The sequence below is a fragment of the Balaenoptera ricei genome, chromosome 5, assembly GCF_028023285.1.
Source record: "Balaenoptera ricei isolate mBalRic1 chromosome 5, mBalRic1.hap2, whole genome shotgun sequence".
Lineage (NCBI taxonomy): Eukaryota > Metazoa > Chordata > Mammalia > Artiodactyla > Balaenopteridae > Balaenoptera > Balaenoptera ricei.
Genome location: NC_082643.1, coordinates 18,734,027 through 18,968,398, shown reverse-complemented (window position 1 = coordinate 18,968,398; position 234,372 = coordinate 18,734,027). Strand labels below are relative to the sequence as shown.

General features: G+C 38.6%; 4 protein-coding genes, 1 long non-coding RNA gene and 1 pseudogene across 9 annotated transcripts; 2 read left to right on the top strand and 4 right to left on the bottom strand.

Moving 5' to 3' along the window:
• Positions 1 to 7,213: 7,213 nt before the first annotated feature.
• LOC132365769 (uncharacterized) lies at positions 7,214 to 19,528 on the bottom strand. The gene is made up of 3 exons (XR_009503223.1): positions 19,129 to 19,528; positions 18,688 to 18,800; positions 7,214 to 7,257 (listed from the first exon to the last, which is right to left on the bottom strand). It is a non-coding gene; the product is annotated as an uncharacterized LOC132365769 (long non-coding RNA).
• Positions 19,529 to 19,647: 119 nt separating this feature from the next.
• Positions 19,648 to 32,263, top strand: ADH5 (alcohol dehydrogenase 5 (class III), chi polypeptide). Its single transcript, XM_059922467.1, has 9 exons — positions 19,648 to 19,752; positions 22,476 to 22,577; positions 24,236 to 24,377; positions 25,262 to 25,349; positions 28,022 to 28,241; positions 28,392 to 28,652; positions 29,397 to 29,532; positions 31,697 to 31,835; positions 31,973 to 32,263. The coding sequence occupies exons 1-9, from the start codon at positions 19,741 to 19,743 to the stop codon at positions 31,995 to 31,997; spliced, it is 1,125 nt and encodes a 374-aa protein (XP_059778450.1). The 5' UTR covers positions 19,648 to 19,740; the 3' UTR covers positions 31,998 to 32,263.
• On the bottom strand, positions 31,882 to 40,810 carry LOC132366756 (macrophage migration inhibitory factor-like; annotated as a pseudogene).
• METAP1 (methionyl aminopeptidase 1) lies at positions 40,359 to 110,042 on the bottom strand. 2 transcript variants are annotated; one of them, XM_059922460.1, is made up of 12 exons: positions 109,793 to 109,859; positions 89,880 to 89,934; positions 71,063 to 71,114; positions 65,294 to 65,409; positions 63,851 to 63,911; positions 59,546 to 59,637; positions 58,725 to 58,808; positions 55,900 to 56,038; positions 54,227 to 54,358; positions 50,198 to 50,341; positions 45,650 to 45,715; positions 40,359 to 42,123 (listed from the first exon to the last, which is right to left on the bottom strand). In XM_059922460.1, exons 2-12 carry the CDS (start codon positions 89,904 to 89,906, stop codon positions 41,960 to 41,962), a joined length of 1,077 nt encoding a protein of 358 aa, XP_059778443.1. In that variant the 5' UTR covers positions 89,907 to 89,934; positions 109,793 to 109,859; the 3' UTR covers positions 40,359 to 41,959. The 2 variants fall into 2 exon arrangements, with proteins under 2 accessions (XP_059778443.1, XP_059778442.1); XM_059922459.1 differs by lacking the exon at positions 89,880 to 89,934 and having other exon boundaries at positions 109,793 to 110,042.
• EIF4E (eukaryotic translation initiation factor 4E) lies at positions 109,473 to 231,592 on the top strand. Of its 4 annotated transcripts, none has more exons than XM_059922462.1 (8): positions 109,473 to 109,713; positions 183,613 to 183,659; positions 213,802 to 213,908; positions 220,432 to 220,527; positions 222,777 to 222,840; positions 224,552 to 224,665; positions 227,704 to 227,843; positions 230,298 to 231,592. In XM_059922462.1, exons 1-8 carry the CDS (start codon positions 109,473 to 109,475, stop codon positions 230,410 to 230,412), a joined length of 924 nt encoding a protein of 307 aa, XP_059778445.1. In that variant the 3' UTR covers positions 230,413 to 231,592. The 4 variants fall into 4 exon arrangements, with proteins under 4 accessions (XP_059778445.1, XP_059778447.1, XP_059778446.1 ...); XM_059922464.1 differs by lacking the exon at positions 109,473 to 109,713 and adding an exon at positions 182,691 to 182,805; XM_059922463.1 differs by lacking the exon at positions 109,473 to 109,713 and adding an exon at positions 183,089 to 183,113.
• On the bottom strand, positions 226,370 to 227,530 carry LOC132365767 (replication protein A 32 kDa subunit-like). The gene has a single exon (XM_059922466.1). It carries the CDS (start codon positions 227,456 to 227,458, stop codon positions 226,646 to 226,648), a length of 813 nt encoding a protein of 270 aa, XP_059778449.1. The 5' UTR covers positions 227,459 to 227,530; the 3' UTR covers positions 226,370 to 226,645.
• Positions 231,593 to 234,372: the final 2,780 nt, after the last annotated feature.

Below are 234,372 nucleotides of genomic sequence, written 5' to 3'. Positions count from 1 at the left end.
TTCATTACCTGATATGATGAACAGTGATAACAGTGAGTTTAAACAGATATTTACAGTTAACATGTCAATATCAAATAGCTATAGAGATTACAGCATTTTTATCCATAAAATATATTAGTATTTCCTATGTTAAATAACTATGCTAATTTATGTGTTTATGAATAGAATCATATGATGTTTGGGCATTGTTTAAAACTAGTTCTGGAGAGGTGGGAGTGGGGAATGAAGGGATCATAAATAAAACTAGATTGCCTGTATGTTTATACTTTTTTAGGTGGGGTGATAAATATATGGGGTTTCATTATACTGCTCTGTCTACTATTATATACGTTTAAACTTTTCCATAATAAAAAGCTTTTTAACAGAAAAAGTCACTATCAATATGTAGAATGTAATAAGATACATATATCTTTAAATCTTGTGTTATATATATCATATATGTTACACAAGTTACAATAAGTTACAAGCTACTCTTCTTTAACAAGCTGCTAAATAATTTCCTTTTTAACATCTGTTCATTTCTCTTAGCCCCACTCTACTACTGTGAACTATAATCACTAGTACTGGGATATCAGAAACTGTATAAATGAATATATATATATATATACACACACATATAGAGAGAGATTTTTTTAAAAGAAAATACATTTATACTCTCAAATTTCCATTTTTATTAAATAATTGCCCTTTTCATCTTTGATAATTATCACAATGCATAATGTTTAGAGATTAACAGAGTTAAACATCTGTAATTTGCACTAAGTAATCTATTTTCTATATTCAACTAGAAATGACAAAGAACAATGTACTTATAATAAATGTAGTAAGTAAAACTATTTACAGTTGCAAGATATAACAGACAATAAGATTTATATGAAAAGCAAAATGAGCGTTTTCAAACTATTATACTAATAGATGCTACAATGGGCAGTTTAAGAATAAGACATAATAATTTAGATTAGAGTAAGAAAGACTAGATCTCAGTTTAGCATAATTTCTGAAATCCACCAGTTTGGGGTTTTTTTAATGTTTACCACACGTCTAACTCTGAGAGAAGATAAACTCTGAAACTTTGGCTGAGGAGGGTAGTAATATCTCAAAGCAGAAATTTATATTCCTGCTTATTTAAGATTCTCTTTCATTAGAAATGGAAGCCAGTTAATCCATCTGTAAAGGCTTCCTTTGTTGGCACTGTGGGGAATAGGACGCACCCCTCAGGTGGTTGGCCTTTCTCATGTTATTCTCTGTATCAGTTGTGTTTTCTCCTCCTGCCCTCCCCACCTCTCCTTGGGTTCCTCAATCCTTCCCAGGTCCAGCTTGAGACCCACCTCCTTCTCAGATCTTGGCAACCATAAAGCTGTTTTCCTTCCCTGATATCCTTTGGCTCTTAGTATCTTTATCGCAATCTTAGGACATGCTGTTTCGACTGCTAGTTTTTCAAGTATATGTTTGTAAACTCCTTGAAGGCAGAACAATCCTTGAATCCACCCTTCTGTCTGTTAGAGATGCTCAATAGATATGTGTTGTCTGATACCAAAGTTTACCCTCACAAGTGTCCAAATAGTTTATATTAGCCTTTATAAAAAATTAATTAATTTATTTTATTTTTGGCTGCGTTGTGTCTTCGTTGCGGCACATGGGCTTTCTCTAGTTGCAGTAAGCGGGGGCTACTCTTCATTGCAGTGTGCGGGCTTCTCACTGCAGTGGCTTCTCTTGTTGCAGAGCACAGGCTCTAGGTATGCGGGCTCAGTAGCGTGGCTCGCAGACTCTAGAGCGCAGGCTTAGTAGTTGTGGCGCGTGGGCTTAGTTGCCCCGTGGCGTGTGGGATCTTCCCAGACCAGGGCTCGAACCCATGTCCCCTGCATTGGCAGGCAGATTCTCAACCACTGCGCCACCAGGGAAGCCCTATATCAGCCCTTTTGAGTGAAATTTTTCCAAAACATTTCTATACTCCTCTTTTTTACTATATAATCACAAATCTAATCCTAATAACTCAGAATAGTCATTATGAGCATTATTTTTATTAATAACATTAATTAATAAAACCTATTAATTAGTAAAATTAATAACTAAGTTAATAATAAATTATTAACTAAGTTGTGAGGCAGTAGTTTCCCTCTCTCCCTCTCTCCAGTTATTCCTGCAGTCACCAACCCTGCCTCTATCAGTCTTCTATTTTTCCATGTCTGGTTCTATGATTTGAAAAACAAAAAAATCTCATTATTCTTAACAAGACTGCTGGGATTATTTATAAAATCAGTGAAAACCCAGGGAGATATGTGTGGGGTTTAAAGCTTAACCTTTATCATTCCTTTAGCAGCAGAGGCCTTTTTTCTCATCCAGGCCCCCAACTGAAATTCCTAGTAAACGTAATTATAGTATAATTCTTCAAAATGTACACCTAATGTCTAAGTTACCCAAACATCTCTCTCTTAAAATAAGAAATGAATGCTGAGTCTTTATATGATACTCCAGAAACAATAAAAGTCTTGTAACAATAATTCATTTGCTAATATGCAGAAAACTTCCATTTAAAAACTGTACTGTAGAGACACAAAAATAATCTGCAAACTACTGACAATTGTCTGCTTTTCCTCAGGGCTCTAATATTTATTCATTATTTTTAAATGTTAATTTTTAATTTTCTTTTCTTTTTTAATTATGGTTTATTACAGGGTATTGAATATAGTTCCCTGTGCTATACAATAGGACCTTGTCATTTATCCATTCTCTATATAATAGTTTGCATCTGCTAGTCCCAAACTCCCAATCCATCCCTCTCCAAAATGTTACTCTTTAAAATACTAGGGGCAACACAAGTTATAGTATTTCTAGGGCATCAAGCCACTGAAACAGAACTGGAATGGAACTGGACCCCTCCAAAGGAAAAAACAAAACAAACAAACAAAAAACATATTATTTAAAGGTTTTCATTCTCTAATGTATTTAGATACACAGGTCTATTTTTGTAATGATATTTTGATCTAAAATTATTACAAATCTTTAAGAATGCCAGTTAATAGGGTGAATAATACCTGAATTTAGAAGCCAATAAAATCACAGTATATTCTTCTAAGAAGAAAAAAAAATGCATTTTAAGATACATTAACTGTCTTCAAACATCTTGGACTGTCATTGTTTATTAAATGCTACCACAGTGCCCTCAGGTTGTTTTTTTTAACATTTTTCCATCTATTTTCTTTGAGAAGAATTCAGAGAGAGACTAACAACTTTCACCTATATCATAGCTGACATTTTTTAAAGTACTTTCATGTGCATTATTTCATCTGATTCTTCAACAGTTTCACTAGACTACAGCTTCTTGAGGGCAAGGCCATTTTTCATATTCTGCAAGTGCTTTGCAGAGAGCAGGCCAATTTTTCCCTTATGGTTAAAGCTAGGGTTTGCCTCCCTAGTTCTGCTCTCTGGAGCATCACAAAGTTCAGTCCCTCTGCTAGTTGAAACCAGCTGGCACACCCGCTTCTCCCCTACCATCATGTCCTCTTTATTCCTAATTACATATTGCTAAGTATTCTTAAACTCAATACACCATATACAGTCTCAGTAACATACCTATTCTGAATAATATACCAGTAAATGCTGGCTATATCTGTATATTCTTTAGTCAATCATATCCGTTGTTGACAAATATTGAGCTATATAAAAACCCTAAATATTTCCTCTCTGGAATGCGATTAAACCAGAATGCTCTTATTCTATCACTTAAACCCAGGGATAGACCATTTGTCTTCTCTGAAGTTTCAAGGTCTTTTTAGAAAGAAATTATAAGTATATAAGGCATTTAATAATAAAGAAGAAAAGCTATATCCTCCTTATTTTATTATTAAATAACATTTTTATCCCTTTCTCCATTTCTATCAATAAAATTCTGTTCTATAGGCCTGCTGTTAATATAACTAATAAAATTTCACAACCTGACCTTAAAAATAAAAGTCTTCATAATTAACCAAAGGAGTCTGAGAAAGAAATGAAAGAGATGTCTCTTCTTGCAGCTTTGAAAAGAGAAATAAATTCTGCATCGTAAGCTGCTTTTAAAAACCTGATTTGATAAAGTATTAAATTAAGAATCTTTCCAAGAATATCATTTTGCTCTCCTCAGCAATATGGAGACATGTAAATACTCACAAGTGTTACTAAAATGTCTTCTGATCTTTGTTAAAAAGAAATCCATTCTCCGTTAATACAAATGTTATTTAAACCAAAAGGTCTTGTGAAACTCCAAAGACTCCAGAGAAAGTGTTGCCTGCTGAACAATATCCCCAGGATGGGTCACCTTTTTCACCTGATCATTGACAATCTCTTCCAAAATCAGATTTTTTGTCAAGATTCACATGGAATATAAATTTCCTCACACTCAGTGCCTGTTATGGAAGGTCCATCCATATATCTCTTTTCCAGACTTCCTTATTACCAATCCTACAACCTCATTCTTTCAAAGTCCCTCATCATCTGACCAAATCATTAATTAATTACTACCTATTAATCAATGTAGATTTGTATCTCAGATCATTTCATTCCTATCAGAGGACTCGCAGTGATATAATGCTTGAAGTTCTGTACTCTGACAAGATTTCCCGAGTCTACCTCTACCAACTGCCAGAATATCATGCAGAGCATTATAACCAAGCTGAAATTCTCTTCCTCCTCTATGAACTGATCACAAGGAATCTCCCCAAGGGGTGGAAGTGCAGTAGGAGTCTGAGTCAACTGCTCAGGCAATTTACTGTGCCTTCAGGATTTGCTTGGGTCTAGTCCTATATACATCACTTCCTTTAGGAAAGCTATCCTCCTGGGTACATCCAGCCTTATAATTTTGTGGATCCAGTAACACCCAGTTCATGGTGAGAAACTCAGATAGCATGATCACCTAGTGATCACCATGGTCACCACGGTCAGGCATTTTTAATCATAACCAGGACTGAAGAGAGTATAACTTGGCTCTAGAACTCTAGGTTCTCCACCATGATTCTACCATTGGAGTTGCCACAGGCTCCATACAGTGTCCTGCTATGGTCCCTTACAAGCCATTCAGTCCACAAAAGGAAAGCATCAGAGTTGTTTTCATAGCAGACGAGACCAGCTGAACTTCTTTTGCTCTAGGTTCTACTCAAAGAGGGCAGTTTTTTAGGTCATACTATAAACAGGTGAGAGCTACCCAAAGATGGTGTTGCCCACACTGGATGCCTACTCATTAGCCATTCCTCTCTTCTCCCTTACAAACAGAACCCCAATTTTATTCAGGAAACAGGCAATAATGAGCTCAGGCAAGGTGGGACTCTCCTTCACCTCCAGAAGTTAAACTATGACTGGTCTAATCCCATTCCTCTTTGCTAGTGACTGACTTGGGGTAGACATACAACTTCATTCTGGTGAATGAGACATAAGGGGAAGTCTTCTGGGGGAGTGATTTCCCTTTTGATTTTAAAAAAGAGGAGGGGTAGGGTAAAGAAAAGACCCTTTCCATGTGGAGAAAAGGGAACCCTCCTACACTGTTGGTGGGAATGTAAATTGGTGCAGCCACTATGGAAAACAGTACGGAGGTTCCTCAGAAAACTAAAAAAAGAACTACCATGTGACCCAGCAATCCCCCTCCTGGGCATATGTCCGGAGAAATCTCTAATTTGAAAGGATACATGTATCCCTATGTTCACAGCAGCACTATTTACAATAGTCAAGACATGAAACAACCTAAATGTCCATCAAGATGAATGGATAAAAAAGATATGGTACATATATACAACAGAGTACTACTTAGCCATAAAAAAGAATGAAATAATGCCATTTGCAGCAACACGGGTGGACCTAGAGATTATCATATTAAGTGAAGTAAGTCAGAAAGAGAAAGACAAATACCATATGATATCACTTATGTGTGGAATCTAAAATATGACACAAATGAACTTATTTTTGAAACAGAAACATACAGACATAGAAAACAAACTTATGGTTACCAAAGGGGAAAGGGTGTGGGGAAGAGATAAGGTAGGAGTTTGAAATAGCAGATACAAACTACTATATGTAAAATAATCAACAAGGACCTACTGTATAGCACAGGGAACTATATTCAATATCCTGTAATAAACCATAATGGAAAAGAATACGAAAAATAATATGTATATACATGTATAACTGAATCACTTTGCTGTATACCAGAAACTAACACAACATTGTAAATCAACTATACTACAATTTTTATTTTTATTTATTTATTTATTTAGGCCATGCCACGCAGCTTGCAGGATCTTAGTTCCCCAACCAGGGATGGAACCCTTGCCCCCTGAAGTGGAAGCACGGAGTCCTAACCACTGGACTGCCAGGGAATTCCCTATACTTCAATTTTTTAAAAAGAAAACAAAGGGGGGGGTGGTGTGGGGAGAAAAGACCCTTTCCTTCCTGCCTTTGGATACTGTAATGTAAGGACATGACAGTCTGGAGCTGCAGCAGCCATCTTGCAACCATGATGGGAAAGACGAGGATGGCAGAGAAGTTGCACTGGAGCCTTGTCATCATTGAGCAGCAGAATTTACCGTTCTCTTTCATTAAAATGTCCGGCACTTTCAGAAGCAACCATCTACCCCCGCACAGGCTTTGAATGACTTGTGTACTTTAACACCCTTCTACAGCAAAAATCTTGTGGTCCCTAAGGTTTTGCCTTTAATACTTTCTTACTTATTTCCAGGGAATCAGAGTTGATTTTCTATTAACTGTTCCACCCCTGCATACCTAGAGATAATTTACTCCTTAAGATCAACTGGATTTTCACTGCTTTCAGCCTCAACAGGTCAGATAATTAATCCCAGACTGACCCATTTCCCTGATGGTCTGTTTTCTTGCAAAATTCCTGATACTGCTTTTGATTGACTTCATTGCAAGTCACAGAAATCAATTCTGGCTAATTTATAATGATAAGGAATTTATTATTGGGCAAGTCCTAGAACTATCAAGAGGACTAGAAAACACTTTCAGAGATTTATAGCTTGAAATTATGTCCAAACCCAAGCAGCAGAACTGATCTGGTCACCATTTTCCTTGCCCTCGGGTTCAAGATGCTGCAGACTGAACCATCAATTCCACCCCTGGACAGAGGACACCGCCACTGGCTTGACTGCCATTACTGCCACAGGAAATTAAGTCTGCAGTAGAGAAGGAGTGAGGGGCTTGCTTCTTCTTCCTTCTGTGTTCCACCTCCTCCCACCACTTGCTAGCTACTGCTTCAAGTCCCCTCAATTGTCCAGCCTGGAAAAGAGGAGAAATTTAGAGGAAAAGACTACATTTTATACAACAAATACTGTTGCAATCTGATATTGGTGTCCTTTGGGTGCAGCATCTTTTAGATACTGAATTCATTCTTGAGTGTGGAATTTCTGTGGGTTTCACAAAGAATCCTCTGACCCAGTAGGGATCTCCTACCTGCAACTCCTTCATAGGGATGATTCTTTCTACAACTGGCCAACTAAGACTCTGCCTTCAACGCCTTGCTTCCACAAGGGTCACCTTACCTCTCCAGGTGGATCTCTGTGATAAAGTTCCTTTTAAAATAATCTACAATTGTATTCCTTTGCAGTTTCCACCTTTGGTCTGTGGGAAACACACTTGCATCCTTGTCCCCACTAAACTCTGCTCTACTTCATTCTGCCACCAGACAGGCTGTTATCTAGCCAGCCTCTAGCCTTAAATTTTTTCAATTTATTTCAGATAACAGACCTTGCATCTTCCACATTTCAGAGAAAATACTTCAAGCTTTTTGAGTGTTTTTCTTCTCTTGGTTTCAGATGAGGGGGAAGTGCTCCCAACATACTTAAGAGGAAGTAGGAGGGGCATATACAGCACACTGACAAGTCTCTCCAAAGAAATTCTCTCCAAACCATTTCTGCCCTTCCCCATGGATTCTTTGCCCTCCCTTATATAGCCGAGAGATAGGAGATGAGCTAATGCTGACAGAAGAAATTTTGTGTCTCTTAGCATGTCCTACATAAGGTACTCTAGTACCTTGCTTTAGAATGTGAGGGTGATTTTGGCACCTATATTGCTTGGCCTTGGAGTTTTTAGCCAAAACTGAGACAAAATGAAAAGTTCCATTTTAATTTCCTGTTACATTTAATCATGAAACTGTCCCTTGTACATGCATACCTCAGAGATATTGCAGGTTTGGTTCCAGACCACTGCAATAAACTGAATGTAGCAATAAAGTGAGGCACATGAATTTTTTTTTTGGTTTCCCAGTGCATATAAAAGTTATGTTTATACTACACTGTAGTCTATTAAGTGTACAATAGCATTATATGTCTAAAAAAAAGTACATACCTAACTATCACTAAAAACTGCTAACCATCAACTGACAACACAAGGTTGCCACAAACCTTCAATTTTTAAAAATTCAGTATCTGTGAAATGCAATAAAGTGAAGCACAATAAAATGAGGTATGCCTGTACTTCTCCAGCCTGTCAGGTTTTCCAGGGTCTCCATAGTTCCAATCAGGAAAAGATATGTTCAGGTTACTTACAATAATGGATAACTTATATTACCTACAAAAAACATAAAGAAAGTTTACTTCTTTGGGATCGTAGCACCACCCAAAGAGTCTCTGACCCCCTAATTCTGTGATATGTGTTCGTCTTGAAAAGTAACAGGAAAAACTGCACAACACAATTCAGATTTGCAGCTGCAAATTAGGTGTCCATCTACTTTGTATGCTATGTGTATGTGTGTTTTCCCAAGAGAAAGGGTTTGATGGGTAGATTTCGAGCCTCAGTATTTAACAGAATTAGTACCAACCACTTCTGGCTCCCTCGTGTTCAACCCATCTGTGGCAGTTCAGTTTCCTGTTCCAATTCAGAGGGGCCATAGCAAGGGCTATCTCTACCTCTCTAATGGAATATGTACCCAAGCAATGTCAACTGAAGCTGGTAAAACAAAAAACAAAAAAGTTCCCCTCAAAATGTAGCAGACATTTATGGCTTCATGAACTCTTCCTTCAATTCATTCAATACTTATTTTATTTCTTGTGAGCTCTATGAAATATGCTTCAACTTTTTGAAGTCTGTTTGACTATGTCTAGTGTACACTTACTTGCATGTTACAAAGTCTAAAATGACAGGTCATTTTCACCTAATAAGCCCTGCAGTTCAAAATGAGCTGAATTAAAAATAAATCTAAATATAAATGTTTCAGACATTACATGAAATTCCTAAAAATCTTATATGTTCTGGTATAATGTTATAAGTCATAATTCTAGTTATTACTTTAAAATGTATATCTCAGAAATAAAAATGAATAAATAAAATAAATTTTAAAAATAAGCTGAATTATCTTAAGAGTCAGAATTAAGTACAAGTTAACAGTGTCACTCATTGTTTCCTCTCTTCTATTCGATGAAATGGAGAGCACAGTAGGTCAAGAATTTAACAAAGGGCCTACTTCCAAATGCTGCCAGGAGGTTGAGGTTCCCCAATACTTCTATATTTTGCTGCTATACCCATTTTGTGATCTGTATCTGGAAAGATCACCTGTATCTCCTACCTGCTCAGGCTATTTCTACTTTAGTCCACACTAGCAAATTCTCTAATGAGAATGAGGGCCTCTGATTTCACCTTGTATCAATTTTTTCTTCTCATAGTAAGTAGATGAGACTTACACATTTACTTGTAACTCCTGTCTATTATTTTTTAATACACTTTATTTTTTAGAACAGTTTTAGGTTCACAGCAAAACTGAGTAGAAATACAGAGTTCCCACGTACCTCCTCCTCCCTACCGCACACACACAACCTCTCCCAATATCAACGTTCCCCACAATACTTGTACATTTGCTACATTGATGAACTACTTTGACACATCATTATCACCCAAACTCCTATGTTAAGGTTCACTCTTGGTGTTGTACATTCCACAGGTTTTGGCAAATGTATAATATATATCTACCGTGTAGTATCATAACAGCATAGTTTCATTGCCTTAAAAATGCTCTCTGTTCCACCTATTCATCCCTCCCTCCCCACTAACCCCTGGCAATCACTGATTTTTCTACTGTCTCCATAGGTTTCTTTTCCAGAATGTTAAATGTATAGTTGGAATCACACAGTATGTAGCCTCTTCAGATTGGCATCTTTCACTTAGTAATATGCATCTAAGATTCCTCCATGTCTTTTCAGGGTTTAATAGCTCATTCCTTATTAGTGCTCAATAATATTACATTGTCTAGCTGAACCACAGTTTATCCATTCACCTACTGAAGGATATCTTAGTTGCTTCCAAGTTTTGGGAATTATGAGTAAAGCTGCTACAAAACTTGTGTGGACATGAGTTTTTAACTTTTGGGTAAATACCAAGGAACAGGATTGCTAGGTCACATGGTAAGAATATGTTTAGTTTTGTAGGAAGTCACCAAACTGTCTTCCAAAGTGGCTGTATCATTACACATTCCCACCAACAATGAATGAGAATACCTGTTACATTTGGTGATGTCAGTGTTTTGGATTTTGGCCATTCTAATAGGTGTGTAGTAGTATCTTATTGTTTTAATTTGCAATTCCCAAATGACATATGATGTTGAATACTTTTTCATATGCTTAGTTGCCATATGCTTCTTTAATGAGCAATATGTTCAGATCTTTCACCCCATTTTTAATTGGGTTTTTTGTTTTCTTATTGTTGAGTTATTTGTATATTTTGGAAAATGGCCCTTTATCAGATATGCCTTGCTAATATTTTCTCCCAATTTGTGGCTTCCCCTATTCTCTTGACACTGTCTTTCACAGAACAGAAATGTTGTTTTATATTAATGAAGTCCAGCTTATCAATTATTCCTTTTATGGATCATGCCTTTGGTATTGTATTTTAAGAGTCATCACCATACCCAAGGTCATCTAGATTTTCTCCTATGTTATCTTCTAGGAGTTTTATAGTTTTGCATTTTACATTCAGGTCTATGATCCATTATGACTTAATTTTTGTGAGGTCTGTGTCTAGATTCATTTTTTTGCATGTGAATGTCCAGTTGTTCCAGTACCATTTTTGAAAAGAGTGTATTTTCTCCATTGTATTTTCTTTGCTATGCTGTCAAAGATCATTGACTTTATTTATGTGGGTCTATGTCTGGGCTCTCTATTCTGTTTCATTGATGTGTCTATTCTTTTGCCAATACCACACTGTCTTATTATAGCTTTATAGTAAGTCTTTAGGTTGGGTGGTGTCAGTCCTCCAACTTTCCTCTTTTCCTTCAATACTGAGTTGACTAATCTGGGTCTTTTACTTCTCTGTACAAACTTTAGAGTCAGTTTGTCAATAACCACAAAAATATCTTGCTGGGATTTTGACTGGAATTGTGTTGAATCTACAGATCAAGAGGGGGAGAAATGACATCTTGACAATATCAAGTCTTCCTAACCAGGGACTTCCCTGGCAGTCCAGTGGTTAAGACTCCACGCTCCCAATGCAGGGGGCCTAGGTTCAATCCCTGGTCAAGGAACTAGATCCTGCACACCGCAACAAAGATCCCGTGTGAAGCAACTAAAGACCTGGCACAGCCAAATAAATAAATAAGTCTTCCTATCCATGATCTGGACTATCTCTCCATTTATTTTGTTCTCGTTTGGTTTCTTTCATCAGAATTTTACAGTTTTTCTTCATAGATCTTGTACATATTTTGTTAAATTTATATCTAAGTATTTCATTTTTCCCATGCTAATGTAAATTGTATTGTTTTTAATTTCAAGTTCCACTTGTTCATTGCTGGTATATAGGAAAGCAACTGACTTTTGTATACCACCTTCTATCCTTCAACCTTGCTATAATTGCTTATTAGTTCCACGAGTTTTTTGTGGATTCTTAGACAGTCATGTCATCTGTGAACAAAGACAGCTTTATTTCTTCCTTGCCAATCAGTATATCTTTTATTATCTGTTCTTGTCTTATTGTGTTAGCTAGGACTTCCAGTATGATATTGAGAGGGAGTGGTGAGAGGGGATAGCCTTGCCTTGTGTCTGATTTTAGTAGGAAAGCTTCTAAATACTTTCTCATCATTAAGTACGTTGTTAGCTGTAGATGTTCTTTACCAAGTTGAGAACTTTCCCCTCTATTCCTAGTTTCCTTAGAGTTGTCATCATGAATGGGTGTTGGATTTTGTCAAATGTTTTTTCTGCATCTATTGATATGATTGTGCGATTTTTCTTCTTTAGCCTGTTAATGAAATGAATTACATTAGTTGATTCTCAAATGTTGAACCAGGCTGCGTACCTGAGATAAATCCCTTGGTTGTGCCATATAACTCTTTTTTTTAATTACTGGATTCAATCTGATAATATTTTGCTGAGAATTTTTACATGTAGGTTCATGATAGATATTGTTCTCTAGTTTTCTTGTAATGGCTTTGCCTGGTTTGGGTATTAGGGTAATGCTGGCTTCACAGAATGAATTAGTAAGTATCTATCTTCCTCTGTGTCTCTCTCTAAATAAAGACTGTAGATAACTGGTACAATTTCTTTCTTAAATAGTTGGTAGAATTCACCAGTGCACCCCTCTGAGCATGGTGCTTTCTGTTTGGGAAGGTTATTAATTATTGATTTGATTTCTCTAATAGATATAAGCCTATCCAAATGGTCTGTTTCTTCTTGTGTGAGGTTTGGACAGATTGTGCCTTTCAAGGAATTGTCCATTCAATCTAGATTATCAAATTTGTAGGCAAAGAGTTATTCATAGTATTACTTTATTATCCTCTGCATGTCCATGGGAATCTATCATGATAGATTCATTTTTCATTTCTGAAATCAGTAATTTGTGTTCCTCCCTTTTTCCTTTTTATTTTAATTTAATTTTATTTTTTGACCATGCTATGCAGCTTGTAGGATCTTAGTTCCCCCACCAGGGATTGAACCTGGGGCCATGGTAGTGAAAGTGCTGAGTCCTAACCACTGGATGGACTGCCAGGGAATTCCCCTTCCCTTTTTTTCTTAATTAGCCTGGTTAAGAGGTTTATCAATTTCATTGATCTTTGCAAAGAACCAGCTTTTGGTTCTGTTGATTTTCTTGACTGACTTCCTGTTTCCAATTTCATTTATTTCTAAATTCTAACCACTGGACCACCAGAGAATTCCCCTCTACTCTAAATTTTATTGTTTCTTTTCTTCTGCTTACTTTGGATTTAATGTGATTTTTACTTTCCTAAAATGGAAGGTTAAATGATTAATTTTAGATCTTTCTTCTTTTCCAACATATGCATTCAATGCTATAAATTTTCCCATAAGCACTGCTTTCACTACATTCCACAAATTTTAAGTTGTGTTTTCATTAAGTTCAAAATATTTTTTAATTTCTCTTAAGATTTCTTCTTTGACCCATGTGTTATTTAGAAGTGTGTGGTTTAATCTCATGTATTATCAGATTTTCCAGCTATCTTTAATTCCATTGTGGTCAGAGAGGATACATTGTATGATTTTTATTCTTTTAAATTTGTTAAGGTGTGTTTTATGGCCCAGAAGGTGGTCTATCTTGGTGGATGTTCCATGTGATATTAGGAAGAAAATGTAGTCTGCTGTTGTTGAATGAAACAGTCCATTGATGTAAATTATATCCAGGTGATTGACGGTGCTATTGAGTTCAACCATGTCCTTACTGATTTTCTGCCAGCTGCGTCTATCCATTTCTGACAGAGGGGTGTTGAAGTCTCCAACTGTTATAGTGGATTTACCTATTTCTCCTAAATAGATAGCGTCTCCATGTATTGTGACACTCTGTTGTTAGACACACACACATTAAGGATTGTTATGTCTCCTTGGATAACTGACCCCTTTATCACTATGCAACGCCTCTCTTTATACCTCATATTTCTTGCTCTGAATCTGCTGTCTGAAATTAATACAGCTACTCTAGCTTTCTTTGGAGTAGTGTTAGCATGTTATGTCTTTCTCCATCCTTTTACTTTTAACCTATGTGTGTCTTTATATTTAAAGTTGGCTTTTTGTATATAACATATATTTGGGACTTGTTTTTCGAATCACACTGACAGTCCTTATCTTTTAATTGGTGCATTTAGACTACTGACATTTAAAGTGATTACTGATATAGGTGGATTACTATCTATCATATTTGTTACTGTTTCCCATTCGTTGTCCTTCTTTGTTACCGTTTTTGTCTTCTCCTTTTCTACCTTCTCTGGTGTTAATGCAGTATATTACATAGAACATGGAATCCCATGTTTCCTTCTTTCTCAGCATATCAGCTATACCTCCTTAAAAAAATTTAGTGGTTGCCCTAGAGTTTGCAATATATATTTACAGCTAATCCAAGTTCACTTTCAAATAGCACTATATGGCTTCATTGGTAGTACTAATACTTTACAATAACAATATAATCCTAATTCCGCCCTCTAATCCCTTGTATCATTGCTGTCATCCACTTCAATTATACATAACTATAATCATCAAATGTTTTTGCTGTTATTATTTTTTTTAATGAGAAGATGGAATTGGAGCTAGGTTATTTTCTACATTATTTTTAACTATTTATTTATTTATTCGGCTGCGTTGGGTCTTAGTTGCGGCACGCGGGATCTTTTGTTGCGGCATGCGGGATCTTTCATTGCGGCATGCGGGCTCCTCATTGCGGCACGCGGGCTCTTCATTGCGATGCACGGGCTTCTTTCTAGTTGTGGCGCACAGGCTCCAGAGTGTGTGGGCTCAGTAGCTGCAGCACACAGGCTCTCCAGTTGTGGCATGCGGGCTCCAGAGCATGCGGGCTCAGTAGTTGAGGCACACAGGCTCTCTAGTTGTGGCACACGGGCTTAGCTGCCCTGCGGCATGTGGGATCTTAGTTCCCTGTCCAGGGATCGAACCCGTGTCCCCTGCATTGGAAGGCGGATTCTTAACCACTGGACCACCAGGGAAGTCCCACTATTATTATTTTGAACAAACTGTTATCTGTTAAATCAATAAAGAAAAATAAAAGTTTTTATTCTACCTTCACTTATTCATTCCCTATTGCCCTTCCTTTCTCTATCTGGATCTGAGTTTCTGACCTGGCTCACTTTCCTTCTCTCTGAAGAACTTCTTTTAACACTTCTTGTAAGACAGGTCTTCTGGCAACAAATTTCCTCAATGTTTCTCTGTCTAAGAAAGTCTTTATCTCTCCTTCACTTTTAAAGGGTAAAGTCACAGGACACAGAATTCTAGATTGGAAGGTTTTTTCCCTCAACACCTATATACTTCACTTCACTATGTTTTTGCATAGGCGATTTCTGAGGAGAAATTGGTTGTAATTCTTATCTTTGCTCCTCTTTTGGTAAGGTGTTTTTTTCCCCTCTGGCTTCTTTCAAGATTTTTTCATCTTTGATTTTCTGTCATTTGAAAATGTTATGCCTAGGTGTAGATTTTTGTTTGTTTATTTTTGTTTTGTTTTTTGGCATTAGCCTCCTTGGTGTTCTCTGAGCTTCTTCGATCTGTGGTTCAGTGTTTGACATTAACTTGAGGAAATTCTCAATCATTATTGCTCTAAATATTGCTTCTGTTTCTTTCTCTTCCTTTTTCTGGCATTCTCATTATGTATATGTTACGCCTTTTGTAGTTATCCCATAGCTCCTACATATTCTTTTCCATTTATTTCAGTTTTTTTTTTCTGTTTGCTTTTCAGTTTAGTAAGTTTCTACTGACATATCTTCAACCTCATAGATCTTTCCCTCAGCTATGTACAATCTACAAATAAACTCACCGGCACTTCCCTGGTGGCTCAGTGGTTAAGAATCCGCCTGCCAATGTAGGGGACACGGGTTTGATCCCTGGTCTGGGAAGATCCCACCTGCTGCGGAGCAACAAAGCCCTTGCACCACAACTACTGAGCCTGCACTCTGGAGCCCATGAGCCACAACTACTGAGCCCACGTACTGCAACTACTGAAGCCTGTGCGCCTAGAGCCCGTGTTCCACAAGAGAAGCCACCGCAATGAGAAGCCCGTGCACTGGAACAAAGAGTAGCCCCCGCTTGCCGCAACTAGGGAAAAGCCTGTGTGCAGCAACGAAGACCCAATGCAGCCAAAATAAATAAATAAATAATAATTAAAAAAAAAAAAAAAGCCCACCAAAGGCATTCTTCATTTCCATTTCAGTGACTTTAATTTCTAGCATTTCTTTTTGTTTCTTTCTTAGAATTTCCATCTTCCTGCTTACATTATCCATCTGTTCTTACATATTGTCTATTTTTTCCATTAGCGCCCTTAGCATATTAGTCATAGTTGTTTTAAATTTCTGATAATGTCAACATCACTGCAATATCAAAGTCTGGTTCTAATGCTGCTCTGTCTCTTCAAACTGTGTTTTCTGCCTTTTAGTACACCTTGTTATTTTTTGTTGAAAGGCAGATATGATATACTTATTGGGTAAAAAGGTGGTAAATAGGCCTTTAGTAATGTAATGGTAAGGTGTAGGAGAAGGGGAAGGTTTCTGTAGTCTTATGATTAGATCTCAGTCTTTTAGTGATCCTGCGCCCCTGGACTGTGAACTTCACAAATTCTTCTCAATTTTTTTCACCCCCTCAGGTGGTACAGGATGTCTAAAGGGGGCTGCAGTTAGGTATTTCCCTTCTCTAACATCAGTTAAACTCTAATAATCCCTCAGTAGGTCAGGCTCTGGTAAAACAATCTCTTTTGAGGGCAGGCCTTGTTAAGAAAAACAGAATGCTCTGGCATATTTCAAAATGGTTCCCTTTCCCCTTCCCCTGCGAGAAGCATGAGGGGATTCTTCTCTGATCCTGGTAAAGCACCTACAGATAAAAGTCACGGAAGTGTGAGGGCCCACTATGACTGGATTCCTCTGGAGTTTTTAACTCTCAGACTTATCCACACTAAGCCTCCAGCAATTCACCAATTACGCTTCACATTTTCCAACCCCAAAACTGCTTCCCACAGAGATGGGTTTCTGCTCTGGTAACCTGTGATGCTCTGTATCTGTCTCTCCAATTCTGGGATCAGCAGTTCTCCCTGTAATCTCACTTCTCTGATGGATCTGAGAAGAGTCCTGATTTTTCAGCCTGGTGAGCTTTTTACTTGTTAGGATGGAATTATGACTTCCAATCGCCTTAGAAGCCAGACAGGAAACTAGAAGTCCTGTCTATTATTTTTAAGCAAGGTGCCATAAAAATGCAAATGTTTCTTCCCAGAAGATAGACAATTTATCTGTAATAGGGAAAAGAAAATTAACTCTCTGCTAAAGACTCTTTTTTCACTAGAAAAAGGCTGGCTGCATTCCAAGCAGAAGTTCTATCATATACAAAGTCCTGGAATCAAGAAAGAGAACAGCCCTTTTAAGGAACTGCAAGTATTCCCCAAGATTGAAGCAAGACTTGTATGGTGGAATAGCAGAAAACAAGGATGGAGAGATACACGGGAACCAGGTTAAACAAAGCCTGGCTGGCCCAGCTACAGAGTTTGGATTTTAGCCCTCTCTTAACCCTTGAAGATTTTTAAATAGAAGAATGACATTTATTTACTTATAAACCACATCATTCAAAAATCATTAAAGGTGAAAAGAAATGTCACGGATTGATGTTTGTTTTGGAAATTTCACTAAGGAGGCATTAGTTTAGAAGTGCATCAGATTCAGGGGCCTGGTAACAAAGAAATCAGATGGGATGCTTTTTCAGAAACCCTGTAAGAAATAATGAGAGCCTGAACTAAGGCCGCAGCAGTGGGGACAGAGAGGAGGTACAAGATGTAAGAGGTGCTTAGGGTTCGGCAATGGAATGAATGTAGAGGCTGGAGGAGAGGGAGAAGTTGTGATTCCCATTCCCAGATTTCTGGCTGGGCAAATAGGTAGATGGTGATACCACACAAAGACAGAAAAAAGAGTACCTTTAAGGAAAAAGGATGACAGGATGAGTTTGGGACAAGTTGAGTCTGAGATAACTGTGAGATATCCTAATGGAGGCAGAGGTCTAGAAGGCAGTTGTGTGCCCAAGTCTGGAGTTTACTGGGAGCCATCCTGATTCATAATCTAGAAGTGATCCTTATATAAATAGAAGTTAAAAGCCATGGTGTAGGGCTTCCCTGGTGGCGCAGTGATTGAGAATCTGCCTGCCAATGCAGGGGACACGGGTTCGAGCCCTGGTCTGGGAAGATCCCGCATGCCGCGGAGCAACTGGGCCCGTGAGCCACAACTACTGAGCCTGCGCGTCTGGAGCCTATGCTCCGCAACAAGAGGGGCCGCGATAGTGAGAGGCCCGCGCACCGCGATGAAGAGTGGCCCCCGCTTGCCTCAACTAGAGAAAGCCCTCGCACAGAAACGAAGACCCAACACAGCCAAAAATTAATTAATTAATTAATTAAAAAAAAAAAAAAAAGCCATGGTGTAGATGAGTGGGTGGAGTGAAAGGAAAGACTTCGGACAAACTTTTTGGGAGCACTAACCCTTAAGGTATATACTGAGGGAAAGGAGCCATTAAAAAGACTGAGCAGCAAGGAAGAAGAGTGGTCTGTTCAGTACATCCATTTTAATAAAATTCAGCACCCATAACAGAGTTCAAGAGTAAACTGGCAAATACTTCATCCTCCCTCTCTCTACACTCTGGTCCACTCTTAAAACACATCAAATGCATCCATGTTTCAGAGATTTTTCCCTGCCCCCTTCTCCTCCTCACAAAGTGCTCTCCCCATGTCCTATCGACCACCACCAGAAATCCTACTCACCCTTCAGCAGCAGCTGGCATAGGAGCCTGGTGTAAAATGAAGGATGTTGCCCACCATCCAGTTCCGCAAGGATCGAGTCACTGGCCGCTGCAGTCGCTGACCTACAGTGCACCCTGAAAGGAATTCAGGGTGAAGATGAGGAAAGTGGCACTCCGTGCTCTGGGAAAACAGGCGAAACAGGCCCTTAGATAGTGAGAAATATTTCAAGAGAAACTTTTTTATGAACCTGGATTCTCACACCTTCCCATGCACGAAAATCATTCACTTAAGATACTTGTTCCTCGGGACTAGCAATAACCATCTAGGAGATAACACGCTGGATTACATGGACCTCCCTCCTCCAAATCACATATCTACTGGCCTCCCAAGACAACTCTTCTGAGCTATCTGAGAGGCTGTCTCCCACGCCACAGTCCCCAGCAGGACACCGAATAAACTCACTGGTCGTCCCTTGCGCGTTTTTCCCAAGTTGGCGCTGGGAAGTTTCCTGAAGGAGCCTCCGTTTTGGGGGGCGCCCTTTATCCTTCTTCGCACAGCTCAGCTGACGGAGACTCCCTCGAACAGCTGCGTCTTACTCGCCTTGCGCCCTCAAGACGTGCCCACAAAGTGTGTAGAAGGAGCACCAAGACGGTGCAGTCCTCTCACGGCTTCTCACATGCTTCCAGAGAATTTAATTCCTGGTTCCTCACCTTCCACAACTCTCCTTTGTAAGCTTTATCGACGCTGCCTGGGCTACAGTTACACGGGGAAACCGTTTCCTGACAGATATCGTGCAGCAAGCCTGTCACGTGGCTCACGAAGCGGCCGGCGCCATCCAGCCTCCTCGAAACCCCTCGAGCTTCCCACGACACCACCTGGGCCTCCGCGGGCACGTTGGCCGGGCCGCACCGCGGGCCCCGCCCCTCACGTCCCGGTCCCCGCAAACCCCGCCTCCACGCTCTCCCCGGCGCAGGCGGGACCGCGCCGGACGCAGGCCCCGCCCACGTCCTCGATCTTTTGTTGGGTTGGGTCTCCTACTGAGTCCTTGGTTCGCGCTGACCGGAATCCGAGGAGATGGCGAGCGAGGTATCGTCAGCTGCTACGCTGGCTGAGTCCAGAAAAGGAAGGGAGGGAGGGAAACCATGGAGCAGAACCGGGCCGCTGGCCGGGGGTCGGGGGCCGTGGGGGGCCGGGGTGGGGGAGTCAGGAGGGGAGGGGGAAACGCGCGGGGCTTGGCCCGGAGACGGCCTCCGGCTGCTGGAGCGGAAACGGGGCTTCGGGCGAGCGGTTCAGCAAGAAGGGAGGGAGCAAGCTTTGTTTCGGCTCCGTTCGTGGGAGGGTTTTTGCTGCTTCTTTCTGGGGCAGCCGAAGCGGGGTGAAGGTGGGGAGAACCGGAGAGTGGAGGTGGGAGGGAGTCGGTCTCTAGCCTGGTGTCCTGGGGGTGGCTTAGGGGCCGCCACGCCTTGCGTACACAAAAATAAGTAACTTGCCCGGGGCCATACTTTTAGGTGGCAAAGCTGCAGCCAGAGCCCGTGCTCCTAACCCCTACGTTGCCTGTTTTTCACGGTAGTAGTTCATAATTGAGCTATTATTGTGCCACCAAGGAATGTATTTTTGGAAGGCTCCAAGGGCCCTTTCGGTAACGTTTTGGAGCACTTGGGCACCAGAGCTTTATACGTACCCTCCTTTAATCCTCACATAACAGCTATGCAAGGTAGTAGCCCATTTTACAGACCAAAAACTTGAGGCTTAGTGGTTGGTCGTGCTTAGTGATCACACTAAACATAGTGAGCCGGGGTTCCAAACCCTGTGCAACAGACTATTGCAAGTTCCTGAAATACACATTAGACAGTAAAGAAAGACAGAAATATATGAGTAATATGATTAGTCCGTCTAAAGTTGCTGATTGTTTTAATGCTTTGCAAACAAGAGATTTTCTAAAAAGATTTGGACTTGAATAGAAATGGTAAATTCTAAACGATCTTTCAGATTTAGCAAGTTGGCAGGGTTTTTTTCCTTATTACCAAGTGTCTTCAGCAGAGAATGTGAAAAATTATAATTCCTGTGATAGTTCAGATGTTGAAGTAGGGCAATTGAGTGTGGATTTAGCGTGGGGCTTTGTTTTGTTTAGAATTGTCATTGACAGGAAAAGGTTAAACTCCTTTCACATATGCTTTAAAAGGGTGGAGGAGGGACTTAAAGCTTAGATTATGGATGATTTATTCTTGTTGCTTCAGATCTCTAGAATATGTGACTTCATTGTTAGTATTCTGAATTTTACCTTTGGAGTTTTGTTTTGAGATTTATGGTACATTGAGGTGAAAAAAGATTCTAATGCAGTGTATGAATTTTTTTTACCAGATTGATTGATTGATTGATCAGATTTAATATCTACAGTTTAATTTTAAAAGTGATCATTCCCAGCCTCACCAATTTACACAAGCCACTCATCCTTCTACATAGTTCAGTTCTCCTTTTCCTCTACTCTTTGTTCTCTTGCTACTAATAACTACCACCTTATTTCTGCAAAGCTACACTGTGTCAAGGACTGTATAAGGGGTTTCATATTCACCACTCACAGTCACTCTATATGTAGATATTTTATCTTTATGTAACTAACTCTTCCTCATCTTTCCGCATCCCAGTTAAAAGTGACGCTTTCCCAAACCCACCAACCAAAGTTACACTCTTTCTCCACATTTTGCATTCTGTAGCACTTTGTGCCTATCCCTTTAAATCACACTTTTTGTAATCGTTGGCTTTCAAGTCTATCTCCTATAAACCCAGTGCAATCTTTATTCTGTGAACATGTTTCATAAGCATTACGTGAACGAGTCAAAACCTTCCTCGTTTCACTTCATTCTCTGGTGAAGGAGGAGTGTACTGACTCTGAAGTAGCACTATACTATAGAAATACAGTATGAGTCATATATGTAATTTTAAGTTTTCTATTAGCCACATTAAAACGGTATTAAATTGGATTAAAACTTAACCCATTGTAGTCAAAATACTATCGCAACATGTAATCAATATTTTTAAAATATTATTGAAATACTTTAATTTTTTTATACTAACTCTTCAAAATCTGGGTATATTTTCTACTTACAGCTTATCTCAGTTCAGACCGGCCATTTTTCAAGCACTCAAAAGCCACACGTGGCAAGTGGCTACTGTGTTGGATAGCACAGTTGAAAGGGATAGATGCAGTTTTTTTTTAATTCCCCCATTCTGATACTTTTACTTTCGCTCCTTCCCACCGTGCAGTTTTGCACTAAACCAGTGTTACTTAAACCGGCCTGAGCAAAAGAATTTCGTAGGGCACATCTTAAGCATTCAGACTCCTTGGACCCTGTACCAGACTACTGAATCAGATTTTCTTGGAACCTGTATTGTTAACCAGCTCCTGTTTATGCATTGTAGAGGGTCATTAAATATTTGATGAGTGAAACTTTATTTTTTTTTATGGGGGGGAGCCATGCGGCTTGCAGGGATCTTAGTTTCCCCGGAACAGGGATTGAACCTGGGCCCCAGCAGTGACATCGCCGAGTCCTAACCACGGGACTGCCAGGGAATTCCTGAATTAAACTTCTTCATGTGGTCATCTCAATTAAATCTTTTTAATGAATATCATTTATACGAGGTATAAACACGTGCCAGACAGTTCTCCGTATCACTTAGAGTTATATGTGTCTTTGTGAATTTGTGATATACTTTCTAAGATTAGCATTCATCAGCATGTAAATTAACTAATAAGTAGTTGGTTACTAGTTCAGGAGGAGAAACATCTTGCTCTGTTTTCCCCATTTCAGGTTATCAAATGCAAGGCTGCAGTTGCCTGGGAGGCTAGAAAGCCTCTCTCCATAGAGGAGATAGAGGTGGCACCCCCAAAGGCTCATGAAGTTCGAATTAAGGTAATGAAACATCTAAGGCACTGGGAAAAAAAGGCTTACAATTAGGTCTCTGGATAGATGAGTCCTCTGAGGTCTGCAGAGGAGAAATCCCAAAGGACAGTGTCAAGGAGAAGGTATTGGAAGTCATCCAACCTTGGAATCACAGCCTCTTATTTTATCCCTCTCACCTTTGCAGCACTCTTCTCCATCTTTTCAGCTTTGGTGTTGCACTCAGCAGCCTTCTCCATGGATCACTGGATTCCTGCAGTTTATCTTCTGTAGCCAGGGTTTTAAGGTGGCTTTGTAGGATGCTCCCCTTTCTGCTGATCCCATAAGTTAAAATGTATGATGACACATTAGAAACAAAAGAAGAAAGAAATGGTCTTTGGATTGTTAGAAGAAACTTCAAATAAGATTTGGGAAGAGGTTCCTAATTGATTAGACCAACAAGCAAGTGAAGTAAGCTTGCTAAGAGAGCTTTAAAATGTACTGACCCTTGCAGACAAGGCCAGGGTTCAGGGGATTCATTATTCCAGTGCTTCTCAACCTCTGCTCTGGCAGAGAAATTGAAGTTACCCCTGGAGAGAGGCATATTGCACAAGGCAGCCAGCTGGATATTCTGACATTCTCCTCTGTACTTGTTTTGATATAAAATCAGTGCTTTAAAGTAGTGAACATTGAATAAAACTAACCTTCTAGAAAAAATAAGCGTTTTTTGCTGTGAATTGGAGTATACTTCCCCCATCCCACCTCCAATTCTCATGCTCCCAGGGGTCACACTTAACAGGTCAAGAAGCCAGAGCCAAATAACTTTTTCAGATCCTTTCAACCCAGGCCCAGATATCTGAAATCTTAGACTAGTGTGTATGTTTTTAAGTTCAGAAATCAGCCTGATTGTGATTTTGCTACTAAAAAAGAAAATGTTGGTCCTGGATGTACTAAAATGAGCCGTTTGGGGCACACTGAGTTCAGCAGTCTACCTTGGGAAACTGCTAACAAACAGCTAAGAATGTTATGTTGTAATCGGATATATTTGTGAGAAACAGAGAAGCATAAATACAGACACCCCCAAGACTTTTCCTTTCTGTGCTTTTGGTAGTTTGGAAAAATGAGAGATGCTTGAAGGCTAGAGAAATCGGGATAAAGGGCTTATTTAAGTAGAAATTGTGTGTGGCTGCTAAAAGGGGAGTTGGTTCCAATAAAACCTCTGAGTTTGGGCCCAGACCAAGCAGGCTGACGTATTTCAGAAATAGCCAGTACCTTTTTAGAAATCGCATTCCCCAGCAGTTAGGAGGAGGCCAGCAGTGAAAGGGGCTCCACCTGCTTTTGCACACAGGTGATGTTCCTCTCCACATCTGCAGAAGGCACAGTGCCCAAAACATCACCTTGTTTACCTTCTCCTGCTAACATGCACTGAAAAGGAGAATAGATGTACCATGTTTCATTGCCTGTAAATGCACCGTTACTTTTAAGTACCACTAAGAAAATGCTGCCAGTTTCAATTAAGATGCCATAGAGTATAAGCACATGCTGATTTTAGACAGGTTAAAATATGAAAGAATTGTATCTTCTAATCAATAAAATATGTTATTAAAGTAAAAGTGCCTCCACCTATGCATGCCTCACTCTGAATCGCATGCACACACACGTAGACACTCTTTACTTTAATACCCTGTTAGATTATTGCCACTGCAGTTTGCCACACTGACGCCTATACCCTGAGTGGGGCTGATCCTGAAGGGAGTTTTCCAGTGATCTTGGGACATGAAGGTGCTGGAATTGTGGAAAGTGTTGGTGAAGGAGTTACTAAGCTGAAGGCAGGTAAGGAGAGTATTTGAACCACTTATTTTACAATTTTGGCTTATTTCTATAGGGAAATTATGTTTCTGATAAATTATACATTGTTTATTTGTGAATAAGTTATCGCCTAAGTAAGTTGTCAAGATTGATTTTATACGCCTCATCTGGAAAGCACAAATATTTGAGAGTTTCTTTCTCTCTGATTATGCAGACTGCTGTTTATCTGAAATGGTTTAAGTACATCTCCAAAGCAAATTTTGCCCAATTAAGCAAGAATTTTTGAAGATGCATTGAGTCAGTGTTTTGAAGCACATGACCTCCTTGTTCTCCACTTACCGTTTTAAAAGTTTCACTTAGACAAAAATTAGAAGCTTGTATTTTTTGCATAGTCAGGCAGTGTCCGAAGGATGTCATGTAGGTAAAGTTCTAGGTCTTAAAGTTGTTAACTTTGCAAAGCGGCATGGGTTGACAAGAATGGGAATTTGGGGGACTTCCCTGGTGGAGCAGTGGTTAAGAATCCGCCTGCCAGTGCAGGGGACAAGGGTTCGAGCCCTGGTCAGGGAAGATCCCACATGCTGCGGAGCAGCTAAGCCCGTGCGCCACAACTACTGAGCCTGCGCTCTAGAGCCCGCGAGCCACAACTACTGAAACCCGCGCGCCTAGAGCCCGTGCTCCACAACAAGAGACTCCACCACAATGAGAAGCCCGTGCACCGCAACGAAGAGTAGCCCCCGCTCACCGCAACTAGAGAAAGCCTGCACGCAGCAACGAAGGCCCAACGCAGCCAAAAATAAATAAATAAAAATTTTTTAATTAAAAAAAAATGGGAATTTGCAGGGGCTGATGTATTCATTTAGAATCAGATGCTACCTATTCAGGATAATGTCCTTGCATTTGTTTTCCAGGTGATACTGTCATCCCACTTTACATCCCACAGTGTGGAGAGTGCAAATTTTGTCTAAATCCTAAAACGAACCTTTGCCAGAAGATAAGGTTAGTATCTTTTTATTTTATTCTTAAAACAAGAGGTAACACTAATCATGATGATATCATGTTAATAAGTAAGTATGTGGCAATTTATACAGGGCATTTTACATGAATTATTTCATTCCATCTTTAGGGCAACCTGTCATTATCACTGCTATCACTATATACTCATAGATGAGAAAATTTAGACCCAGAAATTAAGTGGTGTGCCCAGCAGCGTCAGCTGTTAAGAGGTGCCTCACAAACTTCTGAACCCATTCTCTTCCCTTAACACTAGGCTAAATTTGCCAAAATATGTAGTAAGGAGGGACATGCTTATGAAATTAAATGAAGTCATTTTTATGAGCCATTTTATTGTCCATGAAATCGAAGTAATAAAACTTAGCTCATAAGGTTTTGGGAAGACTACAAGAGATAACATAACCTTCTGACACAGAAAAGGTGGTTATTTGATTGTAGCAAGGTAACACACTTAAAGAACTTCTTTGAGGCATTTAAGATCTTGTGTCTGTTCGCCCCTTTTTTGTCTTTTTTATTGAAGTAGAACATACATGTAATGAAGTAATTAAAGTATACAAATCTTAAGTGTACAGCTCCATGAATTTTTTTTTTAATTATTTATTTATTTATTTATTTATGGCTGTGTTGGGTCTTCGTTTCTGTGCGAGGGCTTTCTCCAGTTGTGACAAGCAGGGGCCACTCCTCATCGCGGTGCACGGGCCTCTCACTATCGTGGCCTCTCTTGTTGCGGAGCACAGGCTCCAGACAAGCAGGCTCAGTAATTGTGGCTCACGGGCCCAGCCGCTCCGCGGCATGTGGGATCCTCCCAGACCAGGGCTCGAACCCGTGTCCCCTGCACTGGCAGGCAGATTCTCAACCACTGCGCCACCAGGGAAGCCCTCCATGAATTTTTATACATATACACATCTAATAGTTATAACCATCACCCAGATCAAGATAGAGAACCCTTCCAGCAGCCCACGAAGTTCTTCATGTCCCATACAAGTCAACACCTGCCTCCCTCAAAGCTAACCACTATTCTGATATCTTTCACTGTAGAACTTCATATAAACAGAATTATGCAATATGTGCTCTTTTGTCTGGCTTCTTTCATTCATAGTGTCTGTGAGATGTATCCAGGTTGCTCTGTGCATCAGTGGTTTTCTTTTGTTTCTTTCACATTCCATTCCAAATAGTCACTGTTTATCCATTCTCCTGTTCATGGACATTTACGTTGCTGCCAGTTTGGACCTGTTGTGATTAGTGCCACTATAAGCATTCATATGTGTCTCTTGACGGACATATACACAACTTTCTCTTGGGTATTTCCCTAGGATTGAAATTGCTGAGTCATGGGGTATACTCCAACCAGCAGTGTTTGGGAGATCTGTTTGTTTTTGCATTGTTTTCTAATGCCATTGACAAAATTAGTTTCGATTTTTGGAAATAAGGTTCCATGTGTTTTATCATGTAAATCCAGTTAAAAAGCTAGAACCAAAAAAAAAAAAACTAGTCATTTTGAAAGGGAATTCCAAACACGGTCTGAAAAAATTTTGACACGTCAAATATAATAATGGTAATAGGTTTTTTTGTGGCTGTCTATAACCTTTTAGAAGGACAAGTCCTTTCAAAGCTTAAAATACATCCCATATCACCTTTTGTTCAAGAAACTCTTCTGGGACAGGAGCAATTTCTCACATTCAGAGCTAAACAAACCTTAACTTGCTCTCATAAAGATACAAGTTATTTTTGGTAGAGCTTTGTCACCTATTTGTTCTTTGTTTCTGATCGTATTTTTGTTTTTCTCTCAAAGGAAATGTACTTATTCTTGAATCCAGAGACAACCCATTTTTCTTCATCTATATATATTTATTTATTCACATATATTCCAAAGGATTTGTCCAAGAGTGTACATCAAATTATAGTGTTTATTTTTGTTAAAATAACATATATATTAAGCACTCTGTGCCAGGCACAGTGCTAATGCTTTACATAACCTCTCATTTGATCTTTATAGCAATGTCTAAGAAAGATAGGTTTCTCTGATTTTCTGGTGAGAAAACTAAGGCACGGAAGTTAATTCACTTGCCCAGGATCACGTGGGATTTGAGCACAAGTGAGCACAAGGGCCCATGTTCCTAAGCAAGATGTTACATCATCTATTTAGAATATCAAAAATAATTTTTGTTACCATGTATGCTATCAGTGGTGAGAGCTACACTTTTGAAATAGGCCTCCTGAAAGATCTAAAGCAGCCAGTGTGGACATCTACTTTCATCAGCTGATGTGGATAGTTGCTTGTAATCTTTGCTGTTTAGATGCTGGTTTTGGCTTTATGAAGTTATATTTGCTCACAGAGTTTTATGATGGAATTTTAAAATCATTTCATCTGATCCATAAATTGTACCTGTTAAAATTATTTCAATACTCTGACAGTATAATCCAGAAGCATATTGAATGTTGGAAAAGATAGGTAAGATGATAATTCTTTTATAAGTTTTCCTAATAAGGCATTGCTGAAAGGTGCTAAATTATTAATGAATATATTAGAAATTAGACTTTTGGTCTTAGCACACTCTTCTGTTGACTGGTCATCTTTTTTTTAATTGATTTCTTTTTCCTGTGCATTTTAGGAAACTTGATTCTACCCTACCTTCTTCCTTTTTTATTTTCTTTAGAGTCACTCAAGGGAAAGGATTAATGCCAGATGGCACTAGCAGATTTACTTGTAAAGGAAAGACAATTTTACATTACATGGGAACCAGCACATTTTCTGAATACACAGTTGTGGCTGATATCTCTGTTGCTAAAATTGATCCTTTAGCCCCTTTGGATAAAGTCTGCCTTCTGGGTTGTGGCATTTCAACTGGTTATGGTGCTGCTGTGAACACTGCCAAGGTAAGTGTTGGCCTGGGTTTTAGCGTCCACCTTCTAATTTCATACAACAAAGCCTTGCTAGAATAGTGAAATTGGCCCAAACAGTAAGAAACCTAATGATTTCCTTGACTCTTGTGAAATGAGTACCTTATAGACTATCTTTACTATTAGGTGGAGCCTGGCTCTACTTGTGCCGTCTTCGGCCTGGGAGGCGTTGGATTGGCAGTTATCATGGGCTGTAAGGTGGCTGGTGCGTCCCGGATCATTGGTGTGGACATCAATAAGGATAAATTCACAAGGGCTAAGGAGTTTGGGGCCTCTGAGTGTATTAACCCCCAGGACTTCAGTAAATCTATCCAGGAAGTGCTCGTTGAGATGACTGATGGGGGAGTGGACTATTCCTTTGAGTGTATTGGTAACGTGAAAGTCATGGTGAGTATGCTTGGCTTCATTCCAAGTGGGGCAGGGCGGGGGTGGGGGGGGCTGCTTTTTTTAATGTAATTTCCTTAATTAAGGTCAAAAATTGTTTTGTTTTGCAAAGGAAGAGTCTTGAATTCCCTGATAAGAATTATTAGAAGGGAAAAATGAGTACTTGAACTAGAAATTGGAAATGATAGAAGGGAAATATGAAGGGAAATGTTTCTTTGCCTTTCAGCGTACACTTAAATCTCAGAGTGTGTTTCATTAAATGAAAAGGCAAAATGATGCAGCTGTAGAGAACATGGGCTTTGGAATGAGATATATGTCCACTTACTAACTCAGTGACCTTGAGCAACTACTTAACTTCTCTAAACCTGTTTTCTCATGTGTAAAATGCAGATAGTAACTGTAGGTACCTGACACAAAGTAGACACTCAGCAGAAGTATAACTGTTACTTCTCTGTCTGCTGCCTTTATTAAGTCTTTAGAATTTTGAGCTAAGATTTACTTTTTAAAATAGACAACAAATGAAAGCTTTAAATTCTTTCCATTTGTGTCAGTGTTGAGCCAAGTTCGTAAATTTTTTAAAATACCTGTTAAAATTGTTCAATAAAATTAAACTTACTAAATACTCACTTTGATCATTTTGTTGCCATTTTTCTAATAAAGCTATGTACCACCACCCTCTCCCCCGGAAGTTTCTGGGGAAGCAGATATTCTCAGCACAATGCACTGACTTCTGTGATTTGCCTGCAGAGAGCAGCGCTGGAGGCCTGCCACAAAGGCTGGGGCGTCAGCGTGGTGGTTGGAGTAGCTGCCTCAGGTGAAGAAGTTGCCACTCGTCCATTCCAGCTGGTAACAGGCCGCACGTGGAAAGGCACTGCCTTTGGAGGTAATTTGGTGGATGAGATGAGTACATTTTCTCTTTTGTTACTTCCATTGGCAGAATTTTAATCCCAATCAGTATTTACCCCTGGGACTGGGGACATGCTCAGCTTCTCCTGAAACACAAGGCTACTTCTTACACATTGAAAAAGATATTAATATTCCGTTAATGAAATAGTTGAGGGTAGGTCAGGAGTGAGAAGCTGGTTACAGGATAAGCAAACAACTGTATCAGCCACCCTTTGCCATGTTGTAGACTTACATAGGTTATTGGCATTTTTTACCCATTTTTCCAGAGTGCAGTGATCCCTGGATGTGATCATACTTCCATCTGAATAGTACTGATTTCAGCAGTAACCAATACTAAGTCTTAAACTGAAAATATTAAATTAGACAAAACCTTACAACAAAATTGAAAAGCTGCCAGACTGATCATTTTTCCCTTGTATGATCCTAAAAGTACATGGTTGTTTGGGGTTGCCTAACCACCAGCAGAATGCTGAGAAAGTTTCCACCATTTTCGGAGGTTGCTCAGCTAGAGAAGAGAAAAGACATCAAAACATGTTTGTATATCCCAACTGTTGTGAATAAATGAAATCTAAAGTTTTTCATAGATTTTTTAAAAATATATCCTTACCATCCTCCTAAGGAAAGAGAATTACATAGCATGAGTTTTTTTTTCCCAAGAATTTGCATTTCTTTTTTTAACATCTTTATTGGAGTATAATTGCTTTACAATGGTGTGTTTCTGCTGTATAACAAAGTGAATCAGCTATGCATATACATATATCCCCGTATCTCCTCCCTCTTGCGTCTCCCTCCCATCCTCCCTATCCCACCCTTCTAGGTGGTCACAAAGCACGGAGCTGATCTCCTGTGCTATGCGGCTTCTTCCCACTAGCTATCTATTTTACATTTGGTAGTGTATATATATCAGTGCTACTCTCTCACTTCGTCCCAGCTTACCCTTCCCCCTCCCCGTGTCCTCAAGTCCATTCTCTAATAGCATGAGTTTTTAATGATCTGTGTTTAACAAAGTGTCCCCTACCTCATATTATGCCAGCTTTTTCAAGGCCAGAAGAAGAGATTAGGAAAGTATGAAAAATGAGGGGTTTGGCCAAAGTTTTCCTTCTTTATACTACAGAATTTGTCAAGGCAGATGTCAAGCTGACTAAACCCTCTTTTCCAAAGCGCTACACGTATGCCGCACTTGAGTATTTCAGAACAGACTTTCAGAGCCATACATGCAGCTCAGGGGCATCATCTCAGGGTCCATAGCTGTATTTGAAAGGGTGTTCTTAGTCCGGGAGACTGAGCCAGGGGGGTTGGTAGTCACCTCTCACTGAAGCCTCATCCAAGCACATGCTTGTTGGGAAATAAGCTGGAGCCTTGGGGCCCCATGGGTGTTGCTAAAATATGACTCACAAATGTAAACAGCAGTTTTAGTTTAGGGAATAGCAGTGGCTGTGGTTGTCTCAGTTACCAGGAGATTTAAAGGAGAAAAAAAAAAGCACTGCAGTTTGGAAGGAAAGGGTAACTGGTAGAGGACACAAGGAGGGAGATTTGGGAAAGGCTCAAAAGAGGTTTGAAATGTGGTCCAAAGACTCCCTGGTTTAAAAAAAGGTGGGAAGGCTTCTTTGTCGATTTACTGCTTCTTTCAATACAAGTGAGAAATTGAAGGATCTGATTTTGTTTAAAATCATAACCTGTAACTAAAGATCACCTACTTTGCTTTTCAATTTCAGTTTTCTCTTCTGAGATGGTATCCTTATTGTTGAAATTAAAACCACAGAAATAGTCATGTATCACATCAGTTTTTTTCTTCCTTGAATTTCACGATTACAGAAATCTTTGCTGTTGTGGACTTAAATAAGCTTATTCTGAGACTTCTAGAGTTCTATCCTGTATGGTTTAAAAATCTCCATTAAGATTTAATGAGATTTTAGTAAACCTTAATTCAGAAAAAGGCAAGTGCTCAAAAGGCATTTACTTTTTTCTTAATTAAAGATGTGCATTTCTTCCTCCTCTCTATGCTGATTTTGAAGTTTTTCATTCCTCTTTAGTTCGTGAAAAAATTCATTCTCTTAAATGTCTTTGTCACCCACTAAGTAATAAGCATACTGTAGAGATTTGTTGGAAAACTTAATGAATAGATGTATGATTTCTTTTAGGATGGAAGAGTGTAGAAAGCGTCCCAAAGTTGGTGTCCGAATATATGTCCAAAAAAATAAAGGTTGATGAATTTGTGACTCACAATCTGCCTTTTGACCAAATTAACGAAGCCTTTGAACTGATGCATGCAGGGAAGAGGTGAGCTTTCTCTTTAGCTGTGTAGTGTAGAATGTGGTAATGATTTGGGGCTTTTGGAGGGAGAAGGGTAAAAAAAACGTTTTAGTGGTCTTCAAAGAAATCATTCAGAACCTGTTTATTGCTTTCTTCTCTTACAGCATCCGAACTGTTGTAAAGCTTTAAATTCAAAAGAGAAAAATTCTTCCATCCTTGTAACTAAGTCTTGTAGTCTGATTGGAGCAGCCAGACAAGCAGGAAGGAGCTCTTTCAAGTTCACAGCTTCTTAGACCTTCATTAACTGGGGAATAATGTTTTGTGTATAAATTCACAGATGTCGAATCAAGGACAAGGCTAATACTGTCATAAGTCTGTTTTCTGGACTCTTCTTCACATAAATAATTGCTGGCTCATTAAGGAATATTTTTAACATAATAAAAGGAATTTCTGCATATGTGTGGAAGTTGTCAGCTCTGTTGTATGCCAAATTCTTTCTCATGGTTCCTCTCCCCATTATCTTCATTCTTTAAAGGAAAGATGGAGGAAGAAGGGCAGTGGTGAGTATCTGAACCTTGTCTTCTACTGTCCTTGGTAACTTTCGCTTAACTTTTAAGGGTCTCAGGCCCATTTACTAAAGAACAGATTTCTCCAATCAGCAGTGGCACAGTTAATCAGAACCCAAATCTGCTTCTGTGAGATTATCTTCTTGTGGGCAGGTACCATGCATTGTTCAGACTTAAGACTCCTAATTCCTAGTATAACATCTGGCCCACAGATTCATCATTGAAACTACCTTCTGAGCTTAAGTAGGTATATATCTGTTGTTGGTCACTCTGAACTATTTCAAGCATACGGAAAATATTTATGAACTGAATACCCAAATTTCCAGCACTTATTTTGTCAAATCTTAACATCTTACTCTTCCAGACCACTTTGCCTTTCCTCTCCTGCGGTATAGTCAACATCCAGAATCGGGTGCTTATCAATCACTCCCATGCATATTGCCATACTTTGACTACACGTATCCGTAAACCCTTTAGTCTTCAGTATTGTCATACATGTTTTAAACCTGATACTGTCTCATTCTGCAGCTTTCATTTTTCACTCATTATTTTGATTAATCCCTGTTGTAGGTGATGCTCCCATTCATTAATTTTAGTACTGTGCAGTAGTACTCAGTTATATGAACTACCGTAACTTGTCTCCAGCTGATGGCATATAGTTGTTTCCCAAATTGTTTCTGTATTGCTAACAACACTGGTGGAACATCCTTGTACGTTGTGCTCAGTGCGTTAGTTACGGAGGATGTGTACCATAGGATAAACACATTTTAAACCTTACTAGAAATTGTCAAATTGCTCTTAAATGTGGTTGGACATTTTTGCAAATCAGATGGGTGTGAAATGACTTTAATTTGCATTTCCTTTAATGACTAAAGTTTTTTTTTTTTTTTGGCCGTGGCACACAGCATGGTGGGATATTAGTTCCCCGACCAGGGGTGGAACCTGAGCCCCCTGCACTGGGAGTGCAGAGTCTTAACCACTGGACCACCAGGGAGGTCCCAAGTCTTTCCTTCTTTTGGCCATCTGTATTTCCTTTTTTGTGAGGCGTCTGTTCACATCCTTTGCCCATTTTTCTGTTGGATTACTTCTCTTTTTCTGAGTAATTTTTAGGGGTTCTTTATTCTAGATGCCAATCCTTTGTAAGTTTTATATTTTAATATATTTTATATTTCTTAATTTTTATTTTAATATAGTCAAATCTATCAGTCTTTTCCTGGTGCTGTTGTTAAGTAACATTTAGGTTTCTTTACCCTGAGCAGAATAAAGAAGCAAACGAAAATGATGCATAGTCTTACCATCCAGGTGATCCATTAACACAAAAATAAATACATGGAGGCAATACATCCAAAAGTTAGAACATTCAAATAGTAGAGAAAATTGCATGAGAAAGAAAAGCTACACTTCCCTCTCCCCCCAAAAAATAGGTGACCACTATTCAGTTTATGTATCTTCCCAGAAGTTTCTATGAATATAATAGCATTTATACATATACTTTAAATTAACACAAAGGAATACTATTAACACTATTCTGTGCCTTTTTTTTTCTTTCCCCCAGTCGTCTCCATACCGTTTATTTCTCCGTCCCGGGAGGTGGGGTCGCTGGGGGCGGGGCGGGCAGAAAACCACACGCGGGCTGCGGGCCTGGGGCGGGGGAGTCCGGAGCGCGACATTCAGACGAAGGTGGAGCCGTTCCAGCCCACGTTGGCCGCGTTCATGCGACATTCAGACGAAGGTGGAGCCGTTCCAGCCCACGCTGGCCGCGTTCATGTCGTGGTAGTTGATGTAGATCCTGCCCGGGCTGACGCGCAGGCGTCACAGCAGCTTGCTGTCGGAGCGGTTCTGCGCGCCGCCGACCTTGCCGATGCTGTGCAGGCTGGAGAGCGCGCGCGGCTCGCTGGAGCTCCCGAAAGCCGGGAGCTGGTCCGGGACCACGTGCACCGTGACGTACTGCGCCGGCTTGCCCGTGGCGTGCGCCAGCTGCTGGGTGAGATCGGAGAGGAGCCCGTCCGGCACAGAGGCGCGGGGCACGTTGGTGTTCACCAGGAATATCGGCGTGACGGCGAGGGACGGCGGGGACAGGGATACAGGAACCAACCGACTCTCGTGTGAACGGCGCCCCGCCTATTCTGTGTCTTTTTCTTCTTTCTACGTCATAGCATAGTTTAGACTGTTTCTGTATCAGGACATCAGATATGCCATGCACATACATATCTTTTGGTTGGATTGAAACCATGTGCTTTTTCTTGTTTAATTCTTTTGACTGATGTAGCTTAATTACTCCCAAAGTTTGTGTTTCTGAGAGAGCAATATTTAGTTGACTGAAAACTGGAAAAGTGGCAGTTATGGTCAGGACTTCTTTTTTGGATCTCTGGTGCATTTGAAGGACTAGGCAGTATGACCTAGCTTCTCTCATTTTACCTAGAGAGCTGGAGACCCAGTAGGGGCCAAGATGGCTCCAACCTATTGTTCTGGGTGAACTGGAAGAACAGGAAAATAAAACTAGCTTCTACCCTAGCTGTAGGAAGTGTGCTTTAATCTGGTTTGTTTTAGCTCAGCCTTCCAGGAACAAAGTATATTATTGCCTTAAGCGACTGCAGTAACAGAATGGGTATATAGGGTAATAATGGAGGAGAACTAATAATTTCTTTTTTGTTTCTTTTCCCCTTTATTTTTCTTCTCATACATGAGCTATACTTGAATGAGAATGGCAAACATTATGTTCACCAATATGAGAAAATAATTTTAAGATAGTAAAATAATGTAACTCCAATTCTTGTAGCTGGCCAATTAGGGAGTTTACTTTTCTGTCACAGTCATGTACATAGTCTTGAGCCAGCTAATTCAGTTTAACAAGTATGAGCATTTCCTGGCTGAAAGCACAACTGTCTCTTTCAAAGAACCAGTATTAAGAATCAATTTTACAAAATCCTTAATATAAAGATTCTTGGAACATGGAACTATAGGTATAAAGTATTTCTTGTTAAGATACTTTTAATACATCCTCTTGGATGGCATCTAGGTTGTTATGTATACTGCGGAAACAAATATTTTTTGGAAGAACATACACAACATAGGGCTAAAAAACACTCACTATGTGCATGTCAGCAAATCTATCCTGGTTGTCCAAAATTAGGACTCTACCACCTTAGAAGTACTGTCGGGAATTTTTTGAAGTTATGTTTAAACTGCTTTCTTGGATAAAAGGTATATAATTTTAACACAAGTCGCTAACCTCTGCTGTATATTTCATGAAAGCTAGTAAAAAAATTTTTTTAATTTAAGGATCCAAAATTTTACAATATTAGGATGTATCTTTTAACAGCTTTTTGTTTTTCATTGAAAATGTTGGTATACTTGGCATTTTTCAAATCTTTCCTGCTTTTTCATTTTCAGCATGTTGTGCTATTCTGCTTTCTATTTAACTTACCTATTGATGTTCACTGTAAAAAGATAGTCCATATACAGGCTGACTTGGAATTCCATGTCTGACTTGGAATGAGTTCTTTATTACATGCACAGGGAACTAACATAAGGTAGAACCTGTGGAATGATGAGGTTATTGAGATGAGGGAAAAAACTGCATTATATCCAAACTTTGTTACAGTGGAGCCAGTTAATGTATGTACAGCTTAAACAAAAACAGCTCCAAAAGATAAACACAATGCTACTTCCATTTATCCCATTTCAAAGCAAAATTAAATGTAGCTCATGATTCTCAAAATGTTTCGTTGATCTGGGAAAGAGGGAACATATTTTTACATGCACAGATGCTTCAGAACATTTTCTGCATGGCTACCAATCTCCCAAGTAGGTTGATGATCAAAGTCCTAAAGTAACTGACAGTTCTTTGGGCCTAGAGATACTTTGTGACCCAGGAAAAAACCAACTTTGCACTCAGCCAATTTTGTTTCAATTAACATGCAAGATGAGATTCTCTGTCAGCAAATACCCTGTAGAAAAAACAGACAGAAAACACATTTGGAAAACATTAAGTATATTTAAACAGTTACTTAGATAATAAGTACATAGAACTATACCAAGGAAATCATATCTTTAAAGAAACAACTAGGAAGTAAACCAGCACAGTGAACCGGTACGTACAAAGTCCTCCATTATACAAACTTCTTTTGGTGGAACTTTATAGGAACAGAGCAAGTGGGATGGGCTTTTAAGCAGATTGATTTTTATCAAACTGGACATCGTAACAGAATTCATTGAGAGGTAATATGTACATGCTCCCTTCAGGAAAGGAGCGCTAATCTACCACAGAACTACCCAGAGTTTAGACATGGACTGAAATATTCCTGACTACCAAAAATATCTAGATATGTTAAACAAGATAAAACAGTGGAAATTTGCTTTAAAATACCTGTTGTTCTCTTTCTTAAATCTACATCTTAATACTAAAAGTTCTTATCCTTGGCTATTTTGTTTTCTCAGAATCACCCAGGGCTCAGATTTACTGGTAAAGTTTGAAAAATTCTATTCTGAATTTTCTGTTGATGTCTGACCCAAGTACTGAAATAAAGCAAATTTGCTTTATAGTCACATTATATAGAGAATAAAACAGTTGTTAAGTTATGGTGTCATTACACAAATAGGATACCTCCATAGAGGAATACGGTGATGTGTCCAAGCCCTTCAACTAGTTTAAAAAATCAGAGAACTCAGAGCCTTAGTGTCCTGACTGTTGATCTCGTGATCGTCTCATGACACCACAGTGCAAATGTGCCTACAAGTTTGGCATGTGTTTGTTGTTGGGAGTTGAATGAGGAGGCTGGAGTAATAGTAAAAGGGCCAAGCACCCAGGAGATGGAAGCAATTATTCTACTAAAAGCTTCGCAATAGTAAAAAGGCTGGACATTCACAAGAAAAGTTATTAAAATACTTTGAACTCCAACAAACATCAGTGGTAAGTGAAAATCTTTCCAGGAAGCCCTTCTTGAGTGCTCCGCATATTGACTTTTGGGCACATTTTAGTGAGATAAACCAGTGCTGACACGTTTCAACGTAATCACAGAATTACCATATACAGACAGTTCTGTTGTTGCTCACCCCAGTCCCCAAAATGAAAAGCAGCAGGTAACACGTAGCCAAGGCCACCTGACTCCTGGCTTTTTTTTTGCAAAATAACCAAATGCAAACCACTGGTTTTCTTTTTCATACTTAGCACCAAAAGGAAAAAGAGGTAAGGAAGAAGGCTGCCACCAAAGGCTGCTTGTGAGTTCAAACACAGTGGGACCACAGAATTTTGATGCATGGAACCTATGCTGCCTTTCTTTAGATGTTCATTTTTTAAATGAAGCAAAACACATTAATAACTTTTAGAATATCAGCATAATGCAGCCTATGTTGTGAAACAATCTGTTCCTAAAACAATGTCCAGATGTTTTTTCCTACTCTATACTGAAATAGGCTACACATCCACATTACAAGTGGTATAATTTGCTCCTCTGGTAGCTAGAGAACTTGGTAGAAGCCAAACACCATCAAATGTAGACACAATCATATCACACTATCTCAATTGATTCCAGTATTTCTAACTCCCAGACCGCTAAAAAAATCTTCCCCACCTGTATAGCATGCTTTGCCCCCAAGATTCACTGCATTTACTGTTGAAAAGTAACTTCATGGTTTATGAAATTTAGAATACTGCAGGATAAAAATTAATTACTTCAAATAGCTTTTAAACCAATACTCTGTACCCCCTTAGTGAAATATGTTCCAAGAATAAGAACAATCACAACTTTTACACTTAAGTTTATTTTTGGTAGTGATTTTGGTATAGTAATTCTAAAATAATTTTACATGTCATATAGAATCAAGCAAATCAATAAATATTAATGTTGTTCAGAACCAAAGTTCCCACCATGGGAGAAGGAAGATACAAATATGGAACAGGGAAGGGTGAGGAAGATTAGTGTTAAATTTGAAATCAAAGTATCAGAATGAATTCATGATTTATAAAAAATGCATTTGCTGGCTCTGTTCCCTGAACGGCCCTAGGAGCAATGACACCCCAGCAGCACCCAGATCTTGACTTCCAAATACCATTCCCCATGAAAAGAAACCAGGGCTCCTTGGAGAAGTAGCCAATTCCCAGGCTGGGGCAGGAAAAGTGTATGATAAATCTAGAACATCTTGATATGGCAAAAAGCAAGAATGTGCTCAAAGACTAATAGGCACAGATCAAAATGACCCATAAATAAGCTTAAAGGTGCTTCCACTGGCCAAATACAGACCATTTAGAGTAATTAATTGAATTTTTAAAAACAATGAGCTCACACTGATACTCAAAAAAGTGCTTCTTAGTAAAAGAGTGCCAGCCAATAAATGCAGACAGAATGCTAGATTTAGGAAGTCCCAATTTGCAGCCACCAATGTAACAAAATAATGGATTCTGGCAAGGATTATTAATGAATGCTAAAATCATTAAAAGTGAACAGGATATCCAAATGGTCTCCAAGTATCTCCTCCCAAATTATTTGCTTAAGAAAGGGATCTTAAAATAGAAAATCTGAAAGAAACCTAGTGAGCAAACATATATTGGCAATAATGTGACAGTGACAGTATGTGCCTTGTGATGCGATGCGATGCGATGAATGGGACACACCACATGCCATCTATGGAGTCTTCTGCCAAAACATTTATCCTGAACCTACTTATGAGGAACAATCAGGGAAGCACAGAATTCTACAAGCTAACTGGCCTGCTTTTTCAAGAGTCAGTTTCATAAAAGATCAAAAAAGGTGGAAGGATTGTTCTAGAGTTAAAAAAAACCTACAGATGACAACCAAATGCCATGGGTTTGAATTCTGCATTTTAAACAAGACGAACGCTTTAAAGTACACTTGGGGGGAAACTGAGCCTCAGGTTTGAATGTGTACTATACATTACATAACTCTATGAATATTCAATTCCTTGGGCGTGATCAGAGTATTATGACTGTGTAGGAAATGTCCTTATGTTTTCAGAGAGACACACTGCAACAGTAGCAGGTGAAGTACGACAATGCCATTTCTCTCAAAAGAAAAATGCTTTTTATATAGAGAGATGTGACGCAATAACACTTGCTGAATACAGGGAAAGGATATATAGTTATTTCACTGTACCATCAACTTTTCTGTAAATTTGAAATTTTCAAAATTAAAAGTTGGAAGTAAAAAAAAAAAAAACGGGGGGTGGGTGGGTAGGACAGAAATAGCTTACAGATACCAGGAGGGTGCATTTGGGGGCTTTAGCAAACTGGAGCATCCCACTCTCAAATTTAACCAAACTCAATGAAAAGCCAGAAGTGGTGATGGGACAAACTGAGGAATCAAGCTAAGATGGCAAATTCCTAAACACCCTCTTCCTGTTAATTTAGACATGTGGATGGCAAGTAATATAAAGTTGTTGGTGAACGGGTTCTAATGTACCTTTATACATTTTACCAGCAAAAGACATAAAATGAAAATAAAAGGCAAACACCTTTCCCTTCTAAATTATAATTCCAAGGGGGATGAAGGACTGTCAGGGGAAAAAAAGGATTATTTTAAAGTTAATAAAAAAAAATAAAAAGTTAACACACTGACATTTTCGAGAAGTTGGCAGAATGATGAAACTACCCTAGATGTTTTCTCATCTAAACCTAGTAAACAAACATTTGTAATCAGACATATACAATTAGACTAGAGGACATATTGTTTTAAAATCTCCCAAACCGAGAAAAGCATCATCACCAGTGTGGTGTTTATCTTTTAACAGCAACAAAAAAAAAACTACCCACCAAGACTTTGTTTCCTTGAGCTTATTTTCTAGTAGTAGACACTGAGTAAGCCCACACTGTTAATTCCACTATCAGTACATAAAATGCTGCCTTACATATGCAGCAATCTCCGCCTTAAACTATCTCAGAAATATGGTTGCATCTCAAATACCGCTGGTAGACTGCTGAACTAAACACAGTACTGGAATTTGTATATAGCCATTCAACTTTAAAAAAGTATTTTTACTCAAATTTTATTTTAGATTATGAAATTAGCCTCCCCATTCCCACCACTTCCTTCTGAAATCCCCAACAAATTCAGCAAAGTTAACGACTACATGGTGGGATAGTCATTCAAACTTTTTAATCTCCCTTTTACACATTATATTAACATTCATATTGCAAGGCATTCCATTCACAAATATTACAGTTTGATAAAAAACTTCACACACATACCAGATTCAGCCACTTTACTAAATCATTAAAATAATAAAAGTAATGAAAACATTATCATAATTCCTTTAAAGCAATAAAGGTCTGAGGCACTCTGGGAAAGATGTTCTCATACAAATGTAACATGTCAGTGGTATCAAATTATCTTAGAATAAACTTACCAGATACCTAGTAATCAAGTACACTCTAATGACAATGACTTTGATCTGATATGTCTTCACTGGATGCACTCCCATTTGGACTGAACTACTGAAAGGAACACAGATGTTGGGCAGCTGAGGTCATTTCTAATGAGGTTCCCAACTATGTAAAGGAGAATTGTGGTAGCACACCAAGGACAGCTGCATCCCTGCAAGGCAACAGTCCAATTTCAAAGAAGTTCCTTTCTCATCCCCACCAGGTTTATTAAACATTAGAATTTCCAGACTCTGATCACTGCTGGAGAGATTTCAGAACTGTCTTTCCCCATCAGCCTCCACAGTGCAGCCTCCACCCTTCTCTGAATATCTCCAAGGTATGCCTTTGAAATAAGAGAGAGCGGGGAAGGGAGTGTTTTTCCTACCATTATGACCAAACAGAGGTCTGAAATAGCAACGTATTACAAGAATCCCATTCTCTGCAACAGCCAGCTTCCGCTTAGAGCGTGGCTATTTTTGCCATAAACTAGATTTTTAAAAACCTGATAACCTTTTTCCAAAGTGAATTTTGCCATAGCCATTCACGCGCACAGAGTCCACACTGGAAAGTCTCACTGACCGAGTGCTTCCTTACACACGATTACGAGGGTAAATTAGCAGGGGAGGAGGGAGGCCAATTCCCAGCTGGGAATTAAATCACTGCAAATGATGGGTCCATTTACGACAGCATAGAACCCTGTCAGAATCAACACAAACCCCAGGTCACATAGTGTTTGGTAATTACATATATGGAATTTAAAATGAATACGTATATATTTCCATACATATATAATTAAAAAAAAAAAAGTCGGGAGCAAAATATGTTGCTAAAGTTTCAGGGATTCTCATCTGCAACATTCACCTGGAAAGCAGGTGGCTCTGACGGCCCGGTTGTGGCAGTGATAAAAGCAACTAGAAGCAGGTTTAAGTAAAAGTGCTCAAAGGGCAAATGAGAAAACAGGGGTGCAGAGATTTTTTTGTGTGGGGAGAGGGGAGCATTGAAAGGAGTTGAGAAAGCTTCCTTTATTCTTCTTGGCTTTTTCAGACCCAAGACAAGTTCTTGAGGACACACATCAAATGCTGTAGTCCTTCCTTATCTATAGTCGAAACAAAACAAGTTATAAAACATTTCCTCTTCCATCCTGTACTCTCAATAAAATGCAGAGTACAGACAGAAGGTATCACTGAGATGCGCCATCTCGGGAGAAATTAAAATTGGGACATGAAGTGAGGCCGCGCGCTATCGAGTCGCCGGGTTAGGATTTCGCAGCCAGTGTCCGTGACCAGCAGGGTGTGCTCGAACTGGGCAGACCGTTTCCCATCTCTCGTCACTGCTGTCCAGCCATCCGGCCAGGTTTCGTCCTGCCATCCGCCTTAAACAAACAAACACCAGTTCTTAATTCTACCACTCAGCTTGTTTTCTTAATAAACTCTCTAGGCAAGTGTACTGGCCTGTCCGCCTATATCCTTGGATATCTCAGAAAACTAATTTAAAAATTCACTATTAAGATTCCTATTTACACTTCAACTGTTTAAGCTAAAGCCTTTTCAATTTCATTTTGGTCTTTAGTCCAACGAAGTAATAATAATGTTTAAATTTTAAAACTTCACATTTTGTATACTTCCCAAATATTAAATCAAGTTGGTATTTCCAAAATAAAGGCACTCAGTTTCATTTTCAGAAATGTAACTGATAACCACTCATCACAGAACTACAAGAAACTGAATTAATGAATTTAGCTCTCTCCTGGTATAACTTTGGAATCTGACTGAACTATAGCCGATGTATATTGTGAAGAAAATAGAGTAACTTTTTATACTTTTATTATAGCATTTAATTCCTGATATAATTTTTAAATGGCAAGCACAAAGATGGTGAGAACAGATTATACTGTGAAATTTTTATAGGCCACACCCCTGTAACCAGAAAGAGGGCAGAGAAAGAGAGAGATTGGTGAGAAAATATAAAAATTATTGGGAGTTCCCTGGTGGCCTGGTGGTTAGGATTCCAGGTTTTCACTGCTGTGGCCCGGGTTCAATCCCTGGTCGAGGAACTGAGATCCTGCAAGCTGTGCAGCAAGGCCAAAAGAAAATAAATTTATGATGAGGGAGAATGGGTTAGAAAGAGGGTTAGGAAGGAAAGGAAGGGACAATGAAAAAAGCAGGTAGACAACACAGGAAAAAGAGAATGGGGGGAGGAGTGGGGCAGGGGAGGAGAGGCAACAGTGGAATGACAAAGTTCTGCAATTCCAGATACTACTATAAAAATGTGTTTACAGAGACTTTCTTATCTCCAAATTAGATGTAAAAAAAAAAAAAAATCAATATTCTTCATTCTGAGTAATCTTTTTTGCCTTGGGGGTGGGGGGCCCACACCTCGCAGCTTGTAGGACCTTAGTTACCTGACCAGGGATGGAACCCAGGCCCACGGCAGTGAAAGCGCCGAGTCCTAACCACTGGACCGCCAGGGAATTCCCATTTTGAGTAATCTTTACCAAAGATTAGGTCTTACTGCCTCAGACACATCCCAGAGTACAAAGCCTGCAGTGAAGTAACCTACTTTTGCAATATTAAACCCCAGACTAAAAAGAAAATATGCGGTAGCTTAAAGAAAGTTAACTCATGCTTTGTCAACCATCTAAAGATGAGTAAACATATTTCTCAATGTAACGAATGATCTTTTCACAAACGGATTTAAGACATAATATATCTTTTTTCTTAATAAATTTATTTATATTTATTTATTTATTTTTGGGCTGCGTTGGGTCTTCGTTGCTGTGCGCGGGCTTTCTCTAGTTGCGGCGAGCGGGGGCTACTCTTCGTTGTGGTGCACGGGCTTCTCATTGCGGTGGCTTCTCTTGTTGCGGAGCACCAGTTCTAGAGCGTGCGGGCTTCAGTAGATGTGGCGCGTGGGCTCAGTAGTTGTGGTGCACGGGCTTAGTTGCTCCACAGCATGTGGGATCTTCCCAGAGCAGGGCTCAAACCTGTGTCCCCTGCATTGGCAGGCAGGTTCTTAACCACTGTGCCACCAGGGAAGCCCGACATAAATACATCTTTAATTTTATTGTCATCTGCTAAAACAGATCCTTTACTAATGTCAAGTTAAATATATTTGACTACTATTCTAAGGAAATTCAAATTCTTCTTTGGATTAGAGACTTTCCACTAAGAAGCTGGGATTTAACCTAGCTGAGTTACACTGAAATATATTTGTTATAATTTGACGATTATCTGAACCAGCACAACACTGTGTTATTTGCTTACTCCTGGAAATACCACTTCATGTCTCACCAACTAAGTGCCAGTTAATGGAAACAGGTATGTAACCAAAATGACACTTTCCTCTCATGGTCTTGCCTTTCTCTGCTAATATACTCAATGCTCTTGCAATTGGTTACATATGATCATTATTCTTATTCCAAGGAATGACAAAACAACACCTTACATTTGTACAGCCCTTTAAAGGTACTTTGTGTTAATACAAATCATCTCACTTAATTCTTACAGCAGCCCTGGGGATTCAGCAGGATAAAGATTGTAACTTCCATTTTACAGAAAAGGGAACAAAGGACCAGGTTAAGAAGGCAGCCTCTAAAACAACCTCCAATGCTCCTCTCCCCTTGAGTGTGGGCTGGATTTAGTGACTCACTTCTAAGGAAGAAAATCTGGTAGAAGTGATGGGCTATCACTCCGAAGATTAGGTTATAAAGAAGACTGGAAGGATCCCAAGGGGATGCATCCTTTAACACAGGGACCAGGACACGAGAGCCCTACTACTGCTGCCCCACTCTGCATCCCCTAACCCCAACGAAGAACCGGCAGAAAGCAAAGGTGAAGGCCTCATGAAGGAGGCCCCAGTTACTACTCTGACAGCCTCAGTGGGGAGCTCCAATCATGACACCGACCATCACTGCCATGTGCCTGTCACAGTGACCAACAACAGCGAGGACATAAAACTGCCAGTGCTAAGCGTGTCTATGCTGTGCTTTTTCCACAGTAGTCGTATGACACCACCTGACGATATGAGTGCAGACCCTCTAGAGGCAGAACGGCTCATGAGTTTAGAGTCCCACAAATTCTGCCACGTAACTAGCTAAGCGACTTTGGGCAAGTTACTTAACCTCTTCAAAAATCAGTTTGCTCTCCTGTATAATGGGGATAGCACCTACCTCATAAGTTGTGGAGAATTAAATTATATAACTCTGCCGCAAAATGAATAGCTCAGACTTCCCTGGTGGCGCACCGGTTAAGAATCCACCTGCCAATGCAGGGGACACGGGTTCAAGCCCTGGTCCGGGAAGATCCCACAGGCCGCGGAGCAACTAAGCCCGTGCGCCACAACTACCGAACCTGCGCTCTAGAGCCCGCGAGCCACAACTACTGAGCCTGCGCGCCTAGAGCTCGTGCTCCGCAACAAGAGAAGCCACCGCAATGGAAGTCCGCGCACCACAACGAAGACCCAATGCAGCCAAAAAATAAATAAATAAAAATTAATTAATTTAAAAAACAACAACAACAACAAAAAAACCCAAATAGCTCTAACTTCTTTTTTCCTCCTCTTCCTCACTCCCATCAACACAAGCAAGAATTTCTACACAGGCTTGATGGAGGCACCTAATTATTACAATGCACCCTTTGACAGGATCTTTAGGAAAAGGGACCAGGATTCAAGTACTTCAGCATCTACTGACAGCAGGCAAATTACCGTGGAGAAGGTATTGCTTTCTTGCCAACCTTTACAATTTTCAGTTCTCTACATGATACTGAATCAAGTTAGAGATAGGACAGGGAGTGGAAATGAAGCAAAAAGAAAGTAGAGCAGACTACTAATCTGATCATGAGTAACCAAAAGTAAATAAAAATTCAATTAAAGAATGTTACAGCATCTCTTTTTCTCACCTTCACAAATCATTGGCTCAATTGTAAATACGTGGCCGGGCTTCATCACTCCAACTGCTTTATTTTCTGAAATTAAAGAAAAAAATCTCAGAACACAGCAAAAAACCTACAGCATATTGTTAAGCAGCTCCCTGGGAAAAGTACACAACTTATATTCCCATGAGTGATTCTTAAATTAATGACTTTCTCCTCTCCTGATTCCCCTTTCTTAAAGCAGATCATTCAACAAACAGGGATTTTACTGAAAACCACCTACTCTGGGGCAGATATTGTCCTACGCATATTTCATTTTGTTTACGTCTTCTCTGGGAAAATACAGAGATGCGCTAGGCTGGATCTCAGATGTGGTTATCACTTCTATAAAAGCAAAAGTGCCCCCATTTATGTTATAGCAGGGTTAGAATTGCAATCATTCAACCAAGCAAAGTGCCACACTCATGGGGGTATGACACTTTAAAGAAGAAGACATTTCGAATTCCACCAGAAGCCTCCTAGCTCTTGGGTGCGTGTAGGGGTGTGCATGCGGGTGGAGATGGGGGCACAGCCCAGAGAAACAACTGCACCATTTTTAAAAAGTTTTGTAAATTGTCTTATCTTCGGAGGGGAACAAAGCCCCGCACACTAAGCTACTTTTCTTTAATGTTGACACGATTATTCCTTTCTATTGGAAACAAAAATTCCATTTCTCCCTCCAAAGACTTTTTGTCCAAGTTCACCAATACAGAAGTATTTTTCAGGATCATTGTGAGAAACTCAACTATCAGTGCCCAGGCGTGCCATCTCCCCAAGAAGGTCAAAAATTTTAAACAGGGATCGGCCTTTTTAGACAATCTCAGACGAAAATGGAGAACCAGTTTAAAGTTCAAACTGTCAATAAAAACCAAGAACTGATAAGAGCATCGGTAAACAGGTGACTACACTTGCGCTGCCTGACCACCAGGTGGCGAAAGCACCGGCTTTCAGGGGTTTTTTGCGTAAGGCTGCGGTTCTTCCGGATGGCAACCCATGTGTCGACTGAGACAGACCCTGCTCAAGCTGCTCTGTCTAGGTATGGTCTAACCTCACCCGCACGTTTACACTCCTGCACGCCCTTCCTTGTGAACAGCTATCACGCTGTTTTCCACTATCTTAAGTATTGCCATAATTCACTTATTCTACAGATTCCAAATCAGGAGTTCCTAAATTATTATAAAACTCTGAGGGGCAAAAATAATCTTTACTTTTTATTTCTAATTTCATGAACTTTCTCTCCAAATGACATGCAATTTACTATATATATAGATTTGGTCATATTCCCTTGGGGATATCAAACAGAAAATGTCAAAGAGAGTCAGTGTGGTGTCATGGAAAGAAAAAAGGATAAAGGAATTGATAGCTGTGCTGTCCAGTACGGCAGCAACTGGGTGCATGAAGCTAAGCACTTGAAAAATGGCCAGTCAGAATGTACATGTAAAAAATATGCCGATTTCAAAGACAAAAAAAGCATGTAATATATCACAGTGGTTTTTTTTACACTGATTAAATGTTGAAATGCTAATATTTTTAATGTAATGGATTAAACAAAATATAAAATTAACTCCATCTGTCTCTTTTTACTTTTTCAATATGACCACTAGAAATCTTAATATTACATATGTGCCTCATATATTTTCCACTGGACATCGCAATACAGAGAATCCAAATTCCACTCCTGTTTCTGCCATTGATTCATTGTTGTAGAAGTTACAACTCCCAGCTAACCTTGACTCATGGTTTCAGCTTCTCAACAAGGCTCACTCAAACAAACATACATCATCTAGCGACTACACTATAGCAGATACTACTGCTGAGTGCTTTTACAAAACTGTGTACCTGCTCTACTGTCTGCCTCCCAGAATTACCGTGATATATATTCTAAAGATAGGGTAGTATCACCTTTACTTCCGAACCATGACAAAGAAGCACACTAAACTCTCATCTAACAAGGACTTCTCTTACACGGAAGGAGGTGGAGGGAAGTTACACAACAATTTCCTGGTTCCGTGCTCAGGTGCTTAGGAATGTGAAGTTACAAGCCAAAGCAGGGATCGTTTACATTCAAAAGGCCTCTGCAGTACAGAGACTCTCTCAGCAGCTTCCTTTAACACGTCCCTAAAGGGACCACACATATTTTGTTTTATCTAAACCCGATTAACACTTGACTTTTCAAAAACATATCAGTTGGATGAAATGAAGTATACCTGGGTCCTTGTTTCTTTTTTCAGAATTCTTATTTCTAATTAAATAGTTTAACATGAAACTCAAGTGCCATCTCTTGTGTATCGGTGGTATGGTATTTTGCTGACACCATCATCACTGACCCGTATCTCCGTCTCCCATAAATTCTATTTCCTTCAAAAAAATCTTTCTTTATGACATATGCACACTACTGTGTATTGATTTAAATAGATAACTCCTAAGAGCCTACTGAATAGCACAGGGAACTCTACTCAATACTCTGTAATGGCCTATATGGGAAAAGAATCTAAGAAAGAGTAGATATATGTATATGTATAACTGATTCACTTTGCTGTACAGCAGAAACACAACAATGTAAATCAACTCTACTCCAATAAAAATTAATAGATATAGACAGATAGACAAAAAGTCTCTATCTAGTCCATACCTAAACCTAAGTTTGTTACCTCTGCAAGTAAGGGTGCTTTCTTCATTCCCTCCCTTGCACACTCTTTTTCCACACACAAAACACACACATGTACACGTGTGGCACACGCCAGTGTCATCAGAATAGCTACTTCCATTCTGTTAAAGGCAATGCACATCAGGCGATCACAGGGCTCACCAGGAAGGAATGAAGTTGGCTACCTATTTTCTATTGCTAGCTTTTATTTCAAGCACAATTCCAGCTGAAATAAGAAGGACTATGAGGTCTGCTAATAAATGCTTATTGATTTATGTCAAATGCTGTGCCGTAAGTGACTTCTCTAGCTTCTCCTGTTGAGACGTTTCTCACTCATTTCCCTTTCTCTTCACAACTACTGACGTCTTAGATTTTACCACCTCACATCTGGGTTACGAGAACAACTGTGCATCAGGCTGACAAGCCTGGCTAACTCACACCTGCAATACATTCTAGACACCACTGCTAAATTTTCTTCCCCAAATGGCAATTTCACCTTGCCATTCTTCTGCCAAAAAATGTTCTACAAATCCCTAAAATGAAGTCAAATATCCTCGATCTGGCACTGCCCATTTCTAGTTCTTACACATAATTCTCAGTCCAAGCTTATCTTGTCTCTGTTCAGTCTCAACTTGAAGCACCTATTCATGCTTCCCCACTGCCTGGAATGTTCTTCCTCATCTCTCCAGCAAACCAAAATCTCAATCTTTATTTCTCCCACAAGACCCAGCACCAAACTGCTTCAGTCCTTACTAGGCAGCACGGGAAAGACTGACTCTAGAAAGCCAGACAGAACCTAGGTACCAATCCTACACCTGACATTTATTTACTAGTTTGTGTGGACTTGAATAAATCAATCACTTCCCTAAACACAGAATCTGCTTTTTAAAAACAAGGCTAAGAAATTATTCATAGAGTTGTGATGATCATATGAGATAATGTATATCATCACCATCATCATTATCATCACTCTAAAAGCTAACATGCATTATCTCACTTAATCCTAGTAACAGTTCTAGGGTAGGTACCATTCCCTGCTATTGTGCACATGAGGAAAAATGTAAGCACAAGGAGGTACATGAAAGTGTCTACATAGCAGTGACTCCTATGTATTTGTTAAATTCCTTCTTAGGTCACTTATTGTGGACAGTTTTCCTTTCTAGCACTAAATTACAGACTCACCCCTGCATGTCTTAACTCTCCAAGAGAAAGGTTTCTGTAAGACATTAATCGCCCAAAACTTCCTTTGTTAATCTATCAGACAGCACTCAATTTGAGAAAAGGTACTTTGTCGATTCCCCTCTATACCAACAAAGAATACGGTATCTGACATGTACTGGGAACTGAAATCAAACCCAGCTGAACCAATTTCATTTAAGGAATCAGAATACATGCGGCAGAGAGTATTGGCTGTTCACCAGAATTACTAGTCTCCTTTTCTTCCCGAGTACTCAGCTGGATTACATTTCCCCACCTCCCTTGCAGTTAGTGTAGCCATGTGACTGAATTCCTGCCAATGAAAAGTAAATGTAAGTGATTTATGCCAAGTCCAGGCTGGCCCATTAAAACCTCCCAAGCATACCCCTCCATGCTTCTCTCCTCTTCTCCAGTATCTGTACGACTAGGAGGGGAACCCCCAAAGTGACCTTGAAAGCTATAGGTTGAAAGTGACAAGAGCCTGGGTCAGAGAATAACTGTCCCACTCCACCCCCCCAGAGTGACCAAACACACATGCTGTGGACTGTTATGTGCCTTGTGTATACATTTTGGGGGGTCTATTTATAACAGCTAATAGATTACTCTAATAAATACAAAATAGTAGGTCCTGTTAAATGTTTGAATAAATATTTGTTGAATAAATAGTTAGCAAATCTTTGGACAGTACTTACTGGCATAGTGGGGTACATTGGGGGCCGTATGAAAAAGCTTGTGGATTCCATGCCCACAATAGCTTCGAACAACTGAAAATCCATTTGCTTGGGCATGCTTCTGAATAATGTTTCCCAATTCTCTGTATCGAACACCAGGTTTCACTGAAAGGAAAAGAGAAGACTCATGACAAAGAGAAAGAAAAACTAATAATTACTAAGCAATCACTGTCTATGCCAGGAAGCTTTCTGAAGGCTTTACACACCTACGTTCCGAGACTTTCAAGGTGAGGAAACCGAAGCACAAAGAGGCTATACTGCCAGGAAACGGCAAAGCTGAGATCCAAGCCAGCAGCACCTGGGTTTCCTCCTTTGCTGCAGAAGAAGAGGGCGTGTGCAGCAGTAAGGGGTCGGGAGAGGCACCGCCCGCTCTCTGAATAAACGAGAGAATGGAACACACACTTCTCTTCCTCGCCTTCTCTAAGGTCAGTGTGCTTTCCATTAAAGCGAGCAGAAGAGATAAGAGAGGAAAGAGCATCAGGAGAAAAAGGAGTGTCCAAAAAGGAACTTGACTTGTCCTCAGTTTTAGTCTGGTCAATTTCTCAGAGAATTACTTCCCCTGGGCTTCTTTATCCCCATAAAAGTGGTTCTCAAATTATTCATACTTGCCTCTGCAGAAGGTCTTAGGAGTAGGATGTAGAAAGGTACTTCTCACTGTATACTTCCAGCCCTGTTTAGTTTTTATGACTTTTACCACTGTTTAAATAAAAACCAAAAGAAGTGGTTCTTATTGCTGCTACAGCTCTCCTCGCATGGAGACTCCTAAGGAATCTAGCCACGGTTCTGGGGGTCCTCCCACTCCCTACAGTCCCCTACTGTGCCTCTCTCGTCTCCAACCTGAGGTTCAGGCACAACACATCCTCTCCAGTCAATCAAATTTCCAGGAGAACGGCTCAAGGAATCATTTTCATAACATTTACTTGCTCTGAACCACATGTTCCAGCTTGACTGTTTTTGGGGGGGTGGGAGGTTAATGATTTTTCAGGAACATGCTGACTTGCATAATGATTTTCTTGCATTCCCATCCAAGCTGTCCTATCAGCCCCAGTCAGCAGGGAGGAAAGGAAAATTTTAACCATGGTGCACAACACACAATAAACTGTTCAACAATAATGACGGAGGGTGAGAGAGGAGACTTCTCCCTAATTCTCAAGCCAGAGGGAATTCTGGTCCCAGGGAAGTACACTTCATAATATCTGGAGACATTTCTGGTTGTCACAACGAGGAGTGGTGGTGCAAATGGCCTCTAGTGGGTAGAGACCAGGAAAGCTGCTAAGCACCCTACAGTACACAGGACAGGCTCCCACAGCAAAGAATCATCAGACTCAAAATGCCATCAGCATGTAGACTGAGAAGCCCTATTCTAGAAGGCTAATTTCATAGTTGGTCAAGCTCTCTAGTGCTCTGCACCAGGGTGGGCAGCCAAATTACTGGAAAACAAGAGGCAGGAATGATACATACAAAAGTGTTAATAGCACTTTCCAGAGATGAAGCAACTTCTATTCTTTCCTGTCTACTGTTAATGAAGACTTTGGTTTCTTGTAGTTTCTTAGCAAGTTTTATTCCTGCGTCACCGTAAAACAACATTCCAGCTGTCTGGTTATTTCAATCAACTCACAGAGAAGCAAAAGGGACATAAACATTGAACACAGAAACCCTAAAAATGATTTAAAACTAAAGCTTCCAAAATGAGAAACTAAATATTAAAGTCCTCATCTCACAATACCACAGAGAATATCAAAGTTTTTAAGTATAATCAACAGTGAAAAATAAGGAAAAGAATATCTCACAGGGCTTCCCTGGTGGCGCAGTGGTTGAGAGTCTGCCTGCCAATGCAGCGGACAAGGTTCGAGCTCTGGTCTGGGAAGATCCCACATGCCGCGGAGCAACTAGGCCCGTGAGCCACAATTACCGAGCCTGTGCGTCTGGAGCCTGTGCTCCGCAACAAGAGAGGCCGCGATAATGAGAGGCCCGCGCACCGCGATGAAGAGTGGATCCCACTTGCCACAACTAGAGAAAGCCCTCACACAGAAACGAAGACCCAACACAGCCATAAATAAATTTAAAAAAAAAAAAATTAAACTTTAAAAAAATAAAAAATAAAAAAAAAACATGTATTTAAAAAAAAAAGAATATCTCACATATTGATATATAAAAATAATCACATGCTTTCATTTTTCATTCCTCTGACTTCATTAAATTAGTAAAAATTGCATCATATCCTATATGTTTGCCTAAGAACCCTGTCCTGTCCAATACATTGTTGATGATATATCAGATTTATTTAACAGGGGGTGGGGGGGTGGATAACACACTGAACAATAAGGTTGAAATGCTGTGGATTTTAACTGAAATGTTATTTGCCCTCAAACTGTCCTTTGTAATAGTCTGTTAACATTTGCAACAAGACTCTCCTTCTCTTTCCTCACAAGATACTGCATAAATTTTAAAAAACCTGCATGAACTGTTGTATGTGAGAAAAATTCCACAGAAATACACCTCTACCCAAAGATATTATTCACTGCAATAGTAAGATATATGGAAAACACCAAAATCCAGTAGGGGAATAGTTGTAGAAATTTTTATACTGTGGAATATAATATATAGCCATTAAAAGAATGGAGATCTATGCATGCAGGTACGTACGTACTCTAATATGGAAAGACCTCTAAGATATTACTGGTTGAAAAGTACCAAATTATAGAACACCACAAATCTTATGATTCCATTTAACCTAACTAAACACATACATACAGTTATGTGTGTTTCTATGTGTGTATTAACGTACTGCAGAGAAAAAAACCTAAATGTTAAAAGTGGACACCTCTCGGAACTTCCCTGGTGGCACAGTGGTTAAGAATCCACCTGCCAACGCAGGGGACACGGGTTCAAGCCCTGGTCCGGGAAGATCCCACATGACACAGAGCAACTAAGCCCGTGCACCACAACTACTGAGCCTGCGCTCTAGAGCCCGTGAGCCACAACTACTGAGCCCGTGTGCCTAGAGCCCGTGCTCCACAACAAGAGAAGCCACCGCAATGAGAAGCCCGCGCACTGCAACGAAGAGTAGCCCCCGCTCGCCGCAGCTAGAGAAAGCCTGCGTGCAGCAACGAAGACCCAATGCAGCCAAAAATAAGTAAATTTATTTAGAAAAAAAAAAAGTGGACACCTCTGGAGAAGAGAGATTAAAAAAAAAAGAGAGGCAAGCGTAAAGGAAGATCACTCATTTTTCTCTTATAACCTAACGCACTCTTTCACAAAATAATTAAAAAGTAGGAGAAAAGTTGCACTCAAGAACTATCCACAAGTCAGAAAGAGAAAAACAAATACTGTATGTTAACACATATATATGGAATTTTTTAAAAAGTGGTTCTCATGAACCTAGGGGCAGGACAGGAATAAAGACGCAGACGTAGAGAATGGACTTGACACAGGGAGAGGGAAAGGGAACCTGGGACGAAGTAAGAGAGTAGCATTGACATATATACACTACCAAATGTAAAACAGACAGCTAGTGGGAAGCAGCTGCATAGCACATGGAGATCAGCTCAGTGTTTTGTGACCACCTAGAGGGGTAGGATAGGGAGGGTCGGAGGGAGGCGCAAGAGGGAGGAGATATGGGGATATATATATATACACATATAGCTGATTCACTTTGTTTTACAGCAGAAACTAACACAACATTGTAAAGCAATTATATTCCAATAAAGATGTTAGAAAAAAAAAAAGTATCCACGCATTCCTCCTCATTTATCAGCCAGAGAAAAGGAAGATAAATCATAGAAGAGTCAAAGGAATAAGCAATAATCCGGTCCATCCTCATCAACAGATTCCCAAATCATCCTTAAACCTACTACTGCCAAACCCAAAGCTAACTCAGGTAGGGTAGAGGCACAGCTGGGAGGGATGAGGCATGCACAGTACAGTGACAGGTCACTCAAGGCCCACACCACACAGTAGCACCAGCGGGTGCCCAGCACTGAGCCTGACCTGCATCAATGGCTTGCATCAGGCACTCATACGTGGTCTGAACCAGTTTCCGAGCTCCCTCATCCACGTCTCCAACAAAAAACGTCTCATTCAGGTCCCCGTGATAACCATTGCGATAAAGAGTGATGTCCACTGCAAAAGAATGTGCAAACATAAAGACCACACTTGTTTTTTATCTCAAAATTGAAGTTAACTTTCGCCAACATGACAGAATCAAGCAGCTTAATGAGAAAGATAACTTCTGCATTCGCAAGTGCCACCAATGAATACATACTTAATGCCCAAGAGACACTTCTTGTCTGTAATGCAACTGAACTCACTGTGGAAAACAGGTCCATGGTCTCGCAGCACAAGCCAGACGGTGGGCTTTAATACTCTTACAGCAGTGGTTAGATCATTTACAGCAGAAGAAAAATGTATCCCCGGATACATTCATGCAAGATCAATGACCCAAGTTAAGAACATTAAATGAAGGACTTTGCCACATTCTGACATTAAACAGGAAATACTGCTTTCATTCGTTATCTTTAACAACTTTTTCCTCATCCTAGTGAATCAATAAATAGAAACATTTACACTATTCTACCCTTATTTTTCAAAGACTCATTTGCCTTTCACTTATTTGTGACTATTCCCATGTTTAAAAATACAGATTACCACTACACCACTAAACTACACTAAGTGTATCCTACGGAGCACATTAAATGAGTATTCTTAAACCATAAATTTTCAATCCACTTAAAATCTCACAGTATAGGTGTGTTGGCTCTAGCACAACACACACGTTCCTGAAAAACCTCATACATTATGTGTGTAATAAAAATAATAGGGCTTATATATGAAAAACAGCATTGGGCAGACCCCTCAAAACTTACGGAACTTTATAAACAGATACTCTAACTGAAGCAAAAACAATTCATATAAAAACAGTGTTGGTCAAGTCCCCACTACCATTCACAGCCAGCATCACAGCTGGTCCATTCTCTGTAGCCTTTAACACCTGGGCTCAGGCTTCCTTGTTTGATATATAGATCCTTGAAGATATCTGATTACTAAAGAGACCAAGTTCATCAATATTAAAAATACCATCGAGGGGAGCCTAATTCATCAACATTTTTTCAATCACAGAGGACAATGTTTTTTGCAGCTTCTTTCTCTGCACTTGGAGTTTCCCAAAATAGCTTAACACAGTGGTCCCTAAAGCCACTTTCTGAACTTCTTACATCAAGGACAATACTTCTGCAGAATTTTTAGCTGTTTTTCTTAAGAGCTTCATATATTACTAATGATTTCTCTTTATCTGTAAGAAAGCCTGCCCTGATTTCTTCAAAACCAATAGTGGACTAAAAGGAATAAGAAAAAAAAAATCCCACTTGAATCAACATTACTTCCACACTTCACTGACATCTTTCCCCTATTTACCAATCACATAATGATCATCTGCATTAAAGAACCTGTATCAAACACATCATACTAGAAGCACCTTGAAAGCAGTTAAATATCTTAAAACAATAAAATAGGTTTCCAGAGATTTTCAATTTATTTTAAGTTTTAAATATGAAAAAAGTAAGTTAAAGACAGGAAGCAAGTGAAGAAAATGCAAGTCACTATTAGACTCCCAAAGCCTTGCTGTTTCTTTGCTAACAGTGACAAAAGTCACACTTATTTCTTACCATTAACAATATCACCTTCTTGCAAGGGCCGTCTGTCTGGAATTCCATGGCAGATCACTTCATTCACTGAAGTACAACAAGACTTTGGGAAATTATAATAATTCAGGGGAGAAGGATAGCAATTTCTTGCAATGCATGCCTATAATAAATTAAAAATACGGAGAGAATAATCTGGAATGTGCAAAAGAAAAAGTTAATCTGTATACAATTAATCAGATTTTAAAATTTGAAAAATGTGGAAAATTTTGTTGTAAAAATGCTCCTAATGAAGAACTTATTTAAGATTTTATTTTAGAAATACTAGTAGCTATTACCTTAAACAGTAGATAAATAGTAGGGTTTGTAAGTCAGACCACAGGCAAACCAGTTTACTTGATAATCACAAAGGAAAAGAAAATTCACATATTTCAAATATTTACAAACATATACAGATGTCACTATATGAAGATTTTATTTTAGAATTACCTACTCCTTATGAAAAACATATTATTTAAATTTTAAATTTTAAATTAATGTGCACATTTAATGTAATTATAATTTCTTATATAGAAACAAGCCTCTATCCCTAATAATAAAATAAAAGTAATAAAAATTAAAATAAATACTAGTAATAATTAAGAGATGGTAAAGTATTCCCTGAGACATTTTAACCACTACATTCATGTGGAATAACAAAGGAACCTCTAAGAAAATGATCTGGTTCTCCACAAATAAGTCTTATTTTACTTGGATATTTTTATACAGTGGTAGTCATAGCATACATAATTTCTCTTTCCACACTGCCACAGTCTTCATACTAATAATTTTAAAATAGTTGCCTAAAATGCAATTTGTGGAATGTACTATAATTTTATTGGCAATTCTATTATTGAAAATTTATATTAGTTTCCTCAATTACAAAAAAATATTATGATCAATAACTACATGCCTATCATTTTTCCTTATATTTAACGATATGCTTCTGTATTTCTTACAGCAGTATAAATACTAGTTAAGAGCACACAGAAGCAGATTGCGTTGACTGAAAATGCCAACTCCATTACTTACAAGTTGTGTGACCCTGGGCAACTTAACCTCTCTCTGCCTCAGTTTCCTTGCCTATAAGATGGAGATGACAGTAGCATCTATCTCATAGAGTTGCTGGGGAAATTAAATGAGTTAATAAAAGAAGCACGTAAAAGAGCACCTGGCCTATAGGAAGCATTCAAACTGCTATTAATGCATACCACATACAGCTGACACTTGAACAACTTGGGCCCACAGGGGGTGGGGGAGGGGCACTGACCCCCTGCGCAGTCCAAATTCCACATATAACTTGACTCCCCCAAAACTTTACTAATACCCTACTGTTGACCTTACCAATAACAGACAGTTTAACACATATTTTGTATGTGTTATATACTGTATTCTTTATATTATATAATTCTTTGTATTATATACTGTACTCTTACAATAAAGTAAGCTAGAGAAAAGAAAATACTATTTTAAAAATCATAAGAAAAAAAGAATGCCACGTGGTGAGGCCAAAGAATTTTTTTAAATTTTTAATTAAATTTTTTTTAAAAATCGAAGGGAAGAGAAAATACATTTACAGTAGATATATATATTTATTGAAAAAAATTCACATATGAGAAGATCCATGCAGGGACTTCCCTGGTGGCGCAGTGGATAAGACTCTGCGCTCCCAATGCAGGGGGCCCGGGTTCGATCCCTGGTCAGGGAATTAGATCCCACATGCATGCCACAACTAAGGAGCTCACCTGCCGCAACTAAGAAGCTGGTGAGCAGCAAGTAAGGAGCCCTGGAGCTGCAACTAAGGAGCCCACTGCAACTAAGACCTGGTGCAACCAAATAAATAAATAAATACTAAAAAAAAAAAAAAAAAAAGAAGATCCACGCAGTTCAAACCTGTGTTGTTCAAGGGTCAACTGTACTTTATAACATATGGAACAATACCCAAAAATCAGGATTAAAATTCCAAATAAAAAAATGTTCTAAACATTTTTATAGCTCAAGACACATTGTCAAATTTCCTTCCAAAAGGATAGTTCCAATTTCCAATACCACCACCATGCAAAGGAGTACCTATTTCACCATCTTCCCATAGGCAATGGATATAAACATCTTTAAAATACTTACTAATTTAGTAGGTCTTTATGACTTGCATTTGTTTGATTACCAGAGCAGGTTTAATTAGTTTTCCATGTGATTTATTAACTAATTATTGCTCTTCAACTGTGAACAACCTAATCATACCATGTGCGTACTCATTTACTGTAGGGTAATTTTTTTTTTTTTTTTTTTATGATCGTGAATATTTATTTACTAAAGGGTTTTAAGGTCTCTCTTTGGTGGATAAGCTATCTTTATTTTAAAAGTATACCTATACCATATTTACTACAAACATGTATCTGGTCTGTTTGTGGCCTTGTTATTACAGATATAAAAAGGAAGATTTTTTCCTACTAATCTAGTTTCAGAAGTTATATTCTTTTTTATTTCAAAATATTTGATGCATGTGGTAGCGTGATTTACTTAAAGCGCTAATAAAGCTAATCATCGTATAAAAGCTAAACTAAAATGTTATGAAATGTGAGGTTTCAGAAACAAGATATTTCAAGCTTACCTCAGACCCCAATATCACAGATACTTAAAGATGGGAATAATGACTGTTGAATACTTTCTATACTTGAAACAAAGTGAAAAATTTGCTTTCAAATTAGCCAAGTGTAGACATTCAGAACTTAGGTTTACTTAATTTTTAGAAGTCTAAAACATCTAACAGTATGAAAAAATTTTTCAAAGCATAAAATTAAAATTCTTACTAAGTGTACAGCATGATCTATTTCTTCAGTAGTTACACCTGGTTTAATCATCCCAGCAGCAATGTCCAGTACTTCTCTGGCAAGCTGTAAAAGAGAAACACTTCATACATTCAAGAAGAAATGAAATAGAAATAGAAATAGAAATCTGTACCCTTTGGACTAACTTAGATTTTGTAGGATATTAATAAGACGAACCTCACCTTGAATATTATAATCCTGAATTTTCATTTTACAACCATTTGTATGTATTTCTAACACTCATTAATAAATGTGTATGCATGTGCGTGTAAACATAGAAATAAAATTGGGCTAACTAGAAAATAGCTTAATAAGTACGTCTGACTGATTTCTATGTGAAAATGTACATCCTAAGTAACCTAAACAATAATGAACTGATGAAGTTTGAGGCTTCTCACAATTCTACAATGGGGAAGGGAAGGGAGGGAAATAAAAGAATAGATGAATGATTTTCCTCAAAGAACCACACAAAATAACTATTACATGTAGAATGGATAAACAACAAGGTCCTACTGTACAGCACAGGGAACTATATTCAATATCCTGGAATAAACCATAATGGAAAAGAATATAAAAAAGAATGTATGTATAACTGAGTCACTCTGCTGTACAGCAGAAATTAACACATTGTAAATCAACTATACTTCAAAAAAATAAATAAATTTAAAAATAAAGTAAATATGGCTAGTCACAGTTTTACTATGTAATATTTGCTACCTTTATAAATGAGCAAATCATTGACTTCATGTGTTATAACTACTTAAACATGTTCTATCCCATGGCGGGGAGAAAAAAACTCTTACCCTACATACGAGCCGCATCCCTTCTATATCTTCAGATGAGAGTAACTTAATTTGAGAAGTACCTTTAAGAGCCTGCTCAGATTCAGACATTCCTGGTAAAGAAAATCAGTAAGTAAACCAAAGTGAACAAAAAGATGTAGTATATATTAGCATAATTATCCCCTTGATGATATAATAATAGGTCTCACTATTTCACACAATGGTATTTCATAATATGGGAGGGTCCAGGTCAGGTTTTCTGAAAAAATACTTTCAACATGAAATTTGCTAAACAAACTGAAAGAACAATTTTAAAGAACAAATTTCCAAGTCTATGAGAAATCATTCAAGATGAAGTACTTATTATTTGACAGGAAGTGTGTTAATAAGGTCAGTAAATGATTCACATTTGAATAGCACCATACAATTTATAACTGTTTTCATGATCATCATCTCATGAAGCAAGTATATTATCAACAACTGATAAATTAATTACACTCATTTATTTTTTGAAACTGGAACCTAAGTCAGTGTTTTTTAAACGGCAGTTTGTGACTCTTTAGTGGCTATTAGTGGGCTAAGACTAATATTTTTTTATAGTAAATAAATGGAATAGAAAATAATAAGACTATATCATACAGGGTAAGTAAGTAAGCAAGTAAGTGCTGTTGTAAAATGTTTGACTGTTAATTTATACACACACACACACATATACACAGATCATGCTATAAAATACAGTTCTCTGGGTCATAGTCAAAAAAGTTTGAAAAATACTGCCCTAAGAATTTTCACTAATAAAATTAGCTTAATTGAAGTTATTCATACATTTAAAAGCATTAAAGCCAGTATAATAATTATTTCAAAATCTGACAAAAAGAATATAACCATAAACTACTCTTTTTATAAATGCTGATATAACAATACCACATAAAATATTATCAAACAGAATCCAAAAAACATAGTACACCGTGACTTCAGTGAGATTCATATTGGAAAGGCAAGGATAGTTCAATATTAAACTATTAATATAACTCATCATAGCCATAGATTAAGGAATGAAAAATAAATGATCATCTAGAAAGATAATTCTGATAACATAGCCAGCTACCACTTTTACATGATAAATATAAATCTCAAGCCAAGAACCAACATCACGGAATGCCCACTATCAGCACTAGTATTTTTAGCACTGTTCTAGCTAAATAGAATAGAATAAAGTATTGTCTAGTGACAATACTAGCAGATGTATTAAACGAGAGAAAGAAACAAGACATATAAAATTAGAAAGAAAAGGACAAAATCCTTATCAATTTCAGATATGATTATATATCCCTAGAACAAGGGAATACCTGGTAAATGACTAGAAATAAGAATTCGGCAAGTTGGCAGATAAGAAAAATATATAAAAATCAATAACTTTCCCATATACAAACAAGCAAAAAATACAGAAGATACTATATTCACAAGAATAACTTAAAAAGATAAAGTATCCAGGAATAACTTAACATTAAAAGGCCTAATGAAGAAAAACATACCCTGTTCTTGGATAGGAAGACTCAATATTGTAAAGGTGTCACTTCTTCCAAAATTAGTCTATAAATTTAATACTATCCCAATAAAAAATGGCAACAGGACATTTCTGGGAACCAGACAAGCTGATTCTAAATTTCACATGGGAAAACAAACATGCAAGAATAGCCAGGAAAATTCTGAAAAAGAGGAAAGGCGGGGGCAACAAGGCCTATCAAGTATTAAAACATGATACAGCTGTAATAATTAAGAGTTTGGCAATGGCATACGATTAGACAGATGGGTTAATGAAACAGAACAGAATCCAAAAACCTAAAGATGTGAAGATTTAATATAGTGATACAGGTTGCGTTTTAAATCAGTAAGAAAAAGACTAATTTTTAAAAATAACTCGTGATGTGACAACCAGATATTCTGCTGGGAAAAAAATAAAGTTGCATCCCTACTTAACTCCTAAAGATAAATAAGTTTCATATGGACCAAAAATTATATCACACACACAAGAAGAGTAAAACCATAGAAATAGTAGAAGAAAACATGGAAAAATATTTTTATAATCTCTGAACCCAAAAGGTCTTTCTAGGTCATAAAGCCATAGGCACCTTATAAGAAAACACTGATAAATTTTACTACAGAAGAATGTTGAAAGTTTGTCATAAATGTAATGTTACAAAGACAAAAATGTAACTGCTTGATTGGGAGAAAACATTTTATAGTACATACATCAAGAGATTATTTTCCTTAATACAGAAAGAGCATTTATAAGTCAGTATGGAAAAAACCAAGTAATCTAACTGGGGGGAAAATAAGTCTAAGGATATGAATAGACATTTCAAAAGGAAAAAAAATACAAATGATTTTTAAAAATAAAGAGATGCTCAACCTTACTCATAACTTAAAAATGCAAATTAAAAAAACTGCAAAATACCATTTTTCATCTTTCAAATTAGCACAGATCGCAAAACTTGATAACATGCTAAGCTGGGGAAGATACAGGAAAAGAGGACTTCCCAGGTGGCTCAGTGGTTAAAAATCCACCTGCCAACACAGGAGACACGGGTTTGAGCCCTGGTCTGGGAAGATCCCACATGCCAGGGAGCAACTAAGCCCGTGTGCCACAACTACTGAGGCTGCGCTCTAAAGCCCGCAAGCCACGACTACTGAGCCCGCGTGCCACAACTACTGAAGCCCACGTGCCTAGAGCCTGTGCTCTGCAACAGGAGAAGCCACCACAATGAGAAGCCCACACACTGCAAGAAAGAGTAGCCCCAGCTCACCGCAACTAGAGAAAGCCCGTGTGCAGCAACAAAGACCCAATGCAGCCAAAAATAAATTTATTTTAAAAGAAAAAAAGATACAGGGAAAGAGACTCTCATATGTTTTTATCTGGCAAAAAAATCTCTGAGATTTCTAATACCTCTCAAAAGTTTTAAAAATGCATGTATCCTGTGATCTAGCTATTTCACTTTAGGCAATTAACCTATAGAAATATTCTCAACATGTGAACAAATATGTGATTATAAGAACAGTTCCTGCAGTCAAATTATTAGAAGTAAAAACCTGGAAATAATCTAAACATACATTATTAGGAGTCTGGTTTAATAAATTATAACATGTCCACATAATGGAATACTTCAGTCATTAAAAAGAAAGAAATGGTTTTATATGGGATAATATGGAATATTTACAACATAAAATATAACAGAGCAAGGTGAAAAGGTGTATATAGTTTGTTCGTTTCATGTATAATTGGGTGGGGGGGTGTTAATGCGTGTACACACAACAAATATCTCTGAGAAGTTCTACAAGAAATCATTAATAGTGATTACTTCTGGGGAAAAGTACTCACTTCACTGTGCAACATTTTATACTATTACAATTTACCTTATCTATGTACTCTTTAAAAATACAATTTAAAACTATATTCAAGAATATTAAATACAGTGTAATGAAATTATATACATCCTCAACAGTATTCTATCATTCAGACTCTTTTCCTTCAATTTACCTGAAATAGTGGAGTTTACCTAAATTTTCAAATTATATTCATAACGACTTAATACAGTTCCCTTTTTTTCTTTGAGAAAAAAGCAAAGGTAGCTTAGCTCAGTAGATTAAACCACATTCAACCATTTTTGACAAGCAAACTCAGTAATTTCACATAATCCAACTTTAGCCTATGTTGTAAAGTACCTATCTTCTCTGCATGTCTCACTATCATTAACCATAAAGGGAGAAGACAATAGAACCCACCTCAGGAGTGTTGAAAGTATTAAATGGAGTAATACATGTAAAGAGGTTGGCACAGTGCCTGGCACACAGTTATGAAAAAATATCACTTATAGAATCATCAGCATCACCATTACTACTATTATCATCACCATTACTACTATTTCTATTACTGCTACAGTCCAGAGTCTTTAGTTAGGCACGCATTCAAGGCCTCCACCATCTGTTTTTACCTAAATGGATATTATTTAATTAAGGTTGGAGAACATGCTAAAATCAAAACTTTTTTTAAAATCTAGAATTTGATATAACAACACAAAATACAATATTACGTTGAATGTAGCCTTTAACAGCCACATAAACAATGTCTTGAGAATTGATTAGATTTCTAATGAGAGGAAAGAATCTTTAATTCTCTCAAATGTTCTAGTGTGCCTTGAAAAAACATATTTACATTTATTAGAAATCCAGCACTGAAAATTTTCTACTAAAAAAGCACTCTTTTCCTCTGTAGTAGCCATCAAGCCCACAAATTGAAATATGAAGAAACAGCATAGCAGAATTTACCTAAAGGGTGATCAGCATAATCTGGTCTTTGAATATAACTTGGCACTGGCCTTGTTGGCATCTGAAAAAAAACAAAGAGGTTAGATGGATCCGATTCAAACATGAAAGTAACTTTCATTATTAAAATCTACTAACAAAGAAAATAAAAGTGGGGGAATAAACACCACACTACCAAACGTAAAATAGATAGCTAGTGGGAAGCAACCGCATAGCACAGGGAGATCAGCTCGGTGCTTTGTGACCACCTAGAGGGGTGGGAGAGGGAGGGTGGGAGGGAGGGAGATGCAAGAGGGAAGAGATATGGGAACATATGTATATGTATAACTGACTACATATATGTATAACTGATTCACTTTTTTAAAGCAGAAACTAACACACCATTGTAAAGCAATTATACTCCAATAAAGATATTTTAAAAAATAATAATAATAATAAAATAAAATAAATCAGGGGCCCCCAACACCTGGCCACAGACCCGTACTGCACAGCAGGAGGTGAGCAGTGAAGCTTCACCTGCGGCTCCCCATCACTCAGAGAAGCGCCTGAACCACCCCCAGACCCCGCCCCGTGGAAAAACTGTCTTCCATGAAACCAGTCCCTGGTGCCAAAAAGGCTGGGGACCGCTCACTGAAATGAAAAAAAAAGTTTTAAATGACATCTTAAATATCACAACGTATCTATTTTGTGAAGATCGAGCCTAGTGCTAATGCCACCCCCTTTCCCAGGATATGTAAGGAATGGGGAGAGTGACAGAAGCCATTAAAGATTTAAGATTACACGCAGACAAGGAAGGTGCCCGTGTTGTTCCAAACAAATTGGTGAACCAAAATCAGTAACAAAATGATGTCTCAAAGTAAATGTACCCTAATATGTTCCTGGACACTATCTCTGGGAGCTACTATTAAACTTTCTTATATTTTTGATATTTTTCCAAATTTTAAAAATTAAAGATGTATCTCTTTTATAAAAAGGAAACAACAGTAAAAAGAATTTAAGTACTTGAGAATGACAAATAAATTTCAACTTCAGTCAATTCCTAGGTTAAGACTCTGAAGTCAGCCTGCCAAGAACACAGGAAGGAACAGGAGGGCAGAAGAGCCGTGTCTAAATTAAGGTAGAAGTGTGTCACACTAAAACAATTCTAGAAAAGTAGTAATATACACTACCATTATGCTGGCCTAACAAATATCTATTCTACCTCATTCTTTTTTAAATATTAAAGAATCCTTCATCTAAAAGTTTTCTACTTCATCCATGATTGCCAATTATCCCTACTAACTTCTAAATAATGTACCATAAAAGTTAACAAGCTAGAATGTAAACTTCATCCTGATCACATGATTCATAATTGGAATACAAATCATGAGCATCATTTTTAGGAAACTGAAAATTATGAAAACTGGTTTAAAAGAATGTTACATTTTTATTACCTTATTTACTCACCAGTGGATAATGTGGTCTGAGTTTACCAGTGTATCGATAACCTGCCCATGGGTCAGTCTTGATATCACCTTCCACAGTCCAGGGAGACACAGATTCTCGCTTGGCCTTTTCATCTTCTGGGAGACGGACAGATGAATGAGAGAAAGAAACGCCTCAGTGGTCAAGCCACTGAGCAGCAGCATACTTTAACTGTCACTATTTGAAAGCCAAGCCAAAGAGCCCAGGCACAAAATCCAGCAAACTTCTACCCTAACCTAAGTCACCAAAGCTGCTGCTTTCTTGCTATGTCCACAGCCCTATGACTCTGCAAAGATCTAAGTGTCTTGGGAGAAAAAGCCCAAACTAAACATATTCTCCTTTTTTGCACAATGTTGAATAGGAACAGCTCATAGTTGAACTCCTTTTCTCGAGTAAATACTAAATGTATTCTCTCTGCAACGTCAATTTATAGGAAGCCTGTTTTTTGAAATACAAAATTTGAGCCTGGGGAGAACTTCCCAACTGAGAGCAGATATTACAAATGGATTCTGTGCTTTTACTAAAAGAACAGATTCTAAATAATCCCAAAGCAAATTTAAAGTAAAAAACAAAAACTTCTCACTTAGCTGATGAATGACTTTCAAGTCAACATTTTAAGTTGCTTAGAAAACTTTGTGAGTATCATTTGCCTTTTTTCAGGAAGGAGGTAACAGAAAGAAGTAGGTAATAGAAGGAAGTAGGAAAAGGCAAAGATACGGGGAACAATCAATCGAAAGTTACTGAAAATTCATTAGAAAAATTAAGAATCAAACACACACCTTACTACCAGGTTAGTTAATAATATATAATGTTGTGTTTACTGAAATACACCTAAAAATCTTCACACAGAACCTACCCTCAATGGTATCTGAGCACATTAACTGCAGTTCTTATCCAAAAACCAAAATAAAACTACTAACCTAAGACTTTAAACAGCAGGAATTCAAATCCCTCCTACACCAAGTAGCAGCCTATACACCTCCCAATGCACACCAGCGTTTTCCTGATTATTGTAATGTTATCACAGGTTTTAAAAGGCAAGCTTCAAATAATTTTAGAAGTGTACAAGGAAAAAACTCCTCCCTTTAAGCGATCTATTTAAAATTGATTTTGGACAGATGGAATCATATCATCTTAAGCTAAAGAGGAATGGTGAAATGGGTGAAGGTGATCAAAAGCTACAAAATTCCAGTCATATGATAAATAAGTCCTGGGGATATAAAGTACAGCATGGTGACTACAGTTATCAACAACCAGAAAAAGACAATCTAATCTCATTTTCTCATTTTACAGATGAGGAAACTGAGGCAAGATGGTTCACATGGGCACAGAAATGTGGAAATGCTGCTTCCCAGTCCAGTACTCTCTCCAAAGAGCATGTGGTCAACTTGGGATTGAAAGGCCCTTGAGGGGCAATTGAAAAGAATGCAAAAATACAACCAACCCATTCACATTATTTTGGAAGAAAATATAATTATAATATTACATATAAAGTAAAGGAATAGAAGGGACTTTCCTGGCAGTCCAGTGGTTAAGACTCTGAACTCCCCATCAGGGGGCATGGGTTCAAACCCTGGTCGGGGAACTAATAAGATTCCCTCATGCCACATGGCGCAGCCAAAAGAAAAAAAGTAAAGGAATAGAAAATGAGAAAGGAAAGCTCTACTACACTACTAAATTTTAGATATCTTTCTCCCCTGTGAAGTTCAGGAAAGTTTTCCTATTGACATTAACATTCACACGAAGCTGTTTCTCATTCCAGGACAGAAATGGACTCCATTCACTGCCACTGGGGTCAAACATTATAGAAAATAGTTTAAAATGCAGGCCAACTTACACCTGCTTTAGCTGTGATTGCATCAAGTGCTTCTGTATGAATCATGAACTTCAAGAATAATTTTCACCAGAAACAGGGCAGAACAGCAATCAAGATGCAGGCTTTTTGCTTTAACATACTCCAAGGGAGGGTGCAGGGAAAACGAAGGATGTAAAATCTTTCAAAGCTTCCTACTGATCTGGATTCTGAACCTTCCACAATCGATTTTCAAGAGAATTCAAAGCAGACCTCCAACAAATAATATAACCCAAAAGCTATCTAAATAAGAATGAAATATGGCAAGCTCTTTTCTAGTCTCTAGGTATAATTTACTTAGGGAAAGTTTCTCTTCCGAAGTAAGTTTTACTTAATGTAAACTATTTACGGATCAATTGATCTAAGCCCCTAAGTCCCAGACATATACGTAATAGAAACCTAATAAATATGAATTGGACTGGGGGTCGGTAACAAAATTGCATACTAACTGGTCTTTTTCAAATGACTGTGAAAGCATAGGACAGCATAAGCAAACATCTGTAAGCTGTCTTTCAAACATCACAATGCAACAGGGCCAGGTAAGCTGCAGGTGGTGTCAAAGAGTACCTGATGTGTGCAAGATCAGGTACCAAGACCAAGTACAGCACACCTTTCTTTCTTTCCTCTTTAAAAGGTTCTGTGCAGGTGGCCTCAGCTGCCACCAAAGAACTGCCCATATCTAAGCTTTGCCTGGAAGAGAATTTTCTGATCACAATCCTGACTCAGTTCTCCCAGAGATGATTATTAAATGGCTACTGAGCACTTACTATGCACTGTACATACACCAAGCACTTTACATAGATTTGTTTATTTAACACTCACAATAAATGCATGATTTCGGCAGTTTGGAAGTGAGGCTTAGAGTAATCCGTGCTCACAAAGCTTGGTGGAACCAGTTCTGAAATATTATCTAATACCTTCCCTCCGCAATCCAAAGCTCAAGCACACTAATTTGGAAGGGTAGAAGAGTAGAATAAAAAGTATTATTTAGAGGTTTTTTTTTTTTTTTTTGGCCGCGCTGCGCAGCTTGTAGGATCTTAGTTCCCCGACCAGGGACTGAACCCGGGCCACGGCAGTGAAAGCGCCAAGTCCTAACCACTGGACTGCCAGGAAATCCCACAGAGGTTTTTCTTTTGTGTTTTTTTTTTTAAACGAGTTTTTATATCATATCTTTGGCTATTCAAAAGATACTTGTCAACCATGTCCACCTTTTACTTTAGGAAAATGGGAGGCAAAGAAACACACTGAGTATATCAGTGGTGAGTGTAAAAAGTGTAAAATAATAGAGTATTGAGATGTGAAGTGCTACAACTTTTACAGATCAGACAGACTAAAGGCAAATGGTACTGTGTAAACTCTGGCAGGAGATATGTGTAAGAAATATGCACCCAAGCATCAGGATTACATGCATTTAAGGGCTTTACAACCTAACTGGTCTTCTTTACTATGACACATAAAAAGTAAATTCTGCTCTTGAGTCATTTAACTCACACTTGAAATATTCCTAAGGTCTGATTAGCTTCTGCAACCAAGAAAACTCCAGGTCCAAATGATTTCACTGGTGAATTCTACCAAACATTTACAGAAGAAATAATACCAATTCTACACAACCTCTTCCAGAAAATAGAAGTGGAGGAAATGTTTCCCATTCTATGAGTCCAGGATTACTCTAATGCCAGATCCAGTCAAAGATATTAAAAGCAAATTACAGACCAATATCCCTCATGAACATAAATATAAATCAGTCATCTTTAATTAGGGATCAGTGCACATGAACTGTTTGCTACATTATTTCACTATTACTTCTTGGAATGAGGTGCTATCTTTGAAGATGCCCTGGCTCCTTCCCAGCCCAACATTCTTTTCCCCTAATCCCTTTCTCAATACTCTTCTTAGCCCTGGAGATCACCTTTCCCCACACCATTCCCTCCTCTAGGACTGTCATCCACAATGGTAGGTGGGGTCAATTTATTAGGGTGTGAAAGACACAAGGCTGGCAGCTGAGGGCTGACTCTACCCAACACAGCCCAAAGTGATCAAGAATATTAGGCTCACCCACTGAAGAAATCATCCCCTAAGATCCAAGAGGGCACAATCTGAAACATGGCACCATACTAAACTCTAGAGGTATAACTAAAACACAAACCGTCTTAGTCCAGTGCAGTAACAACTACTTAGGGAACACCAGCTGTTTAATTCTCTTGCAGTGTAAGTCATAATGAAATAGCTCTATCCTAGAAACCCAATATTGAAGAAACAAGCACACTTCAATGAGTTGGCAAACACTTGGAGTAGAGACCCATTTTTTCTTTCTTTCTTTCTTTCTTTCTTTTTGGCTGCATTGGGTCTTCGTTGCCGCACGCGGGCTTTCTCTAGTTGCCGCGAGGGGGGGGCTACTCTTCATTGCGGTGCACGGGTTTCTCATTGCAGTGGCTTCTCTTGTTGCGGAGCACGGGCTCTAGGCACACAGGCTTCAGTAGTTGTGGCACGTGGGCTCAGCAGTTGTGGCTTGCGGGCTCTAGAGTGCAGGCTCAGTAGCTGTGGTTCACGGGCTTAGTTGCTCCGTGGCACATGGCATGTTCCTGGACCAGGGCTCGAACCCGTGTCCCCTGCATTGGCAGGCGGATTCTTAACCACTGCGCCACCAGGGAAGCCCCAAGTTCTTTCAGTAACATACTCTTTCACCTCAATCCTTCAGTTCCCTGTGCTTTTAAGTTCCTGAATATGAAATGTTAATAATTGGCTCAAAGAGCTCTAAAAATACCTAATGCATTTGATATACAGTATTTAAAGTATAAGTGAATAAAATAAAATGGCATGTTTAAACCTATCTCTATACTTTGGAGGTAGCAAATCCTGTCATTTATGCTTTTTAAACTCATTTATTCACATCATTTTTCCTCATCTCTAACCACATTTCCTCCCACAATAGCCTAGCATTTCCATTAAATGTAGACTTCACTTTATACAACCACAGAATATGTTTTTAAATTTTTATTTCCTTTTCCTTTAAATGGTGGTTCAACTGACCTCAATGAGATTTTTAAGGTATATACACATATAAAACAATCTACCAAACTTTATTAAATCAGCAAATTCCTTAAAAATATAAAGTAGATGAACTAAAAATACCAAGATCAGTAAGTTGAAAGAAAACCTTATACCAAGAACCACGTACTATCTGCCAATCCGCCCATAAGGATGGCAGTGCTATAAGAAAAAAAGCCCTTGTCAATTTTCAAGTAATTGTGACGAGTTGTCGTGAGCTAGCCACGCTAACGGCTTGAATTCATAGGATGAGTCGCCAAAGCAGGAAAGGCCATTCGAATCAGCAATAGATCAGTGTGGTTGACAGCAATAGCTAAAAAGCAGCCAATAGTTTCACTTTGTGGTGTCTCAAAAAGGAACTTCAAAAAGGAAAATTAAACATTAGACTGTAAGTGATAACATTAAAACACAAAAAAAACAAAGCGATATAATTTTGAGTTAGACAAAGCAAATGAAATTGAAACTAAACAAGAACGAAAGCGATTTGATTAAATGAAGCCAGATAGCTCGTGCGCCCCTGCCTACAACACACAAACGCTTCTAGCAAAGGAAAGAGGGTGCCAGACGCCAAAAGTTTAGGACGTCCTCTGGTATTGCTCAAGCCAGATCCCACTCGTGGCAGCCATCTCATGTTTTCATGTTACATATTGGAAATAAGATTAACAGAGATATTAGTCACATTTTATTTAAATGATTACATACCACAAAGAACAAAAAATGTCCTAATTCTAGCTTTTGGGATTATACAGTCAGAACATTCAAATATACGCTTTCAGAGCTGGAAGAATTCTTGTCTTCTGCACAAAGCCACTGCTAAGAAAAATGGTATAGAGATGTGTGACTTTACTTACTTGCTTTCTTATGTAGTAACTTGTGAGTAGCCCAGCTTCCTTTAAAACATTCCTAAAAGGAACAAACATGAAAATTAGTGTCAGGCTTTCCTTTGCTTTTTTTCTTTTTAAATAAATTTATTTATTTTATTTATTTATTTTTGGCTGTGTTGGGTCTTCATTGCTGCACGCGGGCTTTCTCTAGTTGCGGTGAGCGGGGGCTACTCTTCATGGCGGTGTGCAGGCTTCTCATTGCGGTGGCTTCTCTCGTTGTGGAGCATGGGCTTCAGTAGTTGCGGCACGCGGTCTCAGTAGTTGTGGCTCACAGGCTCTAGAGCACAGGCTCAGTACTTCTGGCGCACGGGCTTACTTGCTCCGCGGCATGTGGTATCTTCCCGGACTAGGGATCGAACCCATGTCCCCTGCATTGGAAGGCAGATACTCAACCACTGCGTCACCAGGGAAGCCCCCAGGCTTTCCTTAATTAGAAATATTTTAAAGAACGTTATAGGGCTTCCCTGGTGGCGCAGTGGTTGAGAGTCTGCCTGCGAATGCAGGGGACACGGGTTCGAGCCCTGGTCTGGGAGGATCCCATATGCCGCGGAGCAACTGGGCCCGTGAGCCACAACTGCTGGGCCTGCGCGTCTGGAGCCTGTGCTCCGCAACAAGAGAGGCCGCGATACTGAGAGGCCCGCGCACCGCGATGAAGAGTGGCCCCCGCTTGCCGCAACTAGAGAAAGCCCTAGCACAGAAACGAAGACCCCACATAGCAACCAATCAATTAAATAAATAAATCTAAAAAAAAAAAAAAAAAAAAAAAAAAAAAAAAAAAAAAAAAAAGAACGTTATATATAAGAAATAGTTACTGGAAACTTTATTTGCGAAAATCAACATCTGTAACTTCACTACATTAAATATTTGGAAAAGCTTAAAAATGATAATGCCTATTTTAAAACTCATTTCATAAAGCAACCTAATGGATTAGAGACCTAAATGTAAGACCAGACACTATAAAACTCTTAGAGGAAAACACAGGAAGAACACTCTGACATAAATCACAGCAAGATCTTTTTTGATCCACCTCCTAGAGTAATGGAAATAAAAACAAAAATAAACAAATGGGACCTAAAGAAACTTAAAAGCTTTTGCAAAGCAAAGGAAACTACAGACAAGATGAAAAGATAACCCTCAGAATGGGAGAAAATATTTGCAAATGAATCAACAGACATAGGATTAACCTCCAAAATATATAAACAGCTCATGCAGCTCAATACTAAAAAAAAAAAACCCAATCAAAAAATGGGCATAAGACCTAAATAGACATTTCTCCAAAGAAGACATACAGATGGCCAAGAAGCACATGAAAAGCTGCTCAACATCACTAATTATTAGAGAAATGCAAATCAAAACTACAATGAGGTATCACCTCACACCAGTTAGAACAGGCATCATCAGAAAATGTACAAACAACAAATGCTGGAGAGGGTGTGGAGAAAAGGGAACTCTCTTGCGCTGTTGGTGGGAATGTAAATTGATACAGCCACTATGGAGAACAGTATGGAGGTTCCTTAAAAAACTAAAAATAGAATTACCATATGACCCAGCAATCCCACTACTAGGCATATACCCTGAGAAAAACCATAATTCAAAGACACATGCACCACAATGTTCATTGCAGCACTATTTACAATAGCCAGGTCATGGAAGCAACCTAAATGTCCATCGACAGATGAATGGATAAAGAAGATGTGGTACATATGTACAATGGAATATTACTCAGCCATAAAAAGGAACAAAATTGCATCATTTGTAGAGACGTGGATGGATCTAGCAACTGTCATACAGAGTGAAGTAAGTCAGAAAGAGAAAAACAAGTATCGTATATTAACACATATATGTGGAACGTAGAAAAATGGTACAGATGAACCGGTTTGCAGGGCAGAAATTGAGACACAGATGTAGAGAACAAACGTATGGACACCAAGGCGGGTAAGTGGTGGGTGTTGGGGTGTGGTGGTGTGATGAATTGGGAGATTGGGATTCACACATATACACTAATATGTATAAAATAGATAACTAGTAAGAACCTGCTGCATAAAAAAATAAATAAAATAAAATTCAAAAAGAAACAAAATAAAATAAAGCAACCTAAACTTCAGATTACATACTTCAAATAAGCCAAAAAACATCAGTCAATATTGTAAACAGTAGCCATAGTTATATTTCAATTTTATGTCATCAAATTATTTTGAAGTATTTGAAAAGAACTCTGAACCAATGAAGTAATCATACACTGGGGGAAATAAAAATACGGAAAATTTTGCAGATTCTTCCATGATTTATAGTAGTTTGACTCCCAGTTAGTCATATCCACTTTCTTTACTACGTGCTGACAGCCCTACTAGACTAGACTGTAAGCTCCATGAGGGAAGGGACTATGTCAAGTTTACCACTATATCTCCAGAGCCAAGCAGAGCGCCTGGCACATGGAGGAGTTTCAGTGAACACCTGCATATTGATCAGAATGGATAAATAAATAACTAGAAAGACTAGACTTATTAGTTGGGAAAACATGTTCATGTGACATAGTTCAGACACCAGTAAGTAGTACTGAATTGGGAAAATGAATTCAAGTAGTAAATTGAATTCAAGTAATGAACTCAAGTAATAAATTAGAAAAATGAATTCAGCCAGACATAGATTTTATTTATGCTTTGATTTTTATAGCCTTTCCTTCAAAGAATTTAAAATTACTCAAATAAATCATTACAAATACTAAGAAATTTCACAAATTTCTACAAACGTTTTGACTTTGCAAACACACACAAAAAAATCCAGGAATAAGAGGAGAGCTAAGGAAAAAATAGAAGGAGGAAAAAAAAAATCCCTAGGACTATGTAGTAATCAAGACCCATTACACCAGTGATGCTAAAAGCTGCTTTCCCTAGAGATCTACCCAACAGCCTCGGAAAGGCTGGTTTCTCCCTCCAGGGCCAGACCTTCACTACTTCCCCTTCACTCCCCTCGCATCTTCCACAACCAGCAGCAGTTGAGTCAAAAATCCCAGACTAACCCATTACCTCCTACTACAACCTACAACCTCAATAGACTTCAACTGTATAAAACGGTATATGCAACATTAAAGACTTCTCCAGTTTTGAAGCTGAAACCGAGCTCAGTCTTTTGGGGAGGATGGGAGGTATAGGAGGCAGAATAATGGTGCCTAAAGACGTCCGTGTCCTAATCCTCAAAACCTGTGAATATGTTAGTTTACAACTAAGGTAAAGGGGAATGTAAGCTGTTAATCAGCTGACTTTGAGAATGGGGAGACTACACTGTTTACCCAGATGGGACTAATGTGATCACAGGGTCCTTAAGAGGTGGAAGAGGGAGGCAGAAGGAGTCAGAGAAAGATGTAATGATGGAAGCATGGCCACAGAGATGTTACATTACTGGCTATGAAGACAGAGGAAGGGAGCCACCAGCCAAGAGATGCAAGGAGCCTCTAGAAACTGAAAAGAGCAAATAACAGATTCTCCTAGAGTCTCCAGAAAGGAATGCCAACCTGCCAACACCTGCTTTTAGCCCCGAGACCTGTGTCAGACATACTGAACTGCAAGATAACAAATCTGTGTTGTTTTAAGCCACCAAGTTTGTTGTAATTTGTTTTGGCAGCTATAGAAAACTAATACAGGAAGGAAACTAGAGTTACCCCTATCTGTTGTCACTACAAAAACCACTCACAACTGGCACAAAAATCAATTCCTCCCCACCATGGAGTTATAGGAAATTAGTAGAAAAACAAATATTTTTCTATGATTTTACCACAAAAAAGGATTATTAAGATTAATCGAAAAGTCCCAAGAACTAAAAAGGAATAAATTATTTCTTCAGTATTAACCTATTACATCAGGGGTCGCCAACCCTCGGGCCACAGACCGGTACCGGTCTGTGGCCTGTTAGGAACCAGGCCACACAGCAGGAGGTGAGCAGCGGGCGGGTGAGCAAGCGAAGCTTCATCTGTATTAACAGCCGCTCCCCATTGCTCGAATTACCACCTGAGCTCCGCCTCCTGTCAGATCAGCAGCATTAGATTCTCACAGGAGCGCGAACACTACTGTGAACTGTGCATGCGAGGGACCTAGGCTGTGCGCTCCTCATGAGAATCTGATGCCTGATGATCTGAGGTGGAGCTGAGGAGATGAGGCTAGCACTGGGGAGTGGCTGCAAATACAGATTATCATTAGCAGAGAGGTTTGACTGCACAGAGACCATAATCAATCAGCTGCTTGCAGACTCATCAAAACCCTATCAGTGAGTGGCAAGTGAAAATGAGCTCAGGGCTCCCACTGATTCTGCATTACGGTGAGTTGTATAATTATTTCATTATATGTTACAATGTAATAATAATAGAAATAAAGTGCACAATAAATGTAATGTGCTTGAATCATCCCGAAACCACCCCCCCCACCCTGGTCCATGGAAAAATTGTCTTCCATGAAAGCAGTCCCTGGTGCCAAAAAGGTTGGGGACCGCTGCATTACATAAGAAAGGAAAACTCAATGTTGAATTATAATAGGAAGACAACCATAGTAAAAACTGTAAATTATCATTTGCTAAATATATGTGCACTATACACCTATATCTCATTTCATCCTCACGAAAACCCTGCGAGGCAGATGGCACTGTCCCCATTTTACAAATGATAAAACTGAAGCACAGATAAACTAGGTAATCTTGTGTATCACATAACAGAACCGTACCTGGCAGAAGAGGACTCCAAACCAGGATTACCTGACTACAGGTCATGCTTTCTCACTGACTGTTTTACAGTGTGTGAATGGGCTGGGCGGGGCAGGGGGGGGCGGCGTGGTTTGCGCATACTCAATTCAAAGCACTGATTTAGCACCAAACCTGGAACTAGAAAACACAGGTGTGATTAAGCTGTACCATGTATTAGCTATACCATTATAAGCTCTAAAATTTTACCTTTAAGTCTAGGAAATGATGATACTTACTACCACCAGTTTAATGGATCCTCAGTTGCTCCACCTATAAAGTGGGTTGATTTTCTCCAGGAGAAGATCACATACCAGATTAAAGGAGATAATGCAACTAACATATATAAAAATAGTTAAAGTGTCTAGCACATAGCAAGTATCAATGTATGACATCTTAGTGCTTACCACCACACCCAGCATTAAGCAGGTTTTCTCCACAACCGTTAGGGAAGGAACAAAGATAATGTGATCATATACACAAAAGCCTTCTAGGGGATTCCCTGGTGGTCCAGTGGTTAGGTCTCCATGCCTTTTCACTGCCGAGGGCCTGGGTTCATCCCTGGTTAGGGAACTAAGATCCCACATGCCGCACAGTGCAGCCAAAAAAAAAAAAGGCTTGTAGCTGTAGAAGGAAATGTGAACTGCTTTCATCACTTTCCAGGACAGACTGCAAGCTGCCTGCTTCATAGCCATCCTCCCCTTTCCTCAACAGCCAAAGAACCCTGCTAGAGTGGAGGTGTGGGAACACTGCTAAAAACATTCCCAGCCTCCTTGAAGCTGCAGGTGGACACATGACCCAGTCTGGCCAACCAAGCGTAAGCCCAGTTGTTGGGTGGGGCTTCTGCAAAGCTTCTGAGAAAAGAAACACCTATCTTTTACTCTTTGCCCTTTCCCCTCTTCAAACCCGGAGATGCTGCTTGAAGTGAAGTAGCAGTGCTGTGCCTGCAAAACAACAAGCACACCCCAAGAAGCCTAGGTCCCTAATGACTTTGTGGGGCTGCTGTTCCAAGTCTCAACACATCCACCTCCAGACCCCTCATCATAGTAGAAAAACAATAACAGAGGCGTCAGTAAAAAAACTCCACAACTTTAGTTTTGGTGGATATACTGGTTAGAAATTGCATTGGATTATGAGGTACGAAAACTCAAAGAACAGTGGGATAAACAATCACTCACCTGTTTAATAAAAGACAAAAAGGAGGCTGGAAGAGTGATGGGTGAAAGCAGCAATAATAAAATCCCTGGAACCTGTAAAGTGTTACCTTATTCCGGAAAGGGGTTGCTGCATGTGTGATTAAATTAAGGATTTTATGATAGGGAAATTATCCTGGATTATGCAGGTTGGCCCTAAATGCCATCATCACGAGTGTCCTTGCAAGAAGGAGGAAGAGGGGGGATTCACACACAGAGAAAAGGAAAACGTAATATGCCTAGGAGGGCAGAGATCAGAGTGATGCGGTAGAGCCCCTGGAGGGAGCATGGCCCTGCCAGCACCTTGATTTAGGTTCAATGAAACTGATTTTGGACTTCTGGCCTCCAGAACTAAAAGAGGATAAATGTCTGTTGATTTAAGCCACTCAGTTTGGGGGATTTGTTACAGCGGCCACAGGAAACTAATACAGTGACTAACAAGACATCAGGGCACACACTAAAACAGGGTGAGGGACTAACTACAGTCTTTCTGAAGCTTTTTCCACTTACATGTACTTATTTATGGACTCAACTCCCAATTATCCACGGTAATTTTTAAATGGGGCAAGCAAAGGCACATGACGTTACTTTAAGAAACCTAACTTCAGTCAGCAATTTCAACCTCTTCTCTTCCTTCCCTCTCCAAACTATTCCTCCTCATAGACGTGACTGGCAAAAGTGACGAGACAGACTGGAGCTTCTTGTTTTCCTTCTTCCAGTCTAGCCTACAGCAGAGATGCTTATGGTAGTAAGACTGTCAGCAAGGAAGAGGTCAGGGATGGAAGGAAGGGAGTGAAGGGAGAAGTTCAGGGCAGGTCCTAGGACCGCAGTCTGAGTCCACCAAGCCCAGAGGCAAAAATCCCACCATGGCAGCACAGTAGGCATGCTACTGCCATCCTTCACTTCCAGGCCTTAACTCCAATGTTTCCTTAACACCAGGACAACCATCTGCATACCAACTATGCTTGGTACAATTTTCAATCCATTTTCATTATGCCAGCTTAGAATAAAGCAACTGAATGTCTGCCCAATGAGAACTAAGTATGGCTAAAGTGGCTTACATGTCTCCTAGGTATTGATACAGCCAATACTACAGCAATACTGTGAATAGTCTTCCCTGAAAAAATTAAAGATTCCAGCTAAATAAACCCCTTTAAAGAACTTAAGATATAACTGAATCAGGATCCAAAAAAAAAAAAAAAAATCAATAGGTAATCTGAAAAGGAAAACACAGTTTGAAAACTAGAATAAATTTACAATTTTCTAGAAGATGAAATTTGCCAAGCAGCCGATTTCCCACCCAACAGCAACTCTACTCTGTCTTATATCTTATGTAAAATTGATAGAGATTTTTTAAATGCTACTATATTAATATATCCCAACACAAATAACCATTTTTAAAACGAATTTTATCTTCTACAGACAATGTAAAAATTTTAAATTCTTGCTCAGGGCCATATATAATATCTTGTATGTCCAAATATTCAAATGCAGACTGGAAAGTGAATATCTTTAATGTTTAATGATACCATCTAGGCTTGAGTATACATTTCACTGTATCAATTCCTATAGTACAATACTTAACATTTTCAGACCACTGAAGCCTTTGAGAATCTTGGGAAAGCAGTCATTCCCCGCCACAGAAAAAAATTATATCCATGCACATATAAAATATAGAGTGCCATGTGGTTGTAACGTGAACTCTGTACTTGTAGGTATGAATGAATGAATGAACAGACTCGTAAGCACATGTTTATATGCACATAGGTGCTGGGCATTCAGCAGTGAACAATATAGGCCTATTCTAGACAAATATTACATGGCTAATCACACAATTTACTACATAGTTTAAGTCATAAGGGCTAAACAGAAAAAATACACAGTGCTGTGACAAGAGGTAGAAGACAAGAACTAAAGACAGAGGCAGAGATCAGAGCCTGTTAAAAATTCCGGTCTATTCTAATGACAACAGAAAAAGCCATTAAAGGGTTTTAAATGAAGGAACAACCTGATGAAGACTTGAGTTTACAGCATCCCTGATCTCCATCCACAAACCCAAAATTAAAACTTTAATACACAGAATGGTCCTGAAGAACTCCATAAAACTGATTTTTAATACAGGCAGTCCTTGCTTTGCATAGTAGTAAACAACCATACAAGCTGTAACCGTAAAAAGCAATCTTCATAATCAACAGGGAGAATCACAATTGTTCCATGACCTTTAAAACTTTTTATCAAAATATTAAAAATTCTCTTGGGCTTTCCTGGTGACACAGTGGTTAAGAATCCGCCTGCCAATGCAGGGGACACGGGTTCGATCCCTGGTCCGGGAAGATCCCACATGCCACGGAGCAATTAAGCCCATGTGCCACAACTACTGAGCCTGAGGTCTAGAGCCTGCGAGCCACAACTACTGAGCCCACGTGCCACAACTACTGAAGCCCGCACGCGTAGAGCCCGTGCTCTGCAACAAGAGAAGCCACTGCAGTGAGAAGCCCGTGCACCGCAACGAAGAGTAGCCCCCGCTCGCTGCAACTAGAGAAGCCTGTGCACAGCAACGAAGACCCAACACAGTCATAAATAAATAAATAAATAAATAAATAAATAAATAAATAAATAATTGAACAAGATGTTTTAAAAAATTCTCGTACTGTAGGTTATAAATATACAGGAAACTGAAAAAGTAAAACTAATATTTGTTTAGTATACTGTAATTTAAAACATTAGATATATTGAAAATTAGAGTATTTTATTTCTTTAAAAACTTATCAAGACTAATTTGAACACGTGTGCCTTCTTCCCACTGTATAACTCAGTAAACAGAGTGAATATCATTGTTATGCTTGGCAGATTGTCATACGCCTTTTTAGGTTTAAAACAGCTTCCAAATTTTATCCTTTGCACTCTCAATACCTCTGAGAGTTCTTTTAATGTAAAGTTTTTTATTGGTGTCACTTCCCCTGAGACACCATCATTCTTTTCATCACAACCATTTTCCTCATTTATGTCAACAAGTCTGTCCGACTTCCTCTGGCTGCACATCTATAGAGTCTCTAGAAAGGTGGGCAATGTCAACACTCCCCTGGGTCAGCTGTTTCTTCCACAACTCCATTTATGTTCCATTTAGATTTCACTTCCAGCATTAACACTTAGCACTTTGTTGCACTTCCATCTTTGTTAGCCAATTCCTTCTTTCAATGATCCATTTTTGTAAAATGTCACATAAGTTTATCATTGGGAAACAAGAAAGCTAGGCAACTACAGGCTCTGCTGTCTGCAAGAGAACCGAGTGACAGATGCACAGGGACCAATTGCTGACAGGCTTTGAAAGAAGTGGAGGGACTGGTCACTCACTGATCAAGACGCACAGCTGTGATTTACGCAGTGATCTGAGGACTGAAGAGCTAGCAGTGAAGTCTTATGTACTTCATGTCATTACTCATGTTGTTGGGAGACTGGTTTTAACTACTCTGTGGTAACTAGATTCATGCATATCAAAATTGCAAAATAAGATCTGCCTTTATATAGTTGGCAACCCGATACAACCTATTTATAAAACTTTTCTAAATAGGTTATGTGAACAAAATACTTTTGCCTCACCCAGCATCTTTTTTTACCCTCACAGAAGCTGACACGTATTTCCTTAAATAAAATAACATCTCTATCCCAACTGATTCATTTAGAGAACACAGAAGTTTACACACCAATTTAAATCAAGAAAGAGAGGGGGAAGAACGAACCATCAGAGAGGAGAGATAAAAGAAGCACTTAAAATGTTAAAGAAAATTAGTATTTTCACCTAATTTTTTTAACACTACAAAAAAATCCATTACCTACTTACTACTAAGGATAATTCATAATTCATAAAGGGTTTACAGGTAGGGACAACTCAAAACTCACATGATTTTCTAAATTAAGTTTAGGGCAGCAGCTAAAATCATGGACTTTGAAGTCAGACAGACTTGTCCCATAGCTTGATCATTTATTAGCTGTAAGGGGAAAAAAATCTTAATATCTCTACGTTCCACTTTCCTCAACTGCAATGTAGGGAAAACTGTGTAAAAATGTGTGGCCAATAACAGTTTTATCAATTTTATTTTATTTTTATAAATTTATTTATTTTTGGCTGCGTTGGGTCTCAGTTGCTGCGCACGGGGCTTTCTCTAGTTGTGGCGAGCGGGGGCTACTCTTCGTTGCGGTGTGCGGGCTTCTCATTGCGGTGGCTTCTCTTGTTGTGGAGCATGGGCTCTACGTGCACGGGCTTCAGTAGTTGTGGCTCGCAGGCTCAGTAGTTGTGGTTCACGGGCTCTAGAGCGCAGGCTCGGTAGTTGCGGTGCATGGGCTTAGTTGCTCCACGGCATGTGAGATCTTCCCAGACCAGGGATCAAACCCATGTCCCCTGCATTGGCAGGCGGATTCTTAACCACTGCGCCACCAGGGAAGTCCCTCAATCTTATTATTTTTAAAAGCAATTTAAACTTGAAATTTGAAAAGATGATGCACCTGTATATTTTTGACATGTCTGTGTCAACCCTGCCCTGAATTCTTAGCTTATGAAAACTTACGGCAATTAGGCAGCTAGTGATGACTGTGGCCTTTGTAGCTGACCAGCATCACTGTCCACGGAACCTGCGCATTGGGGAAGGGGATGCAAGAGTCGGGAAGAGGGACTTCCCTGGTGGCACAGTGGTTAAGCATCTGCCTGCCAGTGCAGGGGACACAGGTTCAACCCCTGGTCCGGGAAGATCCCACACATGCCTCAGAGTAACTAAGCCCATGCACACCACAACTACTGAGCCCACATGCTGCAACTACTGAAGCCCGCGCACCTATAGCCCATGCTCCGCAACAAAAGAAGCCACCTCAATGAGAAGCCCGTGCACCGCAACGAAGAGTAGCCCCCGCTCGCCGCAACTAGAGAAAGTCCACGCGCAGCAACGAAGACCCAAGGCAGCCAAAAATAAATAAAATTAAAAAAAAAAAAAAAAAAAAAAAGAGTCGGGAAGAACCTTAGGTTTGAACAGGCTCTCCAGCTAACACAGAGACCATCACAGAGAACAGCCTGCCAGCTCAAGGTGTGTGAGCACAACTTGCGACTAATCTTTGGCAGAATTCTAAGCTATTCAGACACAAAAGCAAACCTTAGGAAGCCAGGTTTTAGGGTTGTTTTTTAATCTAATTTTTTTTTTAATTTTATTTATTTATTTATTTATTTATTTTTGACTGTGTTGGGTCTTCGTTTCCATGCGAGGGCTTTCTCTAGTTGCGGCAAGTGGGGGCCACTCTTCATCGTGGTGCGCGGACCTCCCACTTTCACGGCCTCTCTTGCTGCGGAGCACAGGCTCCAGACACGCAGGCTCAGCAATTGTGGCTCACGGGCCTAGTTGCTCCGCGGCATGTGGGATCTTCCCAAACCAGGGCTTGAACCCGTGTCCCCTGCATTGGCAGGCAGACCCTCAACCACTGCGCCACCAGGGAAGCCCCTTTTTTAATTTTTTAAATTAAAGAAACATTGAGCAGAGACATCAGTAGCCACTGTAAAGGAGACAAAAGTCGGAGGTTCACAGATTTAGTCCAACTACAAAACCCAAACAGAATGTATGGCACAGCTATTTGAGGAACCACTGAACTGGTGATGAGTTTACCATCCTCCCCCACCAAAATCACCAGGGGCAACATGGAAGGGACCACCGGGGCACAAACACAGAGCAGTCCAGAAGCCCTCTAATTCTGGCTCAAGGAACAGGAAAGGGAACTCCTAGTGCTCAGAATACAGTCCACCTTCTTTTCTCGTTTCTGTCTTCTCACACCCCAAACCCCAAGTGATCCTGAGGCGACCCACAACGTGAGCTCATAGGAGTCAAAGTTCTGAGGAAGAGGCATCTCCTCTCTGATCAGTGAAGCTATGGTCCAGCGAGGGTGGGGCTGAACCCCATTATTTTCTTCTCTCTGTGTCCTCCTGTCATTTGGCCCAGACAAGGCACAGTCATGAAGTATGCAGCAAAGCAGGTAACTAAAACCCCAGCTTTCTGGCCAGAGGACCAAAAATGAGAATTCCCAAGGAACCGGAAAGTACCAGGAAGGAGCTCCAGAAAGTGACCCCATAAAGCTGTTCATAATACAATACTGATGTGTGTGAGAACAGAATAGAGAGGCCATCGTCCAGGTCTCAGGGACAGATCTGAATGGCACTGCTAGGTTTTGAAAACTGAACTGACACTGGACCCAAAGAAGGCATGTTAGAACTTGCAGGCTGAATCTAACCAGATTAGTAGCCAGCTAAAACTTAAAATATCAACATTCTTCACAAGATTTAAACAAGACTCAAGATCTCATAATATTCAAAATCTCTAGGATACAATCTAAAATTATTCAGCATATAAAGAACCTAGACAATTTCAATTTACAAGGGAAGTGAGTCAACAGACACCAATGCTAAGATGACACCAATGATGGCATTAACTGACAAAGACTTTAAAGCAGCTATTATTAAAGCATTCCAACAATCAATCAAAACACTCTTCAATCAATGGGAAAAAAAGAAAATCTTCGCAAAGAAGATGTAAAGAAAAACCAAATGAAAATTTTAAAATTGAAAAATACAATGCCAAACTAAAAAACTAATTGGATGTACTCAATAGCATAATGAAGATGTCAAAGGAAAGATTCAGTGAACTAAAAGACTGAAAGAAATTATCCCATTTGGACGCAGAAAAGATTTTTTTTAAAAAATGAACAGAGCCTCAGGACCTATACGACATAATAAAGAAAATTACTAAGGGTAAAGAGGAAAATTACAGAATTTTTTTGTAAAAGATCAATTAACTAAGATGATGTAACAGTCTAAATTGTATATATCAAACAACAGAGCTTCAAAATACATGAAGCAGAAAGTAACAGAAGTGCAAGAAGAAAAAGAAAAATCCACAATATAGTTGGAAACAAAAATCAACAACCATTCATGATAAAAACTCTCAGTAAACTAGAAGAGAATTTCCTCAACTTGCTAACGATCATCTACAAAAAGCCTACAGATTATATCATATTTAATGTGAAAGACACAGTGCTTTCTCCCTAAGATCAGAACCAGACAAGGATGTCCACTTTCAACATGGATATTTCAACATCACACTGGAAGTCTTACAATGCAACAAGGTAAGAAAAATATAAAAGGCATACAGACCAGAAAGGAAGAAATTTAACTGTCCCCATTCAAAGCTGACATAATTATCTATATAAAAATACCAAGGGAAAAAAACTCCCAGAACTAAAATATTAGTTTAGCAGGGCCACAAATACAAGGTCAACACACAAAAACCCACCATATTTCTATATACTGGCCATGTGTAATTGGAAATACACAAAATAACACCATTTACAATCACTCCTCCCAATATTAAATAAATAGTATAAATATAACAAAAGACGTACAGGAGCTGTATGCTGAAAACTAAGAAAAAATGATAAAAGAAATCAAGTAAGAATTAAATAACTAGACATCCTGTGCTCTTGAAGTAGAAGACTAAATACAGGAAAGATGTCAATTCTCCCCAAATTCATTTATAAGTTTTAAGCAATTCCAATCAAAATCTCAACAGGAGGGGACTTCCCTAGTGGTCCACACTCCCCATGCAGGGGGCTTGGGTTCAATCCCTGGTCAGGGAACAAGATCCCACATGCTGCAACTAAAAATCCCACATGCTGCAAGGAAGATCCCGCGTGTTGCAACTAAGACCCAGCACAGCCAAATAAATAAATAATAAATAAATAAATAAATTTTTAAAAAAAAAATCCCAACAGGATTTTTTTTAACATAGAAAAGTATGATTCTAGAGTTGATATGCAAAGGCAAACTAGAATAGCTAAAACAATTTTGAAAAAGAATAAAACTGGAGGTATCTTATACTTTTTCTTATATTAAGGAAATAATTTTTTCTATTTCTACTCTTAAAATAATGTTATTAGGAACTGGTATTGAATCCTATCAAATTCATTTACGCATCTTCATAAGCAATTTTTTATATCTGATGTAATGATTTGATGTATTATATTAATAGCTTCACCTATTATTTAATGATTTCTACCTCCCTGAAATAAACTAGCTGACTGTGGTGGATTATTCCTTTACACACTGCATAATGCAACTTAGTAATATTTGTTTTACAAAGTTGTAGGCATTTTATGTCTCTCGATATGTATTGCTGGATATTTTAATCCAGGGTTTTCTTGCTGCTCTTTCTTCCCTTTCCTGTCTACCTGCCATTTCACTATTACTACCAACCCTTATTACTACTGGCCAACAGATAATAGGGAAGGATAATACTCTGCTTCAAAATTTGTCTCAAAAATAAAAATAGCCCTGTCATCATCTTAATGAGTAAAAAGGACCAAGTGGTGACTATCTATAAAGGAAGGTTCCCATCAAGCTGGGTTAGCACATCACCTTCCATTACAGATAAAAGCCTGTCCAGCCTTGACATTTGCTAATGGAAACTACCATTTGGTGAGGGCCTTTTTTGTGCCAGGCACCTTACATGTACTATATCATTAAAACTTCACACTAATCCTAGGAACTGCATATTAATATTCCCATTTTACAGATGGGGAAACTAAAGCAGGAAAGGGGTAAATAATATGAACCAGTTCAAACAGCTGTTGGGTGGCAGAGCTGGAACTGCAACACAGGGCTCTCTGGCTCCAAAGTCTACTCTCTTTCTATCTAGCTACAAGGCTCACAGGACAGTGCTCTGAAGAAGCAACGGCTCAGTAAAAGGGATAAGATACAGCTCTGCACCACAATCCCCCACCCCAATCCCTTGCCCTATGCATCGCCTCCATCTGGCTGTCCCTGAGTTGTATCCTCTATAATAAACTGGTAAACACAAATAAAAGCAAAAACAATCTAGCAGCATACAGAGGAGAGAGGAAGAAGCAGGTAAGATCTAGGTAAAAGGAAACAGATTTAAGAAAAAAGGTTAAATAAAAAGTTTTAACTTCAAAAAAATTTTTATATAAATATGAAAAATACCTAAACATTTCTCAGTGTATACTAAGAATTGGCAAAGGATAAAGTCAAAGAAGAAACGAAAGACTGGTCTCAAACAGAATCATACCACTTATTAAACATTCTATAATTAAATGTTTTCATCCACAGAGCTTATATTACTGTATGTTAATTCTCTTACCATTAGTAATTATTTTCCTACTAGACACTATAATAAACCATGTTATCAAGAAAGTTTCTTGGGCTTCCCTGGTGGCGCAGTGGTTGAGAATCTGCCTGCCAATGCAGGGGACAGGGGTTCGAGCCCTGGTCTGGGAAGATCCCACATGCCGCGGAGCAACTGGGCCCGTGAGCCACAACTACTGAGCCCGCACGTCTGGAGCCTGTGCTCCGCAACAAGAGAGGCCGCGATAGTGAGGGGCCCGTGCACCGCGATGAAGAGTGGCCCCCGCTTGCCACAACTAGAGAAAGCCCTCACACAGAAACGAAGACCCAACACAGCCATAAATTTAAAAAATTAATTAATTAATTATTTAAAAAAAGAAAGTTTCTTATTGAATTCTGTTGACTAATATGCTGATTAAGAGATGCACCACGTTCTTTGAAAACACCTTGGGATACATAGCAAACTGTTAATATTTAATAGAGATCCTGGGGAATTAGAGATAAATTTGGGGAGAAGGCACCCATCACTTTAAATTCTCTACAACTATCATGTATTATCTTTTTTAATAAACAAAATATAATATTACTATAATAAAATAACTTCCGAGATTTTCATGGAATTAAAACACATACACAGAAAAACACTCAGCATCAAAACTATACTGAATAGGGGTTTCCCTGGTGGCGCAGTGGTTGAGACTCTGCCTGCCAATGCAGGGGACACGGGTTCGAGCCCTGGTCTGGGAGGATCCCACATGCCGCGGAGCAACTAGGCCCGTGAGCCACAGTTACTGAGCCTGCGCGTCTGGAGCCTGTGCTCCGCAACAAGAGAGGCCGCGATAGTGAGAGGCCCGCGCACCGCGATGAAGAGTGGCCCCCACTTGCCGCAACTAGAGAAAGCCCTCGCACAGAAACGAAGACCCAACACAGCCATAAATAAATAAATAATTTTTTTTAAAAAACTATACTGAATAGAATTTAACCATCCTGATGCATCAGTAGCTCCCAGAAAGGACTTTACATAAACAGAATAAACTCATTAACTTTAAATTACAATATTGAAAAGTTATTAAATGCTAAGCAAAGGAGTTCCCTGGTGGCCAAATGGTAAGGATTCCAGGCTTTCACAGCCATGGCCCGGATTCAATCTCTGGTCCGGGAACTGAGATCCTGCAAGCCACAGGGCACGGCCAAAAAAAAAAAATGCTAAGCAAATCACTCCACTAGATTACTAATTCTTCATGTTGGTAAAATGCAACCTCTAAATAACAAAAACGAGCAAACTTTGCCAGAACGTTATACAGCATGACTTTTTAAACTCCTTCTGGTGGGTTACAAGCAAGTCCTTTCTTCCTCATTTTCAAACAAAGAAAACAAAATAAAACAAAAAACTACCTGCCTATTCAAGAAGACCTACTAGACACAATGTAGAGGAAGGAATAGGGTAACATTAAAAAGTTCAGGAAAATGTCCTTTCAAGAAGATACAACAAGCCTATTTTATAAATTCTAGAGATACTGCTTTAGCAACCACATTGCCGTATTGTGGTTCCATAACTATAAGACTTGGTTGTTTCTATTTTGAAACTTTCAACAAATAGAAGGTTTAAGAGTTGCCAAAATCAATCATTTAATATTAAATGAGTGCTCAATATATAAAAAGCATTCCTGAATTTGAAAGTACCTATTCTGGGTCCAAACTAAGGTATTCCATGTAAAATTGCCATTTAATACCTTCTACCATCACACACACACACACACACACACCCCTCTAAATAACAAAATAATTTCTAACTAAAGGGCATAAAATATAAAACTGCTACCCATATGTGGTTTTAAATTAGAAACAAATGCTTTATAACCCTAGAAAGTAAAATATTTTCTCAAAATGTTATTTTTCAAGGAAATTTTCCGTGAAATATTTTAGCAGGATGTAGGAATCAGGCAATGCTACATTCAAGAAGATAAAAGAAAACCACAGGATGATGTAAGATGATCCCCTCCCCATCCCACCCACCTCCCTACAAAAAAAAAAAAACTCACTATACAACAGATCTAGAGATGGACTAATCCAGGTTGGAGAGGTCAGAAGACTCTGGGAGAGACTCTTCAAGAACACAAAACCAAGTAAAGAATACCAAGTATGTTTAAATATACTAAAAAAAGACTTACAAAACCAGAGGAAGGGTTGGGGTAATTAAAGACAAGTACACAGAAAGCTAAGTAATGAGTTACACAGGAAAGGAAAGGTAATCACTATGTAATAATAATATATAACACTTATATAGAGCCTACTATGTGCTAGGCACTATTCTAATTACATAGGTTAAGTGCTAACAACTCTATGAGCTAGATACTATTTATATAGTACTCATTTTACAGATGAGAAAAGTTGAGCCACACAGAAGTTAAATGACTTGCCCAAGGTCACACAGCTGTAAGTGGCAAGTAGACTACATGACTTATAACCACCTTACAAGTCAGAAGACAGGCACATGGCAGGTGAGGAGTGTAATAGCTAAACCCTCTTCTGCCATTCCAGGAAGCCTAGAGAGAAGGCCTAAAACCAGATTATCAAGACAGAGCAATTTAACCATGTATTTTAGAGATATAGAATTAAGTGCCAAAATAATCTGTTTAAAATGGTGAAAGATAAATAAGTTCTGGGGATACAATGTACAACATGATGAGTGTAGTTAACAATATTCTACTGTATATTTGAAAGTTGCTTAAGAGAGTAAATCTTAAAAAGTTCTCATCACAAGGGGAAAAAAATTGAAACTATGTGAGGTAATGAACATTAACTAAACTTATTGTGGTAATCATTTCACAATATATACATGTATCTAATCATGTTGTATACCTTAAACTTATACAATGTTATGTCAATTATTTCTCAATAAAACTGGGATAAAATGTTGAAAGAGATATCTGGTATAGGGTGTAAGGATTATAGACTATTTGACGCTAAGCCATGTGCATGTCTTTTCAAAAATCAAAGCCATATTTAAAAAATAATAATTGGGGGCTTCCCTGGTGGCGCAGTGGTTAGGAATCCGCCTGCCAATGCAGGGGACACGGGTTTGATCCCTGGTCCAGGAAGATCCCACATGCCACAGAGCAACTAAGCCCATGCGCCACAACTACTGAGCCTGCACTCTAGAGCCCATGAGCCACAATTACTGAGCCTGTGTGCCACAACTACTGAAGGCTACACACCAAGAGCCCATGCTCTGCAACAAGAGAAGCCACCGCAACGAGAAGCCCGCACATTGCAACGAAGAGTAGCCCCCGCTCCCCGCAACCAGAGAAAAGCCCACGCACAGCAATGAAGACCCAATGCAGCCAAAAAAATAAAATAATAAAATAAATAAATTTATTTAAATAATAATAATAATAATTGGTATAGTAATCTCTAAAATCTCTATAAATAAATAGTATTTATATTAAGTTTCCTTTCCTACAGCCAGTATTTTAAGTTGAATGCCATTTTCCAGCTGCATGAAGATTCCATCTAAAAGACAAACTGTTTTCTTATGCTGAGTTAAGGCATCTTGTCATTTGAAGCACACTTTAAAACAATTAATACAGCATTAAGGTAATGTGTTTATACTTTCTGCTCACGGTGTTACTAACCGGACAAGTTACTCTTTGCCCCACAACTAAGTATACCCCAGTGGCTAAAACACACAGCTCACCTCTTTCAGCCTCTTCCTGGGGGACATCACCTTACAGTGAACAAGGCTTGACAGACTGGCATCAAGAAAAACAATCATGTTATTCTTTTTTTTTCACATCAATCTCACATCCTTCCTAACGTGCTCTTCTTCAGTGACCCATCTCTTACAGTGGGTATGTCTACACATTCACCATTATTTGTTGATTGTTCCTAGTTTCTCCACTCAAAAGGTAATGTTATTTACAACACGACAACATGCAGGAACCCAATCATCAAATCTTCTTGAATTCTAAATAAACAAAGATTTTCAATTCTATTTGCTAATGCTTGCCATCTGGAGTGTATCAGAGTAGATGCCAAGTTTTTCTTTTTACCACTACTGATCATAGAACTCTTGTAAAAAGAAATCTAGAGCAATCTTTAGTATTTGAAACAGAACAAAGAGCTGCTCTGAGACAGGAGCAGGGAGGGGGAGCCACTCTCACCTGTGCCCAATTTCATATCTTATCCTTCAAAGCAATTAAGCTTAAATAATCAGATGCCCTCCTCTCCTCCATCCAAACCTTACCTTCCTGCAAGAGTTTAGAAGGTAACAAATGACTTTAAATACCACCTTCTCTGTAAAACTCCTCCTGTCCTCCAGTGACAAATGACACCTCTTCTAAACCCTTTAGCAATTACTGCCTCTACAATTCAATTAATAATCTATTTCGTTGTAATCGCTGTTGATTTGATCTCTGGTAAACTTTGAACAAACTAAAAGTAGTACAAGTTTTTTAAAGGAACTATATTTCAAAACGCTTCTCCTCTGTCACTTCAAAGTTAAAAGCCCAAGATAATGTGTAAAGACCAACATTTAAGTATTGGTACACACCTTAAGTTAAGGTACATACCGTAAGTATTCATGGTAAACTATTTTTTTCGTATCTATTCTGAAAAGTCATAAGCTATGGAGCAATTACCAAGATTTTAAAATAATCCTCCTTGATTCTATTTCAGCAAAAAAAAAACCCCACTTTCAACAAGATTATGAACATACTCCTAGAAAAGCAGAACATGCTTCACATTTTTCAGACTACTTGGTATTCTGAAGAAGCTTACAATGCACTGGGGATCAACGCTATACCACACCAATTTTTCTCCCAACTATATTTTCAATGTAGCTATCATCAACTAACATTTTGAAATTCATCACATTCATTGAAAAGTAGCTATCCAAATAAATAGCCTTGTATTTTCCTCAGAGGATTTCAGAGTGTTTTATACTTGGTTCATGAAACTTACATCAAATCCCAGCTTCAATAAGAGGACTAAGAGGATTATTGTCATTAAATAAACTGAGGAACTGTCTCACAAAACAGCTTACTTAGCTAAAGGCTTGTATTTCAAAATATATGAAGATTTGAGTAAATGAAGAAACCGAAGTATTAATAATAAATACCTCTCACCTGTAGAAAGACACCCACCTTCCTCTTACTTGCTGAGGCCATGAAGCAATCAGGTCATGGTCTTCAAAATCCCTGATGGCATCAAGAACATTCCTGTATCTACTGATAACTCTTGAAGACTGAACAAGTGCTCCTTCCTTACACCACAATCTCATTCTTTTTCTTCCCCATTCATTACCTGATTAGGACCACTCAAAAACCTGAGTGACTTATTCTCCACACCCTGAAGAATCAACCCCTGACTCTTAGCTGGGCAATCTTTCTTTCCTTAACCCTGAAAAATGTGCCAACAACCTAACTAAACTAGGGTTAGAGTTTCCCAGAGAACACCACATTCTCCTTTCCCTTGCACAACCTGGTCTATCTGCTCCTGACACTTACACCTTTACATCTTGTCCTCAGAAGCTTTACCTATCCCTTCAGGTCTGTTACAAATGCCACCTTCTCCATGAAGTGTCCACACCACGCCCCAACCCACCTGAAGCGTAATAGGGCACATGTGCTTATTCAGTACTCCTTTGAGAGCACTTTATCTCATTGCCCTACTTTCCACCTATTTCGCTGCACCAAAGCACTGTCTATTGATTACCTACTATAACTAGTAGGTAAAGCTTGACTTTTCAGCCCAAGAGAACACACTTTTTCTTTAGCACCAACATATGTCTACCAGTTTTAGGGGCTGATATGGGGTAGTATGGTTCTCATTCCTGAATAGGTTTTAGAATCACCTGGAAAGCTTTTCTTCAAAAATACTCATGCTATTCCCCACCTCAAATTAAGCAGAATGGTGGTTATCAGGGCTGGATGGAGTTGTTTAATAAGTTGTTTCAGGGGCTTCCCTGGTGATGCAGTGGTTGAGAATCGACCTGCCAATGCAGGGGACACGGGTTCGAGCCCTGGTCCAGGAAGATTCCACATGCCGTGGAGCAACAAGGCCCATGCGCCACAACTACTGAGCCTGCGCTCTGGAGCCCTCGAGCCACAACTACTGAGGCCGACACGCCTAGAACCCATGCTCCGCAACAAAAGAAGCCACCACAATGAGAGGCCCGCACACTGCAGCGAAGAGAGGCCCCCGCTTGCCACAACTAGAGAAAAGCCCCCGTGCAGCAACGAAGACCCAATGCGGCCAAAAGTAGAAATTAATTAATTAATTAATTAAAAAATAATAAGTTCTTTCAGTTCTGCAAGATTAAAAAAGTTCTGGAGATATGTTCCACAACAATGTAAAAATAATAAACACCACTGAACTGTACCTTAAAAATGCTTAAGATGGTAACGTCTCTATGTCGTTTTTAACAACAGTAAGAAAGAAATTCATTTTTTAAAAAGTTACAAAACTGTACACCTGTGTATAATAAAGAACAACGATCCCGTTTTTGTTTTCAAAAGATAAAAACAACAGGTAACATTTAAATGTGTACTACATGCCAAGCACTGATTTAGGGACTTACTATGCATTAACTGTTAATCCTTACAACTCTAAAGGGTTAGGTACTATTAATTTCCCATTCTACAGATGAGAAAACTGAAGCACAGAGAGATTAATTAACATGTAAAAGAACCACACAGCTAATTAATCACAAAGCCAGGATTTAAATGCAGGCCCTCTGGACACAGTATCCGTGCTCTAACCTCTATGTAATACATACATAAAAGTCTGAAAAGACAATAAACCAAGCTGTTAACACTCTCTTAGGATACAATCATGACAGAGTTTTCACTTTATACACTTCTGTTTTAAGTTTATGCAAAGATCATGTACTGCTTTTTATACTGAAAATACAAATGAAGGTATTTACATTTTGAAAAAATATACTCAATGGAACAGCAAGGTCTCTACCCTGCTAACAATCATTTCATTTCCTTGTATTTCTGTACTGAGACTCTTTACCACCGTAAAGCTAATCTACCTGCCATAACACATGTCTCAGCTTGCTCCCGCTTCCATAAACATATCCTTCCCCTGGAGAGAATGTCCTCTCCTTTGCACTGATACACACCTTTTCACTTACCTTTTTTTTTTTTCTTTCAATTTATCCAAATCTAGTTGGTTTTTTTTCTTTTACATCTTTATTGGAGTATAATTGCTTTACAATGCTGTGTTACTTTCTGCTGTAGAACAAAGTGAATCAGCTATATGTATACATATATGCCCATATCCCCTCCCTCTTGCACCATCCTCCCACCCTCCCTATCTTCCACCTCTAGGTGGTCACAAAGCACCGAGCTGATTTCCCTGTGCTATGCAGCTGCTTCCCACTAGCTATTTTACATGTGGTAGTGTATATATGTCAATACTACCTTCTCACTTAATCCCAGCTTCCCCTTCCCCACACCATCTCAAGTCCATTCCCTACGTCTGCGTCTTTATTCCTGTCCTGCCCCTAGGTTCATCAGAACCATTTTCTTTTGAATTCCATATATATGTGTTAGCACATGGTAATTGTTTTTCTCTGACTTACTTCCCTCTGCATGACTGACAGACTATAGGTTCATCTACCTCAGTTCAAATAACACAATTCCGTTTCGTCTTATGGCTGAGTAATATTCCACTGTACATATGCGCCACATCTTCTATATCCATTCATCTGTCGATGCACACTTAGGTTACTTCCATGTCTTTGCTATGGTAAATAGTGCTGCAATGAACATTGTGGTACATGTCACTTTTTGAATTATGGTTTTCTTAGGATATATGCCCAGTAGTGGGATTGCTGGGTCATATGGTACTACTATTTTTAGTTTGTTAAGGAACCTCCATACTGTTCTCCATAGTGGCTGTATCAATTTACATTCCCACCAACAGTGCAAGAGAGTTCCCTTTTCTCCACACCCTCTTCAGCATTTATTGTTTCTAGACTTTTTGATGATGACCATTCTGACCAGTGTGAGCTGATACCTCATCGTGGTTTTGATTTGCATTTCTCTAATGACTGCTGATGTTGAGCATCCTTTCATGCGTTTGTTGGCAATCTGTATATCTTCATTGGAGAAAAGTCTATTTAGGTCTTCCACCCATTTTTGGATTGGGTTTTTTTTTGATATTGAGCTGCCTGAGCTGCTTGTAAATTTTGGAGATTAATCCTTTGTCAGCTGCTTCATTTGCAAATATTTTCTCTCATTCTGAGGGTTGTCTTTTCGTCTTGTTTATGGTCTCTTTGCTGTGCAAAAGCTTTTAAGTTTTATTAGGTCCCATTTGTTTATTTTTGATCTTATTTCCATTTCTCTAGGAGGTGGGTCAAAAAGGATCTTGCTGTGATTTATGTCATAGAATGTTCTGCCTATGTTTTCCTCTAAGAGTTTGATAGTGTCTGGCCTTAAATTTAGGTCTTTAATCCATTTTGAGTTTATTTTTGTGTATGGTGTTAGGGAGTGTTCTAATTTCATTCTTTTATATGTAGCTGTCCAGTTTTCCCAGCACCACTTATAGAAGAGGCTGTCTTTTCGCCATCGTATATTCTTGCCTCCTTTGTCAAAGATAAGGCGACCATATGTGAGTGGGTTTATCTCTAGGCTTTCTAACCTGTTTCATTGATCTACATTTCTGTTTTTGTGCCAGTACCATACTGTCTTGATTACTGTAGCTCTGTAGTACAGTCTAAAGTCAGTGAGCCTGATTCCTCCAGCTCCGTTTTTCATTCTCAATATTGCTTTGGCTATTCAGGGTCTTTTCTGTTTCCACACAAACTGTACAATTTTTTGTTCTAGTTCTGTGAAAAATGCCCTTGGTAGTTTGATAGGGATTGCGTTGAATCTGTAGATTGCTTTTGGTAGTACAGTCATTTCGCAATGTTGATTCTTCCAATCCAAGAACATGGTATATCTCTACATCTGTTTGTATCTTTGATTTCTTTCATCAGTGTCTTATAATTTTCTGCATACAGGTCTTTTGTCTCCTTAGGTTGGTTTATTCCTAGGTTGGTTTATTTTATTCTTTTTGTTGCAAATGGTAAATGGGAGTTTCCTTAATTTCTATTTCAGCTTTTTGTTGTTAGTGATACGAATGCAAGGGATTTCTGTGCGTTGATATTGTATCCTGCTACTTACCAACTTCATTGATTAGCTCTAGTAGTTTTCTGGTAGCATCTTTAGGATTCTCTATGTATAGTATCATGTTATCTGCAAACAGCAAGAGTTTTACTTCTTCTTTTCTGATTGGGATTCCTTTTATTTCTTTTTCTTCTCTGATTGCTGTGGCTAAAACTTCCAAAACTATGTTGAATAACAGTGGTGAGAGTGGGTTGATCTTACAGGAAACGGTTTCAGTTTTTCACCATTGAAAATGATGTTGGCTGTGAGTTTTTCTTATATGGCCTTTATTATGTTGAGGTAGGTTTCCTCTATGCCCACTTTCTGGAGAGTTTTTATCATAAATGGGTGTTGAATTTTATCAAAAGCTTTTTCTGCATCTATTGAAATTATCATAAGGTTTTTATCCTTCAATTTGTTAATATGGTTTTTCACATTGATTGATTTGTGTATATTGAAGAATCCTTGCATTCCTGGGATAAACCCCACTTGATCACGGTGTATGATCCTTTTAATGTGTTGTTGGATTCTGTTTGCTAGTGTTTTGTTGAGGATTTCTGTATCTATATTCATCAGTGATACTGGCCTGTAGTTTTCTTTTTTGTAACATCTTTGTCTGGTTTTGGTATCAGGGTGATGGTGGCCTCGTAGAATGAGTTTGGGAGTGTTCCTCCCTCTGCTATATTTTGGAAGAGTTTGAGAAGGACGGGGGTTAGCTCTTCTCTAAATGTTGATACAATTCACTTGTGAAGCCATCCAGTCCTGGGCGTTTGTTTGTTGGAAGATTTTGAATCACAGTTTCAATTTCAGTGCTTGTAACTGGTCTGTTCATATTTTCTATTTCTTCCTGGTTCAGTCTTGGAAGGTTATGCTTTTCTACGAATTTGTCCATTTCTTCCAGGTTGTCCATTTTATTAGCATATAGTTGCTCGTAGTAGTCTCTCATGATCCTTTGTATTTCTGCAGTGTCAGTTGTTACTTCTCCTTTTTCATTTCTAATTCTGTAGATTTGAGTCTTCTCCCTTTTCTTCTTGATGAGTCTAATGGTTTATCAATTTTGTTTAACTCACAAAGAACCAGCTTTTGGTTTTATCGATCTTTGCTATTGTTTCCTTCATTTCTTTTTCATTTATTTCTGATCTGATCTTTATGATTTCTTTCCTTTTGCTAACTTTGGGTTTTTCTTGTTCTTCTTTCTCTAATTGCTTTAGGTGTAAGGTTAGGTTGTTTATTTGAGATTTTTCTTGTTTCTTGAGGTAGGATTGTATTGCTATAAACTTCCACCTTAGAACTGCTTTTGCTGCATGCCATAGGCTTTCGGTTTTCATTGTCATCTGTTTCTAGGTATTTTTTGATTTCCTCTTTGGTTTCTTCAGTAATCTCTTGGTCATTTATTAGTGTATTGTTTAGCTTCCGTATGTTTGTATTTTTTACAGATTTTTTCCTGTAATTGATATCTAGTCTCATAGCGTTGTGGTCAGAAAAGATACTCGATACGATTTCAATTTTCTTAAATTTACCAAGTGACCCAAGATATGATCTATCCTGGAGTATGCTCCATGTGCATTTGAGAAGAAAGTGTATTCTGTTGTTTTTGGATGGAATGTCCTATAAATATCAATTAAGTCCATCTAGTCTAATGTGTCATTTAAAGCTGATGTTTCCACATTTATTTTCATTTTGGATGAACGCTGTCCATTGGTGAAAGTGGGGTGTTACTACTATTATTGTGTTCCTGTGAATGTCCCCTTTTATGGCTCTTAGCATTTGCGTTATGTATTGAGGTGCTCCTATGTTGGGTGCATGAATATTTACAATTGTTGTATTTTCTTCTTGGATTGATCCCTTGATCATTATGTAGTGTCCTTCTTTGTCTCTTGTAATAGTCTTTATCTTAAAGTCTATTTTGTCTGATATGAGTATTGCTACTCAGCTTTCTTTTGATTTCCATTTGCATGGAATACCTTTTTCCATCCCCTCACTTTCAATCTGTATGTGTCTCTAAGTCTGAAGTGGGTCTCTTGTAGACAGCATATATACAGGTCTTGTTTTTGTATCCATTCAGTCAGTCTGTGTCTTTGGGTTGGAGCTTTTAATCCATTCACATTTAAGGTAATTATCGATATGTGTGTTCCTATTACCATTTTCTTAATTGTTTTGGTTTTGGTTTTGTAGGCCTTTTCCTTCTCTTGTGTTTCCTGCCTACAGAAGTTCCTTTAGCATTTGTTGTAAAGCTGGTTTGGTGGTGCTGAATTCTCTTAGCTTTTGCTTGTCTGAAAAGCTTTTGATTTCTCCGTCAAATCTGAGTCAGATCCTTGCTGGGTAGAGTAATCTTGGTTGTAGGTTTTTCTCTTTCATCACTTTAAGTATATCCTGCCACTCCCTTCTGGCCTACAGTTTCTGCTGAAAAATCAGCTGATAACCTTATGGGGATTCCTTTGTATGTTATTTGTTACTTTTCCCTTGCTGCTTTTAATACTTTTTCTTTGAATTTAATTTTTGTTAGTTTGATTAACATGTGTCTTGATGTGTTTCTCCTATGGTTTATCCTGTATGGGACTCTCTGTGCTTCCTGGACTTGGGTGACTATTTCCTTTCCCATGTTAGGGAAGTTTTCGACTATAATCTCTTCAAGTATTTTCTCAGACCCTTTCTTTTTCTCTTCTTCTTCTGGAACCCCTATAATTTGAATGTTGGTGCATTTAGTGTTGTCCCAGTGGTCTCTGAGATTGTCTTCAATTTTTTTCATTCTTTTTTCTTTATTCTGCTCATCGGCAGTTATTTCCACCATTTTGTCTTCCAGCTCACTTATTTGTTCTTCTGCCTCAGTTATTCTGTTATTGATTCCTTCTAGTGTGTTTTTCATTTCAGTTACTGTTGTTCATCTCTGTTTGTTTGTTCTTTAGTTCTTCTAGGTCCTTGTTAAACGTTTCTTGCATTTTCTCCATTCTTTTTCCAAGATTTTGGATCATCTTTACTATCATTACTCTGAATTCTTTTTCAGGTAGACCATTTCCTCTTCATTTGTTTGGTCTGTTGGGTTTTTACCTTGCTCCATCACCTGCTGTGTATTCCTCTGGCTTCTCATTTTTTTTAATTTACTGTGTTTGGGGTCTCCTTTTCATAGGCTGCAGGTTCATAGTTCCTATTATTTCTGGTGTCTGCCCCCAGTGGGTGAAGTTGGTTCAGTGGCTTGTGTAGGCTTCCTGGTTAGGGGGACTGGTGCCTGTGTTCTGGTAGATGGGGCTGGATTTTGTCCCTCTGGTGGGCAGGGCCGCGTCAGGTGGTGTGTTTTGGGGTGTCTGTAAACAAAGTATGACTTTAGGCAGCCTCTCTGTTAATGGGTGGGATTGTGTTCCTGTCTTGCTAGTTGTTTGGCATGGGGCATCCAGCACTAGAGCTTACTGGCCATTGGGTGGAGGTGGGTCTTAGTGTTGAGACAGATATCTTTGGGAGAGCTCTCGCTGATTAATACTACATGGGGCCAGGAGGCCTCTGGTCGTCCAACATCCTGAACTTGGCTCTCCCACCTTGGAAGGTCAGCCTGAGCACCAAGACCCTGCCAGCCACACGGCTTGGAAGAAAAGGAGAAAAAATAAATAAAAAAATAAAAATATGAACAGGGCTTCCCTGTTGGCACAGTGGTTAAGAATCCACCTGACAATGCAGGGGACATGGGTTTGAGCCCTGGTTCAGGAAGCTCCCACATGCCACTGAGCAACTAAGCCCGTGTGCCACAACTACTGAGCCTGTGCTCTAGAGCCCACGAGCCACAACTACTGAAGCCTGCGCACCTAGAGCCCGTGCTCCGCAATGAGAAGCCACCACAGTGAGAAGCCATGCACCACAACGAAGAGTAGTCCCCGCTCGCTGCAACTAGAGAAAACCAGTGCGCAGCAATGAAGACCCAATGCAGCCAAAAATAAATAAATAAATAAATTTATTAAAAAAAAAAAAACTGAACAGAGCCCCAAAACAAATGGCAAAAGCAGATGAAATCACACAAAGAAACATACACACACACACACTCACAAAAAGAGGAGAAAGAAAAAAAAGAAAGGAAGAGAGCAACCAAACATATAAACAAATCCACCAATGATAACAAGCACTTAAAACTAAACTAAGATAAAACCAAAAACCAAAATAGACATAAAAACAAAAACAAATTAGACCCAGAAAGCAAACCCCAAGTCTACAGCTGCTCCCCAAAGTCCACCGCCTTTTTCTGGGAGCATTCATTGTCTATTCAGGTATTCCACATATACAAGGTTTACCAAGCCAATTGCAGGCATTTAGTCCACTGCTCCTGAGGCTACACAGAGAAATTTCCCTTTCTCTTCTCTGTTTGCACAGTTCCTGGGGTTCAGGTTTGGTTTTGGTCCCACCTCTGCGTAGGCCGCCCTCAGGCATCTGTTTCTTGCCCAGACAGGAGGAGGTTAAAGCAGTGGCTGATTAGAGCTCTCTTGCTCACTCAGGCTGAGGAGAGGGAGGGGTACGGCAGTCACAGGTGGAATGCGGGGCATGCCTGTGGCAGCAAAGGCCAGAGTGACACTGCAACAGCCTGAGGTGCACCATGTGTTCTCCTGGGGAAGCTGTCCCTGGATCATGGGACCCTGGCAGTGGCGTGCTGCACAGGCTCCCAGGAGGGTGTGGGTAGTGACCTGCGCTTGCAAACAGGATCCTTGGTGGCAGCGGTAGCAGTCCATGCCCGCCTCTGGGGTCCGAGATGATACCCGCGGCTCGTGCCCATCTCTGGAGCTCACTTAGGTGGTGCTCTGTCACCTGTGGGAACACAGAGCAGGAAGCCCCTCTCCTCGTGCACTCCAAGACAATGGTCTTTTGCCTCTTCGGCAGGTCCAGACTTTTTCCCAGACTCCCCCCCTGCTAGCTGTGGTGCACTAGCCCCCTTCAGGCTGTGTTCACGCAGCCAACCCCAGTCCTCTCCCTGGGGTCTGACCACCGAAGCCTGAGCCTCAGCTCCCAGCCCCCCCTTCCTATGTTGCATTCCTAGGTGCAACACAGGAGCACCTCAATACATAAAGCAAGTTTTAGAAGAATACTTGCAGTGATTTCATTTATAAAAATCTCAAAAACATCAAAACTAAACAATGTATTATCTAAGGAATCAACATGGAAAAGCAAATGAATGATAAACACAAAATTCAGAATAGGGAGTTCCACTTGGGTGAGAGACACATAAGAGCCTTCTGGTTTTACCTACTTTAATAATAATGTTCTTTTTAATAACTTAGGTGGTTAAGTATAGAGGCATTTACTGTACCATGTTTCTTTAGATCCTATGGATGACTTACTGTTAGTTTTTTATTCTATTCAACATCTAATAAAAACAAATGAGTAAAAAAAGAAAACTTATAGATCCTGACTTTAAGGTACTTAAAAACCTCAATTCAAAAGCAATACTAGGGCTTCCCTGGTGGCGCAGTGGTTGAGAGTCTGCCTGCTAATGCGGGGGATGCGGGTGCGAGACCTGGTCTGGGAAGATCCCACATGCCGCAGAGCGGCTGGGCCCGTGAGCCACAACTACTGAGCCTGCGTGTCTGGAGCCTGTGCTCCGCAACGGGAGAGGCCGCAATAGTGAGAGGCCCACGCACCACGATGAGGAGTGGCCCCCGCTTGCCGCAACTAGAGAAAGCCCTCGCACAGAAACGAAGACCCAACACAGCCATAAATAAATAAACAAACAAACAAACAAAAAAAAAAAGTAAAAAAAAAAAAAACACATGTTGCTAGGCTCTACCTACCCCCAGAGTTGCTGATTCAGTAGGAATCAATAATTTTAAAAAAAAAACAAAAAAAAGCAATACTAAATCACATAACTGCATTTATATTTTTCTCTACATATTAGTAGTGAACAATGCAGAGTTATCAGTATTCAAATAGTTAAACCCATCACTAGCACCAATTAGTGAAATAATCAGTAAGAAAATAAATCCCCATTCAGAGGAGGGAATAAAAAAAAAAAAAGCCATGCCATGTCTAAAACCTAATGACACTTACATTTACCTATTTTACTGAATGATTTGAGCTCATAGCTTGATTGATAAAGCAGGATAACCTTCAGAATCTGACGCAAAGGGCTGCCCTTTTGTACCTTTTATCAAGGCAGAACCAATAAATACAAGTTCAAAATATGGAAAAGTTTCTGTTGCCTCCCACTATATGATGATAAGGAAACTGCTAAAGTCACAAAATTTCACTTATACCCAAACCACTCTTTAGAGGCCTGAGCCTATGACCCAGATAAATGTCACACTAGCCAACTCCAGCTGACAGGGATTTTAGGAATGCTTTCCAACAGACATGGCACAGCTCTGGTGTATCAGGAAGAAGTCCGCACTGAACTTAGCTATAAAACAGATAGGTTACTAGAGACAAAACAGGAAAGAACTTTTTTTTCTTTTTTTTTTTTTTTTTTTATTAATTTATTTATTTTTTATTTTATAGCTGTGTTGGGTCTTCGTTTCTGTGCGAGGGCTTTCTCTAGTTGTGGCAAGCGGGGGCCACTCTTCATCACGGTGCACGCGCCTCTCACTATCGCGGCCTTTCTTGTTGTGGAGCACAGGCTCCAGATGTGCAGGCTCAGTAATTGTGGCTCACGGGCCTAGTTGCTCTGCGGCATGTGGGATCTTCCCAGTCCAGCGCTCGAACCCGTGTCCCCTGCATTGGCAGGCAGACTCTCAACCACTGCACCACCAGGGAAGCCCGAACTTTTTTTTCTTAATGGTAAGAAGACTTTAACATGAGATCTACCCTCTTAACAATTGTAAGTGTCAATAATAATTTACATTGGGACTTCCCTGGCAGTCCAGTGGTTAAGGTTCCACACTTCCAATGGAGGGGACACGGGTTCAATCCCTGGTCAGGGAACTAAGATCCCACATGCCGCAGGGCACAGCCAAAAAATTTATATATATATAATTTACATTGTTGTGGGTACAATGGTAAAGAGCAGATCTCTAGAGCTTATCCATCTTATTTGACTGAAATTTTATGTCTATTGGTTAGTAACTCCCCATTTCCCCCTTCACCCAACCCCTGGCAACCACTCTTTGAGTGTCTGATTTTGACTATTTCAGGTACCTTTTGTAAGTGGAATCACACAGTATTTGTCTTTCTGTGACTGACTTATTTCACGCTGCACAATGTCCTCCAGATGCATCCATGTTGTGGCACATTGCAAAATTCCCTTCTTTGTTAAAATTGAATAGTATTCTATTATATGTTTATACCACATTTTGTTTATTCATTCATCCATCCATGGATATGTAGGTTGTTTCCACAACTTAGCTATTGTGAATGGTGCACAAAGAGAAAACTCATTTGCAATGAATAATTGAGGGGAATTTTCAGAGGGCCCCCTTTCCTAGGTTCAACTATAGCTGCTAAATACACACATTGAGAAAGGCAGGCCTAGCTTACAGGGTGTGTTGAATTGTTCTTTATTCAAAGCCAGATCCGAGACTGATATCAATCAAAGAAAAAAAAAGATTTATAATTGTTGAGCTGCCCAAGCATGAATAAGCAAATGCTTCATGTTAAAACTGTGAGGTCAAGAGAGGTTCAGGATCAAGCAGAAAGGATAATTATATTTATATTTGGTTACATTAAAACTTTAATATGGAGAGAATCCCAATGGTTGCTCTATAGAGTATTCCTGCCTATATTACATCAACTAAGTGGATTTGCTATTAATACCAAAGACAATTCCTCATTTACAGAGAAAGAACTACCATGCTAAAGCTTCTCCCTCCTGTCTAGAGCTGGGTATGTGTTTAGCAATGGGCTTATGTGTCTGTCATCCCCACCAAATTTACTAAGACCAAACTAAAAATGTTGTAAGTATGCCAAATCCGAAACAGACTCACCCAAAAGAAAAAAAAAAAAAAGTGACTAAAACTTCTACCACAAGCTATATGATTAGTATAAGATCACATCTACTTCCAATAGCCCTTCAATCTCTAAAACAGTAACTCAGAGTTAAAGACTTGTTCAACTTTTGATTATCTACCAACCAAATGATGCTTTTGCTTTTCACAAGTTCTACTGGAATAAAAGTATAATTCATGACAAGCATTTATAATACAAACATGTCAATAAAAGGAGATCTCCATTCACCACCAGAAGTTTCTCAAACTAGTAACAATCCATTGACTACACTGTGAGAACTACCAGCAGCTTGGGGTGGTTCAATCCTTGGTTCCTGGGTTCCTGTACCAGTCCTACTATTATCCTATACTCCCGAGTAAATCAAAATGATTTAAATTTCACAAGAACATTTATTGAAGAGCAGTTAAACAGTAGCTAAAAAAATTGAAAAGAAAGTAAATTCAACCATAAGTGAGTAAATAAAGGATGGTACATCTATCACGTTGTATATTAGTCCAGCCACTACAAAGGATAATGTAAATGTAGCTATTACGGACATTCCCAATGTATTAGTTAAGACATAAAACTAAACAAATCCCCTAAGATTATGTATATTATGGTACCATTCTGACAAAAACACATACAAGTATATGCACATAAATGTATATAAGAATATATAAATGTGTTTGTAAGAATACCCATCAAAAAACTCACAGAAATAATCACTGGGTAACTTTTCACCTGCATTTTCTAATTTTTTCTACAGCGAAAGTTATTTTTGTTTAAAAAAAAATCACAACCTCTCTAGACCTTCATTCTATTCATTTTTTAATAAGAAGCTAAGACAGTTGTACCCAAACACCTATCTTACAGCAATATCTAGGCATAGTGTGAGGTAATGTGAGGAATTTAAAGAAAATCCCTAGAAATAAAAAGTATAATATGGTAATACCTCCAATGAGGATGAAGATGAGTTCCAGAAACACTCCGCATTCTCAGGAACTTTGTTACCAAAGGAGAAAGAGTTCTAGAGGGCAGGTCTGCATTTCAAAGATGCTACATGTTGGAAGGGCAATTCCTTCCTCACTTTCCAACTCCAACATACAAGATGCCCACCCACTCACTTTCTTACTGAAGACCCAATCAGTCACCTTACATTGCCACTGCTTCCTTGAAAGAACCTATTGCAAGAATTTGTTCAAAATGTTCATAACAAACAATGCTTCTCCTTAAACACTTTTTCTGTATGTCATAGAATATGTTTATTTACTGCTTATATTTTTATTTTTTTTAAATACATCTTTATTGGAGTATAATTGCTTCACAATGTTGGGTTAGTTTCTGTTGTAAAACAAAGTGAATCAGCCATATGCATACATATATCCCCATATCCCCTCCCTCTTGAGCCCTCCTCCCACCCTCCCTATCCTACCTCTCTAGGTGGTTGCAGAGCAAAGAGCTGATCTCCCTGTGCTATGCTGTTGCTTCCCACTAGCTATCTATTCTACATTTGGTGGTGTATATATGTCAATGCTACTCTCACTGTCTCCCAGCTTCCCCCTCTCCCCACACTGTGTCAAGTCCATTCTCTATGTCTACGTCTTTATTCCTGCCCTGCCACGAGGTTCATCAGTACCATTTCTATTTTTTTTTAGATTCCATATATATGCGTTAGCATACGGTATTTGTTTTTCTTTCTGACTTACTTCCCTCTGCATGACAGACTCTAGGTCTATCCACCTCACTACAAATAATTCAATTTCGTTTCTTTTTATGGCTGAGTAATATTCCATTGTATATTTGTGCCACATCATTATCCATTCATCTGTTGATGGACATTTAGGTTGCTTCCATGTCCTGGCTATTGTAAATAGTGCTGCAATGAACATTGTGGTACATGTCTCTTTTTGAATTATGGTTTTCTCAGGGTATATGCCCAGTAGTGGGATTGCTGGGTCATATGGCACTTCTATTTTTGGTTTTTTAAGGAACCTCCATACTGTTCTCCATAGTGGTTGTATCACTTTACATTCCCACCAAGAGTGCAGCATTCCACCACACCCTTTCCAGCATTTATTGTTTCTAGATTTTTTGATAATGGCCATTCTGACCAGTGTGAGCTGATACCTCATTGTAGTTTTTTTTTTTTTTTTTTTTTTTTTTTATTTTTGGCTGTGTTGGGTCTTCGTTTCTGTGCGAGGGCTTTCCCTAGTTGCAGCAAGTGGGGGCCACTCTTCATCACAGTGCACAGGCCTCTCACTATCGCGGCCTCTCTTGTTGCGGAGCACAAGCTCCAGACGTGCAGGCTCAGCAATTGTGGCTCACGGGCTTAGTTGCTCCACGGCATGTGGGATCTTCCCAGACCAGGGCTCGAACCCGTGTCCCCTGCATTGGCAGGCAGACTCTCAACCACTGCGCCACCAGGGAAGCCCCCCTCATTGTAGTTTTGATTTGCATTTCTCTAATAATTAGTGATGTCGAGCATCTTTTCATGTGTCTCTTGGCCATCTGTATGTCTTCTTTGGTGAAATGTCTATTTAGGTCTTCTGCCCATTTTTTGATTGGGTTGTTTATTTTTTTTGATATTGAGCTCCATGAGCGGTTTGTGTATTTTGGAGATTAATCCTTTTTCTGATGTTTCATTTGCAAATATTTTCTCCCATTCTGAGGGTTGTCTTTTCATCTTGTTTATGATTTCCTTTGCTGTGCAAAAGCTTTTAAGTTTAATTAGGGCCCATTTGTTTATTTTTGTTTTTATTTTCATTACTCTAGGAGTCCGTAAACATTTTTAAACCTTCCTTATATCTGACTGTAATAGTATTAGACATAAGGCTATATGTGTAATAAAACTATTTACTGAACACTGTGTGAGGCACTTTGCATGCTCTTATTCACCTTCACCTCAGCCCCATAAAGAGGGTGTACCATTAGCCCTCTCATAAAATAGGAGACGACTTACCCAAGGACATTGTCACAAAAATTTTAAACCCAGGTCAGACTCCAAACCCAGGCAGGCTCCTTCCACTTATACTATACTACCTTTTAAGTTCTTATGCCTTATGAAGGGCTGCAAATCACTCAGGTCCTTCTCAGCAGATCCTTCAACTAAGGACAAGATAGCATCTGCCCTGGGGTGTTCACTAAGGGCTTGATTGATCTTTGCTTTTCCTTCTCAGGCCCAATGACCTTTCTTCTTTCATTTAATGAACTGAGTGCCTACTGTGTACAAGGCACTTAAAAGAAATACAAAAATGAGTACAGCACAGCCTCCATCCTCAAAAAGCTCTTAGAAACTGTTAGGAACTACAAGTAAACTACTAAACTACTATTAAAATTGGTCAACTACTATTGAATAAGATGGATAAATCTATAAAGAAATATCATCAAACATCAGGAACTCCTGAAAAGCTCGATTTCAAGTAAAACAGGTTTTACTCATTAAAGGACCAAAATTTTTCTTAAAATTAAGCATCCTAAATAAAAATATTTCTATCTTCTTAAGCGTAAACTCAGTATAACGATAAAAAGAGCTAACACTGATGAAATGCACTGCTATGCTAAGTGTTTTACATACACTTAGTATTTAGTCTTCAGTATTTAGTACCAACCCTGAGGTTGGTACTATTCATAGACCCATTTTAAAAGGCTATAACAAAAAACAAAGGTTATCTACCTAAAGCACACAGCTAGTAAGTAATGGAGCTGTGATTCAAATGCAGTAGTCTACCTCTTTATTCTGCCTTCTGATACAATGACTCAAGCATTTATTGACCACCTATTGCATAGAGCGTTGTGTTGAGAAATGAGGATAGGGAAGTGAACAAGATATCTTCTTCATGACCTCACCTTCTGATTAAAAGACAGATAAACAAGAACAAAAATGAAATAATTACAGATTGTATAAAATGTTATAAAGGGAATAAGGTGGTGTGACAGGGTAACCGGGAAAGGCTTACTTCTGTTACGGCTCTTGTAGTTTAGTTCGGTTTGTTCCCAAAGACAAGCTGGCCAGATAGCCAGGCTGGGGACCAGAGGAGCAAGGAGAAGAGAAAAGACAGACCACTGCTAGTGAAGATGATCAGAGAAGTGGCACGAAGCCCTAGTTTCATCACAAATGTGGAAACTGGCTTAGGAAAAGTTAATGATTGATCAAGGTCTCAAGCTGGGACTGAAAGAATAGCTGTGATTTCAGAAGACAGGTGACATTCTGGGTAAGGGAAAGAGTATAAATACAGCCTCTGGTTAGAGCAAGAGAATAAAGGTGGACTCAGAAGAGGTGCCCTGACTATGGGGCTAGAATCCTGCAAGCAATGGTAACTCTATTTGTTATAGGTGGCGGTAAGCATAGTCAGACTGTGCTGTGCTAGGGGAGAAATAACTTCTGTACAAAAGGTTTTCTTCCTTTGATTTTTCTTTTTCTTTTTTTTTGGTGGGTGTTTATTTGCAAGGTGGGAAACTACAACAGGGAAATGAACTAAGAGAAACTGGTGAGAAATTTTAAAAACTGACTAAAGGAGGTAGTAACAGAAATGAAGACAGAGACAGCTTCGAGCACCAGTCAGGATATGTTTGACTACAGGTATAACAATGGGACTAGAAATATACCTGCAGAATCCAACATGAAATACCTACCGTACTGAATAAACCCTGCATGTTTTCACAAATGTTGTGGCATTTTTCCATAAACCCCAATGAGCCAATGTTCTTTCTACTGAATAATACCATGCCTAAGAGAATATCACCCATCCCTGATGAATACGGCTGCATAGTATCTTTTTAAAATCCCAGCAGGTAAGTCTGTGTACATATTAATTCACTTAACATTACCAAATGCCAACTAAATTTAAGCACAACATAAACCACATTAGTCTATTCATGCGGTACACAATTTCCAAAGATAAACTACTGTTTTATTAAGTCCAGGTCCCACACAGGCCTCAACAAATTATAGAATTTGAAAATTATTTTAAAGAAACAAAAGGACTCAGACCAGTTTTAGCATGTTGAGTAGTCCCAATGCTATTTTTAAAATGAGCAACACTTCTCCATATGCAACTTTTTCCAAATGATACTAACAAGGTCAAGGACCATATCCTATCTGAAAACAACACCTGTACAACACAGCTAGGATCTCTTACAACGGCTTATCTACAAGTGTTGGACCTTAAGGATTTTATTTATACGTTAATTTTACATACATCTTTATGTTTACACATTTTATATTTGAAATATTTATATTATTGCTCTTATATATTTGTTTTCCTTCTATTCATTTATATTTTTATATGTAACAGTGCTACAGTGTACTGACGGCCTTTAAAAAGAACCTCCTTAGGTTTTACCAAGATTTCACATTCACTGGATAATTTGGGCCTCAGAACAACCTTGTGAAATATGCAAGTAAAAGTATCATCTTCCCCCTCTGTACAGAGGTGCTCAGAAAGATTAAGTAACTTGACTAGTTCAAGATCTCACAGTCAACGGCAAGGGCAGGGCCCTGACCGTGCCTTCAGACTCTTTGTTCATGCTCTCCGCCCCGCGGGACACTACCGATTTAGTACCTGAATATTCACGTGCCTCTCTTCAACAAATCCGGACTGTAACTAAAAGCCATACCAATGCCGCCGGGCCAATGCTCCGAGCGTCTAAACGCAGCCGGAACACTAGTGCTCTTCAGTAAACATAAACACCAGCACACGTTTCAGTCCGGACCCCATTCAGTGCTGGCTTTGCTCCACCGCACAAAACTTGTTAAAATACACTACGGCTTTAAAGCATAACTCTTAATGGAACTGTCTTTTTCACTCAGTGGGAAATTCAGTAAATCAGAGGTGACTCATACTGTTAACTTATGGTTTTGTAAATTAATAATTCTGGATGCCAAAGGAAAGGAATGAATTACACAGATCCCTCTCCATCCCCAACCCCAAAGTTGCCGAAGTGTCAATGCGCAGCAGTAAAGCCTACTGACAGAGGTGGGTGGGGCTGGAGCTAGTATACCTCCTCTCTGCGACCCCCACCGTCCCAGGTAACTCACTCGTCAAAGGCCAGCGGGTCTCTTCCGACCCCCAGTCCCGTAGGGACCAGAGTGACTACCCGGCCCCGCACCCCTCAGCGACCAAGACCAGAGCCCTGCCGGGAGGTGCAGCTGTGACGACTCGCACAGCTGGGGCTGCCCCCTTCCCCCGGCGTCCCCACCTGTCCCGGGTAGCCCGCACACCTGGCAGCCCCAGCCCGGGCAGAGGATGCGCGGTGAGAACCGGCCCCGCAACGCGGGGCCCCAGCGCGGCCGAGCGACCCAAGGCAAGTCCGCTTCCGCCCCCAGCCCACATGGCCGCGGCCGCCCGCGCCCCTACCCAGCGTGCGCCCCGCGAGGCCGGGGTCCGGTGGGGCCCCAGATCCCCCGGAGGAGAGAGGGGGCGGCGGCGCTTCACACTGTGGGGAGGAGGAAGCGCGACCGGCGCGGCCGCGGGGGGAAGAGGAGGAGCGTGTCCCGACCGGCCGCGAGGTCAGGCGGAGAGGGGAGGGGGGGCGGCAGCGGCGCCGCTGGGGAGCGGGAGTCTACCTGCGAGCAGAAGTACGAGCCCTGTATGCCCAGCTTGATGCAGGTGGGACACTGGAGCTTGGCCTCACTGCTGCAACCGTCCGTCTCGCACACACGCGTCTCCACGGCCGCCATGCTGGCTGGCTGATGGAGGAGCACCTCACCGAGGAAGAGGGGGAGGAGGGAAGGAGGAACTGCTGGGCAGAAGGAGGGCAGGGGTGGGGAGAGAGGCCGAGCCGGGGGAGGAGCTCGGCCCGCCAGGCCTGGGCGCGGGAGGAGGAGGAGCGCCGGGCCTGCCCAGACCACGCTGCGCGCCCCGCCCCCGCCCCGCGCGCGCAGCTGGAGCCCCGCCCCGCGGCCTTGGCCCCGCCCCCGCCCGAGGCCCCAGCCTTTTCGCGGCCGGCGTGCACGTGGGGGCCGTAGGGGTACCTGGCAGAGCGTTCGGCTCCTCCGCGCTGTCCTTCTTGTAGCCGCGGCCAGCGCGACCTCCCGGCGCCCGGCGGAGAAGGCCCGGTGCGGCCAACTGGGAGAGGCCCTCTCAGTGTCTAGAGAGAGCTCCCCAGTCGTCCCTTACTGACTGGATCCCAGGGTCTTGAACGTCTCCCAGACTTTCGGGCGGTTGGAAAAGGGCGCTCCATTCCTCTGTGTTGGTCCACCCGGCAACTCCTTGGAAAAGGAAAGTAATTCCCTTTTTAAAGTTCTGTTTCTCGAGGATAGTGTCTGATGTGAGGCCTGAGGACCACCATTCATTCACAAAAAAAGGAAGCCAGGGAACTGTCAGTGGAGAGGTGGGCTGGGACTTGCGTCTGGCTTCCCTCCTGCCGGATTTTTTTTCACACCACCGACCCTCCATTCACAATGTATAGTGCTACTGATGGTAACACAGCTACTAAATAGTCAATACAAACCGTAGTTTTTTGTATTATCCCAGTTGATAGTTTAAGAGGTGAAATAGGGGAAAATTGTGTTGATCATGAAATGTCAGAGTTGAAAGGAGCTTTAGAGTTCATCTAATGAAACCTCTTGCCTAAATCTCTTCAACTACATCCCAGATCTGCCATTTTCTAATTTGTGCTTGAATACCTCCTGTCACCAGGGAAGAGAGAAGAACTAGTATTTTTTTTTCTGATAATTTTTTTTAATAATTTTTATTGAAGTTTAGTTGCTTTACAATGTTTTGTTAGTTTCAACTGTACCGTAAAATGAATCAGTTATACGTATACATATATCCACTCTTTTTTAGATTTCCTTCCCATTTAGGAAGTATTTATTGATCATCAACTTGCTAGCGCAAGTTCGTCTGCCCAACGCACAGTGAGAGCAAAGAAACCAAAACGTGGGCGTTTGGAGCAGAGAAAGGTTTATTGCAGGGCCACTAAGGAGACAGGTGACTCATTGCTCTAAAAAAACACCCCAGACTCCTTGAAGGGTTTCAGCAAAGCATTATTTTAAAAGCCAGGTGAGTGTGTGGGGAGGGGGGGGAGGACTTGCAAGGTATGTGATCAGCTCATGCACAGTTCTCTGATTGGCTGAAGGTGCAGGCAACAGGGAGGTGTCACAGGGATTAACATTGTCAGTCCTTAGGCTATGGGGAGGCCTGGGGCTATGTGCTCATGGTCATCGAGTAGTTAATACCTTCCTTTCAGTGGGGGATTTTCACATCTGTAAAACAACTCCGGAAATGTGCATGAAATGCTGTTATCTAGATACTTCAGAGAGGAACTAAAGCAGAGGATATGAGAAAAGGCCTGTCCCGGGAAGGCCCCATAGGGTCCTGCTCCATTACAAACTAAGTGCTGTGAACTTTGTGTTATCGAATCCATATTTTTTTAAAACTTTCCATATTTGATAGATGAGAAAAGCTCTTTTTTTTTTTTTTTTGGCTGTGTTGGGTCTTCGTTGCTGTGCGCAGGCTTTCTCTAGTTGCGGTGAGCGGGAGCTGCTCTTCGTTGCGGTGCGCGGGCTTCTCATTGTCGTGGCTTCTCTTGTTGCAGAGTACGGGCTCTAGGCGCGTGGGCTTCAGTAGTTGTGGCACGTGGGCTCAGTAGTTGTAGCTCGTGGGCTGTAGAGCGCAGGCTCAGTAGTTGTGGCACACGGGTTTAGTTGCTCCGCGGCATGTGGGATCTTCCCGGACCAGGGCTCGAACCCGTGTCCCCTGCATTGGCAGGCGGATTCTTAACCAGTGCGCCACCAGGGAAGCCCACATATTTTATTTTTAATTGCTTTGTTTTGTTATATAAGCAATAAAATAATGTAATAAAATGAAATAATAAATTTTAAAATGTTATATACACATAAGCAAAAAAGAAATCAAGCACCAAATATATGTATATATGTATATGTATGTGTATATGCTATGTGTATATGCACATATAGTACATATATAGAGAATATTTTTAAACAAAAACTTGACCGTACTATGCAGAGTATGTAGTTACCTGTTTTGTTCAAGTTGTGAACTTCATTTATTGCCATCAGTTATACTTTTTTCCAGGGAATTCCCTGGTGGTCCAGTGGTTAGGACTCCACACTTCCACTGCAGGGGTCACAGTTTGATCCCTGGTAGGGGAACTAAGACTCCATATGCTGCGCAGTGCAATCAAAAAAAAAAAATATATATATGTACTTTTTGCACATAATTTTAATGCCTGCATAATATTCTATTGTATAATTTACTGAGCCAAATTAAGTAATAATAGACATTTAGGTTATTTTTAATTGTTATGGATTATAAACAAGGCTTCTGTGAGTACCTTTTTAGTTCGAACCTTACATAAATCCTTACTTACTTAGGATATAGTCTTAAAAGTGGAATTGCTGCATCAAAGGATTGTCACTGTTGTTTATTCTTTTTTATATAGTTTGCCAAATTTTTCCTCAGAAAGTGTGTACAAATTTACACTCTGGTCAGAACTGTATTAGAGATCTTATTTCCTGAGACCTTACTAGTGCTAGGTATTATCTATTTTTAATGTTTTTCATTTTGATAAATATGTAAATCTATTTGTTATTAGATTATAGTAAGGCTGAACATTTTTCTATGATTATAGCACTTCCATTTCTTCTTTTATGTGTTTGCTTTTATTTGTTAAAATTTCTTTTTTGCAGAACAATACTAAAAAAAGAGTCGACACAAATTGACCACAGTACCATCACCTAAACACATCAGTGTTTCATCTGTCCTAGTTACCTTCAATCCTTATTCACTTGCATATTAAATGTTTACATATTTGCAGTCATTGATGGAATATTTTGCTCTGCATTTTCACATAGCACTATGCCATGGATTACTCTTAGATTTAGAGAAACAGTAAGTCCCATTCCTTTTCTATATGATAGCTCTTTATGTATTTGGTACTATCATGTCTTATGGTTTGTCAGTTCTTACAATATTCCCTTGTATTTTATAGTATGTTTAGATCCCTTTTAATCTTTGTCTATCTACTCTGGAGGAATTCCAGTTTGTTGACCTCTGATGGGTTGTGTCCAGGACTGAGCTAATCAAATAGAGGAACAGGAATTTCTGAAAATTCTAGTTCAAAAGACCCTCAGGGTTCTTCGCAGGCACAGGGAGACTAGAAACTCTCCTGCTCTTGCTGGCCATCTCCTCTGGAGGCTGCTGCTTCCTTGCATCTTTAGGAAAGCAGTGCTTGGGGCAGTTAAGAGCCCAGATGTTGTATTAAGATAAGCACACCTGGGTTGAAACCTCTACCTACATACCCCCTCCCTTAGTCATGTTTCCGTGGGCCACTTGTTTAACCTCATTTTCCATATCAGAAAAATACAGATTAGAGTACCTACCTCATAGAGTTTTGTCATAATTAATTTGGAAAGACTTTGTGAAGTGCTTAAGAGACCGATAAGTTATAGTTATTATCAATACTAGTTAGCCTTGCCATCAGCTCCTCTTTCTTAGGTCCCCTTCACCCCCACAAGACAACCTATTGAGTGACATAAACTTCTTAAGACCACCTGTATGGCTGGTTTTGGTTTTGGGGTTCTTTTTTTTGAGTTTTTTTGGCTGCATTGGGTCTCTTTGCTGCGCGCGGGCTTTCTCTAGTTGTGGTGAGCGGGGGCTACTCTTTGTTGTGGTGCGCGGGCTTCTCATTGCGGTGGCTTCTCTTGTTGAGGAGCACGGGCTCTAGGCACACGGCTTCAGTAGTTGTGGCACATGGGCTCAGTAGTTGTGGCTCGTGGGCTCTAGAGCACAGGCTCAGTAGTTGTGGCGCACGGACTTAGTTGCTCCGTGGCATGTGGGATCTTCCCGGACCAGGGCTCAAACCCGTTGTCCCCTGCATTGGCAGGTGGATTCTTAAACACTGTGCCACCAGGGAAGTCCCTGGCTATTCTTAAGATAAGCAATTTTATGCTTTTGTTTAAGCATGAAAAAGTGACAAAACATAGATTTTTATAAAATTATGTCAGACATAGTCCTGTTTTATTCTTCTCTTCCTTCTGAGATTTTTAAGTCAAAATCCCCATTGGACATCGGTTTCTGTTTTAATTACCTTGGGCAAAGTTCAGCAAACCCACTTCCAGGCAGAAGAATGGACTTCAGAGTCTCAGATGAGAATTTGCCATTTCTGAGAGTCCTTTGGCCCTGGAGGCACTTGTTTCCCTGGACTTTTGCACAGAGAAAAGCATTTTTCAGGTAGTGTCTAAGCACATGCCCAAAGCCATCTGCCCAACTTGCTATTCTGCTTCAAGTGTCCACAGACAGTTCACATTCAACATGGTCAAAAATAAACAATTGTCCTCTATTTGGCACTTTTGCCACCCCCTTTAAATCTGCTTTTTCTCCTGAATTTCCTATTTTGTTTCGTGACATCCTTTCTACTGTTATCCCCCAAGTTAAAAATCAGGCTCTCTCAGGAGTTCCCTGGTGGTCTAGTGGTTAGGATTTGGTACTTTCACTGCCATGGCCTGGGTTCAATCCCTGGTTGGGGAACTGAGATCCTGCAAGCCATGCAGTGTGGCCAAAAAAAAAAAAAATTAGGCTCTCTCTTCTTCCGTATGCCCCTACATCAAATTAATTACTCAATCCTATAGGTTTTATCTTCTAAATATTTGTTTTATGTGTTCTCTCTATACTCTGGCTTTAGTTTTAGTTGAGGCCGTTTTAAGCCTAAGCTTTACAGTAGCCTCTTAACTACCTCTAATTCCATTGAATCTGATCCCTGCCATCAAACTGATTGTTCTAAGAGACAAATCTGATCATGCCTTTCCACTGCTTAATATCTTTCACTAATATGGGGCCTATGGAGCTGAAGCCAGGGTCAAAGAGGTGACCAGAGCTCGCAGAATTGGGGCCAATGAAACAGAGCTAAGGGGATCTGTGGGACCACCAAGGCCAAAGCTAAGGAGATAATCAAGGATCAGGGGCTTGGTACATAAAGGGGAAATAAGAAAATAAGTAATTAAATTAAAGATACTCAGAGTCAAATTTTTCACTAAGGAGGGAGTTTAAAATATGGAAAGGCTGAAGGCTAGAATGAATCATATAGTGTTGTATTGGAATTAGAAGTATCAGTGTGAACTCAAATTTTGATAGATAATATAGACGTGTGTGTGTGTGTTTGTGTAAGTAACGCTTTGCCCACTGAGAGGGCCTAATGGCAATGAGCGCATCAGATGTCCAGATCTTGGTTTCTAAATACCATTGCCCACTAAAAGTAATAAGAGCTCCTTGGAGAACTGGCTCATTCCAAGAGCAGGGGAAGTACAAGATAAGTCTGTAAAGTCTCGTTGTACCAGAACATAGAGTAAAGCTCAAAAATAATGGAGACCCGTGTGACTAAGACCCGATGCAGCCAAAAATATAAATAAACAGATTTTTTTTTAATAAATAAAAATAAATAAATGATGGAAAGTATAAAAAGTAGCCAATTTGAAGGAGCTCCCACTGGCCAAACTGAAGACAATCTGAACATCAGAATAAATAATGATAGTATCAGATTATAACCCATTTTAAAAATGGTCGTGCATGAGCCCATACTGATAAAAACACATAAATAGACATACAAATGAGGGGCAAAAGTAAGCACTTCTTTATAATAGAATGTCAGATAATAAGTGTGGAAGAAATGAAATCATTAGAAAATCACCATTCGGCAACCATTATAGTAATACTTTTTAGGCAGGAGCCATCAGTGGGTGCTAAAACGATTGGGGGAGAATTTGTTAAGGAACAGGATATTTACATAGCCTCAGTGTAACTCCCTACAAAATATTTATCATTTAAAAAGGCAAAATGGTAACTTCACAGCTGAGAAACTTTGCAGGTGCTTGCTTTTTTTTTTTTTTGAATTAATTAATTTATTTATTTATGGCTGTGTTGGGTCTTCGTTTCTGTGCGAGGGCTTTCTCTAGTTGCGGCAAGCAGGGGCCACTCTTCATCGCGGTGCACGGGCCTCTCACTATCGCAGCCTCTCTTGTTGCGGAGCACAGGCTCCAGACGCGCAGGCTCAGTAATTGTGGCTCACGGGCCCAGTTGCTCCGCGGCATGTGGGATCCTCCCAGACCAGGGCTCGAACCCGTGTCCCCTGCATTGGCAGGCGGATTCTCAACCACTGCGCCACCAGGGAAACCCGGTGTTTTCTTAACTATGTTATCAAAGTTAAAATCACCAGGAAGAGGACAAATCAACTTTGTGCACCTCCTAATATGAAACACTGAGAACATGGTATATCGTTTGTGGTGTTCTTGCCAGAAATGCATAATTGATTCTAATCATGAGGAAACATAAGACAAACCCAAACAGAAGACAATCAACCTGTATAATTGACCTGTACTCTTCAAAATGCCAATGACCCAACAGGGAAAGATTTGAGGAACTATTCCAGATCAAAAGAGACTAAAGAGACATAACAATTAAATGTAACACTTGAAACTGGGTTGGATCTTGGACCAAAAGAAAAAAAATGTTTTTGCTGTAAAGGAAATGGGTTATATTTGATCCCTATTTGATCTCTTGGTGAAATTATAATTCTATTTCTTCAAGATCCAGCTCAGATATCACTTTACCCATTAAATTTTTGCTGACCTCCACAGCTCTAGTTAATCAGTGGCTTCCACTGTGCTACCTCTAAACCAGGTACAAGTTGCTATTGTTGCCATTAAGGATAATTTTAAGTAACATTTATTAAGAACTTACTATATGCTACGCATATGATCATATGTATAAGTAAGTATAGATACTAATGGGTTTACTTTTAATCCACATAAGGACCCTATGAGGAAGGTACTAGTACTAATCTCATTTTTATCCCTCTAGCCCAAGTTCACATAACCAGTAAGTGGCTGAGCCTGGACTTGAGTTCAAGTCTGTCTGACTACAAATCGCATGCTCTTAACCACTGTGCTCATTACCTTTAATCTTTCACCTGTCTCTCCTACTAGACTGTAACTTTCTGTGACAAGAGGGTTTATATCTTATTTTTCTCTCTATTCCCAGCCATTAACCCTATCACAATTCTTGACATATAAGTGCTCAGTAAATGTTTTTCCTTCTTAAGTTTTTTACAAATATGAATTATGTCAAATGTTCAAAAAAGAAGAAAGATATATGTACGTGTTGATTGAAAGAGAGAGAGAGCTGGGGGTGATGGGGAGAATACCTGTTCTATCAGAACGCAGAAAGAAGCAGAAGACACTCTCAAGCTGGGTAATTTGAGAAGAGTGAAGAATTTAATAAAGGAACTAGGGACTTCCCTGGTGGCCCAGTGGTTAAGACTCCGAGCTTCCACTGCAGGAGGCGCAGGTTCAATCCCTGGTCAGGGAAGTTTCACAAGCCGCAAGGCACTGCCCAAAAAAGAGACAGACTGTATACTAAGGCATGGACAGTGTCTTGGAAAACCAAAAGAAATAGTACAATAACTGAGAGTTAACAATGAGGCAATATTTACATTTCTTGGTCTGAAGGAATAAGGGGAATGGACAGTAAGTTGCAACTGCCCTAGAAAATCAAAGCCACAAGTTTCCGTATTCAGATTCAGTGGAAAATGGATCAACTATATTTCCTCTTTCTGGAGTAGCATTTTTATTGATGGATGCTAAAGAATGCTTTGTGCCTGCTGAAGAAATATTTCTGACCAAAAGTGAGAAGTTTATTAACATTCAGCAAAATAGTTTTTTGGTTCTGTCTGCTACCCTACATGGGGCCCGAGGAATGGAAACTGATGTTCAGGATTCAGTGGAGACTCCTGGGTAGTAACTTATTGGATACTTCCAGTACACTACACAATAAATGCAAATAAATGCAAAACCGGGAGTCAGCTGAGAGGAGAGGGCCTCCTAGCAGGAGCTGTGACTTTTGGTTAAGAGACCTAGCCAACCCAAAGCCACCCCAAAATCAGGAATCTGGGACCTCATTCTCTTCCTCCCTTTAATCCTCTAAAAGCTACAAGGATAAGGAGCCCATTGATCTACAGTGAACCATACAAGTCAGCCTCAAAGGTCAGAGGGCCAGACTGAGAAGGGTGGAAAATGGATCCAGAGGGGCAAATGGAAGATCACCCAGAATAATGTTGTACCTACCACCTCGCTTTAGAAATGGAATACGGCCAATACGGTTGAAGTCCTCAGTGTACCCCTCTCCAGTCACATCCCTCTACTTCCTCTCCTACAGTGCTGCCATAAAGATTCTTAGACTTCTGCATAATATGTTATTTTTTTAAATAAAATTGAACAAAAGAATTTTCTGAAAAGGACTAACACTTTCCTTGCTCTGTCATAGTTTTATACTTGAGAAGCATCATGGTATTATCAATGGGCTGGGAGTCAGAAAACTCTGATCCATGTGTCTAGTTCCAAACCCTTTGTCTCGTGCAAAGCAATTAAAATCTTTCAGCTTTTGTTTCCTCATCTGTAGAACATTGTTATGAAAATCAAATGAATTGGTGCCTATGAAATCATTTTATAAACTGGAAAGCACCAATGAAAGTAAACGATCGTTGTATGTCTGTCCCCCTTTTATATATAACATATCCTGTAAGAGCAAGAACCTTGTCTCTCTTGTTTGTTTGCTACTGTGTCCCTAGTACCCAGAATGGGGGCTGGCACAGTATAGGCATTGCATTAGTATTAATCAGGGAAGGCTAACTGCTGTAACAGACAATCCCAAAACACTCAGTGGCTTAAGAAAATCAGAATTTATATCTCCCTATGTCAGCATCAGTTGTAGGTCAGTCAGGGAAGCCTTGCTCTCTCAGTCAGTCAGAGATTCCGGATCAATCATTTATCTCTACCACATCCTAGGTCCTTGAAATCCTTACCCAAGGATAGGCTGGCACAGGAGCTTTCCTGTGCATGAGATTTAACAGGCCACTGCTGGGAGTGGTGTAGTTCACTTTAGCCCATCCCATTGGCCAGAAGTCAGTCACTGGCCACATCCAAGGGATGCTAAAAAGCATAGTTTACCTGTAGCTTCAAAGTAAGAGAAAATGAGCTTGATCAGCATCTAGCCAGTCATTGCTATGACTTTCACTAGATATCTGTAGAATAAATACATGAAAGATTAATGAAATATATACAAATGAATGCAGCCTAAGATCCACTTTTGTTTTTTAACTTCTCAGTAATGGCTTAATTTTTTTTAATTGAAGTATAGCTGATTAACAATGTTGTTAGTTCAGGTGTACAGCAAAGTGATTCATATATATATATGTGTGTGTATATATATACACACACACACATATATACACATATATATATTCTTTTTTCAGATTCTTTTCCATTATAGGTTATTACAAGGTATTGAATATAGTTCCCTGTGCTATACAGTAGGTCCTTGTTTTTTATCTATTTTATGTATAGTAGTGTATATCTGTTAATCCCAAACTCCTAATTTATCCCTCCCCCAACCCCTTTCCCCTTTGGTAACCATAAATTTGTTTTCTATGTCTGTGAGTCTGTTTCTGTTTTGTAAATAAGTTCACTTGTATCATTTTTTTAGATTCCACATATGTGATATCGTATGTTTGTCTTTCTCTGTCTGACTTACTTCACCTAGGATGATAATCTCTAGGTCCATCCATGTTGCAGCAAATGGCATTATTTCATTCTTTTATGGTTGAGTAGTATTTCATTGTATATATCTTCTTTATCCGTTCACCTGTTGGTGGGCGTTTAGGTTGCTTCTGTGTCTTGGCAATTGTAAATAGTGCTGCTATTGAACATTGGGGTGCATGTATCTTTTCAAATTAGAGTTTTCATCTTTTTCGGATCTATGCCCAGGAGTGGGATTGCTGGATCATATGGTAGTTCTATTTTTAGTTTTTCAAGAAACCTCCATACTGTTCTCCATAGTGGCTGCACCAATTTACATCCCCACCAACAATGTAGGAGGGTTCCCTTCTCTCCACACCCTCTCCAGCATTTGTTATTTGTAGACTTTTTATGATGGCCATTCTGACAGGTGTGAGGTGAAATGTCATTGTAGTTTTGATTTGCATTTCCCTGATGATTAGAGATGTTGAGCATCTTTTCATGTGCCTGTTGCCCATCTCAATTTCCTCTTTGGAAAAATATCTATTTGGGTCTGCTGTCCATTTTCTGATTGGGTTGTTTGGTTTTGTTTGTTTGTTTGTTTGTTTTAATACTGAGCTCTATGAGCTGTTTGTATATTTTGGAAATTACACCCTTTTTGGTCGCATTGTTGGCAAATAATTTCTCCCAGTCCCTAAGTTGTCTTTTTGTTTTGTTTATGGTTTCCTTTGCTGTGCAAAAGCTTTTAAGTTTAATTAGGTCCCATTTGTTTATTTTTGCTTTTACTTCCATTATTCTAGGAGATGGATCTAAAAAAATATTGCTTCTATTTATATCAAAGAGTGTTCTGCCTATGTTTTCCTCTGGAGTTTTATAGTATACGGTCTTACATTTAGGTCTTTAATCCATTTTGAGCTTATTTTTGTATATAGTGTTAGAAAATGTTCTAATTTCATTCTTTTACGTGTAGCTGTCCTGTTTTCCCAGCACCACCTTTTTTTTTTTGCCGTACAGCATGCGGGATCTTAGTTCCCTGACAAGGGATCAAACCCATGCCCCAGGGACACGGGTTTGAGCCCTGGTCTGGGAAGATCCCACATGCCGCAGAGCGGCTAGGCCCATGAGCCACAATTACTGAGCCTGTGCGTCTGGAGCCTGTGCTCCAAAACAAGAGAGGCCGCGATAGTGAGAGGCCCGCGCACCGTGATGAAGAGTGGCCCCCGCTTGCCACAACTGGAGAGAGCCCTCGCGCAGAAATGAAGACCCAACACAGCCATAAATAAATAAATAAATAAATTTAAAAAAAAAAAACCCATGCCCCATGCAGTGGAAGCGCAGATTCTTAACCACTGGACCACCAGGGCAGTCACCAGTACCACTTATTGAAGAGACTGTCTTTTCTCCAGTGTGTATTCTTGCCTAATTTTTGTAGATTGACCATAAGTGTGTGGGTTTTTTTCTGGGCTTTGATCTATGTGTTCATAGATCTGTTCCATTGATCTATGTGTCTGTTTTTGTGCCAGTACCATGCTGTTTTGATTACTGTAGCTTTGCTAGTTAATTTTTCTAATGCATAGTATGATAAATTTTTTTTTTAGTTATAGGCAGAGCCAGTGCTTGACCTACAGGTATTGCAAAAATTGCCTGACCTATTTTGAGGAGACAGCTTGACCTTTATTAAAATGCTTTAATTTTAACATGTACACATTTTAATTCTACTAGAAAGTGGTTTCTACAATTAATATTAACATTGTACACACTTGTGTGTGTTTTTATGTGTATATGTACACAGAATAGCAAAATAACAGAAGGGCAAGGTTACACAATTTCACATTTCAGCCATGAACCACATAAAACATGTCCCTGTGTGCTTCTATACAATATGTATATGTTCATCAGATGATATTGTAAATTATATCTCCAGTAATAATTTTTACTCATGAAATGAAATAGAATTAGCATGTTTTGCTAAAAACCTCTCTAAAAGTCAGTATATTCTTTACTGTGTTGCTGTAGATAGCTTTTCTGCAATATTCTTTTTCAATTTATAAATAACCAGATTATAACAGGCTGTTTACAATTCTAAGCAATGACATCTTTTCCTTCTTATTAAATTGTAAAGCACCCAATGCATTTTAATAGATGCTTTGATTAAATTATGAGTATGAATAACAAAATTTCTGTTGGTCCTGATTTGCAACCAATCAGGATGGGGGAAAAATTCCCACACCTACCTTGTACATAAATACAGATGCTTTTAAAATATTTAAAATGAGACATTTGTATTTAAAACCGTATTTTAAATAGACACAAATATTACTTGATAAATATTTGTTAGTACTTTTAAGAGAGTGTTTTTCTCACTTTATCAATAAACATCTACTAGAGATAAACTAGAAAATATAACAAAAATATTTCTTTTATAAACCCAGTTTTAAAGCTACCAACAAGTAGCTTACTGAGAAATGTGTTAATATCAAGAGGAGGAAATTTAGAAAATTTTATTGACAGACTTAAATAAATATAAAGACAATATTTATATATAGGAAGACAAACTTGTTTTTAATTGACGTATAGTTGATTTACAATTTGTGTTAGTTTCAAGTGTACAAACTTTTTTTTAAAATGTCAGTTTATCCCAAGTTACTATATAAGTTAGTTATCATTACAGTTAAAATCAGTGAGATGTTATTACTGTTTCCTTAATTGTTGAAATGATTTTTAATTTTATTTATTTTTTTAAAACAGTCAAGGATAGGCACAAGATTATGGAAGAGAAATAATAAATTAAAAGGGAAGCCTAATTTTACCATATATAAAACAACATATGGTACCAGTATAATAATATAGTCCCATGGGACAAAATAGTCTAGAAAGCAGAATGATAGAGTCCAAAAAATAAGAATAACTGAGTTCAAATTCTGATTAATCCCCTTTCTAGTTAGTTTCTCCTTGCCTGCCTTCTACATAAGAGAATTTATTCACATATGATGTATGATGAAAGTATTACAAATCAATATAAAGGGGAAGAATGTTTGACTAAATAATCTAAGGAAAATTAGGTGGCAATTTGGAAAAAAAAAATTTTAATGATAAATGAAGAACAAAAGCAAAGGGTTTCCCTGGTGGCACAGTGGTTAAGAATCCGCCTGCCAATGCAGGGGACACGGGTTCGAGCCATGGTCCAGGAAGATCCCACATGCCGTGGAGCAACTAAGCCCGTGAGCCACAACTACTGAGCCTGTGCTCTAGAGCCCACGAGCCACAGCTACTGAGCCCACGTGCCACAACTACTGAAGCCCACACACCTAGAGCCTGTGCTCCACAGCAAGAGAAGCCACCACAATGAGAAGTCCGCGCCCCACAGCAAAGAGTAGCCCCCACTCGCCACAACTAGAGAAAAACCCGCACGCAGCAACGAAGAACTAACACAGCCAAAAATAAAATTATAAAATAATAATAATAAAATAAAGAACAAAAGTAAAAAATTAAAGGTAATAAAATTAGCCAAAGAATAACTGAAAGAAACAAAATTGGATATTTAGAAAACCTCTGAAAGATTTTCTAAGTCTGTGTTTAGAAATTATTTAAAAAAGAAGACTAAGTCCAAATTCAACTTTATCATGTACTTATTGAGCACCTACCATATCCTAAGCATTATTATAGAATCTCAGGCTGGATCAGTAAACAACAGACAACACAGAGTTTGTATTCTTGAAGATTCCAGAAAGAATCAAATAAATATCAAGGATAGATAACTTCTTTCAAGAAAAATAAAGAACTGTGTGGTTACTGGCTTATAGACAGATGTATAAATCAGTGGAATAGAATTGAGAGTCCAGAAAAAAAACCATACATTTATCTTCCAAAAAGTTGGAAACCACACAAATGTCCACTTACTGCTGAATGAATTTTTTAATGTGTTGTATCTGTATAATGGGATAGTATTCAGCCATAAAAAGAATGAAGTACATGCTACAACATGGGTAAGCCTCAAAAGCATTCTGCTAAGTGAAAGAAGCCAAACACAAAAAGCCACATATTGTATGATTTCATTTATATGAAATGTCCAGAATAGGCAAAACCATAGAGACAGAAATTAAGTTAGTGGTTTCCAGGGGACAGGGACAAGAGAGAATGGGGAGTGACTGAGGGTTTCTTTTCAGGTGATGAAAATGTTCTGGAATTAGTGGTGATAGTCTTATCGTTGTTCTTTTGAAAGTGATTTTTTTTCCCTGTGAATGCTTTTAAGGTTTCCCTCTTTGTCTTTGGTGTTCATTAGCTTTGCTATGATGTGCCAGACATGGTTTTCTTTGTATTTGCTAGAGTCTAGAGTTTATTGACTGTACGGCTTGATATCTCTTGTTGGATTTTGAAAATTCTTAGTATCTCATTACACATATGTTAAAAGTAAATTTCAGTTGTGCATATATTCAGTTTCTTTATCAGTGTCCCATATGATTCTTACACTCTTTTTAATATTTTCTATTCTTCCTGTTCTCCAACTTTCTTTCTGAATACAAGCCAACCCTTCTGCTAGGAACCCAATATGTTATTATTTGGTGTTTTTTTCTCCTGATCTTAAATCATTCAAGAAAATTGTCCTCCTATCTCCTGCCAAAGAGGTGTGTATATGTGACTGCCTCAACACCCAGGAAAGAGTCTTCATATTTTCAATTTTTTTTAACATCTTTACTGGAGTATAATTGCTTTACAATGTTGTGTTACTTTCTACCGTATATGCATATTTTCACTTTTTTCTCCCAGTCAGCACCTGGAGGCACAGCTTCTTCTTGTGCAAATCTCATGTTTTCATTCCCATTTTCTTTGATATTGTGGGTTTTGATATATATTTTATTCTTTTACTGCCTCTTTAATGAAACTTTGAGTAGAAGAAAAAATAAATGGTCACTGCCATGTTTAACAGGAAGTCATATGTACAGTACTATTCAGTGCTGGCAAGAGTGTCATAAAACAAAGCATTCTAATAGATTTCTAATGTCCTTTATAAAAAAGGTCTTTAAATCTGATCTCTCTTCTGAGAAGAAAACCTAAATAAATCACCTAAAATTCAAAATTAAGAATATTTTCTATGCAGAATGATATTCACAGTAGCATACTTAATGAAAGTTAAAATTTAGATTAACCTAAATATCTAATGATCTGGTACTAGATAAATAAATCATGGAGTCTACATTTAATAGGAAATTGTACAGCCCTTTACAATTGTTTGTAAAGATACGTGTTAACATAGATAAATGCTATTACATTATGTTAAATGAAAAGGACAGAATTTTTTAAAAATTTACAGAAACAAACACAACTCAAAACAGAAGCATAGGGACTTCCCTGGTGGCACAGTAGTTAAGAATCCGCCTACCAATGCAGGGGACACGGGTTCGAACCCTGGGCCGGGAAGATCCCACATGCCACAGAGCAACTAAGCCCGTGCACCACAACTACTGAGCCTGCACTCTACAGCCCGTGAGCCACAACTGCTGAAGCCCGTGTGCCACAACTACTGAAGCCTGCGCGCTTAGAGCCCGTGCTCTACAACAAGAGAAGCCACCTCAATGACAAGCCTACACACCACAATGAAGAGTAGCCCCCTCTCACTGCAACTAGAGAAAGCCCGCACACAGCAATGAACACCCAACACAGCCAAAAATAAATAAATAAATTTATTAAAAAAAAAAAAACAGAAACGTAAAAAAAACTATAGAAGAAACAGAGGGCAGAAAGCAGAAGCAAGAAGAACTACAATTCTGGGCTTCCCTGGTGGCGCAACAGTTAAGAATCTGCCTGCCAATGCAGGGGACACGGGTTCAAGCCCTGGTCCGGGAAGATCCCATATGCCGCAGAGCAACTAAGCCCGTGTGCCACAACTACTGAGCCTGCATTCTAGAGCCCACAAGTCACAACTACTGAAGCCCTTGTGCCACAACTACTGAAGCTCGTACACCTAGAGCCCATGCTCCGCAACAAGAGAAGCCACCACAATGAGAAGCCCATGCACGGCAACGAAGAGTAGCGCCTGCTCACTGCAACTAGAGAGAGCCCGCACTCAGCAATGAAGACCCAAAGCAGCCAAAAATAAATAAATAAATAAATAAATAAAATTTTTAAAAAAAGAACTACAATTCTGCAGCCTATAGAAGGAAAACCACATTCACAGAAAGATAGACAAAATGAAAAGGCAGAAGACTTTGTACCAGATGAAGGAACAAGATGAAACCCCAGAAGAACAACTAAATGAACTGGAGATAGGCAACCTTCCAGAAAAAGAATTCAGAATAATGATAGTGAAGATGATCCAGGACCTTGGAAAAAGAATGGAGGCAAAGATCGAGAAGATGCAAAAAATATTTAACAAAGACCCAGAAGAATTAAAGAACAAACACCTAGAAGAATTAAAGAACAAAAAAACAGAGATGAACAATACAATAACTGAAATGAAAACTACACGAGAAGGAATCCATAGCAGAATAACTGAGACAGAAGAATGGATAAGTGACCTGGAAGACAGAATGGTGGAATTCACTGCTGCGGAACACAATAAAGAAAAAAGAATGAAAAGAAATGAAGACAGCCTAAGACACCTCTGGGACAACATTAAACGCAACAACATTCGCATTAGAGGGGTCCCAGAAGGAGAAGAGAGAAAGGACCAGAGAAAATATTTGAAGAGACTGTAGTCGAAAACTTCCCTAACATGGGAAAGGAAATAGCCACCCAAGTCCAGGAAGCACAGAGAGTCCCATACAGGATAAACCCAAGGAGAAACACGCTGAGACACATAGTAATCAAATTGGCAAAAATTAAAGACAAAGAAAAATTATTGAAAGCAGCAAGGGAAAAATGACAAATAACATACGAGGGAATGCCCATAAGGTTAACAGCTGATTTCTCAACAGAAACTCTACAAGCCAGAAGGGAGCTGCATGATATACTTAAAGTGATGAAAGGGAAGAACCTACAACCAAGATTACTCTACCCTGCAAGGATCTCATTCAGATTCAATGGAGAAATCAAAAATTTTATAGACAAGCAAAAGCTAAGAGAATTCAGCACCACCAAGCCAGCTCTGCAACAAATGCTAAAGGAACTTCTCTATGTGGGAAACACAAGAGAAGAAAAGGACCTACAAAAACAAACCCAAAACAATTAAGAAAATGGGAATAGGAACATACATACCGAAAATTACCTTAAACGTGAATGGATTAAATGCTCCAACCAAAAGACACAGGCTCCCTGAATGGATACAAAAACAAGACCCATATATATGCTGTCTACAAGAGACCCACTTCAGACCTAGGGACACATACAGACTGAAAGTGAGGGGGTGGAAAACGATATTCCATGCAAATCGAAATCAAAAGAAAACTTGGAGTAGCAATACTCATATCAGATAAAATAGACTTTAAAATAAAGAATGTTAAAAGAGACAAGGAAGGACACTACATAATGATCAAGGGATCAATCCAAGAAGAAGATATAACAATTATAAATATATACGCACCCAACATAGGAGCACCTTAATACATAAGGCAACTGCTAACAGCTATAAAAGAGGAAATCAACAGTAACACAATAATAGTGGGGGACTTTAACACCTCACTTACACCAATGGGCAGATTATCCATACAGAAAACTAATAAGGAAACAGAAGCTTTAAATGACACAATAGACCAGATAGATTTAATTGATATTTACAGGACATTCCATCCAAAAACAGCAGATTACCCTTTCTTCTCAAGTGCGCACAGAACATTCTCCAGGATAGATCACATCTTGTGTCAAAAATCTAGCTTTGGTAAATGTAAGAGAATTGAAATCATATCAAGCATCTTTTCCGACCACAACGCTATGAGATTAGAAATCAATTACAGGGAGAAAAACATAAAGACTACAAACACATGGAGGCTAAACAATACGTTACTAAATAACCAAGAGATCACTGAAGAAATCAAAAAGGAAATCAAAAAATACCTAGAGACAAATTGCAACGAAAACACGACCATACAAAACCTATGGGATGCAGCAAAAGCAGTTCTAAGAGGGAAGTTTATAGCAATAGAATCCTACCTCAAGAAACAAGAAAAATCTCAAATAAATAATCTAACCTTACACCTAAAGGACCTACACCTAATCTAACTTTACACCAAAGTTAGTAGAAGGAAAGAAATCATAAAGATCAGAGCAGAAATAAATGAAATAACTGAAAAGAAAACAATAGCAAAGATCAATAAAACTAAAAGCTGGTTCTTTGAGAAGATAAACAAAATTGATAAACCTTTAGCCAAACTCATCAAGAAGAAGAGGGAGAGGACTCAAATCAATAAACTTAGAAATGAAAAAGGAGAAGTTTCAACAGACACCGCAGAAATACAAAGCATGATAAGAGACTACTACAAGAAACTCTATGCCAATAAAATGGACAACCTGGAAGAAATGGACAAATTCTTAGAAAAGAACATTCTAAGACTGAACCAGAAAGAAATAGAAAATATGAACAGACCAATCACAAGTAATGAAATTGAGACTGTGATTTAAAATTTTCCAACAAACAAAAGCACAGGACCATATGGCTTCACAGTTGAATTCTATCAAACATTTAGAGAAGAGCTAACACCTATCCTTCTCAAACTCTTCCAAAAAATTGCAGAGGAAGAAACACTCCCAAACTCATTCTATGAGGCCACCATCACCCTGATACCAAAACCAGACAAAGGTACCTCAAAAAAAGAAAATTACAGACCAATATCACTGAGGAATATAGATGCAAAAATCCTCAACAAAATACTAGTAAACAGAATCCAACACCACATTAAAAGAATCATACACCATGATGAAGTGGGATTTATCCCAGGGATGCAAGGATTCTTCAATATACACAAATCAATCAATGTGATACACCGTATTAACAAATTGAAGAATTAAAACCATATGATCATCTCAATAGATGCAGAAAAAGCTTTTGACAAAATTCAACACCCATTTATGATAAAAACTCTCCAGAAAGTGGGCATAGAGGGAACCTACCTCAACATAATAAAGGCCATATATGACAAATCCACAGCAAACATCATTCTCAATGGTGAAAAACTGAAATCATTTCCTCTAAGATCAGGAACAAGATAAGGATGTCCACTCTCACCACTATTATTCAACATAGTTTTGGAAGTCCTAGCCATGGCAATCAGAGAAGAAAAAGAAATAAAAGGAATACAAATTGGAAAAGAAGAAGTAAATCTGTCACTGTTTGCAAATGACATGATACTTATACATAGAGAATCCTAAAGATGCCACCAGAAAACTACTAGAGCTAATCAATGAATTTGGTAAAGTGGCAGGATACAAAATTAATGCACAGAAATCTCTTGCATTCCTATACACTAACAACAAAAGATCAGAAAGAGAAATTAAGGAAACAATTCCATTCACCATTGCAAAAAAAAGAATAAAATACCTACAAATAAACTTACCTAAGGAGGTAAAAGACCTGTACTCAGGAAACTATAAGACACTGATGAAAGAAATCAAAGATGACACAAACAGGCTTCCCTGGTGGCGCAGTGGTTGAGAATCTGCCTGCCAACGCAGAGGACACGGGTTCGAGCCCTGGTCTGGGAAGATCCCACATACCGCGGAGCAAATAGGCCCGTGAGCCACAATTACTGAGCCTGCGCGTCTGGAGCCTGTGCTCCACAACAAGAGAGGCCGCGATAGTGAGAGGCCCGCACGCCGCAATGAAGAGTGGCCCCCACTTGCTGCAATTAGAGAAAGCCCTCGCACAGAAACGGAGACCCAACACAGCCATAAATAAATAAATAAAATAAAAAATTAAAAAAAAAAAGAATATCCTTTTAAAAAAAAAAAAAAGATGACACAAACAGATGGAGAGATCCACCATGTTCTTGGATTGGAAGAATCAATGTTGTGAAAATGACTATACTACCCAAAACAATCTACCGATTCAATGCAATCCCTATCAAATTACCAGTGGCATTTTTTACATAACTAGAACAAAAAAGCTTAAAATTTGTATGGAGACAAAAAAGACCCTGAATAGCCAAAGCAGTCTTGAGGGAAAAAAATGGAGCTGGAGGAATCAGACTCCCTGACTTCAGACTATATTACAAAGCTACAGTAATCAAGACAACATGGTACTGGCACAAAAACAGAAATATAGATCAATGGAACAGGATAGAAAGCCCAGAGATAAACCCACACACCTATGGTCAACTAATCTATGGTCAACTAATCTAAAGGAGGCAAGGATATACAACGGAGAAATGACAGTCTCTTCAATAAATGGTGCTGGGAAAACTGGACAACTACATGTAAAAGAATGAAATTAGTACACTCCCTAACACCATACACAAAAATAAACTCAAAATGGGTTCGAGACCTAAATGTAAGACTGGATGCTATAAAACTCTTAGAGGAAAATAGGAAGAACACTCTTTGACATAAATCACAGCAAGATCTTTTTTGATCCACCTCCTAGAGTAATGGAAATAAAAACAAAAATAAGCCAATGGGACCTAATGAAACTGAAAACTTTTGCAAAGGAAGGGAAACTACAAACAAGACGAAAAGACAACCCTCAGAATGGGAGAAAATATTTGGAAATGAATCAACAGACAAAGGATTAATCTCCAAAATATATAAACAACTCATGCAGCTCAATACTAAAAAAACAAACAACCCAATCAAAAACTGGGGGGAAGATCTAAATAGACATTTCTCCAAAGAAGACAAACAAATGGCCAAGAAGCACATGAAAAGCTGCTCAACATCACTAATTATTAGAGAAATGCAAATCAAAACTACATTGAGGTATCATCTCACACCAGCTAGAATGGGCATCATCAGAAAGTCTACAAACAACAAAACCTGGAGAGGGTGTGGTGAAAAGGGAACCCTCTTGCCCTGTTGGTGGGAATGTAAATTGATACTGCCACTATGGAGAACAGTATGGAGGTTCCTTAAAAAAACTAAAAATAGAACTACCATATGACCCAGTAATCCCACTACTCAGCATATACCCAGAGAAAACCGTAATTCAAAAAGACACATGCGGGGCTTCCCTGGTGGTGCAGTGGTTGAGAATCTGCCTGCCACTGCAGGGGACACGGGTTCACGCCCTGGTCTGGGAAGATCCCACATGCCGCGGAGCAGCTGGGCCTGTGAGCCACAATTACTGAGCCTGCGCGTCTGGAGCCTGTGCTCCGCAACAAGAGAGGCCACGATAGTGAGAGGCCCGCACACCGCGATGAAGAATGGCCCCCGCTTGCCGCAACTATAGAAAGCCCTGGCACAGAAACGAAGACCCAACACAGCCATAAATAAATAAATAAATAAATAAAATTAAAAAGACACATGCACCCCAATGTTCATTGCAGCACTATTTACAATAGCCAGGTTGGAAGCAACCTAAATGCCCATCGACAGACGAATGGATACAGAAGTGGTACATATATACAATGGAATATTACTCAGCCATAAAAAGGAACAGAATTGGGTCATTTGTAGCGACATGGATGGATCTAGAGACTGTCATTCAGGGTGAAGTCAGAAAGGGAAAAACAAATATCATATTTTAACGCATCTATGTGGAACCTAGAAAAATGGTACAGATGAACTGGTTTGCAGGGCAGAAATAGAGACATAGATGTAGAGAACAAACGTATGGACACCAAGGGGGGAAAGTGGTGGGGTGGTGGTGGTGGTGGGATGAATTGGGAGATTGGGATTGACATGTATACACTAATATGTATCAAATAGATAACTAATAAGAACCTGCTGTATAAAAAATAAATAAAATTCAGAATTCAAAAAAAAGAAACGTATAGAAGAAACATATCCAAATATGGACAATACTTACCTTAGGATGGTGGACAATGACAAATAGGGTTTTTTACTATTTACTTTTATATATTTCCCAGTATGCCTAATGAATGTGTGCTTTCTTAAAATAAGGAAAATGGGGGAAACAGTATTTTAAAATGAAGAAACATTATTTCTTTAACTTACATACTATGCTATTTATAATAATATGAAACCCACATTATTTGTACAAGATCTCCTATTTCTTTTTAATTCATTACAAGTTCTGGATTTCAGTTCATTTATAAAGATGGGGAGTTTTCAACATGCATTTCTTAAAAATAGTGTTTAAGAAAGAATTCTCACAAGCGTAAGAAACCCCTGCACCATCTTCTCTACATTCCATAGAAAACACGTTTCATTTACAGTTCAGCCTCAGAATTAATTGAGTTAAATTCTTTGCTAATACAACTTTAAAATGCAGTGCCTCAGATAAATATCAACCAAACACTACAAAGTTTAATTTGAAATATGTGTTCCACATTACAATCTGATCTCCCTCCGTACTGTTTATCAAATTAAGATGGCAAGTGGCATCATCCCCTTTGAGGCAGCAAGAGATATTGAAGAGTTTGTTGAATTTATCTCTGCTGAAATATTCTACAATGTGTTACAAGACTGTTCTAAGATTGATTACACATACAAGTTGAAGTAAAAGTTAATTTTTTTTTCCAGTGGGTATAGAGATATGGTGTAAAATAAGCACCATTCTGGTTTTCTGTTTTGAGTGCTTATGATAAATTTAAAAGAAGTGAAATATTTGAGTAATTAGAGTTAGACAACTATCCATAAATTGTGGAACATTTGACATTAACACCAAAGCCACATTGCAGATTCTGAACTTTATTTCTCATATGAACTGTGAAAATAATGCATCATCTACAGGCTAGCAAGATCTAAAAGATGAAAACTTGATTACCAAAGAACATAACATTTATATGCAGGAAAATAGCCTTTCATATTCTGTTTATGTTCACAGCAACCCTTTTAGGAAAGAGAGAGCCCCAGGAAAGAAGCAAAGTGAAGTACAATTCTTTTATATCTTTCCCTTTAAACTCAAATTACACAGAATGGTTTGTTTGCTTTCCAATAGATGGCGGGAAAGACAACTGTAGTACACCAAACCAGTTTAGAAATGAAAGACAAGCATCTGTTTGTTTTACAAATTTATCAGCTTCTTTTCTGGTAGCTCAGCCCAGCTTCTTAAGAGGCCCTCTACAGCTGCCATTTTGCACTGCTTGGTGGTACACTCACAAGAAATGAGCTTACTGATTCCTATGGCTTCCTTTCTTAGCAAAATGGTCCTTTTCTATCAGTGCTTTCCAAGTTACTCTATTTGCATAGCTTTGTGACTCTCAAAGGAACACATACCATGTAGCATATAAATTAGGAAATTTATAGCATCCATTCATGGATCTTGATTTATGGCAGGACTCCCATTTCAGCTCTATTCTGGGCATGTCTGAAAGCAGTGCAAGAAGTGAGATCTACAGGGGCTAGCAGGAAAGGCTCAAAGGAGAGGTCAGACATGCTACCAAGGTCAGAATGTTTTTGTGGGAAAGCTACTTCATCTAGCTGTGAGTATAGCTGCTGTTGTGAGAATAACCAGTGTAACTGTGTGATGCTACTTAATTATCTCTTGATAATTCAAAAGTGTCAATGTGCAACCTGGGATTGCATAATCTATCTACTTTGCTTCATTCCAATGTCATCAGCATCAAAATGAATAATGCAACTGAATGATGCAATTCACTCTTTCCCTATCTTACAGTTAAACCATTATTTCTTCTCAAGTACTTGGTACATTTAGGCAAGTTTTTTGTTTCAATAATAGTATTTACAGGGACTTCCCTGGTCCACTGGATAAGACTCTGCACTCCCAATGCAGGGGGCCCGGGTTCTAGCCCTGGTCAGGGAACTGGATCCCACATGCATGCTTCAACTAAGAGTTCACATGCCACAATTAAGGAGCCTGCATGCTGCAACTAAGGAGCTGGTGAGCTGCAACTAAGGAAGCCCACGAGCCACAACTAAGGAGCCCTGGAGCTGCAACTGAGGAGCTCACGAGCCTCAACTAAGGAGCCTGCCTGCTGCAACTAAGACCCAGTTCAACTAAATAAATAAATAATAAAATAAATAAATAAATAGAAAGAAAGTATGCCTTACCATCTTGGCTATACAAACATAATTATAATAATAATAATAGTCTTTACAGCAAGAATATTAGTAATGCATCTCTAAGGAATCTCAAGTAATTTTATAATCATTACTGTTTTACCCATGTATTCTGATATATTTTACAAAGATGAAGAGGATATGTTTTCAATGCCTTATGTCATTTCATCTTATTTAAAGCATTGATATTATCTGTAAGTACTTGATTCTATAATTTATAAAAACTGAATAAGACATGACCATAAAGTACTTTTGGAGGGTTCTCTGAAAAGTCTGATATTAGTGAGCCTGCACTTTTAAGGCTTCCATCCTCTTTTAAAATAAAAATAGAGGTCCCCAACAAAATCATGTTATGTTCCTGAAAGTCCCAAATATTGAAGGAAAACATATTTGCCATAAGATCTCTCTCTCTTCGGGACTTCCCTGGTGGTCCAGTGGATAAGACTCCATGCTGCCAATGCAGGGGGGCCCGGGTTCGATCCCTGGTCAGGGAACTGGATCCCGCATGCATGCCACAACTAAGAAGTCCGCATACCACAACTAAAGATCCCACATGCGCAACTAAGACCCGATGCAGCCTAAATAAAGAAATATTTTTTTTACAAAAAGATCTCTCTCTTCTATTTCACTTAGGATGAAAGATTTTGATGGAGATTGTTGAAAGAATCTAACAGTGATATTCAAAGATTGAAATGCAATCAGCAGCTTAGTGGGGATATTTCTACTTATCTGAAGAGCTGGATTATTTGTCTAAACTCAGAAAATGAAGGATCAGCTTCTAATATACAGGGGGTTCATAGGATGCAAGAAGAGAACTCTTGCCTATGGAATTAGCAAAGTAAAAACTGTTTGTTTTACAAATTTAAAGATTGGCTCATGTATAAAGAATCCTGCCCACACCGTACAAGATTACACTTGTGAGGACTTAGGAGATTTGAAGAAGCAGAATGCTGATTCTGAGGTCGTAGGGCCTTTTGGGGTGTATGAGTTTGCTAGGGCCACCATAACAAAATACCATACTGCGTGGCTTAAACAACAGCTTATTTTCTCACAATTCTGGAGGCTAGACGCCCAAGATCAAGTTGTCGACACATTTGGTTCCTTCTGAGGCCACTCTCCTTGGCTTGTACATGTCCACCTTCTTGCCGTGTCCACACATGGTCATCCCTTGGTCTGTGTTGTCTCTGTCCTAATATAAGAATACCAGTCATACTAGATTAGGGCCCATCCACATGGTCTCATTTTACCTTAATTACCTCTTTAAAGGTCCTGTCTCCAAACAGTCACATTCTGAGGTGCTGGGGGTTAGAATTTCAATAAATGATTTCGAGGGGGCACAATTCAGCTGATAACATTGGGAAATATGCTATCCTGGATGTGTCAGAATCTAGATCCAGGAAATGTGGAAGCAGTTCACAGTATTTCCAAATGTATGATCTTGATTATTCACATGATAATGCTAGAAGACCCAGGAGAAGATGCCTCAACATCTTCAGCATACAACAGTAGCTTACAATATTTGCAAACATGGTCACACATTCAGAAGAGAAGAGTTAGTTACTGCTGTTATGTTTTAATTTTTCATAAAGATCAGTAAAGAGTTACAACATTTTCTTCCCAGAACCTTTGTCAAAATTGTTTACATCATCTCACTTAATATCAGTGTCCAAAACATCTGTTTGGTTAGAGCATCTCAACCATGTATTTATCAACAAATTTATAAGTTTTATCCAAGAAGTGGGTGTTTATATGATGTATTTGTCAGAATAGGCTAACTGCTGTAACAAACAACCCTCACATCTCAGCACATTAAAGTTTATTTCTCCTTCATACAAAGTCTAGTCGGTGTTCCTGATTGTGCAGCTCTCCTAGGCAATTTTTCTCCAAGTGCTTACTCAGAGAACTGGGCACTTTCCATCTTATAGCACTACCATCTTAAATAGATGGGTCCCAAGGTTTCCGTGGGAGGGGAATAGAACATGCAGAAGGCACTCCAGATATTTACTTCCTTGACCTGAATGTGAAAGCACATCACTTCTGTTCACATTGGCTAGAACCAGTCATATGCTCCTACTTAGATTCAGAGAGACTGGAAAATATCATCTTTGGCTGGACAGCTGCTTCCCAATAACAACTCTCCACTATGAACACAGAATTTGAATCTTTAGGGGTCAGCTAGCCCCCTCTGCTATGCACAGCAACTCCAATGTAGGTTTCTTCAAATTCAGTTGCATTGCAAATGTGGTGGCTAAAAGCCAGGCTGCCCAGCTAGAATCCTGGCTCTGCTGCTTATTGGCTGTGTGACCTTGGAAATACTGCTCACTTCTAACCACCTCAGCTTTCTCATCTGTAAAATGGGGATTTTATTCAGAGGTTTGACCTGACTAACTGTAAAGCGCTTGGAATAATGCCTGGCCCATAGCACTCTGTAAATGTTACCTATTATTATTACTTACATGAGTCTGTCCCCACCACACTCTTTGTGAGATAGGCTCAGAAAGTTTCAAGAACCCATAGCCCTAAGTGCAGCAGAGATGACCCAGGTGGGAGAACTCTGCCCAACAGAGGTGGCCATGACTGAATGAATGGACCAATATTCTCTCTTGCAAAGGCTGAGTGTTTAACACACAGAGTAAGTCAGCAGTTTATTACAGGAGTGGAATTCAAAAAATGAAAAGAACAAAACCAAACACCCGGAGAAAAGGCAATGATCAGAAGCCATGAGACAATAAAAGCCAAGAGTTGTCAGACACCATGAATGGGAAAAGCTAGGAAAGACAATGGAGAGAATGGAGTGGCGGGAATAGAGGCTGCAGAGAGTAGCTGAGTCACCAGAATGGTATAGGACTGCAACAGGGACCCGTGGCATCATGAGAACACAATGGCATGAACTGCTAATATCCCAAACGACCTTCCAGATGCATTCCAGTGGGAGGAGGGTCTGACTGTAAGACAGACATTTGTCTTCCTTATTTTACAGCCCCATCACTTAAGATTTCCTAGCATGTCATTTTGGCTTGGGATTTGAAAGAGCCTAACTGTCAGCATAGCCACTGTGATTAATTTGAAACTTAGAAGTGATCTTGGTACTCTTCTCTTTTCTGATAATACAAGTATTAGTGGCTGTGAATCTCAGTTCACAGATACAGGTGTACAAAATACGTTCTAACGCAAGGTGCTTCCTGATTCTGAGCCCCACCACCCCCTTCCACTGGTGTGTGGAAATTTAACCTTGTTCATTCTTAGAGCTTGACCCCAGCTTAGCCAGGATTGTTCACAGTTCTGGAGTCTAATGCAGTGCCAAGGCATCCAGCAGGTTGGTCATCTCTTCACAGCCCTTGACCACGCTCTGTCCACATCATCCCTTCAGGTCCAACAGCTCTGAGCTGCTTCTGCACCGAGTTTGCAGCACGGATATTTTTACCAAGGTTGAGAATTCCATGCTTGGGGACTCATGCACCCTGCAGTTGTTCCTTTCTAGGGTCCGTCTTGCTCCCTCCCTAGCAATACTACCCGAAAGTATGATCCAGATTCCCATGTCCAAAACCCAAGTCCTCTGGCCCTTATTGAGCCTAAAGAATCTTTTTTCCTTTTCTTTTCTTGTCTTTTTAAAAAATATTTATTTATTTATTTGGCTGCGCCGGGTCTTAGTTGCAGCATGTGGGATCTTCGTTGTGGCATGCGGGATCTTTTAGTTGCGGCGTGCAGGCTCTTACTTGCGGCATGTGAGATCTAGTTCCCTGACCAGGGATGGAACCCGGGTCCCCTGCATTGGGAGCACAGAGTCTTAACCACTGGACCACCAGGGAGGTCCCAAGAATCTTTTTTTCTTAACAGAGAGAAGTTCTTTTACTTCAACTTTCTCCAAGCCATTTTGTCCCTACCTGCACTTTCTCTCTTCTACAGAGACTTAGCCTTTTGAAATAAAAGCCAGAAAGTTTTCCAGGCGACTTCTATTTCCATCCTTACTACACACACTTCATCTTGATGAAGAAAGCACAGACCTGGCCACCTACTTATATGAGAGGACAAGGAAGGGGGAAAAAAAAGAGGTAAAAGTTAAATATCTCAAAATATTTTGTTCTTCCTTTATTTCTTTTTGCCATAGATACCTGGAAGCTCAGGTTCAAATTTTATGGTTAGTACACGTAACAATTATAGACCCTTGGAATGAGGATATTTACTAGTTTATTTTTCTTATATTCTGATTTCAGGTTGTTCATTCTCATTTTATTATTTGGTATACCTTGTAAACAAATACATTTACCTACCTATTTAAATCCCCACATTGATTTTTTTTAAATTTTTATTTATTTATTTATTTATGGCTGTGTTGGGTCTTTGTTGCTGTGCGAGGGCTTTCTCAGGTTGTGGCAAGCGGGGGCCACTCCTCATCGCGGTGCGCGGGCCTCTCACTATCGCGGCCTCTCTTGTTGCGGAGCACAGGCTCCAGACGCGCAGGCTCAGTAATTGTGGCTCACGGGCCCAGTTGCTCCGCGGCATGTGGGATCCTCCCAGACCAGGGCTCGAACCCGTGTCCCCTGCATTGGCAGGCAGACTCTCAACCACTGCGCCACCAGGGAAGCCCTGATTTTTTTTAAACAAATAAAATTCATTGCAACAGTGTGGAGTGTAGCTACGGTCTAGCAGGTTACAGTAATAGAGACATACTCAAGCTACCAGAACTCAAGAAGACAGAATATGACCTGGGAAGAATATGGCAAGGTCCCTCATGATGTCCAGCAGTTCTAGTGACTCAGTAAGCTTCCAATGGCCTTCATTGTCTGCTCGACCATAACAGAGACTCAGTTACTCTCTGTGTCTGATTGTCCTGCTCTAGATGCCACCAATTAACTGACCATCTTCTTTCTCTCAACATAATGGCATTTATTTATTTTAGCTTCTCCTTATTGTTGACTTCTCCTACTTAAAGACTTCTACTAGTTACCTTTTCTCAATCTTGGTCTTTCAGTTTTTGCCTTTGCTACCATTTGAACACCTCTCAAAGAAAGATGATGTTTATCAGATTAATCAGCTGCAATTATTCCCAGTTGGGTTTTCGTGATAGATCAACTCATAATTTTTTTTCTCACTAGGTTACTAATTTATTATAAAAGGATATTAAAGGATACTAATTAACAGCCAGATGAAGAAATACGTAGGGCAAGGTCCCAAACAAAGGAGCGTTTGTCCTTGTGGAACTTGGGGCCCAGCATGGTGGTCTGAGGAGCCCATGTGGAAACCGGTTTCCCCACATGGAAACTCCGTAAAAGGGTCTCAACTCATAGGTTATTATTGACTAAGTGGGTTATTGACTTTTCTTGGATCTGGTAACTGCCCTTGTTCATGTCAGTTGTGGCTAAGGTATCAGGGTACTTTCATACAAGGAGAGAATTCTATGCAGAAATAAACTCTGGAAGAGGACTAGAGAGAAGAACCTCTTAGAAGGGGCTGTGGGCAGACAGATAACCTAAAACTCAGCTTGTTCAGTATTACCATTAATTAAAGGTAGGGTAAATAAGGCAAATATTTCTCTCAGAATATGAAACTATATCCTTTCCCTTTGGGGATAAAACCCCACCCTGACACATGCAGACATGGTTTTGCTCCATGATCTCTATGAGACAATGACCAGAGTCCAAATTAGTATATTTCCCATAGACTGGGTTATTTAGTCTTAAATAAGACCTTATACAATGCGGTAGCCTGTGACTACAAAATGGGATTACACTTTCTATTTGTCTCTAAATTTTTATAATACAAGTTCCCAAGTGGCCCCTTTAAAATATCCCCAATAGTTCTGATCTCTAGATTATTTTATATAGCCATTTGCCCAGCTCCCACTAGCTTATAGATGCAAATAGGTCATGTTAAGAGGAACAACCAACTAGTGAGCAACTGATGTCATCCCCTGCATAACGCAGGACTTCAGTCCCCTTTTGAAATCTCACTTTCTTGAAGTGTTTTAGGCATCTTCAGCGGGTGTCTCACATATGCGCACAAACACACCCTGATTCAGCAGCCGCCCACCAGGTATCACATTCGCTCGCTGGAACCTGGAGCTCTTCCACCAGCAACGAGTTTCCCTGGCAGGATCTGGTCCTGCTCTGCTGGCATGGTAATTTCTGCTGGGTTCCGCTGATGTTCAGGGAGGCTTCTGGATCACATGATGGCCCCTGCTGGCACGAAGTTCCCTGCAGACATTGCTCTGGTTCCACAGGGCATCTCAGCTTCTGCTCTACTCCAACAGGCATGGCAATTCTTGCTGGTCTCAGCCACTGCTCTGCCTGGCAGTGTCTCTGACCAAGCACCACCCAAAGGCACTAAAGGAAAATGCTTCTCCCTGTCACTTCTCATAGGGGGAATCCAAACCAGCAGTGTCGGTATCTTACAGTCTTCAGTGAAACAGCACTTTCAGTTTTTACTTAGAGCCCTCTTTCTCCCTAGGTCCCAGACACCCACTCAGGGGACTTGTAAATGAGAATGTGCTTAATGATAGCCATCAGGCTGCCAAGATCACTATTCTCCTACTAAGGCTCTCTTACAAACTCAAGTCCATTGTTTCTGACTTGGTCTTTCTTCAAGGTGATTTCTCCCAAGAGGCAATTTTGTCCTCATCTAAATGGTTCCTGTTGGGCCCACCTTACCAGTTTGCCAGACATTCCTGCTCTTACCTGAAACTTACCTCATTTCAACTTGGGACTCCCTGCTATGCTTCAGTACTATTTGGTGTATTTTTCTTCCCCAGTTCTATCTGCCAGATTAAAATGAGATCTTCAGGTAATGTGCATAAATACTTATGCATAAATACTTATGCACCACTAAAAGAAAACCAAGACATCCCTATAGGCATTAGCAAGTGCTAACACAGTGACAGAAAATACTGTAAAGATGAGAAAAACAAACCCAGTTCATGTCATAGCCAACTGCCTAGTCTAATATATGTAATTAATTATAGACTTGCCAGCTTTCAGCAGTTTTGCAGAAATTATTACACAAATAATGAATCATTGAAATCCAGAATCTCAGAATAATTAAGAAAGCTGTCAGTAATTCATGGGACTGAAAAACAAAGAAAATAAAGACCGAATCTATCATGATAGCCTATTTTAGCTTTGCTTAGAGCAACTTTTTTTGTCTAAATTAAACAGAATTAAATAAAGAAAATAAAATGAAGTTTTGAGCTAATTTTGTTGAGAAATGCCAAAAGCATTCATAACAGATTCAAGAACAATTTACCATGAACTCGAAAGTTAATTGCAAGTCTGATTATAAATCACTAATATAATGGATTGAACTATTTTATTTCATACTGATTTTAAACATTCTTCAATTTCTGTAGTACCTGTTGGTTATTTATTTGTTTGGTTTTTAATGTCTGTACCATTCCCAGAGAGCATTTTTTTTTCATAGTATGCACTCCAAATGGTATGATAAATGAAGGAGCAAATGAATGACTGGCATGTATAAAAGAAGGAATATTTCCCTTAAATATTTTGGCTTGCCTTCTTGCAGCAGCATGTCAGAGTGACTAGGACCCACACCAGAGCCAAACAGTCTGGGTTGACATTCTGACTCTGCATCTGTCAGCAGTGTGAACCTGTACAATGCGCTTAACATCTCTGTGCCTCAGTTTCCTCATTTGAAAATGGGAATAATAATAGTGCCTGTCTCATAGGGTGTGGTGAGGATTAGATGCAATTTCATGTGTAAAGTCCTTAGAACATTGCCTGACACGTGATAAAGCATAAGTGATTTCCATTATTATTCCTTTAACACATATGAATACTCCATTTTAAGTAAAAAAGAAAAAGAAACTTTAAAGAATTATGAACTTTCAAAACTATCTGTAATTAATTTATTTTAGATAAGGTGAAGACTAAACCTTAAGAACTCTGCAGGATAGAAAATGTCATGCTTGCTGAAGAGAAACAGATACTCAGGAGACGTGACCATGAAGTAAGAGAATTCTGAGGTTTGGGGAAAATCCTAGTGGCAAGAGATAGTACTGATGGGCAAGGCAGAAGCAGAGGTGAGAGGTCCCAAATCACAAAAAGACTAAAGAAAACCAAAATAAATATTACCAGTAGACACACCGCAGGTCTGCTCACCATATGAACGTGATCTTAAAAGATTTCCTCAGTCTTTGAGGAATTTCTTCCCTATGGAATGATTTATTCCATTTCATAAATGGACAGTGTAAAGAGACCTATGGTCACATCCCTGAGGCCCATCTCTGATTTGTTCCACAGATGGGGTTCCCAGTTACATGCAAGTTAAGACTCAAACTAATAGAGTCCCACCTCCAGCTCACCTTGTGTGTGTATGTCTTTCTGCTCCTGCTTTAGCATCATGCCTGAAGATGCAGGCGCCTGCTCGGCTGGCAAGTACCTGCATAGTTGCTGTTACTCTGTAGAGCTTCCCCCACTTTAATGCTGTTGTCAATTGACATTTATCACTATATTTGCATTGCTGTGTTTCTTGTACTAAAATTCAGAGGAAAATAAAACCTGGGTTTTATATTTCTTTAAAAAAGAAGATAGCATTATTCTTTTTTGCAGCAAAAAGTATTTTATTTTACCCTGGCTGTTTCATGCATTTTTGCAAGCTGCCCTGCCTGGTAGGTATTTGAGTTTGTGGGCTATGTTCAGAAGCTTTGCTTATGTCGAACCTTATAGAAAGTCGTACCAGCTATTAACTTGGTAAAGATTTCAAAAAGAGTGGAAATATCCAGGACTGGCTTCAGATGTATGCCTGTAGTATTTTATTGTTAAGAATGGCATTGGTTATTTGTTTCAGATAAGTAATTACTATGATAAGAAGGGAGTAGACTGCAATTTTAGTTTGAATCTAAGGTGAGTACTGAAATTTTATTTTTTAAAATTCAGTATTTTTTAAACAAATTTTTAATATTTATCTAGATGAGTTTGCATACTTTCTCCTTTAACTGTTTATTTCTTTTTTTTGTATATATTTCCTTTTTTTTTTTTTTTTTTGGCTAGGTCGGGTCTTAGTTGCGGCACACGGGATCTTCGTTGAGGCATGCGGGATCTTTTCGTTACGGCGCGTGGTCTGCTTGTGTTTCTCTCTAGTTGTGGCGCTCGGGCTCTAGGGTGTGTGGGCTCTGTAGTTTGCAGCACGCAGCCTCTCTCGTTGAGGCGCACGAGCTCAGTAATTGTGGCACGCCAGCTTAGTTGCCCCGCGGCATGTGGGATCTTAGTTCCCCCACCAGCGATCTAACCCGCGTCCACTGCATTGGAAGACGGATTCTTTACCACTGGACCACCAGGGAAGTCCTTTTTAACTGTTTATTGTCATCAGTTTTGTATACAACATACATACGTATGATAGGCTTTTAATAAATGCATTATTTTGCATTGCTGGAACAAATCTTACTTTGCCATGATTCATATTGACACAGTTGGTATATTTTTCTAATATTTTATCTGAAATTTTTTTTCTCTATTTTTTTTAATTGAGATATGACTGACATGTAATATTGTGTTAGTTTCAGGTGTACAATATAATGATTCAATATTTGTATATATTGCCAAATGATCACCACAATAAGTCTAGTTAACATCCCTCACCATACATAGTTACAAAATGTGTTTTCTTATGATGAGAACTTTTAAGATCTACTCTCTTAGCAACTTTCAAATACGCAATACTGTATTATTAACTATGATCTCGGGTGGCCTCAGCCTGCAGCGGCTTGAAGCAGGATTTCTGTTCCCTGCCAGAGACTGAGGTCGGGCAGCGGCAGTGAGAGCGCTGAATCCTAGCCACCAGACCACCAGGGGCCAGTGGCCAGTGACAACACCCTGGCCCGTCAGCTGTGTAGAAATGTATTTCCACATAGAGACGGAAAGTAGTGAACCAAGTGAAGTGTTTATTCGGAGTTGAAAGAGTACAGTATGTGTGGATAGTCACAGAGGTGGGCTCAGAGAGAGAGTCGCGTCCTCTTGGTAGTTTGAATCACTTTTATGGGGCATGTCTTCCGGGTTTCCTTTGGCCAATCATCTTGCTTTGCCTGGTTCTGAGTCCGTATCTGGTATATTTCAGGGTCCTCCCCTTTGTGCCTGCGCATCTCTTAGCCAAGATGGATTCTAGCGAAGAGGCCTATGGGTAGTTGACATCACTTACTATGGGGTGGCGCCTCCTCCCTTTTTGATCTCCAAGGAGCCTTTCTGCGCATGTGTAGTTGGGAAGGGCTCCTTGATTTCGAGAATGAGGAATATGTGGTCTTTTATCTGGGTAGGGCCCAGCCTCCTCCATCATACTGCTTTTATGGAGTTTCTATTCACAGGGGAGAAACTGTTCAGCTTGGGGCCCATCTATCTCCTGCCTCAACTGTAGTCACCATTCTGTGTACTACATCACCATGTTTTATTGTATAACTGAAACTTTGTACCTTTGACCCCCCTCACCCATTTCAGCACTTCCCACCCCACTTTTTCCTCTATTTTTAAGTGATTATTTCTGTAGATTTAATTTTTAATTTTTGTTCTTTGTCTGTATTTTATGTCAGAATCAGGTTAACCTCTTAAAATGAACTGAGAAATTTCCACTTTTTATATTTGTTCCAAAATATCTAAATATGATATGTAGTATCTGTTCTCTGAAATCTGATATAATTTATCAGTTAAACCATTTGGGCCTTTTGTTTTGGGGAGAGTTAACAGTTTGACATCTTCTCAATTTCTTCTGTTGTTACTATTGTATTTAGCCATGACTCCTCTGGGCTAAATTCTTTAATTTTTCTTTTTTTTTTTCTTGCAATAAGTTGTATATAACATATTCATGTAATTTTTAAAAATCTCTCCCAGATTTTTGGTTACATTCCCTTTCTTGTTTCTAACAGTATGTTTATTTTTCTCTCTTTCGTTATAATTTAGTGTAATCGGGCTGAGAGTGCCTGAGGTACTCATCTTACAACAGGAATGGTCTTGTCAATAAATCCTCTCCACTGGCCATGATTCTCCCTCTCTTGGACAGTGCTTGGATGGGTACTGTCTAAATTTGTTTCCCTGACTCTTCTCATTCAGCATTTTGATAACAGACCAGACCCCTGCTGTCTGACACATTCACACATTCTTCCTTTAGACATGTTAATGCTTTCTATCTTTACAGTCCAGTTTGGTTGGTCTAGAAGCCACTCTATTTAAGGTGACTTTACCTATTATTGGGTTTTGCTTTTAACATGAAAATAACATTTATTTTCTGATTTTAAAAACAATACAAGCTCGTTATAAAACATTTAAATATTCCAGATATTCCAGAATAGCATAAAGAATGTAAAATTGACCAGAGAACCACTAGCCAGTTAAAACCACTGTTAACATTTTGGTAAACATCCTTCCAGATCACCCTCAATTAAAATGAAAAAAGTATCACATTATACATGCCTTTTTATAACCTACTTTTTTACTCAACAATGTGCTATAGACATTTTTCCATGTCAGTAACTACAAATGTATGTCATCATTTTAACAGGTATGTATTATTACACAGTATGAATGTTCCACATTTATTTGTGTTTAATTTTATGGTTGAAGTATCAGAGGAAAACCTTATTTCCCTTATTTTGAAATTCTTGAAAGTTATCCCACCAGAATGTCCCCAGAGCAAATACCCACTTTTATTTAAGTTTACCATGTGCCAGGTTCTCTGCTAAGACTATATGAATTAACTTAATTCAATCTTCTTATAAGGGCAGGGAGCCTTGAGTGAAAATCAAAATCATCAACCGTCTTCCAGGTGACAAGGTACCATAGATTTTCCACAAAAAGGTAATTTTTTTCCCACTTGTTTTCAAAGTGCTCTTGAAGACACCATTGACCTTTTTGGATGAAACTTCACTTTCACTTCAACTGGCATTTATTGGGCTGTTACCAACATTGATTTGAGATCTAGTTTCTTCAACTGTAAAATAAGATAGTTGGAGTAGTTGTTTCTAGGACTTTTTTCCAGCTCTGAAATATTTGATTCTGGGTAGAGGACAGTGTGACAGGTGGGTTTGTGCATTTTCAGGGGGAAAGCGTAAGACAAAATGATTGTAAAATATTCCTTACCATCAAAGTGTTTATATCAGAGAGGACAAATATATAGACACCTCTTGAAGTATAAAAGTTAAATCTTTTAAATGGAATTTTATGAGCACACATGGGAGAACAAATTGACTAAAGAAGGCAAAGAAGGCCTCATGGAAAAGGTGGAAATTAAGCTGGGCTTGAAGACTAGATAACAGCAAAATGTGCAGATCTACAGATGTGTGGAGATTTAATCTGTGATTTAAGAGGGAATGTAGATGGGATGGGAGGTGTGTCAGATAACTTGCACTTGTTCCTTTGGGTCCCCTCTTCACTGTGCTCCACCTTGAGTCCTCACGCCCTATGCCTTGGGAAGTTTACTTGCATTGGTAGACTTGCTTTTCCTCTGGCTTCCAGTTGGGTTCAGCTAACCTGAAAATAAGAGGGTAGGGGAAGACTGAAGTAGGAATACCTGTTCCTGACCCCTTCCTTGCCAAGTTTCCATGGCTCCCTCTGCTGAAGGCACGAATCTTGTTTAGAGTCCAGCTCCATACACTTCCCTCTCTAGATACCGGTAATGCTCCTTCCCCTTGCTCCTTCAGACCTAGAGGTTGTAACAGTCCCCAATCCCATCGCAAAGCTATCCTTCGGGTACTGCACCACGTTCCGGTGGCTCCCTAAACTTTGCCCATGTCTTGTAAATAATTCCCTTACTAAACTCTCCTTGAATTACCCAGTTTAATATGCTGTGTATTTTTTTAATTGAAGTATAGTTGCTGTACAATATAAGTTACAGGTGTACAATATAGTAATTTACAATTTTTAAAGGTTATACTCCATTTATAGTTATTATAAAATATTGGCTATATTCCTCGTGTTGTACAGTATATCCTTGTAGCTTATTTTATACCTCTATATCTGTGAATCTGCTTCTTTTTTGTTATGTTCACTAGTTTGTTATATTTTTAAAATTCCACATATACCTAATATCATACAGTATCTGTCTTTCTGACTTATTTCACTTAGCGTGATGCCCTCCAAGTCCATCCATGTTGCTTCAAATGGCAAAATGTCATTCTTTTTTGTGGCTGAGTAGTATTCCATTGTATATGTATACCATATCTTCTTTATCCATTCGTCTGTTAATAGACACTTAAGTTGCTTCCATTCCTCAGCAATTGTAAATAATGCTGCTATGAACGTTGGGGTGCATGTATCTTTTCAAATTAGTGTTTCTATTTTTTTCGGAAATATACCCAGGAGTGGAATTGCTGGGTCATATGTTAGTTCTATTTTTAGTTTTTTGAGAAACCTCCATACTGTTTTCCACAGCGGCTACACCAATTTACATTCCCACCAACAGTATACAAGAGTTCCCTTTTCTCCACATCCTTGGCAACATTTGTTATTTGTGGGGTGTTTTTTTCTTTTGTTTTGTTTTGTTTTTTGATGATAGCCATTCTGACCGGTGTGAGGTGATATCTCTTTGTGGTTTTGATTTGCATTTCCCTAATGATTAGTGATGTTGAGTATGTTTTCATGTGCCTGTTGGCCATCTTTCATGTCCTCTTTGGAAAAATATCTATTCAGTTCTTCTGCCCATTATATAATCAGGTTGTTTGTTTTTTTGATGTTGAGTTGTATGAGCTGTTTATATATGTTGGATATTAATCACTTATCAGTCATATCATTTTCAAATATTTTCTCCCATTCAGTAGGTTGTCTTTTCATTTTGTCGATGGTTTCCTTTGCTCCGCAAAAACTTTTAAGTGTAATTAGATTGCATTTATTTTTGCTTTTATTTCCTTTGCTTTAGGAGATGGATCCACAAAAGTATTGCTGCAATTTATGTCAAGGAGTGTTCTGCCTATGTTTTCCTCTAGGAGTTTTATAGTATCCAGTCTTACAATTAGGTCTTTAATCCATTTTAAGTTTATTTTTGTATATGGTATTAGAGAAATGTTCTAATTTCATTCTTTTCCATTAGCTGTCCAGTTTTCCCAGCACCACTTATTAAAGAGACTATCTTTTCTCCATTGTATATTCTTGTCTCCTTTGTCATAGATTAATTGACCATAAGGGCGTGGGTTTATTTCTGGGCTGTCTATCCAGTTCCACTGACCTGTATTTCTGTTTTTGTGCCTGTACCATACTGTTTACTATAGCTTTGTACTACAGTCTGAAGTCAGGGAGCGTGATTCCTCCAGCTCTGTTCTTCTTTCTCAAGATTGTATCGGCTATCTGGGGTCTTTTGTATTTCCATACAAATTTTAAAATTATTTTTTCTAGTTCTGTGAAAAATGCTATTGGTATTTTGATAGGGATTGCATTGAATCTGTAGATCGCCTTGGGTAGTATGGTCATTTCAACAATATTGATTCTTCCAACCCAAGAACATGGTATATCTTTCCAGGGTTGTCTTCAGTTTCTTTCACCAGTATCTTATAGTTTTCCAAGTACACGTCTTTTACCTACTTAGGTAGGTTTATTCCTAGGTATTTTATTCTTTTTGATGCAGTGGTACATGGCACTGTTTCCTTAATTTGTCTTTCTGACAGTTCGTTTTTAGTGTATAGAAATGCAACAGATTTCTGTATATTAATTTTGTATCCTGCAACTTTACCAAATTCACTGATGAGCTCTACTAGTTTTCTGGTGGTGTCTTTAGAATTTTCTGTGTATAGTATCGTGCCATCTGCAAACAGTAACAGTTATACTTCCTTTCCAAATTAGATTCCTTTTATTTCTTTTTCTTCTGTGATTACTATGTCTGGGATTTTCAAAACTATGTTGAATAAAAGTGTATGCCACACATCTGTAAAAAAAAAAAAGTGTATGCCATCCATTTTTTGCTGTTACCTTGATACTGTATCTATGATTAAGGAATCATTAAATGTCTTCACATTTTAATAATTGTGAAATCATGACATATCTTATCCATGACGTATAAGGTCCACCATGCCCCTTGGACTCATACCTAAAAGCTGTTATTACATCAATGATGTATCATAATCAATGGTATCTTAGAATAGAAGAACTGTAGTACGTAGTGAAAGATATTCTCAGGAAAGGCTGAAAAGACCCGCTTCAGATTCTTGTGGAAAAAAGAAAATTTGAATTTTATTTTGTAGGCAACTGAGAGCAATTCTTGGGCTTCTAAATAGAGTGCCATAATTAGGCTTGTGATATAACAATAATCTTTCAACAGAGTGGAGGGTAGACTGAATATAGAAGCCTGAATACAGGAAGATCAGTTGGGCTGTTACTGCAATAATTTAGGGGGGAAAAGTGATGATGGTCCAAAGTAAGGCAATTAGAGTAGAAACAAAGAAAATGGGACAGATGTAACAGCCTGATAAGGCTGTTATAGTTGCAAGAAAAAGCAGTTAAATCAGAATAGCACAAGTATTTAAGACTTTCAGAAAATCTAGATAGATAGGTACAGACCCACGGATCCTCCTTTTCCTAAGTGCTAAAACAATATTCTCATTTGTGTAGAAACCAGGGAAAGGTTCATACCAAGAACTTTGAAAGCCATAAATTGATAACAATTAAAGTTGGGTTATGGGTAAATGAGATTTGTTATTATTCTTACTACTTTTGTGTATGTTTGGAATTTTCCACATTAAAAAATTAAAATGCAAAACAATTAAAGTACAGTCATCCCTCAGTATGCACAGGGGGTTGGTTCCAGGACCCCACACAGATACCAAAATCCAGAGATGCTCAAGTCCTTCATATAAAAGGCATAGAATTTGCATATTCTGTATCTATGCACATCCTCTTGTATACTTTAAATCATTTCTAGATTACTTATATCTAATACAATGTAAATGTGATGTAAATAGTTTCAGGCATGTAGCAAATTCAAGTTTTGACTTCTGGAACTTTCTGGAATTTTTTCCCCAATATTTTCGATCAGTGGTTTGTTGAATCTGCACATGCAGAACCCATGAATATGAAAGGCTGACTATAATGCTTTTTTTTTAATATGAAAAATGTCTTTCAAATACAGAAGGATTTGCACCAAATGGAAGAAAAATTAGAGAGAGGCATAAAAATTAGCGGTTAAGAACACAATCTCTGAAAATGGAACAATCCTGCACTGTTGGTAGGAATGTAAATTGGTACAGCAACTATGGAAAATTGTTTGAGGTTCTTCAAAAAATTAAAAATAGAGCTACCATAAGTTCCAACAATTCCATTTCTGGGTACTTTTCCTAAGAAAACAAAAACACTAATTCAAAAATATGTGTGCACCCCTGTATTCATAGCAATATTGTTTACAGTAGCCAAGATAGGGAAGCAACCTAAATATCCATCAACAGATGAATGGATAAAAAAGACGTTATATACATAACTACAACGGAATATTACTCAGTCATAAAAATAATGAAATCTTGGGACTTCCCTGGTGGTCCAGTGACTAAGACTCTGTGCTCCCAACACAGGGGGCCCAGGTTCGATCCCTGATCAAGGAACTAGATCCCACATGCTGCAAATAAGAGCCCACATGCTGTAACTAAAGATCCCTCATGTGGCAACAAAGATCCCACATGCCACAACTAAGACCTGGCACAGCCAAATAAATAAATAAATAAATAAATAAATATTTTTTAAAAAATGAAATATTGCCATTTGCAGCAACATGATCAGACCTAGACAGTATTATGCTAAGTGAAATAAGTGAAACAGAAAAAGACAGATACTGTATGATTTCACTTATGTGTGGAATCTAAAAAATAAAACAAATGAACCAACATAAAACAGAAACAGAGTTATAGATACAGAGAAAAAACAGGTGGTTGCCAAAGGGGAGAGGGTGGGGGAATGAGTGAAATAGGTGAGAGAGAGTAAGAGGTACAAACTTCCAATTACAAAATAAATGAGTCATGGGGATAATATATACAGCATGGGGAATATAGTCAGTAATATTGTAATAACTTTGTATGGTGACAGATGGTAACTAGACTTGTGGTGGTGATCACTTTGTGTTGTATAGAAATATTGAACCACTATGTTGTACACCTGGAACTAACATAGTATTTTAAGTCAATTGTACTTCAACAAAAACAAAAAGAAACAAACAAACAAAAAACACAATCTCTGAACAAGACTGAGTTCACTTCTGAATCAGAAGTCTAAGATCCACAGTCTTCAAGCTGCCCATGACTCAGTTCTCTTCCTCTTTCTCCCAAACCACAGAAGTATAATAATTATAACAGCAAACACTTACAGAGCCTTGACTATGCACCAGAAACCATTTTTTAAAATTAATTTTTATTGGAGTATAGTTGCTTTATGATGTTGTGTTAGTTTCTACTGTACAGCAAAATGAATCAGCTATACATAAACATATATCCCCTCTTTTTTGGATTTCCTTCCCATTTAGGTCACCACAGTGCATTAAGTAGAGTTCCCTGTGCTCTACAGTATGTTCTCACTAGTTGTCTATTTTATACACAGTATCAATAGTGTATATATGTCAATCCCAATCTCCCAATTCCTCCCACCCCCACCTTTCCCCCTTGGTATCCATATGTTTGTTCTCTATGTCTGTGTCTCTATTTCTGCTTTGCAAATAAGATCATCTATATCATTTTTCTAGATTCAACATATATGCATTAATATACGATATTTGTTTTTCTCTTTCTGATTACTTCACTCTGTGTGACACTCTCTAGGTCCATCCACATCTCTGCAAATGACTCAATTTCTTTCCTTTTTATGGCTGAGTAATATTCCATTGTATGTATGTACCACAACTTCTTTATCCATTCTCTGCTGATGCACATTTAGGTTGCTTCATCTCCGGGCTATTGTAAATAGTGCTGCTATGAACATTGGGGTGCATGTGTCATTTTGAATTATGGTTTTCTCTCAGAAACCATTTTAAATATGTTAAAGTGTGAAATCATTTAATCCTCACAATAACCTCATTTATTACAGGTAAGGTAACTGAGTCAATGAGACATTAAGATGCCAAAGGCACACAGCTAGTAAGCAGCAGATACAACCTGACATTTTTGTGGCACCAGAAGCTGGGTTCATATATATCACGTATCACAGTAAGGTGTAGTGGTTGTTATAACAAAGAGAATGCACCCATCTCTAATGTTATGGGACACTTTAACTGTTCCCAAGTAAAGGGAGAGTGAGTAGTCAAGGAGAATTCATCAGCAATGATTTTAGGCAAAACACAGACATGGATAAAACTGCTCATAGGCACAACTGTGGAAAAAAATCACAACCATGAATAAACACACAAACTAAAAGAAAGAAAAGAATATATGGTACAATTGGATAATGTGTCTGAGAAAATAAAGTTGGATTCTTAACACATTACACTAAAAAAATTTGTAATAGTTGAAAATTTTAAACTTAAGATATAAAAACTGCATAAAAGAGAGATTTTTAGAAAATACTCTTAGAGTAGGTTAGAGTTTCCTAAGTATGAAATAAATCCAGAAACCATAAAAGATAGGAATGATAAAATGAATCATATAAAATTTTTTTAAATTCTTGAATAGAGAAAGCCATCAAAAGTTATGAAAAATTACAAACCATAAACTGGGAAAAACACTTGCAGTTCACATCATAAACAGATGATTTCCTTAATATGTAAAGAGCTCCTAAAGTCAATAATAAAATGACCTAACAATAGGTCAAATGGGCTAAGATATGAATAGACATTTCGTAAAACTGGAAATTACACATAGTTCTTAAATATAGGAAAAAGCACTTCCTATATTTCCTTCTCAAATATAGAACTTCATTCATTAGAAGAGACATACAAACTAAAATGACATTACAATACCATATTTCACGAAATCACTAAAGCACAAAAACTTTGATAACTTACTTTATTCATGAAGGTGTGGGACAGCAGGAACTGTCCTATACTGCTAATGAATGCTATTTAGTTTATCTTCTGCCCAGAACATTTAAAATATCCATTAAAATCACATATTCAAATACACTTTCACCTAACAATTATCTTCTGTAATCTATCCCATACACATACTCACATGTGAAATGACTTATGTATGAGGACGTTTATTGAACCATTCTTTGCATTAGAAAAATGTTTTTCAAAAAACAAGTAAAAGCCTCCAGGATACTGGTTAAATAAATTTTGTTTTATCTATAAAATGGAATAATTTTCAGTCAGTGAAAAGAATGAAACAGTTCTATATACAGTGTACTTATATGGCAGCATCTCCTACAAATATTATGTTAAAAAAAGTATTATGTGAAAAAATACACACACACAAGTGAGAGTAAATTAGTACATTATATATACTGCTGTTTATTATATATATTCAAAATATATACACATACCCAAATGAGTATGTATATGCTCAAAAATAAGTGGTAGTCCAGAGATAAGATTGCCATAGGTTCATGCAGGGAAATCATCAGCTCAGCACTGAAGGATCAAATTTCTTGCATTTCTCTACATTCCTACATTTCTCCCTTCATATTGGCTTCATCCTAAAGCTTGTTCCCTTGTGGTCACGGGACGGTTGCAGCCATTTAAGTACTTACATGCGGACACAACTTCCAGCAAGAAAGACTCTTTTTGGGTTCACTTTTCTGGGAGTGAGGAAACCTTCCTAGAAGCCCTCTAGTGGACAAGCCTTAATGCCACATTGGCCAGGTTAGGAAAACCTGCCCAGTCCGAAACCTAACACTGGAAAATAAATAGCTTAGACTAGTGGTTCTCAACCTGCAGTAATTTTGCCCTCCAGAGGGCATTTGGCAATATCTGGAGACATTTTAGTCACAACTTGGGGGAAGGGTGCTACTGGCACCTAATGGGACATTGCAAGGCACACTGCTAAACATCCTAGGACACACTGAACAGCCACGCACAACCAAGAATTATCTGACCCCAACCCTTGTGCACTACTGGTGGGAATGTAAATTGGTACAGCCACTATGGAAAACAATATGGAGTTTCCTCAACAAATTAAAAATAGATGCAGCAGGCTTCCCTGGTGGTGCAGTGGTTAAGAATCTGCCTGCCAATGCAGGGGACACAAGTTTGAGCCCTGGTCTGGGAAGATCCCACATGCCACGGAGCAACTAAGCCCGTGTGCCACAACTACTGAGCCTGTGCTCTAGATCCCGCGAGCCACAACTACTGAGCCCACGTGCCACAACTACTGAAGCCTGCACACCTGTAGCCCATGCTGTGCCACAAGAGAAGCCACCACAATGAGAAGCCCACGCACCACAACAAAAAGTAGCCCCTGCTCGCCGCAACTAGAGAAAGCCCATGTGCAGCAATGAAGACCCAATACAACCAAAAATAAGTAAATAAAATAAATTTTTTTAAAAAATTAAACAAAATAATAATAATAAAATAAAAATAAAAATAGATGCAGCAACTCCACTTCTGGACATATGTCCGAAGGAAAAGAAATCACTGTCAAAAGATATTTGCACCCCTATGTTGAGTGCAACATTATTTACAATAACCAAGACAGAGAAACAACCAAAATGGTTATCAACAGAGGAATGGATAAAGAAAATGTGAGATATATATAGAGAAGAATACTATATATATATATATATATATATATATATATATATATATATAGTGGAATAATATTCAGCCACTAAAAGGAAATCCTGTCATTTATGACCACGTGTATGGGTCTTGAGGGTATTATGCTAAGGGAAATAAAAGACAGAGAAAGACAAATACTGTATGATTTCACTTATATGTAGAATCTAAAAACAACAACAACAACAAAAAAACAGCCCACAAAATGAACCAAAAAACCCCAAACTCATAGCATAGAAAAGGAGATGAGATTTGTGGTTACCAGAGGTGGTACCAGAGGGGTAGGGGAATTGGGGAAACTGGTAGAAAGTGATCGAAGGTACAAACTTCCAGTTATAATATAAATAAGTGCTGGGAAGGTAATGTAGAACATTATGACTAGTTAACACTGCTGCGTGGTATATTTGAAAGTTACCGAGAGAGTACATCCTAAAATTCTCATCACAAGGAAAAAAAAATGTTTCTTTTGTAACTATATGAGGTGATAGATGTTAACTAAACTTACTGTGGTAGTCATTTTACAATATATGTGTCATTATGCTGTGCAACTAAAATTATACAAAACTATGTCAATTATATGTCCATAAAACAGAATTATCTGACCCCAAATGTCAATAGTATGGAGATTGACTGACTTAGACTAGTCACTTGGGAGGGAGCACTGTTGGACAGTCATGTACCATGACCACTACAGTCACCTCAACTTGCATAAGGTTAAGTTTCTGAGCATATCCTTTCAGTTATTTCTCCCCTTTTTGCTTCCTACTCTGGGTCATATGCCTCCACCTGTGGCTGGAGTAAGGGAATATATGGCAGAGGCCGCAGTAGGACCATATGGTTAGAGTAGGAGAGGAGTAGGTCACCAAAAGAAGAGAATTGCTGTTACCAGAAGAAAGAGAAAGCTGAGCTATAGGTTTATAGATCTAAAGGTGTCCACTAGTATCATTTTTTTCTGATTCCACATATAAGTGTTATCATATGATATTTGTCTTACTTCAGTTAGTATGATAATCTCTTGGTCCATCCTCGTTGCTGCAGATGGCATTATTTCATTCTTTTTTATGGCTGAGTAATAGTCTATTGTATAAATATACCACATCTTCTTTATCCATTCATCTGTTGATGGACATTTAGGTTGCTTCCATGCCTTGACTATTGTAAATAGTGCCGAATGAACATTGGTGTGCATGTATCCTTTTGAATTACGGTTTTCTCTGGATATATGGCCAGGAGTGGGATTGCTGGGTCATACGGTAGCTCTATTTTTAGTTTTTTAAGGAAACTCCATGCTGTTCTACACAGTGGCTGTACCAATTTACATTCCTACCAACAGTGTAGGAGGGTTCCCTTTTCTCCACACCTTCTCCGGCATTTATTACTTGTAGACATTTTGATGATGTGGCCATTCTGACTGGTGTGAGGTGATACCTCATTGTGGTTTCGATTTGCATTTCTCTAATAATTAGCGATATTGAACATTCTTTCATGTGCATTTTGGCCATCTGTATGTCTTCTTTGGTGAAATGTCTATTTAGGTCTTCTGCCCATTTTTTGATTGGGTGGTTTGGGGTTTCTTTGATATTGTACAAAACAGAAATAGACCCACAGACATAGAAAACAAACTTATGGTTACCAAAGGGGAAGTGTTGGGGGGAGGAGGGATAAATTAGGAGTTGGGAATTAACATATACACACTACTATATATAAAATAGATAACTGGGACTTCCCTGGTGGTGCAGTGGTTAAGACTCTGAGCTCCCAATTCAGGGGGCCTGTGTTCAATCCCTGGTCAGGGAACTAGATCCCACATGCATGCTGCAACTAAGGAGCTGGCGAGCTGCAACTGAGGAGCCTGCCGGCTGCAACTAAGACCCAGTGCAACCAAATAAATAAATAAAATAAATATTAATAAAATAAAATAAAATAGATAACCAACAAGGACCTACTGTATAGCACAGGGAACTATACTCAATATTTTATAATAACCTATAAGGGAAAAGAATCCGGAAAAAAATAGATACATATGTATGTTTATCTGAATCACTTTGCTGTACACCTGAAACTAACACAACATTATAAATCAACTATATTTCAATTTAAAAAATTAAAAATTAAAATTAAAAAAATAAAATAAAATGTAAAGGTGTCCACTACACTAAGAGAGTGAAAATGATGATGAGAGTGAATATTTCAGAATATTAAAAGAACTGTTAATGCCTGATGATTTTCTAGATGTGAAAAATGTGAGAGAGACTCATTGGAGGGATGATGACAAAATTTGTAGAAAAAGAGTGACTAGAAAGTGATTTTATTGTTAACCAGGATAAAGAATTCAGGAAAAGAAACATGTTTGGTGAGGCAGAAGGAACTGTTTTAGACTCCACTTGCCTTCATTGGCATTTGTCTGGAAACAATTATCAGGATCAATTTTATAGGGCTTTTAAAAAATATTTATTTTTGGCTGTGTAGGGTCTTAGTTGCGGCACGCGGGATCTTCATTGTAGCGTGTGGGCTCTACGTTGTGGTGTGCGGGCTCTTTGTTGCGGCACACAGGCTCCAGAACATGTGGGCTCTGTAGTTTGCGGCACACGGGCTCTCTAGTTGCCACGCGCAGGCTTAGTTGCCCCGTGGCATGTGAGATCTTAGTTCACCGGCCAGGGATCGAACCCGCGACCCCTGCATTGGAAGGCAGATTCTTTACCACTGGACCACCAGGGAAGTCACTATAGGGCTGTTTTTGAGTGTTATAACCTATTCAATAATATGTGTCAACAATTTTTTTAGTCTGATACACGGTAATTCTTGGCCCGCAAGTCAGCTACCCTATTCTGTTCCTGGGCCCTGAATATGCAGACAACACCCAGCCAAATTTATCTTTCTGGACTTTGCTTTTAAAGATCACAGGGAGGCCACCACCAACTCCCTCTTCTTTGTTAAATCACAGTTGTTGTTCAGGCAGGATATATTGCAACCACTTGGTTTTAAGTTTCTTGGTTAAAATCACAATCCCATTGTGCTTCTCTATAATTATACCTAAGTCATCTTTATTGATTTTGGTAATTTCTACTCAGTATTGTGGGGATAGGCTTTGTTTTGGCATTTCCCTCTGACTTATTAAAAAGCCTAGAAACTTACTGAGTCCAAGGAGGCCTGTTCTTTGCTTTTTGGGGTTTTTTGTTGTTGTTGTTGTTTCAGAATTGTTCTATTTATTTCTTTGTTTTTTTATTGAAGTATAGTTGATTTACAATGCTGTGTTAGTTTCAGGTGTACATCACAGTGATTCAGATTTTTACATATATATATGTATATTCATATATATATTCTTTTTCAGATTCTTTTCCCTTATAAGTTATTACAAAACATTGAGTACAGTTCCCTGTGCTATACAGTAGGTCCTTGTCGGTTATCTGTTTTACACACTTGTTTTTGGCTGCACCACGAAGCATGCGGAACTTCCCCGACCAGGGATTGAACCTGTTCCCTCTTAAGTGGAAGCTCGGAGTCTTAACCACTGGACCACCAGGGAAGTGCTGTTTATCTGATTTATATATAGTAGTGTGTATATGTTAATCCCAAACTCCTAATTTATCCCTCCCTCCCCCCTACCCTCCCAACCCCACCTCAGTCCCAAGGAGGCCTGTTCTAATTCCAAACTGCTTAGCTGCTGAAGAAGAATTAAATACTTGGCCTAGTTCACTAACAGCTGTAGTTCAGGGGTATGATTTTGTCTACTAATGTAACAATGATACTCTTGCTGGTCCAAATTGGGGCCAAGTACCCTCAGTGTAGGCCCCCAAATTATAACATTTTAACTTATATTTGGACATACACTCCAAGACAAGTAGGAGGTGAGGTGGTGAGGGGGAAAACTTCCTGGTGATCCACATGCTATGCCATATAGGGCTTGGTCCCTATCCCCACATGTCCCCTTTCTTCATGGCTAATTCTTGGTGCCTTTGGTGTCCTTCACTACTAGGGCATCAGTTGGGACTGGCTCAATCTATTAAATAGATTGTAATAAATTGGAATATCAAAAGAGAAGAGGTCAAGGTCTTGGTTCCTTTCTACCCAGGAGGCTCCTTGTTTTCTATGAAAATTTTCATATGAAGAGGCATTAGGAAGGGCAGGCTTTGTCAAGCCACAAAATAAAGGGTAAGGAGTGCCTGTGTTCTTACATTTACATAACTAAGAGCAGCCATTCCAGTGGTTCTTCTCAGAAAAAAGATATGCTCTAAACGGAAATTTTGTCTCCACATAGAGTAGCAGCTGGCCAATTTTTAAATTTGTTTTTAAAAAATGTCAAGTTCTACCTAAGGAGGCAACACATTACTCTTCCTTATTCCATTCTCACTGGGGAATCGTACACATCACGTTGTATCATTCCTTGCCTTTAGCTCCTTGAACCACCTAAACCCCCTACCCCATTTTGTTACTATGTTTTTGTTTTTTTTTTAAAGAAATTCACGTTCTTTTATTTATTTATTTATTTATTTATTTATTTATGACTGTGTTGAGTCTTCGTTTCTGTGCGAGGGCTTTCTCTAGTTGCGGCAAGTGGGGACCACTCTTCATCGCGGTGCGCGGGCCTCTCACCATCGCGGCCTCTCTTGTTGCGGAACACAGGCTCCAGACGCGCAGGCTCAGTAGTTGTGGCTCACGGGCCCAGTTGCTCCGTGGCATGTGGGATCTTCCCAGACCAGGGCTTGAACCCGTGTCCCCTGCATTGGCAGGCAGATTCTCAACCACTGTGCCACCAGGGAAGCCCTGTTACTATGTTTTAAATTATTCGTTAGAGATCTATCTCAACTACCTAGGTCTTAGAACTATTTGAATTAGGCCTAAAGAACTTGCTCTTGCCTCAGATTCCTCTAATTATTTATTTTTCTTTCTTACCTATCTAGACTCCGAAGCAGTTTGTGACCTCCTATTAGTATCTTATCAGTTTCATCAGCTTGGATTTTATTTCTCTTGCAGTCATTCTTCTCCCAGAGAGTAAACAGCTATTCTTTCTTCATTTCAAATCTACAGAATCAGTTTCTGTTACATTCTATAGAATCCGGTTTATTTTTTTAATTAATTAATTAATTTTTGGCTGCGTTGTGTCTTCGTTGCTGCATGCGGAATTTCTGTTTGCAGCGAGCGGGGGCTACTCTTCGTTACGGTGCGCGAGCTTCTCATTGCGGTGGCTTCTCTTTCTTGCGGAGCATGGGCTCTAGGCGCACAGGCTTTAGTAGTTGTGGCACGCGGGCTCAGTATTTGTGGCTCGTGGGCTCTAGATTGCAGGCTCAGTAGTTGTGGCGCACGGGCTTAGTTGCTCGGGGGCATGTGGGATCTTCCCGGACCAGGGATCAAACCCGTGTTCCCTGCATTGGCAGGCGGATTCTTAAACACTGTGCCACCAGGGAAGTCCTGGTTTATTTTTTTATCACACACGATACCTCTGTTAGTTTCCAAGTATGTAACATTCCCCTATTTCTGTTGCTTAAAAGACTTTTAAGGTATCTTGGGTCTTCTATCTTTGTTATTTCTTCACAAACTTTGGTACACTACACATGTAGGCATATAAAAAATTTCAAACACTGTAGACGTGTAGAAAGTGAAAGTCTCCCCCATGATCCCTTCCCCCTTCACATTCCTCAGAGATAACCATTGTTAATATATTGATATGTGTCCCTCTGAATACTTCCAAATTATCATTCTTTCAAAATATGCATTAGTTTTTACCCTATTGTTAGAGATTATGCATTTTATAACATCTAGGTTGGTCAATCTGGATAATTATTCACCTTTGTATGATATTTAGCTCTTTTCTTGGTTTTTCTTCTATACTAAACACTCCCTTCTTGGTAGCGCATCACTCCTTCTCCTTTTGTGTAACCTGCTCTTCCCTCTCCTCCAATTCTCTGACTCACACGAGTCATTACATTGTTACAAATGCTACCCCTTCCCCCAGGCAGAGTTGACTGGTCCAAGAGTGAGTTTATAACCCAAATTAGGCCAATCATAACACCCCACCATTGCTGAACTTTGTTGATTGGTCCAGGTGTGGGCACCTAACTTAGAACTCATCCTTCCCTGGGATTACGTGAACATAGGATCATGGGAGTCAGTAAGTACTATTATGGTGGCAAAGCCTGTAATATGTAAGTGAGGGTTAGAGTTTTTGACAGTCATGTTTCCTAGAATTTGGAGAAAGCAAGTGTTGACAGAAAATTAATCAGTTGATCTAAGAAAAAGAATGGAAAATTTCATCCAAGCCAAACTGAGGGTTGTAACTTGGGAACAGCATCTCAGAAAGCTCCGAGAACTGTTCCACCCACTAGAAGCCAAAATACAGTTATACAAGGTTTTTGAGACAAAAAGCTGTACATTAGATGATGTATGATTGACAGCTTACACAGTCTGGATCTGCAAGTACAAAGTGATGGTCATCGTGACCCTTTACAAGATCAAGAAGAAATGTTACCTTTTAAGGAGTTGTCTTACTGATGCTAGGAGAATGTTGCTTTTTATGGTTGAGCAGGTATTTCTGTGGATGGTGGAGGTTTGGTAGATGCCATGCAGATACACAACACACAGCAGAGGGGAAAGAGGAGGCCAGAGTGCAGAGAACATTTTTTATGTTCAAAGTTTTCTTGTCTTGCCATAAAATATGAATTTTATTTCACACAAGTTTACAGTGAGAGGGAATAAAACAAACATACAGAGAGCAAATAAGAGACAAAGTTTTGAAGCCATTCATGTTCCTTATTCCTGAGAACTAGTTTCATTCTTGTCGTTTTCAAGTTATTCTAATTAAACCAGATTCACAAGTAATTCCCCCTTTTTTTTTGTTTATGCTGTGTCCCTAAATAACATATCCTCTTTAGTTTAAAAACACTCTTATTTCATTCCTCCCATTTCTGAAATATTACTTTGTTTAGGTGATAACAAAACATTTTGAGGTATGTCATTAACATTACACAGGCTGTTCTTTATTTTCACTAATAGGATCCCCAAAAGTTGTAAGCACAGGATGCTATTTCTTCAGGGAGTACCCATGTAGAATCAACTGGAACTGACTACCAATACTTTTTCCTTGTTACCAGTGCATGAATGACAACATGCCTGTGCAGATACACAATCAGGATCATACTATGTTCTTTGGGCTAGAAATCACTAAGACTTATTTAAGTAAGAGTCACACAAATAGATTTCCTCTTCTTATACAACTATAGTTTTCATAGTTTAAAGCACATCCTTCATCAGTTCTATTCACAATCTCTTGATGGATTACATGTCATATTAATTACTAGGATCCAAACTAGTAGTTCCATTTGGCAGTTTCTGACAAAGTACCATAACATTAATTTCTTGAAAATTTTCTTGAGGCTGGCAAACAGTAATCATTTTAAATCAGAAAATATTACTAACGCTTATAAATTAACATATGACAACAATATATAAAAAATTTTTTTCTTTTTGGCTGCATTGGGTCTTTGTTGCTGCACGCAGGCTTTCTCTAGTTGCAGCGAGCAGGGGCTACTCTTCGTTGCGGTGTGCAGGCTTCTCATTATGGTGGCTTCTCTTGTTGCAGATCACGGGCTCCAGGCACGCGGGCTTCAGTAGTTCTGGTGCATGGGCTCAGTAGTTGTGGCTCGCGGGCTCTAGAGCACAGGCTCAGTAGTTGTGGCGCACAGGCTTAGTTGCTCCATGGCATGTGAGATCTTCCCGGACCAGGGATCGAACCCATGTCCCCTGCATTGGCAGGCGGATTCTTAACCACTGTACCACAGGGGAAGTCACCTATAAAAATATTTTTAAAGGTTCAATATTTAGGAAGGATGCTTTAGGACTGTGGGGGAGGTTGGAGGGAAGTGTTATCTAGGAGGGACACAAAAGGCATTGCAACAGTATCTGCAACAATTATTCATTTTTTTAATAACATCTTTTAAAAAATTTTTTTAATTTAATTTAATTTAATTTTTATACAGCAGGTCCTTATTACTCATCAATTTTATACACATCAGTGTATACATGTCAATCCCAATCGCCCAATTCATGCCACCACCACCGCACCCCCCCGTGGCTTTTCCCCCTTGGTGTCCATACGTTTGTTCTCTACATCTGTGTCTCAATTTCTGCCCTGCAAACCGGTTCATCTGTACCATTTTTCTAGGGTCCACATACATGTGTTAATACACGATATTTGTTTTTCTCTTTCTGACTTACTTCACTCTGTATGACAGACTCTAGATCCATCCGTGTCTCAAAAACTGACCCAATTTCGTTCCTTTTTATGGCTGAGTAATATTCCATTGTATATATGTAACACATCTTCTTTATCCATTCATCTGTCGATGGGCATTTAGGTTGCTTCCATGACCTGGCTATTGTAAATAGTGCTGCAGTGAACACTGGGGTGCATGCATCTTTTTGAATTATGGTTTTCCTGGGTATATGCCCAGTAGTGGGATTGCTGGATCATATGGTAATTCTATGTTTAGTTTTTTAAGGAACCTCCATACTGTTCTCCATAGTGGCTGCATCAATTTACATACCCACCAACAGTGCAAGAGGGTTCCCTTTTCTCCACACCCTCTCCAGCATTTGTTGTTTGTAGATTTTCTGATGATGCCCATTCTAACTGGTGTGAGGTGATACCTCATTGTAGTTTTGATTTGCATTTCTCTAATAATTAGTGATGTGGAGCAGCTTTTCATGTCCTTCTTGGCCATCTGTATGTCTTCTTTGGAGAAGTGTCTATTTAGGTCTTCTGCCCATTTTTGGATTGGGTTGTTTGCTTTTTTAATATTGAGCTGCATGAGCTGTTTCTATATTTTGGAGATTAATCCTTTGTCCATTGATTTATTTGCAAATATTTTCTCCGATTCTGAGGGCTGACTTTTCGTCTTGTTTATGGTTTCCTTTGCTGTGCAAAAGCTTTGAAGTTTCATTAGGTCCCATTTGTTTATTTTTGTTTTTATTTCCATTACTCTAGGAGGTGGATCAAAAAAGATCTTGCTGTGATTTATGTCAAAGAGTGTTCTTCCTATGTTTTCCTCTATGAGTTTTATAGTGTCCAGTCTTATATTTAGGTCTCGAATCCATTTTGAGTTTATTTTTGTGTATGGTGTTAGGGAGTGTTCTAATTTCATTCTTTTACATGTAGCTGTCCAGTGTTCCCAGCACCACTTATTGAAGAGACTGTCTTTTCTCCATTGTATATCCTTGCCTCCTTTGTCATAGATTAGTTGACCATAGGTGTGTGGGTTTACCTCTGGGCTTTCTATCTTGTTCCATTGATCTATGTTTCTGTTTTTGTGCCAGTACCATACTGTCTTGATTACTTTAGCTTTGTAGTATAGTCTGAAGTCAGGGAGCCTGACTCCTCCAGCTCCGCTTTTCTCTCTCAAGGTTGCTTTGGCTATTCAGAGTCTTTTTTTTTTTTTTTTTATACACATCAGTGTATACATGTCAATCCCAATCGCCCAATTCAGCACACCACCATCCCCACCCCACCGCAGTTTTCCCCCCTTGGTGTCCATATGTCCATTCTCTACATCTGTGTCTCAACTTCTGCCCTGCAAACTGGCTCATCTGTACCATTTTTCTAGGTTCCACATACATGCATTAATATACGATATTTGTTTTTCTCTTTCTGACTTACTTCACTCTGTATGACAGCCTCTAGATCCATCCACGTCTCAACAAATGACTCAATTTCGTTCCTTTTTATGGCTGAGTAATATTCCATTGTATATATGTACCACATCTCCTTTATCCATTCGTCTGTTGATGGGCATTTAGGTTGTTTCCATGACCTGGCTATTGTAAATAGTGCTGCAATGAACATTCTGGTGCATGTGTCTTTTTGAATTACGGTTTTCTCTGGGTATATGCCCAGTAGTGGGATTGCTGGGTCATATGGTAATTCTATTTTTAGTTTTTTAAGGAACCTCCATATTGTTCTCCATAGTGGCTGTATCAATTTACATTCCCACCAACAGTGCAAGAGGGTTCCCTTTTCTCCACACCCTCTCCAGCATTTGTTGTTTGTAGATTTTCTGATGATGCCCATTCTAACAGGAGTGAGGTGATACCTCATTGTAGTTTTGATTTGCATTTCTCTAATAATTAGTGATGTGGAGCATCTTTTCATGTGCTTCGTGGCCGTCTGTATGTCTTCTTTGGAGAAATGTCTATTTAGGTCTTCTGCCCATTTTTGGATTGGGGTGTTTGTTTCTTTAATATTGAGCTGAATGAGCTGTTTATATATTTTGGAGATTAATCCTTTGTCCGTTGATTCATTTGCAAATATTTTCTCCCATTCTGAGGGTTGTCTTTTCGTCTTGTTTATGGTTTCCTTTGCTGTGCAAAAGCTTTGAAGTTTCATTAGGTCCCACTTGTTTATTTTTGTTTTTATTTCCATTACTCTAGGAGGTGGATCAAAAAAGATCTTGCTGTGATTTATGTCAAAGAGTGTTCTTCCTATGTTTTCCTCTATGAGTTTTATAGTGTCCAGTCTTATATTTAGGTCTCGAATCCATTTTGAGTTTATTTTTGTGTATGGTGTTAGGGAGTATTCTAATTTCATTCTTTTACATGTAGCTGTCCAGTTTTCCCAGCACCACTTATTGAAGAGACTGTCTTTTCTCCATTGTATATCCTTGCCTCCTTTGTCATAGATTAGTTGACCATAGGTGTGTGGGTTTACCTCTGGGCTTTCTATCTTGTTCCATTGATCTATGTTTCTGTTTTTGTGCCAGTACCATACTGTCTTGATTACTTTAGCTTTGTAGTATAGTCTGAAGTCAGGGAGCCTGACTCCTCCAGCTCCGCTTTTCTCTCTCAAGATTGCTTTGGCTATTCAGAGTCTTTTGTGTTTCCATACAAACTGTGAAATTTTTTGTTCTAGTTCTGTGAAAAATGCCTGTGGTAGTTTGATAGGGATTGCATTGAACCTGTAGATTGTTTTGGGTAGTATAGCCATTTTCACAATGTTGATTCTTCCAATCCAAGAACATGGTATATCTCTCCATCTGTTTGTATCATCTTTAATTTCTTTCATCAGTGTCTTATAGTTTTCTGCATACAGGTGTTTTGTCTCCTAACATAGGTTTATTCCTAGGTATTTTATTCTTTTTGTTGCAGTGGTAAATGGGAGTGTTTCCTTAATTTCTCTTTTAGATTTTTTGTTGTTAGTGTATAGAGATGCAAGAGATTTCTGTGCATTAATTTTGTATCCTGCTACTTTACCAAATCCATTGATTAGCTCTAGTAGTTTTCTGGTAGCATCTTTAGGATTCTCTATGTATAGTATCATGTCATCTGCAAACTGTGACAGCTTTACTTCCTCTTTCCCGATTTGGATTCCTTTTATTTCTTTTTCTTCTCTTATTGCTGTGCCTAAAACTTCCAAACCAATGTTGAAGAATAGTGGTGAGAGTGGGCAACCTTGTCTTTTTCCTGATCTTAGTGGAAACGGTTTCAGTTTTTCACCATTGAGGATGATGTTGGCTGTGGGTTTCTCATATATGGCCTTTATTATGTTGAGGTAAGTTCCCTCTATACCTACTTTCTGGAGGGTTTTTATCATAAATGGTTGTTGAATTTTGTCAAAAGCTTTTTCTGAATCTATTCAGATGATCATATGATTTTTATTCTTCAATTTGTTAATATCATATATCACATTGATTGATTTGCATATATTGAAGAATCCTTGCATTCCTGGGATAAATCCCACTTGATCATGGTGTATGATCCTTTTAATGTGCTGTTGGATTCTGTTTGCTAGTATTTTGTTGAGGAGTTTTGCATCTATGTTCATCAGTGATATTGGCCTGTAGTTTTCTTTCTTTGTGACATCTTTGTCTGGTTTTGCTATCAGCGTGATGGTGACCTCGTAGAATGAGTTTGGGAATGTTCCTCCCTCTGCTTTATTTTGGAAGAGTTTGAGAAGGATAGGTGTTAGCTCTTGTCTAAATGTTTGATAGAATTCACCTGTGAAGCCATCTGGTCCTGGGCTTTTGTTTGTTGGAAGATTTTTAATCACAGTTTCAATTTCAGTGCTTGTGATTGGTGTGTTTATATTTTCTATTTCTTCCTGGTTCAGTCTCAGAAGGTTGTGCATTTCTAAGAATTTGTCCATTTCTTCTAGGTTGTCCATTTTATTGGCATATAGTTGCTTGTAGTAATCTCTCATGATCCTTTGTATTTCTTCAGTGTCAGTTGTTACTTCTCCTTTTTTATTTCTAATTCTATTGATTTGAGTCTTCTCCCTTTTTTTCTTGATGAGTCTGGCTAATGGTTTATCAATTTTGTTTATCTTCTCAAAGAACCAGCTTTTAGTTTTATTGGTCTTTGCTATTGTTTCCTTCATTTCTTTTTCATTTATTTCTGATCTGATCTTTATGATTTCTTTCCTTCTACTAACTTTGGGGTTTTTTTGTTCTTCTTTCTCTATTTGCTTTAAGTGTAAGGTTAGGTTGTTTATTTGAGATGTTCCTTGTTTCTTAAGGTAGGATTGTATTGCTATAAACTTCCCTCTTAGAACTGCTTTTGCTGCATCCCATAGGTTTTGGGTCGTTGTGTTTTCATTGTCATTTGTTTCTAGGTATGTTTTGATTTCCTCTTTGATTTCTTCAGTGATCTCTTGGTTATTAACTAGTGTATTGTTTAGCCTCCCTGTGCTTGTATTTTTTACAGATTTTTTCCTGTAGTTGATATCTAGTCTCACAACGTTGTGGTCAGAAAAGATACTTGATATGATTTCAATTTTAACAATTATTCATTTAAAAAACTAAAACATCTGACTAACTTTGGAAGAGACTGTTTGAGTAAAACTCTAAGTCTACCTTAAGCTGGTGAGTCCTAGATATTACTTTTAGATCGCTATTCTAGTGTCACTGTGATGATTAATTTTATGTGTGAACTCAGAAATCATACCAATGTTTTCTTAGGTCAAGGCAATAGAAATAAAAAGAAAAATAAACAAATGGGACCTAATCAAACTTACAAGCTTTTGCACAGCAAAGGAAACTATAAAAAATATTTAAAAAAAGAAGATGACGTATGGAATGGAAGAAAATATTTGCAAATGATGAGATTGACAAGGGTTTAATCTCCAAAATATACAAACAGCTCATACAACTCACCAGCAAAAAACCAACCAACCCAATTGAAAAATGAGCAGAAGACCTTTTTTTTTATAGTCTTTTTTTTTTTTTTTTTTTTTTTTTGCTGTGCTGGCTCTTCATTGTGACACGCTGGCTTCTGTAGTTGCAGTGCATGGGCTCTCTCTAGTTGTGGCATGTGGGCTCTAGAGCACACTGGCTCAGTAGTTGCGGTGCACAGGCTTAGTTGCAGTATGTGGGATCTTAGTTCCCCAAACAGAGATTGAACCTGGGCCCCCCGCATTGCGAGTGCAGAGTGTTAACCAATGGACTGCCAGGGAAGTCCCTGGGCAGAAGACCTTAATAGACATTTCCCCAAAGGGAACATACAGATGACCAGTAGGCACATGAGAAGATGCTCAACATCACTAATTATTAGAGAAATGCAAATCAAAACTACAATGAGATACCACCTCACACTGGTCAGAATGGTGATCATTAAAAAGTCTACAAATAAAAAATGCTGGAGAGTGTATGGAGAAAAAGGGAACCCACCTACACTGTTGGTGGGAATTTAAGTTGGTGTAGCCACTATGGAAAACAGTATGGAGGTTCCTTAGAAAACTAAAAATAGAATTACCGTATGATCCAACAATCCCACTATGGGGCATATATCTGGACAAAGCTATAATTCAGAAAGATACATGCACCCCTATGTTCATAGCAGCACTATCACAATAGTCAAAACATGGAAACAACCTAAATGTCCATCAAGATGAACGGATAAAGAAGATGTGGTACATATATACAATGGAATACTACTCAGCCATAAAAAAGAACAAAATAATGCCATTTGCAGCAACATGTATGCAACTAGAGATTATCATACTAAGTGAAGTAAGTCAGAAAGAGAAAGATGAATACCGTATGATTTCCCTTACATGTGAAATCTAAAATATGGCACAAATGAACCTAACTATGAAACAGAAACAGAGGGACTTTCCTGGTTGCGCAGTGGTTAAGAATCCTCCTGCCAGTGCAGAGGACACGGGTTCGAGCCCTGGCTTGGGAAGATCCCACATGCCACGGAGCAACTAAGCCCGTGCGCCACAACTACTGAGCCTGTGCTCTACAGCCCACGAACTACAACTACTGAAGCCTGCGTACCTAGAGCCTGTGCTCTGCAACAAGAGAAGCCACCAAAATGAGAAGCCTGAGCAAAGCAATGAAGAGTAGCCCCTGCTCGCCACAACTGGAGAAAAGCCCACACGCAGCAATGAAGACCCAGTGCAGCCAAAAATTAATTAATTAATTAATTTAAAGAAAAAAAAGAGAGAAACAGACTCACAGATGTAGAGAACAGACTTGTCGTTGCCAAGGGAGTGAGGGGAGGAAAAGGGATGGACTGGGAGTTTGGGATTAGTAGATGCAAAACATTATGTTTAGACTGGATAAACAACAAAGTCCTACTGTATAGCACAGGGAACTATATCCAATCTCATGGGATAAACCATAATGGGAAAGAATATTTTAAAAAAACAAAGAATGTATACATGTGTGTAACTTTTTTTTTTTTTGGCTGCACCACACAGCTTGCAAGGAATCTTTGTTCCCCAACCAGGGGTCGAAACTGTGCTCCCTGCAGCGGAAGCAGGAGTCCTAACCATTGGACCACCAGGGACATCCCTATAACTGAGTCACTTTGCTGCACAGCAGAGATTGGCACAACATTGTAAATCAACTAAACTTCAATTTAAAAAAAAAATATGTGTCAACTTGACTAGGCTTAGGGATTCCCAGATAGCTGGTAAAACATTATTTCTTGGAATTTCTGTGAGGGTGTTTCTGGAAGAGATTAACATTTGAATGGTACACGAAGTACGATAGCCCTCATCAATGTGGGTTGGTATCATTATTGAGGGACTGAATAGAACAAAAAGATGGAGAAAGGGTAAATTTGCTCTCTCCTTGGTTTGGGACATCCATCTTCTCCTGCCCTTGGACATTGGTGCTCCTGGTTCTCCAGCCTTTGGACCAAGACCCGGACTTACACCATCAGCTTCTCAATTCTTGGGTCTTTGGACACGGACTGGAACACCCAACATTTGCTCCTCTGGTTCTCAGGCCTTCAGACTCAGACTGAATTACACCAGTGGCTTTCCTAGTTTTTCAGCTTGCAGACCACAGACTGTGGGTATTTTTGGCCTCCATAATTGTGTGAGCCAATTCCTATAAGCGATATATATATCTTATTTATGTCTCTGGTTGATTCTATTTCTCTGGAGAACCCTGACTAATACAATCACGTAATGTCACTCAGTGGGAAGGTCTTGACCTCACAACCAGGGGCTAGAATTTGGTATTGGAGATTGGAGACTATAAGGTCAGTTTGTTTGAATGCTGAATTTTTACCTGTTCTCAATCCAAGCAAAAATAGCAGGGACATTAGAAATAACATTTCAGGATTTTAGCATTTCTAAATATAGAAATGAGTAAGCTATCCATCTAAGTATAATAACATTCAGCCACATTCTCAAACTGTATTATCCTAAATGGCGATAATAATCCTTTAGGTCATGACATATGAATTATTTACATAGCAATTTTTAAAAAATACGTAAATCACAGCTTAACTTGCCAGATGTGTCATATTGCAACTTAATATTTTTCATTCTTTGATTTACATATTCAGCTTAATATATGTACTCAGTTTTATGACAAGTTATGCCATTATATGTTTTCTAATTTGTTCATAAATTATAATTTAAATCATAAACTTCTCCAGGTCAGTTCAAATGCTAGTACATATTCTTCTAAATTTTTAAAAAATATACTAAATATAGGTGTTCTTCTACACCTATGTATTGAAATATAATTATTCAAAAATTTAAACTGTATATTTATTGTTACTGGTTGGGTTCCCTGGGAAGCACTCTGACACAGAGCTTGCAGCAACAAGCCGTTCATTAAAGATGAACCTTGGGGGTTTCCCTGGTGGTGCAGTGGTTAAGAATCAGCCTGCCAATGCAGGGAACATGGGTTCGAGTCCTGGTCCAGGAATATCCCACATGCCACAGAGCAACTAAGCCCGTGTGCCACAACTACTGAGCCTGTGCTCTAGAGCCCGCGAGCCACAACTACTGAAGCCCATGCACCTAGAGCCCATGCTCCGCAACAAGAGAAGCCACCGCAATGAGAAGCCCGCGGGGCTTCCCTGGTGGCGCAGTGGTTGAGAATCTGCCTGCCAATGCAGGGGACACGGGTTCGAGCCCTGGTCTGGGAAGATCCCACATGCCGCGGAGCAACTAGGCCCGTGAGCCACAGCTACTGAGCCTGCGCGTCTGGAGCTCGTGCTCCGCAACCAGAGAGGCCGCGATAGTGAGAGGCCCGCGCACCGCGATGAAGAGTGGCCCCCGCTTACCGCAACTAGAGAAAGCCCTCGCACAGAAACGAAGACCCAACACAGCCAAAAATAAATATAAATAAATAAATTTATAAAAAAAAAAAATGAGAAGCCCGCGCACCGCAACGAAGAGTAGCCCCCGCTCGCCGCAACTAGAGAAAGCCCGCGTGCAGCAACAAAGACCCAACACAGCCAAAAAATAAACAAACAAAATAAAAATTTAAAAAAAAAAGAACCTTGGTGGCTCACCATTGTGTTGACAGCAGTTTACCCCTTGTGCTGCTTAGATCCACTTTTCTTTTTTTTAATAAATTTATTTATTTATTTTTGGCTGAGTTGGGCCTTTGCTGCTGCGTGCGGGCTTTCTCTAGTTGCAGCGACTGGGGGCTACACTTCGTTTCGGTGCATGGGCTTCTCATTGCGGTGGCTTCTCTTGTTGCGGAGCACGGGCTCTAGGCGTGTGGGCTTCAGTAGTTGTGGCTCACGGGCTCTAGAGCACAGGCTCAGTAGTTGTGGCACACGGGCTTTGTTGCTCCTCAGCATGTGGGATCTTCCCGGATCAGGGCTCGAACCCGTGTCCCCTGCATTGGCTGGCGGATTCTTAACTACTGCACCACCAGGGAAGCCCAGATCCACTTCTTCACATACATTCTGGAACACCTCCTCCCAGATCCAGTAGACCTGCTTTCTAGGGGAAATTTAGAAGTGGAAGATGAGTGAAAAGAATTACAGCCCTGGGACTTCCCTGGTGGTCCAGCAGTTAAGACTCTGCACTCCCAATGCAGGGGGCCCAGGTTTGATCCCTGGTCAGGGAGCTAGAGCCTTCATGTCTCAACTAAGAGCCCACATGTTGCAATGAAGATCCTGCATGCAGCAATGAAGAACCCACGTGCCGCAACTAAGACCCGGCGCAGCCAAAATTAATAAATAAATAAATATTAAAAAAAACAAAAAAGAATTACAGGGCTGTGGCTGAGTTCATCTTGTCCCCCCTCTACTATACACTCAAGATTCTTATCACCCTCAGAGAACACCTTTGCTGGTCTTGGTAGCTTGCCCCATGGTTTGGTCCAGGTCCTTAACCTACAGGTCTGATTCGCAGGGTACCATGCCCTTCTTTGGTACCTAATAGTTTATATACTTGTCCATTTGCCATCAAAATTGGGCAAGAAGTATCAAGAGGTACCCAAGTGGATCTTCTGGGCATCAGGCATATCCTCCCAGAAGGCTGGATATGAGGGTCACTTATTTCTGACAGAGTGATGATTCCTCTCTTTGTCTCCTAAGTTGCCAATGACAGTAGCTCGATCAGCCTTGGTAAGTGAAGTTCATCTTTTGGGGCCCATGTGCAGTCACCATGGATATTCTATTCATGCACCCACTGGTCAAGCACTGAAGTGGCTGATAACAGAGGCTGGGTACCATCAAGTGGCCAAGTCACTTTGTTTTCTTGGTTGTTTATGTTTCTTCCAAGATCAGTGCTGTCTGGTGGACATTAACATGGGATACAAAGATCCTAATATTTTGTGTTCACACTCATCTGTTTACCCACTCTACTCCAGACCTATTTGACTCTAATTTTGTAATCTTCCTTCAGGTCCCTGTCCAGATGGCCAAGCCATTCACCACTGACATGAGTTTATACATGTTCTAACCCTGGGCCACTTATCTTTCCACATAAAGTGGAGGACCCAGGGCACAGTGTACCCTTTGGGAGGAAATTCACTAACCAGCTTTTTTTTTTTTTTTTTGGCTGCACTGTGTCTTCGTTGCTGCTTGGGCTATCTCTAGTTGCAGCAAGCAGGGGCTACTCTTCGTTGTGGTGCGCAGGCTTCTCATTGTGGTGGCTTCTCTTGTTGCAGAGCATGGGCTCTACGTGCGCAGGCTGCAGTAGTTGCAGCACGTGGGCTCAGTAGTTGTGGCTCAAAGGCTCTAGAGCGCAGCCTCAGTAGTTGTGGCACACGGGCTTAGTTGCCCAGCGGCATGTGGGATCTTCCCGGACCAGGGATCGAACCCGTGTCCCCTGCATTGGCAGGCGAATTCTTAGCCACTGCGCCACCAGGGAAGTCCACTCACCAGCTTTTTTTTAAGGCCACACCTGTATGGGGCTGTAGTGACTCTTCTCTTTTTAGCTTGCATCCACATATTGAGGTAACCCAGCCATGATTCAAGCTTGAACTTTTCTCTTCCATCAGGTGTTCCTGAGAAATTTCCCATATAGCCATAGTGCAAATTGAAGGAGAGGTGCTGATGCCACCTGCTTGTGCCCACTGGTCCTGCTTACGCTGAATCCCAGATGTACCACTTTCATCTCATAACGAATCATTGCTAGGCTGCGTAACCTTGTGACTTGGTGAAATAGGTCTGAGAGAACCCACCTCATCGGTGTAGTTACCACCATATGGTTACTTGGTGTCCAATGGTCACATACTTTTCTTCTACCGGGGTCTAATAGCATGCCAGAAATTGTTTTTCAAGAGTAAAACTCTCTGCTACAAATGTCATGGCCTTGCTCTAGAACCCCAGAGACCTGCATTGTGATTATCCCACTGGGGTTTAACAAAAATTCCACATAGCATTTTTTACCACCATTGATACCGCTAACATCATAGATCTTCTAGGTAATACAGCCCAAGGGTCAGATTGCACCACAATCTGATACTACTTCAAAGCCCTTTCTCCTCTGGGCCCTACTCAAAGCTAGCAGCCTTTCTTATCACTTGATCCCAGATGTAGAATATGCTACCTTTATAACCTAAAGAGGCATATTTGATGTTGGGCCTCCTTTTTCACTGTGGGGTATGTGAGAGGCAATAGTTGGTCCTTTAGTTTGGATGGGATATCCTGACATGCTCTTGACTATTGGACCCCCCAAAATTGTATTTTTGTGGCAGGCTCCTGAATCTTAGTAGGATTTATCTTCCACCCTCTGGTGCACATATGTCCTGCCAAGGTCTCCAATGCTGTAGCCCTTTTCCAAAGTATACAATTACCCAAACAAATGACCAGAGATTAATTTGGAAAAGAATTGGGAAAGTTATTTCCCCATTACTGGCCATAGTCCCTTTCTCCTGGGCACCCAACTCCTTCAGCTTATGGATTTTGAGTCTGAAAACTGGCTCAGATCCAGGAATTGGGCAAAAGATTGTGATGTTTTATTGGCACAACTGCCTTCAGCTTCGTTATCATCCATCATTGATTTTTTGATGGTATAATAGTACCCTTGTTGGCTACCCGTCTATTTTGCACCTAGAGACTTTATGTCCTGTTACCTATTTCCACAATTTTGAGGGACAGTTCCCATTGGCTGCTATACACTTTTCAATTATCATGCATATTCTTATCAATCCTTACTGATTTAAAGATTAACAACTAGAGAATCTAGATGAAGGTTTACAGGTGTTTAGTGTACTGTTTCAACATTTTGTAGATTTTAAAATTTCCAAAATAAAAGTAGGGGAACAAAGGTAAAGGCTATGAATAAATAAATACAGAAACTAGTGACAAAAATCATCAACTATATATATATATTTTAGTTTTATGGGATTTTTCTTCCTTTACAATATTAGAATCTCTTTTTTTTGACCATGCCGTGCAGCACACAGGATCCTAGTTCCCTGACCAGGGATCAAACGCGTGCCCCCTGCAGTGGAAGTGCAGAGTCTTAACCACTGGACCACCAGGGAAGTTCCCAACAATATATTCGTATAATATAATATAATAAAAAAAATTTGAATTCCTTTAAGGCCAAATGCTGATGTTTGTTGTAACCTGTTCAGTTGATACAACATTTTTGGAGAGCAATATGAATTCCAATATGTATAAAAAGTGAAAGTTTTGTTGTATTCTATAAACCATTTAATTCCATTGCTGAAAATTTATCCTGAAGTAATTATCTAAAATATGAAAATAAATTTCTCATGAATGTATGCATTAGAGCATTATTCATAATAGGAGAAAACTGGAAATAACCTGAATATGTAACCATGGAGAATTAGGTATTGTAATATATCTACTTAGTGAAATATTCTGAGGCCGCTAATGCTACCAATGTTGATGTGATGCTCTAGGAAGGACACAATATTACTTACATAGAATTTCTGCCAAAAATGTACAAGTTTAAAAGTGTTGTATCAACATAACAAGTCCACAGTAACCCTAACAGCATCAAGTTTTAAACTGTCATAGGAAACAATCAGGTAAACCAAATTAAGGGATATTCTTCAAAACAACTGTCCTTTACTTTTGAGTGTCAGTGTCTCAAAAGACAAGCTGAGGAACTGTTTCAGATTAAACTGAAAAGACATGACAACTAATGCAACGCATGATCCTAGATTGGAAAAAAAAATTTTTATAAAACTAATTACTCGAACAATTGGCAAAATTTGAATATTGATTCGATGATTATATTTTAGATAAAAGTATTGAATATTACATTTCCTGATTTAATTGTGTTATGGCTCTGTAAGAAAATATTTTCATACTTAGGAGGAACATGTTGAAGTATTTAGAGCTCACTATGTCTGCAACTTGCTCTCAAATGGCTCAGAACTAATGAAAGATTGAGAGACAAGGCAACATGTTAACGATTGTTTAGTTTAGAAGGGTTTGTGAAAGTTACTATTGCAACTATTCTGTAAGTTTGATAATTTTTCAAAATAAAATGTTTAAAAAGTATTATCCAGTCTACAAACAATGTCCAAAATATTCTCAATAAGAGATCATGTGAAAAATACAGTTCAAAACTGTATGTGACCTATAATTCTAAGAGCATAAAATGTTGGCATATCGATGTATTAGGGTAGTAGGGAAGATTTTCCTTTTTTAAAAAAAGAAATTTCTTTAATGCTGTTTGTTATATTGTGTTTAAAATGAAACCATTATATAAGATTAAATGCATTTAAAAAATCACCAAGGGGCAAAAAACAAAAAAAAAAAGAAAAGAAAAAAAATCACCAAGGGGAAGAACAGTATAAAATAACAATAAGAATAATCAAATAATTTTTAAAATTCCAATTCTACTCCAAGTTTCCTTAAACATTTTTTGTTTGTTTGTTTGTTTGTTTTTTCGGGTTTTTTTTTTTTTTTTTTTTGGCCACGCGGCTTGCAGGATCTTATTTCCCCGACCAGGGATCCATCCCTGGCCCCTGGTAGTGAAAGTGTGGAATCCTAACCACTGGAATGCCAGGGAATTCCCTCCTTACATTTTGAAAAACGGAAGTTTAATTTATAGATTCAAACCAATTTAAGCTGTTGTCCCATCCATCAACATGAAATCTTTTGCTAAAGTCCAGCTCCAAGTTAAAAAGCAAATAAATAACAAATTCCCCTCTGGGTGTGGGTGTGATTTTTTTTTTTTTTTTCTTTTGATGGCGCTGAACACAAGGCTTTTAAGTAATACTATCTTCTATCAGATATCTGGTTTAATCTCCCAAAATAAGAACATAGTTCCAAGTTTCTTTATGAGTACTTTAAATACTTTTACCCCCTAGGCAGTTTCAGAAAATAGCATGAATTTCCTATATTTAACCCTTTCTTTTTTCAGCTCTTTGAAAAAAATGTTTTATTGTGGTACAGTTGACATGCAATGTCAACTTTTTTTTTGGCTGCGTTGGGTCTTTGTTGCGGCACGCGGGCTTTCTCTAGTTGCGGTGAGCGGGGGCTACTTCCTTGCGTTGCGGGGCTTCTCATTGCAGTGGCTTCTCTTGTTACGGAGCACCGGCTCTAGGTGCGCGGACTTCAGTAGTTGTGGCTTGCGGGCTCTAGAGCACAGGCTCAATAGTTGTGGCGCACGGGCTTAGTTGCTCCGCGGCATGTGGGATCTTCCCGGACCAGGGCTCAAACCCATGTCCCCTGCATAGGCAGGCAGATTCTCAACCACTGCGCCACCAGGGAAGCCCAACATTCCTTTTTAAGACAAAAAAATAAACAAAACTTAATAAGTGAAAATATTTAAATATTTTCACTTAAATATTTTCAGTCAAGTATCACTCTGCTCAAGTATTAATTACATTTAGCTAATCCTTTTTGTAACTAACAAAACAATAATTTCCCTTTAGTTTTTAAATTTCAACAATGACTGCTGACATTTTCCTATATATTGCCAAAATCTCTTTCAGAATGTAAAAATTAAGCTCTAATAAAGGGATAAAATCGTGTTTACTTATCTTGCCACCTTATTTTACTGTAAAATAAAATAGGTATTTAACTCTCATGCGAACCTATTCTCTTACCTTTCAAGGGGGAAAAGCATATAAGCCTATATGGAAAAACTTTTAAGCAAGGTCAGATTTTTTTTTTAAGGTTCTGTTTCCATAAATTGCCTGGCAATTAAACTAACAGTTTGTTTCATAAATCTGCCCAGCATAGTAATTTTTTTTCATTTTCCAGAAGTCACTTTTTATAAGCTAAGTACATCCAGTCTGCTAATATGCATTAGCATAGATCAAACCCTTTTCCCCTTCTTAAAACCTGATAATCTCAGGCACTGATACGATAAAGTATGGACCCCTGTTTCCTAACTTTCCATTTCAGAGCTGTGAATGCTGTTGGTCAATTTGTACTACATGCATCCACAGACCTGACAAAAGCTCTCCCCAAATAGTAAGTCTTTAATAGTGATTTGTCATTTTTTTCAAAAGATATAAATGGCTCTCTTGCGAGTATTATTACCATTATTTTATTACTTATTTTTAACAAAACAATAATCACAGTTTTCCATTAGCTACTTGAAACACATAAGGTGATATCTGAGAATTTTTAGTACATGCCATGTTTCTAAGCAATGTCCTGAATGAGGATTGGTATCTCTCAAACTCTGAACTTAAAATAAGAGTTTAGAGGCAGGTGAATCCAAAATTTCTAATTCACAGGTCTCCAAAGATGCTGTTGGAGTAGAAAGGCACATGGCAAGTCCTGGGGAAGGTAGCCATCCAGACCATTCCTGTAGATGGGTGTTTCCTCAGAGAGTCATCACAATCTGAGGACACAGAGAAAATCCTGTCCACAGGGGTAGTTTTCTTTTAGCCAAGCTCATAGAGCGTAAGTAAAACAAACTAAAAAATTTAGTGCCAGTTAGGATGGACTCTGAGCGATACACCTAGTCTAGACATTCATGCATCCATATCAGCCCTACATATATACAAATCAATACCAGAAGATATGTTCGTCATATGGTTGCTTGGTAAACCTGGAACCAAAACAAGGAGAATTCGTTGTGGTGTCCTCAAGAAACCGTTCCCAATGAGGGCCAAATGGACCAGAGATCCGTATTTTTGCACCAGGGCACTCTGTCCCCAGAACAAAACTAGATGGTCAAATATTGTCATTCTGGATTCCTCTTTTATAGATGGTAAGCAGACCAGCTCCCACCCATTAACATATTTCTTTAGACAAGTTCAATGTAAGCACTTACTCATGTATGTAGCAATGAAAATCCAGTCATGCTTCCCTGAAGTTCCACACAAATCTCTGAATTTTGGGTGTTTACAATCTTGTGGGTTATTTCTAAAAGCTACTGATCTCATCCCACTACATTTAAATTTTTTTCTAATTTCAATTTTAAAAGGTAAATTACGTTTATTTATAGTATCTTATTGTTGACCCAGCATACTCCTTACCTGAATTTTTCACATACTCTTTGCAGATTATTTCTCATTATTTCAGACAATTATCTTTCTTATTAGGCAGTCCAATTACAATCTAGTCAATATTATATAGTGTTAAGAGCCCTGAAGACAGAACTGTGTTCTTGGGAAAGTTATTTAACCTCAGTTTCCTTATCTATCTCAGAATGTTGTTTTGAAGATAAAATGAGGTATTATCAATGCACATAAACTGCTTAACATGATACCTGGTATATAGTAATTTTCCTATTACATTGTTAGTCCTAAGGCTAGAATTCTGTGAAGTTTTAAAAATTTTGGTTTTTCCCAAATATTTGTTGGCATTCTACCTACAAATCATCAAGGACCTAACATTTGGCTAGTGGAGGCAACCAATGACTAATTAAATAATATTTAATATAATACTGGGTTTAGAGCTAGAGTTATAAAGTGGCCTGAAGAAAATAAAGCAGGGTAAGGAGATAAAGAGTAAGGAGCATGATAATTTACATAGGGTGGTCAAGGAAGCCTTCCCTCAGGAGATGGCATTGGAACAGAGATCTGAATGAAACCAGGGAAGAAACGAAGTGACTGTGTCAATCGTTAGGTGTATGAGTGCTTATTTTGGCTTGTTAGCTGCACCCTTTCTGTTCTTAGTCACACTTCTTTATATGGGTAGTGAACTATTTATATATCTATGACTTAGGATGCCAAACAGATTTAACAGTCCAGAAAGGAAGTGCCTGGGCTTCCCATGTCCTCTAAATATCCTTCAAATTTTACACATTTCCCATTACTTAGTACTTCTTGAATTGTCAGTTTTGTAAATGAACTTAGTATTAGAAGTCCTTCAAAGAGATACAGGCATTTTGGAAGACCCTATCAGAGGAAAGCAGCTTTGGTATAGAAGAAAGAATCTTGGAGTCAAGAGAATTGGGTTTGAATTCCAACTCACCCATTGGCTGTGTGGACTTGCCTGTGTCCCCGACTTTACTGAGTCTGTTTCTTTATCTGTAAGATGGGGGTGATAATGTTTAATTCACATATTTGTTATAAAGGTCAAATGAATTAATTGATGTGAAAAATATGTGGTATGTTATAAGAATCAATAGTTGACTCTGAAAGCTTGGAATATCCTTAAAGATAATGGGCGGGGGTTGGTTCTCTGCATAGAAGAATTCTTAAGCATATTACACTATACAAAAAGTAGAAATAATAAATTTATGTTAATATAATATTACATCATGGTAATTATAGTTAACATTGAGTGCTTACTATAGTCTAAGAACTATTCTAAGTTACATGGAGTAACTCATTTCTCACACTAACCATACAAGCTAAGTACTGTTATTGTGCCTATCTAACTCATGACAAAATGAAACACAAAGAGACTAAATAATCTGCATGTGGTTACAGTAAAGGGGAGAATTGGGATTATGAACCAAGAAAATTTGACATTGGAGCTCATGCTCTCAAATACTAAACTATATAATTGTAATTTAAAGGATTATTTATCCTGTTTGAAGCCATCATTTTAGGTCTTTCCTAAAGTAACATCACTGTAGAAAGTGACAATAACAATTAAAAAAATAGAGTATAAAGTATAACCAAGTTTAAAAAGAGAGTGAAAAAGGTTTTAAAAAAGTTAATGTTAACTAGAGGTTGGTTTAGATTATATCTAAAGTTAATACCCAAAATTAAAATATTAAGGATCATTTACTTTATTATGCGATTTCATATCTTCAGTCTCAAAACCTATTCATTTTAAGAAAAAACGATTGCTTAGTACTAATCCAAGTCTAAGAAAGGCAACTAATTTAAACAGAATGTCTAAAATTCCAAGGCCTGTTTCTTTTTTAAATCCTAGACAGTGTAGCAGTAATATTTTTGAGGGATTGATCATAGCAGATGTGATCAGTTTGAACCATAGTTGAACAATGCCCAGCAAAACAATGACTTTGATTATCTAGAAAACCTAAATAAATTCCAATGACAAAATACATGATAAAAATGATGTGCTGTTTTTATTATGATGTGTTCTATTAAATTATTTAAAGTCTCTTTACCATGAGTTAGATCTATAAAGACTAGTAATATACCAGCTTCAGGATTATATTATGTAGAGAAAAGATCATGACTATTTACAGATGCTAAATGATAACCAATCATTCCAGGCATTTATTTATTTATTTATTTTCCAGGATTTTAAATAATAGTTACCATGATACTATGCTGGGCCATTAATTATGTATTAACTAGGGCTTCCCTGGTGGTGCAGTGGTTAAGAATCCGCCTGCCAATGCAGGGGACACGGGTTCAAGCACTGGTCCAGGAAGATCCCACATGCCGCAGAGCAACTAAGCCCCTGTGCCACAACTACTGAGCCTGCGCTCTAGAGCCTGCTCGCCACAACTAGAAAGTCCACGCACAGCAACAAAGACCTAACACAGCCAAAAATATAAATAAATAAATAAATTTAAAAAAAAATTATGTATTAACTAGATAACTCCAACAAGTAGAATAGTGTTTCAATACCATATCCCATTTCAAATATCTTTTTTATTACTCTTTAAGAACAAGCACAAATATGGTAGTAATGTAACAAATGTACTTTTTTGTGGATTAATAGATTAATAAACAATAAGATATTTCAGATTGGCAAAAGCAAAACAACCATATACACACATAGATAAAAACCTAATCACCAAGTCTTTGACATGGTAGAGTCTAATGGTAATATTAGGAAAAGACACATGAATGTGTCATAAAACACATGCAACAAAGCTCATACAAAATGGAGAGAAATTAAGCTCCAAAGAAGAGGAGTATATATATATACTTCTACTATATATGTATAGTAGAAGTACTAGGATGATTGACAAAAGTGAGGTGTGTTTTGATCAAGAGAAAAGTTAAAAAAATGGAAGCTATTATTAAAAGGAAGTTTTAAGAACATCACTGGTTTTCAGTTCCACTGAAATCTCTTTAAATTTTAAATCTCTTTTGTTCTATTATCTAGCAGCACTGGGAAAATAATACATCTATACTAGCTCTTCAAAGAAGATAACAGGATACTACTTTTAAACAACAGAAAGTATCACTGAGATCGACTGTAATTACTTTGGATAGGTTAACTAAGAGTAGATAGTCTGTAAATAGAAATCCATTTATCCATTTATTTTGTTTTCAGAATTCTTTCTACTTTAAACCTACTAGAGCTGAGTTGACTGGTCAAAAGCTTTTATTAATCGTGTCTGGCATCCAGGTGAACCAAAGCATATGATCAGGCAATGGTTTTGAGTTCTTATTACAGCCTCAATTATGTGTTAGCCAACTCAAGCGACCATTATGTAGTCAGTAATAGGTATGACACAGCTCTGGACATCAGCAACACTGTAAGCAGGCAGGCACAGGCAACCTGCTTATACTGATTTTTCTGGTGTTAACATTCTTAAGAAGCATGGAAAATAGTAATCATATGTCTTCCTCATTAAAACCTTACAGTAGCGCTCTACTAGATTTCTTTACCTCTGTTTTTTGTATTAATAACTGTGCAGAATAACACTGTCTTGAGAAATGACAGCACAGCATCTTACAGGGAAACGAAATATAGGATGCCACTGTAGGGATAAATTTCTAATTACCAGTGATTATTGTGAATATAACACTATTTTCCTGAACATTAAAGTCTCCATGGAGGGTAGCTACAGTTAAAAAAAAAAAATTGTTTTGAAACTTTAAAATTGCATTGGTGTACATGATAATGTAACAAAGTACACAAAAGAAAAATTTTAAACATTGTTTAAAAAAAAACATTAGGGGAAGCCGCTGATCCTTAGGAAGGCACGAGTTTGACTATTATGAAGCATTTAGGGAGTCCGATTCATTTTCAAAGCTAGTTACAATCATTAGCATAGCACACCCTTGTGAGGTTAAGTGTATTATCATCTGTGCTTCATAAATGAAAAAGCTAGGGCACTGAATGATTAAGTCACTCGCCTAAGGAGAATGAGTCAACGTCAAGAGTCATAGTTGACCCGGCCTAACGACTCCTGACGGTCAATCCAGGGCTTAGTCAGCGGGGGCCGGAGTGGCTTCCCTGGCTGGCACCGGACTTGGGCTATTTCCGACCACGTTAAAGCAGAACAGTGGAAGCGAGAGGACCCAACTTGCAAATGATTTTTATTTCCACGCAAGCCTTAGCCCTGAGGTCTTAATCTCAGGAGTTGGAACAGGAAACGCTGTCGGGTGCACTCCCCCTCCCCCAACCTGTGGCAAGTGGGTACTGTGGGCGGCTCCGCCACCCCCTTTGGCAGTGATGGCCATGAGTGAGCACCAGCGTTAGCGGAGCCGGGGTACCGGGGAGGGTTGACTGCTTAAACAACGATTCTCCACCGCCGCCTCTTTATGAAACTAAGAGAAAACGGTGTGCAGTCAAAAGAAATTAAATAAACACACAGGCAACTTGTCCTAGGACCTCAACTAAGCAAATGAAGCCTTATTGTGCGTGCTGAGCCTTCGGTTCCTAACCTTTCGGGGAAGATGGGAGGACAGGGCGACAAAGGGTACAGTAGGCATGCCTGGCAGTAAGTGCGACAGCAGCTATCCAGGCGGAAGAGCAGAGGACTGAAAACCACCCTCCAGCACGCGTGTGTCCTCCGCGCCGAGAACCGCGCACCGTACCCACCGACCACGTGCCCAGTCCTTTTTTTTTTTAAACTTCTTTGCCTAAAAGAAAAAAAAACGAAAACGAAAACGAGAGAGAGAGAGAGAGAGAGAGAGAGAGAGAGAGAGAGAGAGAGAGAGAGAGAGAGAGAGAGAGAGAGAGAGAGAGAGAGAGAGAGAGAGAGAGAGAGAGAGAGAGAGAGAGAGAGAGAGAGAGAGAGAGAGAGAGAGAGAGAGAGAAATAGAGAGAGAAATAGAAAGAGAAGGAGAGAGACTCCACTTCCCAGAGGCCTCTTGTGAAACACGCTGCCGCAGTCTTGCGCAGGCGCCGCCAGGGCCAAACGGACACGTCCCTCACGTGAACAGTAGCCGGCCAATCCGGTTTGAATCTCATTTTTTTCCTCTCACCCCCCCCTTCAGGAGCGGTTGTGCGATCAGATCGATCTAAGATGGCGACTGTGGAACCGGTGAGTATTGCTTTTGGCCCCCACCCCCACCGGCCCGCACGCTCCGTCTCCCTTCGGACTCGGGGACCCCGCGGGACGGCGTTCCCGGGCGCGCACGCTACCCCTTGCCGCCCCCTCCCCCTCTCCGTGGGCCTGACCTCCCCGCGGACAACTGGGGGCGCCCCGGAGGTTGGCCGCGACGGCGTGTAGAGCCCACGTTCTGGTGGGGGCCCGAGAGCTCGCGGAGAGGTGTGGGGGAGGGGCGGGCGCCTCAGGCGGAGCCGTGAGGGGGTTCGAGGGTGGAGGGTGACCTGGGCCCTGGGCTAGGTGTGTGGGAATTGTGTCTTCGGGATAGGACGGCGCTGGGCCGTCTCCGAGCTGGCGCCCGGATCCGCAGGGAGGGTGGGCGGCGAGCCGGCCTGGAATGAGATGGAGGGAGCCCCGGGGCAGCCTTTCCGTGTCTCCCTCCCTCGCTCTAGCCCAGGGGCTCGGGTGCGGGCGCGCACCGGGACTCCTTAGACCGGTGGGCCGTGGAGCCGGTGGGCGCGCGTAGCCCTAGGGTGAGTTGGGCGGGAGTGGTGCCGCGGCGTGCGCGGAGGAGCTTCGACCTCGCCGAGGGGAGCCGAGAGCGGCCAGCGCATGTTACGCCCGCGCGTCCGAGAGTTGCCGGGGTGGGCGGCAGGGGAGGCGAGAAAGGTTTGGAGTGGGGAGGAGAACCCCGTGTCACGCGGTAAAGCTCTGCGAGTAGGATGAAGGGTGGTGGTGGTGGTTAGCAGGGGGATCACATTGTCCTCGCCCCTCCATGCTGGAGGCTGGGCTGTCATGGAGGAGGGAAGGGGGAGGAGCGAGGCCTACGGATAGCTGCTGCCGGTCTGGTTGCCGGCCGGACCTGCTGCATTTCACACGCGCCTGTCTCCCATTCATTCATCCTTTCCGCGCAGTGCGCACGCCTCAGAGAATGCGAGTGGGTGTAGATCCGTCTGTTCTTCCGAGTCTGTCTTTCTCGTCTGGAAGGTTCCTCAGGCACAGTTTATTGGAAATAGGAACTTAACTTTTAAAGTTAATTTTCCATTTGATTGTCTCTTTATCCGTTCTGCTGGTTTCCCTCCCAGTTTGGGCACCATCTTAAACTTCTTTCAAGCAAGCTGATCCCAGAGCACCAAGTTGATTGTTAACCGTACAAAGGAGGGAGTATCTTTGTCATAGTTTGGGTTTGCCGGCAGTGGCTCATTGAAACTTCTAGGCCTGTGTTGCCGTTTCAGGAATGTCACATTCTAAGTGATACTTTAGAGGCATAATACATTAACCAGAAAACCTTTGATACTCTGGAACCAGTTCTGGACCTTGGTTGCCAGATATTTTCATATATCTTTAATGGTAGTTTGTGATTTTGATAATGGCTTCCCAATTTGCTTTGACTTTTTAAAGACTTTTATAACTATTAAAAAACTAGTTATGAAAAGGTCTATAGAATACAAAAATGCTTATTTTTCATTACATTGACGTAAACTATCCTTACCTTGTTGCCAGAATTTAAGGCAGATTTTCTGCTTGGTTGCTTATTCTTTTATTGGTACCAGTGTTTATCTATATTCCTGGAAATTAGATTGACTACAGAACTTTCTTAAGTTGCTGATACAGTTAAATGATTTTTAGAACATTAATGTTAAATAGATAAAAGATAAATATGTAAAACTTTAACTTAAAACCTTTTAATGGGCTCTGATATTACTTCTGACTGGATCAACTCTCCTACCCACCGTACCAGCGTCAGTAAAAGCATTACAGCTGGTAATAAGGGCAAGGCTAAAACCTCTAAACAATAAAACAATAATGTAGTCTGTGAAGTTTCAGTAACATTTAGGGCCTTTGGGTTTTGCAGGCTATGCTGTTTTGTTTCAACAATAGGGAACAAAACTACAAAGTGTTGAAGGACTGTTTTGAGTCAGTAAATATTTATAGCTCCTGATACGTTTAGGACCTTGTACCAAGTGTTCTTTAGGATACAGAGTTATACAAAATGTGATTTTATACCTTGTTCAGTGTAAATTTTAGGAGCTTAATTTCCAGTGATCTGGTCAATGATGCAGTATAGCATTCCTTCTAGTGCTGACCCCAGGGAGATTTCAATACTGCATTTAAATTTGGGGAGTAGGGAACCTAAAAACTTAGTGTCTGAAAGTCAAAAGCCAGATTGAAACTATAATAACCAGAGGATGCATGTAAAATAATTTTAAGTGTTTATTTTTAGTGAAAAATGCAACTTTAAAGTACTTTTAATGCACCTTTGTCCACAGGTTAGTCATTTAGAATTCTTTTTGACAATTTTAAATAGTGGGATTTTTTTTTTTTAAGCAGCTGGTTAGTATTTGCTGCAATTGAGGTATCCCTGTAAAAGCCTACAAAAAGCATATTTGTTCATTGCTATTTCAGCTAGCTTGTGAGTTTCCTTATTACTTTTTTGCTGGGCATAATCAGAAGCACCTGGAGTCATGGGTTTATTTCTGCTTGTCCCACCTTTGTAGGCATTCAGGGAATTTTTATCTACGGAAATTAAGTAAAATATCAGTCATTTTCAGTTTGATATTGTGTGCTTCTCAAGTGTGCGTGTATGAGATCATTTAGGTTAAGAAGTGGCTTACATGGAATCTAAAAAAATGATACAAATGAACTTATTTACAAAACAGGAATAGATTCACAGACATAGGGGAAAGGGAGGAGGAAGGGATAAATTAGGAGTTTGGGATTAACAGATACACACTGTATAAAATAGATGAACAACAGGGACGTACTATAGAGCACAGGGAACTATATTAGGTATCTTGTAATAACCTATAATGGAAAAGAATATACATACATATATATATAAAAAACTGAATCACTTTGCTAATACACCTGAAACTAACACAGCATTGTAAATCAACTATACTTCCAAAAAACCCCACAACAAAACACACACAGACACATAAAAGAAGTGGCTTACAGATATTAAACTTGTTGACAAGCTTGATAGGTATATTAAAGGAAGCATTTTACCTCTTAACAGGCAATATGGCAAAGTTTTGAACATTGGGGTAAACAATACTCTCCTATTATTCTGTTGGTATTTGAATTGTGGTTAGGTCAAAATTAGACTTTGTGGGTAGATCAAAGTTAGATTTAATATTAGTTGGCGAAGGTGGCAGGCCATCTTGCCTCCAGTGGGTCGTGGTTTTTGGCAGCTTTTATCTTCATTCTGCATTCTTCATTATTGGGTATTTTTGACCTGTAGTTCTTTTAAAGGTAAGAGATTTTGTTTCTTTAGTTAAATTGAAGGTATATAATTTTACTTGTTTTTACATTGTATCTCTTGAATTTTTTAAACTGTACATTAGTTTCATAAATGGAATCAACTTGGATGGTCAGCTGATCTAATGTTTCCTTTTTTATCCTTTAGAAACATGTTTTGTATTGCAAAGAGTTTATTAAAAGTAAATAAGTCTTAAATACGTGTTGACAAATATGTTGTTATATAATGCCATGGTTTTTTGCTAACCAAAGACTATTGATTAACTAGCAGACCTTGCAAATTAATATGCATATTTTTGCTTTAAGAAAGAACCCAGTATATCAAAGTTCATTCATAAACCAAACAAATTTAGTTCTGGTGTTTATATTTTAGATTTTACTTGTTTTTTACTCTGAATTAAAATTATGCCTAATTATTTGACTTAACAGAAGTCCAGTTTAGAAATAGACGTAGTTTTATACACCAAAGTTGCAGAGAATAAAATGTTTAATGAATTATGTAACCTTAATCCAATTTGGACAGAAAATTCTATGCAAAAATTTTTTTTAAGTATTCTATTTAATTTATATAAGGTTAAGAATATAGGAGAAGTACCAGCAGTCCTGGATGTAACAAGGAGCCTATGAAGTAGTTGTTCTAGCAATGGTAATTTCTTCTTTTCCTTCTCTGCTACTATTAGAAATTTCCTTGCTCTTCTGGTACCTGTGAATTGCTCCATTTTTGTCATAGAGAATATTTTGAGAAGTGGAAACGAGTCTGAATTATAGTCTAATTTTAATATCTGTGTGACCTTGAAGACTGAAATTTCTAAGTCTAGCTGAAAAATGGGAATAAGATATAGTGGTTTTGATTTTCAAATGCACTATTCAGGGATGAAAATTTGTCAGTTGTGAAGAACTAGATAGGGGACTTCCCTGGTGGCGCAGTGGTTAAGAATCCACCTGCCAATGCAGGGGACATGGGTTAGAGCCCTGGTCCGGGAAGATCCCACATGCCGCGGAGCAACTAAGCCCGTGCGCCACAACTACTGAGCCTGCACTCTAGAGCCTGCGAGCCACTACTACTGAAGCCCACGTACCACAACTACTGAAGGCCGTGCGCCTAGAGACGTGCTCTGCAACAAGAGAAGCCTCCTCAGTGAGAAGCCAGTGCACCGCAATGAAGAGTAGCCCCGCTCACAGCAGTGAAGACCCAACACAGCCAAAAATAAATAAATAAATAAATTTATTTTTTAAAAAAAGAACTAGATAAAGTTAATATTCCATAGGTGTGCTGCATGTAGGTGTATCCATGCAAAGTTGTACTCACCTTTTCCTCTCTTTGCTAGGAGATTTATATAGCCAACTTTATCATTTCTTTGCCATTATTAAGAAATACAAAGCTTATGACCCATAACCCACAGATACTCTTCCCACTCCTTACTGTAAAAATCACTAGTGTTTCTTTAAAAGTCCCTATACGTGTCTAGAGAAAAAAGAAAGGATGGCTTTTGTCTCTTAAGTACTAAGTAGTCCCTTCTAGAACCTGAGAATGTGGTCAGAAAAGTAAGATCGTCTTTCCCAGTTGGAACTTTTGATACATCTTCCATAGAAACAATAGGAAGCTGTAGTTTTGGCTCACTGTGTTCAACAAGTTTCTATGGAATTATGACAGATCTACCCAGCATTGAATTTCCAGGGCTATAGATTTAGAGTTCTAAGCAACTGAATAAAAATGATCTTTTAAACACAGCCTGTAACAGTGATTTTTAATGTAGGTGATTTTTATAACTTAATAATGGCTAACACAAAGCACTTACTGTGTATCAGGCACCTTACTAAGTGCTTTACATATATTCATTTAATTTTTAACAGCAAACTGATGAGGTAGGTATTATTCTTATTTCACAGATGAGGAAACCAAGGCACAGAGAGATTAAGTAAGTTTGTGTGACTAACTTGCCCAAGATCACAGAGCTAATAAGTGGTGGGGTGGAGTTCAAACTAAAGCAGCCAAGTTCCAGAGTGTGTGTTCTTAACCATGACACTGTCTTTCCCATAGGCATGTAATGTGTGTTCCTTGTGTGACTTGGAAAGATTAATTTGATAAACTTAATAGATATTTTGCTACAGTTCTAAAAGAAATTATGTGGACATTTGTTTTTAGTTTCTGTTGTACTACAGTGTTTGCTAACTGATATCCAAAGTGTAGAATCTTAAGAAAATGTCACCTTGGTGTCTAAATTTGAGGACTAAATAAGTAGTTATACTGGTCATACTTCAGTAACTGGTCCAGAACTTTGTGCTTTGATTTCTAAAGAAAGTGAATGGTCACTCTTCTTCTCCCTCTTCTCATTTGATTTCTAGACCTGTCAATTCATATGATTTGCCAGTTAAAATATTTTGCTAGTGAAAACAGTGTAGTGAAATTGAAAAAAAATTTGCAGACGTGGAATTTACTCTCATCTACCTTTATACTTTTAGTAATTTTGGTGAAAGGTCTGGCAAAGAGTTAAGCAGTTGTTTTGAAAAAGTTTCAGTTGTAGTATGTTGCTAGTCTTAAAAGCTAAATTATTTGGGGAAGGTAGAAGTAATAAGACCATAAGATTTCTCTGAAACTCATGTCTTTGCAGTAATCTTTACTTTTGTTTATTTTTATAAATTTACTTATTTTTGGCTGCGTTGGGTCTTTGTTGCTGTGCGCAGTTTTTCTCTAGTTGCAGCGAGCGGGGCTACTCTTCGTTGTGGTGGGCAGGCTTCTCATTGCGGTGGCTTCTCCTGTTGCAGAGCACGGGCTCTAGGTGTGCAGGCTCAGTAGTTGTGGCTCGCGGGCTCTAGAGTGCAGGCCCAGTAGTTGTGGCGCATAAGCTAAGTTGCTCCGCGTGTGGGATCTTCCAGGACCAGGGCTTGAACCTGTGTCCCCTGCATTGGCAGGCGGATTCTTAACCACTGCACCACCAGGGAAGCCGTGCAGTAACCTTTAAAACTAAAATGTCTTTAGTTATATATTTTAAATGTGTTCATACAAAATGCTATAGAGAAATTAGAAATTACAGAAACCTTTCTGTGCTCTGCTTATTACAGTGACAGTAAGTTTTAGTATTTATGTGAACTGATACTAGTATTGCTATAAAAAATTCTTTCGGGGTTTTACATGGGTCATCTTAGGGCAACAGCTTATGTAACCACAGAGTCTGATAACTTAAAGTATTAACTAAGGTCAGTATTTTAATAGATAAAATATCTTGTAGTTTTTTTAAAATCTTAATATTGTGGGATAAGTACTTTTTACAGGTGAGAAATTCATATTTCAATTGATTTTTTTTTTAATTTTAAAACTTTTTAAAATTTAAAATTAAATAAAAGTTTCTACCAAGGTCACATAGTTCCTAAGTGAGAGAGGGAGAACTCCAACCCAGGTCCTATCTTCAAGCTTTATTACTGTACTTAAAAAAAAACAACTAAAATTCAACCAAAACTAAAATGTCCAACTCTTTGCCTTCAGCAAAACTCTTACCTTATGGATAAAATTGATGCGTAGGTCATCGTTATACACAAATAAACATAAAATCATATCTGAAAGGATGTATCAGATGGTTTATGGGTGGTGGCATGATGGGATTAGGAGCAATACATTTTATTTTTTCTTTTGAACTTGTGTGACGTATTTTAAAATAATATTTAGTAAAATCTCTTGGGTTTTGGTTTATAGATAATGGTATTTTAGCTTTTTTAAATAGCTTTTTTCTTGAAGATGAGTAATAAATGCTCATGGTTCAAAATTCAAATGGATCCTTTTAGCAAACAGCTGGAGCCTGTGACCTCATTTTCAGAATAATGTTTTTAAATTAAATAAAATACATAGGATTACAAAGGAAACTAATTATGTTGAAGTACAGTAAGGATTAAGTGAGTTAACATGAAACATTAAGGGTGCTGCCTGGCACAGGCAAAGTCCTGTCTCATTGGTGTGAAAAACCTATCTCCTATCTATTTTCTCCAGCTACCTAGTTCTCCTCTCCAAAGCATCCAATGTTAACCAGTTTTTTTGAGGATTCTTCTTAAAAAAGGCTGTCCAAGAGAACTTTCTGTGATGATGGAAGTGTTCTATATTTATGCTGACCAATACGGTAGCCACTAGCGGCACTATTGAGCACTTGAAATAAGACTGATCCAACCCAGGAGATGAATTTTAAACTTGAATTAATTGTAATTTTTAATTAATTGAAATTTAATTCCATATGTAACTAGTGGATACCAAATTGGACAGTGTGGCTCTAGAATCTAGACATATCCTGGTGTATACAAACACATGTTGTATTATAACTTTGTTAGGTACAACTGAATATGACAAAGACCAGTTTGGTTGGGCAAGTTATTTTTTAATTTTATTCTAGAAAACGTCTCTCTGTATTTTATTTTTTAATTTTTTTCTCTCTATATTTTAAACTTTCAAAGATAATTATTTGGTCTTGTATGGACAATTGAAATTGTCCTAAAATTACAATTGTCCTATGACCTTGTTTGCTGTTTAAGAAAATGTGTGTGAATAGCCCATTGTATATACATTGTCCACAACTCAAATTTTGTACAAAAGAGTATACAATGAAGTCTTCTCAAGCTGATCCCATCCAGGTGGATCACTTCTAGGGGCAACCACCATGGTCAGTTCATATCTTTCTGTAGAGATTTGTATTCAGTTGCCCCCCCCCCCCATCCACGGATTTCCATCTGAGGATTCAACCAACTGTGGATCAAATTTTGGAGAGCTGTCTGTACTATCCCATTTTATATAAGGGACTTGAACATCTATAGATTTTGGTATCCGAGAGGATCCTAGAACCAGTCCCCCACAGATGTCGAGGGACAACTATATATACAAGCAAATATGATGTGCAGTTGACTCTTGAACAACATGGGTTTGAACTGCGTGGCTCCACTTATACATACACGGATTTTTTTCACTTAATACGTACTAAAGTACTACGTGATCTGCGGTTGTTTGAATCTGCAAATGTGGGACCTTGGATGAGGAGGGCTGGCTGTAAAGTTATGTGTGGATTTAAGACTGTGTAGAGGGTCAGTGCTCCTAACCCCTACGTTGTTCAAGGGTCAACTGTATATTCTTTCAAAAAAATATGGGCTTCCCTGGTGGCGCAGTGGTTGAGAATCTGCCTGCCAATGCAGGGGACACGGGTTCCAGCCCTGGTCTGGGAAGATCCCACATGCCGCGGAGCAACTAGGCCCGTGAGCCACAACTACTGAGCCTGCGCGTCTGGAGCCTGTGCTCCACAACAAGAGAGGCCGCAATAGTGAGAGACCCGCGCACCACAATGAGGAGTGGCCCCCGCTTGCCACAACTAGAGAAAGCCCTCGCACAGAAACAAAGACCCAACACAGCCAAAAATAAATAAATTAATTAAAAAAATAATAATTAAAAATGTGCAGTGAAAAAAAAAGCAAAAAACAAAAAAACTGCTGATCCCAACCCCACTTCACACCAATTAAAACAGAAAAAAAATAAAAAATAAAAAAAATAAATGGTAGCCAATTCTATACACTATTCTGGCACATTGTGTTTTTCACTTAATATATTTTTTAGAGCATTACATATAAACACAAAGCTTTCACTTTTTTTCTGATGGTATGTATTACATGGTTTGGTCTTAAAACATTTTTATTTCTATACTGATGAACATTTGCTAGGGTTCAATTAAGGCATGTAAGTATATTGGAGTTTATAATATTACTGTATAGATTGTAAAAGGGAGTGTGATTGTTAATTTAGGGATGAATTATAGTACCGTTTGTGTTTATTGATGTGGCTATGTGATCCATACCAGATGAGCCAAGGACTAGGTGATAAATTGAACAATTAGAAAGATTGGTAACTACTATTATTATTTGAGAAAGGCAATAGAAAATTCACAGGTGTGGAAGATTGTTAGTTATGCCTCCTAAAGAATCATACCTCCCTGTATCCATACCTTTGAGTAGTCTACAGTCCCCCCGCCCCCACTGGGCTTAGCCATGTAACTTGCTTTGGAATTGCTTTGGAACCATTTGCTATTTCAGTGCTGTGATGAATAACCCTTTACCTGTGTCATTCTACACATGGGGTAGTATATCTGTAAGATCAATGTTTTGGCAACAAATTGAAAATTAAAAAACTCTACTGGTCAAATAAAACACTTCTGTGACTGTCGTCCATCAGGCTACAATTGTTTTTTTTTTTTTAGAGATCCCCTCCTTTCTAATAGCGAGATGCTTATATGTAGAAAATGTGAAATACATTTGTACATAAGTTTTAGAGTAATAAACTGAAGACCCATGTACCCATCACATAAGACAACATCAGTACCTCAATTTTTTTTCTTAATTTTTTAAATTTTTATTTATTTTTGGATGTGTTGGGTCTTTGTTGCTGCGCGCGGGCTTTCTCTAGTTGCGGGGAGCAGGGGCTACTCTTTGTTGCGGTGCGTGAGCTTCTCATTGCGGTGGCTTCTCTTGTTGCGGAGCACGGGCTCTAGAGCGCAGGCTCAGTAGTTGTGGCGACGGGCTTAGTTGCTCCGCGGCATGTGGGATCTTCCCGGACCAGGGCTCGAACCCGTATCCCCTGCATTGGCAGGCAGATTCTTAACCACTGCATCACCAGGGAAGCCCCAGTACCTCAGTCTTATACTCTGTGATCATATTTTCATTTCTTTGCCTCCTTCCCTACTCACTATCCTGACTTTCATGTTAGTCGTTCCCTTGAATTTTTTTTTTTTTACAGTATGATTATCTTTAGAGTTTAATCTCCAGTGTGTATATCTTTCAGCTAAGTATTTTAGTTTTGAAAAACTAAAAACTTAGACGATGTGTAGGGAAAGCACAGTATTGCTACTGTTACAGGTAGGTTCTTAAGATAAGCTGAACACCATTTCTGGGTTATAGTTTGGCTTCAGCTTCCTGGAATTTCTACTGGAGCCCATCTTGGGAAAACGAGTGGACAAGATCATGAACATGTTCTGGGAAACACAGGACTCTACGGTTATCTGCTGGGGCTGTGGTATGGGCCAGGCAGAGCCTTCAGTTAGGAGAGTGGTCTCTTGGAGTGAGCTGCTCTATATCTTGTTTAAGAATAGGTTAATTCTGGTGTGAAATTCTGAGCTGTTCCAGGGAGCAGGGCACAAAAGAGGAAAAAGGAGCTTTGTTAACTTTTTTTTTTTTTTTTTTTTTTTTTTTAATTTATGGCTGTGTTGGGTCTTCGTTTCTGTGCGAGGGCTTTCTCTAGTTGCGGCAAGTGGGGGCCACTCTTCATCGCGGTGTGCGGGCCTCTCACTATCGTGGCCTCTCTTGGTGCGGAGCACAGGCTCCAGACGCGCAGGCTCAGCAATTGTGGCTCACGGGCCTAGTCGCTCCGCGGCATGTGGGATCCTCCCAGACCAGGGCTCGAACCCGTGTCCCCTGCATTGGCAGGCAGATTCTCAACCACTGCGCCACCAGGGAAGCCCTGTTAACATATTTTTAAGCTGAGTTACGTGTACATAAATGTTCAGGCCAGGGACTTCCCTGGTAGTGCCGTAGTCAAGAATCCGCCTGCCAGTGCAGGGGACACAGGTTTGAGCCCTGGTCCGGGAAGATCCCACATGCTGCGGAGCAACTAAGCCTGTGCGCCACAACTACTGAGCCTGTGCTCTAGAGACCCGCGAGCTACAGCTACTGAGGCCCGTGCGCCTAGAGCCCATGCTCCGCAACAAGAGAAGCCACTGCAGTGAGAAGCCCGCGCACCACCACGAAGACTCAATGCAGCCATAGATAGATAAATAAATTTTAAAAATAATAAATTTACAATTAAAAAAATACCAAAAAAAAAAAAAAGTCCAGGCCAGACACATGGCAGTCGTTTTTTAATAAAAGGTAGAATAGTAAGCCTCTTGGTCATAACAGACAGCACATGAATGTAGCCTGAATCACATTGCTTCAATCTAGACCGTTGGCTCTCTATATCTGGTGCACACCTATCTTTTTTGGATCTCTTTTGACTGTGTTCCTTATTTGCTCTCATATGACTTCTGTGTTGCACCCCTCTGTTTGCTGTATCTCTTGTTTTCCTTTTATTTGGTTACTTGTTTCACTTTGGTGGATCACATCTTCCAGAACTTTTTTGAGAAAAGGTACATGAGGGTTATTGAAGATTTTTGAGACCATGCCTATTGGACAATATCATATCTGTAGTTTGGCTGCGTGTAGAATTCTTTTCTTCAGAATTTTGAAGTTCCATGGTCATCTTCTCTTGTAACTGTTGATAACTGAGGAATTATTCCGATGACTCTTATTTTTTTAACGTGACCATTTCCCTTCTACTCACCAGAAACTTATAGAGTCTTTCCTTGTCCCCATTTCACAATGACATGCTTTAGTATGAGTATTGTCATCCATTGTGCTGGGTACTTATTGGACTTTAATATAGCAACTCCTATCCGTCACTTCTGAGAGACTTATTGGTGATTTTCCTCTCCCCTGTTTCTCTTTGAAACAGTTATTCAGATATTGGATCTACTGCAGTGGTTCGTTAGTGTCTGCGAGCTCTGATACACTCTCACTCATTTAAATTTTGCTCTCATTTTCTCTTTTTGTTTGGTTTTCTGGGAAATTTATTTTCCAGCCTTTTCTGTCTCATAATTTTAATTTCCAGATGTTCTCTCTGGTCTTCTGAATCTTCATTTTTATAGCTTCCTGTAATTGTGTGCATGCAAAATCTTAACTTATCCTTTTGAGGATATATATAGGTACATATTTTTAAAGGCATTTTCTATTCCCTGCCTGTCTGTTTCCTCCAAATTGCTTATTTTCTTTTTATTTTTGAACTCATGGCAGCAATCCTAGGGACTTGGAGTAGGGGGAGGGGATGGAGGGATCTAGTTATTTCCCAAACATCTTTCACTGGATTCTTTTTAATTTACTCCCTTCCTTCACTCCCAGTCCTAAAGGTGCTGCCAGGAGACTTTAAGGTGTATATTGATTACTTAGCCCTTTCCATCTACATGCCAGTTCTTCTTTTTTTGCTGCTCTTCCCATGGTTGTGGGTTTTTGTTTTTTTGTTTTTTTTGGTAAATTACTATAGTTTTAGTGGGGTTTTGAGAGGGAAAAGAATTAGAACCATTTATTTATTGAAACATTTGAGTGTCTATCATGTGCCACGCACTCTTGAGTGCTTAACCCACCTCCCTCTTAACCTAAGAGTTACTGGATTACTGAATAGAAAAGAAATAAAGAACTAATACTTATTACCACACTTAAAAAGTAACTTTTTGTTGCATTCTAGTGTTTTTCTTTAGGCAAAAAATGCCAGGAATAATAAACCTAGCAAGTTCTTTGCAGCATTCATATACCCAAATGCCAGAGCCTTCAAGTGCCCAGGAATTATAAACCCTAACAGTTAGTTTGCAGGATTCATAAATAAAAGCAGTACAACTCTGAGAATTACAGTGGAGGACTTTAATAAGTGAAGAATCACTTAATCACATAATTTGATTTTGAAAGAGTTAATGTTGGAAAGATGTTAATTTTTCCGAATTTTATGTGTAAATTCAGTATAAACTGAGTCAAAATGCCAAAATCTTTGCCAGTGGGGTGGGAAGCTATGCTTTATTTTTATTGTTTTGAATTTTTAAATTTAATTTATTTTTTTATGCAGCAGGTTCTTATTGGGAAGCTACACTTTATGCTGGGGTTCTCAAGCTGGCCTTAGGGCTGCTTTTGTGTGGCCTGCTAGTAGCTAAGATTTTTTTTTTTTTTTAATTTATTTTGGTTGCATTGGGTCGTGGGCTATGTCTAGTTGCGGCAGGTGGGGGCTATTCTTCGTTGCGGTGCGCGGACTTCTCATTGCAGTGGCTTCTCTTGTTTCAGAGCACAGGCTCTAGGCGCGTGGGCTTCAGTCATTGTGGCACGCGGGTTCAGTAGTTGTGGCTCGCGGGATCTAGAGTGCAGGCTCAGTAGTTGTGGCGCATGGGCTTAGTTGCTCCATGGCATGTGGGATCTTCCCGGACCAGAGATCGAACCAGTGTCCCCTACATTGGCAGGTGGATTCTTAACCGCTGCACCACCAGGGAAGTCCCAAGAATGGTTTTTATTTCAAAAAGTAAAACAAAACAATAAGTGATAGAAGTTTACCAGCCTAAAATATTTACTCTCTGGCCCTTTAGAGAAAAAGTTTGCAAGTTTATTTGAAAGAATAAACAAATGAGAATTGGCAGTAAATTTTTGAAAAGGAGGAGAAAAGGGGAATAGAGAATTTGCCCTACATGGAGAAAAAAACATTATTCAACAAAGGTAACTTATAAAAATGTGATATTGGTGCAAGTGGGGACTGACATCTTTGGAACAGACTGAACAGTCCAGGAGTAGAGTCTCTGTGTATTTGGGCTTCAGTATAATTTTGTTACAATAAATTTGGAGCATTTAGCTCTGTATGAAGAAAAAATCATCTGCAATCCCAACAACGTGTTCTCTGGTTAATATTTTGGTTTACTTGTTTGTGGATTCTTTTTTCTCACCATGTCTCTCTTTGCGCCTATTTCTTTTCCTTTGACTTTTTAAGAGCAATTTTAGGTTCACTACAAAATGGAAAGGAGGGTACAAAGGGTTCTGATATACCTCCTGCCCCAACATCCACAGTCTCCCCCACAATCAACATTCCACACCAGAGGGGTACATTTGTTACACTGGATGAACCTACATTGACATGTCATTATCACCCGAAGTCTGTACATTACATCACAACTCACTCTTGGTGTTGTATATTCTGTAGGTTTGGACACATGTAAAATAACGGTTAGCATTATAGTTTCATACAGAGTAGTTTCACTGCCTAAAAATCTTCTGTCTGTTCATCCCTCTTCCTCCCTAACCCCCAGCAAGCACTAATCTTTTTGCTGTCCCTGTAGTTTTGTCTTTTCCAGAAATACAGTTCTTATCGTATAGTTATACAATATATAGCCTCTTTTTTTTAATATTTTATTTTTTATAAATTTATTTATTTTATTTTTCTATATTTTTTTTGGCTGTGTTGGGTCTTCGTTGCTGCCTGCGGGCTTTCTCTAGTTGTGGCGAGCGGGGGCTACTCCTCGTTGTGGTGCGCGGGCCTCTCATTGCGGTGGCTTCTCTTGTTGCGGAGCACGGGCTCTAGGCACACGGGCTTCAGTAGTTGTGGCACGTGGGCTCAGTAGTTGTGGTGCACAGGCTTAGTTGCTCCGTGGCATGTGGGGTCTTCCCAGAACAGGGCTCAAACCTGTGTCCCCTGCATTAGCAGGTGGATTCTTAACCACTGTGCCACCAGGGAAGCCCAGTAGATAGCCTCTTAAGCCTCCTTTCATTTAGTAATATGCATTTAAGATTCCTCTATGTCTTTTCACAGCTTGTTAGCTTATTTCTTAGTGCAGAATAATATTCCATTGTCTGGATGTACCACGTTTATTTGGGACTGGTTAAATTAAAAATAAAGTGCCCTCCCCCACAAAAGTAAAGTTCTCATTATTTATTCAGTCCTGAAATCTTTTTTCCACCTTTATGTTAACATTTTAAAATGATTTTCCAAACATCACTTCTAGTGCCTATATTATAAACACCATGATTTATCTGTTGCCTTTTCATCATATCTTTTAATATATATATTGCCTCTAGTTTTGCTTCCTGATATAAAATATATAAAGCTTTTATTGTCCTGACAGTTCCTTTGAAGAAATCTCTTAAAAGTATAGCTGGGTTAAAGAATATAGATGTTTTTATATTTGGAAGTTTGGATGGTTCATTAACTTAAGTGAAAGGATATAGTCATACTCTATAAACCTGGGAACATTTGAAACAGTGACTGTAGTACCTGGTTTTCTAATATTTAAAGAAATACAGGTTGATTTCTTTTGAAAGATGGCTTAAATACTTGGAGAATAAAAGGATAAATCTAATTTTCTTATTAAACCATAGTTTACATTGAAATTTTAACTTTTAACATTACAGAACTTTAAAAAAACTAACGCATGGAATTTAAAAAGAATTCAACTGCTTATTTAACTAACATGTTAAAATTGACTTTTTAAAAATATTTATTTTTTTAATTGGTTGCACCAGGTCTTAGTTGTGGCAAGTGGGCTCCTTAGTTGTGGCATGCAAACTCTTAGTTGTGGCATGCATGTGGGATCTAGTTCCCTGACCAGGGATCGAACCTGGGGCCCCTGCATTGGGAGCGCAGAGTCTTAACCACTGTGCCACCAGGGAAGTCCCTAAAATTGATTTTTTATAACTAATATTTAATCAGTATCATTAAATTTTAGTTATGCTTTTTAAAGTTTTGAAAGGAATAAACTTTAAAAGAAGCAGCAAATTCTTTAAAATGTTTGCTTTTCAAATTTAATTATAAATCTTTAAAGAATGAATGAAATAGAAATCATCATGTTACGGGAACCAGTATAGTTTTGTGCAATGTAAATGCTTGTCCTAACATCATTTTAATGTTATTTTGAAGCACTAATTTTTACTTTTGTATAATATTCAACTTATGTAAATTTCTCCTTAGTTATTTAAAAAATGTGAATCTTCTGGTAGCCTTTGGTTTAAGTAGTATTGACGTTTAAATTTTATTGTTAACCTCATCATTCTTGATCATACATGTTTGTTATTTCTTATGTCTTTGTCACACTTTCTGAATTTGTAGTCTTGTCCTAAGCTACATAAGATGTGCAGAATAATTTGGTTGACAGATATTAGTGTTCCTTTAAGAATTAGTTGATTTTAAATGTAACAAGATGCCTACAAGTCTTTCTAGTTTTAAAATTACATTCTAGAAGATAAGAAATGCAAATGTGACCTATAGGAATTTTTTTATATTAGTAGAATGTGGTTAAGTGTAATTTGCTGACTATCCAGAAATACAAATTTTTAGCTGTAGCACAGCAAATTTAACTCTGTTCACTTGAAAGTCTAGGGCTAGTCATCAAGTTTAGTCAGGTAATTACATTATTACTTAAATAATAAATTGAACAGCTATTAAATTTTGTAGTAATTTTTAGACACAACACAATTTGTGCAGATGATCAAAGCTCTTCCCTCTGTACCTCAGCTTTCAGTATTATTGTTTAGGTGTCATATTATATTAGTAAAAAAGAATATTAAAAAGTACTGTTTTGAATCAGAATTGATATATGGGATCTCACAGTCCTTTACATGAAAAATAAATTCTCCATTTGAGCAGTGTTTTAAACTTAAAAGGTTTGTATTTTGCTAAATCTACATATGTTGTTTATCTACTTTGGCTTTTTAGTTTATGGCACAAAGGTCACCAATTTGATCCTTTATTACAGACAAGGAAGAAGACCTGCAAAATCCACAGCTGTACTTTTCCTGATGAGTGATGCTAGATTAGCTGGTATTCCTTTACTATAGGTATATATTTGAAAACTGACACCGAAAACAGTTGGTTTAATTATTTGTGGTAATTTTCACTGTTTACACCAGATTTTTTTTTCATTCCTTACAAGGCAGGTGGTGAGGCTTTATTTGTTTTTGTGTACTAGTTAATTAATTATACTAATTTACATATGGGAGGGTGCTGGGGGAAATGTCTCTTTACTAAAAAGAGACCTGGGAACTGAATGTGTGGATACTAAAAGGAAGAGTAAAGTATCCTGAAGTCTATTTACATATGTTGTATTAAAAAATAATCTTCTTAGAGTTAATTATTTGTATCCATAAAAGATAGCTTTTATATATGTTTACCTGTATTTCTGAGATATTTTGATCACATAGCCATTTAGTACACTGTCTTGCATAATATAAAATCGGTATAATCAGTCATTGGTATTTACTTGCTTTTTCCCCTAGTAGTGGGATTGTGTGTGGGTGTGTGTTTGTGTGTGTGTGTTTGAAGAGTGAAGTGTACCATTCATGCCTTTCTTCTAATTTATTGGCAGTGGCATGCGCTTGGAAGATAGTGAAAGTGCTGAGCCTGAGGCTGCGGTACAAAGCATAGTACATACTGTAGGGTTATGCTGCCTGGAAAGAGTACCTTGGTAACCATATATAATTTTTTATCCAATTTTGGGCACTTCTGAGAGTGAACAAGGGTTTTAGTAATAATAATTATGCTGAAACGACAAACAGGTAAAATTTGGACACATAGTATCCCTAGCTATGAATCTTGACAGTCCTGCAGTAAAATGTAGACTATAGATAGGACTTGTTAACTTCCCAGGGCTTAAATTTGAAGAGCGGAGAGAGTAGTAGTTTCACAGTATTGTGAAGATTGAATATACTGAATAACGTATATAAAAATATGCAGCCCATTGCTTGTTAGTAACTGCTTAGTAAATGTTACCTATCAAGTAAAAACTCATAGTTTGGTAGAAGTGTGAGGATTTGTGTTAACCACTTTAAAAATCATAAGACACTACCATCTTCTTCTGTTCTTAACTTTGCTCACCCTTCTGTTCATTATTTCATATCTTTATTTAATGCCTTCAGTTTACTGAAATGTTGGGTTAGTAACTGGTAGAGATAATTGTAGCTGCCTTGGCCGTAATAGCATTTACATTTTTATTAAAGCCACAAATGGTCTTTGCCATTCAGCTAAAAAATAGTGAAGCTAGGAAGGGGAAATATAAGGAAGTGCTACTGGAGATGGGTTACCAATAATATTGTTATCTGTTATTTGGTACTATGGTGTTTTGCCCCACCAAATCATATATCTGTGAATGGCAGAGTTGGGATTCCTACCTGGGTAACATGGCTCCGGAGTGTGTAATCTAAACCAGTGTCTCTTATACTCTGGTAGAAAACTAGTATGTTTTTCTTTTTTTTATAAATGAGGCCATTGTTAATCTGTATGATTTTTATTCTTTTTTTTAAAATTTTTATTTATTTATTTTATTTATGGCTGTGTTGGGTCTTCGTTTCTGTGCGAGGGCTTTCTCTAGCTGCGGCAAGTGGGGGCCACTCTTCATCATGGTGCACGGGCCCCTCACTATCGCAGCCTCTCTCGTTGCGGAGCACAGGCTCCAGACGCGCAGGCTCAGCAATTGTGGCTCACGGGCCTAGTCGCTCCGCGGCATGTGGGATCCTCCCAGACCAGGTCTCGAACCCTTGGCCACTGCATTGGCAGGCAGATTCTCAGCCATTGCGCCACCAGGGAAGCCCAAGGGTTTTTAAGGAGAATTTTGTGAAGTTGGTGCTACAAATATCACATAGTACTCCTGTACCGACCTATTTTTTGGTGATCCTAAGTCTCAGATACCTAACTAGTTAATAGCCTTACAAAGAATTTTAAGAGGAGATATAATTTCAAAATACTTTATTTTTAAACTCAATTTATATTAAAAGTACTTAGCAGGGCTTCCCTCGTGGCACAGTGGTTAAGAATCCTCCCATCAGTGCAGGGGACACTGGTTCGAGCCCTGGTCTGGGAAGATCCCACGTGCCGCCAAGCACCTAAGCCCGTGTGCCACAACTGCTGAGCCTGTGTTCTAGAGCCCGCGAGCCACAACTACTGAGCCTGTGTGCTACAACTACTGAAGCCCGCGCACCTAGAGCCCGTGCTCCGCAACAAGAGAAGCCACCGCAGTGAGAAGCCCACTCGCCGCAACGAAGAGTAGCCCCCGCTCGCTGCAACTAGAGAAAGCCTGCGTGCAGCAATGAAGACTCAATGCAGCCATAAATAAATAAATAAATAAGTACTTAGCAAATTAAGACAAATAATGAATAATTTGAGAATCTATTATAGTTAATTGAGGCCTATGCTTAACTGAGGATTGACCTGAAAGTTTTGTTTTTGTTTTTTTGCCACACCGAGCGACTTGCAGGACTTCAGCTCCCAGACCAGGGATTGAACCCAGGCCATAGCAGTAAATGTGCCAAGTCCTAACCACTAGACTGCCAGAGAATTCCCCTTTTTAGGGTTCTTTTAAAAATATATTTCATCATTCTTATTTGGCATATGTCCATAATTATAAGTCATTTTAGATCAAAGAATTTTATTTGTTTGGCTAAACCAGGTCTTAGTTGTGGCACACAGGATCTTCGATGTGGCGTGAGGGATCTTTCATTGTGGCATGCGGGATCTGGTTCCCTGACTAGGGATTGAACCCGGGCCCCCTGCATTGGGAGCACATAGTCTTAACCACTGGACCACCAGGGAAGTCCCTGATCAAAGAATTTAATATAGCACGGCCATCATTCTGGACATTACTTCTCATTGTATATACTACCATGGATTCAAAAGGTATAGGGGATTGGAATTTCCCCATAGAATAGACCACCCCTACAGAATTAACCTGAAAGTTTAAAATAACATCCTACATGGCTATTACTTTTGTTTTGCTTTATCTAAGTTGAAAATAAGAAAAAAAGCATCCTGATTATTTCAAAGATAAGAGATTTTAAACAAAAAAATAAAACAAGTTGAAAGAAATGACAGAAAATGATTTTATAATAAGGCGTGTCTCAGTAGTCTCAAACAAAAAAAATATTTTCCTTTGCAATAATTTGCAACATAATTGCAGACTCAAGAAGCTTACAGGGTGGCGGACTTCTCAGGTTGTGCAGTGGTTAAGAATCCAGTGGTTAAGAATCCGCCTGTCAATGCAGGGAACACGGGTTCAAGCCCTGGTCTGTGAAGATCCCACATGCCGCGGAGCAACTAGGTCCATGCACCACAACTACTGAGCCTGTGCTGTAGAGCCCACGAGCCACAACTGCTGAGCCCATGTGCCACAACTACTGAAGCCCATGTGCCTAGAGCCTGTGCTTTGCAACAAGAGAAGCCACTGCAGTGAGAAGCCTGCGCACCGCAATGAAGAGTAGCCCCCCGTTCGCAGCAACTAGAGAAAAGTCCGTGCGCAGCAACGAAGACCCAACACAGCCAAAAATAAAATATAAATAATTTTTTAAAAAAAGAAGTTTACAGGGTGGGGACTTCTCTGGCGGTCCAGTGGTTAAGACTTCGCCTCCCAGTGCAGGGGGTGCGGGTTCGATCCCTGGTCAGGGAGCTAAAATCCCACATGCCGCAGGGCAACTAAGCCCACATGCCACAGCTGGAGAGAAGCCCACACACTGCAACGAAAGATCCTGTGTGCTGCAACAAAGACTCAATGCAGCCAAAAAATAAATATTAAAAAATATGTGCATTAAAAAAGTTTCTATTGATTACGAATGGATTGTTGTGATAAGTATATGACCATAGCAAAATACGACCTGAGAAAATTTGTACTGAGAAAATATGCCCTTTTAATACATTATTTTTAATATTAATGTTTTCATAAGTAATTTTCATCATGAAAATGATTTCTGAATCTTACTAGATTTGGTCTGTGCCATGTGAAAGTATTTTTGTAGAGTATTTGAGTATTTTTTATTCTGTCATGGAAACAATTGGCTATTAATCACTTTTGCTTTATTAAGAGGATTTAAGAAGTTCAAATAAGTTAAAATTTGAACATTTACTAAACTGTAGATAATAATTTAAAAGGCTAAAAAAGATGGGAATTCCTGGCGGTCCAGTGGTTAGGACTCTGCACTTCCACTGCAGGGGGCACAGGTTCAATTCCTGGTTAGGGAACTAAGATCCCGCATGCCTCACGGTGTGGCCAAGAGAAAAAGAAAAAAATCTAAAAAAGAAACATCAATACAGCGCTTACATTAAAAAAAGGTTTCAAATACTGAAAAGATTGTTTATGGTTAATAAACATTTTTTTCAAAGTGTTTTAGAGCATTTGTCTTAATCTAGCATGTTTATATAATAAAAGCAAAGACTGAAAGAGTTTAAACTAGTATAATTATTCATACATCTACACAATCATTTAAAGATGAGTAGCTCTTTTTATTTCAGTTACAGGAAAACCCCAAAATTATGTATTATTAATATAAAGGCTAAAATTTCAGTTAATGTAGAATGTAAAATTCAAAGGAACGTTTTTTTAAGGAAGTGAACATATTTTTTTCTGAGTTATTACCTGCTTTTAGTTCTTATATATCTAGAGACTTTTGGTACCATCTAAGCTTTCCATCATTCTCCTAATGGTGAAAAGAGTAGAATAAGAGAAAAGAAAGGAAAGTACTAAAGGAGTTAGGAAGTGACATTTTGTACCCTATGAAACTTGTAATTACTCATAACCGTAATTGATTGTCTTTTACATGCTGCTGAGGTAAAAGGTGTAAACAAGTGCTGTGAAAGTATGGTTTGTAATGAGGATTGTGAACTTATGAGTATGTTTTACTTATCATTTGTCTTTTTTTTTTAGAGATGGTAGCTAATTCTTTTTAATTTTATTTATTTATTAATCTATTTTTTGGCTGCGTTGGGTCTTTGTTGCTGCACGCGGGCTTTCTCTAGTTGTGGTGAGCGGGGGCTACTCTTCGTTGCAGTGCACAGGCTTCTCGTTGCAGTGGCTTCTCTTGTTGTGGAGGCTCTAGGTGTGCACGCCTCTGTAGTTGCAGCACATGGGCTCAGTAGTTGTGGCTTGCGGGCTCTAGAGCGCAGGCTCAGCAGTTGTGGCGCATGGGCTTAGTTGCTTAGCGGCATGTGGGATCTTCCCGGACCAGGGCTCGAACCTGTGTCCCCTGTATTGGCAGGCAGATTCTTAACCACTGTGCCACCAGGGAAGCCCTTTCTTTTAATTTAGGTAAATAAGAGAATTTGCAGTATTTCTTAACTTTGGGAGGAAGAGTATCTTTTTTCTTTTTTGAGCACCCCATGAGGCATGTGGGATCCCAGTTCCCCGACCAGGGATCAAACCTGTGTCCTCTGCAGTGGAAGCTTGGAGTCCCAACCACTGAACCGCCAGGGACGTCCCAGGAAGAGTATCTTTTATTCACACATCCAACCTCACAAATCCATATATACCCAGTCCTTTGGGAGGACCATCGTTATTATTTTAAACTCCACTAGGCATCATTATTATTATTCCTTTAAACTATTAGTAGTCTTTTATATATTTACCCACGCATTTGCCTTTTCCAGTGCTTTTCATTCTTTTTTGCACTTCCATTCTCTCATCTGGGAACTTTTCCCTCTAGCCTGAAACTTTCTTTTGGTGTTCCTCTTACTTTGGACCTCGGGTGTGAGAGTGTGTTTGTTTATGAGTTTGTGTGAGTCTGACTTTACTTCTCTATTTCTGAAGGATATTTTTCCTAGGCACTGAATTCTTTTTTCTTTTTTAAAATATATATTTTTTTGGCCATGCCAGGTCTTAGTTGTGGCACATGGGATCTTTGTTGTGGCGAGTGGGATCCTTAGTTGCAGCATTCGAACTCCTTTTTTTTTTTTTAAGAGAAACAAAATGAACAGTTTCATTTACGACACTATTTACAGTCCTTTCAGCCTCTCAATATTCTAGGATAGTATATAATGATTTACATAATTTCTCTCTGTAACATCATAATTTGCGTCAAAAATCTTGCTTCCAGAAGAAAATTCTTATTACTTAACATGAATCCCTATAATATTTATTGTAAAAATGCCAATTCTACTATTAATAATAGAGTAATAAAGTCAGTAATATGTCTATGTAATAATATGCAGTGAGTAACATTTTATCTTGTCATCAACTTAATAAAGTCCAAACATTCCCAAAGCAACCAGGATTTTGAGAATTACAGAGTCTGGACATCATTGCTTGCAGTTACCCAGTTGTCCACTAGAAAGCTGGTATAAACTGGCACTAACATTTTTAAGTGACTTTGGGAATCACTTTTACATATAAAAAATTCAACTAAAAAAGTCAAAGAAAAATATATGGTATTCCAAGCATTGTCCTTTATAATATTTCAACTTTTTGCATTGATTAAAATACAATCTGAGACAAAGTAAAACTGTGTTCAACAATTTCCAGAAATACATATAGTATCCATACATATGAAAAGACCCACCTCAATAAAACAAAATAATATTTAATATTTTAAACATTCAGAAGCATATGAATGCATTAGAAAAGGTCTTTGAAAGCTACATAATAAACCAGTAGTTAAATCAGGAGAGGGATCCTAGGTTTGAGTAAGGTCAAAGGTGAGTTTTTAATTTCTGTTGATTTTTTTTTTCCAAAAATCGAATATATGTGTGTGTATATATATATATATATATTTTTTTTTTTTTAGACAGTAAACATGGTTTGTTTTTGCTTCTTTCCAATAGAATACATTTGATCACTTTTTTTTTTTTTATAGAGCAGGTTCTTATTAGTCCTCAATTTTATACATATCAGTGTATACATGTCAATCGCAATTGCCCAATTCATCACTCCACCACCCTCACCGCCCCCGGCTTTCCCCCTTTGGTGTCCATACGTTTGTTCTCTACATCTGTGTCTCAATTTCTGCCCTGAAAACCGGTTCATCTGTACCATTTTTCTAGGTTCCACATATATGCGTTAATATACGATATTTGTTTTTCTCTTTCTGACTTACTTCACTTTGTATGACAGTCTCTAGATCCATCCACGTCTCAACAAATGACCCAATTTCGTTCCTTTTTATGGCTGAGTAATATTCCATTGTATATATGTACCACATCTCCTTTATCCATTCGTCTGTCAATGGGCATTTAGGTTGCTTCCATGACCTGGCTATTGTAAATAGTGCTGCAGTGAACATTGGGGTGCATGTGTCTTTTTGAATTGTGGTTTTCTCTGGGTATATGCCCAGTAGTGGGATTGCTGGATCATATGGTAATTCTGTTTTTAGTTTTTAAGGAACCTCCATACTGTTCTCCCTAGTGGCTGTATCAATTTACATTCCCACCAACAGTGCAAGAGGGTTCCCTTTTCTCCACACCCTCTCCAGCATTTGTTGTTTGTAGATTTTCTGATGATGCCCATTCTAACTGGTGTGAGGTGATACCTCATTGTAGTTTTGATTTGTATTTCTCTAATAATTAGTGATGTTGAGCATCTTTTCATGTGTTTGTTGGCCCTCTGTATGTCTTCTTTGAAGAAATGTCTATTTAGGTCTTCTGCCCATTTTTGGATTGGGTTGTTTGTTTATTTAATATTGAGCTGCATGAGCTGTTTATATATTTTGGAGATTAATCTTTTGTCCGTTGATGTGTTTTCAAATATTTTCTCCCATTCTGAGGGTTGTCTTTTCATTTTGTTTATGGTTTCCTTTGCTGTGCAAAAGCTTTTAAGTTTCATTAGGTTCCATTTGTTTATTTTTGTTTTTATTTCCATTACTCTAGGAGGTGGATCAAAAAAGATCTTGCTGTGATTTATGTCAAAGAGTGTTCTTCCTATGTTTTCCTCTAAGTGTTTTATAGTGTCCGGTCTTCCATTTAGGTCTCTAATCCATTTTGAGTTTTTTCTTGTGCATGGTGTTAGGCAGTGTTCTAATTTCATTCTTTTACATGTACCTGTCCAGTTTTCCCAGCATCACTCATTGAAGAGGCTGTCTTTTCTCCATTGTATATCCTTGCCTCCTTTGTCATAGGTTAGTTGACCATAGGTGCATGGGTTTACCTTTGGGCTTTCTATCTTGTTCCACTGATCTGTGTTTCTGCTTTTGTGCCAGTACCATATTGTCTTGATTACTGTAGCTTTGTAGTATAGTCTGAAGTCAGGGAGTCTGATTCCTCCAGCTCCGTTTTTTTCCCTCAAGACTGCTTTGGCTATTCGGGGTCTTTTGTGTCTCCATACAAATATTAAGATTTTTTGGTTCTAGTTCCGTAAAAAATGCCATTGGTAATTTGATACGGATTGCATTGAATCTGTAGATTGCTTTGGGTAGTATAGTCATTTTCACAATATTGATTCTTCCAATCCAAGAACATGGTATATCTCTCCGTCTCTTGGTATCATCTTTAATTTCTTTCATCAATGTCTTATAGTTCTCTGCATACAGGTCTTTTGTCTCCTTAGGTAGGTTTATTTCTAGGTATTTTATTCTTTTTGTTGCAGTGGTAAATGGGAGTGTTTCCTTAATTTCTCTTTCAGATTTTTCATCATTAGTATATAGGAATGCAAGAGATTTCTGTGTATTAATTTTGTATCCTGCAACTCTACCAAATGCATTGATTAGCTCTAGTAGTTTTCTGGTGGCATCTTTAGGATTCTCTATGTATAGTAATATGTCATCTGCAAACAGTGACAGTTTTACTTCTTCTTTTCCTATTTGTATTCCTTTTATTTCTTTTTCTTCTCTGATTGCTGTGGCTAGGACTTCCAAAACTATGTTGAATAATAGTGGTGAGAGTGGACATCCTTGTCTTGTTCCTGATCTTAGAGGAAATGCTTTCAGTTTTTCACCATTGAGAATGATGTTTGCTGTGGGTTTGTCATATATGGCCTTTATTATGTTGAGGTAGGTTCCCTCTATGCCCACTTTCTGGAGAGTTTTTATCATAAATGGGTGTTGAAAGAAAGGTTTTTCTGCATCTATTGAGATGATCATATGGTTTTTATTCTTCAATTTGTTAATAAGGTGTATCACATTGATTGATTTGCATATATTGAAGAATCCTTGCATCCCTGGGATAAATCCCACTCGATCATGGTGTATGATCCTTTTAATATGGTGTTGGATTCTGTTTGCTAGTATTCTGTTGAGGATTTTTGCATCTGTATTCATCAGTGATATTGGTCTGTAATTTTCTTTTTTTGTAGTATCTTTGTCTGGTTTTGGTATCAGGGTGATAGTGGCCTCATAGAATGAGTTTGGGACTGTTCCTTCCTCTGCAATTTTTTGGAAGAGTTTGAGAAGGATGGGTGTTAGCTATTCTCTAAATGTTTGCTAGACTTCACCTGTGAAGCCATCTGGTCCTGGACTTTTGTTTGTTGGAAGATTTTTAATCACAGTTTTAATTTCATTACTTGTGATTGGTCTGTTCATATTTTCTGTTTATTCCTGGTTCAGTCTTGGAAGGTTATACCTTTCAAAGAATTTGTCCATTTCTTCCAGGTTGTCCATTTTATTGGCATAGAGTTGCTTGTAGTAGTCTCTTAGGATGCTTTGTATTTCTGTAGTGTCTGTTGTCACTTCTCCTTTTTCATGTCTAATTTTATTGATTTGAGTCCTCTCCCTCCTTTTCGTGATGAGTCTGGTTAATGGTTTATCAATTTTGTTTATCTTCTCAAAGAACCAGCTTTTAGTTTTATTGATCTTTGCTATTGTTTTCTTTGTTTCTATTTCATTTATTTCTGCTCTGATCTTCATGATTTCTTTCCTTCTGCTAACTTTGGGCTTTGTTTGTTCTTCTTTCTCTAGTTCCTTTAGGTGTAAGGTTAGATTACTTATTTGAGATTTTTCTTGTTTCTTTAGGTAGGCTTGTATAGCTACAAACTTCTCTCTTAGAACTGCTTTTGCTGCATCTCATAGGTTTTGGATTGTCACGTTTTCATTGTCATTTGTCTCTAGGTATTTTTTGATTTCCTCTGATTTCTTCAGTGATCTCTTGGTTATTTAGTAACGTATTGTTTAGTCTCCATGTGTTTGTGTTTTTTACGTTTTTTTCCCTGTCATTCATTTCTAATCTCTTAGCTGTGTCATGTGAGATCTAGTTCCCTTACCCCGGATTGAACCCGGGACCCTTGCATTGGGAGTGTAGAGTCTTAGCCACTGGACCACCAGGGAAGTCCCCTCCTAGGCACTGAATTCAAAGTTGACAGTCTTTTCCCTTCAGCACAAGGATGTTATTCTGTTGTCTGATGGCTTCCAAAAGTTCTTTTGAGAAGTTAGCAGTTATTCTTATTTTTCCATTGAAAGTAATGCGTATGTGTCTTTTTAAAATTTTTCTTCCTAACTGCTTTTAATATTGCCTCCTTTCGTTTTCAGTAGTTTGAGTCTAATATGCCCAGGTCTAGTTTTTTGTTTTTTTTTTTTTTTTTTTTTTGAGGTGGATCGTTTTTAAAGTCTTTATTGAATTTGTTACAATACTGCTTCTTTTTTTTTTATGGTTTGGTTTCTTGGCCATGCGGCATGTGGGATCTTAGCTCCCCAATCAGGGATTGAACCCACACTCCCTACATTGGAAGGCGAAGTCCTAACCACTGGACCGCCAGGGAAATCCCCCAGGTGTAGTTTTGTTTGTGTTTATACTGCTTGGAGTTCCCTCAGTTTTTTTAATCTGACTTGAGTCCCTCATGTAATTTGGTAAATTTTGGTTATTTCTTTCTTTCTGTATTCTTTCTGTCCCATTCTTTCTTATCTTGTCCTTGAACTTTTTAACCATCTTGACATTTCTTACTATCTGTTTTCCCCTCCTCTGTGATTATTTGAATATTTTCTATTGACCTGTCTTTGAAGTTCACCAGTCTTACATTCTGTTGAGTTGTTTCTTGTTATTCAATAAGCTCTCAATTTCAGACATTGTAGTTGGCAGTTCATTAATGTCTATTTGATTCTTTTTAAAAATTGATTTCAATTCCCTTTTCAAATACTCCTGTTTTTTCTATCCTTTTTCCGCATCTTCTATTTTATTTATTTGTTTGTTTGTTCATTTGTTCATATTTGTGGCCACACCATGCGGCTTGTGCGATCTTAGTTCCCCGACCAGGGATCGGACCCAGCCCTGGCAGTGAAAGCACCAAGTCAACCACTGGACCACCGGGGAATTCCCTCCATCTTCTATTTTACCATAGTAATCATAGTTACTAAGACTTTGTCTGCTAACTCTGTTAATCTGGATTATGTATCTGATATCTGGATGTCTTTCTATGGACAGTTTAATCTTGATCATTAGTTGCTATAAAAAATTTTCTTTGTATGTTTAATAATGTTTGATTGTTTGCTAGGTATTGTAGATAATATTTATAGAGGCTCATGCTTCTGTTATTTTCCTCCAGAGTATAGAGAGTCTGGTTCTTGGGGGGCAGTTAATTTATTTATCAGTAGATTACCTTGATCCTGTCAGGGATTAGTTTTAGGATTTGTTAGGCATATGTATTTCATCTGATACCTAGGACATGGCCTTTCTTGAATTTCATCTGAAAGTTGAGGATTTTCAACCATCCACTGTGGCTGGGTCTGAACAAGTTTTGCTGATGCTGTTCAGGCTCTGAAGTCTTGGCTCAGCTGTTCCCTGCTAGGCTACCCGGAGTTGCACTCTGAACATCTCAGTTTAGGAGTCATAGCCAAGGACTTTAGGGGTTTTTACATAGATTTTTGAGGCTCACTCCTCTGCAGCTCACTTTTCTCTGGTACCCTGTCCCCCAAACCCACCTGCCTTATCAGTCCCTAACTGTTGGCTATTTTCTCTGTTAACTCAGACTGCCTCTGTCTGGAGACCATCATTAATTTTAAGCTGGTAGAGTAAGGAATGGCATTTGGTAATGATCATCTATTTGAAGATGTAAATTGATTGTGATGAGGAAATGCTGTTAAAAATGATTGGTGCTCTGGTGCTGTTAAGGCATTGGCTACTCTGTGTATGTAAATTTTAGGGCCTTAACTACTCTGTGTAAACATTTAAATTTATTCAGTTAAGTAATCAAGCCAGTAAGTTCCTATTGGTGTAGGGTTGTGATCATTGGCATTACAGTTGTGAGCAAAATCAAGATAAAGCCCTTGCTATGAGTGACTTCATAGGCTAGTAAAAAGTAGTTACTGGAGGTGTCTTGTTGATAAGAAGAATGTATTTTATTTTGTAAAATGTGTATCACCTGTCTGCTCCTGAAGTCATTTTTTAGATGATACATCTCTGATTTACAGAATGTTGTTAATGTGAACATATATCTGTATTGTTTTGCTAGTTGGATTTAAATCTGATATCCAAACCCTTGTTGCAGTGCCCTTTTTTTTTTTTTTCCAAAGAACGCAAACATATCGTTCATGTGATTTTTTTTTTAATTTATTATTTATTTTTGGCTGTGTTGGGTCTTCGGTTCGTGCGAGGGCTTTCTCTAGTTGTGGCAAGTGGGGGCCACTCTTCATCGCGGTGCGGGGACCGCTCTTCATCGCGGTGCGCGGGCCTCTCACTATAGCGGCCCCTCCTGTTGCGGGGCGCAGGCTCAGTAGGTGTGGCTCACGGGCCCAGCCGCTCCGTGGCATGTGGGATCTTCCCAGACCAGGGCTCGAACCCGTGTCCCCTGCATTAGCAGGCAGATTCTCAACCACTGCACCACCAGGGAAGCCCCACCCTCCTTTTTTGTATCAGCTTTTGTTTCAGCTTCTGGTCCCTTTTCTTAGCTATGTGTTGATACCAATTTACAGTAGGGTGAAGAGTTACATGGATTAATGTGGAGAACACTTATTATTCCCAGCCTCCTTTTTTCCCTGACATTTTCAGATGACAATTATGTCTAGCCTAGAAGAATTTTAAGTTCAAGCCAATGTCCAGCTTTTTTGCTTAGGGCCAATTGAAAATGACAGAAGTTGCTGAACTTTGTTACCATATATAATAACAGTGTAACATGAAAGCAAGGACCTGTGTAGTATTGTCTTGATCACTTTATAAAGATTTTTGTGTTTGTGTCATTGTGATATAGTTAATATACTCTCCAAACTTTAGTTGTATCCCCCCCACTTCCACTATGCACCGTGTTTGGTATGTTAAGAAAGGTACTTGATTTTCCCAACTTTTTTCCATGGTCTCTAACAATCTTATATTAAAATGTGTAAGTGGAAGATAACAATATACAAAATTATTATGTTTTTAAATTTGAGAAACCTTTTGTTCATAATGAAGAGATGCTAGAATGAAGAGTCTGGTGCTTAGAGTTTGATCTGTGGTCTATTTTATCCAGTGCTTCTCCTGTTAATTCATTCTCCTTAAAAAAAATGTGGACAATATTGGTTCAAATTTATTTAGAGTATTGCTGTCATAGGAATTAATTTTTCACAGCATTGTGAATTAACTATATTGCAATAAAAATTTAAAAATAAAGAAATTTCTTAATGTTATTTCATGTTAAGAAGTTCATAATGTTTAATTATTTTCCACTAGGAAACCACCCCTACTCCTAATCCCCCACCTACAGAAGAAGAGAAAACAGAATCTAATCAGGAGGTTGCTAACCCAGAACACTATATTAAACATCCTTTACAGAACAGGTAAGCTTTCTGACACATAGGTGTTCTGACTTAGGCAGCAAGGTAAATGGTGGATGGGACAGGTTTGGAGGGAAAAGTTAGATGAGACTAGTTTTAGATAGGTGAAGGATTCCGTTTTCATTTGGATGACCCATGTCTAGCAAGCAGTTTTATGTGTGAATCTTGAGCTCAGATAGTAGAACTTTGAAAGAGTGGTTTGAAATTCATTGGTAATTGATGGTAATTGAAACCACAGTAGTAAAAGAGTTCTCACAACAGAGGCTTGGAATATTAGCACATAGGGCATTTTTTTGAGTAAGAATGCCTATGAAGAGAACAGTCTTGTGGTTGCCAAGTGGGAGGGGTGCGGGGGAGGGATGGGCTGGGAGTTTGGGATTAGCAGATGTAAACTGGTGTATCTAGAATGGATAAACAGCAAGGTCCTACTGTATAGCACAGGGAACTATATTCAATACCCTGTGATAAACCATAATGGAAAAGAATATGAAAAAGAATATATGTATATGTATAACTGAGTCACTTTGCTGTACAGCAGAAATTAACACAACATTGTAAATCAACTGTACTTCAGTAAAATTAAAAAAAAAGAATGCCTTTGAAGGGTATAGACATATAAACTGTATAAACTAGGAAAGAGTGCTTGGTCATGGAAACCTAGCAGATGGTTTATTTTAAGGACAAGATAAGCATATTTGCCACAGAAAGGTCAAACGTTCATTGGATTGAACAATAAGTCCTTGCTAACATTGGAGAAAGTTTAGTAGAGCAGGTGATGGAAAAAGATTGGCATAGTTTGAAGAGTGAATAGAAAGTATACAAATGTATAGAGCAGGAATAGGCAATTTGAAGTTGGTCTGTGAAGGAGAAAAGAGAGCTAGGGGATGTGGAGTCTGGAGATTGGTTGGTTGTATTTAAGAGAAGTTAGGTGAGGAAAAGAGGAGAGTTTAGGATGAGTTAAGTTTTCATAGTTACTGTGTAGTAGTTTAATAGTTCAGTATATGGTTTTTCCTATCTCTACCCTACCACTTCCCAGTATGTTTGTGTTTTTACTTAATTGTCTTTCTGGCTTACATGATGAAAATTAACACAGATTCATTGAGAGCTGATGGTGGGAAGAAAATGGCAACTCAGAAACATTGTAAGAATCTGGAGGAAAGTAAATTGGAATTAACTTTTGAGGATCTTTAATTCCTTTCATTAAAGGAATTAACTTCTGAGGATCTTCAGTTCCTTTCATTCCACCCACTCCCAGGCCTTTTACTCTCTTTACTTTAAAGATCCCACGAGACTGTCTATAATTTAGTTTCATTTATCTGAAAAATGTGTTGTCCTTTTATGTCCCTTTATTTTTTATCATTTCTTCATTATCATGGTAGACCTATTGAAATAATAGTCCAAACACATTCAGTAGTTTTTTCATAGGAGACCTGTGGTTCAGCAGTTCTCTAGACATTGGGAATTGTCAGCTCGTGAGGGAGATGTCAAAGGTCAAATAGTCCATAAAGGGTAAAAATTCTTCCTCAGGAAAGCATTGTGCGAAAGGTAATAGTTGAACAGTTGATTAGTGGCAATTTCATTTAGCTAACCTAGCAGCAGTACCAAAACTTTTAAAGTATTTTTTTTCATCTTTTCAGTGGTATATAAAAAGCTAGCTCTGTCTTCTGACTGTGAGCACAGTTCTTAGTATTGCTGTTTTGTGGGGAGAAGTAATGAAGGCATGTATCCCTCATAGCTTAAGTGAAATCTGAGAAGAGATTCCTGTCCTATCAGTGAACAAACTGATTAAATCCTAAAATGAAGTTTGTGAGGATTTCAATTTCTCTTATCAGTTCTATTTCTTGTGTAAAATAGTATCATATGGAAAACTATTTTAAGACGTTTTTGGTTCCAATTTTGGTAGTTTCTTCATTATTTACTTCTTGTAAATATTGCAGAATTATGTTTTCTTTTTTAAAAAACCACTATAATTATTATAAGAAAGATTAAATCATTGGGGTACAAAGTATATAAAATAAAAGTTCTCCGCTTTTTTCTGATACCTTCTTCCCCATTTTGCTTTTCTCCATTCCCCAGAATAGTCAGTGTTAAAAATTTGGTTTGTATTTTTCCAAAACCTTTCAATATGCATATATACTTTTTTTATATAGATGGCCATACTGTTGAGTTTTTTTGTTTGTATATGCAGGTTTTTTTTTTTTTTTATATGCAGGTTTTGACTCATTTTAAACCACTGCCTTGTATTAAATGAATATATAGTCATGAATTTTATCAGGCTTACATTAATGTGTATATAGAATTTTTTTCTATTTACAAACAGCGCTATAACGTATACGTCCTTATATTTTTTTTTGCACTTGTGTGACTATATCTAGGGTAAAATTTCAGAGTTCTTAGGTTAAAGACTACCCTTTAACTACCTTTGTAGATATTGCCAAATTATCCTCCTTTATCAGCTTAGACTCTTAACAGTTTAAGAGTTACTGGTTTCTACATCCTTGCCAACACCATCAATCTTTTAAATTTAATTGCCTGTCAGATTGGTTCTAGTCTGATTTGTGAAAACAGTGTCTTATTGTTTTAAATTTGCATTTCTTTTATTGAAATTTCAAAACATTTTTGTTGAAAACAATCGCTTATTTGTGTTTTTACCTGTGAGCAGTCTGTTCAGTTCTTTTGTCTGTTATTTTCTTTGGGGTTTTCTTCTCGTTTATTTCCAAGCATTGTGTATTAAGGATGTTGACCCATTCCAGGGGGGATTAGGTTGAAAATGCATTTCCAAATCATTTGTCTTTTAACATTGTCTAAGGAGTTATGTTATTTTAGAGGTTTTTGATTTTCATGTAATCAAATACCAGCTTTCTTCCATGGTTTCTGGGTTTCATGTCAGTCTTAGGAGAATTTTACTCACACAATTATCCTATTTAATAGCTGCCTAGCAGTCTCTTGCATTTATTATATTATATATATTATATTTTATATAAATCTTACTTCTTTGGGCTCATGACCCCTTTACATTCTTAAAAATTATTGAGGATTCCACAGTGCTTTGGTTATGTAGATTTTTATCTATTTTCATTTGCTATATTAGAAAATAAACGTTTAAAAATGTAAAATTATATATGTACTTAACCCATTGCATGTTAATTAAATAATTTTTATGAAAAAAATTTATTCAAAATAAAAAATACGTAGTGGGAAGGATACGTAAAAAATACACAGTGGGAAGTATTTTTGTAAATCTTTTTAAGTGCCTGACTTAATAGAAGTCAGCTGGATTTTCATAGTTGCTTCTGCATTGTCTTTAGAGATAAGTTGTTTCAGAGAAAGTATGAGAATAAAATACGGCCTCAGACAGGTACATGGTTGGAAAAGGGAGGAGAAATTTTAATAGCCTTTTAAAATAATTATGACTATCTCCTTCCTTTGATGCTAGGTTTCTTATATGTTAGCTGCATTGTAGAATCTGAAACCATATCCAAGAACTTTTTCTACTCTGTTACATTAAAATCCATTGGTCTCTCTTGCATTTGGAATGTATCCTTCACCCATGCACACCACTGGTCATTTGGAAAATATTGGTTCAGTGAGTTTGCACATCTTCCAGATATTGGCACTTTTCATTATATGATATCAAAACAATAACATTAATTATTATCACTACCTAAACTCATCAGAAATATCGTCAAGTTTTATTAAGTTGTTAAGCTCACAGTGACACATGCAGGCTTTCCAAAATTCTGATTTTCTCCTGAAAGCTCAAATTTTAGCAGCTGGCTCAATCTGTTCATTTTTCAAGAAATAGTCATGGTTGATCAGCCAGTCTTCTTCCAAGTAAAAGTGGTGCTCTTTGAAAAAAGTAACTAGTTCACCTCACAACTCAACTGCCTAAGCATTGTATTGATATTTGGTATGCAGAAATATTTTTTGTGCAGAAAGAGACATGTACACAGATTGAAATTTAACGAAACCAGTAGTTTTTACTGCTGGTTTCCATTCAGTGGCATTCTTAACTGAAACTGACATTATTACTGTTAGAGTTGGTGATAATAAAGGATACAGTGACTAGTACAAATTGGTGCCACTGTATAATTCTTGCTATGTACGGCACTGGTAGGTTTACCAACCGTTGCTTTTGCATCATCAGTGCAGATATCAACACAGTGAAAAATAAAATGTCTTAGCATTTTTATGAAATACTTTTTACTCATCAGCGCTCCTTGAAAGGGCCTTAGGATCCCCTAGGGACCTGTAAACCACATTTTGAGAACTGTCGGTAGGCACTTAAGATGTTTCCAAAATTTTCCAAAATTAAGAACGTTCCTATACAAACATTTTTGCTTAGTTATCCAATTATTTTCTTAGGATATATCTTTATATGTTTAATGGCTGAATGCAGTTTTTTTTTAAAGATGGAATTAAATTTTATTATTATTATTTTTAATTGAGGTGTAACAGTTTCAGATGTACATGATTTAATATTTGTATGTATTGTGAAATGATCACAGTAAGTCAACATCCATCACAATACATATTTATAAATTTTTTTTTCTTGTGTTGAGAACTTTTAAGATTTAGTCCCTTAGCAACTTTCAAATTTGCAATGCAGTATTATCACCATGTTGTACTTTACATCCCCATGACTTACTTATTTTACAACTGGAAGTGTGTATCATTTGACCCGCTTCATGCATTCCCCCACCCTTGTGCCTCTGGGAACCACCAATCTGTTCTCTGTATCAGTGAGCTTGGGGTGGTTTTTTAGGGGGTAGTTTTTTTTTTTAAGTTTTTTTTTTAAGATTGCACATATCAGCAAGATCATACAGTATTTGTTTTTCCTGTCTAGTGTCTGATTTATTTAACTTAGCACAAAGTCCTCAGGGTCCATCCATGTTGCAAACAGCAAGATTTCCTTCATTTTTATGACTGAATAATCCATTGAAAATGTATATATATATACACCATATTTTCCTTATTCATGCCTTGATGGACATTTAAGTTGCTTCCCTGTCTTTGCTTATCATGGGGGTGCACATATCGTTTTCAAGTTAGCATTTTCATTGTCTTCTGATAAATGCCCAGAAGTGGAATTGCTGGATCCAGTGGTAGTTCTATTTTTAAATTTTTGAGGAAAGACTGAATTAATTTTAGAAATCCAGAGTACAATACTTGACACAGTGTGTGTATGTTTAATAGTTTTTCTGCCTTTGCTTTTTTAAAAAAATTTTTTTCCTTGATAGTGGGTTGGCAAATACAAATTATCAAGTAGGTGCTGAAATGCATCTCATTTTTATGTCTGAGATTATCAAGCATTAATCATAAAGTTATGAAATATATGTCCACTTGGAAACCTGTCTTCAGACAACATTTTTATCAATGAGTAAGTGAAATTCCCTTAGAAGTGGTATAGTAATTCAGAAAATACAATTTTACTAAAGATGAATCATACTGGGATGATAATACTTAAGCATAACTTTTATGTGACATGAGTTTGCCTTCAAAGTATTAGAATAAAACTTTTTTAGACAAAGTATATACAGATACATAGAAACTGGTATGCATTATTTCAGAATATATCTGTGGTAGTATTACTCAATGAATCCCTTTATTATATTCCCATTTTGTATGAGTTCCCCCCCTCCCCATTCCTAGTGCTCTCATTTCTCTCCTCTTGTTTCTCTGTAAGTTCAGCTTCCCTCTTCCCCACTTTCCTTTCCAGTTAAGTGCTCCTGGTCTGTTTTTTTTAAATAACTGCTTAATTATCTCTATCATAGCACTTAGGACATTGTAATTGTCTCTGTACAACATTTCTGTGAACTCTCTGTGGGATGAGCCTCAGTGGATCTCTAAGTATAGCAGAGAATCTGTTACATAGTAGGTACAAAACACATACTTTTCATTTTATTTATCTATTTATTTATTTTTTAGCCGCACCACACAGCTTGCAGGATCTCAGTTCCCCAAAGCCCCAAATCCTAACCACTAGGCCACCAGGGAACTCCCAAAATATATACTTTTTAAATGAAAGAAATAGAGAAAACTACTCATTTGCTACTATAAATAAAATTTTTATTTACTTTATTTATTTTTAATTGTGGTAAAACACATATATAAAATTTACTATCTTAACCATTTTTAAATGTACAGTTCAATAGTGTTAAGTACACCCCCATTGTTGTGCAACCAATCTCCCAGAACTCTCTTTATCTTGCAGAAAAACTTAAACTCTCTACCCATTAAACAACAGCTCTCCATTCCCCTTCCCTTTTAGCCCCTGGCAACCACCATTCTACTTTACTACTCTGGGTGCCTCATACAAGTGGATCATACAGTATTTGTCTTCTTTGATGGACTCATTTCATTTTCCTTCCCTTTTAAGGCTGTTTAATATTCCACAGTACATTTTGTTCATTCATCTGACAATAGACACTTCCCCCTTTTGGCTGTTGTGAATAATGCTGCTTTGAACATGGATGTAAAGCTACCTCTTTTTTTTTTTTTTTTGACACTGACTTTCTGTTTTTAGATGGGCACTCTGGTTTTTTAAAAATGATAAAAGCAAAACTTGGCAAGCAAACCTTCGGCTGATCTCTAAGTTTGATACTGTTGAAGACTTTTGGGCGTAAGTAACCATTCATTTTAGGATGTTTGTTGTCTTATTAGTTGTGTAATTTTTCATTTTAAGTTGCATTCACAAAATGAAGGGTAAGGTGTGAACAGTTAATATTCACCTTTTTGTTTGTCCATCTTCTCACAACTGTTTGAATTGGTGATTGTTCCTCATCAGTTTTAGAAAGCTTCCGTCTTGTCGTCTTTTAGCTCTGCCTGTTCTCTATTCTTTGTCCTGAGATCTCTTTCGTTGAGAATCCTTTATTGTTCCTAGAACTTCCAACAACTTTTAGGAGCTTGTCCCCTTTCTTGGTTGCCTACATACATTTGCCCTATTCTTAGGTATTCCAGAGCTTTCTTTCTTAGGCCCTCATTTCTGCAGATTCTTTCCAGTATAATATCTGGATTTCCTGTGATAGAGATTCCAAGATTTCAAAGGCTGAACTGCTCATAATTCAGGGTTTGTCAAAGAATGACAATATCTCTGATGATAGTTTATTAATTTCATTATACTTCGTGATCAACATCAAGAAGAATAGTTGAAATATTTTTGAGATTTTGTTTTCAGATTTAGGAAAAAGTTAAGATTTCGGGGTCTTAAGTCTTTGCATGACTTCAAAATATAATTGAAAATGATAAAGTTCTTTTCAGGAGGTTTGGGAATATTGATTCTTTAAAAACAAAGTTGATTTAGTATGTCTTATTTGCTTGAAAAATCTATGGGGAGAAACTATTTGAGAACATGAAAGATACAACTTGTTAAAAACATTTTTAAGAGCTGTAAATTACCTAGCATTTATCTAAGTATTCTAATTTGTTCAGCTGGTGTATTTTGGATCATACCAGTGATGTGATTCTTATGTTTTAATGTTAACTCCCTGAGTGTAGCACAAAGACTAACAGATTGTGATTAGAAAATTTATGCATGTAATGTATACTTCCTCCAGGGCAGAAACAATTTTCTGTATATTTCTAGTGCTTTGCCCATATTAGGCATTTAGTATGCATTTGAATCGCTGAAAACGAAGCATAGAATAATTAGAGAAAACTGTATATTGAGACCACTTTGGTCACTTTTAATTGAAAACATTGTTTAAGAAATTTTTTAAAATTTAATTTAGATATTTCACTAGCTTGAAGGTAGAAGCCTAGATCATTTGATCTCCTGAAGTCTATCACAGCAAAATTGTTATAAAACTGGCAACAGAGTAAGAATGCTTTGCCTGTCTCCAATATTTTATACAGAAGTGATGATCTTAGCTATATGACTAGTGACCATGGGTGGTGTTATTATCCTTAGTTAGATATTACTATTTGGGAAGTAGTTTAAAAATACAGATTCTATGGTTCCATCCTATATTTAAGGAATTAAAATCTCAAGAAGTAGGGTAAGGAACTTTTTTATATTTTTTTGGTTGCTATTTTAATAAATTTATTTATTTTTGGCTGCGTTGGGTCTTGCTGTGTGTGGGCTTTCTCTAATTGCGGTGAGCGGGGCCTACTCTTAGTTGTGGTGCGTGGGCTTCTTATTGCAGAGGCTTCTCTTATTGCGGAGCATGGGCTCTAGACAGGCAGGCTTCAGTAGTTGTGGCACACGGGCTCAGTAGTTGTGGCACACGGGCTTAATTGCTCCGTGGCATGTGGGATCTTCCCGGGCCAGGGCTCGAACCTGTGTCCCCTGCATTGGCAGGCAGATTCTTAACCACTGCACCACCAGGGACGTCCTGTTTTGTTTTTAAAAGCTCCCCAAAAGATTATTATGCTGATTTAAACTAGTAATGGTGTGTGGTGTTTGGGAACCATTGATCTGTTCCGCTCTTGGATACTTTCAAGGATAATAATGTTGACTTATTTTAGTCATGCAATCCTGATGGTCAGGGAGTTTGTCTTCCTTTCTCTTGATTTGTCTTCTTGTGTGTTTAAAACTGCTCATTAGCCTCACGGATTCTTTCATCTACTTAAAGCCACCTCATACCTCTCTTTTCAGTTTCTTGTATATACGTATGTATGTATTCAGTTAACTAATACATCAAAATTGTTAGAATAAAATTATTAGAAATATTTTCTTGAAAATCATCAGATGTTGATTCTTGAAGCTGTTACTAAGATCTGTTTGGTCCATTTCAGAAATTGACTTCATGGGGGTGGGAAGTAAACATGAGTTTTTATCTTATTTTTATCATATTCTCTGAATGTATATGTACGCACCTAAACTTTGCATTACATATGCTACGTTTATAATTGTTCTTTTCTCTTACCTAGTCTGTACAACCATATCCAGTTGTCTAGTAATTTAATGCCTGGCTGTGACTACTCACTTTTTAAGGTATGTTTAATTGGTGATTTCATATATTTATTATAAGACTGGACCATTCAGGTATTCATTAAAAACTCTTGCCATAAACTTAGGAATAGTTAATGTTGTGATGCTTGGAGAATAATTAAATTAGCTTTACCAGGTTTTAGCATAAATATATTTTGCCCTATTTTAGTATAAATATTGGGTTGGCCAAAAAGTGCCTTTTTGGTAAAAATAAAAGACACATTTTTTTAAGTAAAAATAAAAGACACATTTAATTTAGTTAAGACATGTTTTAAAGTAATAGAACTACATTTGAAGCCCCGTAATTCATAGGTCTAGTTGTCTAGCTAAATTAACGTTGTTCTGTTTTGCCCTTCATTAAAACGTCTAGTGTTTTTCTTCTCTAATTGTTTTTGTTTTTCTTCTCTAATTGTATTTATTCAAGGCATGTTTTTCATTTTCTCCAAGAACTTTATTGAACAACGTATTCAGCCTTTGGTGTGGTTGGTGGTGGTTCATTCAGCTTGCCCAGGATCTCTCCCGTTCCACATTATTGTGCAGTATCCACTTTTCATCACCTGTCAAAACTTGTTTTAAAAACGAAACGTTTTCATTACGTTTAAGTAGAGAATTGCATGCTTGAATACATTCAAGAAGGTTTTTTTAACTTATGTGGAACCTAAACATCAAAGCGATTCATATAACCAAGCTGGTGTAAATGATTGTCAGCGCTTGATTTTGATATTTTGAGTATGTTGGCTCTCTCCTGTGTGGTATTACGTTGATTGTTCTCAGTTTATGTCTCGATTTGATTGCTATCGACTTCAACTGGTCTGCCTGACCGTGCAGCATCGTCCAGTGAGAAATCTCCAGCACAAAACTTTGCAAACCACTTTAGACACGTTCGATCAGTCACAGCGCCTTCTCCATACACTGCACAAATCTTTTTTTTGCATTTCAGTTGCATTTTTACCTTTCTTGAAATAATAAAGCCGAAAATGTTGCTTTTTTTCTTCCATCTTCAATATTAAAGTGGCTACATGAAAATTCACCAATTCTGATAAGTCTTTTTTTAAATGCACGCTGATATGACAGCTGTCACATACAATCTAACGAAATTGTTTTGAATGAAGTTAAAGACAACTGAGTGCTACTAGATCCATCTTACGGAAAAAACCAAATGAACCTTTTGGCCAACCCAGTTATTGAAATTAAGTGAGAGTCAGACTGTATGGGCACATCCTGTGATTGATTTTGAGGAGAACTTTGATCATCCAAATAGATCATCCAGTCCGTTTCTTCTTTATATATTTGAGTAGACTGAAGTCCAGAGTTTGTCAGGAATTCTTAGCCTGGAGTGTGTGGGTCCTTGAGATATTTATGAGTTTTGTCAGCTGGTAGTGGGTGGGACAGTCATTAGCTCTCTGAAATTTTGTAAGTTTTGTATATATTTTCTAGGTATAGAAATGTATACAGCTTCTCAAAGGTATCTGTTACTCAGAATGTTTTAGAGCCTCCAAATTAAGTGAAACCCAAGGTTTGATAGTTAACAAGTGCCCAAGTCAGGACTCTAATTTTGCTTTAAGTTTTGTGTGCTTTTTTCCCCACTACATCAATTAACAGTTTTATGGATATAAAGTGAATAGTTAATAGGGTTGTTGCTTGCTGTTTTTAGTGATGATCTCAAGTTAAAGTAACAATATTGTCTCATAGTGTTGTCTCCCTAACCTTGTAGGATGGTATTGAGCCTATGTGGGAAGATGAGAAAAACAAACGAGGAGGACGATGGCTAATTACATTGAACAAACAGCAGAGACGAAGTGACCTTGATCGCTTTTGGCTAGAGACAGTAAGGTTTTAAAATTATAAAGCTGTTTTGGAATACTTAAACTTAACTTATGTTACATTTTACATTGGTTACTTAATTCAAGACGAGATAAGGATTCCCACTCTAGCTAAGCCAGCACTTAATTTTGTTCTGTCCTGTGAATCTTGTATACTTCTTACATACTAGTACAGTGAAACTCCCTACCACATATTACACATCCAGAAAGTGATTGGCAGTTGACTCACCTTCCAGAATAAGGTCATCTTGGTCATTTCATTAAGTTCAAAATTATAGAACCTCTCACATTTTGTATGATGTAAGTTTTTTTACAATCCTGTTAGAGTATTGCTCTGTATACTAAACTTTTTAGATCAATGAAGGAAACAGTGAAATTGTAGCTTGATATCATTCAGCTTATATGTTGTGATGTAACTTGGAACTTTTGGCTTCATACGACATTTATTAAATATGAGATAATAGGCATTTTCTCTAGTGAAAGTTTTCAAACCCCAAGCTTTTAGGAGCAGGGATTATAGTTTCTTTTGTATCCCTATCACTTGACAGTGTCTGGTTTATAGTTAGCCCTTACTAAGTTGAGCAATAATAAATATTTCAGTGAATGGCTTTTTAAAGAAGAAGCTTAATTTTGCAGGAATTCTCTGGCGGTGCAGTGGTTAAGACTCCTGGCTCCCAATGCAGGGGGCCCGGATTCGATACCTGGTCAGGGAACTAGTTCCCACATGCATGCCGCAGCTAAGAGTTCATATGCCGCAACTAAGGAGCTGGCAAGCTGCAACTAGGGAGCCCGAGAACTGCAACTAAGGAGCCCGCCGGCCGCAACTAAGACCTGGTGCAACCAAATAAATAAATAAGTTTTTTAAAAAAGCAACTTAATTTTGGTTTTGGGAGAGATTATCAGTAATTACCATTTTAGAATTCTGCATTAAAAAGTGATTTCAGTTTTGCAGGATGACAAAAGTTCTGGAGATTGTTGGTACATTGTGAATATACTTAATGCCACTGAACCGTACACTTAAAAATGGTTAATATGGTAAATTTTATGTCATGTATTTACCACAGTTTTTTTAAAAGTTAGAAAATGTTCGTGAAAAACAACAAGAACAAGAGATAGTTAAACAGCTTTTTCAGTTATTCCATTAATATTTGTTTGCTGGCAAGTATAAGCAGTAGCAGAGCAAAGTGAATATTAATAAAATAATTCACCTTTTATGTGCCCTGACATCACTTGCCGAATTTGCTAAAAAAGTTAACAAAACTGATCATGTTCTTGGTATTAAAGAATCAAATTAACAAATTTTTTAAAGGCCAGGACAAAAAACTATATATCTATAAATATAATTTAGGCATTCAGAAAGTCGACTCTTTTTTTTTTTTTTTTGCAATAGAACTTTTATTAAACATATGAATGTGCTTATTTTGTACAAAATACATACCTTACTCTCTGCCCCAGGAAACCACCATTCTAGAGCCCCATGCTTATAAAAACACACTTTGGGCAGCAGTTATGACAAGGTGAAAGAAAGTGCAATTCTGGAAGTAACAACACATAACCAAAGTGGGGAACAAAAACAGGCAGAGGTTAGTGGGCTTCATGGCTAGCTCTCTATTGACAGGCCCTCGTCCTACTCTTAGCAGGAAACAATTTAGGAATAAAAACTCCTGCGTATTATTCAGGTAATACCGCCCAGCCCTCTTGGTAGCATCCCTCTTCCAATTCCATTTATCCTGATATTGTAACTAACTAATTTGTAACTTCTTTAAGAAATTCCGCCCTGGTTTACATCCCTGTCAGTTGCCCATATCCCTCTGAGCTTCAAAAACACAGAACAGTAGTAAGTTTCAAAAGGATGTCAATTGAAACCTTTTATAGATGAAACCTGCTTCCTAGAAGTCAACCTGCCAAATATATGCACAGCTGGAGACAAGAGATTGCATAAAAAGTCCAGCTGGAAAATATCTCGGGTACCCAATTAGATCCAGTTATTCTGCGTCTGTGGATTTAAAATAATCATCATCCACAGTGGAATAGATGTGTCCCTCGTTGCTTAGAAAATCCACAGCTTGCTTGATTGAGGCTACGGTCATGTGTTGGAGCTGATTCTTGAGATCCTGAAAGTTCAATCCTTCAGGCCTTGGGCAAGCCTTAATCAAATTCAGTACCTGGTTCTGGGCCACAGTGAGGCCATTTGCTTGCATGAAGCTATTCCCACCAAAGTTCCCAGCTTCACCCATTCCTGGATTGCTGATAGGTGCTCTCCCTGCTGAGGGCTGGCTGTTAGACTTGCTCAGCATCATGTGTGCATTGACTACTTCCAGAATATGTGTGGTGAACTCATTCATATCCTCCAGGGGCATGATCTTAAAGGCTACCAGACTTTTCTTGTTCTGAAAAGATCTCAGATGACCAGCCACTTTCACATATGTTTCTGGAGGAACCACAGTGTTTTCACTGCTGGCATCATCTGTGTCAACCCACTGGCGAACATCCATGGGTGCAGCCGTCATGTCATCTATTTTGTAAACAATGTTGGTTGCAGCCTTCTCTGCATTTCTGATTATCCCCACAATAGTGACCTGTGAAATCTCAACATTTCCAATTTTGAACACTTCATCAACCAGAGTAGCAGAAAGCAGCTGAGATATGGTACAGGGTACAATATGCTGAGCTCGGGCTCTAGATTTCTTTTCGGCCTGGGAAGGTGTTGGTGATCCAAAGCCCCCAGGGGACTGTGTGTAGCCTCCGGCTCCCCCAAAAGAGGAACTGCTATAGCTTTCAAATTCACTGGTCCACATCTTCGTCACGGTTCCCTCAGGAAAGAGTTCCAGAAGGTTCCGGCCTGGTGGGTTCCCCTAACCGCCTCCGGACCCTGCGGCGCCCGCTCCGCTATATCTAGTTTCGCAGGAGCCCCAGAAAGTCGACTCTTGATTTAAAAACTTTTTCAGTTTTGTGTATATACAAATACTTGAGACATTTGCAGCTTAATAAGCTGTTTATCACCTACTGAATGTAATTTGAGATTTGGGTTTATTCTTTTAAGCTGCTGTGCCTTATTGGAGAATCTTTTGATGACTACAGTGATGATGTATGTGGAGCTGTGGTTAATGTTAGAGCTAAAGGTGATAAAATAGCAATATGGACTACTGAATGTGAAAACAGAGAAGCTGTTACACATATAGGGTAAGTTTTGCTTTTTGTGTGCTTCTTTTAAAATAGGTAACTAAAAGCAGAAGTACTTTTTAAATAAAAAGTATTTATGTAGACCATTATTTTCCTTGTTTTCATGAACACTTTTATAATCTTGAACTGCTGTGCATTGGTATTCAGTGTCTTATTCATATTTTTTTCACTTCCGTAAAATTTCTTTTTCCTAGCAATGGGGTGTATAATCACTATTTTAGCATGTAGCATTTTATTATTTAGCATATGAGAATATGTCTTTTTTGCCCTACTTTAAAACCATAATGCTAATGTATAATACTCAATAATTTGGTGAATATTGGCAAATAGTATATGTATATTTTGCACACGTGTACACTTACGTAAAATTTTCATTGAAGTTAAAGTGACAAAACCCACATGTATAAATTTTAAAACTTTTTTTTGGCAAATATTACTATTTGCAAAAGTTGCCTGTTGTCCCCGCCCCCCCATCTCCCCCACCCCCCGCAAATGTCAGTCAGTGTTAACTAGGATTTTCTTTTTACTATATTTAAATTAGTAAAATTGGACTTTAAATTTTGTGTTAAAATTAAGTACCAGTCATAAGTCACAATATGTTTGGTTTGCCTCTTTGCATGTTGATTTTTCAAACATTATGAATTCTCCTGTGAACATAATTCCTTTCTGGATTAAAAGATGTGGGGATTTTCCAGGTTTCATTCTCCACGGGGTTTCTTATAAGAGAAGGTTGATTGTTGATTCGTCACCATATTCCTGATCTTTCTGTCAGCCTTAAAACTTACTGACTGTGGGGGTCTCCTGTTTCTTTGAAAATGTGTTAAAGAAACTAAGTATGAACTTCTTTCCTCAGAAAGTTTTTTATTTGTGTCAATATTAAACATTTTTGAAATCTCTATAAAACTTTTGGCCTCACTTTTTCAAGGAAAAATTTTTTTTCACCCTTTTAAGTTGCATGGCTCAGTGCTCTTTCTGGCATTTTTAGTGATTAAGTATAATCGAGAGTAATACATTATACCCTAATATAAATCTGATAATAGTTATAATTTTAGTTATCATAAAATTATTTTTAAATACCCTATTCGAAGGAAGGTAGTAAAGTCTTTTGAAGGGTAGAATATGAATAAAATTTCCTGGTATCATACTGCTAGAGTATTTAGCTCCATGAAAATGTATATCTCTTTATTTTTGTTTCATTTTGGTGCCTATTTTTAAAATTTTGCTATTTTTTCTCAGATACCAGATTCCTAACTTGACCTATGATGTTCTCATAAGATCGTATGATGATCTGTCCCCAATTTTACCTTGTCAGCCTTATCTCTCATATTTACCTTTCTTGTGAGCTGTAGCCACACAGCCTTATTTTTGTTCCTTGGCCTTCAGATGTGCTTCATTCTCTTAGCATTATACTTTGACCTCATGAGTTTTTAAAAGGAGAGATTTCTCTGTTTTCAAAGAGGAGGGCTTCCCTGGTGGCGCAGTGGTTGAGAATCTGTCTGCCAATGCAGGGGACACGGGTTCGAGCCCTGGTCTGGGAGGATCCCACATGCCGCGGAGCAACTAGGCCCGTGAGCCACAATTACTGAGCCTGCGCGTCTGGAGCCTGTGCTCTGCAACAAGAGAGGCCGCGATAGTGAGAGGCCCGCGCACCGCGATGAAGAGTGGCCCCCACTCGCCGCAACTAGAGAAAGCCCTTGCACAGAAACGAAGACCCAACACAGCCATAAATAAATAAATAAATAAATTTATTAAAAAAGAGGAGATTAGATCCTCCTTGTTAATAATATCACAGCCCCTGTGCTTACCCTCTTTAATACTCATCATATTTGTTCTTAAAATAGCGTCACATCTTATTTGAAAATTAGGTTGTAGAGTTAATATATAAGGCAGAAATCATGTTATGTTCTAAATTCTCCTGAAAATATCATAAATCGCCTTCACAGTGTTTAATTTTTGTGTGTGCATTCTTGTCGGTAATAGGTAAGGTAAATGTAATTGCAGTAACATACAATATTTATTAAGGTTTATATGTAAAATATAATTGAAGCATTTTAGATCAGAAAATTAAAACGTGCGTGTAATTGATTTTGAATACATTAATTATGCATGTGGTACAGCTCCACCATTTGTATTTGTGATTATTTGTTTGTAAATAATCAAGTACTCTAAACTATAAACACCATGAGCCTAGAGACTGTCCTTGCTTTGCTTATTATTAATTTACTGATAATTATCACAGTACCTGATACATAGTAGACTCTCAAATATTGGTTAAGTGATTAACCAAGATTGTTGTGAAAATGAAGAGTAAATTTTGCTAAAAGGAAAAAGGTGTGCAATTTCCTATTTCACTCTCGAGGTATTATTTTTTAATGTAAAGAATAATGATACTGGATTTGGGGTGTATGTTTGAATAAAAATTAATGGCTACTTTTCTTCTTTTTCATTTTCTAGGAGGGTATACAAGGAAAGGTTAGGACTTCCTCCAAAGATAGTGATTGGTTATCAGTCCCATGCAGACACAGCTACTAAGAGCGGCTCCACCACTAAAAATAGGTTTGTTGTTTAAGAAGACACCTTCTGAGTATTCTCATAGGAGACTGCGTCGAGCAATCGAGATTTGGGAGCTGAACCAAAGCCTCTTCAAAAGCAGAGTGGACTGCATTTAAATTTGATTTCCATCTAAATGTTGCTAAGATATAAGAGAAGTCTCATTCGCCTTTGTCTTGTACTTCTGTGTTCGTTTTTTTTTTTTTTTTTTAATTTTGGCTACTAGAGTGTCCTCTGTCCCAATCAAAGAAGTGCAGTCAGTACACATCGTCCCCAGAATCCATAAATGTGTTCCGGGCCCACTCTGTAATAGCTTAAAAAAATTAACCATTACACACACATTTGACCCATCTACAATATTAAAGAAAAGAATTTGCATTTCTATACCTTACAAGAGAACGATTCTGTTTATGTTCCATTGTATGCAGGAGCATATTTTGCTGGTTTGAAAGAGTATGATGCATACAGTTTTCTAACAATTTTCTTTGTTTCTTTTTACAGCATTGTCTGTGCTGTACTCTTGCTGATGGCTGCTAGATTTTAATTTATTTGTTTCCCTACTTGATAACATTAGTGATTCTGATTTCAGTTTTTCATTTGTTTTGCTTTTGTTTTTCTCCTCATGTAACATTGGTGAAGGATCCAGGAATATGACACAAAGGTGGAATAAACATTAATTTTGTGCATTCTTTGGTAATTTTTTTGTTTTTTTGTAACTACAAAGCTTTGCTACAAATTTATGCATTTCATTCAAATCAGTGATCTATGTTTGTGTGATTTCCTAAACATAATTGTGGATTATAAAAAATGTAACATCATAATTACATTCCTAATTAGAATTAGTATGTCTGTTTTTGTATCTTTATGCTGTATTTTAACACTTTGTTATACTTAGGTTATTTTGCTTTGGTTAAAAAATGGCTCAAGTAGAAAAGCGGTCCCATTCATATTAAGACAGTGTACAAAACTGTAAATAAAATGTGTACAGTGAATTGTCTTTTAGACAACTAGATTTGTCCTTTTATTTCTCCATCTCTATAGAAGGAATTTGTACTTCGTATTGCAAGGCAGTCTCTATGGTGTCTTCTTGTAGTGTCTTCCACATGAATAGCGTAAGTTTGGAGCATTAGTTTGATTATTATGTTTATTTTAATTTTTAATAAATTGAATAGGTAGCATCATATATATATGGAATTAAATTGATGTGGCTATCTTTTTTTTTTTTTTTTTTTAAGTAAGGTAAGAGGCACAGTCCTTCAGTCTTAGGTAAATAATGAACTCTTAATATGTTAAAACTCATGAGAATTGCGACCTTGGTGCATCACCATTTGATTGGTAGGAATAGCAGTTGTAAAACTTGGTTGCTGAATTGAGATGTTATTTTTCAAGTGTCCAAATGACACCATAGGGAAAGAGTTACAGGTGGTGGGGGGCGTATGCATTAAGAATTTTGTTAGTGTTGCTGTCTAAATAGAATTATAATAAACAGGTTATGAACGCTTGTATTTATAATGATGAATTGGTGTAGTATAGATTTATGTAAACTTGAAAACTTGATCTACTCTTTATAGGCATCATTTGAAAGCAAATTTGAAAACAGTTTGTTTATAATAATTGTATATTTCAGATCCCGTAAAATGAAATATGGCTATATTGTAGACAAAAGGGTAAGTTGAACTGTAGGTAGAATGAGAACCATTAATTGAGAGGAAATTTTGTCTTCAGATGGTGATTATGAATTAATCATTTTAAAGCTGATAAGTTTGACAAAAATCCTGTATAAAATAAACATGAAATTAATAGTATTGATTTTATTGAAGAATTTAAAACAGTTTAAAGGGTACCACAAGCTACCATCTGAGTACTTGCAATACTACAAACACCCCTTGTTCAGTATTCTAGAAATAACTGAGTCTTTTGTGCTTATAATCTCAATATACTGTACCTAGTAATATCTGTTGTTTAAGGTTGGGTGATTGTTTAAGGTGATTTATTGTCTTTGTTGATATATGTAGTTGTGAGCACTTCAAGAGCTTGCTTAAAAGTGACCGTGGAGGTGGTAGTGTGTGGGCAGTGGGTGGCACTGGAAGAATATATCTATTAGAAATTAATGCTTAATTTCCTTAATTCTAGGATGCAGTCCATTTTAAGAAGTATCAGCTTTGGCAGGTAGAGGAGGAATAATGCATTAAATGTACACAGTTCTAAATTTTTAAAAATCCTAATTTATAGCATTTGATTGTCCTTATTATTACCATCTGAGAATCACAATCGGTTTTAAGTCTTTTTCCCAGTATGGGTGGGGAGGAATGATTCTGAGTCACTTTTGGCAAATGCCACTTAAGTACCACAATGACTTGCAAATTTCCTAACTTTATTAGCATCTTTTCTAAATATAAGATTAGATTGTACATGATTTTCTAAGTTACTTTTCCCTCTGTAACAGGATATTATAAATAAATATATTTTCATAGTAGATTATTAAAATAATCTTTAATGGGTAAATAGTAGTTCATTGTAGGGATGTGCCATATTTCATTTAACCAATTTTGTTAATAATTCCAGTTCTACAGAAGGATTTGAGGCATACTATATGTAAGAATCAAAAAGTTAAAAACCTTACTTAGTACTTATGTGCCAGGCAGTGTTCTAAGCACTTCACATGCACTTTAACCTGCACAATAATCCCTTGATTTAGGTGCTGTTATCCCCCTTTTACAGATGAAGAAACAAAACCAGTGAGGATTTAAGTCGCTTAGTATGGATTTGAATCCTGGAAATTTGGTTTCGGAGATCCTGTAAAGCACATTATACAGTCTCAGTGGTATAGAGCCTACCTGATGGGCTATAGTAAATTGCACCAGATTGTAGTAAGTTTATAGGTCAGGACATTTTAAATTTTACTTCCTTTGGTAATGAAACGTATAATAGATGGAGCCTCCCCCGAGGCCACTCTGTTCGCAGTCAGCTAAACTAATCATTTGGGGTTTTTTGAGAACATGGAGACAAAGGTACAGGAGTTTAGAGGTGCATAGATTAAGTGAATATTTTCGTATACAGTTTTAAGTGTCTATATCCTGTTATCTTCTAAGATAAATGGCAAAATAAAGCAAAGTTTTCAACTTGAGCTGAGAATCTTAAATGCTGAAGTTTGCATTCAAAAGTATAATTTTAATTTACTAAGGCAGTGTGATAATGTGATGTTTTACATTTTAAAATTAAAACAAGTTAATGACAAGTCTCTGTGCTACTTTTTATCTCTTAATTGTTATGGATTGTCTTCATTATTGAGTAGAGGGGAAAAAGAGCTGAATTTTCTCACTCAGAGTTAGACCTTCTGGGCAAATGCAAAATTTCAGGTCAGATTGACGTTAAAAAACAAAACCCTAGGTCAGTGCTATCTGTTGTCTCTCTGGACCAGTATAGAAATTAAAGAATGTCTAGGAACTTCTACGGAAATTTGATATTGCTGTGACATTAAAGTATGTGATCATTTCTCTTCTAACGGATTTTTAAAAATATATTTGTGACAAGAGTGCAGTTTGGGGTTTAAAACTGGTCCTTCATCACATATAATTTGAGAGACACTAGTCTTAGGTTGTTTTCCTGAGTAGCCAAGACCAGCTCATTTGCCCATCAGTCTCTAAAAACAACCAGCTTACTATCTCTTCACTCCTCATCTCACAACTAATGGACTTGGTGTCGAAGTTTCAGCCCTAGTCTGTAGTGTCTTTCAATAATACTGTCTGGTATCTTGCTTATTGTGAATTTCAAAGTAGAACTTCCTAGTACCTTGGATAGTTTTAGACTTTAATAGTCTTGTGATTATTTCTTCCACTGCTAGAAACAAAAAAAAAATGAAATTGTGGGCATGAGATCACATGTGCTATGTCTTTCCCAATTCAGAGGAACCAGTTTCCACATTTTAATCTTGCCCCCTTTTCTTTTACTTCAGAACTTACAAATTCCTCATAGTTTT

What these genes read in the sequence shown, in the direction of transcription:
- METAP1 (XM_059922459.1), bottom strand. Translation starts at nt 109,906, where the DNA reads ATGGCGGCCGTGGAGACGCGTGTGTGCGAGACGGACGGTTGCAGCAGT. An exon ending in GGATGCGGCTCGTATGTAGG is followed by an intron (nt 58,809 to 59,545) that starts GTAAGAGTTTTT and finishes TCTCTTTTACAG; the next exon opens with CTTGCCAGAGAAGTACTGGA. An exon ending in TGAGCCAATGATTTGTGAAG is followed by an intron (nt 42,124 to 45,649) that starts GTGAGAAAAAGA and finishes TGTTTGTTTAAG; the next exon opens with GCGGATGGCAGGACGAAACC.
- EIF4E (XM_059922462.1), top strand. Translation starts at nt 109,473, where the DNA reads ATGCGCGGTGAGAACCGGCCCCGCAACGCGGGGCCCCAGCGCGGCCGA. An exon ending in AGATGGCGACTGTGGAACCG is followed by an intron (nt 183,660 to 213,801) that starts GTGAGTATTGCT and finishes ATTTTCCACTAG; the next exon opens with GAAACCACCCCTACTCCTAA. An exon ending in GTGACTACTCACTTTTTAAG is followed by an intron (nt 222,841 to 224,551) that starts GTATGTTTAATT and finishes CTAACCTTGTAG; the next exon opens with GATGGTATTGAGCCTATGTG.
- ADH5 (XM_059922467.1), top strand. An exon ending in CTGCTGTGAACACTGCCAAG is followed by an intron (nt 28,242 to 28,391) that starts GTAAGTGTTGGC and finishes CTTTACTATTAG; the next exon opens with GTGGAGCCTGGCTCTACTTG. An exon ending in TTGGTAACGTGAAAGTCATG is followed by an intron (nt 28,653 to 29,396) that starts GTGAGTATGCTT and finishes ATTTGCCTGCAG; the next exon opens with AGAGCAGCGCTGGAGGCCTG.
- LOC132365767 (XM_059922466.1), bottom strand. Translation starts at nt 227,458, where the DNA reads ATGTGGACCAGTGAATTTGAAAGCTATAGCAGTTCCTCTTTTGGGGGA.